This window comes from Prionailurus bengalensis, chromosome F2, assembly GCF_016509475.1.
Source record: "Prionailurus bengalensis isolate Pbe53 chromosome F2, Fcat_Pben_1.1_paternal_pri, whole genome shotgun sequence".
NCBI lineage: Eukaryota > Metazoa > Chordata > Mammalia > Carnivora > Felidae > Prionailurus > Prionailurus bengalensis.
The window spans coordinates 54,736,237-55,024,594 of NC_057353.1; the positions used below are offsets into that span (position 1 = coordinate 54,736,237).

A 288,358-nucleotide genomic window follows, 5' to 3' on the forward strand; every position below is an offset into this window, starting at 1 on the left:
TTATTTACTCCAAGGGACTCATTTGTGAGAGACTGTTCTGAATAAAAGCAGTAATTTTCCACAGACTGAAACTCTGAAGAAGGGGAGGAAGGGTGGGGAGACAGAGGGTGAGGAAAAGAAAAACAGAACTGGTCCAGGATCTCCTGTTTCACCTTCGCACACATTCGTTTCAATGTGGATAGGATACTCAGCGTCCAATGTTTCAGATGAGATAATTTTGTTTGAATCTTTTGTTTTACTTAAAGAGGGACACAGATCGTTATGACAACAAAGCAATTCACTGTTTGTGATCAGCTGCCTCCAATTTGATAATCAACATAAATATTTGTGGTTCATGGAGAATTCTTCACCAGAGCCCATCTTCCCATCCATCTTGAATTGATGAAGAACAGTGCTGAGTTTGTGTGTTGTATTTGTTTCTGTAGCAACAGTGGATACCAAAAACAAGTTTATAATTTTTCTGAAGGTAAAAATGCTTTAATTTAGCAATGACTAAAAATAAACATAGGGAGGGACTGTAAGGAAGAAAACAGCATCTAGGTATTGGTCTAGGCTGGACTACAGGAAGGGACCTGAGTCAGCACAGCTCATTATTTTGGGACACTTCCGATTATTCACCTCCAGAAATAGTTTCCCTTCCATTTCAGCCAAATTCCTCTATGGTGTGCTAAGTGCACTTGTGTGCCCTCAGGCACGTGTGTATTCCAGTAGAAGAAATGTCCTACCAGAGACAAACTACCTCTGTCCACACGCTTGCCCTACATCCTATCCCTTCTCATCTTCTCTCCTTCACTTAATCCTTTCTCTCCTAGGTTATCAATTTCTTCCCATTTCTCAACTATGAAAGCATACAAATGTGTTCTATCTCCTCTCAATATTGAAAAATAAAACAAACACTTGTAATTCCTATCCCCTTGTAACCATTACCAACTTCCCTACTCCTTTTGACAGTGAAACTTATTTAAAAAATTAGCGGCACACGTTGATTTCTACTTTCTCTCTTCCATTCACTCTCCAAACCACTTCAATCGTCTATTTCTTCAAAGAAAAAGATCTGGACAGTCACTAAGAGTTTGTCAAAGCCAGTGGGCATGCATCTGTTCTCCTGTTACTCAACTTCTTGGTTGGATTCCACAGTTGACCACTCCACTCTTGAATCGCTCTCCTCTCTTGATTTTTCCCAGTACTACCTTCACCTGGTTTTTCTCCTACTTTTGGGCTGCTTCTTCTCAGCCTGGTTTGTTGGTTCTCTATCCTCTATTTGAATGTGGACATGCCCTACGACTCAGTCTTTGGCCTTCTTTCTTTCCTTATACTCTCTCTGGATGATTTTATCCATCCCATCATTTTAATAGTATGTAAATGCTGAAAAGCCCCAAGTTTATAACTCCAGCCCCAATGACTCCTGTGATTTTCACAGTCATATGTAAAATTATGCACTTGACACTTCCACATATATATTTAATAGACACCTCAAATTATTCTCCCTAACGCATTTCTCTTTCCATTCTCAGTAAATGGTACCACCATTGACTCAGGTGCTCCAGAGTCATCCTTAATTTCTCTCTTTCTTAAACTCTACCACTTCCCCTCCCCACATCCGATCTCTCTGCAAATCACCTCAGTTCTAAGTTGTATCTTTATTCAAGTTAGTCTCTATATCCACTTCCACCTCCAAGTTGTCATAATCACTCATCTAGACTATTTCACTGGTCTCCCTGCTTCCACTCCTGCCTGCTTACAACGCCTCTGCACATGGCAGCCATAGTTACAAAAAAAAAAAAAAAAAAAAAGGAAGAAAAGAAACAAGAAAAAAAAACCCAGATTATATCACTGTCCTGTTTAAAGTCCATTCATATTTCTCATTGCACCGGGAAGGAATTCAAACCAACCCTAACATGGTTACATGGCCCCATATGAACTAGCTTCCTCTCCACTTCTCCCAGTTGCCGGCTTACTCCACTTCTTCCTCCACTCTAGCCACTCTGGCCTCCTTGATGCCCCATCACATGCCCAACCCCTTTCTGACTCAGAACTTTTGCTTTTGTTCTTTTTGCAACAATTTACTCCCATATCTGCACATACCTGGCACTTTTTAATCCATCAGTACTAATGTTATTTCTTCAGAGATTTGTTCCTTACCATTATTCCTGTTACTCTTGGTCAAAACACTTTATTTACTTGGAAGTACTTAGCACTTAGTACTTACCTAAAATGATTTTCTTCATTTATTGGCATGTTCTTTGTCTTTCACGGACAGAACCTAAACTCCCTGAGGGCAGAAACCTTATCTGTCCCCTTCAGTATTGCTGACTGATCCAGTGAAGTGCCCAGCACCCAGAAGTATTTGTTGGGTTAATTCATTCATTCAACGACAATTTTTAGAACCCCTACTATGCATACTGTTTTAAGTTCTTGACATACATCTGTGAACAAAACAGAACACAGATCCCTGCCCTCAGAGACCTAGTATTTTAGTGGGGGAAATGGGCAATAATCAAGACATAGAAAGTCAAAATACAGTATGTTTAAACGTGGTAAGTGCTATGGAAGAAGAGTCTCTGGGTGAGAACTTAGGATATTCTCTTCGCTTTGTGGTAGAGTGGAAAAAACCATTTGCTTTGCAGACACTTGAAATCATGGCTTCTAGAGATGAACCATGAAACTGTAAGCATTTTACCTCTTTGAGGTTTAGCTCCCTTATCTGTAAAATAGAATAATACCCCACCTCACAAGGGAAAAATAAAGTAACAGAGATCAAATATTACCTCATCCTTCCCAGCCACCCTATTATTCCAAGGGGAGGAAGCATACGGTGCTAGCACATTCTCCCCCTCTGCATCCCTGACATGCTTAAAGAAAATCAACCCAACTTTTCTGAAAATACTCAACACATCTTAGTGAATAAATGTATGAACAAACAAATGTATCAGTAATTTCAGAGCAATCAAAGCTACTTTCAGTCAGAAACAATGCTTTTTTAAAGACAGAGTAGGAAATCCTCGCCTCTTTTAATCATTGTTTTCCCTCTTTCTCATTTCTTAAGTCCATTTTTTATAGACCCCTACTGATAAAGAAGAAAGTATCCATTTAGCCTTTCTTACCATTTACAGAAGTAAAACCACACAGGTAATTATTTTACGGGAGGATAAAACATTTATTTAAATGTAAACACTAATCTTTATTTTCATCATGCTGAAGTGTGTGGTTACAAACAATTTCCAATAAAACACTATATAATAAGCAAAAAATAAGTTAATACATCGTAAACTTACATACAGTCTCATCAATTAACAGGTTTAGGAACAAACAAGCCATTTCACGACTTTGAAGCTACATTTAGTAAAAAATTGCAAACACTCAAATCTTATCAACCCCAAGTAAGACGCTAAGGAGCTATTCAAGACTTCTTCAAACCAATTACACAAGTACAGTTTTATTTTTGGTTACAGTCCCCTGCTGTGCACAAGACCATTGGAATGCTGTAACAATTACACATTTTAAAACGGCACAAAGCAAAGCAAGGAGATAACATGCCAGCCTTACAGAAGCTGTCTTGAAAAGTGCAAACTCTGCATTTTCTCTTCCTGAACCACTAGGATAAGAACGGGTACCTCAGACGACACGGCAGGGTCATGAGCATGCTTTCTCTACCACTGGTGGGGCATTTACTTGAACCAGGTCTCCATGCCTTTGAAGATACCTCCGGTTTTAAACAGTGAGCAGGCTTCAACTAAATATAGTGCAAATCAAATACCGAGGAGCAAAAACGACAGACTAGAGGCCGCCGCAAGTCGACCTGCTGTTTCTCCACCTGGCACGACGCCACACGGGACAGATTGGCACACGGAAACGACGACTTCTATTTTAGGTTTTGATGTGAAAGGCGGTGCGGCGGAGCGAATGCAGGGCGACCACACAGCAGCCCCGGAGCAAGGCCCCGATGTTGTAGACGGGATCTGTCCCCCCTCTCTGAGTACTGAATGCCCACAGAACAGTGGGGACCACGGGGGCAGCCACAGCCAGGAGATCCACCAGGAAGCTGCTGCTCCAGTACTGCGTCCCGACGGCCCCGCGCGACAGCGGGATGATGCCGTCCAACCTCTCTTCCGTGGGGCCTGCAAAATCCAGCTCGCTCATGAGGCGGGTTGCGGGAGCTTCCGGATCCACCGTGGCGGAGGGGGTCTCCACGGGAGACAAAAGGATGGCCGAGTTGGGGTTTCTTGGCGTTAAATCCACCATGAACGCAGAGACGGACTCGGGGAAGCTTTCTGTCGAGTCAGCCCCGGACTCGTCAGGCGATGCTGAGCTCGAGGGCCACGGGTCCCGGAGCTGGAGCACGTGCTGAATGAGCTCCGAGACGGCGGGGCTGTAGGGCACCACGTCGGTCTGCACCGCTCGCTCCACCACCGCACTGCCCTCTTCCTCCCCGGCCGCCAGGGGGAGGCCGTCGAGGGCCGCTGCCGCGGGGGCGGGGTGAAGGAGCACCAGGTCGCCCGCCTCTGCGGTGGCGGCGGTCACCATGCCATCCAGCAAATCTGTGCGGTCGGCCAGACCGTCTCCCACCAGCGGCTCGCCGTCGGCCCCTTCCTCGGTGCCCTGCTCCTCCGGAGACAGCCCGTCTGCCATCTTGCCGAAAGGGGGGCCGAGGGGGAAGCTGTTCTCTGGGGAATCGCATGGGAAGTCCAGGCACAGTTCATCCCTCAGGGAGCCACTGTGAGCCATCTCCATGCTCTGCAGTAGAGACTCCAACTTCTTGTTTTGAATATTTATGTCCACAAAATATTTCTGAATGCCTTTATCTTTATCAGCCAAGCTGCTCCTCATAGTTTCGATGACCTGTTTGAGCTGTTTGATCTCCTTCCTGGCTTCCTTCAGGGCCAGCTGTGCCTCCACGCGGTGGCACTCTTCTTCAATCCAGTCTTCCCTCATCCGGGCCAGCTGGGACTTGAGCTCCACAATCTCGCTTTCCCTGCAGGGAGAAGGCAAGGTCAACTTCCAACCTGGCGCGTAGCGATTCTGCCCCAAGGCCAGGAGCCCGGACTCTTGCCCTTGAAACTTGGAGGTTAAATCAGTTTTGATTTTTTCTTTTCTCTCACAGGTATTAGCCGGGAACTGCCCCCCTTAATTGCAAAATAGCAAAAATGATAAGAGTAACTAGAATCAGAATAAAAAATGTGACTATTTTCTGCTTTTCTTTTCTTTTTGAGTGCTGTCAGGCGATGCGCGAAGTGTAAGCATTAGCCTCTATTCGGTATTTAATATTTGAAATTTCGTTAATAGGACACATTAGAGTTTCTTAGCCTCCTTTTATGTCCGTAGACCACCTTTTTCGTATATCTACACTTTCTGGAAGTAAAGTTCATTTCACTTTTAATTACCGATCAAAGATGGAAGGCAAACTGGTAAGTTTTAGCCTTGCAGAACCGTTCTGATCATATTCCAGTAATAATTTGAATTTTTTTTTGAATTATAAAATGCTGCATATTGCAAGGACTTTGTGAAAATTATTCCCTCTCTTCTCAGGGGAAAATGCTAGTGGATCCATCCTACACTGAAGAAAATCTATCCCATTTTTTAGATCCTTCACAGGACCCTGATTTCAAGATCATTTTTGGTGATTCCTCCTGATAGATAATTTCTTCACAGTCAATGTAAATACAAGTCCTCATATTCTCAGTGGATATGAAAACCAGGCAGTCAGGATCCTGATATACATGAGGAGATGTTGTTAATTTTGCTTCTCTAAGTTTAGACTGGAGTAGTCTCCAGTTTCATTGCCTTCCCCTGCTTCTCTGCCATGACTGCTCAAACCCTCACAGGGATTCTTCAAATCATAAACAAAGACTTCCAGAAAGTAAGGTCTGACTCACACCACCCCTGCCCTGAACTCTCAGCCACCCTGGTCAGAGCTCCATTCGTCTATCCCAAAAAGTTCCGAGGGAAATCATGAAGCAGAAAATCTGGCCTGCCCCAAGATGTCAAAGGTCTTTTCTCTGTGATAAGATCTCTTAAGCATGGGCTTTTTTTTGGTTTTTGTTTTTTACCTTAACACTTAGCCAAGAATAATGAACCTCTTCCTTCGACCCAGAAATAGCTTGCAGGAATCATAGTGCACATGGCCGTCCATGCTCTCAGAGAGATAAACAGGACTCAATAGGGGCCCCACGTGTGACCCTTACTGCTGGAAGTATGGGATTGTTCCTGCCAGTGTTCCTGCCATTTAAAAATAGCCACGCACACACCCAACCCTTCATGTCCGAGCTGTACACACCCAGAAGCTGAGGTTCCCCTCAAACCTTACAGGGTCCCCGGTGCTCCTGAAACAGCCAAATCACTGAGGAATAGGAAATGGCTCTTTTGAAAGGCTGATTTCAGGAATTTACCAAAAATGAAAAAAAATTTCTTTTCTATTTCTCTATAGTGTGGGTTTGTGTTTCATTTCATGGAAAAAGAAACTATCCTTAGCTCAGCGTGCAAGGAATGCAGATTCACCTTTCATGAAGCCGGCGCTCCGACTCCTTCAGCTTGGTCTTCAGGTGTCTCACTGTAACCTCTTTTTGCTGCAGAGGAGTCAAATATTGCTCTGGGTTTGGGGGTTTGACACCATGATTTTCACCACAGGACATGTACCTTCCAGACCGCCTGAAACAATCCAAGCAATGAAATGTTACTTTTTCTATAAAAAGAAAAGTGACGGCACAGCTCACAGCTAGGGAAGGAAAGACAGCTGGGTACCGGGGTCTGAAACCTCAATGATGCAGGATTCACTTAAGAAGGGGGTTGTAATGTTACCTGCTGATCTTAGGACTGCTCATCACTCAGGAGAGTGTGGGGAGGGTGTTTGTGGAGAGGGTGTACACAGTGGAGAGGGAGGAGTTTTCTATGGCTTAAGAATGACCTCATACAAAATAATGCATGATTGTGCACAGGCCTGCCTGTGGATTGATTCGGAGTAATGCACTGTTAGAGGACAATGAGTGGGACGGGTGGAGGGGGGAAGGACTGGAGCGAGACGGCCTGACTTTCCACACAATGTGCCACTGCCTAAACATCCCGATTGTTATTAGTTGAATTCAAAAAGTTCCGAAATCAATCCCTGGCAAGAGTGTGCTGATTTGGTGGAAAGTTTCCTCATTCCAAAGGGGAAAGGCCACTCCACTGTCACCAGAGTGTGTGTTTTCTAAGAGAGATGCCTGGTGTTGTAGAAATCTTCCTGAGCTGGTATGTCGGCCCCTCTAAAGCCTGGCCAGGGCTGGGCATCCCTGCTGGAAGACAGCTGACTAACGAGAATGGCCACCCAGAAGGAAGAAGGCCGAGGAAGGAGGGCTAGCAGCTTTCTCCCCAACGCTGGAGCCCTCGCCCTGGTCCCGCTGAACCTGCACTCCATCCAGATGGCCTGTGTCCACCTCCCAACCTTCCAGTCCCCCTGTTGTGGCCCCTTTGGTTGTGGAGGTCCTTTTTTCTGCAGCCTCATGCCCCCCAGGGACTAATTAATTCCTTGCTTGACTTTTGGATTCCATTTCAATGTCATTTACTCTGATCCCTCCAGACTGAGTTGGGACAGCCTCCTGACCTCTTACAAACACACGCAGCAACAGGTACTTGCAGAAAAGCCTTAACATGTCTTTGTCACTAGATGAGCAATGTCTTTGGTATCGTCTGGGCAGTTGGCACATGGACCCTCCCTGCTGTCCACTGTCCCATTTCCAGTGCTTTACATGGTCCCTGGCACAACATGGCACTCAACAGATACCTGACATTTGAATGAACATGTGGATGGTTCTTTCCCGTTCTGGGGACCCTCCCCCTGCCACAGTGCCATTTTTCCTCCCTATCCAGTCCCTCCCCGGGCTGCTGAGCCTTACCAGAAATCATGGTTTGTGTTCTTTCTGCAGCTGCCCTTGAAGGATCAGCTTAGTGCGGGAAAGGAAAGAGAAGTGGCTTTCTACAGAATAAGGCAGGAGCTCAAGAGATGCATAACTTTTTTTAAGTTTTTAAATTTTTTGAAGTTTATTCTGAGAGAGAGAGACCATGAGTAGGGGAGGGACAGAAAAAGAAAGACAGAAAGAGAGAGAGAGAGAGAGAGAGAGAGAGAGAATCCCAAGCAGGCTCCGCTTTGACTGTGCAAAACCTGATGTGGGACTTGAAGTCACGAACCTGAGAGATCATGACCTGAGCCGAGACCAAGAGTTGGATGCTTAACCAAGCCACCCAGGTAACTGCCTCCTCTTTTTTCTAAGTTTTTTTTTAAAGAAAACTTACCAAGTAGGACACACTAAGCCCCACGACCTGGGAGATGAACAGCACTCACCTCATGACTGGGCTGCAGTCACTTCCTTTGTAGGAGCCGGAGTTGCTACTACTTGGGGAAGAAGGCGCATAGCTGGGATGGATGTTAACGGGACTCAGCTGATTCCTGCACAGCATGGACAGGAAGTCCTTCTCCCGTGGGGAGGGGGGGCTGTTGCCAGACTTGTACGATGAAGCTCCATTACTCCGCCCATGGGGCCCTCGGCTGGGAGAGAAAACATGAGAAATGTTAAAATGCTTGGGGCTCCCAGTGCTCAAATGCTAATACTTAACTCCTGCTAAAAGCCAGTTACTACTAAGGAAATCCAAGCTTCAGAGTCGAAAGGGGCAATATAATTACCGTCCTCAGGGACAGTCTTGTTGCTGCCTGACTGAAACTTTCTTTCCTTCTGCCATTAGCACAGGCAACCTCACCCTCTGCTGTTCTTTCAAATAGTTTCTGACCATAAAGCTTGTTTTGAATTAATCCCAAATGCCTGTTAAGAACACAAACCATGTAAAATATTGATTTGGTTTAGGTTCACTTTAGAGGCTGTTTTGAAGATGTGGTTTTCATTCCAGTACACCTGTTTTAGCTTAAAAATGTTTGGGTTTGGTTCATGCTGGCGGAAGAAAATGAGGGTGGTTCATTTGGAGTATGGGGGAAAAAACGGGGTTGCCCGTAAAGGAAGAGGAGAAAAGAGGACAGATAAACAGCTCATATAAGTGTGTCAAGCCTACAGTTTTAACCACCTATTTTCTTTCCATCCCCAATGACTTAACACAACCTTTATCGTTTAACTGCTGAAATGTTTTAAAGCTCTTTCTTCATTCCCTGGCCTGTTATTTTGCCCCCTAAGCAAGGAGGCTGACTCTCTGGCTGGAGTGGCCTTTCTAAAATGGAATTGGATATCACTGTCCTCAAAGCCATTCAACAGCTCCCCAGGGCCTCAAAAAGACTGATCCCACCTACCCATCGAACCCATCATCTGCCACTCCTCCCTTCCCCCGCTGTATTCCAGAATTCCAAACAACTTACACTTCCCTGACGATCCATGCTCTCCAGCATTTTCATGTTTTTCAACTTATCATTTTCTCTGCCTAGAATGCTCTCCCACTCCCTACCCTAACCCTTGGGATACTTACAACTTGGAGACTGATGGAAATCCACTCCAAGCAGCCTTCTCTGGATTCTTCCTTCCCTAGGCTTGTATATGTGTGGCTCCTTAATGTTCCCTAGTACTCCGTGAAAACTTGCATCCTGGGGTTTATTGCATTGTCTCACAACTACACAATTGTTTGTCTTTCCCACTAGACTAGGGCCTTCTGAAGGCAGGAACACAGTCTGTTCTTTTATATCCCCACTACTTCATGGCACATGCTAGATGCTCCCTAAATGACAGCTAAACGAATAATTTGGGTTTGAGCCTTAGCCATGCCACTTACTAGAAACTTGGGCAAGTAAGCTACTAAATATATGGGGATATATAATAATAACCTTTTTTTGTTGTCCTCACAGAGTTGGTGTGAAAATCCAATCAAAGAATGCACGTGAGTGCATCTGATAAGATGTTAAGGGCAATTCAGCTGTAGGATATTATTACAGGAAAAACTTGTTCAGACTTCCCTATTAATCTCATTTCAGAGATTTGGCACCCACTATGTAAGGCAGCAACTTGAGAATGTTGAAATTACTTAAATAGGATAACAGTTCTGTGTCAGAAATATTTCTTGTTGACATTACAAGAAAACGAAAGAGAACAAGATACCTTTCATCCAGAAGTACTGCTTTTTGACAATCCCCTCTTTGCAATTCTGATTTACATCTGTATTCAACTGACACGTCTCAATGAGAAACTTGTGTAAATGTGAGTGTGCGTGTGGGTATACTTGGCTCCAAAACCACACTTACTCAAAATCAAATATAATTTCAACTAGCTGTCAACCCAGTAAATCACACATAAATGAAACATCACCAAATTCTAAAGTTAAGAAGTTCTTTCCTTTTGAAATCATCCAAAGGGACTCTGCCTCTTTTTTGTGAGAAGGGGACACTTTATATGGAACAGATGGGCTGATGGCTTTGTGACAAACCAACTCAGCAGCCCAGTGGTGCTGGGCTGAGCAGCAGAAAAGAACACGATGGGCTCTGGCTTGGATCTGCTTCTCCACACTTCACTTCCGAGTCTACTGCAACCAGCCTATTTCTCAATGTGACAATGAGAAATATGCAGGATTCCACACTACAAGTCAGGAGAGACAGTAAGGAGCTAACCTAATTTTGACCTGGGAATTCTCTTCTGAGTCGACCTTCACCAATGACCTTCTGTGCCCTAGCCCTGTTCCAGATGCTTTATGAACACAGTTTTACATTGATTTTGAGCATCATGCTATAAAGCTGGTACCTCTCATTTACATTATGTGAAGTGTGTGAAGTATTCAGTTATGTGAAGTGAGTGAGGTTCAGGGAAAAATCTGGTCCAAGAACACACAGCCAAACTAGGATTTAAATACAGATTTTTGAACGTTACAGAAATGCCTCCTTCTTACTTTACACAAATAGAATATATTGTTTGGAGCTTGTAAACAGGTATATTAGGTACTATGTATGTGGTTATTACCTGAAGAATTCACCACTGACCTTTTACTACAGTGCAGTCACTAAGATACAAAATAAGTTAAATGGGAATTTTTAATAACTCACCTGTGATACTGAATAAATAAAATCTCTTCAAGTATTAAACATTACTATAGTACAATAAAATCTTCAAATATATTTCAGGAAATGAGTTATTAGACTATAATAGTTGACTTAAAAAAAAAGAAACTACATGCTTAAAAATATCAGTCTGGGGGGGGCGCCTGGGTAGTTCAGTTGGTTAAACGTCTGACTTCAGCTCAGGTCATGATCCCACGGTTCTTGAGTTCATGTTCCCATCAGGCTCTTCATTCTCTGATCTTTGGTCTCCCTCCCTCTCTTTCTGTCCCTCCCTCATTCCTGCACTCTCTCTATCAAAAATAAATAAACATTTAAAAAAATGGAAAAGCTCCTTTAAAAAAATATCAGTCTTGCTCTTTACATTTAGTTCAGTTCAAGTGCTAACACATATGGACACAAAGTCATTGCAAAACATTTTCAAATGAAAGGCTAGGGTTCCATATTTGTCATGGCCATGAACAGTCAAACTCGACGATATCTTCCTCAGCCCAGTCTAAATCCCTTGGTGTGGTGGACAAGAAGAATGCCTTCCACAAAGAGGAGACAGAATTCTGTGGACCCTGCCCACTTCCCGAATACCTGAATACAGTAAATGGAAAGTGAGAGAAAGGGAGAAGGGAAGAAGGGAACCAACTTCATAAGGGGCCTAGGTGAATTTCAGTCCCTCTTCCAACATTGTCCTTTACTTCCCGGTAACATTATTATCATCATCACAATCATCATCATCACTGTTATGGGTTGGATCGTGTCTACCTGCCAAATTCATAATGTTGAAGTCCTAACCCCCAGTACCTAAGAATGTGGCTGTTTTTGGAAACAGGATTTTAAAGAAAGGTAATTGAATTTAATTAATCCCAGTCCAGTCTGACTAGTGTCCTTATAAGAACAGAAAACTTGGACACAGGAACAGAGAAAGGTCACGTTGAGGAACAGAGACAAGATTAGCCTTTTATAACCCAAGGAGAGAGGCTTCCGAAGAAGCCAATCCCGCTGACATCTTGATCTTGCACTTCTACCCTCCAGAATTGTTGAGAAGGTAATTCCTGTTGTGTAAGCCTCCCAGTCTGTGATACTTTGCGCCAGCAGCCTGAGAAAACTAATATGAACATCATCACCACCATCGCCATCTTCTTCATCATGTCCACTAGTATCATTTTTACCACTACTGACTAAAACCCACTTAGGACGCTTTTACTAAATTCTGGACACCATGTTAAGCACTCATATATTAGCTCATTTAACTCAGTGAGGGAGATGCCACTATTAACCCATTTTCCAGAATAGTAAGTCTCAGGACTCTGGGTCATGTACCTAATAAATAATGGAGGCTAAACTAAAGCCCATGTTTCTCTGACTCCAAATTCCAATTTTTTTTTCCCTTCTTATTTCTATCTACCTCTGATCAGATTAGGATTTTAGTTTAAGAAAGAGAATTCTTCAGAAATGTTTGCAGAGTTGGCCTTCAGTAAGAAGAGATTATTTGGGGGCGCCTGGGTGGTGCAGTCGGTTAAGCGTCCGACTTCAGCCAGGTCACGATCTCGCGGTCCGCGAGTTCGAGCCCTGCGTTGGGCTCTGGGCTGATGATGGCTCAGAGCCTGGAGCCTGTTTCCGATTCTGTGTCTCCCTTTCTCTCTGCCCCTCCCCCGTTCATGCTCTGTCTCTCTCTGTCCCAAAAATAAATAAACGTTGAAGAAAAAATAAAAAAAAAAAGAAGAGATTATTTGTAAATCTTTAAGTTTTGTTTTTTAAATCCCCTGTCAAAAATATTCTCACCAACTCCACTTGTTTATTTCTCCCACTCCTTCCCCAAATGTTCGTGCTCACCTTCCTCCCAGGAGCTAATTCTCCACAGAGAAAATTCATTTATTACAGGAGAAGCAAGCCATTTAAAAGGATCATAAGCTATTATAAAGTTTGGCATGAAAAAAAATTAAAAAAAATAATAAAGTTTGGCATGGATACCCGGCCCATCTAGAGGAGCTGTTCTCACTGCAAGATCCTACAGAGCACAAATATTACGTGAGATGCCCAAGATACCCCATCACAGAAATCTACTGACTGTGCTCTGTGCCTGGGTCAGATAAAAAGAAAAAAAAAGTGAGGATCATGGATAGAACATTGTCAATTCCAATTTTCCATTGATGACGCCTGTATCTGATTTGCATGTAATTCTATTTAGCTATTTTATGATTAACATGTCAATTTTTAGTCACTTGGAGAAACCATGGATTCCAGACTAGACAATTTTCTGTAAGGCACTCAGTATTGTTGACATTAGCTTGGAAATTAACCACAAACACAAACTTCTTTGCAAGGCTTAATAAAATTGGCCTCTTCCACAGGCCATTTCTTTTTTCCTTTGCTCTGCTCTTTGATACCTTGTACCATGGTATGTGCTAATTTTCTTGAATGGGTTAGATAAATGGTTTATTCCCAGAGCAAGCCACATCTGATTTATACTGAGAATGTTTATATTCATGTTCTGTGATCCCAGAGGCACTTTATTTCCAAATTAGATTGTGTTTGGGGATAGAACAATTGTGCTTTTTCATTGTGGACTTCACGCTTTTGTTTGCTTGTCTGGCTTCAGCTTTGTTTTTTAACAATAAAACTTCACCAGAGAGGGTCTCAGGTCCCTTTATAAACACCAGTTAAACGTTCTGCTCACCCAAGAGGAATGGGAAATATTTGCTTGCTGAATCCTGGGAATGCAAGTTTCCAGAAATTAGCTAGTTTTTCTCCAGGAAGAGACCTTAAAAATTATGTGGTCCAACCCTTTTTTTGCAAACTTGGACACTACGGCCTGGGAAAGTCCAGTGACCTGCCCAAAGTCTAAAAACAAATCATCCCCAGTGTCTTGCTGCTCACTCCATTGAACTGTTCGGGTCCCTGGCTCAGAGCTCAGCTTATCACAGAGCTGTCTTGGAACCAGCCTATTTAAAATGTACCACGTATCCCACTGCTCTCAATATCCTTTCTCTCTGTGTTTTGTTTTTTTTTAATTTTTTTAACGTTTATTTATTTTTGAGACAGAGAGAGACAGAGCATGAACGGGGGAGGGTCAGAGAGAGAGGGAGACACAGAATCTGAAACAGGCTCCAGGCTCTGAGCAGTCAGCACAGAGCCCGACGTGGGGCTCGAACTCACGGACTGCGAGATCGTGACCTGAGCCAAAGTCGGACGCTTAACCGACTGAGCCACCCAGGCGCCCCTCTCTCTGTGTTTTTAAAAATAATTCTATTATTTATGTATTTATTGTCTTTTTTTCCTACTAGAATGAATAGAATTTCCATGGAGTTTTGTTTACTGCCATATCTCCAGAACCTGTCTCATAGCAGAAGCTCAATAAATACTTGTTGAATGAATGAAGTCACTGACAGTAGGAGAGAGTCCCAGGGCTTACAACCTTTCCTACCAAATGTGAATGGTGGGTCATGATTTCCCACAGTTCCTCTCTTCCCACAACCCAAATAGCATCCATGGTGAACATCTGTTGATGCTTGGTATGTTCTAAGCACTGACCCCACACTATGTGTATATAAACCCTATGAAGTGGGTATGGGTATAGTCCTATTTTACATATGAGAAAACTGAGGCACAGAGAAGTTAAGCAACTTGCTCAGGGCCACACAGCTTATAGGTGGTGGAGCTGGCATTCGAACCAAGGCAGCCTGGCTCCAGAGCACAGATACTTAGCTATTCTGCTCTAATGTCTCTTTATGGTGGTGGCCACCCACGCCATTAACTTTAGTCTTTTTTCACCCCCTTCCCCTAGTGACTGTTGGGAGTATTCAGGGGTCACTATGAAGTTAGAGGTTTCACAGCCAAGAAGTCATGAAATCAGCCACAGTCATGAAGGAGGGCAGGTAGGAGGTGGATACCAGGTGAGTACACGGGTGAGCGAGAGAAAGAGAAGGCAGAGGATGAGCAGACACACAGCCAAGGACCGGGTGAGAGACAGCCACCGGGTAGACACATATTGGTCAAGCCCTGTGACCACAGTTGGTAGGACAGGGGAAAGTTTCAATTTCAAACCATTATAAAAACCAAAACCTACTCACTGAAAAATAACAAAATCATGAACGGACAGTAATCCAGGTGGTTCTAAAGAAACATAAAGTACAGGTGAGTCACCTGCCTAAAGCGTCTCAATAATTACAGAGCAGGAGACGGCGCCTACTTGCGTGAAAAGGAGGACCGCTTGCTTCCCGCAGCAGACATATGGACCTCAGGAGCGGAAATGCTGCCCGTGCTGCTCGAGGAGCTAAAATCAGCTTCGCTACCTGAAAAACAACAGGGGAGTGAGAGAGAGGCCTGAAGGAAAGGAAACCTGAGAACGTGCTGGCCAGCCTCCTGCCTCTCCGGTCCGGCTCCCGGCGCGGCGCGTGCACACTCGAGCGCAGCAAGTGGCAGGATTCCAGACCTTCTAGGCTCCCAGCCTTTCCCTCAAAGCAAACAAGAGAAGGTGCAAGTACAACGACATCACGTCATTAACACAGCTTAGAAGCACGGTGAGGCCAGTTTCATAAAGACACCCATCATCCAGCTGATCATGCACCGTGACCCAAGGTTGGGGCAGAAACGCACGCCTCTTCCTGTGTGTCGGGCCCTCCTCGACAACATCAACGTGCAGGGCCCAAGCTTTAGGCAGAACGAAAAGCAGACTTGTCAGTCCCAAAGGAGTTTTTCCAGGAGAGTTTATCTTTGGGCTTTTGCAGTCAGCTAGCCATACTTGAATCTGGCACGTTAGGGTCTGGAGAGAATCAGTCTGTTAGAAGCCGTTGGGAAGAAAGCCTGGGTCCGGATAACTGCTTGAACCGGCACTATCTGATCAGTGACTCTCTGACTCCAGCTGCTATTTTTCTATCAAGAGCACAACCCTAACAAAAAGCAGAAATGGAACATTTCCAAACAGAATGAAGAAAGTTCAGTGACAGTGATGGAAACTGGATTATACTGATATGTGAAGTTTTACTTGGGGGGGGGGGGGAGCGGGTAGGGGTATTGTTCATTACAAAAATCACATTCTATTTTGAGCACAGACTACAGTTCAGTATGTAATTAGAAACATGCTGTGTTGCAGAATAATTAATATGAATTCATTTCTAACAAAAAATACATAGTTCTGGAATAGTAATAATGGAAATATTCCAAGGATTGCCTGGGGAAGTTAAGGAGAGTGAAAGATGCAAAAGAGAAGAAGTGGGAAGAAGAAAGAGAAGATTTAAAAAAAAAAGATAATGTTCCATATGCTTTTGGAAAATAAATCTAGGGATACAATTTTATTTGACCTTATCTCTCAACTCCTACAACACAATTTATGACTCTTCTGGTCTAGAACCCAGAGCCAACTCACATTTTTGAGTTGAGGAAAATATGAATAATCTAAATCCTTTGAGATTCTAACAATAATTATCATCACAATAATAACACAAGGCCCTATAAGGACATGATTTCTATTCTTTGTTTCTGTTAATTTTGACAACTCTGTAAGGCAGACATATATCTCACTATTCTACACTGAAGAAGTCAAAGCTGATTTGTCCAAGGCTTGTGGGGGAAAAATCCTGGCAGGACCAAGTTCCCCTGCCACTTCTCCATACCAGGCTGCATCCTCAGGAAGGCAGCGGGAAGGAGGGGCGCCAGGGAGATTCCTGGGTAAACTATATACTACCATCTGCCTAACTGCCAAGATGACCCACTGGTACAAGATGCAGCTGGACTGGCCCACTGGTGAACAGATCCTCTCACTGATGGGTTGTATTTGTTTTGCCAGGTGATGGCAAGGCAGAGAGAGAAAAATCCCTTTCCTGGCTTCCAGGACCTCTCAGGAAGTGCAGCCTCTTGTGGAAGAGACCAAGAATGACCTCTTAGCACAGATGTCAGCAGTGAATCCCAATTCCCAGCAGAATTCTGGGAGAACTAGGGTGGCAATTTATCAGGACTGAGACCGGCTATTCCTTCTGGATTTCAGAGACTGTCTAACATTGTAATGAGCTCCCCAAATGTAATTAGTTGCCTCTGAGTAATGCACTGGCTAACCTGTAGTATTTTACAATCTCAAGGATTCATCATTGGTAGTGCTGTCCAGCAATACACCAGTCCTGATGGCCTTAATCAACCAGCCTTGCCGGCTAGTAAATTATCAGGTTGGTTATTAAGTGATAAAGGCAGACATTTTTCAAAAATAGATCCTGTGGTTGCAGCCACCAGGTTTGAGATATTCTTTTCTAACATAAAATTATGGCTCTGAAACACCCCAATTTTCATTCCTTAAAAGAAACACAAAAGCCCATCAATTATAACTTTACTACCTGAATAACAAGAGAAATTCTAGAACAAAAACAGACAACTGCTGAAAATCCATTGTTTCCTCAAGATGACTTTGATCTTTGGTAATTATGTACTCTGAACCGAAGGGACAAGTCTGTTCCACGTTTCATTGCTATTGGAACTCAATATATTGACTCTTAGGTATGGGCAGGGTCCAAGGTCACTTTTTTCGTATACTTCTCTAACTTCCCTTCTGCACTCTGAAAGAAGTTAGAAGACTCTTTTGGGGTACCCAGTGGCTGCATTCAGGACTGAGTAATATGATAGAGAAAAATGTCTATGCTACTTACGCCATTTCAGTTTCCTATTTTTTAAAATACATTTCCAGTTTGGTCAATGCAATGTAAAGTCAATACACTCTTTTGAAGGGGTACAAGGAAAGGTTGATTTTACTACATCATTTACTAAGCAAGACAAATAAGAGGAAGACTGGAGACCTGAAAACCCCCGATTTATCTACTAGCTGGCAACAAAGACTCAAGGAAGGAGAGGCACTCTGTTTCTTTTGAATTTGTATGCAACTAGGTTATTGTTGTGGGTGCTGTAGTTCAATGCTCATTTGTATTATTAAAATCATATAGGGGCGCCTGGGTGGCTCAGTCGGTTAAGCCTCCGACTTCAGCTCAGGTCACTATCTCACGGTCCGTGAGTTCGAGCCCCGCGTCGGGCTCTGGGCTAATGGCTCAGAGCCTGGAGCCTGCTTCCGATTCTGTGTCTCCCTCTCTCTCTCTGCCCCTCCCCCGTTCATGCTCTGTCTCTGTCTCAAAAATAAATAAACGTTAAAAAAAATTAAAAAAAAAATCATACAAAGAGAGTACCTAACCTAAAAACACAGGCCCTGAGTCAGACAGACCGGGTTCAAATCCTACCTCTACCACTCACTTTAGGCAAATTACTTCACCTCTCTGTTTCAGTCTCTAAATCTGTTAAACAGAGATGATAATCATGGCATCTGTCAAGGTTACTGTAAGCAATGAATGTGTGTGTGTGTGTGTGTGTGTGATATAGTAAGGTCTCAATAAGTGTTAGCCATTATTACTCCTATGCAGGGGTTAAAAGGACAATTTTTATTACACATTTCCTTTGTAGAAAATTTAGAAAATAGCAATGATTCATAGGAGAAAATGTAGTCTATTATTCCATCACCAAAAAAATAAATAACTATAGTTAACCTTTTGGTATATAATTACTCAGCATTCCTAGTAAATACATTACTATGTAACCTAATTGCTTTTCTTTTAATATGTGAGTATCTTTAAACATACTACATTTTGTTTTATTAAATCAATGAATAATAGGCTATGCCCAATTATTCCATTATTAGTAACAAACACTATGTGCCCAAAACCATTCTAAGCATATTTACTTATTTATTTTTAAATGTTTATTTATTTATTGAAAAGTTTTTAACATTTATTCATTTTTGAGAGATGGAGAAAGACAGAGCATGAGTGGGGGAGGGGCAGAGAGAGAGACACACAGAATCCATAGCAGGTTCCAGGCTCTGAGTTGCCAGCACAGAGTCTGACATGGGGCTTGACCTCACGAACTGTGAGATCATGACCTGAGCTGAATTCGGACACTTAACCAACTGAGCCACTCAGGTGTCCCACATATTTACTCATTTATTTCTCATGACAGTACAGACTCCAGGGGGTAGGGGACAATTATCAGCCCCTCTCACAAATGAGGCCAAGAAGCTGAGTGACATGCACAAGGGGACACAACTCCCAAGAAGTAGGGGCAAGACTTGAACCCAGGTCATCTGACCAGGGTCCATGCTCTTAAAATACAGGCCTGATGTTTCATGGATATTCCAGGGAATGCAAATTTATACCCTTGCCTGCTATTCTTTTTTTTTTTAACGGTTATTTATTTTTGAGACAGAGAGAGACAGAGCATGAACGGGGGAGGGTCAGAGAGAGAGAGGGAGGCACAGAATCTGTAACAGGCTCTGAGCTGTCAGCACAGAGCCCAACGCGGGGCTTGAACTCACAAACCGCCGAGATCATGACCTGAGCTGAAGTCGGACGCTTAACCGACTGAGCCACCCAGGCGCCCCCTTGCCTGCTATTCTTTAGGATAAATGCCTGCAGGAATTTTTAAGTCAAAGGATACGCTCAATTTCAAAACTTTTAATATACATTGCATCATATGTATTTTTGGATGGCTAAAGCAGTTTTTGTGGTCAAGAATGTGTTTGCCCCCCATGTGCCTGTGCATAGATACCCAAAGGTAAATCTCTGATGTCACAGAGAATACTCTGACAAAGCAAAGGACACAATATTTGGCTTTTGAAGACTTGTGCTTGATCAGCTAAACAGGGTTTGAAAATATGCATATCTAAGTCATCCTCATCAATATTGTCTTCGATCAGCTGCTGGCATTGGTGGAGCAGGATTCCAGGACTGAAAAGGGGAGGATGAACTTGTTTTGCCAATGTCCTAGTGACTATACATCCTGCAGCAAAAGGCATTTTCCAACTATCAAGAAGCTCAGCTCGCTGGCCTCCAGAAGCTCTGGTGGTTCTTGTTTGGTAGGTAGTACTGCTGTACTCTTGCTAGGGTAATAAGCATTCTGTGCATGTGATGGTGAGGCCAGGAGTTGGAAAAGGAAAAATGGAAACAAAAATAGTATGTGCAAAAACTAATAACTAGACTTATTGTTTTGAAACACTGCCTGCAATCTGGTCTCTTAGGACGTTATTATTTTTGCCTGCTTTCAGGAGACTATGGAGTCCTCCTCATACATCAGAGCATCATAGGCCTCTGAAGACAGTCAACTAAGCCATGTTAAGCCATTCTAAACCACTGATTGAAGCAACCCCAAACCTTCCTTTATCCTTTGTCATTACAAAGCTATCGAATTAATTCAGGTTGGCCACCTATATCCCCACCTCAAATAGAGGCAGCAAACTAGAAAATAAAAAAATAAAAAAATAGTTCCCCATCCCTTCATCCTCCCCCTATTCCCCCAACACACACACAGATACACAGATCTTTTATTTAAAAGTCTCTAGGGAGGAGAGGAGCCATCTTCACTGAAGCCAAGCAGAGTGATTAAGGAGCAACTGGGGCAGTGGACACATGTAATTACAGAAGACACTCTAAAAAAAAAAAGCTTCTCTAAAGTAGATTTGGTAGAACAGACTCTGAGCTGCGAAGCCTTGGGGCACCTAGCCAATGAATCCAAGAAATGCTTCACAACCTAAAGGATTTTTACTTTAGATTTTGCAAACTATTCCCTAAAACCCCTATAGATGTTTATCTTAGAAAAGGAATATTTGATCAAAAGACCAATAAACTGATTGAAAATATATACACAAGTTTTCTTGCATTTCAGAAGTCTTTCTGAAAAATTCTAAGCATCATTTTCATTAAATTACACAAAGGATTTATCTTCATTCTGAATGATGTTCAATAGATGGAGACACCGTAAATTTAAAAACATATATAAACAATTAAAAACAAAAGGAAGTTCAAATTTAAAGTATTTAGAGAATAATTTTGTATTGAAAAATATGACTACATAACTGTAAAACTGCTTATGGGAAAACAGCAGTCAAAAACAAATAATAAACTGAAAGAAAATATTTACAACATATGACAGACAAAGGGCCAATCTCCTTAATTTACCAAAAGCTCATACAAATAAGAAAAAAAACCAGAAAAATGGGCAAAAGACATGAACAGGCAGATGGCAAAGAAAAATAAATGATCAACCTACACAAATAGCCACTCAATCTCATGTATAACATTATAAATGTAAATGTAAACAAGGGTTTTTTTTTTCATCCACAAGACTGGCAAAAAATTAAAAAAACAGTTTGATATCACTACTTCTGTTGAAGGTTTGGGAAAAATACTCCCATAAGAGTTAGCAAGAGTGTGAGTTGGTGTAATATCCATAAAAAAGAAAGCTGTATTGCTAGGAATTTGTCCTGCACCTAAGCATCAAAAAAACAACCTAACTGCCCATCAATAGTGACTGGTGAAATCAGATGATACAGGGACCTAAGAGTATAGTCTACAATCATGCAAGGAGTGAGTGACATGAAGCTGTGTGTGCTGGAGTGAAAACATCTAGAAGACCTGTTGCTACATAAGAAAACCAAGATGCAGAGGCGCCTGGGTGGCTCAGTTGTTTAAGTGTCTGACTTCCAGTTTTGGCTCAGGTCATGATCTTACGGTTTGTGGGTTCAAGCCCCATGTCTGGCTCCACACTGACAGCGTGGAGACTGCTTGGGATTCTCTCTCTTTTGCCCTCTCTCTGCCCCTACCACATTCTCTTTCTCTCTCAAAATAAATAAATAAACTTTAAAAAGAAAAAAAAAGAAAACCAAGAAGCAGAATAGTAGGTATGGCATGCCTGATTTTGATAAACAAATCTTTAAATAATATATAACTGGCTACATGCATCGAACATTTTTATTGAGGGATAAAAAAGATCTGATAATAGTGGTTTCTCTTGGAAATGGGACAGTGGGATATACAAGACCCTTATTTTCATTTTATATATTTCCGAGCTATTTGGCTTTTCTAACCATGTGCATATTACTCTTCAAAAAAAAAAAAAATAGGAGGCACTACAATTACTGACAATTTATTTTTCTTTGAAACAATCTAATTTTTTCTAAAGAAAAAGCATTTTATAATAAAAGCAGTCATGCCATTTAATGTAGTATTAAGAGGGCCCTGGAGTCTAGTCACTTGGGTTTGAATCATGACTCTTCTAACTCTGTAAAGCCTTAAGCAAATCATTTACCCTCTCTCTCTGCCTTCGATGCCTCATCTGTGAAATGGAGATGAAGATATTAATAGTAAGTATTGTTAAGGGATTGCAGAAATTAGGTGAAGCATGCAGAGAAGTTAGAACAGTGCTTCGTACATGGCAAGCACTCAGTATATGTTAGCTATTACTATTTCTAGTTAGAACTACTGGTACAGTGGCTTGAAGGCCAGAAGAGAATTTTTTAAACACCTTTCCCTTAAAAAGTCCCACAATAGGAAATGCCTTCTCCTATTTAAGTCAAACTTATTTATTTATTTATTTATTTATTTTTAATTTATTTTTGAGAGAGAGACAGAGAGTGAGCAGGGGAGCGGCAGAGAGAAAGACAGACACACCGAATCTGAAGCAGGCTCCAGGCTCTGAGCTGTCAGCATAGAGCCCGACGAGGGGCTCAAACTCACGAGCCACGAGATCATGACCTGAGCCAAAGTCAGATGCTTAACCGACTGAGCCACCCAGGCTCCCCTTTAAGTCAAACATTTTTATAATCACTCTTTACAAAAGGTGGTTTTCCTTCAGCCATTTGTCAGTGGAGAATATGTTTCTATTTTTTACTCTGTGTGTGTGTATGTGTGTGCATGTACAACAGAGTATGTCTAAAACATCTGTGGTTTTAAAACAAACTCCCTATGATCTCCTCAAAAAATCTCTAGAGTTGCACCCAGGTTAGAACCTTGCCTTCAGAAAGCCCCCAGGAAAATGTACATAGGTTTACTGAGCTCTACTTATCAGAGGCCAATCCCCTGAGCCTGGTCTGAGAAAAGGAGGGGAGGAGCATGAGAAAGGAGGCCCAAGAGCCCTGACAGGGTCAAAGACAACTTCACCTGTTCACTCTTTTATCTTGGGTTGGCTGAGCTGCCTGTCTTGGCAGAAATACAGGGAATACACCTGCTAACCAAGAAAGTGGATGAAAGAAATGATAAACATAGAGGGTGTAAAGAAACTTCAAGAAAGCAGGAGGAAGTGAACATTTCTGACAGGAACCCAGGATGCAACTAGTCTCCCTTTGCTTCACCCCCAGTGAAAATTAAGTCTGTGTATTGACCGACTTGAGTAAACTACAGGAAGGACACCAGATGTTGTCTGGTTTCGTGAATGACCACCCAGCTTCCCTGGGCTTGCTCTCTTCATTAGTAATAAATAAATATGTGGCCCTTTTAATTTTCCAGAGATGGCCAGGAAGAGAACGCTAGATGAGAGATCCATCAACTCAACCAAAGGCCAATCAGGTGCCAATCTGGGATCCTCTATCACCACTGCCATGCACTACCCAGCATCAGCAGAAGGAGGAGCCAGCCTGCAAAGTCACACACCCAACAAGCTCTACCTAAAGAAGGCACTATAACAGCCTGACTCCATGTATATATGTATATATATATGTATATGTGTATGTGTATGTCTATGTCTATGTCTATGTATATGTGTGTGTGTGTGTGTGTGTGTGTGTGTGTGTATTTAACAAAAATTTATTGAGCATGTGCCATGTGTTATGTGTCAGCCCCACTCTAGGTGGATAGCAGTTCCTGTCTTGGAGGATTGTTGTGAAGCTGAAATAAATGAAAAGTGAAATGCATGAGATGTGCTTGACAGGCTCATAAATATTCATTTTATACTTATTATTAATAATGCAGTGATTCTTAAACCTTACTTTGCCTAAAGATCACTGGAAAGTTGAATAATAGTGCAGACTTCTGGGTAAGAGTCACAAAAATTCCAGTTCAGAAGGCCTGGGGGGAATCCAGGAATCTGCATTTTCTTTTTTTTTTTTTTTTAATTTTTTTTCAACGTTTTTTATTCTATTTTTGGGACAGAGAGAGACAGAGCATGAACGGGGGAGGGGCAGAGAGAGAGGGAGACACAGAAGCGGAAACAGGCTCCAGGCTCCGAGCCATCAGCCCAGAGCCTGACGCGGGGCTCGAACTCACGGACCGTGAGATCGTGACCTGGCTGAAGTCGGACGCTTAACCGACTGCGCCAACCAGGCGCCCCAGGAATCTGCATTTTCAATAAATCTCAGATGACTGTGCAGCCAGCAGTCACAGACCACACTGGGGAGGAGACCTCCAAAGATAAAGAGCACATGGAATCTCCCTCCAGGTGCAGTCAGATTGCAAAGACTTTCTTCAATAGGAAGTTGAAGGTAAGTAAAAAGTCGAGGTGAACCAGCTGCCAACAGGAGGAGTCAGTTTGAAGACAAAGTGCCCAGAAGAGAAGAATCTAACTTCCAGAGTGGCCTGCACCCTCACGGCCTTCCGAAGGCACCCTCCTGGGCTAAATCCATCTTCAGAGGGTTGGAAAGGAAGACAGGGACTTGGAGGAGGCACACATTTGAATACTGGCCCAGGTCCAGTCAAACTCATGTGTACACATGTTGGTTTGCAAAGCTAGTGGATAATTAGTAGTGGGTCCATGATTTGAAGTCTTCATAATCCTGTTTTAAAGAGGAAGGACTGGCCAGTTTAGAGCTGGGGGTGTCAAATACCATTCAGCAGAGAGAATAACTTCACAATCTAGAAAACTCTCCATCTGGGTTATGCCATCAGCCTTAACTTGCTGCCTTGGGTGTGGCCAATGTGTCCAAGGCTAACATGCTGAATGGCACCAAATGAACCACATAGGCAACACATCATCTTCCACGATGAATCAGCATCAGACACAAACCCTTCGGCAGGTGGTTCCATCTCCCACTGCCTTCCACCGAACAGGTCTGGGAAGGGTTACATCCACTGTGGCCATGAACTTCATCCTAACTGATTGTTCTGGGAGCCTGGTAATAAGGAAAGCAAATCCTCCCTGAAAAATTTTCCAGACTTTTGCACATTCCTTGTCAAATTCTTAATTTCTTGTCAAATTCACAGAACTGAACGGACTTTCTGCCCCTTTAAAAAAGCTAGATGGGGAGTCTGCTGCTTCTATTTAAGGAGAAGTGTTGTTTATCCAGTGTTTACCAAAATGAAGTGCCTGCCCTCCAGGTCTGGCAGGAAAACCTAAATCAGGGAAAAGCAAACTGGAGGTGGCTGGTGGGATCAGAGCAAGGGTGTCAATGCAGAATGAGTTAATGGGGGAGGGAAGAGGTGATAAGGCCTGGGAGAGAGAAATTCGGACTGATTAAAGTCAGGGACAGGGCTAGGACTGAGGTCTGTGACTTTAAGTCCAGAGTGTAAGAGAAAGGGATAGGATGAGTCTTGTTCGAAGTCACCTCATTTTCTACTCTCAGTGAAGCGGTGTTGTCCGCAGGCAGTTTGACACCATGAATGGAACAAAAACACCCACTTCCTAGGAGATGACATAATTTACTACTCACTGCAGTGACCTGCAACAACACTCTAAGACAACATGGTGTTTCATTTTGTTTTTTAACTTTACTTTTGTCGTAAGCACTGTTTTCCTAATTGACTCCAAGATCTAGAGGCACTTGGGTGGCTCAGTCGGTTAAGCTTCTGACTTCAGCTCAGGTCATGATCTTGCAGTTCGTGAGTTCGAGCCCTGCATCTGGCTCTGTGCTGACAGCTCAGAGCCTGGAGCCTGCTTCACATTCTGTCTCCCTCTCTCTCTGCCCCTCCCACTCATGCTCTCTCTCTCTCTCTCTCAAAAAACAAAACAAAACATTAAAAAATTAAAAAAGAAAAAAGACTCTACTATCTAACAGGCTTGATTGCCTCTCTTCATCCTTGCCACCCCGTGTGACACTCTCCAGGTCACACCACACAGCTCTTGTTCTGCACTCATAGGCCCCGCCACCTGTGACAGTGGCCTCACCTCCAGGGGTGCCATGATCCACATCTACACTGAAATTGCCTCTGGATCTCAGCCCACTCCCTTGACTTTCTCTGTAGCACTGAACTTCCCCTTTCCTGCACTGAAACAGTCTGTCAGAGAATTACATCAATGGAACTTGTCAGCACTCAGTCATGCTCCACTTCTCATATCTTAATGTCCTTTCCTGTTGGTTCATGAATGATGTATCCCCTTTTCTGTTTCTCTCTTGCATTTCAATCTCTGTGAAGTTGTTTCTCTTTGCTTTTTATGAGGTGCTATGGTTTAGTAGCTTCCATTACTAGCTGTGTGACCTTGGAAAAGCCATGTAGCCTCTCTGTGTCTTCCTTTCTTCTATGAGAGGAAAAAAACAATAGCATCTATCTCGTCGAGTTGTTGAAAAGATTAAGTAAGTTAATATATGAAAAAGTAGTGCCTGGCATTCGGCAAACACTTTAAAATACTGCCCTAATTTTTATTTTTCTTCTTATGATTACCCTCCCTGAACCACATCTGGATCCCAACACTATGTAAGACCAGAATCAAAGAAGAGGACTTGGATCAGGAACCAGGAGTGAGGTGAGCTGTCCCGTGAAGTGTGAGCAGCAAACCAAAACTAGCATGAAAATAAACAAATAGAAGATGGTTCTGATAGAGAATGGTAAGGATTCGTTCTCCTCCAATTAGATTATAAATCAACAAGGGAATCCTCAGATACGGGCTGTATCGACTGAATTCTCCAATTTCACGTGAAAGCCTGAAACACACGAAAGAATAGCCAACTAGAGAACCTTCTCCTAGAGACTGTGGGTCACACGCACGGTGGGAGACGACATTCCACAAGGGTGAGATGTCATTAGTTCATATTTGAATGCCCACAGCTCTTGGTACACCTAGCAAATGTCAGGCTGAGACACTGATCCTGCTGTCAGAAACAGGCAAATGCCTTAGCAGGGAGCTAACTTAGGTTCTAAAAAAGGTCAACAAAGGGAAGTACTATTTCCTGCTGGAAAGATTAAGATTCCATGGAAGAGGCTGACTAAACTAGCCAGCTTTCAAAACTACCCATGATCATTCAAGTCTGTAGCACGAGGGGCTGTGGAGACAGTCGTGCAGGGTGAAGGGAACAGCATACGAGGGAAGTAACACCAGAGGAAAAGCAATAGCAAGGAAATGAGGCAATAAAGGCACTTCAGAGGCAAGTCGTTTAACATCCTTCTAAGACACAGGCCCCCAAATTTGTGTCTGGCAACAAGTCTTTTGTACTGGACACAGTCTTCCTCATTTTCTAAAATTCCTACTTTTGCTTCTCTGAGAAAAAATGTAGACGTGTTATCTTTTTCCGAGAAGTAGGTATCAGAGAAAAGGAACCACATGTTTTTCCTACCCCAGTGATACTACAGCCATGCTTTGTCTGAATGACTCTGCTGGCGATCTTCAGTGACCTACTGATATCTTCCCTCAGTGACCTTCATTTATAAAGAACCAAATGGGCCAAATGACATGAGAGATGGGAGAAAGAGGCAAAGCCTTCAGGCCACAGTGCTGTGTGGGAACCAAGCATGGGCCTAGAAGGTGACATTTCATTATTTTCTCTGCAACTTAGAAATCGATTTCCTCACTCCCTCCTCCTCTTTTAAAAATGAGTCGCAGATGCACAGAATTGGATTAATCAGACTCCTTGGTTCTTGACACACTCTCATCATTGGTCCATGCAAGACGATCTTTATTTCTTTACTGACTGGTTTGTATGAACCAGTATTTATGTTTATTTGTTTAGTATTTATTTATTGTATTTATATTTTTGTTTACATTTAACATAATAATCAGGGAAGAAACCACCACCCATCACAAAAACTAGAACATCCACACTAACTTGTATTTACCTCCTCATCTTATACCCTGTTCACCATTTCCTTCCTTTCCTTTTTATTTATTTATTTATTTTTTATTTTTTTTTTTTTTATTTATTTTTTTTTCAACGTGTATTTATTTTTGGGACAGAGAGAGACAGAGCATGAAAGGGGGAGGGTCAGAGAGAGAGGGAGACACAGAATCGGAAGCAGGCTCCAGGCTCTGAGCCGTCAGCCCAGAGCCTGATGCGGGGCTCGAACTCACGGACCGCGAGATCGTGACCTGGCTGAAGTCTGACGCTTAACCGACTGCACCACCCAGGCGCCCCTTTCCTTTCCTTTTTATAAAGAATTATCACATGTATAAATATTCCAAAAAACCAGATTCTTTTTTACTTTCTGTCTTGTCTGTCTTTCATTTTTTCAACAGGCTACCATGATATCTATAATCTTTGGGGACAATTTTAATTTAAAATCATATTGCTAAGATTCTCCATATATTTGCGGTGCATTCATTTGACTGCTATCTAATATTCCATTGTAATACTCATACCATAATTTCTTCAATCTCCTGATGATGAGAAAATGAATTGGGTTTATTCCAGTTACTCATCTAGCCAGAGTTTCCATTCTGATAAACAACTATTTGTATTTCCAGAGGCACAAGTCTCCCTAAGGAAAAAACTCAGAGAGCAAATCCACTTTAATGTAATATATTCCACAGACGAAAAGAAATGCTCTGCAGATCGTTCATCTTTCTGTACTCTTACCTCTTACTGCCATGGAGGATCAACAGTTACAAGTAAAACTATAATGTCTGCCTTACCCTATCCCAATTTTAGGGTCCAACGTGCCTGAGATGATCCTCCATTCTTGGGTCATTCTGACCCTGAGTAGCCCTAAAAGATGAGAGATTACATGATGTCATTTGGGTTTTGCTTAGGTTACTCCATGACTTTCCCCCTTAGTGTCGACAATGAGACCAGCCCAGAGACATGAGAAGACCCCCAGAGTCACTGGACTATAAATATATCCTCACCGAGGGAGAAAATCCTTGCTCCATGGTGCTTCCTTAACACAGCCCAGAACTGGGTAAAGTACCTACTTCTAAAGCCAAACACTGGGTTTGAGTCACAGGTAAGGGAACCACCTGGGTTTTAAACCAGGCCCCACTGTTTGGGGAAGGGGAAGAGACTGTGTAAAAGTTTCTACATCAGAAAGCAACTGCCCTGCTTTGGAAATATTAAAGATAAAGATTTTTATATTTTGATTTTCATCTAACCATCTCCATGTTAGAGCTGAAGATTTGTCGCTTCCAAGCGTCTTGGTCAAGTTAAGCAATGAGGTCTGTGGAGCAGGTCAGCAATCATGGGGTAGATTTTAAACCATCCTCTGCTCCTAAATTCACCAAAATCATCTACTTATTCCTCAGAGATGGTGGTTCTCAAAGTTTGGTCCCCAAATCAGCAGCAGCAGCAGCAGCAGCACCTGGGACCTTGTTAGAAATGCCCACATTCAGACCACATCCCAGACCTACTGAGGCAGCAACTCAGAGGTAGGGGTGAGGCCCCAGTAATCTAGTTTTTAACAAGCCCTTGAGATATCTGTACACTCAAGTTGGAGAAGCACGGCTCTAAGACACTCTGATCGAGATGCCCTCAAAGATCATCTAGCCTAGCTCCTGAATGGCTGCCTCTGGGAAGCGGAGTGCGGGCTTGACTGTGATTTAAATAGAGCTGTACACCACAGAAAACACTTTGGTAATCAAGTTTTACACATTTCACATTCAAGATGAGTCAATTGCTTAATTTACTTGGCATAAATCTGAGTGTTACTAACCATGCTTCACTTAACTGACAATACGTATCTAACAGCTGTAGATAAGAGCAGCGTCTAGCTTTGGAAGGTTCTGAGTTCAAATATTTGATCTTTTCTTGAATGACAATGTGACCACAGGCAATCACTTAATCTCTCCACACCTCAGCTTCCTCAATCCAAAAAGGGATCAAGCACGCCTGTTTGATGGGATCATTGTGAGAATTTAAGGACAGACTGGGACAATTGTTAAGTGCACAATAAATATCCATCATTATTATTGGCCTATTTATTCATATGTTTGGTATGTGTTGCTAAACACTTATGTTTCTTTAAGAATTCTTGCATATGGGCATCATAAATGTGTGTGTTCTTAAATTACTATGACTGAAATAGGAAGGTGAAGTGCTTATTAATGACTAACCTCTAATTCAATGATATAAAGTTTTTACAGATTACTGGGCAGTAATGGTCAGAAATGGCTTATTATGTTCATACACTGTTCAGCATGGTTTACTTGTTTTCTCACTCAATCCTCACACCACGCCCATGAGACAGGTGGTTTTATTCTCATTTTACAGATGAGAGAAGGAAAGGACAGCCATAGCCACAGCCATTGCTCGTGGTGACAGCCACAGCCATTGCTCGTGGTGACACAGCTCATAAATGGTGAAGCTGGGATTTGAAACCAGGTATATTGGCCTGAGAAAGATCACAATAAAAAGTGCATCAAAATATGCCTTAAACACTAAGAATGCACACCTGCATGGAACTTCAAGGGTTGGGGAAATACTGTTTTTTCCATTAATGGTCGCTTGCTTGCTCTTGCAAAGGGCATGCTGAAAGCTTTGAAAATTCATTTACAAACAATCTGCAGCAGGGGTTTTAACAAGATTACAGCCACTCTGCTTGGCTCTGCATCCCTTTCTGAGAGCAAACAGGGAGGAGACAGCTCTTTTTTTTTTTTTTTTAGCACATTAACCCTAGGGGCTGAGCCATTCCTGCATTTTCAACAGAGATAACAGGATTGAATCTTCATTCTTAAGTGAAAAGTGAACATACTGTGAATACACTTAAAAGAAGTACTGTCATTTTAAAACATCTAATAGAAAGGGACTCTTCATGGTGTGGTCTGAGGACCATCTGCATCATGTCATCTAGACTATTTGCTGAAAATACACACTGACTCCCATAATCCACATTTTTATGAACTGTCCAGGTGATCTTTTACATACAGTAAAGTTTGAAAACCACTATAATCAATGGCTCTTGTTTTTAATATTTAACCATAAACTGCAAGCCACCTGCTCAGATCTGTTTAGTGACTCTGAACTCCGTCTGCTTCTTCCCATCCAGAATGCTCCACCACAGACCATCAGCATTTCTCGCCCAGAATTACTGAAACAGCCACACACTGTGCCCTAGCAGCTCACCGTGGCCCTGAACACTCCATCTCCCACGCTGTTCCAGAGCATCAATCTCATTAGGTGGCTCCCCTGTTGAAACCCTCTAATGGCACCCCACATCCTTAAGATCAAGTCCAAATGCATGATTTACAAGCCCTTTATAATCTCTTTAGCTGCTACTGTACCCCAGCCAGTGCAACCACCACCATTTCCTGAAGGCAGCACAGTACTCTTTAGACTCCCAGCTTCCACACATGCTGTTCCCTCTACCTGGATTATTTTCCTGTCCCTCTGAGCCTGACTAACTACTACCTGTTATTCAGGTCTCTGGCCTCTTTGACCTTCAGGAAGGGCCCCTCCTTCATGCTCTCACCCTACCCAGAATTTAAGAAGCATTTATCACACTGCACTGCAATGCCTGGTTACAATTTCCCAGCATGTCATCAGCTCCTTGGGCACTCTTTTTTTTTAAGTTTATTTATTTATTTTGAGAGGTAGGGGGAGGGGTAGAAAGAGAGAGGAGAGAGAGACTCAAGCAGGCTCCATGTGTCAGAGTAGAGCCAACGTGGACTTGATGTGGGGCTCGACCCCACAAACTGAGAGATCATGATCTGAGCTGAAATCAATAGTCAGAGGCTTAACTGACTGAGGCACCCAGATGGTCCTCCTTGAGGGCTTTTGTTCATTGTATCCCAGGGTGTAATGCAGCCGTTAGCACACAGTAGGTGCTGTTGCCTCGACAGATTTAAAAGTTCCCCACTCTCAGCATTCAGCAGTGGCTCCTGAAAAAGCTCTCCGAGCTACCTTCCTCTTTCTCTCCCTTCAACTGGACTGACAGACTAGTATTACTTACAATTAGGATAGATATTCCCTCCACCCCTATCTCTACCCCATATGACCAAATCTCTTAAAACTCAAGCTTTCAGCCCAAAACTTGGCATGCAAAACACGCAGCCTAGGAAGGCCTGTGTGTCATTCATCCCTGTCTCCCTAGGGCCAAGCACAGTGCCTGGCATATACAGTAGGCTCAGAAAAATATTTGTTGAATGAAGGGGGAAGGTACTGAAAGAACTTACAGATCTGGCTGAAATAACACCACTAAATTTTTTTAATGTTTATTTATTTTTGAGAGAGAGAGCAGGGGAGAGACAGAGAGAGAAGGAGCCAGAGGATCTGAAGCGGGTTCCGTGCTGACAGCAGAGAGCTGGATGAGGGGCTCAAACTCATGAACTGTGAGATCATGACCTAAGCTGAAGTCAGATACTTAACCGACAGAGCCACCCTGGTGCCACCCCAACCCCGACTAATTTTTGAGAAACCACAAAGGAAGAGAAGTAACAGGTTGGAGATGAACAAAAAGTAAACAGGTATTCAAAGCAGACAGAAAGGTAAATTCTGAAAATTATAAACTGCCAAGTTTGGTGTTGATCAGTAAAACTGTAGAGGCAAGTAGGAGCCAGCAAGAGTTCACTAAGAACCAGATAGGACACACAGCTCTCACTTCCTTTTCTGACAGAGTTAGGATTGCAGGCTACCACATAAATCACACGTGTGGAATCCAGTAGGCATTTAGTCACTTAGAACAGTCTTCCGAACAAGGTGGAGATGTGCACTGGGTGATGGCACAGTCCAGTACCCAAAGGATGTTGACTAATGGATTGCCTGTCAACCTTGAGGGAAATCTCCAGTGATTTGTCACCTGACTCTGCCCTTGTCCTTAACCTACTTAACATGCTTTATTAATGACATGCATGAAACACAAAAGGTATGGTGTTGATGGCAGATTACAGATTACACAGGCCTTGAAGGGATAACCTACTCAAGGAAGGACGGGGTCAGGTACTAAAGTTACCAGCTGCTGTGAACCAAAAGCTGAATGTGATAGAAACTCTATGTCTGCCATTTCCTTTAATTCTTCCTTTCAAAAACATTCAGAGTGTAGACGAGGAAACTGAGGTTCTGAGTGTGACGTGATTTGCCCCACGCCATGAGTTAGTAAACAGCAGAGCTGGTTGACTCCAGTTTCTTTTCCACCCTCTCTGCTTGGGACCTCACGATCAGAATTCACAAAGATCTAAGAACTGGAAACCAAGATAATAACATTCAATTTAGTCCATTTCAAATATGTAGTAAACCTTGCACTTGCTAAGGCTTTGGGAGTAGAGATTGGGGAGGAGGGGCCTGGAGAAGAACTCCAGGGCCCAAAGACCCTGTCAGGAGATGGGCCACACAAACAACTGGAATATGAGAGGACAAGATGGGTGCAATATAGACAGGGGGACCCTGAGGGAACACAGAGGGAGAAGAAATACTTCTAGCCAGGTGAGGGTAATGGGGGAGGAGATATGTCATGGATGAGATGCCACTTAAGATGGGCCTCGAACACTGGACAGAATAGGAACAAGTGTTGGGGGTGCAGAAAGGGACAGACCTCAGGTGAAAGGGATGGCCGGACCTGACACATGAAGGAAGGAAAACACAGGGAATATTCAGAATATGTTGGATCCCTTGTTTGGCTGGAGGATAGTGATCGGATGAGATAAAGCAGCCACAGAGGTGAGTTGTCCTGGAATGCTGAAGAATGTGAATGCTGTGCTCAGGGAGTTTACTTGGAAGGCAAGAGGGAGCCATGCGGAGTTTTGGATGGAATGGTGATATGAATACAGTGATGTTTTTGCAGATATAGTGACAGCAATATCTGGGGGAGAGATTGGAGGCTGGAAGGCAAGGCAGATGACTATGACAGTTAGGAGGTGGGTCATATGGTGAAGGGAGGAGAGCCCTGACAGTGGAGAACCTTCCCAGTTCTGAACCTAGTTGTTAGGTTCAGAAAATTAACTGCATTGGTTCAACGTCATCCAGGTGAATAAAAGAATTTAAAACAGCAAAAGCAGAAAGTATGTGAAACATTAACAAACACCCTCACCTTGTGTTACATGCTTGACTGCAATGCCACTACATAAAAGAACAATTGAATGAAGATATGTATGTTTTCTGCCCTATCAGAGTGGAAAAGCAAACCAAACAGGAACTTTCTCAGCCAAATGAAAGAAAGAAATGACTCTCATATTGCCTGAGGACTGTGCAAAAAATTAAATAATCTAATCAGAATGGATTGAGATGCTCCGAGATCAATGCTAGATTTAATCTAGTGCCGTGTAATCCACCTTTAAAGCAAATATCTTTTCTTTGGAAGCACAAATGTCAATAAAATAAAACAAACAAACTGGGTAAATTCTGGCCACTTCTGGCATCTATACAGAGTGTTGGAACAAAAGCAAATGGAGAAACAGAAAGGCTAGAGGGGTTTGTTTTAATTCAGACATGTGTTCAAGGAACTAAAGTGAGAATCAGGGAGAGGGAATAATAGGGTCACATGGAAATGTTTCCAGGAGAAAACCTGGCAGCACAACAGAGAGAATTCTGGATCAAGGGCCTGGCTTGGAGGAGAGCAGGTGCAAAGCAGGTGGAAAAGCTATTGCACTCTGCTCAGAGAGACCTGTTCAAGGCCTAACCTGCCCAGGGATGGGACACTACCTCGGAGGCGGCCCTCCCACTGTGACCTTGCAGAGAGCCGGGTGCATGCTGGGCAGGGAGACAAGGCATTCTGCAAACTGGCTCAGCTTCCATCAGCCAGCTCCAGCATTGCACCTCACACCACTGTTTACCAATTAAAAATTATCTGAACTCTCCAGCTTCTGAACAAAATGCTTTTGCCTGTCCCCCTGAAAAAATTGTCTACTGATTCTTAGGTGGTTTATAGTATTTAAAAAGAATGAAGCACACTCACAATTAGATTAGGCTCCACACACAAATTATGCTCTGAATTTCCATGGACTTGTTTAATGGAACCTTCCCCAGGATCTCCACTCAAAGTGACATCTGGCACGGAGCACAAGTTCCCAGGCCAACACTTTGCTTGCCTTGCTAATCTGCCCCACCCCCAGCCCTCCACAAGTTAACTTTTAAATTCAAGTGTACTCAGTGTTCTCTCTTCTCTCCACCCCTTTCCTCCTCACCCCACAATGTTCTTTGAAAAAGCAAAATGGAATGGAAAAGCAAAACAGACGGTCACAAAAATACTGAGGCCACTGTCTTCAGGACCACTGGAGAATAACTGCACAGTGGTAAGACAGAGAGGATAGGTAGGGGAATGATAGTTTGAAAATATCTCCAAAGAACTAAATGGTATGTGCCTAATTTCTGTGGACTATATCTATGAGCACCCCCAATGAGGCAAAACTAACAAGGCTCAAAAGGAACAAGCTCACTGAAGCTGAATTCCAATTTCTCCCTGACATACAGCACCACACAAATATCCTCTGGGCTCTGGGGAGCTTCCGTTCATTCACAAACATCTAGAGAGGACCTAGAAAGTTCTAGGCACTGTGCTAACTATGGAGAACATAAAGGCAAAGAAAACATGGCTCCAGGTCTTTTAAATCTTACCCTTGTGTTCAGACATATTTTTAGAGACACATATGTAATAAGATGTTAAGATTGTTTTTGAAGTGCAAGGCAATACAAAACACACATTTCGATATGGTGGTGACCTGGGGGGGGAGGCAGAGAATGGGATCTGGGAGATCACACGGGCAGCTTTGGGGGTGGTAATTCTAAGAGTGGAAGGTGGGTCACAAATATTTGCCTTATTATTATAGTGAACGCCTTACATGTATGTTATATATATTCTTGTTATGCATCACATTTTATACATAACATTAAAAAGAAACAGGGAAGCAGCTAAAATTAATTTAAAATAAAAGATAATAAAATGATAAGGAAAGAAAGAAAGAAAGAAGAAAGAAAGAGAGAGGAAAGAAAGAAAGAGGAAAGAAAGAAAGAGGAAGGAAGGAAGGAAGGAAGGAAGGAAGGAAGGAAGAAAATGTAGTCCATGTCCTAGAGAGGCTCACATCCCAGCAGAAGAAAGAGCCATCTAAAAAATAATTATTAGATATAACATAGTAATCATAACAACAGAATTTTTTTAAAACTCTAAGGGAGAGGAACCCCTGGGTGGTTGAGCGTTTGACTCTTGGTTTTGGTTCAGGTCTTGATCTTGGGGTTTGTGGGACTAAGTGCTGACAGCATGGAGCCTGCTTGGGATTCTCTGTCTCTCTCCCTCTCTCTCTGCCCCTCTTCGACTCTCTCTCTCTCTCTCTCTCAAAATAAATAAATGAACTTAAAAAAAAAAAAACAACCCTAAGGGAGTACATAGTATTCAAATGAACAGCAATGGCTTGTGAAGTTCTGATACCTCAGTGTCTGCACATTTAAACAGCTGGTTTAACCCTTTATAAGTGTCAGTACAACACTACTTCCCCTGGGATGATTTTCAGACTCCCAAAGTTTGGGTTCTAAGGTCCTCCTCTCTGCACTCACGGGACCCTGTACCTCCCCCAGAAACATGTTACACATCTTACAGGGAACCCCATGTTTACAGTTATATCCCAGTACGTGGCTCAGTATCTGACTCATCAATAACTACTTGTTGAAAAAACAAATGAGTAGCATTACAGGTTCCGTTCTGTTAAGAGGTGGCTGAGACTAAAGAAAGAAGGAAGGGTGGGAACGCTAAGTTGGAGAATCCCATCCAAAATTCAAGAATGCCCCAGCTTCGTGCAGACAAAACCCCTTACTATCCCTGGCAAGCCCGGCTTGGTGGGATACGACACCGGGGCACCACTTACAGATCCTAACCCATTGCTCAGTACGCCTAGAGCTTCTCAGCCTGTGGCCTGGATCCTTCTCCTCTTCCAGTAACTGAGGGGAGAAGCATTGGATGTCAGGCAGGATCAGGTTCAGGCACAACCTCCATCTCTCAAGAACAGTCAGGCCCGCCAACAGTCTCGGCAGAAATCAGATCGTCCTGGCAGAGGGTTTCAGAGTCTTACTATCTCAGCCACAGGGGTGAGGACAAGAAGCCAAAGACTCAGGAAGATCCAGTTTCCCCGAATAATGTTGCCGCCACACAAGGCAAGGAAGCATGCCTCCCTCTGAAACTGCCACAAACTCCCTCTGCTGAAAAAAAAGACTCAGCGAACAGAGCTGAGAGCTCAAAATGCTCCTCAGATGTCAACAAAAGGATGTGACCCACAACTCACGCCTGCAGCACCAAGTGCCTAACGGAACACTTGACAAACTGTGCACCATCAGAGCATCTGACTGTGTGGCCGATAACAATGGGAAAGAAAGTGGGGCATTATTTTGGTCACCAGACCAGCATTGTAAAGATAAAAGGTCACCATGCTGGTGGGGATGTTGCTAAGGATTTAACGTTTGCCTTGAAACTTACAACAGAGGGCTTATTCTAGTTCGATTATCTGAGTGATATTGCATATGAAATCATGTTTAGCATAATATATTTAACTATGTATTTGGACATACGTTGATTCCCAAGTTCCCAAACTCCCGAGAGCTCATTTTAAATCACTTCGTAAAATGTCTTCCCTTTTTTTCCATTCGAGTGGATTGGTATGGTCCTTGTTCCACATGCCACGTTCTTTCCAGGGCAAACAGATGGAAAGAGAGGATATGCCAGAAAGAAGAAATGGAAAATGAAAATGACATAAAAATAAAAATAAAGCTGCAAAATGTAATCTGGGTCAACTCCTCATGCGTTTTTAAAATCAACACCAGCAGGCTCTGTGCATAGGGCATTGGTTTTATATGTACTTTTTTTTTTGGCTCAGATGTCACACAGGATTAGTGCAAAAGGAAAAGTCCCAGCATGGGGCCTATTTTTATACAGATTAATCAATCATTCCTGTCTCTTCCTTTCCCATCACCCCCCAAACTTTCAACTTAATGAAACTGTTCTCTTTTCAAAGTGTCATTTACTACACTCTGAATGGAAATCCTTTCAGGAAAGGAAGTGAACTTAAACTTTGAACCTAGATTTTTCACTGTCATATTTTTAATTTATTATAAATATTAACAACTTATGCTATGGCCTACCCCCTTTTATCTTACAGACCCATTGTGGAATGCTACATATCCACTAGTGGTAGCAAACTGAGTAGGCAAACGCTTTGTTATATGCATGTATAGCCATTTAACCAAAAGAGAAAAGCACACACTGGAAAAGAGAAGACTATTCTCTATCTCACATTTTGTTAGGTACATTATCTTGTACAGTGAATGCCATCATTCCCATCAGAATACTAAGCACATAGTTAGATTCTCAGTAAGTATTTGATAGAAAATTTGATAGGGTTAAGGGAACCAAACCAAAGAATTGTGCAAGCTCTGAGCCACAGCCTCCCTTGACTATATGGCATCACAAAAATGGTGATGATGATACTCATAGTATTCATAATACAACAGCTAATAATTACTGTATGCCATGTGTCACTGATGATGTCACTCAATTTTCAAAGCAGCCTTATATCACAGGTCCTATTACTGTTCCATTGTACAGATGAGGAAACAGTTTTAGAGAGGGGGTTCACATATTTTGAGGTCGAAAAAAATCCCATGTTATGCTGGTTTGCAGAGAAGGGGACAGACACATCGAGATGGTGAAATGGGGCCCTATGCTACCAATCAGCTGAAAAACATTGGAAAAGTGTCATTGACATTGTTTCCATGTCTCCAAAAGCATGATCACAACAGAGTTCATCATGCCCCTTTATCTGTCTGCTATTCCTTTGACAGATGGAAATTATATTTATAAAATATTAAGGCAATGACCTAAAGCTTGACCTCAGTGACAAAGTCAGATGTGGACTTGTCACACACTCTCACAGGGTGATATTTTTTCACCACTTTGGGCAATAAAAATTGAGCCATGACTAACAGTTGTCAGTCATAAGTACAGAAAATAAAAGAAATTTACAATCTAGCATGATATTCTGTGCTCACTCTTTTATGTGATTAAAAATGAATTTCTTTTATACCAATATAACACATGCTCTGCTTTTTGTTTAGACCTGCTGGATGCTATCTACTGTGGATGGCCTAAAAATCTAAATATTACACAATTTTAAAGTTATTGAACTACACTTAGGCTTACCATATGTATAGGCTTCCTTTGTTTCTAGTAATTAATTTTAACACCACAGACATTAATCATTTGCCCACCAGATGAAAATCGCTTTAAGATGACTCATTTATTTTACAACATTGCAAACCCAACCCTTATGCTCTTGGAATGTAGAGTAAAGAGGAAGCGTTAGATCAAATCAGTCAATAAAAAGGAGAAGAAGAAGAAGAAGAAGAAGAAGACGAAGAAGAAAACTTTTCGACATCCCAATTCCATGTACATGAAGAGTTTCAGAGTTTCTCCTGGATGCCACGTGAGAAAAGTAAATTAAAACTGGTCAGAGATGTGCTCTGAATAATTTCCATGAACTGGCAGACAAGAGCACGGGAGCAAGCTCTCTCGATAATAAATACACTGCGTCTCAGCCTACACAGAGGCCCACTGCAACTATGCACAGTGCCAATTAGCATTAATTGTGGTTGTGCTCAACTATTCCCAGAGCGCACCGCTGGGGAAGGCCAGGCTTTGCATTTACAAATGCAGCATGCGATGCTCAGACTTAGAAGAGCGTTCTAAAATGTAAATGTCCATGGTCAATCTATCTTCATTGCGTTGGCTTTGAATTCCACAAACAGACTCACAGATGACAAGGGGTATTTAAAACAATATATGTGTGTATTTTTAAAAGTTTAGTTATAGACTCTGCATTCAGAATATCTGAAAGGCAGAGTTGAAATTTGCTTTTAGACTACATTTTTCGCCTACCACAACTAACTTTACACACACAGACATACACAAAGAGCATATCCTCTGTGATCCAATATAATTATTTACTTACTGTGACTAATACTACTTACTTAGAAGGTAAGCTCCGTAGACTTTCATGGCAAACACTGCCTCTGCAAACAGCCTCCCGCCACAGGCTGGGGTATGTCTCGTGCAGAAATACAGTGTGAGCAGCTCATCTCTCCATGGAGTACAGTCTTAGAGTGGGGTATCCATGGAGACAGAGCCTCCTCCATGTGCAGGGCAAGGAAGTTCCTCTGCTGGGCACCATAGCAACAGGAGGCAGAGAGATGGCTGGCCTATCAGGGAAGAGGAGCTTCTCCCTGGTGACTGCAGCATTTCAAATGAAACCATCGCCCTCGTGAATGGACACAAAGCATTTAAAGAAATACCAAATTGTCAAATAGAAGGAAATGCCTGCACAAGTCAGGGCTGATCCTTTGACAATGTTGGAGCAAAATGCTTAGTCTTTCTACAATGACTGTATCCCAATGGGCAAGGAAGAAATTGCATCAAAACCCCACACATTCCTAAATTTAATGGCAAGAATGTGAAGCTTGGGGAAAAAATGCTTGTTGTACTCCATGAATTCCAGATATTTAAATATGCAAGGCACCTCACAGAGCTGCCCAAGAGAGAGGAACAGGAGAGATCTGTTGTTCTGAAGGGAGGAAAGGAATCGAGGACTCCCTGGGCATAGTCCTTCCAAATGGATTTGCTTAGAGTAGACATGTTTATTAAGCTCTCACCAAAGCCCTCCATTATATCAGAATAATTCTTACAAAACAGTTATCTGTGATAAAACCAGACCAATGCAGAGGAGATGGTGAGTAGACATTCCAATGCCTTAATACTGTGCTATTTGTCAACTTTCCCCATTTCTTATTTAATGACAATAATGACAGTGATTATTTATTGAGCACATACTGTGTACCAGGCAAACACCATCACTACATGATACACATGTTTACCTCTAAAGCTGTGCTCTTTGTAAACTTGCCTCATTTCTTATTTAATAGCAGTGATAACAGAGATAATTCAATACGTTCAATAAATATATTGAACACATACAGCATGCCGGCAGACACCATCACTACAAACAAAACTTCCTGCCAGACATTAACAATGATTTTTGCAAAGATACAGGATGTGCACGTGGACCTCTCAGTGATGTGCAGTATGCATATGCTATACACCCGATACATTTTACGATTCTCACAGCAACCTGCAAAAGCTAAGTATTAATTACTCCTCTATATTATAAAGAAAAAGAGAAGACTTTCTTTTCTCCATAGGTCTGCAAGTGGCCTGGTTCACCCTATTCAGTGTCTAAATATAAGGTGAGGTAACCTCCTCCCACAATTATCTCTCAGAAAAGGAGAAACCCCATATATTAGAGTCTTTCCATAGTCTCTTATTATAGAGCTCTTGCTCATAATTACCTTCTCTGAACAAAAAGTGCTGTTTGAAAAACACACATCAGTCTGAATTGACCTCAATCAGTGTTAGTTTGGGCTGCCTATGGAGGTCAACTGATGGGCTTGTTTAAAATGAAGGAGGCTAAGAAATGAAAAAAACAGATTATGTAATTATTCCTGTGATTTCCCCCATCCTTTAAAAGAACCTTTTAAATGGCAATATGGTCAATGGTTAAATTGTAGAGATCACAAAAACCCATATCCCTTGCTAACTGAACTCAAGAACCAAATAGCTTTGGATAATGAAGGGTATTTGTATAAATCTACAGGAAAACAGAAAAATCAGCTGTCCTCATGCTACAGTGGATGTTGTGACAGCTTGCAGGTTGTCTACCTCCATTTTCCCCTTTTTCCACAGTAACAGGTGCCTGTTTGACCAAGTGTCCTGGGATATAATTGGAAATGACTTCTGTGTCCTGACCTTAAAGTGACTGAGTGCCCCCGGTCCCTTTCCCCCTTCCTCTGCCTAGTAGGTCACAGCCAACCTGACATAGGTTGTGATTCGGTGATCAGGTGATTAAGGATCACCCAAATACCTAGGTTTTGTTTAGCAAGAGACAAATAAACTTCTGTCTGGTTTTAACCTCTGTGTTTTATTTAATCTTTATATTTAACCTTTGTATTTATAACCTCTTTTTTACAGTAACTTCACTGATACCTTCATCGTACTTGTAGTTTTAAAGAAAATGTCCAATGAGAGCACTAGACGTGGATTCAAAATTGCTTCGTATCAAACAAATTGGGTGGAAGTGAAAATGATGTGTTCCAGAAAAGCCAGAGGAGTTGGAAAGTAACTCTAGGGATGAGAAAAACTGAATAAAAATCTTACATTAACTGTGAACAAAAACACCCCCCAATGTTTCTAAATTAATAGTACAGTATAAATAAGTATATTTAACTAAAATAACGAATAAAAATTCCATCAGAAACGGACTCTTCCATTCAGATCTCCTAAGATTTACTCGAGCTAGCAAGTGAAATAAAATTTTTTTATTCTCATTAGGGAAATGCGAGTCCTTCGATTCTGCTATATACACTGCATCCCTATATCTTTCTCTGTTTGCACCGTCCTTCCTAGGCTAAGCCATCTAAACTTAAGTACATCTTCTTCCAGTTTCCCATCCTGATGATCCAAGCTCCACAGAATAGTCAAAAGGATCTCAAACATTTACCTTGAATTATGTCTGTCTTCTTGAAACCCTCCAATGGCTTCCCAGTAATCAAACGACACAGACTTCACCTGACACCACTCTCTCCCTTCCTAACTCACTGCCTTACCCCCACCCCCACACGTCCCTAAATATGAAGGGATATGGCTAAGTTCTCAGCTCAAATGTCATCTCCTCAGACACTCCCTTGCCTCATCCCCAGTCACTGTCTACATAAATTACCTTGCTTCATTTGTCACTATCTGAACTCATCTTGTTTGTCTGCTTGTGTATCAGCCATCTCCCCATGTTAAAGGCAGACTCCATGAGAACAGGCATCTTGTCTGCTTCTTCCCTCTATCCTTACTGTCTAGAACAACGGTAGCAGCACAGACTAAATGCTTAATAAATATCAGCTGCATGAAAGCTGGTCAATGTACAGCCAGGATTCAAACTAGGTTTAGCGGAAACCTCTTAGATGTGATGAAGTGCGGGTTCCCTTTCTTTTCTTTAGACTCTGACGTGAACCTCATGCTTCTGCTATGCCATAAACATTCTAGTCCATGCATCTCCAAGTATATGCAGCCAGGTTCCTGAGGCATTACCTCACTTAAACCATGGCCTGCATCCTTGGCTGCTATCAGATACAAGCTTAGGTGGCAGAAAATGTTAACGCAGTGAATTACCCAAGCAAACATACTATGTGGTTCAACACATTCTTTTTCTCTTTTTTAAAAATAATGTTTATTTATTTATTTTGTGGGAGACAGAGACAATGCAAGTGGGGGAGGCACAGAGAAAGAGAGAATCCCAAGCAGGCTCCACGCTGCCAGCACAGAGCCCAGCGCGGGGCTTGAACCCACAAAGTCGTGAGATCATGACCTGAGCCAAAACCAAGAGTCAGACGCTTAACCGACTGAGCTACCCAGGTGCCTCTCAACCTATAACTTTTTGTCTATAGCCCTGCTGTACACCAAAATGCCACAAAACGAATTGTACCCACAAAAGAGACAGTGAGATCAGGGTATTTAACTGTCTGGCTCTTCTCCTATCAGGGCTTTCATTCCTACACAGAAGCGCGTGTCCAATTGCTTCACACGTAGCCTCAGAGTTCTTTCCCTCTGGGTTCTGAGTAACTCCGCCCTCTTCTGGGCCCTTCAGGATGTAGAAATAACTCCAAGCTGCTGACAAGGCCAAATATTTCACCATGCCTCATTGGATCCCCTTAATTATGCCCCCACCTCTGCACACAGACAGTGTCTTCGATAAACTCTCCTCAGTTAGTACAAAAACAAAAGTCTAATCTAAAGCATAGATCTGCATGATTTATAACTCTTGGTTTCCACGTTTATGTATAAGGTTCCAGGTTTATTTCTCTTCCGTTGGCAGTCGATAAGTATGTTTAATAGTGAGTGTGTGGTCTGCTGGAACATCTGCTATGTATGGGAAACCAATAATGCTTCGTTCTCAACACATTAGAGCACTTAGTAAGCATTTGGCAGGCCCCCAAACTGGTGGCCATAACACTACACATGCAATAAATGCTAGCAGACCCAGGATTTGGATGGCAGTCACCTTTGGGAAGAAGGGGATTACAATCCACTAATTCTTAGGGGAACACCATTACCGGACCATTTGGCACCATTAGCTTGATTGGGTGCATCCTCAAAAGCACAGATGGGAGGAAGGCATGAGAGTGAATATGTAACCTTGCACAAAGATAAACACTTCCGTCCACTCATCACATTTCAGCTTTATTTTACTGATCTGGTGTCTGCTGGGGAAAAGTGACAGACTGAACAATAGTCTACCACAACATGTTCTCTGCTGTATTCTGGGTGAGCATTCTTGCTCTCGGGGTGAAAGAAAGGTTCAGAGGCTCATTTCCGTATAAATGCAAAAGCTCTTGTATAAATTGACAAAGTCTAATGACCTCTGCTTAGGAAAGTATTCATGATATGCAGGGTAGCACAATAAACATTTTGACAAGCAGGAAAGGACTAGTTTATGATTAAGAGGAGAACACCGACGATCTTAACATTCCTTTGATGTTCGTATCCTCATAGTTGATTGATCTGCACCCAAACAGTCTTATGTGTTCAACTCTGTGGACTTTATTGAAGCTATATTGAGGTTCATTGATTTTGTTATTGGCAACAACCAGCATAATCTACATATGGACTATATTAGCTAATTTATAAAAATTAGTAAGAATTTTTAGGGTTTTACAGACATTAAAGAAAAATAATTTCTGTCTTATTCAACACATTTTTCTCAATTGTCACACTCCCTTATTGCAATTAAAATTATTCCTTTGAAGGCAGACCTTATAAGCAGGGCAATGGTTAAAAACTAATACCAAGACTGCCCTGTTTCAGTCTACTTACAGGCTGTGTGACCTTGAATGAGTTACTTAACTTTTCTATGCCTCGGTTTCTCCATCTGTAACACAGGGGATAATGGTATCCTTTTCTCCCACTGATGTTAGGATTAAATGAGTAATGTGCTTAGAATTTTGATTGGGATAATCAGTGCTTGATAAATATTAGCTAAAAAAATTTTTTAGAGGAACATATTGCAATTCAACAGTTTTTATTTTAATTTTATTTATTTATTTATTTATTTAGACAGAGAGTCAGGAAGAGGGGCAGAAGAGAGAGGGAGAGAGAAAGAATCTCACAAGGGGCAGAGAGGGAGAGAGAGGGAGAAAGAGAGAAACAGGGCTCACCCAATGTGGAGCTCGAACTCATGAACCATGAGTTCATGACCAGAGATGAAGTCTGATGCTTAACTGACTGAGCCATCCAGGTGTTGAGAGAGAGAGAGAGAGAGAGAGAGAGGAGAATCTTAAGCAGGTTCTATGCACAGCACAGAACTGGATATGGGGTTCGATCCCACAACCCTGGGATCATGACCTAAGCTGAAATCAAGAGTTGGACACTCAACCAACTGAGTCACCCAGGTGCCTCCATCCAAAGTGGTTTTTTTTTTTCAAGTAATTTAATTTTTTAAGTACTCTTTAAAGTTTTTTTTTCTAAAGTAATTTAATTTTTTAAGTACTCTTTAAAGTTTTTTTTTCTAAAGTAATTTAATTTTTTAAGTAATCTCTACACCCATGTTGGGCTCAAACTCACAACCCTAAGATCAAGAGTCGCATGCTCTACTGGCAGAGCCAGCCAGGCACCCCTAGCTAAAAAATTTTTAAATCCAATTTCAGAGTGTTATCCAAGCCCACAGTTCCATATAATATATCTTCCAGATATTTTCATAAGGTCTTCAGTATCTAAAATAGATCACAGCCTTACTGCTGCAAGACCTTTGATTATAACTGTAAGCTGTTAGAAAAATCATGCCTTGCCAAGAATGCTGAAAGTTTCCGTAGAACCAAAATCTTTTAGCTCTAAAATTTTAATTTTTTCCACTCTATGAAAATATTTCTAAAATGCTTAGGACATTTTTCTGCCCTCACACACATCATTTTCTGCCAACTCCACCATCACAATGACTCAGTCTGTTTCTACAACATTAATTACTGCACAAAGTGCTACAAAGCACTTACATTTAAGAGGCCACTGTGCTTTTTAGTGGTCTTTTGTCTGCTCTTTCATATTTTCCCATCTCCCTCCTCATTGTCAAGGCATCAGCTGTCAATTCACACTGTTGCCAGTGTTCTCCTGTGACAAACACTGCTCCCATTTTATGTAAACTAGGATCCCATGACATGCTAGAGTGGGGTTTCAAATAAACACAAGTTCTGTGTGGTGAGAGTTTTTTTTTTTTTAATGTTTATTTATTTTTGAGAGAGAGAGATAGAGAGACAAAGAGAGACAGTGCAAGCGGGGAAGGGACAGAGACAGGGGGACACAGAATCCGAAGCAGGCTCCAGGCTCTGAGCTGTCAGCACAGAGCCCAATGCGGGGCCTGAACCCACAAACTGCCAGATCACAACCTGGGCTGAAGTTGGATGCCTAACTGACTGAGGCACCCGGGAGCCCCTGTGGGGTGAGAGTTTTAAAGAGTTTTCTTGTAAAGGAACGTGCACAGAATTTGTGTCACCTATGGTAGCCACAAATGACCACTATGAACATGCACTTGAGGAATTATTTTGTGGAGGGTCCAATGTTGGGCACTTTACATTCATTAGTCTATTGAATCTTCGAAAGAACCCATTTTACAGATGCTGAATACAAGGCTTTAGGGAGATAAAAGTAGCTGAAGACCACAAAGCGATAAAGTGGTGGTATGAAAATTTGAACCTAGTATGTTGGACACCCGAGTCTGGTGGTCAGAAAGTGCTCCCAACCCCGACGGACACTTTCTTTTTCCCACGCCAAGTCAAGTTGCATAACCTAGGGGGCAGCAGCACGTGTTGACATTCTCAAGCTCTCAACTCCCCTCCAGGCAGCTCAAGTTATTATCAGGTTGGCCTGCCCCAGGTAAGTTGTCTAGCTCTCCTTTATTTCACAGAACTAACTTTGAAGTGAAGGCATGCTACTGATAAGCACAGGAACATCTGTAGCTATCAGCTGTATGAGAAAGAGCCTCCATCTACTGAGGGAACCAGTGTTGATTAATCGCTAACCTAGCTGGTGCCTTCTGAGTTTTCTAGCATCTGCCTCTGAATGTGGGAAATAGTCTTTTTAAAGTAACCAAGCCTCTGTTATTGTTGTGAGGTTATTATAGTTCATCTGGCCAGGTCTCCAATTTCCATAGCCCGGGTGGTGTCAGATGACAAGGGAATACTGCTTTAGTTTGAATGCTGATGGAGCACAGTGACATCTTTCAAATGCAGATTTCAACATTTCAGTTTCTAAATGTGGATTTCTTTTAAATTATTGTGACCCTAACCATTTGCTTTTTATCTGTCTCCTCAATCAGCAGGTGTGTTTTTTTTTTTCTCCTTCCTTGTCTTCCAATTATTTGTTTAAATCTTGTAATTGTTTCCCCAGCTCTCCATCAAGCCTTGTGGGGAAAGGATTTAGTATTTCTTTTTGTAGAATAATGACACCAAGGTCTTTTTCTTTCTCAAACTAAGATAGACCAAGTAGTAAATCCAGCATTATAGGAGGCCCAGGAATGTTGTTTAATCCCATTAGGCCTTGCCTTTCTGGGTAAAAATCATCAGGAAAACTGCAAACCAAACTTTTTTTTAAATTAATTTACTTTTTAAAATATTTTAGTTAGTTAACATACAGTGCAATACTGGTTTCAGAAGTAGAATTTAGTGATTCCTCACTTACTTACAACACCCTGTGCTCATGGACAAGGGTCCATCACCCATCTAGCTCGTCCCCACACACCTCCTTCCATCAACCCTGTTTGTTCTCTGTTGTTAAGAGTCTCTGGTGGTTTGTTTTCCCTCTCTTCTCTTTTTCTGCAAACCAAACTTGAGAGGAGCACCTGGGAGAAGAATTGTTACCACGGCAGATTCCTCAGAGCCCCCAGTTGGAATGCCTTCATTTCTTTCCTTCTGATCTGCACTATGGGCCAGATCAATCACACAGTATTCTGTCTTCAGTTACAAAGCAGGGATGGCACTGAGGTCTTCTTTGCATCCCTCCAACGCCCTTCCCATGCCAAATATAATCCCTTGCACAGAGTGTACACTCTATTTCTCGTTTAAATATTTATTGGACACCTACCTATAAAGACAGGCGCTGCATTAGGCTCTGGGGATTCAGTCTTGAATGTTTGCTGAACTGACTTGTAGATAAAAGGAAACCATGAAAATGCAAAGCCATTATCCAACTGGACCATAGGGATGTCTCCTTTTGCTCTTTGGTGGCAATTTTTAATTAAATGTGCATAGGCATTAAGTGATAGAAGCCAAAATGACAGAAGGCTCACTGCCTCCAAGAAGTTCCTGAACAGGTCCTGCCTGGAGGAAGGAAGGGCTTTCATGCTGTGTGTGCCACGGTGCCCAGCTGGCAAGGTGCAGGCTTGCTCAGCTCACCTTTCTAAGCCTTTCCCGGCATCCTGTGACAGATTTCCCTTCTCCTTCTGCATCGGATACTCAGTGAGCATTATTAGCTCTTTATCTAAATGACTAAAGGGGCATTTCAAGAACTCCTTTTTGAGGTGAATAGCAGTTTTCCAGAATCTAGAACAATGGACCTAAAATTAAATGGGCCTGGGTTATTTAATGTTAAAGAGTCCTGGAACATCTGTAGAAGAGACACTAATTGCTTGCTATTTTAATAAATTGGTATTGGTTCTAATGAGTTGATTTATTTTAAAAAAGTAGAGCACACATCAAGGGCTGAATATGGGTTTGAGCTGAGGGGAGACTGTCACTTGGGGTTAGGGAGGAGGCAGAACGTTTTAACCTGAGAGCAGAATCTTCTTGTGGTTTAACAGATGAGGTCTCTGCATTTTATAAATTGTGGAGTCATCCAGGGGCCTCGTTTCCAGGATTTCCTCTCTTCATATTTATGAGACCGACAGGTTTATTCTGCCGAAAGTTCAGAGAACTATAGGTCACGGTGCAGATTTTTCTACAAAGAGCTTACTGTACAGAACTGAGTCCCACTCAAAGGCTTGAGCAACTTTTTCGCTGATGACATTAGGAATTTTAGGCAACTAAGAAATAAGCTTTAGGGATCTCTCTGACCTTGGTTAAATGCAAATAAATAAAAACATTGTTAAGATAAAGATTGTTTAGGTGATATGAATGCCTATGAGCAAGTAAATCAGAATTCTGGTGACAAAAGTTGTTTTTTGACAAAAGTGGTGTTTCAGGCTCTGCCTCTGGGCAAGGGTCATTACACCAGGATTCATAATTTCTTTTTTTTAAATTTTTTTTTCAACGTTTATTTATTTATTTATTTATTTATTTATTTTTCAACGTTTATTTATTTTTGGGACAGAGAGAGACAGAGCATGAACGGGGGAGGGGCAGAGAGAGAGGGAGACACAGAATCGGAAACAGGCTCCAGGCTCTGAGCCATCAGCCCAGAGCCCGACGCGGGGCTCGAACTCACGGACCGCGAGATCGTGACCTGGCCGAAGTCGGACGCTTAACCGACTGCGCCACCCAGGCACCCCCAACGTTTATTTATTTTTGGGACAGAGAGAGACAGAGCATGAACGGGGGAGGGGCAGAGAGAGAGGGAGACACAGAATGGGAAACAGGCTCCAGGCTCTGAGCCATCAGCCCAGAGCCTGACGCGGGGCTCGAACTCACGGACCGAGAGATCGTGACCTGGCTGAAGTCGGACGCTTAACCGACTGCGCCACCCAGGCGCCCCAGGATTCATAATTTCTGATAAAGGAGGTCTAAGAAACCTCAGAAATAGGAAGTGATATTTTGTGCATATGGGTATTTTTCTGGAGTATAGGTTCATAGCCCTCATGATTCCCAAAGGATCCATGAACTAAAACAACATGAAGACTGTTCTTGTTTTCTTCCTTTTATCTTTCTTTCTTTCTTTCTTTCTTTCTTTCTTTCTTTCTTTCTTTCCTTCCCTCCTTCCTTCCTTCCTTCCTTCCTTCCCTCCTCCTCCTTCCTTCCCTCCCTTTATTTCTTTTTCTTAATTGTATGCATTTTCTTCAGGATGACCTAAGGCCTTAAACATTCTCAGCAAGCAAGTGGCTGGTCTTTGGCAAGTGGGTACCTACTACTGGAGGATTAAGGACTTGCTCAGCATGAATCCTGCACACACACATATGGATTTAAGTCTTATGGTAACGTATGATTATTCTTATTACGATTATTGAAACAAGGAATGATAATCTTAACGCCCATTTAATCTTAGTTTGTTCTTGCTGCACCATACTTGTCTCCTGTTTTACTCTTTCCTTGTATTGTTACCTCTACAAAATGTTTTTGGAATGAGGAGAGAGGTAGGGAGGGGGGGATGGGAAACCAAAATGAAATAATTTCACGTCGCATCCAAACCCTGCACACGTTGCATACAATGCCTGCACAGTGAAATCACTGTTTTGTTTTTGTTTTTTCAATTCACGCAGCTGGCATTCTTTCCTGCACCATTTTATCTTTTCAATTCCACAGCCTACCTTTGCTGTTGAGCCCCCACTATTCACCGGACTCTGTGTTAGGAATATAAAAAGAGGATGACAAGGCTCCTGCTCTTAAGCTTACATCCCATATGTTAGAGAAATAGATTCTATTGGGTGGGTACTCCCTGGTTAAAAGAAAACTGAGAAGATATTTCCAAAGAACATATACAAATAGCCAATAAGCACATGAAAAGACGCTCATAGTTATTAGCCACGTAAATCAAAAGCACTATGAAATACCACTTCACACTCACTAGAATGGGTATAATAAAAAAGACAGACAGTCACAACTGTCAACAAAGATGTGGTGAGACTGGAACCTTCATACATTGCTAGTGGGGATGTAAAATGGTGCATTTTGGAAAACTTTGGCAGTTCCTCAAACTGTTAAATATGGTTACCATATGACTCAGCAATTTCTTTCCTAGGTATATACCCAAAAGAACCGAAAGCATATTCATGAAAAACTGTTACATGAATGTTCATAGCATTTATATAATAGCCAAGAACCAGAAACTATGCAAATGTCCATCACCTGTGAATGGATAAACAAAATGTATAACCATACCAAGCAAGACTTTAATAAAGAAAAAGCTGGAGGTGGCAGGTGTGAAGAGGTAGATGGGAACTCTGTACCCTCCATTCAGTTTTTCTGTAAACCTAAAATTGCTCCCAAAAAAGTCCACTTAAAACTATGGTATAGCTATACAATGGGATATTACTGAGCCACAAAAATGAGTGAAATACTAATGCATGCTACATTGATGAACTGTGAAACATTATGCTAAGCGAAAGCAGCCAAATACAAAAGGCCATGTACTGTATGATTCCATTTATATAAGATGTCCAGAATGGGCAGGCCCACAGAGACAGAGTAAGTTAGTGGTTGCCAGGGGCTGGGGAAAAGGGAGAGCAGAGAGTAGTTGCTAATGGGTAGGAGGTTTCTTTTGGGAGATGATAAAAATGTTCTGAAATTTGATAGTGGTGATATTTGCATAACTTTTTGAATAAACTACAAACCAGTTAATTGTATACTTTAAAAGGGTGAATACTACGGTACGTGAATTATATCTCAATTTTAAAAAGAACCACTGAGCTGGAGGAGGGAGGGGGGTAGTTCCTGTCCTTGGGTACACAAGGTAATGGTTTATTTGCTGGCTCAAATCACATCACATTCTTTTAACTCATTGTCTCTGTCTTAAGCATTGAAGGTATCCAACACTTTTTCTACAATAACCATCTTTCCCTTTTATATTCTGACTTCCCCTTTTCTTTTTCATATTATTTCAAAGCAAAGGACTATTAACGAACTCATCATGACTACCATTTATCAAGAGCCTAAGAAAGGGGTTTCTTTTTCACACCGTTTAAGTTGTATTCTGAGACTAAACAACATTGTCTTTGGTTGACCAAACGCAAGATGAAGAATAATCCATTAAGATGTGCTGAGCAAATCAGTTATTCAGGAAGAACAAAAGCAGACAGAGATGGAAGAGGACAAAGGACCAAACCTTGGCTCCAATGAAATAAAGCTGTCTATAGCTCCTTGCACAATAATGCCATCACCAAACAAAAATGAGAAGACAAACGTAAAGAATGAGGACTCCTATAAGTCATTAATCTGTCTTTTCAGTCTCATAAATACGTACAGCATTCACTGTGGGTGTCCAAGAAAATAACGCAATATGGCAGCTCTCAATGCCAACGCTCAGAGATTTTTACTTTAAAGTTATAACTTTAGTTTTACTAAAACTGTACTTATTCATATAACGTACATATTTCTGGGATGTAAAATATTTATTTATATATTGCAAATTCTGAGAACTGACATTTTCTGGTGTTCATGGTGTCTCACCCATTGTAATAAAAATCTCCATTTCATCTCATATTTTACAATATTGAACATCTATATGTATACATATAACATCATATTCATATTTAATTTTTAAAAGCAAATAAAATAACTAGGCCAGTAAGTATGCCCAGCCCTATAGATCTGCATCGAGATAACCTGTTCTTTTCATAATCTGTAGGCACTTTAAGTGGTTCCAAGTAATTTCATCGTATAATTTCTGCTAGAATTACATAGTATAAATGTGTTAGACCATCCAGTTTACATTTCTCCAACTTTGCTCTTTTTTCTATGTCTATATAATGCACATATGTCCCTACACTTACTCAATTATTAACAATAAGTACACAAAATATTCCACTCTCTGCCCACTTCCTTAAAAAAAAAAAGAGAGATGATTCTGGGTAGTGGGTATAACATCAATATAGTACTCTTTGTCTTGATATACAAGTGCTTTGTTTCAAATGTGAAATCACCCCAGTCATATTGTTCTGAGAAAAACATTAAGAGTAAGTGCATTTACCTGGCTTTACAAGGCCTGATTTTGGTTCCTTCTTATATCGAGATGACTGGATGCTTCCTTCACTAACCATTCCAACTGTGCATTTCTTTCTGGAAAAGTCTTCATCACTTCCAGGGCAAAAGCCAACAGGGCTGTTTCCGGTATCCGAGGGTGTCTTCACAGGAGACACTGACTGGCTACTTGGACAGCCTGTGTCATCTGGAAGACAGGAATCAATAAGTGTTTAATGAGGAGGAGGAAATCAATGATGGCAAAGAGAAGCCATGCAGTGAGCCATGCACACGTGCACTCACACACACGTGCACGGCTCAGGAGGCTCTGGGTTAATGCCTGGGGATGCCTCTCCTTTTATTTTCCATATTTTGGCCAATTGTGTTAACAAAGAAAATATCAGCTATCATAGAACATATTTTAAGGCAAAATCTTCTAAGCTTTTTGGACCATAAATATTCCTGTAACATTCATGTTGTCAACATGTAAAGATTTGTCTGTTTTAACACTTTAGGTAGTATCCTTTTGGGTCAAAACTGTCTATAGATTTTTTCATGCAGTTAGTAATAAAAAGTTCACATAGCAACTTGGGGGCATTAGTGTGAACTCTTCAGAGGTGTTTGTGTTAGGAAAAAAACGTTACTTGAATATCACTGACCACATCCAGTTTTCGATTACTTGGCTTATCAACTGGTCAATAGAGTTTGAGAGGTAACAGAATTGGCTTTTGGAGTTCAAGGGAGCAGAAAAAAGTGATCCTGTTTTATTACCATACATACCCACCCAAAATATATTAATCCAATATCTTGCTGTCTGTGCTAAACTGGTAAAATGAAAATAATATTCAATTAGAAACTTTCCCTTAACTTTCAAGTTATAGATTATAACTATTATCATTATTATAAGCTACCATGTATGATATGAAATGACCTGTGTAGATGCTTATTAAGCAAACAGGAAAGTCATAGCTGGCTCCTATAAATGCTTTCCATACTTATTAAATATTCATTGTGGTTGGTTAATTCATTTATACTTTGATGATGAGAACTGTATGGGAATTTAAAGTAAATCAATATTACTTAAAAGTATGTCAAATCAAAATAGTCAATTAGTGGTAAATATTCATTACTAAATAATTCTTCATTATACAGAAATATTTTGACGGCAGGGTTACTTTGGTAACTCATAAGAGAAAAAAATGAATAAAGACTTTTAGTACTAAACCTTAGAACTATTACATTTTTATGAATATTAAAAGAACTAAAATAATTTGCTCCCCATGAAAGACCATCTTAAACTCCATAGCTTTTTAAATAAAGACTGAAACAGAACTAGGCATGAATAAAATATACTGGTTGCCTGAAATAAGATGACTAGAATCCATATAAAAAGTAATTGCCATTGTTTCATTTTTGGCTTTTATTTCAGTTTTTATGAAACTGATATTAAGAAATATCCTAGTTTCTGGAACAAAGTGAACTTGGCACTGGTAAAATGATTTGTTTCTCCTAATATCCTTTTTTTCTTTTTACTTTTGGACATACTAGTACACACAGGACCTCAATGGTCCATTCTTGGAAGTGGATGGTTTTTAGTGCACTGTTCATTCCTTCTGCCTTGGCTGCTCTTTTATTTTATTTTATTTTTAAAAAAATTTTTTTAACGTTTATTTATTTTTGAGACAGAGAGAGACAGAGCATGAACAAGGGAGGAGCAGAGAGAGAGGGAGACACAGAATCTGAAACAGGCTCCAGGCTCTGAGCTGTCAGCACAGAGCCCGACGCGGGGCTCGAACTCACGGACCGCGAGATCATGACCTGAGCCGAAGTCGGACGTTAACCGACCAAGCCACCCAGGCACCCCTTGGCTGCTCTTTTAAAAATGCCAGTTCTTACCAAACTCCAGAAGAAATTTTGGCCCTGAATTACAGTGATGAGAACCCCTCTGGGCTGCTACCTCTCGACTCTTTCATCAAGTATTGTCCCTGACTTTCTCTTACATTTGCATGCCTCATGCTTCAACCCAAAGAAATCCTAGTTTCCCTCTAAAGGTGCAAAGCTGCTAATTACTCAGACAGATTCTAGCAATTTTACAAGGCTCAACAGGTCTGTACATTGCCTCAGGAGGTCCTCTGTTCTTGATTCCTCTGATCCCAAAACAGATAAACCCAAGCAAATGAGGTCTAATCATTCAAAAATACCCACTGCCTTTAAAATTATTTCCTTATGAATCACTTCCATAAATTACTCCTTTGGAAAGAAAGATGGCCCAAATAGAAATCCATGCTTCAAATTCTCTACCCTAAAATGTAATTTTTCTTGAAAACTCTCAGACTCAAGGGAACAAAGTCCAACAATGTCCAGTATTGAGAAACACTGTCAAAATTATAATTTAAATAGATAGAAAGCAAATGTGTTTTGTTGGTTCTATTATCATTTTGCCAGGAATATGTGTAAACCATGTTTTCAGTACTAATAATGTTAAGGATTAAGTGCTAGGTCTGGTGAAAAATTGGGACCTGAAATTATATAGAAAAGTGGCAGTTTAGGGAAGGCAGAAGTACATGGAATGTGTGCTTCACCTATATTTACAGCTAGTATCTCCAGGAGAAGGGATTTAGAAGATGAATACTTAAATAAATCTGACGTAGGTACTACATACAGCATCTGAATCACTGCATAAACTGGTGTTCACCCACATCTCTTAACTGTCTAGTACTGCCCTTCATCTTGAGGGGGAAACAATAGACATGATCTTTCATTGGTTAAACAAACATATACATATATATATCAAGTCTTCGCACTGAACCAGCCCACAGGCATTATACCCAGCCCCCACACTGATGGAGCTTATAAATAAGCAAAAGGGATTGGGTAAATATCACTTACAATACATAGTTCCTGTAAATTGGCAAGTTTGTTAAAGCAAATCCATACTCAAGAAAGTCGGTGAGTTATCAGAGAAGTTTGGGGGTATTCACCTGTTTTGTCTGATGGGATCAATACTAACAAAGGAATCTGGTTTTAGACAGGGCAAGGCCATTAAATTTCCTACGAGAGAGAATAAACTTTAAGTCATGCAAAGTAAGACCCTAGCAAAGGCAACAGAGGCCCCTGTACCAGTCATCCGGTAACCTGAGGCACCTGAGGTATTTTCCTCTGGTAGCACTGAAAAAGTCGTTATTTTTTCAACAAGTCTTGCTTAAGATTCCTTTCCCCCTTTCCCTCCCCTTCCTTGCTCTTCCTCCTCCTCCTTTTTAACATCATGGTTTCAGTTGGAGACAGACTACCAGTCCAGATGAAGATGATACTCCTTTCCAAAATTCTATGTAAAATATTCTCCCTTCACATTTACTGTAAGATTCTAAGAAGACTGTAGCCAAGTTGATGCTTTTTGGTTATTCATGTCTAATCTTACTATGTGCCAAACTACATGTGGATCAAGCACATACTTAAAGAGATTTATTTATTTATTAAACCCACTTCAATTAAATCCTTTGAGTACGCCTTCTGTTTCCTGCTGCTACTAGCTGAATTTGTCCTGTGGAATCCATAGATTTATAACCACAGAATTTATAATTATGGCTTTTTTGGTTATGTTAGTATAAAGAAACTATCAATGACAAAAATTTCTAAGACGACGCCATGAGGAAACTATTTCAGGGCAGGAAATGACTGAAATCCTGAATGATCTACCCAAAAAGTGTGGAGTGTTTCAAATTTCCAGAAAAATGCCTGAGAAAAACAAGAACATTTCAGCCTGGCTTTGGCATAGGGAACCTTTCCTGAAAGGCTTTAGGAAAAGCATGTGGAAGACTGTCAGTCTATTGGAGAGGGAGAAGTTTTTCTTTTAAAACACACACACACACACACACACACACACACACACACACCCCTCTACCTCAGCGCTTACACAATTGAGCTTTTACACTTCTTTATTATTCACAGTAAGTATAACTTCATTAAAAAAAACATGCAACAAGACCAAGTTTCATGTTTTACACATTGTGATCCATTTGAAAATACAGGATAACTTCCTTCTGAGGTAAATAATTTTAAATCCCGCTTAAAAAGGCCCAGGATGGTCCCTGGTGGAGCAGGGGTAAAGGTGACTCTTATCAAGGCTTTTGATCACCATCTATAATGAAGGAGACTAATTTACATTTCCTCCTTGATTTATATTAAGGAATAGGTTATTTTGTTCTTGTTCATTTGCTCTGAATCTGTCAGCACACAGGATTAAGGATAAAGAAAGAATACTCATAGATCCAGGAAGTTCCACAAGCTGTGGCCTATCTAAAGTCCTGTAAAGAAACAGACCTACTAAATAGTTTCCAAATTGTTGTTAAGGAAAAAAAATGTTGAGGTCTATAAAGACAGATGAGACAAAATTATTATAATTTTGTAGCCTGGGGATTGTTTTAAAAAAATGTTCTTTAATCTATTTTTCCTCTTTTTACATTACAAGCTCTTTAAGAATATGGGACATAGTTAATAATTGTACAATTATAATTCTGAAAAAATGTGTATATAAGTATATTTTAAAATAATTTGTATCTTGGGGCACCTGGGTGGCTCAGTTGGTTACGCATCCGACTCTTGATTTCGGGTCAGGTCACGATCTCACAGTTTATGGGCTCGAGCCTTGCATCAGGCTCTGCGCTAACAGTGCAGAGACTGCTTGAGAGTCTCTCTTTCCCTCTCTCTCTCTGCTAGTGCTCTCTCTCTCTCTCTCAAAAATAAATAAACTTAAATATATATATATATTTAAAATAATTTGTATCTTATTTTAAATGCATTAAAGGAACTTGCTAAGTTAAAGGAAATCTGTTGGGGTTGTTAAAATTTTAACTTACTATTTATTTATTATTTATTTTAATGTTTATTTATTATTGAGAGAGAGAGAGAGAGGAGACAGAGCACAAGCAGAAAGGCAGAGAGACAGGGAGACACAGAATCCGAGGCAAGCTCCAGGCTGTCAGCACAGAGCCCGATGTGGGGCTTGAACCCACAAATGGTGAGATCATGACCTGAGCCAAAGTCAGATACTTAACTGACTAGGCCATCCAAGTGCCCCTAACTTAATCCTTAAAATCATAAAAGTAATAATTCTTAATGCAGAGGATCTAGATAGAGTACAGAAGAGTACAAAGAAGTAAAAAGAGAAAATAAACAGACAATAGTTTCCTATAACAGGAAAAATATTTAACAATTTTGCATATTTCTTATTGATCTTTTAATTATGCATATGGTTTACTTTCTCTCTTGCTTTTTAAAGCTCTGTTTCAACATATAGTATAGACAGTTTCATTACTCTGTTACTGAATACTTTCCCCAGGAACCTGTTAGGCTATAAAGAAAGAAGCTATTAAAGACTGACAGGAGCCAACACAAAAGGGACCACATTGGCCAAAGATGGGACAATTTGAGCATCAGAAAGAATACATAATTAATGCCAGCTGACTGATAACCACTGGATACACAAAAAAATTCTGTGAGCTCAGAGTCATAAAAATAGGAGAGAGAGAAAGAAGGACCCTTTTCACCTAAAAGAATGCCAACACACTGGAAATCATTGGCAGTGATCTAGGGACCAATTCTTTATATCGAACTGTGGCAATTAAAAGGAAAGAAAAAACTAGCATATATCCTGATTGAAAAACCGTTCCTGTACAAACTATATTTCAGTATAACTGAAATCCCTCACTGATATTGGAGAGTTCTCCTTTACAGAAGCATCTGGTTAATGAAAATATATGGAATAACAGAAAGTTACTTTTTTGTAACTATTTTTTAAATGTTTATTTATTTATTTTGAGAGACAGAGAGTGCGAGCATGCAGGGGAGAGGGGCAGAGAGAGGGAGGCTCCATATTTCGCGTGGAGCCCAATGTGGGGCTCGATCTCAAGACCATGAGATCATGCATGAGCCAAAATCAAGGAGTCAGATGCTTAATTGACTGAGCCACACAGGTGCCCCAATTTTGTAATTGTTTCTAATGAAAGAATTGATTTAGATAACACACATAATAGATGAGACATGAGACAATAGTCTGATAGAGAATTTCCAGTGAAGAGATCAGACCTTACCCATCTCTACCCATTCTTAGCATCACCAGTAGTGGGATAACAGACACGATGTACCTTCTGATGGGATGTCCAGATGAAACACACAGCTTTCCCCATGAAGTATTCTTGCCACAAAAATTTCCCCTGAATCTAACCAAGTTTAAAGCTAATGTCCACCTTATAAAATATATGGAGAACAGAGAGTAATGAGTTAAAACGGGCTGGCAAGCTGCAACCTGCAGGCAAATTCTGCTTGCTGCCTGCTTTTGTAAACAGAATGTTACTGGAACACAGCCATGCTGAATCCTTTAGGTATTGTCTACTGTGGCTTTCCAGCTACAATGGCAGAGTTGAATAATTATGACACAGATCGTCTGGCTAGCAAAGTCGTAAATATTTACTATTTTGTTCTTTACAGAAAAAGTTGCTTGGCCTCTGGGTTAAATGATATGAGGAAGCAAACAGACACTTTTGAAACAACTGGAGCTATTTCAATATTCTCCATGATACCAAGGAATTATGGTAATTGTGCAGTAATGAAAATGGCACTATGATTAGGTAAGAAAATGTCAATTTTTTAAAGAAATGCTTGCTGAGGTGTATAGGTAGAAATGAAATGACATGAGGCCTGGAGATTTGCTTTTTAAAATGCTTCAGCAAAGTAAAAAAAGAAAAAAGGGAATAGACGTAGCAAATATGACAATATCTTGTTATTGCTTAATCTTGTCAAATAAGCAGTATATGGGGGTCACCATAATATTCTGTTTCTGAGTATGTTTTTAAAAGTTCCTTGGGGCGCCTGGGTGGCTCAGTCGGTTAAGCGGCCGACTTTGGCTCAGGTCATGATCTCGCGGTCCGTGGGTTCGAGCCCCGCATCGGCTCTGTGCTGACAGCTCAGAGCCTGGAGCCTGTTTCAGATTCTGTGTCTCCCTCTCTCTGACCTTCCCCCGTTAATGCTTTGTCTCTCTCTGTCTCAAAAATAAATAAAAAAATGTTAAAAAAATTTTTTTTAAAGTTCCAAAATATTTGATTTAATTTCTCAAAAACGTACTTTAAATGAGTAATTATTTAAAATAGATACAGGGGCGCCTGGGTGGCGCAGTCGGTTAAGCGTCCCACTTCGGCTCAAGTCATGATCTCGCGGTCCGTGAGTTTGAGCCCCGTGTCAGGCTCTGGGCTGATGGCTCAGAGCCTGGAGCCTGTTTCCGATTCTGTGTCTCCCTCTCTCTCTGCCCCTCCCCCGTTCATGCTCTGTCTCTCTCTGTCCCAAAAATAAATAAACGTTGAAAAAAAAATTTTTTTTTAAAAAATAAAAAATAAATAAATAAATAGATACAAACATATCATTTTAAAAAGTCAATTCCATCTTGTGGGTTATTTTAGGTTGTTTCTAATTTTGTCACTACTGTTGAAATTGTTTTGAATAACACATTTTAAAAATAAATCTTTGGTCAAATTTTTTTATTGTCTTATAGAACGTATATCCAAAGTGGAATTACTAAGCCCTCAAAGAAGTTTGAGACAACTTATACTCCTATTATTATTGAATGAGAGTGTCCTACTTATAAAATTCCTGCAAGTATTGAATACCATTTGTTTGCATTTTTGCCAAATTAATAATGAAAAACATATTTTTGATGTTTTAGCTGCATATATTTAATTATTAGTGAAGCTTAATATATTTCATATGTTCACTGGATCTTTTTACTTAGTCTATGAATTGTTAGTTTGACAATTTTTCCACTAAAATGTTATGGATTTCTTATTGATCTGTAAGAAATCCTTATATATATGAAGGGCACTAATCCTTTGTTATGTTTCACTGAGTTTGCTTGTTTTAATTTACAGTGTTTTTAAAAAAAATTTTAATATTTTTGAGAGAGAGAGAGAGAGAGAGAGAGAGAGAGAGAGAAAGAGACAGCACGAGCAGGGGAGGGGCAGAGAGAGGGAGACAGAATCCGAAGCAGGCTCCAGGCTCCAAGCTGTCAGCACAGAGCCCAACGCAGGGCTGAATGCACCAACGGTGAGACCATGACCTGAGCCAGAGACTGACGTCCAACCGACTGACTGACTCACCCAGGCGCCCCTTAATTTACAATGTTTTTTTTTAATTTTTTTTTTCAACGTTTATTTTTTATTGGGACAGAGAGAGACAGAGCATGAACGGGGGAGGGGCAGAGAGAGAGGGAGACACAGAATCAGAAACAGGCTTCAGGCTCTGAGCCATCAGCCCAGAGCCCGACGCGGGGCTCGAACTCACGGACCGCGAGATCGTGACCTGGCTGAAGTGGGACGCTTAACCGACTGCGCCACCCAGGCGCCCCTACAATGTTTTGACATACAAACCTTCTTCTACTTCTAGTTGTCAAATCTCTCCATATTTTCCTTTGTGATTTCTTCTGATGCTTTAATGATTAGAATGTCCTTCTTCACTCCAAGATCAATTAAACATTTACTTACATTTTCTTCTAGATTTTTATAGTTTCACTCTTCATTTAAATTTAATCCATCTAGAATTCATTAATTTTTTAATGTTTTATTTATTTTTGAGAGAGAGAGAGAGAGAGAGAGAGAGAGAAAGAAATCGTGAGTGGGGGAGGGGCAGCAAGAGAGTGAGACCGAGAATCCAAGCAGGCTCTGCACTGAGAGTGCAGAGCCTGACTTGGGGCTTGAATTCACGGATCATGAGATTCATGATCTGAGCCCAAATCAAGAGTCGGACACTTAACTGACTGAGCCACATAGGCACCCCTGGAATTCATTTTAAGAGGCGATGGGAGGTTAGATGCCAACTTTATTATTATTATTATTTAATTTTTTAAGGAAATTTATTCTTTCCATATTACTTTGCAATGTTTTTTTGATAAAAATTTGAAATCAATAATATTTCTCGCAAAGCGAGTATATATACATTTAAAACCCCCATTTTAAAATAATAAGCTTGCCCAGTTAAGATTGCGTGTGTGTGTGTGTATCACATAATTTCCTGAGATTTAACTACAGTGCCTAACAACCAATGTCATCAAACTTTTGGTGGCAATTATGATGACCAAGTCACTACTTCATCCTTGCACCAGTTCCATACAAAAGTAAAACACAGGTTATAAAGATTACAAACAAAATATTTCTTCAAAGTCCAAGAAACATTTCTGAAACTTCTGGTTCATTTTTGAATTTAGATCTTGGAGCTCATTTGTTTCCCAAAATGCTGAACTAAACAATTCCAGAAGATGTACTTAAAAGTAACATCAGGCAGAGGAAAACGTGGTTTTATGCCATGACGTCTTGAAACATTCAGTTATGGTTTGATGTTCTTCAGTGTTCATTTGAATAATTTGGAGGAAAAAAAATCATTGTTGTTCTAAGGAAACATTAAACTACATGGAAATTTAGTTGATTCTCAGGAATGACTGAAGCATTTACAGACTACTTACTCATCCATTCAACAAATATTTACTATCTATGTGCTGCACACTGCTGTAAGTGTTAGTATTATTTCTGTTCCAGATCCTAACATTTCCCAAGACAGTCTGATGGAGACATAAAACGTCACAGTTTAAACTCATGCTTAATCTGAACCTTGTGAAATTCCTACCACAAACCATTCAAATGCCCTGAAAGGATGTAGGTAAGATAAGAAAAGTGATACTTATTAAGTAGCTATCAAGTAACACTAATTTTTAATAATATTTCATAGGTGGGAAAGCTGAGGCCCAGAGAGGTTAAGAATTCCACAGTCACACAACTACTAAGTAACTAACTCAAGATTCAAACTCAGGTTTCCCTGACTCTGAAATCTGTTTTCTTCACTACCACAAGCCAGTTTCTTTCTAAAATTTTCTACCTATGTTTGTTCCAAGAGGAAACAGCAGCAATTCTGGGAATGCTCAAATTAAAAACAGACAAAGGAAGCTGTTAGAAAGAAGCCATCCCATAATAAACAGACCACAAAAATTCGAAGCAAGAAGTTCTAGCTGGTTCTAGTTTTCCAATATTCTTGCTTCAACACTGTAACCATATAATGCTTGCCATTCAGAGAATTTTGCTTCTAGATTTGAACAGGACAATTTAAACTTCTTTTCCTTTACCTAATTTTAGCATTTTTTGGAGTGAGAATTCACAAGTCTACAAGGCTTTACACTAATTGCTTCAGTATTACAGTGTGACACTACCCAACAGCCAATGTTGAAGTGTAAGAATACCATCCATCCATCCACTCAACCATCCAACTAACCATCCATCCATCCATCCATCCATTCAACCATCCAACTAACCATCCATCCATCCATCCATCCATCCACCCATCCATTCCTTCCACAAATAATTACTGATTTCCTATTACATGACAGGTAGTCATCTACATATTAAGGATGTCATGATGATCAAGACTCTCTAAGAGCCTTGTCCTGAAGAAGTTCACATTCTAGTGGTGGGGAGAGACAGTTAATAAACAAGTAAAAAAAGAAATACATAGAGAAGATATCTGATTGTGTTTACTATTAATGAAACAAACTGGGTGATATCACATAGACTAGCTAGGTGGGGGGGTGGGAAGTATTTCATCAGACAGGATGTCATGGAAGGCCCTGAAGAGGTAATTTGAGCTGAGACCAAACACATGAGAAGGAACTAATCATGGAAAAGGCAGGGAAAAGAACTCCAGGTAGATGGAGCAATAAGGAGTTTGGTATATTGAGGAAACTGAAGGAAGGCCAGGAAGGGTGATAGGGAGAGAAGGACTAATGACGAGGTTGGAGGGAGGCAGAAGCCAGAACATGTGCAAGATTATAGGCCAGGAATCCCAAGTTTATGTTAAGTGCGATGGAAGCCTTAAAGTGCATTAAGCAGATGACAACAATTTGGTTTGTGGAGAACAGACTGTATTAGTGATGATATATCTAGCTAATATTTACTGAGTGCCTACTAAGTACCAGGCATGTTGTAATAAGTCTTAATAAGTTAACCTAATAACCCTTCAAGACAGGCACTAATATCATCCTGCTTTGCCGAAGGCATACAAACCTAGCATAGAATTTAAGCCACCTGCTTGAGGTTGTAGTCAGTAAGTGGTAGAGCCATGGTATGAATCCAAACAGGCTAACTCCAGAGCCTCCTTTTTAACCACTATGTAGTGTGGCCCCTTTAGGAATGAATGAGCCCAAGCATATAAACATGTGGAGCCCCTGACATGGTAGAAATCAGAGATGATAATGGTTTGACTAGGTGGTAGCTGTGAAAAAATCAAAGAAAGTAGATGGATTTGGGATTTACTTTGGAAAAATAATTGGAAGCATTTGATTCACAATAATGAAAAATAGGAAGGGATCGAGGATGTCTTCAAGTGTTTTTTTTTTGTTTTTGTTTTTTAGAAACAGAGAGAGAGCACTAGGGAGAGGGGCAGAGGGACACAGAAACAAAGTGAGAGAGAGAGAGAGAGAGAGAGAGAAAGAGAGAGAGAGAGAGAGAGAGAGAGAGAGAGAGAGAGAGAGAGAAAGAACCTCAAGCAGACTCCATGCTCAGTGCAGAGCCTGACATGGGGCTTGATCCCATGGATCATGACCTGAGCTGAAATCAAGAGTTGGATGCTCAAATGACTGAGTCACCCAGGTGCCCCTCTTCAAGGTTTTTTTGTGTAAGCAACTGGTCCATGGTGGTCATTTCTGAGTTGGAGAAAAATGGGTTTATAAGCATGTAGGTGCTACAACCAAGAATTCTGTTTTTGATATGTTAAATTTGAGGTACAAACTAACCATGAACTGGAAGATATCAACTAGGCAGTTGGATATGAGAGCCTGAAGCTCAGGGGAGAGGCCAGAAGCATCACCATCCTACAGCTGAGAAATTTAGAGGTGGGAGCCCTTGGGGAGGGCAGGAGCAGGAGGGGGCAATGTGACAAGTGAGGACAAGGAGAGGGGGGGAGCCAGCAATGGTGCCCAAGAAGTGACTCGAGAGGCAGGTGGAGCCTCAGAGGGGTGGGACCAGAGGCTAAGGAGGAAAATCCTTCCTAAGGGAGGGGCTTGTTCATTTGTGTTGAGTGCTGCTGGGAAGTCACAGAAAATGAGGGCAGACAAGAGAAAGATCTGCCAGCAAGGCCACTCACATGCCTGGCAAGGGCAAATTATGGAGTTTTGCTGTGAAAAGGAGAAACAGGATGGCAGGCACAAAGAGATGAGGGGTCAAAGGAGCCTATTTCCTTTAAGGATGTGTCTACTCGAGTGAGTGTATGTATGAGCTGGTGGAAACGAGCTGGGGAAAGTAATGCAACGAAGCCCTTCCACCAAGACTTGTCACCTACATCTATAAAAATGGAGAGGGGAGTAATTATTTAATGAATGTCTCCCTGGTTTCTTGGAGACAAAATAATCATCTCCCATGCAAACATTCCTGGGATTTCTGAGCTATTTTGGAGCTTTGAGCTCTCCCTAATGTCATTCTGGTGCATACTTCGGCGGTGGAGAAGGATGAGAGTAAGTGAAGTAAAGGAAGGCAGGTGTCCATTTCTTCATAGGACGCACGCTGTTTTGGAAACAAGGGCCCCTACTTGGTTTTTCACCAAGCATCAAGATGTTTGATTTGTGTTAGCAGCCAGAGGAGAAGGAGTTTGGAGGGGAATATATCTCAGTTCCAACTAAATAGTTAATGTAGTATGAGAAAGGAAACTATGGAAGGGTTCTGGTGAGGGGGTAGCAGGTGCAGAAACAGGGGAGCAGTGTGGCTCTGTCACTGCCCCAAGACAGGGGCGCCCGGCAGGTGGTGTGTCGAGGGGATCTGTCCTGCAAGCTTCCATTTTCCGTGCTTGGTCCTTTTGGAACGACGGTTCTGAAATAGGCATGTTACTAATACTTCTGATTCCCTCTCCTTAGCAATAGGGGTTTATTTGCAGTTTCTGATGCCATGCCTTTTTAAAGATTCAGTTATTTTTTTAAAGGTTCCTTGGTGGGAGAAGATGAGAGAGAGGGAGATGGGGAGGTGAGGGAGGAGAACTGGAAGGACCATCAGAAGGAAAGAGGAGAGATACAGACAGAGAGAGATCAAGAAGCTATCTCACCATCTCTTGAAGACTCTAACAAGGACACTGCAAACCTCTCCAAGGACACCTGAGTTACACGTAGCTGTCTTGTAGCAACGTAAATATCTTTTCCCTTCTGTTCTATTTTTCTCACACTGAGAATCTGAATATAGTGATGGTCAGGAAGGAGAAAGGGATACAAATGAAGAAAAGTTAAGGAAAAAGCGATACTCACATAGTTCCTGTAATTGCTACCTTTGGGTTTTATCTATTAAAAAAATAATAATGGTTTCAGGTAACACATGTGTAGCATGGTTTTACTTTGTTTAAAAAAGGGAACAAAGAGAAAGAGAAATATGCTCAAAACAGTCTATTTCCAGTGACATTCATAAAATAAGGTTCTGAATTTTGAAGGTTAACCCTACAGACAAAATGTCCACCTACGAAGAATGCATTGAATAGTGTCCCTCTCTAGAGTGGAATATGTGCTGTCCTTACAATGAACGAGGGGACTTCTCTGTGCTGACAAGCAATGCCGGGAACAGGTACTGCCTGAATACACCTTCCTGGAGACCGGAGTTCTGTGGGTACTGTTCAACACTCTACATCAGCTCTCAGGATAGTGTCTTGCCCACAGCCGATGTTCAATAAATATTCACTTAACAAATAAACAGAAAGGATCACCGATCAATATAGCATGATCTCACTTTGGCAAAAAGCAAAGCAAAATAAGTCCTATAAATGTGATTACATCTACTCTATGGGTTTGCACATTTTTATTACTTTGGAATTTTAAAAATACAATAATTAGCATTAAATTATAATCCTCACAAACACCTCAGAATAAATACAAGGGTTGGTTAGGGTCCACAGACTCATGAATTCTGAGGGTTGGGTTAGAGTTTGTGAGGAATGCTAACTGTATGGTCACCCACACAAAAGGAGACAGAATAAAGACAGAGCCAGCCAGGAAAAAGGAGGAGCCCCGGGAAAATTCAGACAGCAGCGGAAAGCTGAAGGATGAGTTTCTGCAGGGTGGGGGGTGAGTGCTGGATGAGCCCACATGACAGCACTGGGAGGCACTGGGAACCTTGGTTTGGGTTCCCTAAAAAGAAAGAGGGGTCATTCAGACCTACAAATACAAAGAACAAATCGGTGGTTGCCAGAGGGGAGGGAAAGGGGAAGAAGGGAAAATTGGGTGAAGGGGAGTGGGAGATATAGGCTTCCAGTTAGAAAATAAATCACAAGAATAAAAGGTACGGCACAGGGAATACAGTCAATGGTACTGGAATAGCGTTGTGAGCACAGCATACACAGAGGGTTCTTGAAACACTATGTTGTACACCTGAAACTAATGTAACATTGTGTGTCAACTACACTCAAAATTAAAAAAAAAAAAAAAAAGAGGAGTCAGCCTGAAAAGGACTGGCCTCCTTCTGGAACCAGAGCAGTGTGACCCAGGCAGTGGAGCCTGGGGCACTATGACTGTCCAGCAGCTGAGGAGCAGCTGTCACTGGTGTCTCTCTCCCCTCTGGCAGAAGAGGGGCTGCACAGTATCTCCAAAGCAGGAGACAGCCAAGCCGAGCAGCAGGGGACATGTGGAGCAGTTACTGTGCCTGGGAGCCAGCAAAGCCACCTTCCAGTACAGGCATACTCAGCAGTCTTGTATAGCTGAAGTGCACCCCGTCTCCCCCGGGTCAGTGGGAGGAGACCAGAGCTTTCTCAAAAGCACCTGGGTGGGGGGAAGGGTGGGGTCGTGGCTAGTGTCCAGTTGTAGTGCTGGGAAATGTGAGTATGTAGCTTTGTGCTAAATTCCTTCTTGGCTCTAACCTGGGCTGCTTTTTTCTCATGCCTTGCAAGTGCCGATTTGTGAGTGGAGCGTTTTCTGATTTTCTTAGCAAGAGATCTCTCTTCTAGCTACCCAGAGCACTGGAGTCACGGTTCTATTACAGAGATTAATTACTCTTTTTGACATTTGGAGATGCTAAACCGAGATGCCAAACTCTCAAGGACAGGAATGTTTCCTTCATTTAATAAACCCATTGAGTATTAGGTACCGTTCTAGTTGTTACTCCCCCAACTACTAAGATAGTACCTGCTCTCAGTAAATTTTATTAAATGAATGAAAATACTTCACTTGTCTTACTCATAATTATGCCTTCTATCAAATTTCAATAAATACTAATTAAGCAACTGCTATATGTCAGGTATAGTGCAGGGAACTATATTGTTCCTGCCTTCACCGAGCTTAGTCTACTGGGGAGTCAGGTAACTAACTATGAAATCTAAAACCCATGTGGGTCATGTGGTATGACAGAGGAAGCATATAGTGGCACCTAAACCAGCTGTGAAATGTATCCTTCAACTACCTACCGTATACTTACCTATATTCACCTCTAGCCTTTCTTTTCTTCCTATACATGTCTTTTTGGGTCCACCCCCAGGTTTGTTACAAAGCTAAACCTTTTCCACTCATTCTCTCAATCTCTGTGTGTGTTTATTTAATTTCTTTCTTGTTTATTTCCCCTCAGCCTAACAATCTTATCAAAATACCTGTCATTTGATAAACACTCTATCTTCACTATAAATAACACTTAAGTTTATTTATTTTAAGAGAGAGAAAGAGAAAGTGAGCTGGGGAGGGGCAGAAAGAAGGACAGAGAAGGAGAGCAAGAATCCCAAGCAGACTCTGTACTGTCAGCGTGGAGCCCAATGTGGGGCTTGAACTCATGAACTGTGAGATCATGACCTGAGCTGAAACCAAGACTCCATTCTAACTGATTCAGCCACCCAGGAGCCCAAAATAACACTTGTTTTTATTCTACTTCTTTCCCATCCCAGTTAAGCTTGTTTTAAAAAGCTGTCTACACTGTATTTGTCACCTCCCATTCACATCTCAGCTTGATGCATTTTGGATTCCATCCCCACAATTTCCTGGGATTGTTTCTGCCTAAGATCACTGATGCCCTAGTGGTTTTATCCTTGAACATTTTTTAGAGAATACTTTCCTTCATCTTGTGTGACAGTGGAACCTGTTGGCTACACTCTTCTTCACTGTCACTCCTGACTCTCCTCCTTCCTCTCTGAACTCTTTTTTTGGGTGCCTTGGTTTCCTTTTTCTGTATACTCATGCTTGATCTCAGAAGTCTAGCCTTGGGCCTCTTATCTTCCTCCATGCACTGCCCTTGGGTAATATTATCAGCTCCCTTGACTTCAGCTACCCACATCTCTGCCTTCTCTCTGGAGCTCCAGACTTTTCGCTTTATCTCAAATGCAACCAAGCTTAATCTGAGCTTGTTAACCTGTCCTTTTCCCCCAGTCCTGCTGCTCCATTTGTGTTCAACCAGAGGAAATTCAGATAGAACTCTTTCTTGCCCCTTCCACTTGTAATTGGTGGACTCATATATGTATGTTCTAGCCCCTAAATCCTCTTAATACCATTTTATTGGTCTTCAACTAGACTGTCACAATGGCCTTCAAACCAGGCAGGCTCTTCGCCATCATTCCTACCTCCTTCCATCTACTGTCCAACATATAATCTGAAAGATTTTTCTAAATTGTAAATACAGTCATAACTCTTCCTTGCTGAAAACCCTTTCATGGCTCTGCAAGATCTTTAGGAATTGCCATATGGCAGCCCAGGAGCCACACCCAGCCATTTATACATGCTACTTAGCTGGCAGTTAGTTAAAAACCTGAATTTTTAGGGGTGCCTGGGTCTCTCAGTCGGTTAAGCCTCTGACTCTTGATTTTGGCTCAGGTCACAATCTCTCGGTTCGTGGGTTCAAGCTTGGGATTCTCTCTCCCTGTCCCTCTGCCCCTCCCCCCTCAAGAATAAGTAAATAAACTATATTAAAAAAAAAAAAACACCTGAATTTTTAAATTTGAATATTGTGAGAAGGGGCACATGCTGTCCAGTTCTAGACTCCCCTCTATTGTGATCTATCCAGGTGGCCTCACCCTTTACATTACTAGCCTAGTTTCTGTATGGATCTTTGATCTCATGGATCAAGTTAGCATAGCATACAAAACCTTTCCTGATCTGGCCTGGCCCACCTTTCTAATCTTATTTCATGCTTTCAACTCAGGTCGAGGATGCCAAGGCTCATGTTTATCCACTACACCACACTAATAAATGCTACTTCTTTGAATCCTTGGGCTTATGAAATGTGAGAGGCCAATGCAGATAATAAACGGACCAACAAACTCAAATTACAAGGAAGAAGTGTGTGTGGAGTGGGCGTAAGTAAAAGGGACAGGGAAACAAGTAAGTAAAAGTAGTCGCGTGGGAATCACATCTACAGACGTGGTATCCCACTTATTTTTTGATGCCAGGGTGAAGGCAGTAATAGAATTGATTTTTCCGTCTCTCTGTTTTATTCATCATCATGACTTTAGCACAATTCCTGATCCTCAGCAGGCATTTAATAAATGCTTAGTGGACACCACATTTTTGTGGAAGCTTGCAAAAAGGTGAATGTTCTGCTATTCTCAGGCTACAGTTTCTCTTTTTCCTCATTCAGTGAATCCACTGGTTATTCAGAAAGAGTATATCCAGTGTACCTGCTTTCAGAGTACCCCAAATCATCCTAATACCAAAGAAAGTAAATGCAAAAGAGTTAAAAGTATGCTAGAGATAGTAAATCCAGTGAGAGGATTACATAGGAAAATAAAGGAGGAAAATACTTTCTCCTCCTTTACTTGTCTACCATTTGAAACAAGTTACAACAATAATGTAAATATAAAGAATATTAATGCTAAGACTAATGACACAGGAATTATAAATACAGAGTGAGAAGCTATCATTTCCAGGGAATGTGGAGGCATTTTCCTTGCCCATGCCATGAGTTTAAACAGCTTGGTTGGCCACCACTTCTATCTTCTTTGATCTTTCTTCATCTTGCAATGCTACTGGGGCATACCCTTCACGTCCCTCATACAAAATTCCCAAACACACACAGACCACAAAGGATTGAGGCTGAGACTTCAGTAGGTATAAGTCATCTAGAAAGCCTATAAAATACAGATTCCTGGGTCCCTCCCATTCTGTGATAATAGATAATAGGTTAGGGTGGGGCCAAGGCATCTGCATTTCAAACAAAGTTTTCCTGAGGATTAGAAAGTAGACAAATGCCATTCTCTGAATTGCGAAACAATTCAGATCATTTTAGAACAACCTTAGTATTTTAGAACATAAAAGATTCTCATGGTACCATAATCTGCTCTCAGGCCTGATCCAATTCCATCATGGTTACTATTCACCATCCCCACTGCTCAGTAGGTCTTTTATTAAATGGCAAAAATTTTTGCTCTTGCCCTCCTAATTGCAGTCACCACATCCTCAAAGAAATATTGCCTATATTGTGACCCATATCATTAGGTGCTTATTTCTGTGGCTGAGGCAGTTAAGCACTTGAAATATCTATTATGCAACTGTGCCTGGGTCCTGTACTCATTAAAATGATACTAAAGTCTTAGGGTCTTTGTTTTTTTCTTCACAGCAGGTTGGCAGTCATTCAATTAGAGTGTAATTCAGTATTGCAGCTCACTTCACTTTAAAATGTTCATCTCAGTTCTGATGATTATGTTCAAAGATTTACTCTATCCAGATGCCAAGCTTCCTCAACTGGACAGAAGCAAAGCAGAAATATTTGTTTGGCAAGGCCTGGCAAATTTTTGGAGGTATTGTCATGTCACAGCAGGGCACTAGTCAGGTTGTAATTTGCCTTAATTGTTCTTCCCACAAATAGCAACGATGATTACCTCTAGGTCACTGGCACTCAAAGAAGGATTTCTTCCCAGTCACTGTAAAAACCAGAATACTTTCCACAAACACCTTCCTCAGGATTCCACTGCAAAGAATCCTGGATTTTGACCATTTAGTGTCTTGACCTGATACAGGTTTTAAAATTTTTTTAATGTTTATTTATTTTTGAGAGAGAGAGAGAGAGACAGAGCATGAGCAGGGAAGGAGCAGAGAGAGAGGCAGACACAGAATGTCAAGCAGGCTCCAGGCTCTAGGCTCTGAGCTGCCCGCACAGAGCCTGATGCGGGGCTCAAACTCACAAACTGCAAGATCATGACCAGAGCTGAAGTCAGATGCTTAACCAACTGAGTCACCCAGGTGCCCCACCTGGTACATGTTTTAGTGGGTTAAGTCACAAACCTGCCTATATACCTGTGTGTGCACATTAGCAACATGGAAATAACTCCGAGAAATCACTGGTCTCCCATAAAAAACCCGTGTTCTCTACACATAATTTGTTCCACCTGCCATATTTACAAGGCACCCTAAGGAGAACTAGAGTAAAACCCAGCAATCCATCTGCCTCCCAGGCGTAAGGGGTAATTATTACCTCAACTAAGCAAGGAGGAAATGCACAGCAGGCTGCTAACCAAGGCAGGTGACCGATGGAGGTGACTGACTGACTCAGCCAGGTCATGGGGCTTTTCTAAGAATGTCTGGAGTCACGGTATTATGACAAACAAAATTCACTACCAACAAAGAAAGGGGAGAAAAATGGACAGAGGCCTAGATTCAATGGGCCACACCCAGAACACAACTCACAAATATGAGTTTTGTCACTTCTTGTGGGCATGTTAAAACAAGAAACAAGGGGAAAGAGGGTGGGGGGGGAGGAAGTTGGGGTGATGTTATACCAAACCATCGGTTAAACTTTAAAAGTGTGAGAGTGGACATGAAAGCAGGTGTTTTGTTTCTATTAACCTACTATTAACTATACTTCTGTATGTATTCTTTAAAAAAAAACTTTAGCTAATATTTACTAGGAATATATAATGTTTTGTTTGCCATGCACACAAATAGGGCCTGGCTTCCAATACCATATAAACTTTACTGTGCCCAGTTAAGGTCACAATGACGAAGACCAAATACAAACTGTAAAGAATAGACTGTTTTATCAGAAGAATGATGTTGGAGTGCACAAAACACATTCATATCTTCAAAGAAATTCTGTTACTAAGAAGCTATTAAAGGAAGCGCTCTTTGGGATTATACCCCAAATGAATTGTAAAAGGTCACACACAACTCCTTCTTTCTGAAATGAGATAGATACAACACACAAATTAGCATATAGAATATCAAGTCATTAAATGTTCCTTGTCAAAGCTCCCGTGGGAAGATAGGGGAAAGGCGGGGAGTGGGGGAAGGAATACAGTAGGCAAAAATGGACAGGCCGCTTTGCAAAGACATGGTTCCCAGTCTTGTAATTTCACAGATCAGTAAAATTAAAAGAAAAACATATGGTGGACGTGGGGAACACATCAACAAAGAGTTGTCATTTATTCTGCTCAAGTTTAACCACCATCCACTATCATGACATTCTGTTATAATATAAAATTATAAAATAACAAAATAATATAATACAATATATAAAGGATAAAAAGTCAGACTCTCAAAATAAAGGGTAATTCTTTAGATCAAGTAAATTTAACTTCATGTAAACTCACCACATCCTTCTTTTAAAAACTGAGCATCTTAGAACATATGAAGCTCTTCACAATCAATGCCTTTGATATGAATTTGGGGAAAAGAGTCTCTAGCTTGCAGTTCTGAAAATGTAATTTTCAAATTAAATCGCTTTGTGTTTGAGGACCATTTTCCTCCACAATTTCATACCTGATGGTAAGAATCCCCCTAGCTCTGCCTGTCCTTTTTCACATTAGTCAGTGTGATGATTTATAAAGAACACAAGCTAATGCAGAATGATCACCGTAAGGCAATGAAGCTATGGCAGCAACAGATCTCTCTAAATTATTTTAATTTAATCCTAACAGAAGATGGCATTTTTAATGTTTGCCTGTACCTTGGTCTCTGACTTAACTGCCATGATTAAGCAGCCAACACATATTCTGGCCTCAGTGTTAAAGTGGCTGGATTAAAACCAGCTATTTCCCCCTGCTGGTTGGACGTGTTTTACATTCTCTACCTCACTGCCTGCAGCTTTAATGCTCCCCATAGTACCAAACCCATTTATTTTCCATCCCCAGACTGACCTCCTAAAGCATCATTAACACGCCCCCAAAGGGGGCTCCTGTCAATTTTAGCGCAGCACTCAAAGCTGTCTTGGGGTCTATCAGGGCTCCATAGGAAAGGAAGGCACTGAAGGAAAGGCACCAACCCAAACCTTGGGGAGCACCAACACAGAAAGATGAGGCCCAGGAACAGGGGGAATCCTATTCGGAGACTGAATGCAAGGCTAACGATGGAAAGACAGGTTTATAGACACCCATAATTAGAAGCCTCTGCCACTCAATTCTCAGCTAGTTAATGGCAGAAGGATCAATATCTACTTTCGATTTTCATGTACAGCATTAGGGCCTTAGTGGGAGACAGGTCTCCTGGGAAGGAGAAACCACCCAGGAATGGGTCTTGGAGAAAGTGATTCATGACCAAAATTTATAATTTTATTGATTTGCCTAATATATTTTCTAAAATATATTTGGAGTTTCTCTTTTGTTTTGATCAACTTCCTTTTTTTTTTTTTTCCTTGCTAACACTACTCACCTTGAAGTCAGTCACAGAGAAAACGATTATGTGGAGAAAATATCGGGAATAAATGTGGAATGGAGTTACGTAAACAAAGCGTGCCAGTTTGGAATGATATCCCCTGGGTTCATTCACACTCAAACAGTGATTCCTGAGCTCCAAAATGGAGTGAAAGCAAACAGCACTGCCTTCTGTAAACACGTTTCCAGGTCCTAGGGATCTTTGTGTTCTCTTCTTGCAAAAGTACCGAGCAAAACCATCAGTGGGTCTCCACTTTAAATTAGATTCATAAAGTCCAAATGGTAAGAAATAAGCTTTAAAATATAATATTTTGATAGAATTTTTTTTTCAGAATCAAGCAGAGCATCTGAGGCTTTACAAAGAAAAATAAAAAATTGTCAATACAGTATTTCTAATGTACAATTTATGCAAGGGATGGGGATTATTTTGTCAAAGTATATAAGAAATCCAAAGCTGCACTTAAAAGCACACTGAAAAACATAGTTACTGGTACTAAAAATAATATTGAATCCTGCTAAATTGGGGCATTAATCATAGCATCTTGATTCCTATGTTCCTTCTCATACATGTGTTAATAGAAAATTACATTTTCCCTGAGTAAGCCCTAAAAATTAGCCACTATGAAACATTCTTCATTACTAACAAGACAGTCACTCTTTTAAAGTTTACTCCATTTCCAAATACTTCTCAAAGAATACAAGTCTTTCCAAGTCACATGCTTTAATGGGTTATAACAGGCTCTGTCAAGTGATAATGGTGGCATCTTCAGAAGCTATGAAGAGATTTATGCCTTTGCCAAATGAGCTCACAACTTTAAGGAAACTTTCTTAATCATGTGCCAAAACTGACATCTATAGTTCATCTTATTAAGAACCATCATTTATTAAGTGCTTCTATTAACCAGGTACTGCATTAGGATTACCTTTAGGTCTCATTCAATCTTACAGCAACTCTACAAGGTAGGTGTTATCATCCCATTTTATGGATATAAGAACTGAGGCTCAAGGAGGTTAAGCAACCTGCCCAAGGTCACTCAACTTGTAAATGGTGAAAAGATCAGGGCTTCCAGCTCAGGTCTGACACATGACAAAGCCTGTGCTCTTTTCCTCTAAAACTACAAGGTCAGGCCCAGCCCTGGGATATAAACCTCCTTGATCCTGACCTCATTCATTAGAAGTTGTTTTATCTTTAGGGATTCCATAATTGGAAGTACACAGGTTTATAAAGGCTGTTGGTATAAAATGTAAGCAAATACATTTCCCAGAGTGAACAAAGGAATAGTTTTTTAAACGGTCATAGGAAAAGAAGTTAGATTTCACATGGTAAATTATAAACCAGAATAATATGTAAAAATAGGTATGAATTTCCATCAGGACTGAACCATACGAAACTGCTATATGTGAAGGTTAAAACAGCCAAAAAGGTGCAACCTCAGACAATTCATCCTAATAATAGAAGTGCAGATCTAGGCTCTAAGGGGCATGCTCCAGTCCATTCACAGTGCACCAGCAGAGCACAAACTTGGTGATTGTGTGTGGCTCCCATGGGTACTATACCTGAGCAGAAGCTGTTGCTGCTAATGGTCCTCGCTGAGCGCCCAGAGCTGCTGGGGTTGAACTCTCTGCTCTCTTCCTCAGAGAAGGGAGACTCAGAGGCTGGGGACACTTTGTGCTGTTGCTGGGGCAGATGGGGCCGAAGAATCAAACGGGGAATTCGGCTTCTGGAAATCTCCTTCTCATGATGCTGCACTCTCTGCTCCTTCTTAAAATCGGACATTAAAAAGAAAACAATAGGAAACTTGTTTCCCCCTCTTTCCTGTTTGTTCCTTCTGGGTTCAGTTTCTAAGAAATCACATTTCTGAATACTGTATCTTTACAAAGTACCTCTTATCTCAGTTGCTTCAGTGAACACCAAAACTCTGCCACTGAACTAATCCTTCAAATCTTCTGAAGACCACACACTTGGGCATGGGTGTGTGTGCACACACACACGTGTGTGCATGCACAGGCACACACCTCCACTCATTAGCAGGAAAGCCATTCCCTCCTCCCATGCGATTCCTAACTCACCTTCCCTCTCTGGCTTCTTCTATCACATTCAAGCTTTTGCTTCTCTCAAAGGCTCTTTATTACTCACAGCACACTCCAGCTTATTACTTGATTTCCTCTAGACTTCCATTTTGCTTTCCCTGACTTGTTCTTTCCTGTCTCCTCACAAAGTAGCCCCCTATACCTGGAACAATTCTTTCTTGATGGATCATTCAGGCTTATCTTTCAAATCCCTCCTCTTCCGGCCAGGATCTTAATTATTCATTAATATCCTGGTACACAAGGCTTGTTGCCAACAGAAAAGCAAACAAAAATCCAATACCCAGTAAGATGGCTCCACCTTTTACATCCTGGTTAGCTTTTGTTTTCCTTGCAGAACACCCATGAGAAGAGAGTTTTCTCTCTCTCTTCTTAAAAATACAGCATTAAATACAGAACCATGCCTTGGTTTTAAAAATGCAAAAAAAGTAATATTTTGGCAGGGTGTTCCAATTTTTCAAGTGCTTTCCCAACTATTACCTCATTTGATCTTTACAACCCAGGCCATAGAGAGGACACTAATTTAAATCCCTATTTACAGATGAGGAAACTGAGGCTAAAAGAGCTAAAGATCTTTAGCCAACAAGGCATATCATCTAAAAGCAGAACAAGCTTTAAGTCCAGTGTTTTTCGGGGTCACCACCGCCCTGCCTTATTAAAATGGATTCCTAGGAGGAGCTCTTTGCAAAAAACTGACTGCTTCCTCCAACCTCTGCAATCGAAAAAGGCCTTTGGATTAGTAACAAACACTATTTGGAAACATGACCTCCTGCCCGTTTCCACCGGCTTACCAGGAAGGGTCGCTGCCAAAGTAAACATCTCTGGGAGGTCTGCACAGTGCAGGAATTGAAGGGAAAGCCTCAGCCGCGGGAACTCCTGAGGTCGCTGAGGCATCTACCCCATCCAGGGCGAAAGCCGCACCCAGCCTCTGGATTTGCTCTGCACATCAGTCACCCAGCAGGTATCACACGTCAGCCACTCTCGGGCACACTGCAGACCCTGAACCAATGCTGGGTCGCTGACATGCTGGGGATCTTATTTCTCAGTCACCAGTACACCAAATCCTTTTTATTCACATCACTAACCGGGCATCATTTGAGAGCCAGATCCCAAATCCCCATTTTCAGGAGATGGATTAACCCTCCAAAGTCAATCTTTTAATCCTCGTGTCACCCCCTCAAATCTTTTCCTCCGGTACCATCTCTCCACCTCCTGGGTCTCATCGTCACCTGAACAAATGTCCTCTGCCTTCCCATCGTCCCCACCACCTCCTCGTCCCCGTTCCCTGCGACTCTGTACGCCACCCCTCCAGCTCTCACCTGACCCGCTCGGCGGGGGCCCCGCGGAGCGCGCGGACACTGCCCCCCGCGCCCCCACGACGTGCCTTACTTACCTTGGTCTCTCGAAGGGGTCCCATCGCTCCGCTGCCCGCCGGGTCCCCGCGCCGCCGCCGCCGCCGCCGTCCAGGAGGAGGCACCTGCGGGCACGGGAGCGAGGACACTGCGCTGAGCCGGCGCGGGGTGCAGGCGGCGGGTGCTGCGGGGCCGACGCGCCGCCGCCGCGGCCGCCGCTCGCTCGGCTCCGAGGGCGCGCCCGGCCGCCCCGCCCCGGCCGGACACGTGGTGCCGCCGCCTCTGCCCGCGGCCGCTCCCGGGGCGCCGCCGCCTCCTCCCCGCCACCCCCGTCACCTGCCGGACCCCGGGCGGCTCGTCGGGTCCGCCCGCCCGACCTCGCCGCCGGGACTTGCCCCTAGTACCGCGCGCCCCTCCCGCTCTGCCGAGCCCGACGCGAGGCGGGCAGGCCGGGGCTCCGAACATCTCCAGCCTGGAGGTGCCCGACCCCCTCGCTTTGGCACCTTAGGGTCCGGTTTGAAGGGGGTGCACGTCTGAGAGAAAAACGGAGAAAAACTGCGATATCACGAAGAGCCAAAATGGAGAAAGTTTTTTCCCTCGCGGCCCCTCCCTGCCCTCTTGGTTTTTAGTCAACATAAGGCTCCCCACAATTACCTCGGCAGAGAGAGATGGGGCGGGTCCCCCTGCACCCGGACCCCAGCCAAGCCAATGCTGCAGGACTGACACAGCAGCTCGTGCAGGGATCTCAAAGGCCGAGATTCTCCTTGGGGGATTTACATCAGAAAGTGCAGGGAAAAAAACGACGGGGCCGGTTCCCAAGGGCTTGGAGAGCCAGGCTGTTTAAAGGCGAGGGCAGCCTTTTTTTCTCCATCTCTGCCTTGAAGCGGTGGCCGGGGATGCGCCCCGGGGCACACTGCTATGGGAAGGGCACTACACCTGAACTCAGAAACCCAGCGCACTACTACTCTCTTCCAGCCGATGCCTTTACCTTAAAGTTCTTGACCTCTCTGAACCTCAAGTTTACCCTCGTTTAATTGAGGGATAACAATAGTATCTACCTCGAAGGTAGCTGTGAAGATTAGATGAGGAAAATAAAAACAGTTGTACCCAAAACAGTTGACTGAACAGAACTTTCCAAAGGGCACTTGAGTCACGTTCAGGTCACCCATTCAGTATTTGCTGAGGCCTCTCACATGACAGAAAAAGCATTTGTGAGACATACAAATTTGCTCAAAAAGCTTAAAATCTGTCCAACTGAGGACTTAAAATAGACATCATCAGCTGGGTCATGGGCCTTACTTATTACAATTACTACAGTTAATCTTACGCAAGTCAACATATATAATAACAGATGTCCTTTACTCAGAATTGGAGGATATTCTAAGTAGTAATGTGGACAGGACACAGTCTGATCCTTACACACAGTGTTGTACATGGGAGGACTATAATCCTTGAAAATTATATTTGAACCACCACCATCCCCATCTGTCTGCCCTGCAGACAACATTTTTCCGAGTCCTCAAATCTCAAATCTAGGAATGCACGGTATGAGTCCAAAGAGAGCCTGAAATCAGAGCATTAGAGAAATCAATTTGCCTTTTTCCTATATTCCTAAAGAAATTTTATCGCATACATCTTCATGACTTTTCAATCTACTTAGATTTCTTAAGCAGTGAGCCTGGTAGTCTTAGGGTTCTTTATTTGGAAAGAGGGGGTGATTAATTCATATTTTCTATACCCAGATTGTCTTGGATAAGGACTTCAGAAAAGTGATGATTCCTACAGTCTATTATTTCCAAAATTATATGCCCAAGGACATGTAGTATGATATAGAAATGCACTGTTAAGGCCAAAATGTGCTTCTGAATTCACTACTGAGAATTGAGAATTGAGTCTGGGGGCCTCATAGTAGAAACACTCCCCACTGAGCTGTACAAATCAGAACCTCAGAGTCATTCTTGACTTTTTCTTCTCCCTCATAAAGCCCCCACATAGCAGAAACCACCAAGTCATCTCCAAGATACTCTAGTAATAATATCTTGAATCTGATTTCTTCTGTCTACCGTTCCACTCTATTATCTGCATTTAGAGTCTAAACCACAAACATCCCAGATGATTACAGTAGTGGTCTAACAGAAGTTGTCTTGTTCCCAATCGTGCCTCTTGTTCCTTTCTTGCCAGTTTTTAAATTTTTCCACAAGGCCTTTCTGAATGGCCAAATCAAGCCATGTTTCTTCATTAAAACTCATTAACCACTTCTCAGGTGTCCTCTAATATTCAAACCCTTGAATGTGGCACAGAGGCCTTTCATGATCTGGCCTTCTTTACCTCTCTGATCTCATTTGTTACCATTCCTCATCCACCATCCTCCCTCCTTACCTGCTCCTCCTCTCTGTCCCCCCTTCCCAACCTCTGCTCCACCTACAAATGGATAACCCTCAAACTGTAGAACTTTCCGTTCTCTGGAGGTGTCATGTTTTATTTTTCCTCGAAACTGTTCACATGCTGGTCCCTCCGTCTAAAGCATTTCTTGCATTTGACTCCCCTTAACCCCCTTCAACTCCTAAAGATACATTAAGTTTCATTTTAGAAACAGCTTCTTCCAGAAAACCTCTCCTGACCCTCCAAGGTCAGTCCTTACATATTTCCAGGACACCTGTTTTAAATTCATCCCAGGAGAGCTGTTAAGATCTTGTATAAGAATTCCCTATTTATTTGTCTGTCTTCGCCAGGGATCACAGGCAGTACCTAGTACAGGTCCTGTCATACAGAAGGCACTCAATATACAACAGTCAAATGAATGGTGATAAATGAGTGAGTTCTATAAGCCCATAAGAAGTCCATCAGTACAGGGTAAAGAAAATAGGCAACTTCTGTTTTGCAAATGACTCAGATAAAGCTGCTTCCAATATGTCTTTGTATTTGATGATGGGGTGTGTGCCTAAAAAACCCAACATGTGTTCAGTGAAAGCTTTTACTGCAGAAGTGCAGGCAGTGAGAGGCTGTGCAGTAGCCCCGCTGTCACCATAGCAACCCTGCCGAGGGAAAGGCTGATGATTTAGTGTTCTAACGTCTCTTAGCTCTGTACTTTTGGAACCCAAGCCTGTTTTTCTGCTGTTCTAAAAGGCAAGTTTTACAAATGATAATATCTATGCTGCCTTTAATTTCATTCAAGTGTTTCTCATGTCATTAACAGAAATGTCTTATAACGTTTGGATTATACCACCAAAGAGATATAATCTATTATAGCATATTATATTCATCTTTCATCTGCTTTAAAATGTTCTCATGCATCATTTTCCATTTCTACTTACTTATTTTGTAGTCTCGTTTTGTAATTTTGTGGTTTCTCCTTTAGAGATGAGTGTAATGCTAGGTTTTAGAAAATATCAGCTGCTTTAGAAGACTAGAACCCATCTAGATTATAAATAATATCCATGCCCAGGCCTGGGAAGGAACTGGAAAGATAGGGTGTTATAGTTTGGGGAGAAAAGAAGAATGTGCAGGTAATTATGCCCCCCAAATCTAGGATATATTATTTACTTCTTTGTTTATGTGAAATTTATAGTTATCAAATGAATAATCTCTTTCATTTATACAAAACTTTATATTTTCAGAGCTCTATTTTTAGAACCTCACTTGAACCTCACAAAAATCCTATGAGGTGCATGTGGCCAATTCCTAAAATTAAAGAAGTGAAAAAGGACAGGTTTTTATTGATAGGAACCCCCCAGCCTGCAAACTTAAGAGAAAAGACAATATATATAAATGCATTGCAAAGAGAAAACATCTCCACCATACAACCGAGACCTACTGCAGTACCCCCCCACCTCTGCTCTCCCTCACAGCTCACCTGCGTGTGTATGCTGAGGGCTTCTCCGGACTCAGTCAAGGCTGACAAAGCACCATCTCCTAATCCTATCAGCTGTGTGAGCTAGCGCTGCCTTCTGTCTCAGTGACCCGATGTTGGGTGATCTGCACAGCAACAAGGAGCAGCTGACGTGCTTTACAACACGTCATGAGGAGAAGAAACTGCATTCTGGGGCATCCTGGGATTTTTTTGTGGTGGGGTGGAGACCCATATTTTTCTCACCAGGGAGAGAGCAGTCCATTTCCCCTTAGAAGTGTGTGTGAGTGATCAATCCTCCTCTTAGATTATGTGTGCTAATGTTACTTTATGGTTAAGGGATTTTGCTGTTGTAAAACTGTAATGAGTAGAATTCTACAAGATCTCTCCCTGAGGAGGGGGGCCAGAGAGTACCTGGGTCAGAGAGGGGAGTGGGTAGCCTGAAGTAGGGCCAGCTAGAACAGCCAATGGGTTCAGAGTGTGTCACTTATTTCTGCTCTGCAGAGCCCTCAGTCAGAGGCATCTCACAGATGAAGAACGGGAATTAAGGAAAAGTCCAGCTGAAGAGGCAGAGAGGTTGAGGGTTGGGGGCTTTGAAGGATGGTACAGATACCATCTTCCACTTGTCTGATGGGGGAGCAAACATGAGGTAATCCTCCCCAAATGCCATCTGCTGTTTGTGGCCTTTTGCCCATTTTTAAGAATAGGGACAGATACCAGCCAAAGACATAGGGATGGTGATTGTATTGAACAAATTGGGGACACGTGGTTGGACAAGTATGTGTATAGTTATCGGGGCAGTAGATTCAAACAACTAAAACTAAGATGCTCTGGAAAGTGTGAGTGTCAAGGTTGTCACCCAAATAGGAGAAACTGAGTCTTGACATTTACCTAATGAAAAGCTTCAAATGACTGGACAAGACAGCAAGATGTGTGGGTCTTACAGATTTACAGAAAGGGCAAAGAAAGTTATCTGTAAGGTAGACATAGGAAGGCCTAAATCCAGAGGCTGAATTCTGGGTGGAGAGAAAATCACCTTCACTCTTAGGAGACCAAGAGACCAGAAAGTATGAGAAGCACAGGCTGTTGAAAACTGCCTGAGCCCAGGGCGGGGAAGCAGTGACCTGGAGAGAAGATGAGGCTGAGAGTCTTTTCACACATGGAATGGGCAGAGCAGGTACCCCAGGCTGGAGGCTCTGAAGGATTCATGCAGCATCCACACCAGTCTAGGTTTAGAAAAGAAATGTATGATCTAAGTTCCTAGAAAGCAGATCTGTGGCTAGATTTGAGTTACATTAAGATAAAAGAAACTGTTTTCCATTATATCGTTTATTTCCATGATCTTTCCATTTAGCTTTCTAGTAAATGTTCTTCTCCTTCTCCTTCTTCTTTTTTGAAATTTTGCCTTTATTTCTGCTAAAAGATGAGGGAGTGGGGAAGGATTTTGAGATTGTCTACTCAAGGGGCCAGAGCAGTATAGCAAAATGGAGCAGAGCACCCCTAGAGGCCAACTCCTGTGATGGTAGCTGCAGGAGTCCAGGGGAAATCTTGAAGCACCAAGCAAGCCGGTTATACTTTTGAGAGCCCTCCTAGGACACTGCTGTGAACACCTTTCCCTCATCACCTGAAATCCTGTGGCCTAATGAGTAAATTTAGCCCCTGTTATGTAGTTGTAGCCACTTTCCTGCAGAAAAATAAATCCAGAATTTGGGAAACTAGCCAATGTTGTTTCATCTGCCTGTGTGTCCTCTTTAGCTATTTCTAGAATACTGTTTAATCAAAGGGGAAAATAAGTACTTTTTCTTTAAAGATAGCTTTAATGTTTTCTTTTTAAAGATATAAAAACCACATCATCAAAATTTGGGAAAAGAAAAATATTACTCACCATCTCATTGCCCTAACATCAGTTATCCATATTCCTTCTGTTAGCATTTTTGTGTATTTGCCTTCAGGCTTATCTATTGTGAATCAAAAACAGGACTGTTGAAATGAGAATAAAATTCTCACTTGGGGCCTCTTGAGGCCATCGCATCTGGCTATTTCTGGATGGCTGTGGTAAGCTCCCATGCCCATTGTTTTCCCAGAAGTTATTCCCCTCTGTTTTCCTATGATTGGGCACTAATACAGGATATTAGGCTCTTGGTCCTCCTTACCACTGTTGACAAACAGCTGGGGCTGCAGCCAGACACTCAGAAGCTCAAGGGTATCTTCCCAGGTTCCTGGCCCTGGTGGTTGCTGGACCAGCCAAATGTTTCATGAAGAGCTGCCAGCAATATGATGGAGAATTAGCAAATTCAAGGCTTGAGAATGACCTCAACTCAGAGGGTGGTAGAGAAACATCTGTGTCCCTTTCAAATAGAAGGCCAGCTAGTGGCCTGCCATGATATGATGCTGATTCAAGGGATAACAGGAGAGTGAAATGAGTTTCCTGAAGTCTGCAAAGACATCTGTATTGAAAAGAAAGCAGTTTAATAAAGGACATGGATTCTCCTGTCCCACAGGCCCTTCTTTGCCTCTTTCTGACTGGGTAGCCTTAGATTACCTTAACCCCTCTAGGACTCAGCATATGATAAGTGCATATTAATTTAAAAAAGGAAGGAAGGAAGGAAGGAAGGAAGGAAGGAAGGAAGGAAGGAAGGAAGGAAGGAAAGAAGGAAGGAAAGGAGGGAGGGAGGAAGGGAGGAAGGGATGGAGGGAGGGAAGGACAGAAAGAAGAACATTTTGTACAAGTTAATGTCTTTGGGGAAATTAACTTCTCTGATCCTCATTTTCTCACCTATAAAATGGACTTAATAACAGTAATTACTTCATAGTGCTATTGTAAGGATTAGATAAGAATAACTGCAAAGCCTATCATTTATGTTGGGCACATGGTAGAGCTTAATAGATACCCTCTCTCCCTCAGGATCAACCACCATTTCTATCTCCTGCTTGCTTTTTTCATATTCTCCTTATCCTGAAGATTTTTATTTTAACTTTTATTAAAGGGAAGCACTAAGGTTTTCCCCAAGTGCTTGCTTCAGGAGCACATACACTAAAGTTTCTCCTCAGGTGACTTATGAGATAGAAAGAAAATTAATTTTTCATGGGAAAAGATGCTGACAGGACTTTTCTTCCCAAAATAAGATTAAAAAGGTGGAAGGCATGATAAATGACCTGATACCTATCATCCAACAATCCATCCATCCAACAATCCATCCATCCATCCATCCATCCATCCATCCATCCATCCATCCATCTGTGTTTATTCCATTCCTATTCTGAGCCACACACTGGCTCAGATACTGTTTCCAGAGTATTCAAAGATGAACAGCTTCCTGTCCTCAAGTATCTCACAGCCCAATAGAGAAGATATGGGCATGGCCATAAGCTGCTACACTACTCACTGTGTTAGCATCTTGATAGATCAATATCCTGAGGGCTTGCCAGTATCCCCATTAGTCTGGGGTCTGAGGCTTCCAGGGGTGTTTTAAAACGAATTTCAAAGGACGGATAGGTCCTATTATAACTTTGGCCCATGTAGAGTTCCTTTCTCTCTCTCCTGTCCTCTTCTGTTTTCTCTTTTCCCCTTCCTTCCCCTTCCTAGCCCTTCACTCCCTCATTCCCACCTCCCCCTTCCCCCCCCACTCTTCTTTTTACTTGGAGAGACCCGCTACTCTACATACTGGCCTATGATGGACTGATACAGAGAGAAGCTTTAGGTTTCCCCTTGAATCTTTACTGTTTGACTGTAATCTTCTGGAAGAAAAGGGTTTGTTTCAGAGTTTTGATTACCTAATACAGCATCAAGCACATATCTGGTGCTTCAATCAATATTTTAATTAGCAATATTATTTAAAATTTCAAGAACACCGTGTTATACTGCCACCTATTGGTTCATTAGTGAATTGTTTCCTGACAGGTAAAGTCTTTCCTTTTGGTTTGCTACCAAGTCTTCATAACAAACCTTAACAGTGGCCTTATTCAAACTTCCATCACTTACAGAAAATTTCTAAAGTTTAAGGCTACACATAACTGAATACGTGGGCATTATAATGAGTATGTACTTTGTGGTCTGACATACAAATAGTTCCAAATGCTTTTCTTCTCTTTATCTGCTGAGCCACTGTAGACAAGCAAGGGAAGTCATATTTGTAAGTCATATTCAGATATTCCCTACCCTTTATATTTCCAGATCTATTTCTTAAATTATTAGACTCCATCTATTAGCAGTTTTAGGTTTACAGAAAAATTAAGCAGGAAGTACAGAGTTTCCATTTACTGTTTCAAAGATCAAAAATAGATCTCAGAATTTTGGACACAATCCATTCCTTTTTTTTTTTTTAAATCTTTGGACACAATCCATTCCTAATTAAACTCTACATCTGAAGAGGGTGCAAGCAAGTGACTATCAAATGGATCTACATCCCTCACCTCTTCCATACCCCCTACCTGCTTGGTTTGCCTCCAAGATCTTCTAACTTCATGGTGGACTCAAGGCCAAGACTTCTGGATCTTTCTTGAATACTCTTTTAAAAAATTTTTTTTTCAATGTTTATTTTTGAGAGACAGAGACAGAGTGTGAGTGGGGGTGGGGCAGAGAGAGAGGGAAACACAGAATCGGAAGCAGGTTCCAGGCTCCAGGCTGTCAGCACAGAGCCAGATGCGTGGCTTGAACTCAACAGAACCATGAGATCATGACCTGAGCCAAAGTCGGATGTGTAACCGACTGAGCCACCCAGGCACCCCTTTGATACTCTTAACAGCACTACCTCTCCTCTGACCTGAAGCTGAGCACAGGGTAGGCGGTAAGCCCCACATGCCTGCAGATGGATGACACAGCCAGACTTGCTCTCCAGCTGCAGGGGGACTTCAGTGCTGCCTGGCAATCATTTTAAGGCCCTTCATCAGCATGCTCTCCTATTTTCCACAGGGTCTATCTGAAACCCCCCCACTTTAAATCTACTGGCCTACCAACTCCACCTTCATGCTATTCAGATGCCCTTATCTCCTGACTAACAAAATAAAAGCTATTAAGAGAGCTGTCTCAATCTCTTGCCTCCAAACCTACAAATTCACTTGCTTCCACCCCAACCTCTCCATTTCTGGTCCTTCAGAATGGAAGTTATCCCTCTTCTGTACAAGGGTAATTCTTTTACTTGGGCTTTGAGTCCCACTTTTTCCACATCTTAAAGTTATCCCATCAGTTAGTCCTTCTAAGACTCCAGGTTTCTATTTCTTTATCTATAAAATGGGGCAACCATGGTACCTACCTCATAGGGTTACTATGAACATCAGAAGAGTTAATACATGTGTAGAACTTGGAAGAGTGTCTAGGGTACATCAAGCACTCAATGGCTGTTCACTGTGATTATTAGCTATTATTATTTTTGATAACTTTAACTTACTTTTTCTATCAGAGAGTTCACATCATCATTTAAACATGATGAGTCCTTTCGCAACTAAATAACTTTCTTAAACTCTTATATCTCTCTAGTACTACCCAGTAGCTTCTCCCCATTCATCATCAAACCCCTGAAAGAGTCTATGTTCTCATGTCTCACATTCTCCTTGCCCTTTCACTCTACTCATGGATGTACCACCACTCTGTCAAGAGCTCATGCCCAAAGTAAAAAATTACCTCCATTTGGTTTAATCTAATGGCTAGTTTTTATCTTAATCTTGACCTCTCAACAGGCTTTAGGATAAACACTCCCACACTTTTGAAAACTGCTTTCCTTCTGTAACTCAGCCCTCTTGTTTTTTCCCCACTTTTCTGTATCCTTTCTGGCCATTCCTTAAATGTTGATGTTCCTCAGTTACTAGCTCTGACCCTCTCATATTTTCATCCTACCTTCCCTCCCTAAGTAATATCTTTCCTTTTAATTGCTTCAATTATTACTTATAGGCAGATATTCCATAAATTCTACAAATTCACATCTCTATTGCATGACTATCCCATTAGCCATCTGGGTATCTTGAGTTTTGTATGCTATAGAGTCCACAAACTCACTATATTCCAAACTGAATCTATCATATTTCCTCTAAAAACTAATCTTCCTTCTGTGTTCTCTATATTAATAAATGCTATTATCCTGCAGACCCAGGAAGCTGGGTGGTACTCTGAGCTCTTCTCTCTCCTTCTCCTTTACAACTAATTGGAACTGAAGTCATAGCTTTTCTACCTGTTAATTATCTTTAAAACATGTTCATTTCTTTACATCGTTTCCTGTCTGGATTTCTAACCTGGCCTACAGACTTGTCTCCTTCAGTACATTTTTAAACAGTAGCCACAGTGATCTCTTAAAAGTGCAGATCTGATCACTCTCTACCCCACCCTGCATCTCCTGGCCCAGTGGAGGCCTTTCAATGCTCACCATTGCCTTGAAGATAAGATTCATACACTAACATATGGCTTGCAAGGTCTCATGATCTAATCTTTGTATTCTACCTTTGACTTTCACAAATGTTGTTTCTTCCACCTACAACACTTTCCAATCTCTAACCTCCATCTCCCACCACCACCATCTGGTTACTATTGCCCTTCAGAGAGATTCATTGAAAAATATGACTTGTTAGAGTCATGAATTTACTCCAGTCTTGAGTGTGAAATAGAAGAGAATGATTTCTGGCTTTGAAAATGCTTTCTGCTGTAACCATACGGGTGGATAGTATTGTGGAAAGATAAATCCATATTAAAGACAAGATGAACATGGGAGCTGTGTTAGCTTTTGGGCTAGTAACATGAGTTGAAGGGCAATTCAAAAGAATTTTTTAGTGATCAAGTGAAATAATGACTTCCAAATTAGTATAACTTGAAAAGCTTCTGCCAGAGATAATACATATGTTTCATCCTATTTATTATAAAATATTAATCTTAGCTTCATTATTCTAATAGACTCACTTCTCTCAAGTGAGAATTCATAGCATGCTCTTTGAAAAAGTATTCCCCTGACTCCTTGTTATAGTTTTCCCTCCTTTCCTCCTTACTACTTATTTGACTTTTAGTATTAAAATAGAAAACAATTTTAGATGAGGATTTATTTTTTAAAAAGACAATGGCATTTATATTTTTAAATACTCATGGTTGCATTGCTGTATTTTTTTAAAATAATAAACTCAGGAAAATGCAACTTTTTCAACTGTATAAATGCCTTAAGTAGATCTATGTTGAAACTTGGAAAATTTATAATAAATAGTTACTGGGACAAGAGAATACTAGAACATCCCACAATATAAACCCTTCTTATATACACTTGAGAGCAGACGGTTTCCTAATGCTTGAGATGCTAAGTATAGAAGCGTGAGTTTGTTAAAACCAATGTGCTTGCATTTCTCATAGTAAACATCTATAATTTCTGCATATAAATTACAATTTTTTTTCTGTCTACCTTAAGGCCAGTAGTTCTCTCCCCAGAGTTCTAAATTCAGAAACATGTCTATGGGAAAGGACCATGAAGTGCTGCAGATGGAGAATAAATATAGACTTAAGAATCTTCTGTTTTTCATTTTTGGCTTTTAATTATGCAATAACAGATATCTGAAATGGTATTTTTTAAAATCACAGTGGAGCTGAAGCAAATAAAAATTAGGCAGTTTCTGTAATATTCACCTAAGAACTGCCTTACAGAGTTACACTTTCATTGTTATAAATCCTATCCTGTGAATTCCAGACTTTTTATAAATAACTGATTTTATTTATTCAACAAATATTAACTGAGCCTTTCCTTGGTATGTGCCAAGAACCCTGGTAAATATTAGTGGACATTTAAGTAGTTTGGCTTGGCAGTCAAAATAGATATAATTTTTAAATTTTACTCTGTGCCCTCAACAATGCTGGGACTGTTGCCTGGCCATGGAAAATAAAGGCAGAACAATGAACCCCATCCAACCATGCTGCCATGCTGCATCCTTTTGGGCAATTTTTAAATAATAACATAAAATATGATCATTTTACATTTATGGGATAATGACATGACCTTAATATTAATAACTTCAATTTCCACCTTTAAACAACATTTGAAGATAAAGCAAAAATAAAAATGCAAGCATAAACATGACAAAATGATACTATTTATTAATGATAGACAGATGTGTATTTTTTTCTCCAAAATCAAGAAATGTGGTCAAGTGAAAATACAGCAAATCTTTCTTCCCCTTGGTTGAGTCCCATGAATCCCTTTTCCATAGAGCACTGCTATTTCTATACATATTAAAAACTTGGGGCACCTGGGTGGCTCATCGGTTGAACATCCAACTCTTGATTTTGCTTCAGGTCATGATCCCATGGTCGTGGAATTAAGCTCCACATCAGTCTCCACACTGAGGCCTAGTGTGAAGCCTACCTAAGATTCTCTCTCTCTCTCTCTCTCTCTCTCTGCCCCTCTCTCCTGCTTGCACACTTTCTCTAAAAACAAAAACAAAACACACCTAAATGGACACACAACAACCCCTTAATGATAAGAAGCGTACTCACTTTTTCATTCTATTTTGCCAGAATACTTCTATTAATACACTTTACTGCAAACCAGTCCCGTCTCCATAATTTACAAATAGAGTTAGAGATAATGGCGATTTACAGAGAGAATTTGAGTAGAAAATTCTGCTTCCTTTTTTGTATTAGAAGAATATGGTTCTTCTTCACACCTGAGGTTTTCTGAGGGTCTTTTGCCTAAAGGTAATTTGTTTGTTCTGGTGAGCTTGAAAAGAAAGAAAAGGTTGACAGCAGGTCTGTGTTACATAGTCCTGACACTGGGCCTTCTGCAGAAATGTGCATTAGATATTCAAGCCCTGCTGAAGTATTTTATTCCTGTAACCTGACTTCATCCTTTCCTTTCCACTGTTGCCATTGAAACTGGAAATGACTGCAGAATACAAATCGTATGATAAATATTTGGAAATTTGTCTTTGTAGTTTTTCAGCACCGCTGCCAAATTTCTGGCCTAGAGAGCTGCGGGAGGCTTTTCAACCTGAAACCTTTGAGCAATCCCATTCTCTAGCCAACCGGGAAGCATCCACATGATTTAATTGTAGTAGCCTTTCAAAGGGATTAATAGACACTTCGAGTTCTTTGCATATTTAAGGCTTGCTCATTTGTGGGTCGTAATTTATATCCAATAATTTTAAACACTAAGATGCATCTTCTTTATGGAGCCCCCCAAAATGCTATTTGAATAGCATCAGTATAAAAGCATTTATACTTATCAGTATAAATGAGTACAAACGAGGTCTCTCTCCCTAAAAATTTTAATCACAATATGATCCCTCATTTAATCTGATCCTACTGAAAGATGCTACTTTTGGGTTTCTTTCTGTATTCGTTAGTACATCACTGAGTGCACCGCACAAGGTCCCTTTATAGATCCTCTTGAGAGTGAGGTAAGACTTGTCAAGAAACAAGTGACAGAGAGCAGATCACACTGTCCCTCAGAGAGGCAACACTGGAGAGTAGGTTTAATACCTCAATGAGGAGAAGTAGGTTTAATACCTCAATGAGGAGAAGAAAGTATAGGACAAAGTTTAGACTAGTCAACATCTTCAGGAAGCTCTGGTTTCTCATTTGTAGGACTGGACTTCTGATCTTTTCAGTGACCAGGCTTTTAAACTGAGGCAGTAACACAAGAAAAAGGCTTTGCCTGCCCTGTTTTCTATACTATAACTAGTGCATCCCGTCGGTATTCTTTAGTGTTGTTAGACCGTCTTCCACAAATTCTGCTAAAGTTTTTAATTCAACAAACAGTGGTTGTTTGATAAAAATTATAAAGAGAAGTGTGGCAAAAATGTCAACAAAGCCAGTGTTTTCAACGTGTTCACAGCTGCTAGCTCTCTAAGTGGTGAAGACAATGTATTGAAACCAGGAAAGGCATTTCCTGCTTGAGCAGGTTGGAAACTTCTCTCTTCATTTAGAGATTAGAGCTAATAGTGTCACCCACTAAACTAATATGCTTGTTTTCACATCCACTCCAAGTACTGAGTCTGTGTAAAGAATTATTCCTCAGGGGCGCCTGGGTGGCTTGGTCGGTTAAGCGTCAGACTTCGGCTCAGGTCATGATCTCACGGTCCGTGAGTTCAAGCCCCGCGTCGGGCTCTGTGCTGACAGCTCAGAGCCTGGAGCCTCTTTCAGATTCTGTGTCTCCCTCTCTCTCCGCCCCTCCCCTGTTCATGCTCTGTCTCTGTCTCAAAAATAAATAAACGTTAAAAAAAGTTAAAAAAAAAAAAAAAGAAAAAAAAGGGAAAGAAAAAAAAAGAATTATTCCTCAAATCTCTGTATTCGTCTGCTTGGCCTCTTTTAAGCTCAAAAATTTAAAATTTGGCAAAGGAGTCTTACCCACACAGAACTTATACTTCATTTTATAGGCACTAGCACTTGTTTTTGGACCCAATAGTAAGGATGGAAAAGTACTGGGTTTGCTGAACAGTGATCATGAGATCATGTCTGACGGCTTTTCCAATGATGTGGGTGAGACTTATGTTTACTTTCAGCAGGGTAGTCTTGCCCCAAGTCTGCTCCACGATGGACTTGTAGTTGGGCAATGAGAGGAAATTACCCAAGGGAATTTCCAGTTTGGCTAATGTGTAGGCAACAGCAAACAACGTGACAATCTGCTACCTCTTATTTGCTTCGGCACCTGTAAGACTTGTATTCAGGATTGTCAAATTGAAGTTCTCCATTGTAACAGGGTAGGGACTTTTCAAAGCTGATAACCCTTTGTTGCATTTCCCTGCCTAGGTGTTTATTTATGCTGTCCTTTTTTCAACGAGGAACACAGAATGTTAGAATGTATTTCAGAGTGGCTCAATTTGAATTTCTTCTTTTGTACACAGAGAACAATAAATTTTACCAACCAAAGCTCCACTGCTAGATTCATAGGGGCTCTTCACCTCTGCTCGCCATATTTAAACTTAAACTTTAAACAACAAGTGCTATTTGTTGTTTGTTCCCTTCTGCTTTCACTTAGACTTCCCCCTCTCTTCCAAACCTTATAGCCCTTTTGCAGTTCCTTGTAAATAGGTGCAATCTAGTAACAGTATGAGAAGGGAAAAATACATATTTATTATTAATAATTAGTTTTAGAGACTGAGGTGGGTGTTTTTGTAAAATGGTTGCATAAGTCAGTTTTAAAAAATTATACTGCTAAACTCCTAAGTATACTGGTCTTGTGAAAATACAAATGCTGCATGGAAAGTAACAAAAAAAATTGGTTTTGCTCTTATATCAGCTGTAATGTTTATGAAGCAAGCAGCCAGTTAGTCAATTAGCCAAATAGCTCTGATGAAATGAGTCTAAAATATACCTAATTCTGAGCCATCATGTGGCAATATCCATTTGGCTTCATTTATTTTATTTTTTTTAAATTTTTTTTAACATTTATTTATTTTTGAGACAGAGAGAGACAGAGCATGAACGGGGGAGGGTCAGAGAGAGAGGGAGACACAGAATCTGAAACAGGCTCCAGGCTTTGAGCAGTCAGCACAGAGCCCGACGCGGGGCTCGAACTCACGGACTGTGAGATCGTGACCTGAGCCAAAGTCGGCCACTTAACCAAATGAGCCACCCAGGAGCCCCTGGCTTCATTTATTTTAATAAGAAATAGATAGATATCTTTCCACATTGATTTAAAGTTTAAAATAAAACCAGAACCATATTTTTTTGTTTGTTTGTAAATCAAAAAGTCAAAGCCCTTTTTCTTGTGAGGCTAGGAATAAAGCTGGTCCACAGTTATTCACAATTATAATAAATTGCTTCCATCAGAACTATGGTAGAAATTACAAATGATTTTAATGTCATTTGATTATTTATAAGTATTGGAAAGATGAGTACATTAGAAACTTTGTGGACATGTACTTAACTATGTCAGGATCTCAAATAATCCAATCAGGATTCCCAACTATTGTCTGATTTTTCAATGCTAAGGCTTATTTTCCAAGTCTCAAATGAGAATATATTTCCAAGTGTAGTGTGACCAGCCTATTGGTGAGATCATTAGTGCCCAAGCATAGGAAAACCTTTAATTCAAGTTTTAAGAAAACAATAACATGATCAACAAGAAAAAACAGAAGTTAGAAATAAGATAAAAGCAATAACCTGAGTAAAAATAAAATAAGACACATTAACTGATGTTATTTTCTGCTCATTTGACAAGGATTAGTAAATGTTTCTGACATTACCATTTGACTCTCATCTCCAAATTATTTCACAATGAGCAAATGATCGAGAAGTTCTGACTGTGTCACTACTTTAACTTTTGACAAATAAAAGGCAGGTACTCGTTTCACAGTGAATGGAACTAAAAATTTATGGGTATTCTCAAAGGAAATTCTGGAAACGTACAGAGAACATAGATCTTTCCACATACAACTCTGTAGTGGCTTACTCTGAAAATAATTATGAAATTCTCAACATCCTATCCCAAGAACCATGAGATAAAACAGGAGAAAGTTTAAGCTGAAATGATTTAAAGGAGAAAGGGAAACTAAGATGGTAAAAAAAAAAAAAGTGAGGATGTTGCATAGGGAAACTAAATCTCCAAGGCTTCTAATCTGGGAAGGGAAAGATGGAGAATATTTTGGACAGAAGCATGTACACTATACAGTGTACAGATACAGTGATCTCACACCCATCTACTCAGCAGGTGCTGGAATAGGACTATTGAAGAAGCACCTTCTGACCCTTGAGAAGTTAAGACAAAGTCATTGGTCTCCAAGGCACAGAGAAGTTCTCTGGTCAGGTGGAAGACAGCTAAAGAAATGATGGGGGGGGGGTGGCAAAGCTAGAGTGGCAAGTGGTAAATAAAACATTATGATATTTAATAGGTGGAATGAAACCAGTGCCAAAATTTAGTTCCTTAATCAGATGTTTGGCGCCACCTATCTAAATGCACTGAGGAGGAGCGACCTATAATTTATAATAGCAACCGGATGTAGTTTACATGTGCCTGTATAATACAGAAGAGTTTTAACTCAATGAAATGGAGAAATGGCTTTAAAAAGTATTCTGCAAAAGAACTGCAGGTTGAAGTTCCTGCTGATAGTGCCTGCCTTATCTCCCAGTATGAACTCATCATTAGCTACATTATCAAGTGAAAACAATAGAGAATAAGTTACATACATAAGGGTGTATGCTCAAAAATTGTGTCTTAGAGGTATGGGATCAAAGAAGTTTGTAGAGCTGGTCTAGGGTCATATAGAATTAAAGACCAATATACAACCTTATCAAATTCATTACCTGCGAGAAATAATATCTATGCAAAAATGCAGTCTTTGATGTCTCTGATGTATTCTTTTCTCCAGCGAACTTTCAAAATCTCTGTAATGTGTGCTCTCACATTTAAGACTTCCACCTTGTACAAGCTGACAGCTTTCATCTCCAAATCCCACCTGGACACGTCTACTTGCAAATACTGTTATTCCACACCCAAACTTTATTTCAAATGTAAGTCATTTCTTACTCTCTTCAAATTAGCTCCTTATCCCAAACTTATCTATGTCTCCCTCATTTCTTTAGGACATGAGACAGAGATTAGCACAGACGGGAAGAGAATGGGATTTGAATCTAGGCTGCCTGGGTTAAAATTTCTGCTCAAGTTATATTTTCTCTATGAATTTGTTTCCTCACCTATAAAAAAGAAGAAATATTAGTACTTACATCAATAAATGCCTCATGAAATTTAGGAAAACCCATGGTAAGCACATAAAACCCTGGCACAGAGCAAATACTCAAGAACACTGGCTATTATTATTTTTTATCTGTGCTCAAAAACTTGGGGTCATTTATTGCCATCTCAGCCACATATTTTTATTGTCTGTTTCCACTCTGTCACCAAGTCCTATCAGTTCTTCTCTCAAAAGCTGCTCCTGGCCTAGTCCCGTGGTCACTGCCCTAGAGACATGCATCCTTTCAACTTAGGCTAAAGCCAACAATCTCTTCCTCTCCCTGCCTCTCCCTGCTCTAATCTCTTTTCATACTGGCTGTAGAAGTCTCATCTTGCCATAGGACTCATCTTGTGGGCTCTCTCCTCAAAAATCTTCCTGGGCTCTCTGAGGTCTACCAGAACATAATGTAAACCATGCTTCTGGTTTTAATAGCATTCAAGGTTGGCTTTATTTTGCCAATTCCTTGGTTATTCCAGCCTACTTTCAGTTCCCCTTTTCTGAATGGAAGTATTTGTTCCACAGAACTTAGCACTCACTCTCCACTGGTTTCTTAATATCTCTTTGTCTTTTCTTCTCAACCCTCAATGCAAAGGAAGCAGTCATTTTCTTTTCTTTTTACATTCCCAAAGCATCTGGCCCAAACACAGTAAATAGATTATAAACACGTACTTGTTGATCTGAGGTCAATTCAAATATTTTACAATATAGAAAAAGTCACAGGTGATATTTATCCTGGGTTATTAAGGGAAACTTGGGTCTTCAGATATGCTCTTGATTTTTAAGATGGAAATCAAGAAAAGAGCTACCCTCTTCTTTAACACAATGCTTAATACCACTGCCAAGGATTCTGCAAATATCAAGTGAATTGTACCAGGCACTAGAAATACAGAGTCTCTTCTCTGTCCCCTTCACTCATATCTTATTTGGGAATCAAGTTTATAAAAAATATATGAATAAAAACAAGGGAATAGGGCAGAGATAGGACTGACTTTGATAGGGACAATAAAGGATGAAATGGATAGGATTGTCTCTGCATTAAACTTAACATGACATTTCCTAGGCATCATCTATCACATTTAACTCATAGCTGGCTTAAATGTTCTTATTATGATTAGTCAATGCACGTACATACAACAGTAATAAATCAATTACACTTTTGAATTTGGTCACTGAGTGCATATTTTCGACAAAATAAGTTAGAGTTAATATATGACCAAACCAATATTTGATAGAAGTTCTTTCTTTCTTTTTTTTTTTCCAGTGTCATTTAATTAAAGTATTTCTGGTAGTACTTTATTACATCGTTGTCTTTCCTTCTCCCTAGTATATTTTTAAAGTTCTCTTTTTCACTCTTATTTTCTAGTCTTTTACTTGGCCTCTAGCTTATATTTTTGCAGTAATTTACCCCTTATGCCCTTAAAGAAATACTTGAGGTACTTATTGGCTTTGTTTAGTGTTGCTGACGGTTTTCCCTATTGAACATGTTGCAGATTATCCTATACTCCTACCACTAATTAGAGTTTAAATTTGAAAGTAAGAACTATGGGGTTTGGTTTATTGTAATGTCCACTTAGTATTGCTATTACCACTAACAGGACTAATACACATGTAGTATGACCCCTTAATATATGAAGCTAAATCAACAGGTAATTTGTAATTTTGCATAGCATTGACCAAAATGATTTCTCATTCACTAAAATTCTATAATGGCTCAAATCAAGAGAAACAAAACGGCAAAAGAGTACGTGCTGATTCATGGTATAGGCATTATGTCTCAGAGTGTGTTGCTAGTACGTCAGTCCTGTGAAATGCATGGAGAAAAAAAATGCACTCCATCATTGTCAACAAGGACTGGGAAATGTTGTATATCAAGTGGCCCTTTAAAAGTTCTCAATCCAGGGTAGTAAAGAGATGAATTTGACTGTGTTTAATCTAGTATTTCCCTAACTCATTTGACCATGGTACTTTTTTTCCCTTAGAAAACCATACTCTGGCAGTCCCAGGGTTAGAAGAAACATACTTCAGGAAAGGCCAGTACAGAGTAAGTGCTGAAGATTTCAGAAATGAAAGAGACCACTCATAGTTGGGAAAGACCATTATGGAAAAGGAATGTTTTGAGTTCGATCTTGAAGATCGACAAAGGGCACATTGTGAGAGTAAAAACAGGAGAGAGAGCCCAAGGTGTTCAAGGGAAGTTTGGAAGAACCTCTTTGGGAGAAGCAGAAGGTTCCTGCAGAGTAGAAATTAGGAAATGAAAGGTTAAGACTATGTAAATGATGCTACATAGTAGAATGATTAGCAAACTATATATACGTTTCTTCTCATATAATCACAATTTCTCAAATGCTTATTTGATCATGAAACTGATTACTTAATTAAATCTTGAAGAGTCAAAAGAAAAAAAAACACTTGAGGGGCACTTGAATGTCTCACTTGGTGAGTATCTGACTTTGATCTCGGCTCAGGTCATGATCTTCTCACAGTCTGTGGGTTCAAGCTCTGTGTCAGGCTCTGTGCTGATACTGCAGGGCCTGTTTGGGATTCTCTCTCTCTCTCTCTCTCTCTCTCTCTCTCTCTCTGCCCCTCTCCCACTTGCACATGCTCTCTCTTTCTCAAAATGGATAAATAAACTTAAAAAAAAAACCTGAAGGGTCTAGGCCAGTACTGTCTAATAAAGATAATGAGCTACAAATGTACTTTCCAATTTTCTAGCTGCAACATTAAAAAAGTAAAAAGAAACAGATTAACTTAACAATATATTTTATTCAACCCAACATATCCAAAATATTAACATACCACCACGTAATCAACATAAAATTATTGGGATTTTTCTCTTTTTTTGGCCACATATCTAATACTACAATACTGGATAGCACAGGTCTACCTAATAGGATAAATTAGTTCGATAAAATAGTCAATTTGGATACTTGTTTCTAAGAACATTGGCTGTGACTGAAAGTTTTAAACTCTTTAAATTGGTAAGACACATTTGCTTTATTGGTTTCTGAAATTGATGTTTTATTTTTTAGCTGGTTTTGATATAGGCAATTTAGGTGTCATTATAGATTAAAAGTGAAAACCTCAATTTTCCCTCCAAATTAGCTAATTAATGTAAATAAATTACCTTCTTGCTCTCTTAACTATTAATAAGTTAAGAGAAGTTAGTGGCTTTGTGACAGATAAACGCAAAGGCTCTACTACATATGCCAGCTGATTTGTAACCATATACATGTTCTATGAAACTATTTTTCAGGTTTTCAGAATTTTAAATGATTCCTCCTGCTGGTACAATTTCTTCACACTTCATCACATTTCTAAATAAGTGATCATGTAACTGAAGATTTCATGTCCTGAAGGCATTATACCAATCCTTCCAAATGCTTCAACATAAAATACAAAAAAGCAATTTTATTCGCACTTCCCATTTTTGGATCCACTAAGACCATTTGGGGGAGAAAAAACTAGAAACCTGCTCTTCTGTTTTTGTTTTCTATGAATTCTCTTCACTGAGAGCTTGTACGTTTTTTGCTAAGTTTCCAAAAGCACATTTAATCCCCGTCAGAAACTGAGTGAATATGGCACATGCTTTAAATGGAAGCTCTGGAAAAATCTGCTGCTTTAAAAAGGGAAGATGAACGCCAAGGCACCTGCTGTGCCTCTAAGCAGAGAGCTCTTCTCTAAACGACCAGTGTGGACACGGGATAAGAATGGAAAATATCCAACAACACAACACAGTCTTTGAAAGTTCATGGCTTTATTCCAGGGTTTCTGAGTGTCAGCACTATTAACATATTGGGCCGGATGATTCTTTGTTGTGGGGGGCTGTGTCCTTTACACTGTGCCCTGCACTTCTGGCCTCTACTCACCAGATGCCAGTAGCACCACCCCCACACCTGCCCTCACTCTGGGCTTGACAAACCAAAAATGTCTCCAGATATTGTCAAATGTCCTCTGGGGGACAAAATTATACTTGATAGAGAACCACTGTGCTGTTCAAAGTCTGAAAATTCCAGATTTAAAATTATACTATGAGCTCTAGCTTCAGAGTACAAACCCATTAATATTATCTATATCTGCTTTACCTAAGAGCTTGCAACTCTGGAAAACAGATTAGTTTCACATACTATTTTTTTGTGTCCCACCTTCCCAATCTCAATGATCTTGTTTTAGCTTGCTCTCTAATTTAAATTTAAACGCCCAACTTCATTTTTACCTGGAATCAATATACCACCATAATATCATATTGGTATATCAACATAACACATATCATTATGATATGTTGACTTTCACAGACAATCATTACATTCAACAGTGAAAAAAATGCAGCAGATTAAAATCCCTTAGATATATTTCAAGGGTATGTATTGAAATTGTTTCTCTAACGACCTGTACTCCCTAAATAAACAAGAAGGACACTAAAACTTCATTGCCTTCAATCTGGTATTCTTCAGTAGTACCACAGAGAAGACGCAGTAATTCATGTTTTAATTAGTATGTAAAACCTCTCCAGCCACATAAAATACCATGTATGAATAAAATACTTCAAAGCAAGATGCATATTTCTCTACCTCCTTTAAAATAGTTCAGAAATGAAGCATCTTATACTTAGTACAGCCTATTTCTTGTCATATGTAAAATCTGGATATTTATGAATGGTAAAAACATACTCCATGTCGTTAAGCTTCTGTATTTATTTTGGAATGACAGAACAGGCAGGTAGATGTATTATGAGGACAAGAACATGGTAATTTCATAGAGATAGCACCTGGAACAAAGCATACACAAGATTTGTTCTCTACTACCCTCTGGTGGCTTGTTAAAAAAAAAAAGTAATAGTTAAACTTTAAAAAAATTCTAATCACTGATCATCTCAATAGTATTTATTGGTAAACACTTGTGGTAGGCTTAATGAAAATTTCTCATTTAACCATGAACAGTTGCTTGAAGTGGGTATTATGACCCACATCTGATAAGGAAACAGAAGCTCAAAGTGTTGAAATAACTTGCCCAAACTGATATACCTGGTAGAAATGGCACTCAAATTCGTACCTTTTGAATGCCAAGGCTCAAGTTCATTGTGTGTGTGCTGCTGCTTCCTGGGCAACTCTTAATGAGAGCTGGCCTGATACCATGGGCCTTGTAATTCCAGAAGGCTAATGGACTTTTTGGCAAAACAGTCAAGTCTTGTCATATTCTCATTTAAATTAATCAAATTCCACATTCAGTTTGAGAGAGAGAGATTTTTAATAGTGGAGCCATTTTCCAGCTTAGGCCTGAGAGTTAACTTGGGCCTAAAAATGTAAGCAATGTGTTGTTTAATACTGCTTGCTTTTGAGCTTTCTAAAAATGGTATCAAACTGTAAAAGAAACCTTTTTTATTAAAAAAAATTTTTTTTAACATTTATTTATTTTTGAGACAGAGAAAGACAGAGCATGAACCGGGGGGGGGGGGGGGCAGAGAGAGAGGGAGACACAGAATCAGAAGCAGGCTCCAGGCTCTGAGCCATCAGCCCAGAGCCTGACGCGGGGCTTGAACTCATGGACCGCGAGATGGTGACCTGAGCTAAAGTCGGACGCTCAACCGACTGAGCCACCCAGGTGCCCCAAAAAACGTTTTTTAAATAGGTGATGTGAATCTGTTATTTCTTTCTTTCTTACATCTCACTGGGCCACGTGTGTTTCTAGTGTTTAGGGATACAAATACTTTTATTCAGGGTTCTAATTATAAGCCAACAAGTCACCCAGTATTTAACTAATGGAAGTGACCTGTTCTGATGCTAGAAGGAAATTGGCTAAATAGCGAACTTACGAACAATTTAAAGCATTTTCAAAGATAATTTGAATTCTATTATTATTGTTATTTCTATTCTTATTTACCTCGCATGCTTTCTTTAAAACTTCAACCTAAAGTACGGCGTGATCGCGCCCCCTTTGTAGGTGTGTATGTGCTGGGAGAATAGGAGGTAAGAGGTGATTTTGACGGGGTATCACACCATAATTTTCGACAGGAAAAACAAAGCTAAAAAACATACTCATTATGGTATCATTTAAAACTACAAAATAGTAAACTGTCCTTTCAGACCACTGCTGGCAAAGATGAATATATTTTAGAGGTTCTCGAGATGACTGAGCCAGGGCAACACTGAATGATAAATGTTGTTTTATCTTCAAATAAGAAAGTCCTTCAAAACAGCCACAGTGAAAAAGATTGTGCTGATAGCTCAAGTTTGATAATTTATAACTTCAAATTCCTCTTAATTTTTATTGTGTGTATTTTGTGAGAAATAATAAATACGTGTATTTAACTTCATTACATCAGATTTTAGGTACAAATGGCCTGAGATTCGTCCACATGTCAAATATCTGAGTGCCTATGAAAGGGCAGAATTGAAAACAGAGCAAAGTTTTCACCAGGCGTAGAAATGCAGGTTTATTTCCCTGACTTATTTAATTACTTTATGAAGCAACCGATCTCTGATATTGAAGATAATTAGTGACCCCGGTGTAAATACCTATAAAATCTGATGAAGTCAATGACATTTATGGAGTATTATTACATAAAACATATCAATGTGTTGAATTTCAAGTGGAAAACATCTTATTGTCATTTCTGATTTAGTACCATGTGAGGTTTTATTCAAACACTGTATGTTTTAATTTCTGGAATGCAAGTTAGAGATTCTACCAACGAAAAGCTCCTTTGGGTTTATTCTTTCCTCATCCCACACCTCTTTCCTCATCCCAACCTGTCCAAGAACATGCAAGGCAGCAGAGGTTATCATTTCTTAACAAAAAAGAGCAGAGCCATTGATTTTTAGTTTGCACACGAAGGACATTTCTTTGTTAGCTTAAATCAGTGCTTATGCCTTGACTACAACTGTCTTTATGTAAATTCTATTGACTGAGCCTGGATCCTAGCTACATATGTAACATGTGGGAAATTCATGCACACTTACACTGTCCAAGTCCTTAATAACTGATGGAATGTTCATCACAGGTACTCTTATTTTCAGTAGAAATGTAGAGGACTGGTGGGTTTAGTCCAAATGAAGGAAAGATTAGTGATAATAGAAGTGCGAACAGAACTCTAATAAATACATTAATTTCCATGATGTAGAAATTAGATTCTGTTATTGTCTATAACATATATATATATATATATATATATATATATACACATACACACACACACACACACACACACACACACACATCAATATACCAAGAAAAACATCTAAACTGAACATGAAAATATAAAATTTTATTTTAAGGAAATTTTAAAATTCAGACTTCTCATATTTACAAAAAGAAAATTCCAGAAAACTACAATGTTACATACATTATCTTATAGATTTTTCATTTTGCAAGTCCTCCTCCCTGTCCATTTGATTTCCAAATGCCTCTTGACCCTTACAATGGTGTTTTTCCTGTAATAATGTTTTAAACGAGCCTATTGTATAATTATTTTTTGGTTTTATGTGCACTACAGAATGAGGATATAAATGGTGGTTCATTTCTGTCATCAGTGTTTAAATATATCTTTAAATAATATTTTAAATTAGAGAATATTTGTCTTATCTCTGCCAGGATATCAGTTTTTACCCAACAACCCTGATCCCTTCCTTCCTTTTCTTCTTCCTCCCTTCTTCCATCCTTCCTTTTCTTATCTATAATATCATTCTGGGTATAACATATTTTTTTTCTATTTTTCTCTACGGAAAGGAAAGACAGACAGAGATGGGTGGAGGGGAGGGGAGAGAGAGAGAGAGGGAGAGAGACAGAAATTGGCTTAGCTTGTGCAGGTTATCAAAGGGAATCTCAGTATAGACTTGCTCCTCTTTGAGTTCTAAGAGATAAAAGAACCTACAGGTTCTTTTTAAAGGACTGGTCAAGACAACATCTCTCAAATTATAAATCTTCTAGATGAAGCTACTTGCTCTTTGCAATTCATAGCACAGTAATTAGGTATGAAATTCCTGACTTCAAATGTGTAATGTTGGTTTTCCCCCCATAATAATTCTTTTTGATAGAGTGGATTCAAATTTTTATGCAGAAAATCATTCTTTATGGTTAAGTCATATAAGTTCAAGACAAAATTTATTTCAGATTTCTTAGGTTTTCTCCTCATTATGGGTATAGCATAGTATTTTTTTTAAGAGAGGAAGGCTATGTGAGTGCATATTTCATAAGCTTCTTATTCATTATTCATACCATTAGAGATAGAAAGAATATATATATACACATGGAGAATTCTCTCAGATGTGCCCTCTGAGAAGTATACTCAGTCTAAACCTCAAGGGTCTCTTTCAGTGAGGGCTGGAGGGAAGACAAGAAGACAGCAGACGGCCTTCCTAGGGATATACTGATAGTAATGCTCCAGTGGGTCCAGTATCAATGGAATTTAATTTTTGGCCACATGAATTAGGCCAATAGCACTTTACCCCAAAATACTTTGAGTAATTGCAGTATTTGAAAAGTTTCAAACTAGTTTTATTCTATATTTCAGAAATATTATTTCTTGAAACATGAAAATAAAAGTCTCTTATTTCGAAGGACTCATGTCACTTATTTATTTACTTATATAAACTGGACTCATGCTTCTTGAAAGAATGTACAGCTGATTTAGGCCTATGAGCTAATTAATATGCATTGAAGATGCTGTGGGTACTTTATAAATATTTCATTATAAAAATGAGGATAGCACATTCCTCCTCCACTTGAATTAAAAAGAACTTATTAGTTCTTTTTGAAAAACCCATTTATGAAGTCAAAAAGAGTCAATAAACTGAGTGCTAAAATATACTACATAATTCAAGAATAGGAAGGAAAATCTTTGTACTTAATATCAGCTTATATTTTTACCTGAACAATCTATATAATTTCAGTCATAAATGAAATATTAAAAATAAAACTAAGAAATAAAAATGAATTTTAGAAGCAACCTTTTTCTGCACCTTGTTTCTGCATATACCTGATACAGATTCTTAGTTATTTTCTCAGAAAAACACTTACTGACATTAATAAATTATCATGTAGTTGATTATCATTATTAGAAAGAATGTAACAAACACAAGTAATTTTAAGGTTGCTGTGCATTTAATAAACCGTAGTTGAGCAACTTAGAATCTGGGGTCTCAGTATCAATGGCAGGTGTCTTAACTCTAAGTTCACAGTACAGCATCAGGTTCTTTACACACAAAATATAAATTAGCAAGAATTCAAATGAAATAGAAAAAGCATAAGTAACTTCAGTATTAAGATTTATAGCTTGATTTCCAGAGGTTGTCTGATTAAAAATGATTTAAATATTTTCTTAATAAATTGGGCTGTGGACATGGCATCCAACAGGGAATGGGATTTTTTTGTATAATTAAGAATGTGTCAGTTTGGCATTTAGTGGATTGCTTTGGCAGTAGTTAGCTGTTATCAACATTTAAATTGGCTAAGATCCTAGAGTGTACATTGTGGAAAAATCTCTCTCTCTCTCTCTCTCTCTCTCTCTCAATCTCTGTTAGGGAAGACAAAGAAAAAAAAGAGCAATAAATATGTATTTGGAAAGAGGCAAGTGATATACATATATATGAGTTAAGATTTGGGTTGGAAGCTTTTTAAATAACTTGTGTCAATAAATGACAATGTTCATAAAACTAAGAGAATTTAAGACACTTTAAAATAATATATACAAATTTATCCCTGAGAACTTTTCAATCAAAAAATTTGAGAGAACTCAAATAATTTTAAATGCTTTCTGCATTGAAATAAGGATGCTTTTTAGTCATTTCTCTTATTTTTAATGTTTAGGCAAATTAATATACCTTGTATTTTCTGCATGATTTCTTAGTTACTCTGAATTCCTTAAATTATTTTGAAGTGAATTACAAAGAAAAATGCATCATATTCCACACAGAGCTCTGAATTAATCCACTTTAAAAAACAGAAGAGGTCGGGGCGCCTGGGTGGTGCGGTCGGTTAAGCATCCGACTTCAGCCAGGTCACGATCCCGCGGTCCGTGAGTTCGAGCCCCGCGTCGGGCTCTGGCCTGATGGCTCAGAGCCTGGAGCCTGTTTCCGATTCTGTGTCTCCCTCTCTCTCTCTCTGCCCCTCCCCTGTTCATGCTCTGTCTCTCTCTGTCCCAAAAATAAATAAACGTTGAAAATAAATAAATAAAAAACAGAAGAGGAATAAACACAATAGATGAGACATGATAGCTTTTTCATACCTATTGCCCGAAGAAAACCATTCTTTATGGTTAAGTCAAATAAATTTAAGACAAATTTTATTTCAGATTTGGAATAAATATTTGGAAAAAATAAATTTAGGATGTTTTAATATTAAAATTAATCAGCTAAAGAAGGAAGGGGAAAACTAACTTAGATCAAGCATAAATCATGCTAGACATTTAAACATGCCATTATCCCATTAACTCTTTTAATAACCCTCTAAGTAAAGTAGTAATCTAGTCATTTGTTCTAGATGAGGAGACTGGTTGGGTGTTGCCCAAACTTCTGGAATAGGATGCATCACAGGGACAGGAGAAGTGTGATAAGCATTGCTGAATAACTCACACTCTACTTTTTATCTTTAAATATAGATATACTGAGACGTGGGAGAGTAAAATTAAACACCCGTTTACATTTTACTTTTCCATACCTGCCTCCAAATACATCAGCATTTAGATAAAACATCTTGTTTTACAAGTTAAAACTAAATATACTTGCACCCTTATGAATTTCATGCATCATTACCTGCAACTCAAGAATGTTGGATTAACTTTGGTATCTCCCTACTTCTCTCAAAAGTACATAAATCACTCTAGTATTCGATATTGTTGTCTGGGGTGGAGAGGAGAGCAGTGACAAAAGACTTTATTTCATGCAGGGAAATAATTCCTTCTCAGGCAGTGGTTCTCAACCACTGAGTAAATCTTAGAATTCCCTGGGAAACTAAAAAAAACTGATGCCTGGGACCCATCAGGTGATTGTAATGTGCAGCTAAGGTTAGAAAACATTGCTTTTAGTTTCCATCCACAACAAAGGTACTGTTCTTTTACAACTGCTTTGCTCTTTCACTCATGTGACCTCAAATAAGATGAGCTTAGGGGCAACAGGGGGTGTGGGGAATTAGGAATAGCTTTCTGTTATTAGCTAGCAATGTGATACCTCGGATAGTAACAATAATTACCATCTCTCTGGCATAGCTTTCAGAACTTTTGCTACAACAGTCTACACCTTAATGGAATGCACCATAAGGCACCAGACAACAACCCTTTTCCCCCTTGCTGAGGTGGGAGTTTAACGGGCTTTCACTTAATGTCAAGAGGGATCGGAGCCCCCAGGAAAGCAGCTATATTTAAATACAGATTCACCTGCAAGACTCTCCATCAAGTTGTAAATTGTTAAATTCATGGCAGCTACTTTTGAAAATCTACATACTAGATAATTTAGCAATAAAAAATACAGCACTTTTACTTAACAGCAAACAGAACATTTTAGTCCTGATTGTGAACATTCTCAACCAGGGGAACATGTATAAATGGTCAATGGGTACAGAAGCACTCAATCTATACAACCTCAAAACAACTAACATAACACATTCAAAATAATTTAGTCAAAATGCTTCTAGATCAAGAGCATTATTTTTCAGTTACATTCTAAAGCAAAGTCTGCAGTATAAAATTGTGGAGTCTGGAATAAACTCTGGATAGAAACTCACTGAGACTAAATTACTCACTCAACTGCTATCTAGCTGGCAAGTGTAGGAATGGCCACATGCCACCGTAGTCAGTTTTCTCCTTGTCAACCAGATCAGAGATACTCATGGTGAAGAACACAAGTAGTTTTACATGGCTGGATAAAAGGAGAGCCGCATTCTAACAAAATGACAAATTAAAATTTCGTAACATATGTGGTGCCTGGGTGGCTCAGTCGGTTAAGTGTCAGATTTCTGCTCAGGTCATGATCTCATGGTTTGTGGGTTCCAGCCCCACATTGGGCTCTGTGCTGACTGCTCAGAGCCTGTAGCCTGCTTCAGATTGTGTGTGTGTGTGTGTGTGTGTGTGTGTGTGTGTGCCCCTCCCCCACTCACACTCTGTCCCTCTCTCAAAAATAAATAAGTATTAAAAATTTTTTTTTGTAACACATGATTTGTAAATTTTTTTTGCAGTAATCATAAATCAAGCAGTATAAATTCTTCACTGTTTAAATGCTCACTTGGAAACTTAAATTGCCTCCAAAACTAGGTTTTTCTGGAAAAATCAGTGACATCTCATAAAATATGGTTTAGTTAGCCACAATTTAACCTTGACAGATCTCTGACAAAAATATAACTCCTTACCAAAACAAATATTCCTCCCTCATCACCAAAAGCAAACTTACCTATTGGGAAGGGGAAGTAATAAAAAAAAATCACTGCTCAGGCAAATATAGTTATATCAGGCTTCAGTTCAGGAGCCAATGGTTGGAGACTTGTTTAAATGAACCCAAGAGTCAAAATGGCTGTGGTTACCCTCTAAAGGGAAACCAGAGCAATCTGTATTGGTAGGTGGTGTTTCTGGGCACTTCCACTTTGTTCTAAGTAGAATGCTAATGTTAAAGTCACACTTTATATTCATGCTTGCTCAGGGAACACTGATGCAGCCTGACAAAGCTTCCAGCTTACATGTCCTGATGGGGAAAAACTAAGACCTAGATATGGAACTTTCCTTGTGTACTAGTAAATCTGAACAGGTGGAAATCTGTGGTCACATTAACATGATCTCATCTCCTTTAAAAGATAAACTGGGGACATTGAGAAAAGAAATTTCCCACTTCTTGTAAATGTCCACTAAGGAAGTGAAAGATGTGTCTTTGAATTTTTTTTACCTCTTTCTTCTCCTTGCTGTGCAAAATTTTCATTAGCAGATAAAAGCAGGTAGTGTAAAAAGAAAAAAAATTCCTTAGGGCAGTGAAATATAGATCAAGGCATAGCATAATGGGATAAAAAATGCTATGAAAAAGTTAAGGCCGTGAAGAAGAAAAAAACCCTAACAATGTAATTTATTCATGTGTTAACATGATATGTTTAAAGTAAGAAGTTTAATTTCAAATCATTTTTAACACTGTTTTTCACTGTACTGGAGGAATATAAAGCAAATCAAAGAGATAAGGCATTATCATGGTCCTAAGAAAATCCAAAATGAAGAGTTTTTGGAAAAACAGAAATTGACAACCGTTAAATATTATTGATGTTGGTATATCCTAATGAATAATGAAGTGTGGGAGTAAAATATGAAAATTCCCAAGCTCTACTTCAAATAGGTTAAAAAGAAATATTTGCCAATTCAGCCTCCATGATGCACATTATTCAAATACACAAACTTGTAATGTGTGCACATTTTATTGATATGCTAATTATAAAGTTGAAAAATACATTCATTTCTAAGTCAGTATTTGTATTCTTATATGTCATTAACTGGGAGAAACATCAATCCTTTCCCCCCTCCATCTGAGCCCTGTCGTAGGGCTACTGAGGGAAAAGCCGATTTCAGCACCATGGACAAAGGAACTGAAGCACTCAGCCTTACTCTTGGGATCTACAGGAAATGTTCCCCTTAGGTTAAAATGTAAGAAATAACTTCATAGTAGCCATCTTCCATTTTAGTATGTTTTAAGGATCAAATGAATACAAAAGAATGTTCAGCTCGATAATACAAAGTTTATACTTTTAAACCCCTTCTATCTTATGGAAAAATATAATGGCACTCCTAAAGACATGCATCATTGTGATAAATCCATTTAAGTGTCATTAGGTTTAATGGTTCCTACTCAGTCAGACTATTATACTATACCTTTTAGAGTTAACTTAATGCGTATTAATGGTGTGAAATTGAAGAAATTATGAACTGAGTTTCCCTGGGCACAGGTTAAACCAGAGAAGAAGGCAGAGGACAGGTTAATATTATCTTCTACCCCATTCTTCATTTGCACTACAAAATATGGCAGCTATGCCCTTGGGAAAGAAATGCTCACTGTTAGTAAGTTGAACTTAAATTGATTTTTATGGTTTTAAACTTAGGTAACTGTCTTTGACTGGGTCACCAAAGGTTTTCAGTTTTCTTCAGGGAATAAGAAAATATGTGCACTTCTGAGATTAAGTTCATATTTTATTTCATAGTTTCAGACAAATAGATAACTTGCCACTTCCTTCCCTTTCTGTATTCATATTACAAATTCAACTTAGAGGGTCATTCAGGATATTTTTATATGTATTACTTAGATACACATTATTTTATAAGCTCTCCTTCACATTATCACCATGTATCACACAAAATAGTGGTATTTATTTAACCCATTTAAAATTTGAGTTAAATATTATGATAATAAGTACTATTACTATTAATGTAAAAAATTGAAAAAACGAAAGTTCTGGTCCCAGGCACACTTGATACAGCAAAACTATGGGTCATAATATCAGGAAGATGAGAATCGAATTTTGAACTATAACCTCCAAAAATATTAAGCTTCTGATTTTGGCTCAGATCATGATCTCACCATCAGTGAGTTTGAGCCTTGTGTCAGGCTCTGTCTGACAGCTCAGAGCCTGGAGCCTGCTTCAGATCCTGTGTCTCCCTCTCTCTCTACCCTTCCCCCACTCACACTCTGTCTCTGTCTGTCTCTTTCTCAAAAACAAACATTAAAAAAAAATGAAAACAATATTCATTTTAATTATGTTTGGAGAAAGAAAAGTATAAAATCATTACTTGTTGCAGTTTATCTATTATTGATGGGTGACTAAAAATACAAAATAGAACTTTGTAGTTACTCTTTTGCTTTTCTATCAAGCAAAAATGATTTCCAAACTAAAAAGGATAGAATAAAACTTGGCAAAGGAGACTAAATCTCAAGTCAAGTGATACTACTAGTGTCTCTGAAGGTATTTAGTTCATTTGACAGACAAATTATGTTCTAGGTTTTATAATCTTACCGTTTACAAATAGGATTATAACACTATTAATGTTTTTCAAGAATCTTGGAGATGAGGAGAGATGCCAAGAGGGAACAAATCTAGAAAGGAAACCTATAGTTTTGAGTTTCAAAAATTAAAGAGTCTGTAAAACATTGGTGAGACTAAAATAAAATATTAGGCAATATTCTGGCACAAATTAATAAGAAGATGGTTTGTGAGTTCTTAGGAAAGCAAAATGTAATAGTTAGAAATTAGCTTGGGCTCCAAAGAATAACTTGGGTAAGCTAAGTTCATTTTTCTTTTTTTTTAAAGATGGGGTTAAGACTAGTAAATCTGAAAAAAATACTTAGGACAAAAGTCAAAAACTTAGAAGCTTACTTAATCCAGGTAATTAACACAAGTGAGCTAAGTGGCCCAGTATGCCAGCGCACTATCAAATGCAATGGCAATGGGCACTGCGAAGAAAAGAGATTATGCTCTGCTGGGTTATACTCAGCTCTAACTGTATTATTTATTTTCCAGGGAAATCATAAATCCGGGATTTCTTTATAAATCCTCTTGATTAAAAAAATTCTAACTGCAACCTTTTATTAGTGAATACTCCCCTGATTTTTAAAACAAAATACATCTGCAGACTGAATCTGGCTCATAGGCTGCCAACTTGGGACACGTGGCAAAACATATGGAACCCAGTGAGGCATCTGGCAAAGTTTCACATGATATCATTATTGAGAATTTCTGGTTGGGTGACAATAGAGATACTGCAATTAGGTGTGTTCAAATTTTTTTTTTCAACGTTTATTTATTTTTGGGACAGAGAGAGACAGAGCATGAACAGGGGAGGGGCAGAGAGAGAGGGAGACACAGAATCGGAAACAGGCTCCAGGCTCTGAGCCATCAGCCCAGAGCCCGACGCGGGGCTCGAACTCACAGACCGCGAGATCCTGACCTGGCTGAAGTCGGACGCTTAACCGACTGCGCCACCCAGGCGCCCCTGGTGTCTTCAAATTTAATCAATATTAGGATAGTTAGATCTTCCCAATGATGAAATAGACTGCCCTTAAACTAGAAGTATTCACCTTAACTACAATTTGGCAATTCACAAAATCATATGGAAGAATAATCTGGGGCTGAATTTTGAATTTAATGCTAATAATTTCTCATAAATGTAAATACGTTCGTGTGTATATGTACTTAGTCTTTTATTCACTCATTCATTTGAAAGTATTTACTAAAAACCTAATATCGCCAAGCGTTGTTATAGGTGCTGGGATACAACAGGAACAAAAATCTCAGTTCTATGGAGTCTGCATTCTATATTTGCCCCAGTTTGGACATTAAATTATATAGGCACTCTAGGAATGTTTCCCTTTGTGGGTTAATTTTATACTGGAATTTTCGTATGTATTCAGCATGGGACATGAAATTATTTGGGTGAACAGCACATTACAATGTGACAAACAGGTGTTGTTACCTGATGCGTTTATTCATTCATTTAAATTTTCTTCCTAAAATATTCACTATACAATTGTCACTCCACATGCACGTACATGGTGAATACTTTGCTGACTCAGCCCAAATGCCCTACATTATCTTTGATTAGCCTTTCATAAACTTAAATAAATTAGAGAAGAGGTTGAAATCATCTGTCATCTAGCAGTGACTGTTCCAACAACAATATCATCCTCTTTAAGGAAAAACATCTTGTCTTTATTTTTTAGTCTCTTCGTGCTGTGGCCAACTGTAATCTCAAAATGAGGTGGTCTAGTGATAGACCTATGAATGAATTTGTCCTACTCCAACTTCTTGTCTTTCTATTTGTATTGGTGATAGGGTAAAGAAAACATTTTTTAAAATGTTTTATATCTAAGTATCTATATCTAAGATATTTTATATCTAAGCAATTTTGACATCCAACACGGGCCTTGACTATAACACCGAAATTAAGAGTCACATGCTCCATCAACTGAGCCAGCCAAGCACCCCAAGAAAAGATGCTTTTAAATTACCACATATTAAAAATAATCCAATCTGATTTTGTTAATAATTCAGATTTTTTGAAATAAAGGGTCAGGAAAAAATGGGGGATTTAGGATGTGACTGAGTTAATCTCTCCTTATACCAATTTAGTCATGCTCAAAGAATGAACATTCTTTTCTCTCAAATATGGATTTTGTGTTAGGTAAGCTTTAGGAAGATATTTTTCTATGGTCCAAGAGGCATGCCAATATTTCTTGAGAAACAAAGTTAAAAACAAAGCAACAGATCCTTTTAATGCTTGCAAATAGGTTATTTAAATAAGAAAGAATCACAGCCCTGATGAATGCCTTTGTAAGCCACATGTTGTTATGGTAAATGTTTGTCTTTTCCTTTTAAAAAGAAAGATTTTATATTTAAGTAATCTCTATACCCAATGTGAGGCTCAAACCCACAACCCCGAGATCAAGGGTTGCAGCTCTACTGACTGAGCCAGCCAGGCACCGGTCTTTTCCTTTCTGGTGAGTGAATATTCTCACTTAAGTTTGATGGTCATAAAAGCTCATTTTGGAACCAGCAGAAGCACAAGGAGTTGAAAGCAATTTTAGGAATGCTGTTATATTTCTTCCATATTCATCTACTGATCTTTTCTCATATAGTTTTTCAACTTCACTTGAAGAATGCGAAGGTCTTCTCATCCATGGACATTTTTTAAAGGGATTTCTATACCAAATCAAATGCCTTATAGTTTAAGTAAACTGAGTTAATATACTCTGCGAGACTGAAAAAGCCCACAGTCATATGACTTGGTGATTAAGCCTGAGACACAGCTTGTATAGTCATTACCATAAATTATAGAAATAAAAACCAAATATTGATTCTAGTTTCTACAGAGCTAAATATATTTGCTGAGATGCTTCACTCCAATAAAAAATGAAAGTACTTTTAGGAATCGTTTATAATTTAAAAAGCTTAAGAAGGGGTGCTTGGGTGGCTCAGTTGGTTGAGCATCCAACTTCAGCTCATGGGTTCAAGTCTTGCATTGGGCTCTGTGGTGACCACTTGCTCAGAGCCTGGAGACTGCTTCGGATTCTGTGTCTCCTCTCTCTGCCCCTCCCTGGCTCGCACTCTCTCATTCTGTCTCTCAAAAATAAATAAGTGTAAAAAATAAAAAATAAAGCTTAACTAAAACTGTTTTTTTGTAGAAGGAATAAAAGGCCATTTTTAAATGGCTACTAGGATGTGAAGCAACCTAGTCTCTCTCCATTCTACCACTGATCATGGGTTGCTCTGTGGAGCTAGGTGTGCTTCCCTCACCACCGCCTTGGCACCTCATGGAGCTTTGCCATTGTACCGCATCCCTGGTGCACTGAATATACCACTGGTGGGAGCCAGGATGATTTTCAATGGCTCATGGATAGGTCTCTTTCAAATTTATACATTTATTTTTATGTATTTGGAGAAATATAACACACACATAAAACTTGGTATTTCATGGATATTATTGCCTAGATGAAGGCTAAGTAAAAAAAAATGTATCAATATCAATTTTGGTGATATCAAGCAAACAATAGTACAATTTCTATTTAGAAATGGTAGAAATTATGACTGTACTAGAGTAACTGAAGTTCTGGAAATAGTGCCTCCCCCACTGGAGAATGGTATTTCTTTGGTCAGAAGTGTATATATGTGAACCTTCCTTTCCTCTTCCAGGACCTGCGAGAACCTCAGTCTACAGGACCACTGAAGCTTTAGTTTTCCATCTCCTTTCAGAATGTGTTCTAGGGCTTCTGCCATTGGTGGCCAACCCCGTAAAAGAAACTTCACCCTGAAATCGATGAGGGTAGCTCTAAAAATCCGCAAAAAACCTTTTCAGATATTTTAATTAGTTTACACTCCTGAATTTCCACAAAGACAAAAGTCATTATGAGCATCAGATTCTTTCTAAAGGAAGCCTATGTCTCACGTCTGCTTGGTGATATCTCTCCATTCAATCACTTGAAGCACAGAAAACATCCTACTAAGAGGAGGAAAGACCAATTGTAGACCTAAGACCTCAGTATTTTCATGTAGGAATAAATAAGAAAGAAAAACACCTGGCTGTTATTTTATCACAATAACTATTTAAAGACAACACTTTCTCCTTATTTTCTAAAATTTTAAATAAATTACCTATATTTACTATCTCTTGCTAAGATGCTATTTAGTATCTCCAAGGATATACTGATATCCTAGCATAAGCAGTAATACCTTAGGAGTGTATATGGTCTTTTTAAATATCAAATCAGCAAATATTCAGGCATTAGTTTGTATCACATACTTAAAAATGGCATATACAGTAAAAAGCAAGGTATTTTGTATACAATTCAGATTTAGCAAAATAGCCAATGTTGGATTTTGAAACACTTACAAAATTACTTTGAAAAGACCTTTTTAGGGGCACCCAGATGGCTCACTCAGTTGGGCTTCTAACTCTTGATTTTGGCTCAGGTCATGATCTCGAGTTTCATGGGATTGGATCTCCAAGTCGGGATCTGTGTTGGCAGTGTGGATCCTGCTTGGGATTCTCTCTCACCCTCTCTCTCTGCCCCTCCCCTGGCTCCCAAATACACATGCTCTCTCTCTCTCAAAATAAATTAAAAAAAAATAAAAATAAACCTATTTATTCTGAAATAATTATAGATTCATAAGAAGTTGCAAAGACAGCAAAAATCCATATTTCTTCACCCAGGTCCCCCCAGTGACTCTCAAGATAAATTTTAAAAATAAAAATAAAAATGAACCTGTTCTGAAATAATTATAGATTCATAAGAAGTTGCAAAGACAGCAAAAATCCATATATTCTTCACCCAGTTTCCCCCCAATGACTGTATCTTGCATAACTATGGCATAATATCCAATCTAGGAGACTGACATTAGTGCAATGTGTGTGTATAGCTCTATATTTTATCACATATGTGGATTCATATAACCATCATCACAATCAAGATACACAGCTATTCCATCATCACAAAGATCTCCTTCATGATACCTCTTTATAATCACAGACCTCTATACCGCATCTCTAAGACCTGCCAGGCACTCATCTATAAAATTACTCATTTGTGCTTATCTCTTACATATGTTTACTAAAATATGAGAAAACCACAGGACTGGGTATTGGGAAGTAGCTAGTTCTAAGTTTGCCACTAGCTAAGTCATGCCCTTGGACAATTCACTTACTCTCTCTATATAGCCTCAATAGCTCATTTATAAAAATGAAGGTTCGGACTCTTTTTACTTTGGGGTGGAGGAGGGCATCAGCATTTAAGAACTTGTTGCTCTTAATTATGATATCACTTTAAAGATTATTAAATGCAAACCAAGTTAAGAAAATGTGATTTAAAGATGTAAAGCTCAAAAAGAATTAAATGTATTTCAATGTATTCTGCATTAAAATAGTGTCATTGTCAAACAACTTCAGTAACCAAAAGTTGCATTATGATAATATATTGCTGCTCTAAAATCTGAAGCAAATAAAAACATGATGTGACTTGTACTCATCTCTTAAGGGACAAGGGACTACTGTTCCTCCAAATGTACAGGTGGAGAAAACTTGCCACTGGGATTACCAGACTCCCTTTGCTCCCAAGGTCACCCTTTGGGGAAGAAGCAGCAAAGATGCCTAAAATGTGCCTGGCCAAGTATGTGAGCTGGCAATGCTGCAGCAGAAAACTTAAGTAGAAGATTCTGGACTTTGGGGTTCAAATTCGGCCCTTTTCTGAGATGGAAGATTCAGACAGAGCTGCTCTTTGCTTCTGCAACCAGGGTCTGGGGCCAGGGGTTCAAGGACCTGTAAGGAACCTAGCAGTGGAATTTTCTGCTTTCCTTGAGGTCACTCCTTGCTCCACACTAGAGAACATAAAAACAACAGAAGAGCAGTTTTTCCCAACTGACTCATTCCATATAAAGCTTTAAGAATCTCTTCTCATGCACCATTTTAAGCTTACTGATGTCTTCCTCTCTACAATTTACTCATCTTAAATTCAAGCCTGCTGATTTGAGCTCATCAGCTGTGCCCTTCAACAACATATTGATGAATATTCGGTCCTCACTCTTCACCTCAAATAGTCTGTATGAAAAATCCCCAAGGAAGCAGAAACTTGAAAGTGTCGTCTGGGGACTATGGGCCATCCATGTCTTTGGAGAGATCTACCAAGGCTTTCTTTTGGGATAGCACCAATTCGTTACTGAAGGAACCTTCCTTATCAAAAGGCACCATTTCCAAGCTCCACTCTCGAGGACAATGAGTAAAGGGGCATCCAAAACCTACGGCCTGGCCAACCTTGCCTGTTGTCCCAACCACCTCAATGACCAAACTGGGCCACTGTGGTCTCTATCCGCGTGCTGCGAGTCCCCATTTTCCACGACCTCTCCCAAGCACCCTGACGCCCCACCTCATCCCATGCGGATCCGGGGTGTCCTCCGCTCTCATTTGACCCAAGAGGCCCTCTCGTGCCAGCGGGCACTGGCAACGGAGCCCGTACAGACGCCCAATCTTACCCTTTCTCTCCCAGAAGGGCCCCATCGCGCCGTCCAGGAGGAGGCATCCACGCGCGCCCGGGAGGCCGGGGCCCGGCTGGGCCGGGGTCGGGCGCGCACAGGATCCGGCGGCGCCGCCGGTGCGCGCTCAGGCTCCGGGAGCCCGGCCCGGCCCGCTCCGCCCGCGCCAGCCCGGGCGGGACACGTGGTGCCTCGGCCGCCCGCGCTCTGGGCGCCCGCGGCCTCTGGGCCTCGGCAGCCTGCTCGGCCGCAGCAGGGGCTGCGGACGCTGCGGGGAGAAAGGCGGGGACCGAAAGGGCGGGCTCCGGGAGGTGGGGCGCCGCGACGTGGGCGCCGTGAGGGCCGCACGCGGGGGGCACCGGGGGCCTGCTTCCGGGGCTCGCGACCCGCGGGCTCCGTCCGGGTCTCTGGAGAGCAGCGGGTTGCGTCGCAGGCTGTTTCCCGGGGCCGCTCGGGGCGGGGGCGGCGCACTGCAGAGGCTCCGGGTCGCCGCCCGTTGAGGGAAACGGTGAGGGGCCGGAGCGTCTGCTTGCACAACCCCCTTCTCGGGCCCGCCGGGGATCCCGGAGCGGCTGCGGGTCTGGGGCCGGCGTCCGCCTCGCGGTCTTCACTCACCGCTGAAAACGAATACCCTGTCCGCGCGTGGAGATGCAAAGCACTGAAAACCGCAGCGGGGACCCGAGTTGCCCTTTAGGACAGACTGTCGCTCCCTGGGAAGATTCCTCTCGCGACCACAGCCTGTTGTCTGGGGACAGCTAAGGAGAACACTGCCCAAAACTGGACCTGAAGCCACAAGCTCTTTCCAACTTCACCAGTGACCTTGGACGCCTCTGCTAAACAAGGTGTCTCTGTTGAATTTCCTGATTCTGGGGATAAACGTGGCTATTCACTTTCTAACTCTACGGAGGTAATAGCGATTGGGTTAAAATAATAATAAAGCACTCCAGACTTCTTTATAGCAACTGCAATATAGCTATAATTTGTATTGACTTTAGGTTAAGATTCTTTCCTCAGAATTGCCAGAGCCCCAGGTAGCCCCATCTAGGACTTTCAGCTTTACTAAAGAGCCTCATGATGAGACTGATTGCATCATTTTGTCTTACCTTAGTTGAGGGTCAAAGGGCAGCCACCACAGTCTGGCTAAGGGCTCTTCCTGGTGAGTTTCTTGTTGTGTTATTTGTTCACTCTTAGATCAGTCTTCATTTTTACCCCTAAACAGAGCTTTCTGTACAGAAGAATCCTTACCCTGACTGTTTTCTCCTTACCCTGGCTCCCCTTCTCAACCATATTCACTAGAGTTTAGCACACATAGTCAGCTTGAAGTGTAACAGACTTCTATTTATGTGTGAGAGAACTCAATACAGTTGAAACCATCAGTCTCACATTACTTGGCAAATGTTAAATGCATGAAACATCTTATTCTGTTGTCCCAGCGTATTTTCCTTCGGTATCGCTTCTACTTCTGTCTGATCATAAGGCTCATAAGATTTCTTCTCTCTTATATTTCCTAAGTCTTGGAAAGCCCCTCCTTCATGAAAAAAGAAGGTTCATGACACAATGGAACCCCATCACAAAAGAAATCTTTTGCCAAATCTTGACTTTACTAGATCATAGTATGTACCCTTTTCACCTCCATTCAAGGTCCTAGTGGTTTACGCCTCCTTTGACCTTCAACAGAGATAAATCTGCCCCTGTGGCTTCTTGTCAAAACTGCTGTCTGCACCAGCGTCTCCTTCACCTGCTTGGCATATGGTCTTTGGGACAGCGTCCCAGGAATTTGTTTTTTTCTCTTCCTTCTCATAATCCAGGCTTCCAGGCCCTCTGCATCAGACATTCCTGTATAATTTCCATTGAATCCCTTTTAGTTCTTTATAAGATTGTTGTAAAGATAAAAAGGAAAGTACCTGGAAAGTGCCTGGAAATGTAGGACTATTGGGTTAAAGATAACCAGTCTCATGCCCTTGCAGGTTTATAGCTTCCTTTAGAACAGGGATTCCCACCCATTTGGAAGGAAATATTACTACATTTTTATTCTGAAGCCTTCTGAGCACAGGGAATGTGTGTGTGCACACATGGATGTGAGGGAAAAATGGGATGATTGGAAGGTAGAGACAAAGAGTGGTAAAGTAGGGATGAGAGAAGGGTGGATATGGTACCGATGTGAAGTTTCTGAGCGGGAAGTGTCATGGGCTAGAAGGTGGCAAGAGAAGAGAGGAAAATCCTATTGGGAATGGTTTTCATTGGAATGGGTCCCCCAGTACTGCCTCCAGTGGAACAAAATGTGATGCTTGTCCGTAGGAGCTTAGTTTCTTACTCATTGTCAATATACATCTTCCATAATGCATCTTCTATAAGATGACCTTCTGAAATTAAGAACACAAGAAATATGTAGACGGTTATCAAAGCACAAACTACTGAACTCAATCTTTCCCAGACATTTTGCAAGAATCCAGTGTAATTATAGAAACTATGCAGAATTCATTTTAGAAGGAAGGTTTAAACAGGGAGGTTTATAGAATCTTGGAGCTTAAAGAGGACTTTAAAAGATTATCTAATCATGCCTTTGAGATGTTGCATCAATCACGCTTCTTGGTTCCTGAGTTCTCTGTTTCTTCTGTCTGGCACCCAAGTCCTTCTTAAAACCCATATGTTTGCAAGCCAGGACATTCCTCATGACTACTAAAATGAAAAAAATCCTCTCCCTTATCTAGTTGTTTCTTCTGAGAGTCTGGATTTGAATTAGACTAGAGAAAATTGTCTTTTTATTTCTTCAGACCTGAGGATATTAAATAACCAGCTTACAGGTGGGAGGATTCAACTGGTGTCCAGAAACCACATGGTCCTATAACAAACTCCAATCCATTTATTTACAGGAAAATAAATTCAGTTAAAATATTTACAAAGAAATGCCAGCTTTTCTTTTCTGGGACTAAAGTGTAATTTTCTTGTACTAAGAATATTTGAAGTTTTTCACTGCTTTTATCAAAATATGTTGAACTAGTAGTACCTGTCTATAATTAATTTAGTCATTCTGCAACATTTAGCCAATACCAAATTCTAAACCTATCTTGGTTTTCTTTTTCCTCTTTCCATTTCCTTAAGGCTTGTTTGTTAAAGTGTGATTAGATTCACATGTTACTCCTCCAAGTTACCAGGATGAGAAGGAGTTCTCATTCTCTGACTTTGTACTGTATATCTGGCACCAATTTACATCATTTAATTTAATTTTACACTTTTCTTAAGTTAATCTTAGTACACTTTACTGATGGAGGAACAGAGGCCCATGACTTGTTTACAGTCACAAAGGTGGTAAATGGTGGAGTGGGGATTTGAACCCAAGTATTTTTTATTATTCTGTATTCCTATTTACTGCAGGGGCTTTCTGGAGGCAAAGCCTTTACTCAAAGGAATAAGTCAAATGGGAAAAATAGTAGATGCAGGATGGACAGGGAGTAGATTTGGTCATCTTCTGTCCACTCAACTAAATCATGCTAGTAATGTTCTTTTTTTCCTATAGAAAGGGCTGGCTGGAGTCTAATCAATGGCCTTGGAAGACTTGAAAACTATGTTCCACTCTCATAAACCACAATTATGATGATTAATATTTCTTAAAAAATATTTCACAGAAAGATTATTTTTTATAATTCCTAGGTCTATAGCATAACTATAAAAATATTTAAAGTATTAGCCAAGATAACAACTTTTATTTATCAACAAATTGATTTAGTGAAATAAGATGCATGGTGAATTTGAGCAACTCATATACCCCCTCTGAACTTGTAGTTATTCATCTATAAAACAGAAATAATAAATGTAAGTTTCCAAGAGTTTGAGGTGTCAAAGGAAATAATGGAAACGAAAGTGCTTTGAGAACTGTAATTACATATACATTATTGTATATGTCAATAAGAAAAAAGCTAATGGAAATCACATAGTGAATTGAGTGGACAAGAAATATTTTATGTCAAATAAGCTTTGATAGCAGAGTCATGAAGGTTCAGCATAAATCAGAAAATCATAGATTAATTTTCCCCATTTATAAATGAAGAAACAAATCCCCCCTCTCCCAATAAATTGTCCACAGTCATAGCACATCCTTAAAAATACTGTTGAAAATTCTAAAATAAGAAAGTGGTATCATAGGAATAGGCATAGTCAGGCAGTAAATATTTATTGAGTACCCACTGTAAATCTGACACTTTTTTAGATGCTGGGAATGCAGTGGTGAACAAAACAGATTGCATTCCTTCCCTGAAATAATTGATAGTCTTTCTAAAGGAGAGAGTCAGATAAAAGATGTGTGAACAAACAAGATTATTGCAGGCAGGCACTGATAAATGTTTAAAAGAAGTTAAAGGTAATAATGCCAAGGCTTTTGGTCTGAATAACTGAGTGGATGGGGGTGGAAGGGGCAGGATGTGGTCATGATGGAGATGGGAGACATAATTAGTTCTGTTTTGGTCATATGAAATGTTAGATAATGATGGGGCATCTGCATGGAGCTATGGAATGGAAGTCCAAGCTCAAAGGAGAGGTCCAGGCTGGAGATAAACATTTCAGAGTCTTTATCTTGTAGTTTACCTCCAAGCCATGGATTTCAAAAAAAAAAGTGACTAATTTGTTTTTATGTAAAGCATTTTCTTGGTCAGGTTGTGGTGTGAGCAAGGTGATTCAAACACGTCTTAGCTTGTCCACTCAAAGTAAAGCCACCCAAAGCTGCTCAGCCATAGGGTAGCAGACCGTCACCATAGCAACAGTGTCCTGTCAAAGGGGGTAGGGAATCTTTTCTCATTTTGAGGCTAGAGTCATGTCTACCATTTTAAAATGAAAGTGTTCATGACCACACAGTTATTCCTTTTATTAAGGCCCAAATGTATGCCTCAATTCCATTTCAGTAACTGTTGTGATGAGAAGAGACTAGAAGCTTCTCTGCAGAAATGGATTTTCATTAGTGCATTATGTGTCCAAATAACCCCAACTTCTGAGCTGAACTTACATGATAATGGCTTCCTATTTCTGTGTTAAGACATATATACAAAACCTTCACTCCATTTAGATTTTCTTATCAAAATTATCTTAGCAGCCTATTTTGCTTATTTTTTAATTTTTATGGGGTGTTAGAAAATTTATCTTTCAATCCTTTCACAATAATTGTTATTTATTACTCTGGTAACAGTTGCTATAATGTGCCAAAGGAAGTTGTTCTTGGGTAAATAGTCTTTTAGAGGAAGAAATAATGAGGCTAGAGATGATTGATTTCAAGTATAGTGTTTCTTAAGGTGAAGTCTGTGATTAAAAAAAGGACCTTAAACCCCCAAATATCCAGGTTTCACAATGACTTAATGTTCTACCTTTAGAGAATAATTTGTTTATCCAGCTCTGGATTTTCTTTGTAGTTCTGTTTAATTTTTTAAAGTAAAACTATACATACATATTATAGAAAATTTAAAAAATGAAAAAAGCACCAAGAAGAAAAACATCATTTGTAATTTCCCACTCAAAGATAAATACTAATAATATTTGTGTGCATGTTATTCCCATATAACTTTTCAAATAAAATAGAAGCATACTGAAGGTACTGTCTTGTTGAATAATAACTTACTCTGGGCACAAAGTAGAAAATTTAGAAAATATCTAAGTGCAAAATCCCAGAAAATGATAATTACTTATTATCCTATTATCTGAGGGAAACATTAGTACAAATATTCCTGCATTTGAAATGAATATATGTATTTTATATGCACACATATGTATGATATATGTATATATATTCTATTAAAGTGGGATTTCCTATTTTGCAATTTAATTTTTCCTCAGAATGTCACACATGATTTTGTCTATAATTATTCTGCTACACAATTATTTTAACAACTTTATAGTATTATACGGCCACATAATGTAGTTGTCTGCTAAAATATAGATACTCATGAGGTGCCTGGGTGGCTCAGTTAGTTAAATGTCTGACTTACGCTAAGGTCATGATCTCACAGTTTGTGAGTCTGAGCCCTGCATTGGGATCTGTGCTGACAGCTCAGAGCCTGGAGCCTGCTTCAGATTCTGGGTCTCCCTCTCTCGCTGCTTTTCCCCCCACTCACACTCTGTCTCTCTCTCTCTCTCAAAAATAAATAAACACAATGGGGCGCCTGGGTGGCTCAGTCGGTTAAGCGTCCGACTTCGGCTCAGGTCATGATCTCACGGCTCGTGAGTTCAAGCCCCGCGTCCGGCTCTGTGCTAACAGCTCAGAGCCTGGAGCCTGTTCCAGATTCTGTGTCTCCTCTCTCTCTCTGACCCTCCCCCGTTCATGCTCTGTCTCTCTCTGTCTCAAAAGTAAATAAACGTTAACATAAATAAATAAATAAATAAATAAATAAATAAATACTAAACAAATTTTAAATATAGATACTCATGCATATTGCCATGATTTCATGCAAGGGAGTAGGTTCATATCAAATTAAAATGAATGTCTTTGGGGCGCCTGGGTGGCGCAGTTGGTTAAGCGTCCGACTTCAGCCAGGTCACGAACTCGCGGTCCGTGAGATCGAGCCCCGTGTCAGGCTCTGGGCTGATGGCTCAGAGCCTGGAGCCTGTTTCTGATTCTGTGTCTCCCTCTCTCTCTGCCCCTCCCCCGTTCATGCTCTGTCTCTCTCTGTCCCAAAAATAAATAAACGTTGAAAAAAAAAATAAAATGAATGTCTTTAACAATTTTATGCAAGGTAAATCCGGATGGTAAGGTTATTAAGGTAGTTGGTAAAGGAAAAATAACTAGCAAATGAGCAAGTTGGTAAGATATGGGTATGAAAGGATTAGGATAGCGCTTCCCCCCAGCTTGTTGATGATGCATATATGGGCATAGGGGTGTGATAAAGGCATTTTATTGCCATTCAGCTATAGTTATAAAGGTTGTTCTAAAGGTATTGAACAATGTTAAAGCACTAGTGTATTTGCACATTATGATTATATACACCAGCATTGGTACAGATACAGGAGCAGATATAGGTATAGAATATCATCACCAGAACATATATAGAATTAATGTTTTCCGTTTACAGAATACTTTAAACTGGCCCTGAACATAGAGGCCTGGATGGAAGAATACCCTATAAGTATTCATTCTTTTGGGGACCAGCAGACCAGGAACCAGGTTCCTACATTTTATGCAGCCTATGTGGCTCTTTGAAAGAGTTAATAATGCATTTCATAGTGAAGTGCATGGACCAGTACTTGCATCAGGGATATTTTGGAGCTTATTAAAAATTCAGATTTCTGGAGCTCACTCTAAACCAAATAAATGAAATTCTCACATTTAACGCACTTCCCAGGTGATGTGTATGGAATTCAGATTATTAGAATGATTGGGCATTAATGTAGGGAACTAAGATAAAATGCCTGTGAGTTCCTTAGCGTTAGGGATTGTTTTTTTCTTATTTGTATTTCTGGCACCTAGCACAGTGCCTGGCCCATGGGAAGTGATAGTTATACACACACACACACACACACACACACACACACACACACACACACACATATATTTTTGCTTTTAGAGAGAGAATGTGTGTGTGCAAGCAGGAGAAGGGGCAGAGAGAGAAAGAGAGAGAATCCCAAGCAGACTCCACACTGTCAGCTCAGAGCCAGCAGTGAAGCTCAATCTCAAGAACTGTGAGATTGTGACCTGAGCCGAAATCAAGAGTTGGATGCTCAACCGTCTGAGCTACCAAGGTGCCCTGATAGTTACATATTCATTACATTGATTATTTGGCTTAATACTTGTAATGTTGTAATAAGTTCTTGTATTGTACTATAACATTTTTCTTCAAAATATCTTTTTTGTAGTTTGTTTAATTATTTTGAGACAGTGTACGTGCCTGCACGAGCAGGGGAGGGGCAGGGAATGAGGGAGAGAGAGAATCCCAAGCAGGCTCCATGCTGTCAGCACAGAGCCCAACACAGGCTCCATCTCACCCAAGGTGCAATCATGACCTGAGCCAAAATTAAGAAGAGTCAGATGCTCAACTGACTGAGCCACCCAGGTGCCCCTCTTCAGAACATCTTGTAATAACTTTTCAAACCACTTTCATAATCTCAGTGATTGTACCTTATATACAATAGGAACTTAATGATTGTTGATTACATGAATGAGTAAAATAATGCGTGGTAACACTTTATCACTCTTACCTCAGAGCAGTGTGCCACCCCTAATTACTTGGGATACTGACTTTTGTCCCTGAAGGTTATCACAGCTGAGAGTCAAACCCTCTGTGTTCAGTATCTGCCACAATTTCCACATGACCATGGATGAGCAACTGCTAATCCCTACTGACTTGGGCCTTGTAATCTATAAATAAAGAAAATTGAAGAGATTCAATGAGATAATACACATGGGGATACTTTGAAATAAGTAAAGTGCTTTGCAAATATAAGTTATTATTCTTATTTTCTCCATCAAGGTCATCTTCATCAAGAACTTTCCACCTGCCTCAGGTCTTGGGAGAGCCAATCACTGCCCATTTATATGTGGTAAGCTTGGGACAAGAGTATATTTAAGAAATTTGTGAATGCGAGATCCTTGAGTGTCAGGAGTGGCAAATAAGTTAACCCATGTCCACCATTTCACCTCTGGTATCTACGGCCAATGTCACTAAGGAATTATAGTCCTCTAAAAAAAAGAAAGAAGAATTATAGACCTCTTGTTCTTATGTGCTCAGAAGTTCCCTCCCAGACTTTCTCAACCTAGTGCCACAGGCAACCCCTGTGATTAATTGTCATTGACCCTTCAGTAGAACCTCTTTGCCATCTCTAATGTAGGATAAATTTATATATAAGTATGCATGTATTAGATTTGAGTTTTGCATATATTTCTTAAAGATATGAGATTACATTGTATGTATGAAGGATGTGGGAATTGTATATACATATTGTGTGTACATATGTGTAGATAGAGATGTACATATTATTTGTGACATAATATTGAGTCTGATATGAATGTATGTGTATGTGTAAAATCAAGAGAAACCAAGAAGATATTAAGGTCATCTTTTTAGCTAGGCTTTAGCATTAAAAATTCACAATAAAGTCTTCTGAAAGAAGTAAGAACAATATAAAGATTACATACGTCTCCCTGCTGTCAGCAAGTGTTATAGTCAGACTCCCAGGCACCAGAACCAGATTTTCTTTTTTATTGCTGGGGAGATCCCAGCTGGAGTCTTATTGGGGAGATCGCAGCTGGAGTCAGAATATGAGCATGAAACATTTGGATAATTTAATTTTACAATGGGATAACTGGAGTTTAGCGTCCTGTAGTGGAAATACCAGCAGTCCTTTGGAATAATGTCCCAGTTAGCTGCTTGCTCAAGTATTTCATGTCCTAAATGAATTCTTCCCTTCAACAAAAATCAGTTCACTTATAAGCACCTACTAGTATGCCAGCCAGTGCTAGATGCTAGATCAAAAACCCTGATCCCCCAAAGTTTAGATTAAATCATTCTATGTGCTCCAATAGCACTTTTAATTTCTGCTCTCAAAAAACCTATCACATTGTGGGATAATTACCTGTATCTCCCACTGAAGTATAGACTCCCATAAGAAAGGACTGATTCACTATTGTATTTCTATTGGTAAACCAGGGGCTGGCAACCTTTCTCTGTATAGGGTCATCTAATGAACATTTTAGGATTTTCAGACCGTACGTTCTCGTCTGTCTCAATGACTCAATTTGTCAATGTAGTGAGAAAGCAGACATAGACAATATAAAATTGAATGGATGTGACTCTGTTGCAATAAAACTTTATTCACAAAAGCAGGTGGGTTAAAATTTGTTCTCTGTTGCTTGGCATGTGGTCAGAGCTCAATGGATTTTTAGTGGTAGTAGTAGTAGTAGTGCTATGTTAATTTTGTTGAATTCATAATAAAATTCTAATGAAATACAATGTTCGCTTTCATGGATCTTACATTCTCCTGAAGACTAAACAATTGCAACAGAGTATGAAGAGTCCATGGACCGTGGGTGGTGTCTTATGGAAGCCCAGAGAACAGGCATCCTGTGAAACTAGGGGAGTAGATTAGAAAAGGCTTTCTGGAAGAGATAGATCCAGAATTCTATTTTGAAGAAAACATAGAAGATAGAGAAGACAAGAGGTAGAAAGGCTGTTCTAAGCTAAGAGAAGAGCACCAGTACTAATGCAGAGCAGCACAGAAGTCCATGACACATTTGGAGAGCTGCAGGTGGTTCATTCTGGGAATCTTGACTATGGAAGATGGTGTTGCAGTCTGCTTCCTCCACCTGTGCGCTAACCTCCTTGTCTATTTTCCTTTGGGACCCATTCCATCCTTTGTTTCTTTGTCCTCTTTCTCTTAATGGTTCTTTCACCTTGGCAGATAAACATGCCCAACTATTTTCTTTATTGAAACTACTATTTCCATCTCTACTGTTGCCACTACCACCACCATCACCGCCGGGATCGTCACTTAAACCACCACCCCCACTGCCACCAGCATCTTCACCACCACTATCTCTGCCACCTCTAGCATCTTCATCACCTCCAAGACCACCACTGCTACGAGCACCTTCATATCTGTCATCTGCACCGTCACTTCTGCCACCTCCTTCACCAGCTGCGCCACCATCACCGCCATCACCATATCCACAATGAAACTTTCCTTCAGTCTTCCGTCCCTCTAAGTCAGTCATGACATCTCCCTATTTCACAGACAACCTTCTTGAAAGAGTACTATACACTTGCTTTTTTTTCTCTTTGACATTCTCATTTGCTATTCAGCCAACCACAACCTGGTTTCATTTCTCATCACCCCATTGAAATTATTTGAAATAAAGTCACTACTTGCCATGATCATCATATTGCCATTCTCAGTGGACTCTTTGGCCCTTAACTTAGTTGACCTCTCCGTGGCATTTGATTCTGTTTGAGTTTCATAATGCTAAAATGTTTAGTTGCCTCCTGATTTTTTATCCTTTTCTTTTCAGTTTTCTCTAAGGGCCACCATCATCTAGTTACCCCTTACATGTGGGCATTTCCTTGGCTGTCCACTGATTTCAAAATCATTAGCCAACTGTGTGTAACCTCTCCTACTTGGTTCCTACATCCAGTGAGTAGGAGCAAGGCAGTTGGCTGCAAGGGAGTGAGAAAACCTGGGCACCAATGTGTTTGGCATAGCTGCTGAGGGAAATGAGAAAAGGAGTTGGCTAAGATGTGCTGGCCAGGGCAGGGAGCCCAGTGGAAGTTGCAGATCTTAAATTTGTAATGTCTTGAAACCACTCAGTGGTATGTTATTTCCACCATGCTAAGAATAGGAAAAAAATTGATTTGATGGATATTCGTCTAGAAAAAGAGATAAAATCCCTAAATAAATTTCCTTATGATCTTCACTGGGACTGTTCCCTAAACTGACATCATATCCTCAAACAAGTGAGAGTGTAGGGCTATCAAAAAATAGTAATCTCTAACTATTTTGTAGTTAAATCAACACATCCTTCTTATATGATGTGATAACTCTTTATTCTATCCTTCCTTCATTTTCAGAGATGTTGTAAGGTTTATATTTATTTTTTTTAATAATATGGAATAAAGTCAGATCTGTTTATAGCCCTTGATGTAATCTTTGTAGACTTTAAGATGATTTTTTTTTAATACTGAATCCTGGAACAGGCAGAATACATTTTGATGTAAACATTTGGAGCTATCCCCCTGAAAAGGGGCTCCCCTGTATTTTTAGGACTGGTCTAAACCAGTTCATTCTTAACCAGAATCCTTATTGACAATGCATGGATATTTGCAAGTCTGAATTCGTATGTGTTATTTGGTTTTCTATTTCATGTTGCATTTTCTGTTGCAGATCTTTGAATATACTACTTAAAATTGTTAAAGTCAGAGGGAATTATATTTTGGATAAAATCCAAACATTTTAACATGGCTTTTCATTAGAGGTCCCCAGTCTGTCTTTCCACCTGCAGCTTTTCTAACCTCACAACATATGCTCTAGCCATATTGAATTACTTCTGAATCTTCAAACATGCCTTGCCCTCTCTTACCATCTCATCCTTGTGCATGCTACCCATTCACAGTAGATTATGTTCCCTCTGACTTATTTCTGTGAACTTTGCAAAGCTTCATATTGGGACATCTTTCCTGATGTCCTAATGTTAATTGTATCATAGGACTTCATGAATCACATTGTAATAATTCCATTTTTGTTACTCCTACTAGACAATGAAATCCTTGGAGATCTGTTTTTGTCCCAACATCCAGTACCTAGCACAGGGACTTGACAATTGAAGGCATTCAATAATTGATATTTGGCTGAATGAATGAATGAATGAATGAATGAAGTTACTCTTTGTGTTCCATTTTTCTTTTTAAATCACATTACTGTGACATTTTCAATCATTTGTCACAGCTTCTTGAATATAAAATTATGTTTTAGTAATATTTAATATAAATATTGTTTCTGAGTGGTTTTGTGTCTTTGTGGTTGTTTAGTATTATTCACCAGCGATCTTGTTCTATTCCTGCTCTCCTAGGCTTTACCTTCTCTATTTTCATGCATTTACTTGCTTCTGCCTGCAGGCCTAGACTGACTTGTACTGCAGCAGGAAGTATAGAAGGCTTCCTGCCAGGGACTGAAGGTTGCCTTAAAATCAAACTCTCCTTTTTGCTGGTACCTGGTATCTTTTCTTCTGCTCATCCTGCTTGTAGATTATCTTGTTGCTAACCTGCCTTGGCTTTTGACCATCTGCCCTGCCTTCTAGCTTTGAGAATCTTCAGTTCTTCTATGCTTTCTTGTCTCTTTACTCACCAGCTGTTTGCTCTGACCTTCCATTGCAGGCATTGATTTTTCCTTTTTTTCTTGGTTTCTGATTTTACTGTAACATCTGACCTCTGACTTATTTGTGTGTTTGAATTATGGGCTAAGCAGTATGGTTGCTATTTTATCACCTCACTTAGATCCCTTACTTTGAATATACCTAGGCTTTCCCGGTCTTAGATGCGTGCATTATTATCTTGAGGTAACAGCTTGGCTCTGTACAAGAATGCTGTTCCTATTTCTTCATGTTGACTTTGGAAATTGAGGCACAGGGGTTTATAAACTCCAAGTCAACTACTGTGCTATTTATGGTCTGTAAACAAAACATATAATCTAATGAATCTGAAAGTGGTGTTTAATCTATGACATACTAAGTAGCCTTAATTGTGGCCGTGCATCAGAATTACTTGTAGATCTTACAGTATGTTCAGGTGCTTGGGCCCTCCCACAGAGGCATTGAATCAGTATCTTGAGGTGGAATCTCAGCATATATATTTTTGAAAGTTTCTTGATTTATTTTAATGAACACCATGGATTGAAATTGAGCAGCACTGCTACACTAATGATTACTCTAGATGTCGTACATTAGCTATGACAATGAGGATCTCAGATGTTAGAGAACTAATAAAAGTCAACGTTATCCATTGCTCACTGTATGCATCTAATTTCCCATGTAATTAATCTTCCAATCAACACTATGCACTAGGTACTATCTACATAGAGGGTTATTAAACTTAAATTTGAGAGATGTTAACTTAGTAGATGAAGGTTACATAGCTAATTGCAGAGTTAGAGATTCTTACACTTAGACATTGTGCTATATGGGATACCAATGGCGCATTGATTGTGTGTCATCGTAAACAATATATTGTAACTGTTATTAATCCATCAGTTTACTACTAGAGTTAATATGTTCAAAAAAAATCTGATCATTTTATTACCTTGCTTGAGGATTCCTATAGTCTCCTCATTGCCGACAAGATAAAGTAAATTTTCCTTGCCATGATATAAAATATCAATCCATTTTCCCACTCCCTCTCCAATTCTATCTTCTCTGTCATTTCCTCTATACATTGGTCATGCTATATTTCCCACCATTTTTGTAACACATCAAACTCTGAAACAATGAAATACCTTTGTAATTGGGATTTGAGACTCCTTTGAAGAGGAAATCAGTTCTTTCCAGATTCTGAAACGACTAAAGGGTCATAGGAGTCAAGGATGGATAGAGCAGCTTTATAATGAGTAAATTAGACTAGGAAAAGGCAACCTGGATCCAGTGTCTTGAATTGAGCATACCCAGCTGGTTATGGATGAAGCAGCTGGATAAGTGCTGGCGTCCCACAGGGATGGGGAATCCAGGAGCTGGCAGACCTTGGAGGAACACCCCTGCTTCCTGTTGGAAGTGAGCACATGAACTGAGGCTTCCCAGTGTCATCAGTCCCACAGTCCCATCAGCCATAATTTCATCTAGGGTGGAATGAGTGAGAAGTCAAAGGAATCTTTCCAAGATCTCTAAGAAGATTGAAGTCCTGTTTATAACTTGAAACAAGAACTTGGAAAGAGAGAGTGGAAGATTCCCCCTATACTTTTCATGTGTAGTTTCCCTTGCTTTGAGTGGCCTCCTCTGCCTTCACCACCAGCTCATGTATTGCTTCTTTGAAACTTTCTTATTTTTATAATGTATAACATGTGACTCCCTCTCTAGCCATAGCATTCAGTTCATACCTCTTTTATGATACAATTATCCCATAGCATATGCACTTACATGCTTGTCCATTCCAAGGACTGTGAGCTTTTCTGAGGCAGGACCCTTGTCTCATTCATTCTTATAACCCCCAGTGCTAAGCACAGTGCCTGGAACATTGTGTTCATTCTTCACAGATATTAAGAGTATTCCAAGGTATGACCACTCCAAGTTGCCCTGCTCTCTAGAGGTGGCCTACAGTTATTTAGCTTCTTTATCTGTGCCTAGTACAGTGCCTGGAACACGGCACTTGGGACATCACACCATAAAGGTTGAGTGAATGATTTAGTTACAGCAGATCATTTCATACGGTGAAATTTATTGGCTGCCATTTTGTTTTGAGGTGTTGGACTTTTTTTGGGGGGGGGCATTTTTTTAAAGTTTTTATTTAAATTCAATGTAGTATTAGTTTCAGGTGTCCAATATAGTGATTCAGTACTTCCATACATCACCCAGTGCTCATCATGACAAGTGCCCTCCTTGAACCCTATCACCTGTTTAAACCAATCCCCCTTCCACCTCACCTCTCTTTTGGTAATCATGAATTCATGAATTCTCTATAGTTAAGAGTCTGTTCCTTGATTTGCCTCTCTTCCCCTCACCCCCCCTCCCGCCCTTTGCTTATTTCTCTTATTTCTTAAATTCCACATATGAGTGAAATCATATGATATTTATCTTTCTCTGACTGACTTATTTTGCTTAGCATCATAATCTAGCTCCATCCATGTCATTGAAAATGGCAGGTTTTCATTCATTTTATGGCTGAATAATATACCCTGTGTGTGTGTGTGTGTGTGTGTGTGTGTGTGTGTGTGTGTGTGTACATAACATCTTTATGCATTCATCAATTGATGGACACTTGGGCTTTCATAATTTGGCTATTATAGATACTGCTTCTATTCACATAGGGGTTCATATGCCCTTTGAATTAGTGTTTTTGCATTCTTTGAGTCAAGTACCTAGTAGTGCAATTGCTGGACATAGGGTAGTTCTATTTTTAACTTATTTAAGGAACCTCCATACTTTTCTCCAGAGTGACTGCACCAGTTTGCATTCCCACCAACAATGAAAGACGGTTCCCTTTTCTCCACATTTTGTTGTTTCTTGTGTGATTTTAGCCATTCTGACAGGTGTCGGGTAATATCTCATGGTAGTTTTGATTTACATTTCTCTGATGATGAGTAATGATGAACATTTTTTCATGTGTCTATTGGCCATCTGGATGTCTTCTTTGGGGAAATGTCTGTTCATGTCTTCTGCTCATTTATTAACTGGATTATTTGCTTTTTGGATGTTGAGTTTTAGAAGTTCTTTCTGTATTTTGGATATACTAACCCTTTGTTGGATATATCATTTGTGCAGAAGCTTTTTATTTTGATATAGTTACAATAGTTTGTTTTGCTTTTGTTTCCCTTGTCTCAGACATATCTAGCAAGAAGCTGCTATGGTCAACGTGAAAGAAGTTACTGCCAATGTTCTCTTGTAGGAGTGTTATGGTTTTAGTTCTCATATTGAGGTCTTTCATCCATTTTGAATTTATTTTTGTGTATGGTGTAAGAAAGTGGTCCATTTTCATTCTTTTGCTTGTTATGGTCCAGTTTTCCCAATACCGTTTATTGAAGAGACAGTCTTTCTGCCATTGGATATGCTTTCTTGTTTCATCAAAGATTAATTGACCATATAATGATGAGTCCATTTTAGGGTTTTCTATTTTGTTGCATTGATCTATATGTCTGTTTTTGTGCCAAGAGTGTTGGACTTTTAATAGTAAAAGATGTATATTTTGAGAATGGACCAAATATGGATAAAATCAATCAAATGTTACCTTGGAACAAATAAAAAAAACCCACTTAAATATTAATGGAAAGCTACTGAATTGGGAATCTGTAAAATTCCATGGGCTGTACAGGATTAGTCTTGTAAAATATAGTCACATGCTTTCAAAAGTGCTATTTATCATGCTATATAACTGATGTGAATGGTCACATATATACTAGACATGAACTCATGGGAGATTTATTCATTTGTAAAGCCCACATTCTATTAAATGGAAGCATTAAACTTTTTTTGGAATTACTTATGTCATTTTATTATTTTCACAGTCTAGCATTACAGCTTTGCTCATGTTCTTTCAGACTGGTACTTTATTTGAAAAGTTCTGGGGTACCTGGGTAGTTCAGTTGGTTAAGCATTTGACTTCGGCTCAGGTCATGATTCAATTTCTTAGGTTTCAGGAAATAAATTTAAATAAAAGTCCCTATTAGGTGTTGTCATGTGAAATAATAAAATTAAACAAATATTGGCATGGAATTTGTAATTATGTTTCTGGGCCTGTGAATCAATTTAATTCATCCCCTGATCCTTGGAACTAGTTGATGAAATCACTGAAGTTAGTAGGTCAGCATGCTTATACTTTATATTTGCCCCTCTAGACACAGACTCTGGAAGCTGGAAGCAAATTTCTTTTCTTTTCCCAGAAAATTTCATTGTATTTTCCTTCATACCATGCTAACCCTTTACTGAAGAAAATAAACCTAATATGAGAATATTTTCTTGAATTTGTTAAATGTGAGAGAATGTAGGTAATGCACAGTGCCTAGTATGTGGGTGACGATAAATTATTGTTGCTAGTCCTGCTTCACAGCATATTTCTCTTCCAGTGTTTAGTTCCACAACCTCCTAGGGGCAGTGACCCTGTCTTATTAGCCTTTGTATTGTTTGCATCACCTGCACAGCCCCTTGCACATATGAGATACAATAAATTTTGGTGAACAAATGAGTCCATCAGTTGATTAAAGAGAGAATTGAATGGGGCAACATGTGTGAAAACAGCTTGCAAATTAGAAAATGCTGTTCTAGTAGGAGATTACTATTATTTGTTATGTTGAGTAATTTTTTAAAGTTTTTGAAATATGATGACATTCAGAAAGGTGTCAGATCATCAGTGTGAATTTCCAAAAAGTGAACAAACCCAAGTAACCAGCCCCCAAATAGAAACAAACCAACATCCCAGAAGCCTCTTTATGGTCCCTTCCAGTCACTATCTTCTCCCAGACGTAACTACTATCCTGACTTCTAACATGATTGATTCATTCTGCCTGTTTTTGATTTTCATAAAATTGAATCATACAGATTATATTCTTTTTGCTTACTTCTGCTCAATATTGTGAGATTCATTCATATCTTAGGATGTAGTTTATTCATTCTCATTGCCATATAGTATCCTTTGGTGTGAATGTATTTTAATTTGTTTATCCTTTTAACTGCAGAGGGACCTGGTTGTTTCCAGTTTTTGATTTGTCTGAATAGTGCAATAATGTTCTTCTAAATGTCTTATGGGAAAGATAAGTACCTATTTCTTTTGACTATAGTATACCTAGAAGAGGAATTGCCTCTGGGTACAGACATATTCAGCTTTAGCTGATGCTGTCAAATCATTTGCCAAAGAATTTATACCTATTTACACTGCTATTAGCAACGTAGGAGAGTTCCAGTTGCTCTTCATCCTAGACAAGACTTGATACTTGTCTGGTTTGTTCATGTTAGCCATTCTTTTTTTTTTTTTTTTTAATTTTTTTTTTCAACGTTTATTTTTGGGACAGAGAGAGACAGAGCATGAACGGGGGAGGGGCAGAGAGAGAGGGAGACACAGAACCGGAAACAGGCTCCAGGCTCTGAGCCATCAGCCCAGAGCCCGACGCGGGGCTCGAACTCACGGACCACGAGATCGTGACCTGGCTGAAGTCGGACGCTTAACCGACTGCGCCACCCAGGCGCCCCCATGTTAGCCATTCTGGTGGGTGTCTGGTGGTATTCCAATGTGTTTAATTTGTATTCCTGTGATACTAATGAAAACAAAGACCTTTTTTTTATTGGCCATTTGGCTATTCTCTCTTATGAAGTGCCTGTCCAAGATTTTGCATTTTTTAATGGGGTTTTCTTCTTTAAAAAAATTCACAGGGCACCTGGGTGGCTCAGTCAGTTGGGCATCCGGCTTCAACTTTGGCTCAGGTCACAATCTCACGGTCTGTGAGTTTGAGCCCCATGTTGGGCTCTGTGATGACAGCTCAGAGCTTGGAGCCTGCTTCAGATTCTGTTTCTGCCTCTCTCTCTGCCCCTCCCCCCACTGGCACCCTGTGTGTGTGTCTCTCTCTCAAAAATAAATAAACATAAATAAAAAAAATTTAAAAATTCTGTAATAGTTCTTTGTATATTCTAGATATGGGTTCTTTGTCAGATATGAGTATGGCAATTATCTTTTAGGTGAACAGTTTTAACCTGCATTCCATTTAGAGTGAAGCCACTCCATAGCACCAACTACGGGTGGTGTCAACTTGAAATCTACTCCAATTTCTTGAGTAGATTTCACCAGATACCAGTGCCAGGGCCTCATTCCTGAACAACTGAATCAGAGTCTCTGAGGATAGGGACTAGCTCTACATGTTGTCCATCATTGTATCTCCAGTGCCGAATAAACAATATTCTTGATATTGAAACAGATATTTAAAATTTTATCTTTAGTTCAAGATTCATTCTTCTGCAAACAGTATGCAATATAATTTGAATGCATTTTTTCACATGGTTAAAGTAAATTACATCATTTATAGAATTTGATAAATAGGGAAAGATAAAAATTTATCTTGCTTGTTTGCTTTGTGTTCCTGATTATAATAAAACAAACCTTCTAACAGAATGTTAAATGGTATCCTCATATAAAATGGAAGAGTCATTTAAAATTACTTTTTTTCCTATTCCTCATAAAATGATATCATGATTTAAAACAGTTTAAGGGGGATTATGCAATTTTATATTCTAGCAAAGAAGGTTATGGTGCAAAATCAGTTGGGGTTTGTTTCTCTGGAGGGGCAAATGGGTAGAAATTAAAAGTCTGTAGGTTGTGGCTCATGATTAAGAATTTGAGGAGAGGGGCGCCTGGGTGGATGAGTCCATTAAGCGTCTGACTCTTGGGCTCAGCTCAGGTCATGATCTTGCAGTTTGTGAGTTTGAGCATCACATCAGGCTCTGCACTGACAGCATGGAGCCTGCTTGGGATTCTCTGTCCCCCTCTCTCTGCCCCTCCCCCCACCTGCCCTCTATCTCTCTCTCTCAAAATAAATAAATAAACATTAAAAAAAATAAAAAGAATTTGAGGAGAGAGCTGTCCAGCAATGCAAAGGACTCCTTTCAGGAGGCCTTGAAAGACCCATTAAGAAGAGTAATCACATGGAGTTTGAATTTCCATTCAAATGGAAATTTCTACAGTAAGTCAGATTAGATGACCTTTAACAATGCCTTGCACCTTTGTATTCTATATGTTTTTTGCACTGTAAGACACTTAATATGGGGCAAACACACGTCTTCCCAACCCCACTTCTCTTGATACTCTTGCCTTGTATGCAGAGGCATGCACTGACCTTAGGTTTTTGGAAGTCACCCTTTGAAGGAGTTTTCACTGAAAAGATACCTAACTGTTATTGATTTAGCTGAGAGGTTCTTATTAGACTTCCGTCTTCCTTTCGCATTCATTTTTGCTCTATATTTTTAGGGACCTCCCTCAGCTAGATTCAAGATGTTCTGTGAAATGAAAATGTAGCCGAATGGAAAGCAAGATTGACAGTGAGAATCCTCAATCTGCCATTTATAAAGGATAATTTGTTCAACATTAAATATAAAAAGCTCTGCCTGATGGTTGCATTATAACCAGTGGGGTGTCTTGTCAACCAACGTGCTGGGAAGCAGGTTTATACAACTCACTCCTTTCAATAATTATTGCCTTTTAAGTGAGAGCATCCAAGCATGTTAAATGAGACTTAGTTCATAATTGTCAGATATTAGTATAATGGATTCAGCTAAAAGGATTTTAGACATTTGGGCCAATTTGGCCCTCTGTTCTAGAAGCTGCCTGTGGCACAGTATGAACCTGCCTCTTGAAATTGGAGAGAGGACAATGTGAATGACTGAATACCTGGCTTTAGTTTTGAATATTTCCTGACTCTTTTCCCACCCAATCCTGCATCACTGCATTGAAGCAGGCTTACCTCTAACAGACAGAAACACATGTAGTAAGTTATTGACTCTAGGATGCACTAAAATCAGAGCTTAATTCTCAGGCTGAAAACCCACAATCAAAAATATTTTCATTTGGCTTCTTAGCTTGCATTCCCAAGTGTTACATGGGATTTGTTAGGCAGTTTTTAGTCTTATGTCAGGAAGAGAGCTGTGCTGAATTCCTAGGATGTGTCCTGAACTGTAGCATATTGTACCAGTCCCTAGGTCTGTAAAAGCTTTTATATGAAAAAAAAATGACATTTCAATTTACCTTTTTCTTAAGCCTCTAATACATAAGGTATGTACCCATAACAGGGTAATCACACCCGTTCTGGTGGTAACTCAATCAGCATGTCAAGGGTGGGCCTCGATTTCCACACTTTGGCTGGGTTGGCATTGTTACTTACACAGTTAGGAACCTTTTGAAGAGCTCTTGCAATATGGTGTCAGGAACATTTTGGGAGATTCCAGGGAAAGCATGATTATTTTGATAAACACATAGCTCGTGACTTTTAAGCAGTTAGGGATCTCTGACCTAACCTCAGAGAACCTATAGATGGGGACTGAACCTCCCTGCTGTCAATATTCATTTTAGAATATCCCTTGGCTGTATTATGTCTTGAAATCCTTGAGTCTATGATAAAATTTTATTCCACATCCATGCCCAGGTCCACTCATGGGCCAACCACATATTTTCCCCCCATCTTTTGAACAGTACTTATTAGTTTACGCAGGCAATATACGAATGCATTCTTGTAGGAATATTCTAAACAATGAATAACTGTGTTCAGGATTAAAGAGTTGGTCTCTTTTCACTCCTACCACTAATCCCACTCACACCCTAGAAGTAGTTACCATTAATAGCAGAATATCATTTTCTGTTCTTTTTAATGCATTTATGCTCATATGTAAAGAACACATACAAATACATACTTGAGCAAGTATTAAAGGAATCACAGAGCACACTTTTTTTTTTGTTATTTGCCTTTTTTGTTAAAAAATATAAATTGTGTTTAAACAAAAATTGTATTTGGGAATGTGTCTCTGTTTACAAACCGAGACTTGGACAAGTTTTCCAAAGGCCTCACATGTGACCCTGACTGTACTATTTCACCTCCCCCCACATTGTCTTTGCCATTGTCTCACAGTCCAGCTGCATCAAGAGGGATAATGTTCCATTCAGTGCCTTCAGATTAAAATATACATAAGATTTTTGAACCAGCAGGGTGAGAAAATGGAAAGAGTTAACAAAGATTCTAATTAAGAGCTAAACAGTGTACATAGATAGTCTGCTTAGGCAGCAAGGGAATATTTCTCATAGCCTCAGAGATGGAAATGGGATAATTGCTAAGAAAAATGGGTCCATCTAACCTATTATCCCTTATTTCTGCCAAATTCTAGCAGCTTCCTTAACCCTTTCTTTATGACCACTTGACAACCCAGCAGAAGGCAAGAGCTCTTCCTGCAACGTTGAGCTTGATTGCTTACAATCTTCTGCCCCTAGGGGTTCTCCCCCCCACCCTTGATTAGGAGAAATGGCCCCCTGCTCATCCTGTCAAGACTACCCGGCTGCACAGTGAATGGGGGAGAAATCTCATTTTGGAGACAAGCATTTTCTGTGAACTCTATTAAGCAACAAAGCAGTCAGGCTTTCACGGGGGTCACATTTCCAGGATATAATCACCAACTTCTTGGGTGCAATATGAGGCCCCTGCCGGAGTCCACTCTTTCCATGTTCGTCAATGTGATTATTTCACGATAACAGCTTTCTCAAGGGAGTCAGAGATGCATTCTGCACATTTTAATGAGCCTGTCATCCGGCCTCAATTTTTTTCCCCCTTACTCTTTATTTCTTTTCTGATTCCTTTCTTTCATGTTGTGAGCCACATGTATTTGGGAGGCCAAGAGGACACAGAAATTTTAAATGTCATCCAGCATAGATGAAAATCCATTGTCTTCCCTTCTTGAAATTTGGCAATATTGCAGGGTTTTTTTTCTTTAATTCTATAAGGTTAAAAATATTCTGTATCTGGGTTCTGAGAAAAAATAATGTATAATAGTCATGGAATTTCAATATTTTCCTAGGTAAAGAATAATGTTATTTTTCACAAAAAATTGAAACATGTTAAGTACAATTATAATAAAGAGAATTATGACAAATATCCCTGTGTAATAAAAGATTTCAGAGTCCTACCCAAAGACCCAACAAATTCGAGATTCCATAGTTATAGTTTTACTAGAATTTATTAAAAGAGCTAGATGATCTGTATATAGACACAGCGGTTTTAATGCTAACATTCTAATTTTTAGGTGTTACTTATTTGGTAGCAAATACTGAATTTGGGATCCATAAAAATTTGGTTTTGATTTTTAAGAACAGGAAAAAAAGAAAGTAGATTAAGGCTGGTCAAAATATTTGATTTCATTTCTGTTTTCATACCATCTCATATTTTCTAAATTTATACTTAATTTTCAATATGTTTAATTATTTTTCTCACACTAGACTTTGTTTTTTTAATAACTAAATATATCCTGAGGTTTTCTGTAAAAGGATAGTAGAGTAGAATTTGATTTTATAAATGTTTACCTTGAGATTTGCTATGTAAAGATTATGGATTGGAGTATATTTTAGTGAGTTTCAACTAGCCATTGATGGTTTTTTTCTTCTAGTTTTTTCAGATGGCTTTTGTTAATGAATGATGTCTGTGACTAATGCTCCCTGTAGCTTTACCTACTTAAATTAATCTGGCTCTTTATCCTTTGTAAACATATTTATGATCTGCTTCAATCAGATTTTCTGAAAACAAAGGAAAGTATTCTCCCTCTTTTCTCAGGAGGCTTACAATGATATGCATTGAACTAATCCAGTTGGATTAATATGATTATTTTTGTGTGTATATGCAAAAGGGCATTGATTGCTCAATAACTTATGAGAAAAGAGCGATGACTATTTTCCTGCCAGCTTTGTTGCATCTGCATCTGGGGGAGAAGTTCTCTGTGGGCCAAGAACCTATGTGGCTGCTAGCTCTAAGACTTTTTCTTAGGAGCGGTGCTCTCCCTCTGGAACCAAGGATACATTCCCCAATTCAGACAAAGAAGATGCAGGCTCACCTTCACCCTTTTCTATCTTATACCCTTTTTCTATCAGTGATGAGGGGCTGTTAGGCACAGACTTATGCTCCCACTTGGCCACCAGGGTGACAGAACTGAGGCCTGGGTATCAAGGCCAGTTGCCCTCTGTCTGAGCCTGGATATGGCTCCATGAAGTTATCCCTCACACAACTTCATGTGTGTGTGTTTGGTCTGTTTTGGCTGCTACAAGGAAGTATTTTAAAGTATCTTAGACTGGGTGGCTTATAAACAACAGAAACTTATTTCTCACAGTTCTGGAGGATAGGAAGTCCAACATTAAGGTGCTGGTATGGTTGCACTCTGTTAAGAATCTTCTTCCTGGTCCATAGCAGGTACCTTCTTACTTACTCCACCTACTTAGGGGTAGAGGCTTGGGATCTCTGTGGTTTCTTTAAGAGTGCTGAATTCCATTCAGGAGGACTCCACCTTCATGACCTAATCGCCTCTTAAAGATCCTGCCTCCTGATACTATCACCTTTGGGGGTTAGATAGCAGTGTGCTTCCTTCCTCTGCTCTCTCTCTCCTCACTGGAATTCTCAAAGCTCCTGTCAGGGGCACCTGGGTGGTTCAGTCGGTTAAGCATCTGACTCTTGATTTCAGCTCAGATCGTGATCTCATGAGTTTGTGAGTTTGAGCCCCACGTTACACTCTGTATGGACAGTGTGGAACCTGCTTGGGATTCTCTCTCCCTCTCTTTGCCCTACCCCCCTCCTTGAAAATAAATAAACTAAAAACAAAATCTCCTGTCTTGGTTCTCCTCTCTTTTCATTATACATAAACTCCCAAGAAATTTCACCAACCCCATGGTTTTCATCATCTCCTGTTGACTCTGAAAAATATATCACCAGCCTGGATCCTCTCCTGATATCCAGACTCAAATATTCAACACTCTATTGGATATTTTCATTTGAACATATTGGTTCCTCAAAACTATCAAGTTCTAAGATAAACTAAGTATCTTTATTCTCAAAAGTTCTTTTGTGTTTCTTATCTGAGGGAGTGATACCACCCAATTGCCAAAAATGGAGCAGTAATGTATTCTTTCCTCTTGTCATTTCCCACAGTCTAGGTCACTAAAATCTATAAATTTCCTCTCCTAAATATCTCAGATTTCTCCTGTTTTCCCTGGCACATCCACTATATTATATCAGTTGCTGAATTCATGTATGATTTTGTGAAGGAAGGAAGTGAATAGATAGTGTTTTTCTTAGATGTGGTATATACTCTGTAGGTTGGGTTAGACACTGAACATATTAACATTCCCATTTTTCTTCTTTTTGCATAGCTTTTGTGAATACAATTTTAAGACTATAAATTATATTACTTTGAGTAAGACACACCATTTACCTATTGTTATATTCCCTGCATCAATTTATTGTTCCACTAACATTATATGAAAGTGTTCACTCTTTCCAATCCTAAATACTATCAGTTTTTAACAATCTGATGGGCAAAATGCTATACTTATTCTCTTAAAGTCATATTTTCATGATTACCAATAACTTCCAGCATTTTCATGCATATATTATAGTTTTCTGTTTTTTTATGTGAATTAAAACATATATTTTACATGAATTACCTGTTTTCATGATTTGTTCATGATAATGTAATAAAATTTAAATATTTCTACTGAGTTGGAGGAGCTTTTTATGTGTTAAGCATATGAACCTTTTCTGGGATGGGGGTAAAAGGTTTTCCTTTTACTCTGCCACATGCCTCTTAAGGATATTTATGTTATCTTTGTCATCCAGAAATATTTTGCACATAGGTTTTTTAATAGAAGTAGAGTTGAAATATGTTGTATTAGTTTCAGGTGTACAATACAGTGATTTGACAGTTACATGCATTATATTATGCTCATCATGACAATCGTTAAACCATCTGTCACTGTACAATATTGCTAACTATATTCCCTTTGCTGTACTTTCCATGCCTGTGACTTGTTTATCTTCTGCCTGGAGTATGTAGTTTGACTGTGGTCTCCCGGTCTTTTCCTTTATGCCCCCACAACACTGTCTAATTAGTCTCTCTTTCGTGGTCCTCTTGCCTTCCTCTGGGCTCCAGGTTATTCCAGAGATATCTTTCACAACACAAATCAGCCTGTTACTTCTTGCTTAAAATCCTTCGGTGGCCTCCCATTGTCTACATTGATTTTAAAGTACATATTGATTTTAGTACAGCAAAACAGATCTTTCGTGATCTGGTACCTTGCTGCCTTTCTGACTCACAGCCTCTTGCTCATCCCTACCAACCACATGAACCCACCAGTGTTCACATATGCCACGTGTAGAGCTCATGTCATAGTCCCCTTTGTCTGGAACGCCTTTCCTCTTTCCTTGTCCTCTTAGGGATTTCCTACTTATCATTTCAGGCTCAAGCACAGTTGATTATTCCTTTCTTTATGCTACCATACGATGTATATTCCTCTCGTACTGTTTTCCCAATTTTTGCTATAATAGTGTATCTGTAGTCTTATTTACTTAACAGCCTTCTTTCACATATATCCATTCTTAACTTAAATAAAACTATTCAGAAAGGAAATGTTTGATCTCTACAGTAAATGGACATGCAGTGATTTTTGCGATAGCTATGAGAAAACATAAAAATAAAAATATAACTACTACAAAAATCTAACAGTTGCCCATGTGAAATCAATGAGCATCAGTGGCAATGCACATGTTACCTTTTGGAGCACACTGCTTAATTGTACAACTTACCAAATTATCCAAAGATTTATAGACCATGGTACAATTATGGTTTACAAAAAGATATAAATTTAAAAGAGTTTAGACGAATTTTTAAATAATCACATTTTTTTCTAGTTATCACCATAATAAAAAGCATTACTCTTAACTTTGTGCAAGTGGAGTAAATCTTGGTTGACTATACCTCAACTGAATTCTAAACAGAGTGTGGTGGAAACCCTTAACAGTGTTTCTTAGCCCATCTTTCCTCTGGCTTTTGTCTTAATTCAGGAGGGAAAGTATTAAATACAGATAAAAAGAAATGAGATCAGCAGGGCAATGAAAATGGGATGTTGTGCCTTAGGGGGCAGATGTCATCGTGGAAAACTCTGTCAGGCTGAGTTTGTTAGATTATATGGTAGGATGAATGTGAACTTGGAATAAAACACAGAATTATATTTAGATTTGAGAATGGTCAAGGACTATTGCTAGGCTAGACTTAATTACATGTGTCATTTGACTTTTGTGGCACTCTATACTCACAAAAATCTCCAAGGGATGCCTTATTTATCTTAAAAGTTTAAATATACAATTCACATTGCTTTACATTATTCTCTTTTGTTCTTTTCATTGTAGTTGCTGATTTGTGCATTTATCAGAAATGCAGGAGCAGTAGTCTAGTTTCAGATGCTTTGATTTGTTGAAAATGAGTCAACATAAAAGCTGAACGTTTAATAAATTGAGAGCTGGAAACAAAGAAAATTATTATTTAAAACTTTTCAAATTTGTTACATTTCACATCCCAGGATTTCAAAGTACCAGTTTTTTACTAAATGCATAAAAGTGCTGCCAATACTAGAAATTTCAGAGAGAATAGTAAGCCTTCACTGGTAGTATAAAAATAGAACTTCGTGACCAGTAATGAAAGGGTGTTTATTTCTCTGAAATGTATAATTTTAGTTGTTCCTTTTCAAATTACAACCGGATACAAAAACCTTCTCATTCAGAAAGGATGTTATTAAGTTTTCCTTAAAAAAAAAAAGACCTGAAAGATGAATGCAATAGCTTATTAACATGATTCTATATTTTAATGAGATGAAGTTACTGTTTAATTATTTATCCTTTGTGTTGATTTTATTACTATTCACCGTTTGTGATCTTAGGTTATGATAAAAGCATTTATTTTAGACAATGCTGAAATTGCACTCATGAGTCCATGAGCTATTGGACTGATAATGGTGTCCTTTTGTTCTGTTATCCCATCTGCGATTTCAGTTTTTCTAGACTTCTAGCTGAACTTGGAGATCACATGCCCGTGAGGCTTCCCTTCCTTCACTGAAAGCTGTCTGACATCCTCAGTGGTCTTGTTGAGTCTCCCATGACTGCTCTGTCACAGAGGCCAGTGGGGGCACTTCAGGGGGCCATCATCCCTGTCCCCCAAATTATACACAACACAACGGTGTGTTTTTTTCCTTAGAGAGGAATTCCGTAGCTTCCAGAAGATTCTTGAAGGGTCCATTAATTTTAAAAAGTTTGAAAACTATTCCTGTAATACCTCATTTTGTTGTCATTTAGAGTCCTAGAGCAACTCTTTCCACATTGTTTGACTCTAAATCTTTTGATGGTGATATTGATCAAATTTCTTTTTTAACATATTATGATATAATACATACAACTTAATATTTATCACTTTAACTATTTGTAAGTACATCATTCGGTGTCATTAAATATATTCACAATGTTGTGTAACTATCATTACTAGCTATATCAAACACACTTTCATCTTTCCTAATAAAAACTCTGTACCCATTAAACAAAACTCCCTCCCCACGCCCCAGACCTTGTTAATTTCTATTCTACTTTCTGTCTCTATGAATTTTTTCAGTTCTAGCTAGACATCTCATATAAGTGGAATCGTACAATATTTGTCTTTCTGTGTCTGGCTTATTTCACTAAACCTATATTTTCAAGGTCCATCTATGTTGTTAACATATATCAAATTTCATTCATTTCTATGGGTGAATAGTATTCTTTTATGTGTATATACCACATTTTGTAATTCATTCATCATTGATGGACACTTGGGTCATTTCCATCTTTTGGCTATTATGGATAATGCTGCTGTGAACATGGGTATACAAATATCTATTCACGTCCCTGCCTTCAGTTATTCTGGATTAATTCCTAGGAGTGGAATTGTAGGGTAGACCTCTTTTGATTAGATTAAAAATCTAAAATTAGTTTCTTCTTTTCACCATCAAGAAAAGCTTTTGCCACACTATTCAAAGTCCATTGTTATTCCCTAATCAATTTGCTGTGTGTAAGTTCTCTGATATGAATCCACCTGAGTAGTTAACACCCCAGTGTTGTCTTGTCATACACTTGAAAACAAAATTCATCAAAGAAGAAGATAGTTTCTTTACAAGTTTATAGTTTCCCTTCAGTATAGATTCTGTAGATCCTGTTCTCTTGCACCATGCATGACACATAGAGAATATTTTACTTCATGACCAAGATATCCTAGACATATTTCCATACAGGTTTCAGAATTCATTTTGCAAATTACTTGGAATGGCACCTTTCACCAACGAACAGGAATAGAAAATAAAGACACGTCATTTCCCTTGTGGAAATGATTATTCTGGACACGGTGCTAATTTGCCAACGCTGAAAAAGTCAGTTTTGTTTATAAAGACCTTGACATATCCACAGAATTGAGAATTTTAAGTAAATATCATGAGCTTGTGTTTGCTGGTCCTTGGGGTAATCACTTAATTCAAGTTCCTCCAGAGTTCTTTATCCTTAGAAATCATATTAAAAGAATGACATTAGCAAGGTGTTGGAAGATAGGAGAAAAAAAAATCAAAGATGGATTTATAGTTGGAGCTCAGACTGAGGGATTCATTTTCATAGAGGTATTTTGTCATTTCTCCTAAACTCATCCTTATGTCCATCAGAGAGGCAATAGAGAGGGAATGGAAATATTCCTTTGAGACTCACAGTTAATTATCCTAAATAATGTGGTAGGGGCTGTCTGTTAATGGGAATGGAAATCAAGTACTTTGGGGAACCTGCAGTGCCCACATCACCTCTCACGCTTCGTGCTGTCAGATGTGCTCCAGATTAGCTTATGTTCTTTAGATTTGCCCATATTCTGGAGAACAACAGAAACACAGAATTGAAGCTTTTGGAGGTGTTCTTATTCATGTGTTTGAATACTCTCTATATCTCTGCCAGGTGGATTTCTGGATCCCAGAATTGTTCAGACAGAGCAATATAGGGTGATGGTTTAAAGCACGCCCCCCCCCCCCCCCATGTTGGGAGTCAGGGCCATTTGGAGCTGATTTCCAGCCCTGCCACTTATTAGTTGTGAGCCTTAGATAAGTCACTTAAACATCTGAGTCTCAGTTTCCTTACCGCAACACATTTTTAGAAACTTTTTTTAATGTTTATTTATTTTTGAGAGAGAGAGAGAGACAGCGTGTGAACGGGGGAGGGGCAGAGAGAGGGAGCCACAGAATCTGAAGCAGGCTCCAGCCTCCAAGCTATCAGCACAGAGCCCAACGAGGGGCTCAAACTCACAGACCGTGAGATCATGGCCTGCGCCGAAGTCAGATGCTCAACCGACTGAGCTACCCAGGCACCCCTACCGTAACACATTTTTAATAACACCTTGCATGATTGTTAAGAGAACCAAGTAGAATAAAATTTGTAAGTTCCTACCATTATTGAATGGCCTCTTTGTTCTCATCACAGTAGTGAGTACCTTGCATACATGTTGTCCCTTGTTGGAACAATAAATAGGCCAGTATCATGTAGGCCTTGAGTTATCACTCAGGCAGATTACTCCAAGAGTTTCTCAAACAGCATCAAATCACACCTCACCCCCACCTTCAATTCATTCTCCAAAATGTGTTTGCAGTGACACTTGAAGGAGTTTGATCATCTTGTTTCCCTACTTGAAATAAATCAGTATCATCTTATCACCATCAGGACTATGTTTACTTGCCTGCTGGCCAGACTCAAATGTCACTTCTAGATTCCTTCCTGGATACCTGCACATAACGTCATTGCAAGCTTACCTGATCGCCATAGACACAGAGCTCCGGCTCCCAGTGAGCAAGAAGTCTCTTTCATTTTCTGTATGAAAACACCAAGCATCTATCCTGGCCTTCAGTAGCTCTCAACTAATATTTACCGAATCAATGACTAAATGCATGTCAGTCCTTTGAGAGTAATTAGCATGTCTCCCCCTGTCTCTTGCTCTTAACTTTTTCTTCACATTAAACCAGAGACACATATCTAGTTACCCTTATTAATATACCTCAGTGGACCCAGCTGCCCACAGGATCAGTCCAAGCTTGGCTTATGACTCAGCTGGTAAATTGAACACATGGGTTCATCTCTCCTAAAAAAAACATTGAAATCATGGTAGAACGTACAAAGGGTGAGGCAGTCTCACAAATACAGAGACCTGGAATAGGGATATCAGCAAACCAAAAATTTCACCCAATTTCTGGGTGACTCAGAATGCATGGGTTCACATTGCTGGTTAAAGCAGAAAAGAGGGACTCCCAGCTCAATGTATGCACAATGAAACAAGCGTAAGGTAAACTGGGTTTTGTGTGTGTGTATGTGTGTGTGATAAATCTATCAGATTAAGCAGTGGGAGGAGGGGCAGAATCAGATGACCGAGGTCACTAAGAACTGAGGACCAGCAGCTCGTTTACCCCTCCCTCTTCCTCTGCTGCTGCATGTGCAGTGCTGACATTTGCCCATTGATTGTCTTTCCCAGACGATTTCCCTGCCTTCATGAGTTATACAGATTCTCTCCAGTGAACTCCTTTTATTCTTCAAAATGCCACGTGCACATCTTGGGAGTTCTGGGGAGACTTGGGAGGTCCACAACCCCTTGGGATTCCTTCTATTAGAATGCTTAACGCATGATGTTACAATGTCTGTAGCTGCTATCCTCATGGACTACAAGCTTCTTGAAGAAAGGAATTGTATCTTATTCATATTGTATTTCAGAGCCTGGTCTTATGCTTGCAATAGTGTAGGTCTTCAATAAATGTTGGGTGGAAGAATGAATGAATGACCAGGACAATGTTCTGTGCTTCTTACAGATTTGGCCTCCCTTTGCAGATTCTGCTACAGTTGGTTTATAGTTTTCCAGATACAGTCTGAGTATACGTAGGGCTAGGCAGGGAGTGGGCAAGTTACCCAATTGAAATTATTGATTTTCAAATTTATTTACATAATAATATCGACAACAACAATAATACCATTTGTTGATTATTATGTGACCGTCACTGTGCTGTAAACTTTGTGCAGATAATCATGAATTCTCATAGCCACTCTATAAGATAGCTGTTATGTTTCCACTGTAGTAGTTCCCTATAGCTACTGTAACACACGATTACAAAGTCAGTATCACTGGGTGCAAGTCAAGCATGAGTAGAGCTAGCAACACTCCTTCCAGAGGCTCTATGGGAGAATCCATTCCTTCCCTTTTCCAGCTCCTGGTGGCTGCTGGCATTCCTTGACTTGTGACTGCATCACTCCAAGCACTTCTTCTGTGGTCACAAAGCCTCTTCCTCCTCTGTGTCAAATCTCCCTCTGCTTCCCTCTTGTAAGGACATATGTGATTGCATTTAGGGTCCACTTGGGTAATCGCCCTATCTCGAAACCCTTATCTTAATCAGATCTGCAAAGACTTTACCATACAAGGTAAAAAGTATAGCTCCAGGGATTAGGACACAGATCTCTTGCTCTCTTTTTGTTTTTTAAGTTAATGTATTAATTTTTTGAGGAAGGGGGGTGAGAAGGGAGGGGCAGAGAGAGGAAGAGAGAAGATCCCAAGCAGTCTCTGCACTGACAGTGGGGCTCCAACTCATGAACTCTGAGATCATGACTTGAGCTGAAACCAAGAACTGGATGCTTAACTGACTGAGCCACCCAGTCACTCCAGGACACAGATATCTCTTTGTGTGTGGAGGGGGAGGGCATTTTTTCAGCTCACCATACCACACTTTGCAGATTTGGAAACAAAGGGATTAAGTTCACTTGCCCAAGTACACACAGGCTTTAAGCAGCGGGGTCTGGATTTGAATTTACATCTATTTGATCTCAGAGTCTGTCTCTCTGTCCCTTCTTCTCTCCCTCTATCCTTAAATAATGAGTAATAACCCCAAGACACTTGCATTGTTGCTTTATTCTGAGTCAAGTTTAAATGTAAAAGCCCCGCGTTCAGAATTCAAAGAGCAGGCTGTACCAGGAGAAATCACTGATGACACAGGCCCGCACTCTAGGTTAGCTCAAACTTGCATTTATTTCCTTCATTATGGAAGCAGGTAGTGAGGTGTTGAGGAGAGCAGGCTGAGAGGGGCACACTCCTCATGAGGATGGGTCAGTATCTCATTACTTTGGCTGCTGCTGACTCTAAGCTGGTGTGTTAGGGGCCTCTGCCAGCAGGATTTCCTTCTGCCTGGGAAGCTGGAGTCACTTCCCATTCTGTGTGTTGCAGTCGGCACGAAACCTAATCCAGTTGCTCCTTTACAGATGTGGAGAGGCAGATGCCCAGCCCAGCCGCCATGGTAGAATTTTCTTTTTGAAGTTTATTTATTTATTTTGAGACAGAGAGAGAGAGAGAGAGAGAGAGAGAGACAACAAGTGTGGGAGAGGGGCAGAGAGAGAAGGAAAGAGAGAACCCCAAGCCGGCTCCCCATGTCAGCACAGAGCCTGACGCGGGGCTCCATCCCAGGAACCATGAGATCATGACCTGAGCCAAAACCATGAGTCGGATGCTTAGCTGACTGAGCCACCCAGGTGCCCCTGTGGTAGAATTTTTACTGTGGGCCTGAGGACCACAGCTGCAAGGAGTATTGGTCCATTGGCTTTTATTTATACTCAAACAACTTTTCACATTACTCACCTTTTAGGTGTAAATATGCTTTTCCCTTCTCAAAAAATACTATGGTCAAAACCATACATTTTATATAAAAATATTTATAATATTTCTTATTAACAATGTGTTTAACATAGTGTGGTGAAAACACTCTGCCAAAACAAATTCGCTTGAAGGGAGTGACAAAACATCTTTGCAGAATATTTAAATCACACAAGTCATACTTGTACATATTCAAACAATGCAAAGGCGGATAGGACATTCCTTCCTTAGAGGTAACCACTGAAAAGTGAATAATTTGGGGTGCATCCTTCCAGTCCTCTGTTTATATAGTTTTACATGAGTATCTAATATATTTGTTTTTATTTTCAATACATGGGATCATATTTTGACTACTTGTTCTTTTTTTAAGAATTTTAAAATTTATTTTGAGAGAAAACGTGCTCCCATGTAAGCTCAAGCAGGGGAGGGGCAGAGAGAGAGAGAGAATCCAAAGTGCAGAGCCTGACATGGGGCTTGATCTCATGACTATGAGATCATGACCTGAGCTGAAATCAAGAGTCAGAAGCTTAACCAACTGAGCCACCCAAGCACCCCTTGACTACTTGCTTTTTAAAATTAACAGTGAACTTTAGAAGTGTTTACAGATGAACTTAGAAAAAGTTGTATAGTATCCCAAGATGTGGATACATAATCCCATAATGTATTTACTCCCTTATTGGACATATGTTAAATGGTGCTTTTTCTGTTATTAAGACAGTGCTATGACAGGCATTACTTTACGTGTAGCTTGAGTGTTTGTGTAACAGTACACAGGGGTGGATTTTAAAAGTGGCATACTCTTTCCACTGTAGCAAAAATGGGAAGATTGGTACAAAGCTAGCCAGATTTGAGTCAGAGAGCTCCTCTGAGATCTCAAAAGTTTTAAACTCTGCAGCCAGAGTTCATACTATGCTATAGATGAGGTCTTCTGCCAATTCTACTTTCTCACAAAGCTCCTTGAGGGATGTCTTCAAGAATTCATCTTCCGGTCTTTCCCACATGCCCATTGCTGCCCTTGAAGCTGATTGTGGCTCTCTTCATGTTACTAGGATAACTTCATATTTCTATTGCTTCCTTTCATGGTGTATTAATTATGATTTTGTTTGGCTGCAACATAGCACACTTGACTGTAATGACTTTGCCACGTGGGTTCAGTTTGCTTACACAGGAACAAATCCAGAGGGTGTTGTACGGATCTGGCATGACAGCTCCATGACACCACTGGAGACTGGGCTTCCTCTGTCTTCCTGCTCTGTCATCCTTTGCATCTCTCTTATCCTCATGGCTGCAAAATGGCTGCTTTGCCTCCAGGCATGGCATCTGCATCCTAAGCTAGAACATGGGAGGGGCAATGGGCAAAGGACAAAGACAAAGTCTGTATGCCAGCTGAGGCTGTCATTTTATAAAGAGCTTTCCTGGAAGCTTCAACCAGTGACCTCTGCTTACATCTCTCTTTCCAGAACAGGAATACATGTTTTTTTCTGGTTGCAAAGTTTCAGCGGAGATGAGCATATTTAACAGGGTTCTTTGTGGCCAAACTGTGGGTTTGGTTAATAGAAATGGAGGGAAGAATGGAGATTGGGTAGAAACAAGCAGCACCATACTTGGTGATTCAGGTGAAAATGTCTTGAATAAAGCCCTAAAAAGGTGGAATATTCATCACTGATTCTGTTATAGGTAAAGGCATTTAAATGCTTGCTATATATAACACTGTAACAATAATATTGCAAATAAGAAATTACCTCTTCTACTGTGCTAGAAAAAAAGAATCTTTTTCATTTTTCTACACTTCATTCTGGCCCCACTGAATATATGCACTTGTGATTTTTTCTTTCATACCTTCTATATGCATACAGTCTAGGATAAATTAAATTAAAAAAAATTTTTTTTCAACGTTTTTATTTATTTTTGGGACAGAGAGAGACAGAGCATGAACGGGGGAGGGGCAGAGAGAGAGGGAGACACAGAATCGGAAACAGGCTCCAGGCTCCGAGCCATCAGCCCAGAGCCTGACGCGGGGCTCGAACTCACGGACCGCGAGATCGTGACCTGGCTGAAGTCGGACGCTTAACCGACTGCGCCACCCAGGTGCCCCTAGGATAAATTAAATTTAATATTCTTTACTTTTCAACTTTCTGTAAGTATTTTAATACTCTGCTGCCCAATTTTCTAAATATTCATGTAAAAGAATTAGAGTTGGGGCACCTGGGTGGCTCAGTCGGTTAAGCGTCCGACTTCGGCTCAGGTCGCAATCTCACGGTTTGTGAGTTCGAGCCCCGCATCGGGCTCTGGGCTGATGGCTCAGAGCCTGGAGCCTGCTTCCGATTCTGTGTCTCCCTCTCTCTCTGCCCTTCCCCCATTCATGCTCTGTCTCTCTCTGTCTCAAAACTAAAAAAAAAAAAAAAAAAAAGAATTAGAGTAGATTCCACTAGTTTGATTTATTTATTTATTTATTTATTTATTTATTTAAATCCTACAATGTTATATATTTAGATATTTTCCATTTTAAAAAGATAATGTTACAAGGACTTTTTTCATATATCACTTTTTATTTCTTTAGGACTCATCCTTTATGGACACATTTCAATAAAATGAACTATGGTTGAAGTATATGAGCATTTTTATGATTGTCAGGAAAGGCACCATGCTATTTTTGGGAAAAGTTTTTACCAAGTTATATTCTCATTATCACTGCATATCCGTATCCTTTTTATCACATTAAAAAAAGAAGAAGAAGAATGAAATGAAGGGAAACAAAGAAGGGGGGGGGGGGGCGTGGGAAAGGAGTTGTCCAGGATTGAATCAGCCCTGCCCTCTTGTGGTAAATCTTAAAATTTCAATGCAGGCTTTTTCTTTCTCAAGGGCTTGTGTTCAGAATGTTGTGCATAATGCTGTTGTTAGCCACTGATATTTTCAAATAAAAGTGGGGACCTCAGTATTAGTTTTACAGACTCAGAGAACAGGAATAATTTGGGCTTGAAATCCACAACAGTACCCAAGAAACGACCTACAATAGATCTGTATGGGAGCAGATAAATTCTTGTTCTGTTGATTAGGAATTGGTGGCATTGCTTGGGAAGCAGTCTTCTGAAGGGGACAGTCCTTAAATGATGATTTAAAGAAATGGAGAATATTTGGTTTAAGACTGATATCTATATGTATATCTATATCTATATCCATGTCTATCTCTCTCTCTTTCTCTCTCTCTCTCTCTCTCTGTCTCTATATCATCTATCTATGGAGAGAGAGAGAGAGAGAGAGAGAGAGAGAGAGAGAAAGAGAGGGAGAGATCCAGAGGAAACAAAGCCTAATTATTGTACTTTTCAAGTGAAGAGACAGAATCATAGCACTTAGGGGGCTTTCCCAAATAAAAACTCCAGTAAATAACACAGAGCCCGTAGTTGCTCTGTTAGCCCTGGCTTTTGCTACTGGACTCCGTGGTCTTTCTGTTAGATTTCTTCTTAAAGAGTATGAGCACCAAATGAGATAGTATCTGGGGAGTGCTTTGAGAAATATTCAGTACAAGCACAAGCAAGCAGAATTATTAGTAGATATAGCAGAAAGGCTATAGCAAAGTGTGATTTATATCTGTGGCAGAGTTAGTTTGCCTAAAATCCCTGAAATGGCAGAATTCAAAAGGTTTTTAAAAAATTCATTTTGGTCCACTCATCTTACTGGTAGAATAAATACATCAGAACTAACTGATGTAGTAACTACTACATGTAGTAACTACTACATGTATATGTAGTGCTTAACATAGTGCTGGAGCATAGCATTGATCTGAAACTGTTAAATAATAATCACTACCCCTGTATGTTTGGCCTGTCCTACATGTTTTACGTATATTAATTATATATTAATTTTTCAGTCATCACAACCACCTGATGAAGTAGATCTTATTTTTTAAATTTATTTATTTATTTATTTATTTATTTATTTATTTATTTATTTATAGAGAGCAGGGGAAGAGACCTAGAGAGAGGGAGAGAGAGAGAATCCCCAGCAGGCTCTGTGCTGTCAGAGTGAAGCCTGACCTGGGGCGCAGGCTCACCAACCATGAGATCATGACCTGAGCTGAAATCCGGAGTCAGGTGCTTAACCGACTGAGCCACCCAGTAGATTCTATTTTTAATTCCTTTTTATGAGGAACCTGATGCCTGGAGGGGTTAAGTAACTTGCTATGATCATACAGCTTTAAGTGGCAGATCCAGGATTTGACTATAGGCAGTCTTACTGTCTCCCTAAACTACCTTTAATGACATCTAGTGCTCAGACTAGAAGCCCATTTCCTGGCTACTATTTAACACACTGTATCTTCTCTGTTATGCATGGCTCTATCTTATGCTGGAAAATAGGAGGTCTCCTCAGATCTTTTTAGACAAGTAACAATGTAAGTTTATGGAGAGTCCATGTATTATAAAAATGAAGTGTTACAGCCGAAAAGTAAATATTTAATTTGTTTCCTTTAGTCATAGCAGTGGAGAAAGAGATATGCCAGGATCTTTTTCTTCTCAATACCAGAAGGGAGACGATGTAAAGAGACTCCTTTTTCATTCAAAAGTCAACTAATGTTTACTGAGTGGTTTTTTTAACATAAGGGCTGAGTTTACCTTGATGAGTAAGGTAGATGGGGTGTCTGCCCTCAAGGTACTTAGATTTTTGAGGAAATGAGTGTCAATTAACTGATCACAAGGGCAAATGTGATAGTTGTAAGGAAAAAAAGGGAGAATATATGGCAGAGTATAACACTGACCCATCTTAATATAGAAAGTGAGAGAAGGTTTCCTAAGGAAGTGACATTTCAGGAGGAAGAGCACTTCAGGAGGAGGGAATAGGGTGGGCAAATATTGTCACAGGAGGGAATATGACCCCCATAAGGAACTGAAAGATGACTGTGGCAGGAGCATTGCAGAGCAGGAGAATACAGGTGAGATGAAATGTAGGTGATGGACAGATCGCACAAAGCTTTTTTGGATCTGTGAATGGTTTTGATCTTTCTCCCAAGAGCAATAGGGAAATGATTAAAAGGCTTCAAGCTTGTGTGTGGGTGGGTGGGGGGAGTGGGTGTGTGTGTGTCAATCTTGCAATAGTCTGAAGAATGGATTGGAAAGAAGCATTGGTAAGAATTTGGCTAGGAGATGCCCTTTTAGTACTGGATGGGAAGATAATGTTTTGGATCAAAGTAGAGGCAAGGCAAAAAAGTAAGTGGAATTAATAGATATTTAGGAGGTAAACTTGAGAAAATTTGGCAATGGAACAAATATGGTAGATGGCAGAAGGAGATTGTAAAGGAAGCCTTCAGGTTTCTTGGAATGCAACAGATGGTACCACCCTTCATTGAAATAAAGAATATGGGAAGGATGGGGATGGGGGAACAGAGCTCCTTTTTAGACTTCAAGTGTTAAATATAAGGAGGTAGTTGGGTTCGTGAAACTAGAATGTCAAAGAGATAGCAGGAGATAAAAACTTGGTCATCAATGAAGCACAAAGAATCATGGATGAAATTGCCTAGAGAGAGTGTGTAGCAAGAAGAGGGGCTGGATGAGTCTAGAAGAACTCTACTATTCAATGGCCAGAAAAAGGAACGTGAGCTTGCAAAAGAGACAGAGGAAGAGTTGAAAGTCAGAGAAAAACTAAGAGTGGTGTCACAGAGGATGCAGAACGAATATTTTCAAAAAGAAGTAAGTAATCAGTTGTCAAACATGCTAAAAGGCCAGGAGAAGTAACACTGCAAATGTCCATCGGATTTAGCTGCATGAAGGTCTTAGATGATCTTAGCATGATGGAAGCCAGATTGGATGTGTTACAGAGAATAGGTAAGGAAATGGAGATGGGAGAATAGAACGGTAGCTGAATTCGTCGAGGTTCTCCAGAGAAAAAGAACCAATTATATTTAAAATTCATCTTTATATGAAAACATTTATTATAAGGAATTGGCTCATGTAACTATGGTGGCTGACAAGTCCAAGGCCTGAAGGATGCAAGCTGGAGACCCAGGAGAGCCATGAGTATACTTCCAACCCAAATGCTGGCACTCTCCAGACCCAGGAAATGCTAATGTTTCAGTTAGAACTTGAAGGCAGGAAAAAGCCAGTGTTCCCATTTAGAGGCAATCAAGCAGAGGAATTCTTCCTTGTTCAGGGAATGGGGTCAGCCTTTTTTGTTCTATTCAAGCCTTCAACTAATTGTGTGATGCCCATTCACATTAGGGAGGGCAATCTGCTTTACTCATCTACTGATTTAAATGTTAATCTCCTCCAAAAACACCCCAACAGATACACCCAAAATAACGTTTGACTAAATATCTGGCCACACCATGGCTCAGTTAAGTGGACACAAAAAATTCTACTGAGAGACCAAATACTAGGAGAACGGAAAATACCCACTAGGTTAGTTGACATGGTAGAGAGATGGAATCAAAGTCATACCAGAGATAGCTGAAGAGTAACTGAGAGGTAATGACCTATAGATGTTTTATTTGAGAAGTTTTGCTATGAAGGAGAGGAAAATGGAATGTCCAAGTTACAGTCTCTTCCTTCCTTCCTTCCTTCCTTCCTTCCTTCCTTCCTTCCTTCCTTCCTTCCTAATAGCAGAGAATTAAAAATATTTTGAATGGGAAGATCAACCCAAAATAAAAGAGATAATAAATATTATAAAGCTCTTGAGAAGTAGGAGTGGATGAGATCCTTGCCTTTCCTTTTCCATCTGCCTGTCAAATCTCAATCCATAATACCAGTGGGAACACCTGGGACCCTCACTGGACTAAACATTGTTGTCATGATTTTCATCACCACCATCCTTAGCATCATCAAGAAGCATTGCAAATTTCCAAATGGCATAAGGCATAATGTTCTAAAGCTCTAGAAGAGAAACATAATTTTTGCCTTATCTGCTCTATTTCAAACCCTGGCTGGAAGGGATAGTTCAGCCTGGTCTGCCTTAGACAGCATGCACACAGCTGAAGGAAGTACAGAATTTTTTGCTTATCTGTGAAAATTTCTTTCTTCATTCCATGTACCAAGTTGACACCATGTTCAGGAATAGTGAAGATCATAAAAACCCATTCTGAAGATGTTTCAATTTAAAATATTAAGAGTTGAACCATTAGGGATTTCTGAACCTTTGTGCTCAATGTTAAAAATTTGTATAAATGGTCAAATTTGCCTTTATTTTGTTTAATCCTTTTGCTTTCAACATTTATTGAAGAAGCATTTGTGGAGCATTTATCAGATGCTACCAGTATGCCTGGCAGTCTAGGAATAGAATGGTGAACAAGAAATGCTTCCTGCTTTCAAAGGATTTGCAGTGTGGTATGACTAAGATAAATACAAACTAGTAAATAAGTCACTTACAAGTAATAGCATTAGTCATGTTGAGAACATGGTGTCACATAAGCACATAGAAGGGGCGCTGGTCTTGGAGGGTCTGGGAAGTCTCTTTTTGAGATGTAATTTGGAAGTTGTGACCTGAAAAAAATGATTAGAGTCCTGGTGAAGTGAAAAAGGAGGGGAAAAAAAGAGATTTTTTTCTTTTTTCTTTTTCTTTCTTTCTTTCTTTCTTTTTTTCTTTCTTCCTTCCTTCCTTCCTTCCTTCCTTCCTTCCTTCCTTCCTTCCTTCCTCCTTCTCTCTCTCTCTTTATCTCTCTCTTTGTTACAGAGAGAACAACCTAGGCAACCCAGGGCATGGGGGAGGTAAATCTTGGTGCATTCAGAGTCACCTCAAATTTAGCACAAAGTGCAAGGGAAAATGGCAAAAGGTGAGGATGAAGTAAACAGAGGATAGTTCAGGAAGGGAAGATCCAGCAATAACACTAGCAAATACTTCTCTAGTGCCTAGTTGAGCTAGGCTTTATGCATAACAATTCACTTAATCTGTATAAATGCCCAAAGGTAAGGAATATCATTGTCTCCACCACATAGAAGAGAAGTATAGTAAGATGTAGCAACTTACCCAAAGTCACACTAGTGACCAGTCATGCTAGTAAGGGTGGAAGAGGAGCTTAAACAGTCTGTTTACAGAGTGTGCTCTGACTACTACACCACACAGCCTCTCAAGGATAAAGCCTTGGGAGAGAATCAGACCGTGTCCCAAAGCACAGCAGTGATGTGTAGCCAGAACTGTGTTTTGGAAAGGTCACTGAAGGTACTCTGAAAAAAAAAATAATGCATACGAGCAGGTCTGGAAGCAAGGGAAGAAGTGGAAATCAAAACCAGGAAATCTCCTGGTTGGGAGGAGAGGAGAATGGGAAACCTAAAAATGTAACCTTAAGTAAGTAAAGAAAATGGTGAAATTTCAAATATTCTGTTGGATATTTGAATGATTAGTGTACAAATTCAAAGAAGATGCCTCTTGGACAGTGATATCAGCAAGATGGCTAAATAAGACATCCTTCACTAGTATCCCCTCAGCAGTTTGGCATCCATCCACAGACAAAAGTACCTTTGAAGACAGCTGTGGGATCCAGGTGGGAGATTGTGAAACCCTGGTGCAGTCCAAGAATGAGGAGAGCTGTTTTGTGAGGATAAGTCTATACCTAGGCAGTTGACTCACTGACTTTAGTCTTAGCTATGGACCTAGAAGCAGCTCTATACTCCTGAGGACTCACCTATAGCTCTGTTTAGCTTTGGTTCTGTCACCAGCACCTCATGCCAAGGAACCTAGGAGAAGTCTTACCCAACTATAAAAGGCAAAGAGACCTCAGTCCCAGCTGTGGACTCCAAAATGACCCATGAACCAGCTCCAGCCCCTCGCAGCTGCAGTCTGGGAGTCCCTGGAGAAAACCAACTTAGTCAGTCATCCGCAGATGAGAAAGCTTTTGTGAAAGTCCAGGAGTCCAGTGGAGAAGTTACAGCATACTGCTGGAGCAAACAATCTGAGATTGGATGTGTTGGAGAGGATAAGAGGGAAAGAATCTTAATGACTCTACCAAAAAACTGCTAGAACTAATCAACAAATTCAGTAAAGTTACAGGATAAAAAATCAACATGTAGAAATCAGTTTATTTCTATACACTAACAATGAAATATCTGAAAAAGAAACAAAGAGAACAATCCTATTGTTAGCCTTAAAAACAATAAAATATGTAGGAATGAATCTAATCAAGGAGGTGAACTTCTGTACACTGAAATCAATGACTTTAATGAAAGTAATGAAGAAGATACAAACAAATGGAAAGATATCCCATGTCCATTGAAAGCATTGAAATTGAAAGCATTAATATTATTAAAATGCACATATTATCCAAAGCCAACTGTATTTCTTAAAATTTTTTTAAATGTTTATTTATTTTTGTGAGAGAGAGAGAAGACAGAGCACAAGCAGGGAGGGGGATTGCAGAGAGAGAGGTAGACACAGAATATACAACAGGCTTCAGGCTCTGAGCTGTCAGCACAGAGCCTGATGCAGGGACTAAACTTACGAACCCTGAGATCATGACCTGAGCCAAAGTTGGACACTTAACCAACTGAGCCACCCAGGCATCCCCAAAGCCATCTGTAATTTCAATGCAATCCCTATAAAAACTCCAATGGCATTTTTCACAGAAATGAGAAAAATCAATCCTAAAACTTGGATGGAAGCAGAAAAGACTCTGAATATCCAAAGCAATCCTGGGAAAGAACAAAGCTGGAAGCATCACAATTTCTGATTTCAAACTGTATTACAAAGCAATAGTAATTAAAACATTCTGGCATTGTCACATAGATTAATGGAACAAAATAGATAATCCAGAAATAAACCCATACATATATAGTTAACTAATTTCAACAAAGGCACCAAAAATGTACAATGGGGAAAAGATAGTCTCTTCAGTAAATGGTGTTGGAAAAACTAGACTTCCACATGCAAAAGAATGAAACTGGACCTTTATCTTACACTATATACAAAAATCCCTTAGAATGGATTAAAGACTTAAGGGTAAGACCCCAAAACTGGAAAACTCTAGAAGAAAATGCAGGGGATAATTTCCTTGACATGGGTCTTGGCAATGATTTTTTGGATTTGACACAAAATGCAAACAACAAAAGCAAAAACAAATAAATGGGACTATGTGAAACTATAAAGCCTCTGCACAGCAAAAGAAATAATCAACAAAATGAAAAGATAATCTATGGAATAGGAGAAAATATTTGCAAGCCTATACATCTGATAGAGAGTTACTATCTAAAAAATATAAGGAATTAATATGACTCAGTAGCAGAAAACTCAAACAACCCAATTAAAAAATGGACAGAGGAGCTGAATAGACATTCCTATAAAGAAGACATAAAAATGGTCAACAGGTACATGTAAAGATGGTCAACATCATTAATCATCAGGAAATGCAAATCAAAAATTCCAACTACATATCATCTTACACCTGTTAGAATGGCTATCATCAAACAGACAAGAGATCACAGGTATTCTTGAGGATGTGGAGAAAAGGGAACACTTGTGTACTGTTGCTGGGAATGTTGTTACAGCCACTGTGGAAAATATGGAGGTTCTCAAGAAATTAAAAACAGAACTACCTTATGATCCAGAAATTCCACTTCTGGGTATATATGCAAAGGAAATGAAATCAGGATGTTGAAGATATATCTGCACACTGATGTTCATTGAAGCATTATTCACAATAGCCAAGACATGGGAACAACCGAAGTGTCCACTGATGGATGAATACATAAAGGAGATGTAGTACACACACACACACACACACACACACACCCCATAGGAATATTATTCAGCCATAAGAAAAAGGGAAATCTTGCCATTCATGACACCTTACGTGGACCTCAAGGACATGCTAAGTGAAATAAAAAGAGAAAGACAAATATTGTATGATCTCACTTATATTTGAAATCTAAAAAACCAAACTAATAGAAACAGAGAGTAGAATGGTGGTTGCCAGGCACTGGGGGGCAGTGGAAAAATGGGAAGATGTTAGTCAAAGTGTACGAACTTCCAGTTATAAGATGGAAAAGTTCTGAGGATCGAATATACATCATGATTGATTATAGTTAATAATACTGTATTATACCCTTGAAGGTTTCTGACAGAATAAATATTAAATGTACTAACCACACACACAAATAATGATAATTATGTCAGGTGATGGAGCTGTTATCTAGTCCTACTGTCATCACCTCACAGTATCTACATGTATCAAATCTTCTGTACACCTTAAACTTACACAATGTTGTATGTCATTCTATCTCAACAAAGTTGGAAAACGCTTCAATAAAGTAGACATATCTTTGTTTAGCAAGGCCCATTAATAATTCTTTGGATCTACAAACGTAGGCCTGGGGCTTTGGTGAGAGGGGGCAGAAGGCAGTAAATTGCCACTGTTCTGAGTGACAACCCAGCAGGAATAGGAAGTATGTACATAAACAGAAGGTCAGTGGTTAGGCGGAGACAGGCCATCAGAGACTGATGATTTTAGAGACCCTACAAAGGAGCAAGCCAGTGAGGAATTCCCTGCAGAGATGGAGAATGGTGGATACATTTTGGGAACTCCAATGTCTACTCTCAATTTGAAGTTGGTGTACCTTCTGTGGTATCTTCACTCCTGAACTCTCAGAACTGGTCTGGCTCCTCCTCCTGCCTTGGATCAGTAGTGCTTGGAGAAGAAAGGAGGCATGGGCGGGGGTGGGGGGGTGGGGGGGTGGGGGGGTGGAGGAGGTGTGAGGCTGAATACAGTCTTGGTGGTAGAAGGTGCAGGGAGACCTGACTCGGGTGACATTCTGGAGGAAGGGGACCCTTGAAAGATGGGAGGCCAGCATCTGGGTGACTTAAGCAATAACAGTCAAGAGTTGACAATCATCCTGGTAGAGGAAGTGAGAGTTTCTTTGGCAAAACAGAACAGAAGCCTGTAAATTATTTTAGGGCATAGTTGGTTTGAATAGTGCACACAGGCTTAAAAATTTTCAGTTTAATGAGAGGCAAAAAACGAATGAAAATATGAGAACTAACATCGAATAGATACACAAGCAACTGTAGTGGCAAAGCGCTGCTTTGGGACATTTTGAATTGCAAAGGAAGGGTGTGATCAGGGAAAAGTTCAGGAAGTGAGAAGCATGGTGTCCTACTCCACGTGGTGGGCTCGATTTTCACTGAAGCTTCAGGCTTCCTTCCATTTTCTCGCCTAGGGCTCACTTGTTTATTCCTTTGTTCCTACTCTTTTTTTTTTCTTTTTAATGTTTATTTTCATTTTTGTGTGTGAGAGAGACAGAGCGTGAGTGGGGCAGGGGCAGAGACAGAAGGAGACACAGAATCTGAAGCAGCTTCCAGGCTCTGAGCTGTCAGCACAAAGCCTGATGCAGGGCTCGAACTCACAAACCATGAGATCATGACCTGAGCCAAGTCGGAAGTTTAACCGACTGAACCGCCCAGACACACCCCTGTTCCTACTCTTTTAGTAGGAACCCCAAGGATGCACAGGGATAGAGGAAGGCACCTATGCCCCTTTACCTGAAAACTCTTGGAGGAAATCATTGGGGAAGAGCAAGCAGTGAGTGGAGGAGAGAGAATAGAACATTCTGAGCGGCAGGATAGGGTTGTTTGTAGTCATAGAGAAATCACGCAAGAGGAGCAGTGAGCTTGGCTTAGCCCTGAGTATGGTGGGAGCAATATCCAGCTCATGTACTCTAAAGGACCTACTATGTGCTAGGCTCTGAACTACAAATTTTACACACATTCTCTCATTCTCTCGTCTCAGTTACCCAGTGAGCTGTGCACTATTATCATCATCTTTTTACAGATGAAGAAATTGAGGTCCAAGGATGATTAATAAGTAAGTTGTTTGTTTTTTTTTTTTGTAGTTTCAAGTTTTTATTTAAATTCCAGTTAGCATACAGTGTAATATTAGTTTCAGGAGTAGAACCTAGTGATTCATGTCTTGCATACGAACCCAGTTCTCATCCCAACAAATGCCCTCCTTATTACCCGTCACCCATTTAGCCCATCCCCTGCCCACCTCCTCTCCAGCAACCCTCAGTTTTGTTCTCTATAGTTAAGAATCTGTTTTATGAAAAAAAAAAAACAAGAAAAAAGAAAAAAAAAGAGCCTGTTTTATGGTTTGCCTCTTTTTTTTTCCTGTGCTCATTTGTTAAATTCCACATATGCGTGAAATCATATGGCATTTGTCTTTCTCTAACTGATTTATTTCACTTAGCATAATACTGTCTAGCTCCAGAAATAAGTAAGTTTTTAAAATCACACAACTGGTAATTGGCAGAGGCATTTAATCTCAAATCCTGCTCAGATTCAAAGCTATTCCTAGACCTGTCATATGTGTTGTGGCGTGTTAGATGCACGCCAGGACAGGACAGCAACGTTTCTAGTACCGGCACTTGGAAGGCACACATCAATTTCTTGGGCCCGTAGTTCAGTCTTCAAGTCCTGCTTGAGGTATAGAACACTGTGGCAAATCAAGTCATTCTCATCTAGTGGCTTGGGGGCCTGAAATACAAAGATTCAGTCTGTATTGTAAAGACAATGAGCAGATAGGCCAGTACTAGAGTTTTACTCATTTCCAGGGTAGATTATTTAATTCTGTCGCATACTGTGCAGAATTAGGTTTCTGTGCACTTAATTGTTTTTGGTCTCAGAAGAAACTAATCTATGAATAACAACTACGGAGTGCAGCTTGTGAATAATAAAGTGAGAAACTTCATTTTCCAGTTGTTTTATTCCACTGCTGTTCCATTTACATGGGGAGCAAGGGAGCAAGGATTTCAGATTAATTGCAGTACAGCACATTGAATAATGCAGGTCAGTGGCTGCGTTGCTCACGGGGAAATGCTTTTAATGGGTCCTTTCAAAAGTAGATTTTAAACAATGTCCTGAAAGATTTACTTGCAGATTTTTAAAAAGCGTGTCTTAACAAAGCTATTTTGAGGAGATTTTTTTCATTATTGTTCAGTATAAACTACATAAATGCCTTTTACTGATGGCTCAACATTTGAGTGTCTCTCATAAACCCACAAGCCTGGTGAACTAAAATTGGAATCTAGCATTGGAAGTCTAATGCAAGAAGTCTGGGACTGATTGAGGCTACTTTGAAGATCATATTTTAACTGTTGTGGCTGAGAACATGGCCTATTGCCTGTACTTTCAAAATCTCCAGGAATACCATACCGCCTGCCACACCCCCCCCCCCCCCCCCCCCCCCCCGTTTCCTTTCTTGTTCAGGTTTTCTAGAGCCCTTGCTGGGCTTCCTTCCATCTGCAAAGAAGCGGGAGAAGGTGCTAAAGTCATCTGTAAAGGCTAACGACTTTTATTACCAGTAAGAATATTCTTCCTTCTTTTACGATCAGCACATGAAAAATAACATTCCGACTTGGTGGTAAACTACCACGGAAAAAGATTAAATCTGTTACCTGGTGAATAAATACAAATAGTTAAGAATGAATTTTTGTTTCATCGTTTGGCCTCTGCTAGTTCAGAATTCCACTATCTGGGAAGATTTAATATCAGAGAAGTAAAAGCCCTGTTTCGCCACTATTTCATGGGGATTGCTGTCACTTAAAATGAATTTCTTGTACCTTACCTTCTCTTTCTCAGCCAAGATTTAGGCTGCAGGAAGGAGAGCAATAGTTTTAGAGGCAATATGATCATTTAAATGCCATCTCTAAGCTTTGGGTTATTCAGACAAATTATCCAGATTCTTGATTTTTTTTCTTTCATGTTGTATGTTTTATACCATTTTTGCCTCACAGACTAATATACTTGGTTTAAAGACTTCCGCAAAAGTGGGTGGTTACTGCAATTAAGTAGGGTAACAATTAATAACTATATGATATTTGATCAGATTGGCTCTTTTCTCAAGTTCCCTCAGCCTCATCACTCATATCTTTTAAAGGATCTTTTTGTTGTTGTTGTTACCCAAAAGGTTTATTTTTCCTTCTCTGTGTTCTCTCTGATACAGAGTTCTGGCCAGCTGTGTTCTGGCCAGCTGTATGACCTTGGACAAGATACTGAACTTGGCTAAGTGGATTGTCCTCATCTATAAAACGGGGACATACTTTGCTGTCTGCCAGGAGACTTCAAGGCTTGAATGAGGCAGCATCTGCGGAGCTCTTTGTGAACTGCAAAGCCACTTGTACTGTAAAGTATTAATGAACTGCCCATTCTACTCCCTAATGTATGTACTTTTACCGCTGGTTGTGATGTCGCACAATCCACTATCTCAGATAGGCTTCCATTATTTCTTTAATGCCCTGCACAGCTAAACATCTGTCCCTGGCTTCTTCGTGTCTTCCTGGAGGGCAGATCTCTTTAGTCTGCTCCTGGCTAAAGGCTATCATCAGAGAAAGTACAACTTGCTTTTTCTGAAACCAAAGACATTTCAGCTTTGAATTCCTAGTCATTATGCTATTTATTGATTGTGCACATGTTTATTGTGCCTATTCTGTCAGACCCTGTTCTCAGAACTGAGATTTGGTCACCTGATGGATGTCTTCTGTTTGCCCCTGCAGATCTGGACTCCAGCCTTCTCCAGTCTGCTCTTTACCCCCAGAGGCTGATCTGTGGGGACTGCTGGCTCCCTTTAGGGTTCAGTTCCAGAAAGGGTCCGCAGGCAGTTTAAGGGATGGTTGGAGGGAGGGAGTTAAGGCATGTATTTTCCAGGCTCCCTTCTAAAGAGAGACCGTGGGCCAGCAGTACCCTTCCACTATAGGTCCTCTCTCTTGTTGTTGGTCCTCTCCAACAGCCTCTCATTCTCTGGGCTCCAGTGCCCTTTAGGCCGAGAAGTGACTCAGGCCCTGAGTGCTGCACTGCCCCTGTGCAACAGAAGTCATGCAGTAGTCCCTTGGTAAATGGTCTCTTATTAAACTTTCTCCAGCTACTCATCTGCTTCCTGCTGGGGCCCTGGTAGATTTAAGCAATAAACAAGATGTAGAAGACCTTGCTCTTTATGGGACTTACATCCTAGAGGGGAAGATAGATAATTAACAAACAACAATAAGCAAAATCATAATCATAATAAATAGTGATATTACCTTTGTGAAAAGAAAAGTTTATTTGATAGAAAGAATCTAGGGTGTTGGGCAAGGTACAACGTTAGACAGGGTAGCAGGAAAAACTTTTTAAAATTTTATTCAATGTTTATTTTTGAGAGAGAGAGAGAGAGAGAGAGAGAGAGAGAGGAAGAAAGAGAGACAGAGTGCAAGTGGGGGAGGGGCAGAGAGAGAGGGAGACACAGAATAGGAGGCAGGCTCCAGGCTCTGAGCTGTCGGCACAGAGCCTGATGCAGGGTGGACTGCGAGATCATGACCTGAGCTAAAGTCAGATGCTCAACCGACTGAGCCACCCAGGCGCCCCAGCAGGGGAAACTTTTCAGAGGAGGTAATATTTAATTTGAGATCATATTGACAAAGTGATGAGGGAGAATAAAGTGCAGGCAGAGGAAAAGCACTGGTACAAAGGTCCTGAGGTAGGAATGAGAACAAAGAACATAGAGAAGGCTGGAGTGGCTGGACATCATGAATTCAGAGTGTAAGGGTAGGAAATAAGGAAATCCTGAAAGTGACCAAGTGTCAAGGCACCCAGCCTAACAATGATAATATAGTAGTATAAGATATTTGGTTGGTAAGGTACATGCTCCAAGATGTTTTGTTACATATACCAGATATTTCTGCCTACCTACCTGGAGATTTCAGAAGGACAACAGATGAATAATAATTTCCCCTCACTGGAAAATACAAGTCTTATTTGTATCTCTGAATTATATTTTTCAAAAATTGCACTGTGTTTTTTACAGGTCAGGGTCAAACATTCTCCATCCCTCCTCTCTAGATTCTTTTTTAAAAAACATGCCTTGGGCTTCTGTCTCAGTCTGCCATTTTCCATCTCTGCGTGTCATCCACATGTCTAGACCTGGGAATGTTTTATGCCTTTTCAAAACTCTCTTCCAGAGAGCAAGCCAGTCATGCTTACAGCTCATTACTTCTCAGATCAAGCTTCCCTTGTGATTTCCCCCCTTAAAAAATGTAGAACCAGTGCCTCTGATACCATGTTCGGGAAGATCAGGCCCCTCACTGCAGGTGTCCGACTCTTGTAAAACTTTCTTATCTCACAACCCTACAAGCCTTGCGGCTGTCTTCACAGTGGTACTGGGAGCCTCCAACACAGCAGCTGAGTCTACAGTTGGACCGCCTACAATGCCCTGATGATCACAGATATGGTGAAGGGGAGCAAAATATACCACTTCAAGATAGGCCTTTTTGGCATATTGATTATTTTGAGCTGGTTATTTTTAAGAGACTGCAGACATGGGAGAAGCACTGAAAACTGAGCAGATGTTACCCTTTTGTAAGAGACATTTACATTTATAAGGGGAATCTTCATTTGTAAGACTGTCTTCCTCTCTGTTTGCGAAGAGAAGGATGACTAAATTTCCAGAAACTCTTATCAATGAAAAAGGCAAGGGCTTAAAACCTGAGGACAACCTTACCCTGTTTACGTGCTTTTCCTAATAACTTCCAATAACTGCCCTCCTCCTCCCCAACATCTTTTTTGTTTGTTTGTTTGTTTGTTTGTTTGTTTTTAGCTGGAGATGTTATTTGAGGTGGTGGCTTAGGCCCTTCCAGGGGACTTACTCAGTTTTCCTGCGTTTTTCTTATGTATGCGGGAGAAATATATGTTATTAAACTTCTGGGGCTTTTTTTCTTGTTAATTTGTCTGTTATCACAGTGGGGTCTCAGCCAAGAACCTGCGAGGGTAAAGGGCACATTGTTTTTCTTCATATACAATGTAAAACACCTGTCTTTGAGAAAAATTTTTGAAGCAAATTCTTTAAAATTCTAACTTAAAAAAATTTTAAACTGAGACTATATCAAGGATAATTGAGTCTCTTTACATCAAGCATAAAAAGGGTAAGTGATGTTCGTGATTAATGAATCAGTACCCGGAGACTACACTTAATGTTTGATTAGTATATTTGACTCTTGGGTTTAATAGTACCTTCCAAGAAACAGAATTACATTGGGTCATTCAACATTTAGGAAGAGGAACTTGGTGAAATGCTAGAATTTCAAGATTTAATAGTTTTCTGGGAATTTGCTCAATGTGGGGCTTGGTAAGTGGAAACCTTGGAACTTAAAATTCATTCCATATCTGGAGTTTTGGCTCTCTGTTGAAATGCTGTGGGAAGTAACACATGTGGAACATTCACAGTCATGTCTAGACCAGAGAGAGAGGGAGAGGACTTGTGGATGAGGTAAATTGTTGGGTGACTGACATCCCATTTAAAAACTTGTATTTGTGATTTCTAATTCTGACTTCCGCATTACTCTATGAAAACCACTAGATGGCAGGAGTGAACAACATAAAAAATACAACATGGCTTCTAACTGAAAAAACTAGTTTTATGTATCTCTTGCTTTCCCCACCTCCCCACCTTTCATAAGCTCTTGTCTTGTCTCGTTTTTTCATTTTTCCTCTTTCTGTCCCTCATTGTATTTGTGTTTCTAGTTATAATTTTAAATAACTGATCCTCAAGAATTACACAGCAGTTTGTAAAGAATCAGACCTGAAAACCAGTCACGAGTGCTTGTAATTTGAATAATAAAGCAGAAATTATTTTCTCTAATTCAAGAGGTCTTGTATAACTGCTTTCTATTTGAGCTGAGGATAAAACTTCAGAGACTATTGAGACTCAGAAAGGCTCATGTTTCAGTCCTGTCCTCACAGTGGCATGTTGGGGTGGGGGGCGGCTTGTGTGTGCAGATAAGCAGGACTGAACCAGAGAGAATGAAAAAGCACAAAGACCTTTGGAGCTCTGTGTAAACCGATAAGCCATATTCTTTCTCAAGAGGCGATTTGATAATGATCAAGGTGCTGTGCTGAAGTTATTCCTAAAAACATCCAACACTTACCCCCCCCACCTCTAAAAAAACAAACAAACCCACAACCCTACAACACAACTTGACTGCAGGCAGCATTTGAGAAAAGAGCTACCATTTTACTAATCCATTCAAAGGAGGAGAAGTCATCAGTCAGAGTAACAGCCATGCAATTGAGCCCCATGTTTGAGAGGTATGATTTAGGCTCTCTGTCTCTCTGTTTCTTGGAGTCATTGTTCTCTGCTCAGTAAATCTTCCTTTCATTTTTAAAATTTATTTTTCTAGGGGCACCGGGTGGCTCAGTCGATTGAGCGTCCAACTTCGGCTTAGGTCACAATCTCATGGTTCATGAGTTTGAGCTCCACGTCCATTTCTCTGCTGACAGCTCAGAGCGTGGAGCCTGCTTCAAATTTTGCATCTCCCTCTCTCTCTCTCTGCCCCTCCCTCCTCAAAAAATAAATAAACATTAAAAAAATAAATAGTACAATTTATTTTTCTATTCTCAAATCCTTCTTTTGAAGAGTAGGCCTCCAGTTTCAGGAGCACAGAATTTGAATTTTGTTCCCCAATCCCTTAATAACTCAAAGGCAGGCTTCAGAGAGCTTCTCAGACATTAGCAGTACCTCCTGAGGGTGCTCCTTGAGCACAATTGGTATGTCAAGGATTTTTCAAGGTTTAGCTGTTGTATTTTTTCCGACTCTGGGAATTAAGGAATTGAGGAAGAGCCAACTCTTCTGTGGTGTCTAAATGGGCATCTGTCCAATCAGACAGGAGCCCCAAACATGGGGCAACAATAGAAACCTGTGTCCTAGGCAGTGAAAGCATTCTTCTGAGGCAGAACACAAGAGATAGAAGTTTATTGAATACATGGCAAAGGAGCAGTGAGCAGGACAGCAGAGGAGAGGCTGCAACAAGGCAGTGGGTGTGGGCTGGTTTTAAAGGGGCAAGATGAGGAGGTATGGCAGCATCCAGAATTCTCCCTTTTTGGTGTAAGTAACCCCACTGGTCAGTTAGGGTGTGTGGATATTTTGAGGTGGGTCACCTGATGGGCCTGTCTTTAGTCAGGGGGTGACTGTGGGCTGTTTCTACATTCCATTGCTCAGGCTTGTTTGCCTAAAAGTGGCCTCTACATCTCCCTCCCTGTAGCCCACTCTCTCTCCTTGCATCCATCTTTCTGTCTCTCTGTCTCTGTCTCTGTCTTTTTGTTTCTGTTTCTCAGTCTCTCTCTCTCTCTCTCTCTCTCTCTCTCTCTCTCACACACACACACACACACACATGCACACTGTGCTTACAAACATATAAATAAGAGAAGGAAAATGCTTATTCCAGTTTGAAATTAAACCTGGCCAAACAAATGAGATTATGAAAATCCCCTCTGTGATTGTCAACATACTGTCAACTCAGTTTTCCCTTGTAGACGTTAAATATCAGGACTTGACGGGAGGTTAAGAGAGAGGAATGGGTTATAAAATGAAGTAATTTCTGGGATCATTAAAACTCACTAAAGGAGCTATATTAGCTCCAGCAAAACTCAGAATTCAGGGTCTAATTGTTCATTCCAACTTTTCTACCTCTGAATTGCAAAGCAGCACATGCACAATTAATATGACTGCTTTATCCGTATCGACTAGTTCACACTCTGATACTGTCGCTTACTAGGTGTGGGTTCTTAGTCAAGGTGTTTAACACTCTGAGCTAGTTTTCTCATTTGTAAGAGAAGATTGATAATATCTACCCCACAGTGTTTTTCTGAGAGTGAACTGAGATAACATGTGTAAAGTGTTACACTGCCAGTGTGTCTGGCTCACAGTAGGTGCTTAATGAATAGAAGTTATTAATTTTGGGGTAGTGATTAAGGAGTAGTGGAATATGGACAATGGAGTTAAACAGACCTTGCTTTAAGTGCTGTACACTCTTTTTTTTAAACGTTTATTTATTTTTGAGAGAGAGAGACAGAGTGTGAGCAGGGGAGGGACAGAAAGAGAGGGAGACACAGAATCTGAAGCAGGCTCTAGGCTCTGAGCTGTCAGCACAGGGCCCAACGCATGGCCCAAACCTATGAGCTATGAGATCATGACCTGAGCTGAAGTTGGATGCTCAACCGACTGAACCACCCAGGGGCCCCATAAATGCTGGATACTCATAAAGGCTACATGACCTTGGGAGAGCTGTTCATTTTCACCTATAAAAGGGTGATAATATCATACTGTTTACTGAGTTACTGTGCCTGCCATGTGGTAATAATTCTGTAAATGGTAACTAGTATTACTGATGTTGCCTGTTCATTACTTAAAATATGTACTGAAACCAAACCATGTTATGTGTTTAGCACTACGTTGAGTCCTAAGAGAGAATATATGAAAAAATCATGTGATGGCACTTGCTTTCTAGAGGTTAACGGGTGGAATGGGTCACTTAATGTGACCATATGATAGTCAAATGTCAGTAGTAAGTGATATGGTGTATAATCAAGTGTGGTGGATTTTAGAAAAAGGAGAGAATTTGGGAGCTGCCATTGTAGGGGAGTCATAGAGGAATAGAGTCATAGTCAAGTCCTAGAGGGCTTTGAAGGATGAGTAAGCTTTGCAGATGTGGGGACTGGGGTGGACAAATATAAAGTATATCAGATAGTGACACATAGTATGTGACACATAGAAAATAACAGAGAAGGGGCAGAGGGAGTGCTGTGGGGTGCTTTACAATTTCAAATAGTATAGACAGGGAAGTCCTCACTGAGAAGTCCTCAAGAGATGTTGCTAGCTGAGCAAAGGAGATGAGGGAGTGAGCCATGTGGATTGATATATGGGGAGATAGTACGCCGGGCTGAGGATACTTTGGGTGCAGAGGTCCTAAAGCAGATACAGGCTTGAGATGTTGGAGAACTAGCCAGGAGACCAGTGTGGCTGGAGTGGAGTAGGCAGTGGGGAGAAAGTCAAAGGAGATGAGGTTGGAGAGGTAGCACTGTGGGGTTGATGGTTGAAGAGAGCGAACAGATCATGCAGGGCCTTGTGCGCCATTTTAGAGACTTTGGCTTCACTTTGAATGGCATGAAGCATCATCAAAGGATTTGAGCAGAGGGAGGGCAAAACCTGAATTCTGTTTGTAAAGGATTATCTGCCTGCTGTTTTGAGAAATAGGCTCTAGGGAAGTGGGGAAGCGCTTCTATGGAAGCAGGGAAATCATTTAGGAGAAATTTGAAACAATACAGGTGAGAGATGATATCATCTCTTGATATCTTTTGAACCAAAATATCAGATGTGACAAGTGATTGGATTCTGAAATTCTGGATATGTTTTGAACTAGCAGAAGAAATCACACAGAAACAATGATCTCATGAGATACTTTTGATATAGTTAACCTTTGAGCCTTTTGATTTAGATTTATTACAGTTTAGAGATGAGGAGGGACATTGTAGGCTTTAAAATTCTTACCTTTACTTCTACAACACTGTTCTGATTTGAGTCCTCTCTCTCACCCTCCACTCTGTCTCCTTCATTATATGTCCATCCCCTATCTTTCCATCCATCCATCTATTAATCTCTCTACCCACTATGTGCTAATTTTAGGAACTGATCCTGATGATTGACAGATGAATATGGCTCCTGATCCAGCCCTTCAAATGCTTATAGTCTAATAATGGAGACAGGCAGGGAAACAAAAAATACAAAAAGGAAAACAGTCTGACAGGAACTGTGTTGGAAAGACTGAAGACATGATAGAGTACAAGATGTTTATCACTTATCTGCATGTCAAAGAAATCTTCATAGTTGAGATTTTCCCCTGTTCCCTTAAATGTGAGTATTCACTGAAGTTCTGTCCTTCAACCTTTATTTTCTTTCTCCTTTTGAGATCTCATCCATTCCCACAATTTTATTACCCCAATTAGTATGTTTTCCAATTCTTCTTTTCTAGCCCTGACCTTTTATTGAATGACCTCAATTAAGCTTGAAATTGTATCTTTCTTGACTATTTGGACCCTCACCCTCATGGCTACTGTTTATCTAATGCACATGGTCTAAACTTCAGTCAACTTTGCTCTTTCTTTTTTGTTTTCTATGCCCAAACACCCAATCAATCATGTAGAATCTATCTCTGCAGTGTCTTTCTTACCCATTCTCTCTTGCTCCATTTCTGTTGTCACCAATACATTACTTCTTGGCTTGACTGTTGTGATAGACACATGTGATGACTATGGCTGGTTTCTCCAGTCTATCCTATTGTTGGCTACCAAACTTACTTGCATAAAAATTCACCTCAACAGCTACCCGCTGCCTGTGTGAGTTTGAACTCTGGCAAAACATGGCAGAGAGTCAGACCTTATTTCCCTACTGATATATGTTCCTCTGCTCCTGCCAAATTGAGGGACTCTTGGTTTCTTCTATCCCATTTCTTCATTTCTTATGTTTTTCCAAATGTACAGAATTCTCTCCCTACCATTTCTACCTTTTAAAATCCTACCCATACTTCAAACCCCATTTCCATAAGTTGCCTTTTCTATTTCTCTCAAAAAAAAAAATATATATATATAAAACTATATAACAGATAAATCAATCATACAATTATAATGTTTACATATAAATTCAGCAAGCATATATCTACTATGTGTTAAGGTATATCTAGGTTGATGATGTCGGAGATCATCTATGTATCTATACACTATGATACTGGTAGGCATATGTTAGTAATTGAGCTGTGGGAATACACTGGAAGAGTCCTTCACATGACCTAGGTAGAGTTTGGGAGAATCAGAGAAGATTTCCTAGTGTAAGAGAAAAGTCGATTCTTAGGGCTCTTTTTTTCTTTATTTTGGAGTTCGGATTTGTTGAAATCAGAAAACTTTGAGACCAGATGCTTGTAGTTCTCCAGTGTCATATTCTTGTACAAGTTCTCTGCAAGTTCCTCCGTCTTGAATGAAGTCCCAGGCACATCTTAGAAGTTTGGTGTGATGGGGGCACCTGGGTGACTTAGTTGGTTAAGTGTCTGACTTTGGCTCAGGTCATGATCTCACAGTTTGTGAGTTCAAGCCCTGCATCCAGCTTTCTGCTGTCAGCACAGAGCCTGCTTTGGATCCTCTGTCCCATCTCTCTCCACCCCTTCCCCACTCGCTCTCTCTCTCCACCCCTCCCCTGCTTGTTCATGTTCAAATAAATAAATAAATAAATAAATAACTTTAAAAAAACATTAAAAAAAAGAAGTTTGGTGTGATGAAGCCTGCAGGGATTCCTACTTTCATTGTGCTTCTTGGGGAGGTAAGAGTCCTGGGAATGTACATTCCACACAAATGGTGATTGGTGTTGATGGGAGTGTGTATGAATGACCTCTTACAGGACTGTGTATATTGCTCATATTTTCCAGCTTTTAGTCTGCCTTATGAACTTACCTTATCACCTCTAGTAGAAAGGGCATGCATGAGTTGGGTTTCACTTACCTCAAAACCCCATTTTTTCAGGGTTATTGTGATATTATATGAGGTCCCCTTTGCCAAGAACTTAGCACAGTCCCTGGTCCACAGTAGGCACTCAATGTGATATTGCCCATCTGTCTCCTAGGTTTTTGCTCCCCCACTGTTGTAATCTTCTTGAGGAAAAGAATTGGGCCTGACATCCTTTTAATCACTTAGCTCAGAATAAGGTGCTTCTAGCTCACTAACTAAACATAAAATCCTTTATCTTTTGGAAAACCGAATTGAAATCCAAACATGCTGGTTCTCACATTTGCTGTTCATTAGAATTATCCAAGAAAGTTTGTAAAACATTCAAATTTATGGGGGCTACACTGAAGATATTCAGTAGGTCTGGGGTGGAACCCATAAATTTTCATTTTTAATAAGCATTCTAGGTGACTGTTATAGGTAGTCTGAAACAACACCCAAAAATATGACATGATTTGCCTAAGCGCACCTAACACACCCAAAAGTGAAACCTAAGTCTGGCTTTATTTGAACATTAGGGAGATTTGATTGAAGTATCAGTAAGCAATGATGCTGACTAGATGGATGTTCTTCTCTTATCTATTGAAACTTCATACACCTGGGAGGTGTTTTGTTGTTGTTGTTGTTGTTTTTCTGGTTACTCAAATCTTAGCTAAGACACCTCATGTCTTAGATACATTTGGCTCTTTGAGTAGGGTTTGTGTGACCAATATCAGCTGATAAGTCAATTTTCAAAATGAACAAACCCTTTGCACTGTTGGTGGGAATATAAATTGATTCAGACACGATGGAAAACACTGTGGAGTTTCCTAAAAAAAAGTTAAAAATAGAACTATCATAAAATCCAGCAATTACACTTCTTGTTATATATCAGAAGGAAATGAAATCATTTTCTTAAAGAGATATCAGTGATCCCATGTTCATTGCAGCATTATTCATAATAGTCAAGATATGAAACAACCTGAATGTCCACTAATGGATGAATGGATAAAGGAAGATAGTGTGTATGTGTGTGTGTGTGTGTGTGTACACAATGGACTATTATTCAGCTATTCAAAAGAAAGAAATCCTTCTTTTTTGTGTGTGTGACAACATGGATGGATCTTGAGGACATTAAGCTAAGTGAAATAAACCAGACAGAGAAAGACAAGTACTTTATGATCTCATATGTGCAATTTAAGAAAGGGGAGCTCATAGAAACAGAGAGTAGGGGAGGCTGGGTGGCTCAGTCGGTTAAGCATCTGGCTTCAGCTCAGGTCATGATCTTGTGGTTCGTGAGTTCAAGCCCTGCGTCGGGCTCTGTGCTGACAGCTCAAACCTGGAGCCTGCTTCAGATTCTGTGTCTCCTCCTCTCTCTCTGCCCCTCCCCTGCTCATGCTCTGTCTCTCTCTATCTCTCAAGAATAAATAAAATTAAAAAAAAAAAGAAAGAAACAGAGAGTACAATGGTGGTTAAAAGGGGCTGACAATAGGAGAAATGGGGAGATGCTGGTCAAAGAGTACAAACTTATAAGGTGAATAAGTTTTGAGGGTGTGATATATGGCATTATGATTATCATTAATAATACTATATTATATATTTACAAGTTGCTAAGAGATAAATCTTAAATGTTCTCATCACAAAAAAGAAATGATAATTATGTGATGATGAAGATGTTAGCTAACGCTGTGGTGGTAATCATTTTGCAATATATGAGTATATCAAATCAATTCTTTGTAAACCTTAAGCTCATACAATGTTACATATCAATTATATCTCAATAAAGCTGGAGAAAAAAGAAAATGAACAGAATCACTTAAAGATCTCAACATATCCCTTTTGATTTCTACATTTTTAGAGCTTTGATATAGAGTAGAAGTTTTATTTTGAAAAGGAAGTATATTGGCACAATGTTTTTTATTTGAGATGTTAATTGTTCAAATGAATATCTGTCTATGGAGCTCCATCAAGCAGACAGAAGTGATTTTGTTTTCATTTTTTTTTTTACCTCATGTCAACAGTAATGACAATTCTTAGAAGATGAAGAGACTGGAACAGATTTTTATTATTTCAAAACGAAAACAAAACCTGCACAATTAGTAAAAAGTAAATGGGGAAATTAGTAAAAAGCCAGAAACTTGGCTGAGTGAGTAATGTGTCTTGAATGAGTTTTGGACTTCATTTACCACAGGATGAGGAAACTATGCTAGGTTTCTTTGCGAGATTTAACTTGATTAAAACAATATTGGAGAAGATGGATTCAGCGCTAGTATATAGTACTGAGGGCAGAAGAACTCCAGGCTCTTAATTAGAGGACAGTTGCAGTAATCTAATTGAGAGGTATTGGGGGATAGACGAGAATGAAAGCTGACATTTCTGGCTCTCAGGTCATAACCAAACAAAATAAAATCAGAAAGGAACTCTTTAAAGTAATAGAAGAACAAAGCTTGCATGCATTAATTCCCATTTATTCCTTGAGACTTTTTTTGAATGCTTACCATGTGCTACACCCTGTGTTTACCCAAGGTTTGAGAGATGAATGAGATGGTATTTTTGCCTCCAAGGAGCTCATGGTCTACGAAGGGAGACAAAATATAACCCAGTAGTTACATAAATTCAGAGGATTGTTTTTCTTCTAATAGTGATATAGTTTTCTCTATAATCCTCATTTTCCCTTCGGGTTTTTGCTTAATAATGTTCAGTTAGACTGACCAGGATTAAGGTAAAGTCTGTGATGTGCCATCTGTGGAAAGGAGTCAGCCTCTAGTTGATTTAGGGGTGTTTTTTAGATCCTGTATACTGCCTCAGGCTCCTTGGCTGCTGTTTAGCTAAGGATAAAAGAACTCAGACAGCTGAGGATAAAAGAAGGGGAAGAGAGAGGGGGAAAGCATCAAACACTGCAGACACACCCAACTGGCTGACTTCCAAAACATCCTCAGGTTTCCTCAGCTTTGATGAAGTGTTAAGATCTTGTTTTCATGGACTGAAAGTCTTTCAAATGGGTGATAGATCTTCTTGCCAGGAGTAAAAAAAAGAGAATAGAATGAGCCCTCTCAGTCTGCTACTGCCATCATTTGACTTTATTTGAAGAGCTATCAACTGATGAAGAGGACTCAGACTTCTAAAAAGAAGGGAAGTAGTACTGAGAACACTGGCCAAGTAAAATGATTTAGCAGGTGGAAAACAGTTTAAAAGTGCAATTTCCACCCCTTTCTTCCTGATAGTAGATGATGACACAGACACCAACAGTATCTCGGAATGTAAATGAAATCCTCTGGGGATTTCTTGCTGGCTTGCTCAGTGGCATAAGATGGAACCTGGTGTTGCATTGGCTGCGATGCGCTGAAGCGCGTAAGAAGGGCGTAGATGAGTGCCAGGCACACAGTAGGTGCTCAGTTGACTCTTACGGAAGGCTGCAGTGTGTCTTCATCATTTGCATCCCTTTAGGCTCTCTTCTCAACCACTGTAGATTGCAGATAAACAAAAGGTGACAGAAGGAAAAAGACATTGTATTGAAAATAAAGCAAAACTGATCAAGTGCAGTTTTAGGGGTTTTAAATGCAACTATGAAAAATAAGTCATATGATATGTGTGTATGTGTTTGCGTGTGTGTGCGTGTGTGTGTGTGTGTGCATGTGTGTGTGTGTATAAACTACAAAATGGAGACAGACTGTGGTGGCACTAATGCTGTGCCAGCCTTTGTAAGCAACCCCAAACCTAAGCTTATGTATAAATGCCTTAGGGTTATAAAATCAAAAAGCTATGACCATCAGTCACAAACAGCGAACTAACCTTTAAACTCTAACCAATCAAATAATTTCCTTTCTTTGTTTTCTCATCATTTCTATGTAAATTTTTCCCCCAACTTTTGTTAGTGGAGTGCTCCTTACCACTTCCGGTTTGGTATTACCCCATTCCAGTAGATTCTTGCTCAAATTAACTCTTAACATTTTTAATATGCCTCAGTTTATCTTTTAACTATGAATACAAAGCATAAACTATTATATATATTGTGTAGTTTATATTTTGTATATATAAAGTTGCTCCTTCTGTGAAAACATTTTAGACGGAAAAAAATACTGAGTCACCTTTCTCTAAATTCAAGTGCAGTCTCTGTGTGTCTGCATAATAGTCCCTGGACAAGATTAATTTTATAAATTAAATAGATTCACCTCCTTTTTTTCCCATTTTGCTATTTGATCAAACACTAGAAAAATTAGAGGATTAAATTTAGACTTTTATGTGTTAACTCAAGTAAAAATTGTACTGCTTTTTTTAAATAACAGACTACTGTCTCCAAATTAGGTGACCTTTCTAATTGTTAATATTTACTTATGGGGTCTTAATTCCTTAGACATATTTTTAAGCTCAGACTTCTTTCAGTTTGATCTTTCAAGTAAAAAAAAAAACCCTACACATTAATAAAAAAGAGGATATAAGATAATAAGGCTAAAAATGATCTTCAGATGTTTTTTTTTTTTTATCCCAGTTTCATTTATCCAAAGTGGGTGTGCAGGTTATATAGCTCTTCATCAGAGTGCAAGATATTCTGACTCTCTAATTATAATTACAAATTATAATTAAAACTGAAGTCTTTATTCTTACTTCCAAAAAGAAAAACAAAGACATTTAATGGCATCTGCCTTATAGGGGCTCTTTCATACCTGGGATGGAACTCCCAGGGCCAGAACAGCTAATTATTTCTGCAGTGATTACACCAAACATATGAACTTCAAATAGATTTCAGTATTTGCATTCTCCTCAACTTTTAATAGACAAGCAATACTGAAGGAGTACGTTTAAAAGAGGCAAATTCCAATACTCCATCCACACAGATTCTGGTTTTGTAGCTTTGAGGTGAAGTTCTGGAGGCCTACATTTTTCTCTGCTGTTTCTTGGGATAGTCACACTTTGAGAAACACCCTGGGCTTTCAAACCTGCTCCAATGGCAAATCTTAGTCAAATGCTCACTGTTATCTTCCTGCCACTTGTAAATTTCATTCCCCTCTGTACAAATAAAAGCTCCATCAAATTATACTCTTGTTAAAAAATAAAGTGATTGATTTTTATGGTTTTCATATCGTTATGTAATTCTTCGTGAATTTAGGAACAGCCTCAATGACTTTAATTTCTTGGTTTAAAATTTGCATATGAGTGAAAGAATTACTCATGGATTATTCAACATTTAGATGAAATGTGAAATAATCACCTGCCATTCACAGACCTGACCACAGTGTTTTAGAAATGGAGGAAGAATCTATAATGTTTCTTCAGGAAAAGAGTTTCTGGAATAATTTAGAATTTATGTTAGGCCATTTTAGGTTATTCAAAACTGTTGCTCATTTATTAAAATTAGTAATGTGTCTTCATTATTTTTTGGTCTTTCAAAAGTCAGCTTTAGCCTCACTTGAGTTAAGTTGAAAATCACAAGGGAAATTTTGAAAGGAGTTTTTTTCTTTTTGGGGGGGGTGGACTTTAGCCAAAGAACAGATGAGGTACTTGTAGTTGAAATGAGTGACACCTGCAGTATTTTATAATTTGAGAGAGTTACAAATCTGAGCTCCCTCAAATTTTGGGTGGAAGTATCTACCTGATTTCCAGAATATTCTGGACTGGCATTGTCCAAATGAACTTTGTGCAGTGACAAAACTATTCTATATCTGTACTGCCCAATATGGTAGCCACTAACCATGTGTGCACTTGAAATGTGGCTAATGCAATATAGGCTGAATTTTAAATTTTTTACTTTTATTAAATTTTAGTAATTTAAATTAAAATAGGCACATGTGACTAGTGGCTACCAACTTGAACAGCACAGGTCTACATAATATATTCAGAATTCATCTATAGCCATATATTTATAACTTACATATACCAAGCCTGTACAAAATTCAAAGTCCTTTAAAAAATTCTTGTTTCTTTAAAACATGATAACTGAACAGTGGCCTATGAAATTAACCATTCAAGAAAAAGGCACTCAACTTTTAGGCCTTTATTTTCCTCAGTGGAGTAAAGAGGAGTGTGGTCTGAAAAGGTTTCTCCAACTTCAACAGTTTACGATTTACATTTAGGTTGTATCTAGATACTTAGTGAGGAACACAGAGAAATCAAGAATACATTTTTCTTGGCTTGCTGCTGTTATCTCTGTAGATTTTTCTTTTTGTGGGCTTTTTCACTTTCATGATTTCAGTTACCATCTCAACTTTAAATCTCTGCATATGACGTCTTACACATACTCTTGTGCTACAATTACAATGATTTAAGGTTATCTCTTTTTGGATGTTCTACTCAAATTCAGCCTAAACATATACATTATGTGCTGAATTGGGAACCCTCCTCCCCATTTATGTGTCAAAATCCTAACCCCAGTACCTAAGAATGTAACCATATTTGGACATAGGGTCTTTAAGAAGGTAACTATGTTAGAATGTGGCCATTAGGGTGAGTCCTAATCGAATATACCTTGTGTCTTCATAAGAAATGGAGATTAGGACATAGATACACACAGAGGGAAGACCATGCAAAGACAGAAGGAGAAGTTGGCCATCTGTGAGCTAGAGAAGCCCAGAAGAAACCAGTCTTGCTGACATCTTGGTCATCTAGCCTCCAGAACTCTGAGAAAATAAATGCCTGTTGTTCAAGCTGTCCAGTCTGTGGGACTTTATTATGGCAGTTCTAGCAAACTAATATCCAAAACACATTATCCAAAACTTCTTTATTTTCTTAAATAAATTTTTAAGTTTACTTTTTTATTATGGAGAGAGAGAACACAAGCTGGGAGAGGCAGAGAGAGCGGGAGACACAGAGTCTGAAGTAGGCTTCAGGCTCTGAGCTGTCAGCACAGAGCCTGATGCGGGGCTCGAACCCACAGACTGTGAGATCATGACCTGAGCCAAAGTCAGACACTTAACCAACTGAGCCACGCAAGCACCCCAACTTCTTTATTTATTTTTTCTTAAAGAGTACAAACATTTTTATCCAGTCCACATTAAGGAAATAAACAAACAAATATTTGAATAATGTGTTACAGTGTTTAAAGCTTTGGAACATTGGTGTTTCTATTACTTTTTTCTTACCTCCTATTTTTGACAACTCTTGTTTTTCCTTACTCTGCTGCCAAGATTCCACTTTCTTAGGATCTCTATATCTCCTCCTTTTATGCTTGTTCTAATTCTAGTTAACTTTTAAGACCTGGACCAGGTGGTCTTTAAATTCAGGGTGAGCTACCGCTGTCCTCAACTTCCATTGCATTTCACATAGCTCTTCATTTGTCTTATTTACTTGAGTACAGGGTCCCTGTCATATTGATTAAAAAAAAAATTCCAGTGGGAGCTCTTGATATTTAATGGGCACTCCAGAAACATATTTTGAAATAAACATGCAAAATAGTCTCGATTCTTTAGATCCTAAGTTCCTTGATAGTTATTCTTTCTCATGTGCTTCGGATATGCAGTGTTCATTGAGTATTTACTATATGCAAGACACTGTAATTGTTAACCTTTCACTTCATTTGGGCTCTATGCAAAACTTTATTCTAGGTGTGTTTTCGTTTTGCTAGATTGCTTAGTCAGGTAACCATTCAAGCATAAGAAGTGTCTGCTTGATTGTGCCATGTTATTTAATACTGATTTGAAGTGAACTACTTATAGAAAAAGTGGATAACTGTGATAGTTTGATTTGTAGTGAAATAATATACTCTTAAATGTATCTTTGCTCTTAAATTCATCTATGCTTTTAAGTGTATCTTTCCTCTGCCTATCCATTCTTGGAAGACATACAGCAGTTGATTAAATTCAAAGAAGTCCTAAATCACTATGGAAAATCAGAAATTCATACCACTTTCAGTCAGGCTGAGTTTATTGATGCTGGTTTTTATTTTAACCACAAATGACCATTTTGGCCCTATCATACATACATGAGTTCTCTGAGCTAAATGTTGTGGGAAATTTAATAGAAGAAATATTGAAAGATGTATGCACTAGTGGTCTCCTTTTATTTCATAATACAGTTTTTTTTTCTTATTTTTCTTGTATACATTTCTGAAAAGAAGAGTTCAAAGTGGGAATGAAGGCAAGCCTGAGAAGTAATGGTCCCTCAGTCTATAGCTTCTGTAAATTGAAAGGCATATGGGAATTTCCCAAGGAAATAAGATGAAAGAAAATATGAAGCAATAAAAAAGAAGAGCTAAAGTTCATATTTCTGTTCGGTTTACATAGGACATAAGACAATAGACATCATCTGTTTGAAATTTTGTTGATTTGGCATATAATTTCAAAAAATCATGAGGTATATCTGTGCCTAACTAAATCCTCTGCATTCTCCCTCAACAGAGGGAGCAGCAGATTCCTGATGGATTCAAGATTAGAATCAGGGCCAGAGTAGGGAACTAGTTGAGTTTATTATCCATTTCTGTCTTTACTACACAGCATCATCAAGACGTAAGAGCCTTATGAGGTCTTCCAGTTCAGTTCTCTTAACAGATGAGAGAAGTGAGGCCCAAAGGAGTTAAGATCTTGGACAAAACCAGATGTTTTCTAATTCACCCATGTGTCATTTTCACCATTTAGAGAATGCGAACGATTCACACTCATTTGAACTGAGCTACTGTTGTATGAAAAGTGGACAACTGTGGTTTCTAAATATCTAAGTACAGATTGAGGCAGTTCTAATTTTCACACATATCCAGAGAGAAATGTCAGGCAATTTGATCTTATGATATAAAGGTTGTTCATCATTAACCTGGTTGAACACCAGAAAAGGAAATTTTGATGAATAAAATAAAGCAACTGACACCCAAGTTTCAGAAGCTTAGATAATTTAAATGAAGATGAACTTTCTCTTTTTTTTCTGATGACATTTACTGACTGGAAAGTCTGTATTGTTATCAGGAGGATTAATGCAAAATGGCATTGCATTGTTAAAGGTACTGTTTTTTTCATGTGATTCATAACTGAAAAAAAATCAGTTCGATATTACAAATGTATAAATTGCTTAATGTCCAATTATCTCAGCAAATAAACTACTTCCTGGAAGAAAGCTTTCTTTCCTTTTCTTAACTGCTATTATAAAAACAAAAAAAAATTGCAGTGTTTTTAAATTATGGAAAAACACGCCCATAAAATTATTCTGTCCTAGCACAACAATCATTATTTTGTGTAGTCCCTTGTATTGTTTTAAGTGGCATTTAAAAAAAAATTTTTTAGTGTTTATTTATTTTTGAGAGAGAGAAAGAGAGAGAGAGAGAGAGATAAGTGGGGAGCAGAGAGAGGGAAGGAGACACAGAATCCTAAACAGGCTCCAGGCTCTGAGTTGTCAGCACTGAGCCTGATGCTGGGCTTGAACTTGGAAATGGTGATATTATGACCTGAGTTGAAGTCAGACGCCCAACTGACTGAGCCACCCAGGCGCCCCTTAAGTGGCATTGTTTAAAAAACAATCTTAATTTTGGTCCTCAGTGGCAGAGATTTGAGTTTATTACACTCTTTGTCATAGCAGAGTACATCATGGTCTGGGCAAGGCCATTCTCATATTATTTTATTTTTCTCCATTTTCATCCCTACTGCAGTGTCATACCTCCATTAGTCACTTACCTTTTAATCTGTGTTCATTGTGATGTATGCATATACACGTTATGGAAAGATCTGTAGTGCTATTTTGTTTAGCTGTGCTGTTCTTTTATATAAATGGTCATATACAAACCTCATGTACCTCATCCTATATTTTTAAGGTGCTTTCTTCATAACTTTTGCTCTTCAACTCCTTTTTAGAGGTTTGTATTTCAACTATTATATTTCTCATAGTCTTTTTCATACTCTATTCATAATTCCAGATTCTACCTCCTTATGACTCAGTTGCTGGTTCATGTTTATAATATCTCCCCTGTCTCTTTGACGCTATATATTTTATTTTAAAATGTTAAAAAAAAGTTTTATTTTAGCCATTCCATTAATTTGGCTTCCTCTACTAGAGAGTGTTGAGCTTGTTAATCCACTTTCTTTAGAATTTGTTCCCCTCCTGTAGAATTTAGAGAGGAGGCTCTGGAGAGATACCATAAGGTGGAGAGCCTCTGATGTTACCATCTGGGCTAGCCTATGACCTCTTTCCATGGCCATACTTCTGAGTGATCCATTCTATCTCTCTTTCAGGGCATCCTTCTGCACTGATAGTTGCTTCTCTTGGATTAAATCACCTAGGCTAGTCGTTCTGTAACTATAACATGCATCAGAATAATCAGGCATGCTTGTTAAAGCACAGAATCCTGGGTCCCCCAGATTTTCTCATATGGTAAGTCTGGAGTGGAAAGGAGTATTTGCATTTCTCACAAGTTACCAGTTAGTGATGATGATGCTGATCAGGAACCACATTTTGAGAGCTACTGACTTAAATAATGGGATAGAAAGAGGAGAAGTAAGCAAATAATTAGGTGTTGGCTCATCTACCTGCACCTACTGTTTTCTGCTCCTCCTTACTCGTTCTAGAATCCATCCCTGTGTGGATGTTATCCTGAAACCTCTGTTAAGCTCTGACTTGTCCTTCAGCTAATTGGGTAGATAGCGGTCCAGGGCAATGTGAGGCAGGATCAAAGGCCAGGGAAGTTCTTCTTAGTCTATTCCCATGGTTATGGTTTGGGGCCTTTTTCTGCTCTAGACTGTCCTTCTCCTTTTCCCTCATGAATGCCCCCTAACTGGGACATAACCAAATACTGTTTCATCAGAGCTTTCTGACAGTTTTGTGTTCTTTAAAATTTTTTTTGATTTATTTACTTTTGGCTAATAAAATTTTATATATTTAAAGTGTACAATGTAATGTTTTGGTATATGTATACATTGTGAAATGATTACTGCAATCAAGCTAATTAACATATTTATCACCTTTCCTTGTTACTATTTTTGTGTGTGTGTTGAGAATACCTGAGATTTACTCTTAGCAAATTTTAATTATACAATCAATTATTATTATAGTCACATGTTCCATAGTAGGTTTGCAGACTCATTGGTCTTATCTTGAATGAAAATTTGTATGTTTTGATCAGTATCTCCCTTTTCCACCTTCCCCCAGCCTCTGGTTACCACCATTCTTCTCTCTATTATTATGAATTTGACTTTTTTTTTTTTTGAGATTCCATATATAAGTGAGATCATGCAATATTTGTCTTTCTGTGTCTGGATTATTTCACTTAGCATAATGACTAGGTTCATCCATGTTGTCACAAATGACAGAATTTCCTTCCATTTAAAGGTTATTTGAATAATATCCTGATATATATATATATATATATATATATATATATATATATATAACTCTATACTACATTTCCTGTATCCATTTGTCTATTGATGGACACTTAGGTTGTTCCACATCTTAGTTATTGTGAATAATGCTACAATAAATATAGTGGGCAGATATCTCTTTGAGACATATATCCTTTGGATACATACCCACAATGGGGCTGCTAGATTATATGGTAGTTGTCTTCTTGAGGAATCTCCCTACTGTTTTCCATAATGCCTGTACCAGTTTACATTCTCACCAATAAGGTTTCCCTATTCTCCATATCCTTGCCAACACTTGTTATTTCTTATCTTTTTAGTAATAGTTATCCTAACAGGTGTGAGGTGATATCTCATTGTGGTTTTGATTTGCATCCCTGACAATTAGTGATGTTGAGCTTCTTTTCATATACCTGTTGGCCATTTGGATGTCTTCTCTGAAAAAAATGTGTCCTTTGCAGATTAAAAAAAATTTTTTTAACATTTATTTTTGAGAGATAGAGAGAGAGAGACAGAGTGTGAGTGGGGGGAGGGGCACGCAGAGAGGGAGACACAGAATCTGAAGCAGACACCAGGCTCCAGGCTGTCAACACAGAGCCCGATGTAGGGCTTGAACTCACGACCTGTGAGATCATGACCTGAGCCGAAGTCAGATGCTTAACTGATTGAGCCACCCAGGTGCCCCTTGCAGATTTTTAAATTGGGTTATTTGTTTTTCTGTATTGGGTTGTGAGTACCTTGTATATTTTGGATATTAGCCTAAAAACCTAGCCCATAGTTTGTAATATTTCCCCCCATTTCATAGGTTCCCTTTTCATTTTGTCAATTGTTTCTTTTAGAAGCTTTTTAGTTTGATGTATTCCAACTTATTTAGTTTTGCTTTTGTTGCCTGTACTTTTGGTGTTGAATCCAAAAAATCATTGCCAAGCCAAGACTAATGTCAAGGAACTTACTCCTTGTGTTTTCTTCTAGGAGTTTTATGGCTTAAGTTAAGTCTTTGGTCCCTTTTGAGTTAATTTTTACATAGGGTGTAAGATAAGGATCCATTTTTATTCTTTTGCATGTGGATATCCAGTTTTCCCAGCACTATTTATTGAAGAAACTATCCTTTCCCTGTTGTATATTCTTGGTGCTTTTGTCAAAAATTAGTTGACCGTGTATGTCTGAATTTATTTCTGGGCTCTCTATTCTGTCCCATTAGTTTGTATGTCTGTTTTTATGCCGGTAGCATACTGTTTTGATTACTATAGATAGCTTTGTGGTATAGTTTAAAGTCAGAAAGTATAATGTCTCTAACTCTGCTTGCTTAAGATTGCTTTAGCTATTTGGGGTCTTTTGTGATTCCATATGAATTTTAGGATTGCTTTTTCTATTCTTCTGAAAAATCCCATTGGAATTTTGATAGGGATTGCTCTGAATCTGTAGATTGCTTTGGATAGAATGGACATTTTAACAATATTAAATCTTCCAATCCATGGACATGAAATATCTTTCCATTTGTGTCTTTTTCAATGTCTTTCATCTATGTTTTATTTTTTTCAGAATACAAATCTTTCAGCTCCTTAGTTAAATATTTTGGAGTATTTATTCTTTTTTTTTGCCTTTGTAAATGGGATTGTTTTCTTAGTGTCTTTTTTGAATAGCTTGTTGATAGTGTATAGGCATACAAATGAATTTTGTATGTTGATTTTATATCCTCAACTGACTGGATTCATTCATTAGTTTTAACAGTCTTTTCATATTCTTTAAGGTTTACTACATAAGATCATGTCATCTGCATAGTTTTATGTTCTGAAATCCATTGATACACCTCTCATTTGTGCAGCTTCTAGGGTCAAGCACAGGGTCAGAGCCACCATCATATGTTAGTTTGCCATCTTGTCTAGCTTCCTAATATTTGTATGTATTTTTAAAAAACATAGCACATGTATAGTTTCGCAATGTTTTATTTTCTACCTAGCACCTTTAATTTCTATTTTAAGATTTATAATTTTGAAACGTAATAATCTTAATGACTACAGAATACTGTAATGATACATTACTTGGATAAACTATATTTTACTTAATTATTCCTTACTGTGGACATTTGAGATGCTCTCCATTGTCTCAACGTTAGTAGTAGCATTAAATGTATTAAGTTAAAAAAATTTTTTTTGATGTTTATTTATTTTTGAGAGAGACAGAGACAGAATGCAAGTGGGTTGGGGCAGAGAGAGAGGGAGGCACAGAATCTGAAGCAGGCTCCAAGGCTCTGAGCTGTCAGCACAGAGCCTGATGCGGGGCTCGAACTCACAAGCTGTGAGATCATGACCTGAGCCAAAGTCGGACACTCAACCGATTGAACCACCCAGGCTCCCCTAAACGTGTTAAGTTTTTAATAGCTACACAGGCATTTTTGGATAAATTCCCTTTTTTTTTTTTTTGTTTCTCAGTATTCTGAAAGAGTTAAGGCAGCTTTCAGAAGTGCTTTAAGTTCTGGGAGAATCTGGCTCTTTGTGTCTGATTCATTTTCTGAGTGGGTGGTGTATGGTTCTAACCTTGTCCCTGACAGGAAAGTTCAGATTTCACACTGTAAAGAAAGAAGAAGTCTGTCCTTACAGATCTCTTTGACTGAAGTATTTGCCTGCAGACAATGATTATATGCACTCTTCCATCATCACACTGGTAGTTGCTAGTGTCAGTTCTTTGAATTGAAATTGCAATTTCCTTTGTTCATCTGGGCTATTTTTAAATCTTGGCAGCTCATTTAAAAGGCACAAGTTGTGTTTCAGGTTAAGCCTGTCCAAATTTTGTAATAATGGTTTATACCATTGAGTGCAGCCAAAATAATCAAATGAAGGAAAAACACATATTTTCTAATTTATTTGACCAAAATGAATGTTCAAGATAACATGACTTTAGTTTTTATATAAACATAGTGTTTTGGTAAACAACATCTGAGAATAAGTTAATGAATCATCATGGGAAGAAACTAGAGAATCTTTGATTTTATAAAGGATGTTTGCAGTCATTTAAGTGAACCTACCACCCAAAGCAAAACTCTCCACAGTGTGCCTGATGGTCTATCAGTTTTTGACTAAACCCCTTCCATGACTGGATTACCACCTCATCGGAACACCCATTTATTCTTGGACAGCTGTAATTAAAAATTCTCCTTTTTATCTTTTCTTTAGTTGAAATCTTTTTTGTTGTTGTTGTTTTTAGATATTCACTTGTTCCTTTTTTAAAAAAAAATCTCTACCTTTACATCCATTTTCAGAAATATTATTGATTCTTAAATGTTTGGTCTTCTCCAGAACAACTAGGCTGCTAATCAGCTTTTCTTATCATATGTTCAGGAACCCACTTTCTCAGATCGATGGTTAGGGTGAGGGTAAGGGTTAGGGTGAAGGTGAAGGTTAGGGTTAGGGTGAGAGTTAGGGTGAGTGTGAGAGTATGTGCCTAGCATCTTGCCATTCAGAGACCTCTCCATAGGGTTAGGTTTAAGTTAGGGTTAGTGATTAGGAGTTAGAGGTTACAGGCAATGTTAGTGTTAGGGTTTGAATTAAGTTTAGGGTATTTGCCTGGTATTCTGCAGTTCAGAGGACACTTCAGAGAATAAAACCCCAGACTTCTGCTGAGGTGAAATGAAACTTGTCCTTTTGACACCTACTGGATGATACACTGACTTCTTTTTAGAGCCTTACAGAAAAAGGTGTTTTTCTTCTCCTTATAATCCTTTAAATATTTGAGGACATCTATATGGTTTCATTCTTTGATACAAATATCTTTAGCCCATGAAGGGTTTTTTTTTTTCCTAAGATGATGTTCATATTCCTACTCATCCCAAATGCTTTCCTGGATATTTTCTAATCTGTCCATGTTCTTAAAATAAGGGCTGTAGCGCACAAAATATTGGCTTACCGATAACAGTGAAACCACTTTGCCTTCCTACGATCTTGACTTGAGATTTTTGCTTTACAAATATCTTAGGGACTTCCTTCAAAGTTTGTTATTGTGTAAGATTTCCCTGTTATATGCCTATAAGTACATATTATTTCCAACAGTCTTATCCTAGAACACAGTCTCTGAGACATGGCACCTTACTCACAAGAGTTAGATGTAAAGTTGGGATTATTAAGCTCTTTTATAAGGGCTCTATCATAAAGCCCAGGTGCTTTTGATAGGAAGTGTGGTTCATAATAGATAAAAACATTATCATTTACACCTGAGAGCTAATCGTTAATTGCACCTTGAATTTCATGACCCATAATGGGAGAAAATTAAAAAAAAAAAAAAGAATTTGTCAACACACCACAACTAGCAATAGACAGTGTTGTATGCCTAGAGGATTTGTGGTCTAATTATTTGTAAAGCATATCAGACTTAGATTAAAAGGGATCTTTCACATCATATCCTCTTATATATATGCTCAGGTCATTGATCACTCCTGACCTATCTCAAATACCTAGGAATCATTTGTATTTTGAGAGATTATTTGAGAACGGATTTCACTTTTTTACCTTTTTGTTTTCCTTTTTTTTTTGACTTCCTACTCTACACAGATCATTATTTTCATCATTTTGAACATCTTGATTGAGTTCAATCAATCTGTCTATTTAATAGAAAACAAAATCAGTTAATGTTTAATGACATTTATTAATCAAGTTAGCCACAAGTGTCAATCTAGCTATTCCTTAAAGATATAAAAATAAAAAATATGTGGTATACTTAGTGCCTTGTCATTTTTTTAATGTTTATTTATTTTTGACAGAGAGAGAAAAAGAGAGTGCATGAGCTGGGGAGGGGCAGAGAGAGAGGGAGACAGAGGATCTGAAGCAGGCTCTGTGCTGAAAGTGGAGAGCCCAATGTGGGACTCAAACTCATAAACTGTGAGACTATGCCACGAGCTGAAGTTGGATGTTTAATTGACTGAATGACCCAGGTGCCCCATTGTGGTTTGTTGAATTAGATTTTAAGATTTTTTAAATTGTGAAACTTATATACAAATACAATGTCTATATAATATGTAATATGCATATGATTATATATATATATATACACACACATATGTATATGTATACACTATGTATACAAATATATACATATATATCATATAACTCAGTTGAAGAAATAGACATTATTAATGCCAGAAACACCTCTCCCTTCCCCCACCGTGAACACCTCCTGATTCAGACCTCCTCCCAACAACCATTCTGTCCAAAACACAATCTTGGCTTTTATGATAATCATTTTCTTACTTTTTTAAAAAATGGTTTTATTAAGTAAGTATGTATCCATAGGCAATACATTGCTTAGTTTTTCCTATTTGGGGCCTTAGTATAAATACAATTCTATTTTGTATATTTTTCTATGGCTCGCTGCTTTTGTTCGATGCTGTTTGTATAATGTATCCACATGGATATGTGTAGTGTTTCATTTATTTTTTATTGCTGTATGGATACATTACAATTTACTCAGTTTACTGTCAGTATGTAATTAGATTATTTCTGGTTTTTGTTTTGTTTGTTTTTATTTTTATCTATTAAAGGTACTGCCACTAGTAATACTTTATATATATCAACTGGTGCACAGGTGCATGTTTATATTTAAAAATGGAGGGTGCTGGGTTGTAAGGTATGTGAATGTTCAACTTTACTGCATTAGCCCAAACCATTTCATTTGTTATATATGGACAGATTAAAGACAAAGAAATATTTCCATTTCTTTGTCCTAAGCGTAGGACATTTGGTATTTATGGAAGACACTTACTGTTCTATCTAGTGCTTAAAAACCAATTTTATAAATAACCTGTTTCTGAGGGTTTTTTTCTGTGTATTTCACTGCTTAGAAACAAACTAAAAAATCTGATTCTTCTAGAGCCTATTGTTATATTTCACAGTACCAAACAACTTCTGGAAAGTGCTAGAAAAGGGTAGCTACAAACTGTGCAGAACACCTGTTCTCTGAATATTCCAGAAGACATCACTTAGTCAGGTACAGATAAATACTTTATAAAGTCACACTGCCAGCCACTCTGACAACTAAGTGTAGCTATTGGAGGGGAGTCTCTCATTGTTTTAAGCTTTCTATGTAGGTGATGATAAATAACTCCTTTTAGCATAAAAAAGTAAAATTAACATTTAAGTTCATGAAAGCATTCCCCAAAAGAGGTAATACTTCAGAATGGTTTAGAATACTCTCTTGCCTTTTATCAGATTGAGGAAGTTTCCCTCTATCCCTAATTTGCTGAGTGTTTGTATCATGAAAAGGTATTGGATTTTGTCAAATGCTCTTTCTGCATTATTGATGCCCCTTATCAGACTGAAGAAGTTTCCTTTTCTTCCTAATTTGCTGAGTGTTTTTATCATGATAAGGTATTGGATTTTGTCAAATGTTTTCTTTTTCTGCGTTATGGAGAAGGTAATACATTTTCCTCCACTTTATTATATTGATGTGGTGTGTTACACTAATTTATTTTCAGATGTTAAAGCAAACTTGCATTCCTAGGATAAATCCCACTTAGTTATGGTATATAATTATTTAAATGTTTTAGGTTCAGTCTGTTAATATTTTGTTGAGGAGGTTTATGTCTCTATATGAAATATTGGTCTGTAGTTTTCTTGTGATGTCTTTGTCTGGTTTTGGTATCAGGGTAATACTGACCTCAAGGAGTGAGTTAGGAAGTATTCTCTTCTTTTCTATTTTTTAGAAGAGTTTGCAAGGAATTTGTTTTTCTTTAAATTTTTTTTATGTTTATTTATTTTTTTGAGAGAGAGAAAGAGAGGGGCAGAAAGAGGAGGGGCAGAGAGAGAGGGAGACACAGAATCTGAAGCAGGCTCCAGGCTCCAGGCTCTAAGCTGTCAGCACAGAGCCTGATGGGGGGCTCGAACTCGTGAACCATGAGATCATGACCTCACCCAGAAGCCAGCCACTTAACTGACTGAGCCACGAAGGTATCCCTCTTTTTTAAATGTTTGATAGAATTAACCAATGAAGTTATCTGAGCATGGACTATACTATTTAAGAAGTTTTAAAATTATTAATTCTATATCTTTACTTGTTATAGATCTATGCAGAATTTTTATTTTTTTTCTTTAGTCAATTTTGGTAGTTTGTGCTTTAGTAGGAATTTCCCCATTTTATCCAAGTTATCTAATTTATCAGTGGATTAGCTCTTTCTTCATGTTATTTTGCAGTTAAATGAGGATTCTCAACAGTGTATTTACTGTTTGCAATGGGGTTTTGATTTAAAAAACACCAGAGCCATCTCAAAGCTGGTAAACTAATCTGGTATAACTCCATAAAGGCTATGGGGTCACACTTTTTCTTTAGGAAGTGAAGTCTCTATTACTTCAGGCTATAAAGGGGAATACCAAGGGGGAAGAAGAAATGTTTATATTCAGTCTCTTCTATCAGGATTTTTTTTTCCTGAGGCTTTGGTTTCAAGGATTTCTGTTTCAAGGATTTCCTGATTCCCATGATTGTACAAAGTCTCTACTGAACCATTTTTTTTCTGACTAGATTGGGCTGGGTGAAGATAAGGAAACAACTATGGTGCTATTTTTATGAAGGAAGGCCATTTTTTAAACATCCTTCTTATGCAAATTATATATAACTCTTGGGTCACAGAAGTGCATTTTATCCAGGACTAGCCTCCTGAATAGCTTACGACTTTGGAGTTTCCAGATCTGTTAGGGTCTTATGTAGTCCTGGGTCACCTGCCTGAGGATGTAGCTTGAGTTAGTCTCCCTGGCCACAGTGTATCCAGCTGAGGCCAATTATGTACAGTCAATCCATATGCCTCAACAAAGTAATAGATTCCAAAGGCTTTGAGAGCCTAGCGTGTGACATTCAAGCCTGGGGAACCAGCAAGCTGAACAGGAGTAAATGCTAGGGGTCACAGATTACTGGTCAGTTCAGATACAGGGTGCAGGGGAGACCTCCTTTGGGTCCATCTCGAGGACTTTTTATTAATACCCTTCTGGGCTTTGGAAGCTTTAGTCCAGGGGACATCAAGTTTCACAAATTGTTTGTGACTGGGTAATGGCTTCACAAGGGGACAGGGACAGCCGTGCCGAGGTCAGAAAGTCTGTTTGGGAATTTATTGGAATGTCTTCACAGGAAGAAAGAAGTGCTGAAAGTCAGTGATTAAGTGGTCCTAATCCTTCATCTTGTAGTGAAGTAGGGCTAGGAGCTAGCTCATTTCTGTTGATTCAGAGAAAATAGACCATTCCTAGGAATTGTAAAGTCTGGAAATGTTTACCTGTAAGGAAATCATTCCATTTTAACTTCACAGATTTATGCCTGTCCTTGTATCAGAGTTGGCAAACTTGGGGGGTTGGGAGATGTCTTTATGCCTACTTGTGAGTTTAGCCAAAACCTGGGTGACGCCAGGCCTGTGCTCTTGGAATACACATTTTCCACAGCTGTCCAGGAAGGGTTGCAGGAGATGTCATCTGAAGTCAGCAGGTGTAGTTCGAGGTTAGGTGAAGGGAAAAGAGGCTGGTTAAAATGAGCTCAGCCAGTTCCTGTTCTTATCTGGAAACCACATCTTCCAAAATTTTTAATAACTTTGTAAGTTTAAACTTTTTTTTCTCCCTAGCGTGGACCTTCTGGGTTCTGAGTCTCAGCCTTCACTTGATCTTAGCCAAAAGGCCGAGAAGCGATTTGAGTCTCAGTCTTAATAGGGAGTTAAATTTCCTTTAGAAAAATTGTGTGTGTGTGTGTGTGTGTGTGTCTTTTAATCTGACCTCAATCTCTCTTTTCCTGCTGTTTGCTTGGTAGGTCCTCTCCCTCCCTTCAGTCAGCTTGCTCGGAACCAAGAAAAGCCAGGGGAACATTTGTTTACCTTCCCAGGAAAGGCCTGATAATTGATCTCTGCTCTGCTTTGGAGACTCTGCTTTGCTTTGGAAGATCTCTGCTACTTCAACTTCGAGGCTGTGACTGCTTCCTTCCCTCCTGCCCAAATCCCTCCTCTTACCGTGCCCCCATCCCTCTTTCTCTCAGCTTTTCACATTTTAGTAACAGATCATGGACACTTTTGGATGTTAGTCTCTCTGTGGATACTGTGTGGATACTGTATACACACAATGAGTCTTATATATTTGACATTGCAAGGCGATTTATTCTAATAACTGAATCAAAGTCTTATAGTATGTGCTTAATTATTATTTTCTCTTCTTATTTTATGCTAGTGCTACAAAAATGTACATTCATAAATTATAGTAACTAAGAATTTGGATTAGAATGATAATCGCAGTATCAAAGATTGGTGGTGGGGGGAACCCCAGACATTATACCAACCTCTTTTAATTCTTACACATTATATTTTAGTTTTTGAAGATGTAATTTTTCAGTGTGTGTGTGTGTGTGTGTGTGTGTGTGTGTGTGTTTGTATATAGTTTTATATTCCAGTTTTGTAAGTAATCATTATTTCTATAAGTCTACATAATTATTACCTAATGGACTTAATCTTATCTCTCATTTACATACATATGAGCAATTCACTATTTAGGTGATTTTAATTTCCTTTCTTCCTGCCTTCTTCCTGCCTTCTTTCTTCCTTTCCTGTATTAGAACTCCATTTGGAATAGATCTCTTATTAATGTAGGTGTTTGCTTTTGTTAAATGTATTTCCTCCTGAAACATTCCTGTGAACAGGGTTGCTAGGTAAAAGGATATAAACAGAAATGGTTTTACAAACAAAAATAATTTTTAAACTTTTAATGCTTCCAGCTGTGTAAGTCTATACAAGTTTCACCATGGCCTCGAGCATCATATAGTATCATTTAAAACATATTTTATTAATTTGATATGATTAAATTGTTACCTCTAGTTTGCTTTAATTTGCTTTTCTTCTTTTCCTGTTCCTTTAGGACCATGGTGAGCGGAGGTTACAGAGCTATTCTGATTGGCCTCGCAGTGTCATCCACTCGATTGGTTGTAAGAAAGTAGGCTCATTGTGAGAGAAAGAGGTGGCCTGGCATGGATGGCCTGCCATTGCTGTACCTGGGAGACTTGTTCTACTCTCTGAATTTGTTCCTAACCCTGGCCACCAAGGATTTATTACAGAGCCCTGGTGGCCCCACACATGAGAATGCCCTTTAACCAGTTGGGAGCTCTCCCAGGGAGTAAGTACCATAATATTGAAGCCATTCCCTTTTACCAGTGCAGCTTCCAATCAGAAGTGCTGTTTAAAGGGGCACCTTGTGCGGGGTCGGGGGGACTGGGTGGCTCAGTTGGTTAAGCGTCCAACTGTAGCTCAGGTCATGATCTTACAGTTCATGAGTTTCAGCCTCGTGTTGGGCTCTGTGCTGATAGCTCAGAGCCTGGAGCCTGCTTCAGGTTCTGGGTCTCCCTCTTTCCCTGCTCCTTCCCTGCTCATGTTTTGTATCTCTCTGTCACTCAAAAATAAATAAATGTTTAAAAAAATTAAAAATAAATAAGTAAAGGGGCACCTTGGAACCTCGAAAGACTCTATGATCAAGCAGGAAAAAGGTATAGCCATCCAAAAAAATAGGAGGGAAGGAAGTTGTCTCCCAGCCAGAGGCTGCTGGGAAAACAAAAGGCTTCTAGATAGTTCCCTCTGCCTTCAGAGCTTCTTGCAGCACCAGAGGAAATTCAGAGATACCAGTTTGATGGACGTATGCCAGTTGGTTCTGGAGGACTTTTGTCTCTGTCTTTCCTGTGCACATCTGACCCAAGCCAGTCCTCCACAGAAGGAAAGAGGCTGTTTGTTTCTCCCAGCCCTCCTCATCTTCCACATGTGCTTCTCTGCCTCATGAGTGCCCACAGCCTGAGTAAAACAGGCTAATGGCACCACAGACCAGCAGGCATTTTCACCTTGACCTTTTTCAACATGTGAACACACGAATCCAGACTAAGCTCCAGAAGAAGAAGCTGACTCCAGAAATGGCCATCCGCAGCAATAAAAGCCAGGAGCCAAAGACTAGGGAGGAGCACCAAGACTTTCTGCCCCCTGTCCTGGGCCCCACCATAGAAAGTCACAGAAAAGCACAGGTTGTCTTATGTCCCTAGTGAAGGTCACAATTTGGAAGCCAGTCTTAATTCTCGCTGTGACTCAGGTGAGACTGATAAACATGAAAACACATCCTTAAGCTTACAGGTCTGCTCAGAAGCAACTAGTGAAACTTCTTATTTAGATACAGCTCTTATTTACAAGATGGCTCCTTAAATCCAGAAGCCATGCAGCAAAGTGGGCCATATCCACCTATAGTTGCCCATCCCGCAGATAAGTTCAAGACATGTGAACCACCCAATAGTCTCCTAGATCTCTTAAAAACAATGATTTCTGCTAACCTGTCAGCTCCATTGAGCCAAAAGCTCCAAGTAAAACATGGCTTACACTTGGCTTCTGTCTTCAGTCATAGTATTCTGATGCCTCCATCTGAGTCAAGCCCTATGTCCAGAGATGCATTTGGCACAGAGGATGATATGAGCAGCTTTTTCTGGGAGAGAGCTTCTTGCTAGCTCCTATTTAGGGCAAAATGCTACCATTGGCCAGTCTTGCAACAATCTACAGGCCATTCCAAAAAATCGTAGGTCCTCTCTGCAGAAGAGCTGTTGTCCACCATCATGGTGGTCCGGGACTGGCTCTGCACCAGCCATAGCTTCCCACACATTGTTGGGGTCCACTGAATCTGTGAGGTCACCAGTCTGTGCTGCTGAACCTGCTGTCCTCAGTGGGAGACCTTCAGAAACTAGGCGTGGGCATGTCCCACCATCTCCATTATCTGTTGCAGAGCCGTAAGGGTGCAAACCTTCCTAGGTTCCTGCAACTCCCTGGTTATGCCTTCACCTTATTTTACACCCTGTTCAGGTTTTCAGTCTTGGCTAGAGCTGGGTCAGTAGCCAGACTGCTATGGTATGATTTCATTTGTACCATCTAAGCATGATAGCAATAGTCCAAGGACTGTGTTTGATAATCTGAGAATAGATATTTGTATTTTTCCCTACATCTGCTGCTCAAATTTTCCAATTTTGGCTTCTATGACATGCCTCTTACTTTTTTTTTTTTTTTAATTTTTGTTCCCAGATATCTTTTGGGACTTCTTGTCAACCTCCTACTTGTCATGTACTCCAGAGGATAGGTCTTTTCCTACCATTAGTAGACCTCAAATGTGCACTCCGTAAATACTGGACATCAGTTAAAATTCACAACTGCACTCAGATTGGCATGTGTTGACTGGTAACATCAGTCTCCTCCCCATCACCCATCCCCAACAGACTTCACTGATAAACCATCACATTTCAAGCCCAAGTTTAATACTCTTTCAGGATCCCTAGTTCTTGAGGCATCAGAGTCCTCCTGTGTCCAGTGCACTTTTCACTAACAGCCCCAGATCCAGTTGCTCCCCTGAGGAGCGGAGAAACTCCATTCCTAGCTTTCCTTCACTCTGGGGTTCTCACTTCTCAGTTGTCTTAAGCTGAGCCTTTGTATTTGGTTAAACTTCCTGTTACTTCCCTTTCTCCACACTTTTAAAAGAATTTTATTCTGGGGCGCCTGGGTGGCGCAGTCGGTTAAGCGTCCGACTTCAGCTCAGGTCACGATCTCACGGTCCGTGAGTTCGAGCCCCGCATCAGGCTCTGGGCTGATGGCTCGGAGCCTGGAGCCTGTTTCTGATTCTGTGTCTCCCTCTCTCTCTGCCCCTCCCCCGTTCATGCTCTGTCTCTCTCTGTCCCAAAAATAAATAAACGTTGAAAAAAAAAAATTAAAAAAAAAAAAAGAAAAAGAATTTTATTCTATTTCTTAGAAAAAATTCGACAAACTAAAGAAAAAATAGAAAGAAAAAAAAAAGAAAAACCCAAAGGTAGTTTCACCCAAACATTGCCACTTCTGTTGTTTTGAGTTATTTATAACCTGCCATGCTTCCTCTGCATACATGTTTTTCTTAGTTGTAATTTAATCTAAAAAAATTTTTTAGCCTATTTTTTTTCAAATTACAAACACTTCTTATATTGCTGCATTATCTTTGTTGCCCCTTTAGTGGCTACTTCCTAGCATCATTTGCTTAACATTAATTTTTCTTTTCTAACATTTATTATTAAATTATTAATAATAATGTGATAAAGATCTTTGATCCATTAGGATTAATTCCTTAGGGTAGATGACCAGACATTGATTTACTGAGTTAAAAGGTATAGATCTATATGTAGATATGCATATGTTTTACATTTCATTATATTTATGTGTCTATATATAGGTGTATGTCCATATGTATATAAATATAACTTTTCATGAGACATTGTCAAATGGATTTCCAAGAAAGAATTTATTTCCAAAAGGAGAATAAACATTTTATATAGTTTTATAGCCTATATTTGTCACTGAGTGTATCATGATCATTTTCTTACATATTTATTTTTTAAAGATGATTTTAAAAAGTGACCATCATATAAGTAGACTGTAATTTACTTAACTATCATATTATTTTGGGGCATTTGTTTCTACATTTTTTTCTGTTATAAATGATGTAAATAAATTTTTGTATGTGTCCTTGATTATTAGAATAAATTCTTGGAGAATTACTGAGACCTTTAATGATACTAAAGGATTAGAATACATTAAGGCTCTTAATGATACTAAAAATGATACTAAATAATAATGATAATGATACTAAATTGACCTTCAAAAAGATTGAAACAATTCTTACTCCCAAGAATGAGTGGACATATTTCACTGCATTCAATTCAGAGAATTTTAATTTTTTTCTTGCCAGTGGGATAAGTGAAATTATCATTGTGTTATTGACTATAGGAGACTGAAGTTAATAGCTTAGTGGTTATAATATTTTTTTAATTTATTTTTATTTTATTTTATTTTATTGAGAGAGAGTGTGAGCAAGCAAGAAGGGCAGAGGGAGAAGGAAAGAAAGAATCTTAAGCAGGCTGTTACCTCAGTGTAGAGTCCAACGTGGGACTCAATCCCATGACCCTGAGATCATGACCTTAGCTGAAATCAAGAGTTGGATGCTTAACTGACTAGGCCACCCAGCTGCCCCAGAGGTTATGTGATTACTTTAAAATTTTTGCTCATGTCTCTTTTCACTTTAAAATAGCGTTTTGTTTTTGTTTTTCTTATTTCTTATTGTTATAACATGCAGTCAATTAAAAGCATATGAGCATGTAAATTTAATTGGACCCTAAATACAATTGTCTAAGTAGCTGACTGTCCTCCATGTTCTTTGCCTTGTTTGCTGCAACCTGTCAGGTACAGTGGTTCATTCAAATGAGAGAACTGTTAATACTTATGGCTTTAGGGGGGGCATAAAGTAACTCAGAGCATGCTACAGAGCAGAAGAAAATACAAGAAAAAGAATAAACTATTTTTAAAAACAGAACCAGAATTGTTTTCCTGGTTGGAGATAGTTGGTGTTTTTCACATATGTAAAAACTGCATTCATCACTATGGAAGATTCTCCCTTCAGGAAGTTTAGGTGGGAGGCTCCAAATTGCATTTGGGAGGTTCTAGGGTAAATAATATGAATGGAGTGAGAGCAAGAGAAGCTAAGGCAGTGCTTACTGTCAATATAGTGCAAATTTTAATTGTGTGTCACAGTGGGTTTTGGTTCTTTTATGCCCAGGACCCAGTCCCGGTTCTCCAACTTACTGCTAAAAAGGGGTAACTTGAACATGCCTGGTTAGCTGCGGATGCTAGTGCCAGGGCAAGCTCTCAGAAAGCAGCAATAGTAGTACCAGCCAGATCGCCATTGGTCTGCCAATTTTTTTATTTTTTATTTTTTTATATGCCAGGATCATGCAACCCAAGAAAGTCTCCTGTTGTATTCTGTGATATCTCCTTGCTCACCCCTGTAGGCATTTTGGAACTTCAGGTGTTCTGCTACCATCAGCAGATATGCTGCTCTGGACTTAGGGAAACACTGAGAAGCACCAGTGGGCCACCTTGAAGATGTCATTGCTGTGAATTCATGACACATGTCACAGATGTCTCTTGCAAGGCTTGCTGATTCCTGGATGCCATACCAAGAATCTTGCTCAGTCTGTGGATGAGTTGTGAGGCAAAGAGCAAGAGAGTTTGCCATTAAATGATTGAACTTCATTGGGTTTACTTGGAGGATAAGCGCCCTCAAGTCAGCCTCTGCCAATATCATGGAGATAAAGCCCTTTAAAGAAACATCTTACATTACTTATTGTTTCTACTCATCCTAGAAGTGTTTGTCTCCTAAAAGTATGGTCTTTTGGCTTAGGCCTAAGGGATTGGAGACAAAATTTTATATACTAGGAGACTTAAATTTTCTCTTCGTGTAGTTTTTTTCTTTTTCCCATCGATACATGTTAGGAATGTTATAAAAACAACAGGTAAAATTTTAAGCAGAATAAGTACCTAAACCTTAATATTTGTATGGAGGCTCGGCTGAGGAGAACTCTTCCTCAGTGCATTAAACAGGATGATATTGTTTAATGCACACAAGTTTAAAACTAGATGTGGCTATTGCTTAAATGGCTGTAGTGAGAAGGGGATCTTCTTCTTCTTTTTTAAAAATATTTATTTTTGGGAGAGTGCAAACAGGGGAGGGGCAGAGAGAGAGGGACAGAGGATCCAAAGCGGGTTCTCTGCTGACAGGCTGACAGCAGTGAGCCCGATGTGGGCTTGAACTCACGAACCATGAGATCATGACCTGAGCTGAAGTCCAATGCTCAATGGACTGAGTGAGCCACGCAGGTGCCCCAGAAGGGGACCTTTTATGAGCAATTGTTTTCTAACTCCTTTTACTCTGGAATGTAGGAAAGAACCCCTATTTTACAGATTAGTAAGGTAAAATCAGTCAAGTTAAGCTGCTTTTTCAGAGACATGTAGCTACTAAGTGACTTACCTGAGATTTGATTCCAGATATACTTGGCTCCAAATTTATCTCAAGTAGATTTGGCTCCCTTCTAGGTGCACAAAAGCATAGAGTGTCCAGTAACTAGGCAGAAAGAGAACTTTTAGTGAGGGTCAGTGACAAACTAGAGGGCAGCTTGTGAGGCCCAGAAACCCTTACTCCTTCCCCATCCGACTGCCCAGGTGATACACAAATTTCACCTTTATCTAGATGCCCTTAGGGAAGGGAAGTTTAGTGGAGGGGAGAAATAGCCCCGAGAGGGAGTTTCAACTCTGACTTGAGAGGGTATTTACCGAAGAAAAAACTGCTTTAAATGGGAAGACACTGAGTTATTTTACTAGGTAAATTTACATCTTCAGTAGAATAGGTTAGAAGGTAAGATAGATTCAGGCGAAAACTAGAGCTAGATATTTCTTTCCTATGTATGAGTTCTAGTGCATAAATTTCAACCTCACTATAAATGTGTGTTATATGTGCTTTTCAAGTAGCTGGAACTGTATTTATTCTGGTTGAATGATATATCTTGACAATAATAATTTTTCTTATGAACCTAAGACTCATAATTCCATCTGCCCCCTCTACATATTCTGCTGGAACTTTCCATATATCAGAAATTCAACACGTCTAGCAGTGAAGTTATTATTTCTACCTCATCTGGCCTTTTTCTTGTAGGCATTATCTTGATAAGTTGCATTTAGGAAGGTTTGAAACACTGTTTATTTTGAGACAGAGCAAGTGCACAAACACAGCAAGGGCACTAAGAGAGGGCTCTGGAGACAGAATCCCAAGCAGGCTCCACCCTGTCAGCACACAGCCTGATGCAGGGCTCCATCTCATGAACCATGAGGTCATGACCTGAGCCAAAATCAAGAGTTGGACACTTAACCGACTGAGTCACCCAGGTGCCCCTCTGATCCTTTAAAAAAAAAATTGAGACTCAATTGACATATAACATTACTACAGCTTCAGGCATATAATATAATGATTCAATATTTGTACCTATTGCAATATTGCCTGATCTAAACTCGACTCATTATTGCCCGATCTTATCATTCTCAAAGAAAATCTGAGATGAATTAATACAAATATGTATTCCTGAAGTTATTATGAACTCAAAATCAATTTTAATGTACCAGGTAGAACTGTTTGTCTTTTCAAATAATTCGTATCTTAAGTGACTCTTTCAAATGTATTGTTTATAATTTTATACTTTGTTAATTGAGAGAAAAATATTTAGTAGTTCATCTCATGTATGTCTGTCTTGATTTTGCTGCACAACTATTAGTACTTCCTGGCTACTTAGGAAACGCCAACACATACCTTTGCAAACACACTTCTGGATTTTCCTACTGAAAGTGTGTTTTTAGTTCTTCTTTTCTTTAATTAATTCTCTATAACGCAGTGCTGAAGAGTATGGGCTTTGAGTCAATCATTCTTACCTCAGTCACTTTACTTTCTAAAGCTGAGAAAATGGATAAGTTTTTATTTTTCTGATTTGATTTCCTCAGGGTTGTCATGCAGATCAGATGAGCCAACATATGCCAAGCAGTTTGTAGGATGCTGAGCACAGAGTGACACAAATACAGCTATCAGTTATACCTCTCTTGAATTATAACTAACTGGAAAATCTGAATGGTTTGTTCTCTATCAAAACCAAATAGAAAGGATCCTGGGCAGAGTATTTATGGGTGAACATTTAATTCTATGTTCTCAGTTTTCTAGCCTCTGACTTGCAATAAAATGAAATAATCTGAATCTGATGTCAACATAGAAAAATTTGTGATCATTGAATGATCACTGAATGTTAGAGCTGGAAGTTCCATTACAATTGATCTAGGACAATCTCTTTTCCTTAAAAATAAAGCATCTGAGACATAGAGAGGTAAAGCAATTTGTTCATGGTTATACACTAAGGAACAGCAAGGTAAGAGGCTCCCCTTTGGGTCATTCTCATAAAGAAACATGACTCACAACTTTTTTCCTCTTTAACCTACGATTGCAGCACACTTATCTAGTAGAGGAAACTATGTTTTTCAAATGAGTTGGTATCTATACAATATCTATGCAATATTTAAAATATTAAGGACTCATAAAGGTAAATGAAATATTTTACAGAACACAACTCCACAACTAATTTATTTATATTCTTTATTTCCTAATACAATGGAGGTGTATCAGGTTGGATGAGTTTATCTGTAACTAGCTTGACTGATTAATTTATATGGTACCCAGTTTAAGCACTCCCACTCTCTGCTCTCTGAGGGCTTAGTGTCAGGAACAGAGGCTGGCGTTAAAGTCAGAGCAGATGTGCGATCACTTCCTCCCCTCTAGCTTGGCTTGAGCTGCTCGTATAATCACTAGTCTACTGTAACGCTCAATTTTTGGATCACTGCCTTAAAAAGTAATAACATTCTGAATGAGACTCTGGTTCAGAAATCCTTTCCCAGATGGTGTTATCCTTCTTGTATTTCCTTGACTGGAAATTCTGGGAGGAGCAGACAGGTTGGATGGGCGTGTAGTTAACATAATTCCTCTTCTTTGTGTGGAATTTGCTCTGTCCATAAGGAAGTCTGCCTATTGGTAACTTACATCTTGTACATAACATTTGTTATGTGGGTCCAACCTTATTTCCTTTTCTGGGTGTATAATACCTATTTCTCAACAGGGGTGGCTATTCATTGTGTGTGTTCTTTTTATTTTTCTGAGTCTCCCAGGAAAGTTTAAGCAAGCAGCAAATTCTGAAATAAGTTTTACCAAAGTTTAAACATGTTAATGGTTCACAGCATCTTAACTTGGTGGAGCAATGTTTTTCATTCGAGTTGAGTGGATTCTGAGGAGTCTTCTTAGAGTTTTCAGTTTGACTCTTCTGTTGTCATTTGACATCGCTATTTCTATTTATTATGCTTTAAAAGAGAAAGGGATGCAAATTCATGACAGAAACTGTGGATAGTACTCTGGAGAAGCCACACAAAGTCATATAAAAGCCAAAATGATGAGTTGTAAACAGGGCATTAAAAAACCTAAGAGTAAGCCTATTTGAAGTAGGGACAGAATGAAGACATGTTTTAGCCATTTTAATTTATGAAGAGAAATCCTACCACTTTCACATTGGAAGGTGGTTCAAATAACGTGGAAATAGATGAAGGTCACTCATTTGAACAATAAGAATAGTCAAATTTTTGAGAGAAAGATGCACTAGGATTTTTTTTTAAACCATATTCTGTTCCAGTAGGAACTAGCTTGTTTCCATCTTGATGAAGTGCCTCCAACCTTTTACTGAGTTTCTTCTGTAGCAGGAACTCTGGATCAGAAATGAGATCAGATTTTTAAGTTGCCACTAAGTGAACATCATTTAGCATTTTCATTCTTCTAAGAGAGCTCATCAAGTAATTGCCCTCTAATAGCAGGCGAGCAGGATGACGAACAGGATAAGGCATCATGAAGCTAATGAAACTTTAAAATGGTCTCCATTTTCCATCGATTGGGAAAAGCATATTAGAGCAATGACACACACCATAGAAAATGACACACCTCTGAAAAGACCTGCAGAAAGCAAGATGCATCTTCTGGTTTCCCAAAGCATGGAAGTGGCTTGACTTGACAAATTCAAAGGCCAAAAGTCAGAAATCAAGATCCCTGTAACTGAAAAGAATGGAGATTGTCTTTAAGTAAGCATCTGCATAAAGATGTCTATGAAACTTTCACTAAAGCTATCTCCTTTTAGGTACTGTATCAAGACTACATATTTCTGAATCTTTCCCAGATGAATTTTCTTAACTCTAACTTCTAGTCCTAAAAAATACTTAAGTTTTTTTTTATTAACTTGTTTTATTGTTTTTTAAATTTACATTCAAATTAGTTAGCATATACTGCAACGATGATTTCAGGAGTAGATTCCTTAGTGCCCCTTACCCATTTAGTCCATCCCCCCTCCCACAACCCCTCCAGTAACTCTCAGTTTGTTCTCCATATTTATGAGTCTCTTCTGTTTTGTCCCCCTCCCTGTTTTTATATTATTTTTGTTTCCCTTCCCTTATGTTCATCTGTTTTGTCTCTTAAGTCCTCATATGAGTGAAGTCATATGATTTTTGTCTTTCTCTGACTAATTTCACTTAGCATAATACCCTCCAGTTCCATCCATGTAGTTGCAAATGGCAAGGTTTCATTCTTTTTGATTGCCAAGTAATACTCCATTGTATATATATACCACATCTTCTGTATCCATTCATCCGTCAATGGACATTCGGGCTCTTTCCATACTTTGGCTATTGTTTATAGTGCTGCTATAAACATGGGAGTGCATGTGTCCCTTCAAAACAGCACACCTGTATCCCTTGGATAATGCCTAGTAGTGCAATTGCTGGGTGTAGGGTAGTTCTATTTTTAGTTTTTCGAGGAACCTCCATACTGTTCTCCAGAGTGGCTGCACCAGCTTGCATTCCCAACAATGCAAAAGAGATCCTATATCTCTGCATCCTCGCTAACATCTGTTGTTGCCTGGGTTGTTAATGTTAGCCATTCTGACAGGTGTGAGGTGGTATCTTATTGTGGTTTTGATTTGTATTTGCCTGATGATGAGTGATGTTGAACATTTTTTCATGTGTCGGTTGGCCATCTGGATGTCTTCTTTGGAGAAATGTCTATTCATGTCTTTTGCCCATTTCTTCAATGGATTATTTGTTTTTTGGGTGTTGAGTTTGATAAGTTCTTTAGAGATTTTGGATACTAACCCTTCATCTGATATGTCGTTTGCAAATATCTTCTCCTATTCTGTTGGTTGCCTTTTAGTTTTCCTGATTGTTTCCTTCGCTGTGCAGAAGCTTTTTATTTTGAGGTCCCAGTAGTTCATTCTTGCTTTTGTTTCCCTTGCCTCTGGAGACATGTTAAGTAAGAAGTTGCTGTGGCCAAGATCAAAGAGATTTTTGCCTGCTTTCTCCTCAAGGGTTTTGATGGCTTCTTGTCTTACATTTAGGTCTTTCATCCATTTTGAGTTTATTTTTGTGCATGGTGTAAGAAAGTGGTCCAAGTTCATTTTTTCTGCATGTCACTGTCCATTTTTCTCAGCACCACTTCCTGAAGGGACTGTCTTTGTTCCATTGGATATTCTTTCCTGCTTTGTCAAAGATTAGTTGGCCGTACGTTTGTGGGTCCATTTCTGGGTTCTCCATTCTGTTCCATTGATCTGGGTGTCTATTCTTGTGCCAGTACCATACTGTCTTGATGATTACAGCTTTGTAGTACAGCTTTAAGTCCAGGATTGTGATGCCTCCAGCTTTGGTTTTCTCTTTCAAGATCGCTTTGTCTATTTGGGGTCTTTTCTGGTTCCATACAAATTTTAGGATTATTTGTTCTAGCTCTGTGAAGAATGTTGGTGTTATTCTGATAGGGATTGCATTGAATATGTAGATTGCTTTGGGTATTATCAACATTTTAACAATATTTGTTCTTCCTATCCAGGAGCATGGAATCTTTTTCCATTTGTTTGTGTTTTCTTCAATTTCTTTCATAAGCTTTCTATAGTTTTCAGTGTACAGATTTTTCACCTCTTTGGTTAGATTTATTCCTAGGTATTTTATGATATTTTGTGCAACTGTAAATGGGATTGATTCTTTGATTTCTCTGTCACTTCATTTTCTTTCTGTCGCTTCATTGGTGTATAGGAATGCAACTGATTTCTGTGTGTTGATTTTATATCCTGCAACTTTGCTGAATTCATGAATCAGTTATAGCAGTTTTTTTGGTGGAATCTTTTGGGTTTTCCATATACAGTATTATGTCATCTGTGAAGAGTAAAAGTTTGACCTCCTTCTGGCCAATTTGGATGCCTTTTATTTCTTTGTGTTGTCTGATTGCAGAGGCTAAGACTTCCAATACTATGTTGAATAACAGTAGCGAGAGTGAACATCCCTGTCTTACTCCTGACCTTAGGGGGAAAGCTCTCAGTTTCTCCCCATTGAGGATGATATTAGCATTGGGTCGTTCATATATGGCTTTTATGATCTCGAGGTATGCTCTTTCTGTCCCTACTTTCTTGAGGGTTTTTATCAAGAAAGGATGCTGTATTTTGTCAAATGCTTTGTCTGCATCTATTGAGAAGATCATATGGTTTTTGTCCTTTCTTTTATTGATGTGATGAATCACATTAATTGTTTTGTGGATATTGAACCAGCTCTGCATCCCAGGTATAAATCCCACTTGGTCATGGTGAATACTTTTTTTAATGTATTGTTGGAACCAGTTGGCTAATATCTTGTTGAGGATTTTTACATCCATGTTCATCAGAGAAATTGTTCTATAGTTCCCCTTTTTAGTGGGGTCTCTGGTTTTGGAATCGAGGTAATGCTGGCTTCATAGAAAGAGTTTGGAAATTTTCCTTTGGTTTCTATTTTTTGGCACAGCTTCAAGAGCATACATGTTAACTCTTCCATAAATGTTTGGTAGAATTCCTCTGGAAAGCCATCTGGCCCTGGACTCTTGTTTTTTGGCAGATTTTTGATTACTAATTCGATTTCCTTACTGGTTATGGGTCTGTTCAAATTTTCTATTTCTTCCTATTTCAGTTTTGGTAGTGTATATATTTCTAGGAATTTGTCCATTTCTTCCAGATTGTCCATTTTATTGGCATATAATTGCTCATAATATTCTCTTATTATTGTTTTTATTTTTGTTGTGTTGGTTGTGATCTCTCCTCTTTCATTCTTGATTTTATTTATTTGGGTCCTTTCCTTTTTCTTTTTGATCAAACTGGCTAGTGGTTTATCAATTTTGTTAATTATTTCAAAGAACCAGCTTCTGGTTTGTTCTACTGTGTTTTTGGTTTTGATAGCATTAATTTCCGCTCTAATCTTTATTATTTCCTGTCTTCTGCTGGTTTGGGGTTTTATTTGCTGTTCTTTTTCCAGCTCCTTAAGGCATAAGGTTAGGTTGTGTATCTTAGATAGATACTTTCTTTAGGAAGGCCTGGATTGCTATATACTTTCCTCTTATGACCACCTTTGCTGCGTCCCAGGGGTTTTGGGTTGTGGTGTTATCATTTTCTTTTCTTTTTCTTTTTAATGTTTATTCATTTTTGAGAGACAGAGAGAGACAGAGCATGAGTGGGAAGGGGCAGAGAGAGGGAGACACAGAATCTGAAGCAGGCTCCAGGCTCTGAGCTTTCAGCACAGAACCCAATGCAGGGTTCGAACTCACGAACTGCAAGATCATGACCTGAGCTGAAGTCAGACACTCAACCGACAGCCACTCAGGTGCCCCTGGTGTTAACATTTTCATTGACTTCCATATAATTTTTAATTTTATCTTTAACTTTATCTTTTAAATTTTACCTTTTTAATTTTATTTTTAACTTCTTGATTAGCCCATTCATTCTTTAGTAGGATGTTCTTCAGTTTCCAATATTTTTTACCTTTCCAAATTTTTTCTTGTGGTTGATTTCGAGTTTCATAGCATTGTGATCTGAAAATATGCATGGTATGATCTCTATCTTTTTGTACTTAATTAGGGTTGATTTGTGTCCCAGTATATGGTCTATTCTGGAGAACGTTCCATGTGCACTGGAGAAAAATGTATATTCTGCTGCTTTAGGATGAAATGTTCTGAATATATCTGTTAAGTCCATCTGGTCCAGTGTGTCATTCAAAGCCATTGTTTCCTTATTGATTTTTTTATTAGATGATCTGTCCATTGCTGTGAGTGGGGTGTTGAACTCTCCTGATATTATGGTATTACTATCAATGAGTTTCTTTACATTTGTGATTAATTGATTTATATATTTGGGTGCCATCACATTTGGTGCATAAATGTTTACAATTGTTAGGTCTTCTTTGTGGATAGACCCCTTGATTATGATATAATGCCCTTCTGCATCTCTTGATACAGTCTTTATTTTAAAGTCTAGATTGTCTGATATAAGTATGGCTACTCTGGCTTTCTTTTGTTGACCATTAGCATGATAGATGGTTCTCCATCCCCTTACTTTCAATGTGAAGGTGTCTTTAGGTCTAAAGTGGGTCTCTTGTCAACAGCATATAGATGGATCTTGTTTTCTTATCCGTTCTGTAACCCTACGTCTTTTGATTGGAGCATTGAGTCCATTGACATTTAGAGTGAGTACTGAAAGATATGAATTTATTGCCATTATGTTGCTTGTAGAGTTGGAGTTTCTGGTGGTGTTTTCTGGTACTTTCTAACATTTGTTGCTTTTGGTCTTTATTTATTTGTTTTTTATTTTTATTTTTTTTCATCTTTTCACCCCTCAGAGAGTCCCCCATAAAATTTCTTGCAAGGCTGATTTAGTGGTCACAAACTCCTTTAATTTTTGTTTGTCTGGGAAACTTTTAATCTCTCCTTCTATTTTGAATGACAGCCTTGCTGGATAAAGAATTCTTGGCTGTATATTTTTCTGATTCAGCACATTGAATATATCCTGCCACTCCTTTCTGGCCTGCCAAGTTTCTGTGGATAGGTCTGCTGCAAACCTGATCTGTCTTCCCTTGTAGGTTAGGGACTTTTTTTCCTTTGCTGCTTTCATGATTCTCTCCTTGCCTGAGTATTTTGTGAATTTGACTATGATATGCCTTGTTGATGGTCAGTTTTTGTTGAATCTAATGGGAGTCTTCTGTGCTTCCTGGATTTTGATGTCTGTGTCTTTCTCCAGGTTAGGAAAGTTTTCCACTATGATTTGCTCACATAACCCTTCTACCCCTATTTATCTCTCTTCCTCTTCTGGGACCCCTATGATTCTGATGTTGTTCCTTTTTAATGAGTCACTGATTTCTCTAATTCTTAAATCGTGCTCTTTTGCCTTAATTTCCCTATTTTCTTCTGCTTCATTATTCTCTATAAGTTTGTCCTCTATATCGCTGATTCTCTGTTCTGCCTCATCCATCCTTGCCACCGCTGCATACATCCGTGATTGCAGCTCAGTTATAGCATTTTTAACTTCATTTTTACTATTTTTACTTTTTTTTGTCTCTGCAGAAAGGGATTCTAAACTATTTTTGACTCCAGCTAGTATTCTTATTATCGTGATTCTAAATTCTGGTTCAGACATCTTGCTTGTATATGCGTTGATTAAATCCCTGGCTGTCGTTTCTTTGTGCTCTTTCTTTTGGGGTGAATTCCTTTGTTTTGTCATTTTGAAGGGAGAAAAGGAATTAATGAGGTAGAAAAATAAAAATTAAAAAATATTAAAATTAAAAAAATATTAGAATTAAAAAACTTAAAACACACACACACACACATACAAATCTAATAAATGATGCTAGATCCTAGATGTATTTTGGTCTGGGTGTTGAAAGCAGTTTGACGGATTAGAGAGAAAAAGGGGGGGAAAGGAAGTCATTTGAGAATTTGAAAAAACAAATACACTAAAGTAAACTAAAATGAGATGATGGGAGTAAAATAGAATTTGAAAAAAATTTACACAAAAGTAAAGAATAAAGCAGGAAAAAAGTAAAGAAAAATATTTTTAATAAAAATTAAAAATAAAAGTGAATTTTTTTCTCTTTCTGTATTCAAGAAAAACAAAAGAAATGAAAAATAAAAGAGAAAAAAAAGAAATCTTTTGAAAATTTGAAAAAGTGAATACAGTAGTAGACTGAAATAAAATGATGGAAGTAAAATAGAATTTTTAAAAATTTACATAAAAGCAAATAATATAGTGAAAAAATTAAAGAAAAATATTTTTAATAGAAATTGAAAGTAAAAATGATGTTTTTCACTTTCTGCATTCAGGAAAAACAAAAGAAACAAAAAAGAAAAAAAAGAAAAAGAAAAAAGAAAACAAGGAAATCGTTTGAACATTTTAAAAGGTAAATACACTGAAGTAGACTAAAATAGAATGATGGAAGTAAGATAGAATTTGAAAAATATTACACAAAATTTTAAAATATAGTAAAAAAATTAAAAATATTTTTTAATAAAAATTGAAAATACAAATGAATTTTTATGTATTGAAGAAAAAGAATAATGTAAAAGAGAAAAAAAAGAGAAAAAATAAAGAAAATTGAATAGATGGACCTGCTAATGGATTGAAATAGGACTGAAATTACTTCGTTTTCCCCTAGAAGTCAGACTATGTAGAGCTTTATAGTCCATAAACTAAGTAGGCGGTGAGACCTGTGTTCTTGAAGAGCAAGGTTGGCCCACTTGGGCGGGGCTCAGTGTAACAGCTCCGTTCTCCACTAGATGGCGCTGCTAGCCCATTGGGGTGGACAGCTGCAGAGCCTGTAGGTGCGTATGCGCATGTGCAGGAATGGTGAAAATGTCGTCACCCAGTGCCCAGTCTCTAGTATGGGAACTCCTTTCTCTCAGATCAACAATTGTGCACCTGTCCTCTGTCTTCAGCTTTTGTCCACACCCCGCTTCTTCACTATCCGTGACCAAGCCCCAGGTAGTACCCCTCTCCTGAGTCTTGTCTTAGATGTGGCTATTTTTCCCAGCCCCCTACTTCTGAAGGACTGCGGCTTTGACCCGTTCCGCCCCTCTGTGGGAGGGTCTCACCAAGCAATGGCCGAATGCAGGCTGCACCTAGGAACGCCTGCTGGACCCTGCTGCTGCCATTGAGACTGCGGCCAGGTGCCAGCCTGCCCCAGAAAAAGTTCATGAGATATTGTAGCAGCAGCTTTTCAGGGATTATGGAAAATCACAACGCGCATCTGGCACCCGGCTTCACACTTAACGACCTTGTTCCAGCACCAGCGAATGTGGCCGTTTTCTGGGGTCTACTGGGACCAGGTGGCTACAGTCTCTACGAAATGCCCTTCCAGCAGTGGAACTTCTTTTCCCCGTGCGGCTCGAGAACCTCCTGGACCCCACTCTGCTCCTGGGGATTCGCCCTTCCCACCAGAGCACTGCCAGGTATCGAGCTGCGGAGCTGCAGACTTTGCGCTCCCCTTGTTTACAGTCTTGGAATTTAAACCCTCTCCTTTCTCCTTTCTCCCTTTTTAGTTTAGTCCCTGCGGCTGTTTCCAACTTTCCACTTTCTCTCCAGCTGCTTTTGGGGAGGGGTGCTTTTCCCGTATTGTCCCCCGCCCAGTCTCCGTCCTCTCTCCGCCTGCAAAGCCAGCTCCCTGCCACCGCCAGCTTCTCTCTCCCCAAGTTCACCTCTCTGCGCCACATACCTGCTGAATTCTGTGGTTCAGGTTGTGCAAATTGTTGTGTTAATCCTCCAATCAGTTTTCTAGGTGTGTAGGATGATTTAGTGTTGGTCTGGCTGTATTTCACAGACATGAGACACACAAAAAACTTCCATGCCGTTCTGCCATCTTGGCTCCTCCCAAATACTTACGTTTTATTAAGGGTGGAAGGACACTTTTTCAGATTAGGTTGACCCAAAATCAGAGCCTGACAAAAGGAAATAATTACATGTGTTACATTTGGGAGTTGATCCCAGAAAGCACACAAGAAGGTGTGGGGAAATTAAGAGAGCAAAAGGAGAAAGCCAATGAAGCAAGCATGAGTGAGTGGGTTACCAATGTGGACACCTGGGATTCAGTTCCTCTGGGGCTCTTCTGAAAAACCATGAAGGACTTCAGTATTGTCTCACCAATGGAAGGGGAAACTGGGTTATTTGTCTATCAGCTTTCATCCCTCATTGGTGTAGGGTTACCTGGTGTCTTGGGCTACCTTACAAGTAAATTGAACCAGCTCTTGTGGTACTTGAAAAAGCTCTCAGACAGAGAAACAGAATCACACTTGACAGCACCTTCCTCATGACCTCGTAACCTCCCCAGCACCCCAGATCTCCAAACACCATCACATAGGGGTTTAGGTTTCAACATATGAATTTTTTTTGTTGAGGGGGGTCAGAATCATTCTACAGCATTCTGTCCCTGGATGTCCCAAATGTGTGACCTCACATACAAAATATTTATTTCATTCCCCACCCCCTCCCCCCCCCCCCGCCCCGGATCTTAACATGTTCCAGCATCAACTCTGATGTCTAAAGTCTGAAGTCTTATTTAAATTTTGTCTAAATTAGCTATGGGAAGACTTAGATATGACTTGAGATATGCTTTTTCTTGAGCAAATTTATTCTCCTGCTGTGGACCTTTGAAACCACACAAGTTACATGCTTCCAGAATATACTGGTGGGACAGACATAGGATAGACATTCCTGTTCCAAAAGGGAGAAGTAGGAAAGAAGTGTTAAATTAATTTTAGAAGGAAGCTATTGCCCTGAGGTGGTTTTAATGCCTTAGTAGCTTACATAAGCAAACCAAAACCTAAACCTGGAACACCTCATGTTTAAGAAACTGCAACCTAAAGACAACCAGTTACAAGCAGCCAACTAGACTTTCCCAAATAAGGCAACTGCTTAAGCTATAGCCAGTTAAATAATTTTCTTGCTTTGCTTTGTTTCTTTATCTTCTCTATACAACATTTTCTGCTAGCTCCTGTTGGTGGAGCAGTCCTAACCACTTCCAGTTTAGTGATATTGGATTTAAACTGCTTTTTTTGTAAAATAAACTCTTGCCATATGAATATGGCTCAGTTTATCACTCAACAGAAGAAAGGAATGATGGGTCCCAAGCAAGCCCAAAGCCTAATGAGGCAAATATCATTAGACCATAAGCCTCAAAAAGAATGCTCTTTGACTCAGAGTTCAGCTTTTCAAATGCGCAGGGGGTGGCAATCCACTCACACATCTTGGTGAGCCCCACTCATGGCAAGGCTCTCTGCTGGAATGTAGTGGCTTTGTCAGATGACGCTGTCCTTTAAAACCTAGGTGAAGGTGTCATTGATTCCTCAAAACTATCAAATCCCAAGATGAATTAATTATCTTTATTCTCAAACATTCCTTTGTTTGTGTTTCTTTTCTGAGGGAATGACACAATCCAGTTGCCAAAAATAGTCATAATGGATTCTTCCCTCTTGACACCTCCCACATTCCAGGTCACAAAATTCTATAAATTTTGGGAGGATGTTGGTATTCCCTTACTAGTACATTCCTTATTTTTTAGTGAAGGAAATGTCATTCAGACCTTCCCAAAAAACATAGATGTTGGCCTTCTGATTTCATTCTGACTTGCTTACCCCTCCATTCCTTCTGATCTTTTCCTTATTACTTTGCCAAGGCAGTTCTGCATCTCACTTTTGGTGACTGCAGGCTATCATCATATCGAGTCTCTAGGGACATAATAATATCAAGGGAGAGTACTCCCGTACCAATAAACCTCACCTCTCCAGTCCTACACCCTAACTATTCAAATCCACGTCCCCATTTCTTGCTAGTATGTATTTGCCAGATGCTACAGCTTTTTTTGGTAGATAAGCTATTTATTCACATAGGACTATGCTTGTCTGCTCAGGTTATGCTAGTTATTGATCTATAGCATATACTCTAAACCAGAGTAAAATGGGTTTTGGGAGCATGAAAGATATTTATGTATATTACAAGTTTGTGTTGTTCTCCAAGGGACTACAAAACATAAACAGATATATGGTATATCTGCGGCACTAAAATTTAATCAGGGGGGTTAGTAAGGGAAAAATATCTAAGAAGGTCCTTAGGTAGATGATAATGAAAAAAGATTGAGAAATTTTTGTTTAGGTGCTACAACTGTGTTCTGCAACCTTGGCAATATTGACATTTTGGACTAGATCATCTTTATTCTGGGGCCTGTCCTTTGCATTACATCCCTGGTCTCTATCACTAGATACTAGTAGCATTTTTCTCCTCCATCCCAAGTTGTAACAACCAAAAATGTCTCCAGACATGACAGTGGTTCTCAAACTTCAGCACACATCACAATCCCCTGCATAGATTTCTGGGTCCTACTCCTTGAGGAGACCTGAGAATTCGTTTATCTAAATAAGGAAAGCATGGGTGATTTTAGTACCCCATAGGATTATTTTGAGGATTAAACAAAATGAGGCAGAGGACAGCCAGTACAAAAGCACTGTAGTTGGAGTATGCTCAGTTTGGTCAGGGATACCAGTGGCTGAAGCAGAGTGAAAAAGGAGGAAAGTAGAAGTAGATGAATTAAGAGCAGTAGTGAGGCACCGTATCACGCAGAGCATATTGACCACAGTTTGACTTTAAATTTAACTCTGAAAGTGATCAAGAGCCGCTAGAGTATTTTGAACTGATGAATGGTGTGACTTGACTTACACGAGGAGGTTTACCCTGTCTGCTTTGTAGGGTGTAGACTGAATGGAAGCAACAGCAGAAGCAAGAATACTAGTTAAGAGGTTATTGCAACTCACGAAGAAATGTTGGGATGTGGATTTATTGTGGAATTGAGGGAAAGCATCAGGTTATGGAGATATTTCCAAGTAAGAGTTGGCAGAATATGGTGGTGGATTGCATATGGTGTGATGGAGAAAGAGAGGAGCCGTGGGTCAAGGACGTCCCCAAGGATTTTGGCCTGAACTGGAATATGAAGTTATCATTTGCTAAATTGGAGAATAATGTGGAAAAGGAAAGTTTTTGGAGAGAAGATCAGGAGTTTAGTTTTGGAATGTTAAGCTTGAGGTATCTCAAATGGTGATATTATGTAGATGATTGGATATATATGAGAGCACTGAATCCTAACCACTAGACCACCAGGGATGGTGATGATTGGATATATGAATCTGAAGTTCAGGAATGGATCTTGGATAGAAATACAAACACCCAGTTATATTCCCACACAGATAATGTTTAAAGTTTTGATATTGGATGAGATTATCTAACAATGAATACAGATATAAAAGAAGTAACATCTGGGGTCTGAACCATGTATGCTAAGAAAATTTTAGTGTAATTAGAAACTAGGGTTATTATTAATAAAATGGATCATGAAGAATTGTTTTGCAAAACTTTACAAGTAAGGTGATTGAAAAACGCACCAGTCAAATGTCTCCTAGTAAGACAATTGGGGCAAAAGCCAAAAGAAGTTATTAACCTTGGTCTTTAGAGTTTAGGGTAGGTTAGATTTATTGAAAAATTGAATTTGCATGTGTATCCATGGGCTATAATAATTACCTCCGGCAACCAATTATAGGAATTAGGAGTAGTCTAACACAGTTATTATTTTACTTGAAAAGGAGTACTGAAATTTGTTTTATGCTGCATAAAGAACTTGTTTGATATATATTTCATGAGCCCCAGTTGAGAGGGAACATTTTATATTGGAATATATGAAAGCTTCTAATCAAACATTTATGTCAGCAAGAGTTTTCTTTTGTGGAAGAAAGTTAACGTGATAAAAAAGTAAAAAGGGCATAATAATGCCCTGAAGATGCTAATCCATTTTAGACGAGACAGAGGGCAGGGAGGAGTCTTGGTAATGGACAAACCTTGACAAGTGGCCTGAAGTCAAGAGCCTGAGCCATAGACATGGTTTTTGACCTCTGCTTCTGCAAGAAGCCTCTTACCCTTCCGTTCTCTTAGCTAACTCTGAGCTCATTCTGTTACACCTGCTCAATGACACAGCACTTGTGAGTGGTTGCCTTTAACTCTTTTCATACTTTTGCATTTGAATGGGAGGAAACAATGAAGTTTAGTTTAAATGAATATAGGATCTAACATGAGCAATTTCTGAAAGGGAGATGAGATGGTTTAAAATGTATTTATTTTACTCGGTGTAATATGTTTCTTTTCAACTTCTGTCTTTTCCAGCTATTCCAAGCTGACCCTCTGATGGCTTCTGGCATAGACTCACTCTCCCTGGAAAAGTGAAAGAATTTTCACAGACCTTGTGCATGACATCCACACCTTCACCAAGGCTCTCTTTTCTCTATCTTCTTCCATCTTCTCCATGGCTGATTGGAGATTGGAATAAATCTAGTGTTCTAGTAATGACCACTGGGCTCTTGATTTCAATTTCTTTATCCCTGTACCATGCTCCTTTCTCTACTCCAGTAAGTTTTTTTCTACCCATAGACTTGGGATCTGGTACACAAGGGAAGAACTCTGGGTGTATGAGTAGGTCAGAAGATCAAACATCCTCACCTGTTTTCCTCTTCTCACTGTTTTGGTCCAGTCCCAGGTCTGGGTATTGACCCATGTTCCCATCTCACTCATTCTAAGTAGTGTCCTTCTCTGGTGTCCCCTCCGCTCTAGAACTGGAGTCCTGACCTTAACTATGTATTATTTGACTAGCTGCACCAGTTCTCCTGAGAGTGGACCATCTTTCTGCTTGGGGTTAGTGTATATTTACAGATCTCGTGTTAATCAACTATTTCTTACTTGACAATCAAGTATGCAGCTATCATCTAGTTGCTTTCTTCTACCTTCTTAATTATAAATCATAATGCTAACTAGTTCCAGAACCTTTGTTGGTGAAAGTTGGATCGTAAAACACTGTGTCTTGACCACGTGGGCTTCTTCTCTGGAATGATCTGGGAATATGTTCCTCAGACTCCCTCCTTCTTGTCTGGGTCTCAGTCTTGTCCTTATTCGATCTCCTTCCCTTTCTCTCCGCCTCCCTTCTGGCACACTGTAGGCTTTTAATCATCTGTTAAGTAATGAAAATAACTTGAGTTAATAAAATATTAACACAGTAACATTCATTTATTATAAAAATTTGGTTTTAACTAACACCAAATTTTAACTTCCAGACTTAAGTGGAACACAATTTTGAATCCCTCTTGGAGACTCAGATTTACTTTCACTGAGGTTGTGTCAATTTCATGAACCTTTCTGAAGTCAGAACTGTCTTTTCAGGATGGAAGTGAGAACAATGATAGATCTTGTGTGTATTCCCCATGAGGATCAATCAACGCACATTTCCACGCACTTTCTTCCAATCAGAAGTGCGTGGTTTTTCCTATTTTTTTTTCCCTTTAGCTTAGGTTGGAAAGTGATTTTTACTGGTAAATTTAATTTTACATAACCTTGGTTCTATTACTGTCTCTGATCTAGTCACTTTTAAAAAGAGAATTGAAAGGCACCTGGGTGGCTCAGTCAGTTAAGCATCTGACTCTTGATTTCAGCTCAGGTCATGATCTCATGGTTCATGGGTTTGAGCCCCATGTTGGGCTCTGCACTGAAAGCATGGAGCTTTTTTGGGATTCTCTCTCTCCCTCTCTCTGCCCCTCTTCCTCTCATGCTCTCTCTCAAAAATAAATAAATAAATAAACTAAATTTAAAAAAGATTTGAAACGACTTTAATGACAGCCTACCCGAATGCCTGACATTTGACCATTACGTGATAATATTTTAAGACAGAGATATAATTTCTTTACATCTTACTCCCAAAGTTATGTGCTTCAAAAGTATAGGTACCTTTGTTATTCCTGGAAGTGAGAAAAGCTTTGAGAATACTGTGCCTTTGCTCTCTGATCCCCAGAGCCTTTAACATAATAATGATGCTTGCATTTATGTACCATTTTATGCATTAAAAAATGCTTTCACCTACTCTTCTTGTAGCAGCCTAGCAAAATAAAAGAGCATGAAATTTGGCGTTAGGCAACCTTAGACTTAAAGCCCAGTTAGCATCCTACCATCTGTGTGGTCTTGGTCATGTTCCTTAATCTGTCTGCACTCATTTTTTCAATTCAAAAAATGGGGGAGATGCTACTTATTTAGGGAAGTTGGGAGGATTAAATCACATAATATATGCACTGTTACTGGCACATGTAGACTTTCGGTACCTCCTGGTTTGATAGCAACCTGGGGAGATTGAGAGGAGTTGAAATAATAACCAACATAAATAACTTGCAGGGACTTTTTATATGTGTAATAGGTAAGTATTTCCTCCTCACACATCAGCACAAGAAATGTTATTTTGGTTTAATTTTTTAAGTCAAATAAAATCTCTATGCCCCTACTCTCTGTGGAGGTGAGAAATTAAATCTCAGTCATATGTTTTAGTGTCTTCTCACTCCTTGGATTCCAAATTTGGAGGGGGAAAAGAAGGATGCTTGTGTGCATATAGAAAGATGTGGGAGGTGGAATGGCCCTCCCAGTTCTTATAGCTCCTCTTTCTGCAAGAGCTACTTTCCATTTTTCCCTTCAGAGAGCACTGATGCTCTCTGTAAGCTCAGAAGTGCATTCCCTAGAGATCCTGTCCATGGACCATAGGCCTGGTCACTGAAGACCTTTGCTGATCAGTGTTTGGCCTCCATTAGTATTCCATAAGGATAATCCATCAGAGATAATCTTTGTATGTATGTTATCTCCCCAAGTCCCTAGACCCTACCCTGTCTAGGACAACTTCTCTTTCACTGGTCTCTAGTACCAGCACCAGCCTTTTATCCCTGTTCACTCCAAGGGTCTTCACCTAAAATTAAGCCCAGGGCGAGGGGTTATTCCTTATGCACAGAAGATTTTACTTTCAAATATCAGATTCTCTGAGATAGTGGAACTCAGAGCAGAGGGGCAAGTTTTGGTAACTTTTGGGAGAAAGGGAAGGAAACAGTAACGCTCATTGTTTTGAGCACCCTGTATTAGTGAAAATAATATGTATGTTAATACCATAGTAGATCATTCTGCAATGATTTAGTTCTTTCACCACTTCGGTGATGTAAGTTCTTCAGCCACCATACCATGCTCAATAAGGAAAGAGGTAAATCCTGGCTTCCCACCCCATGAGGATTTGCCTCTTCCTAGACTGCAATACTGCTTCACTGTTAAGAGGGAAGAGGTCCTTCAGTGACTGGTAGTTCTGATCAAAGTCTTCTGAGAGGGTGTTCACTTATCCCTTGGCCTCAAGACATCTAACATGAACTGTTTCTATGTTTCTAATAGAAACTAACTCTTCCTTGATGTCACTTACCTCCTTCAATCCTTTTAAATGGAGGAGGTGTTTTCTTCTAACTTTCTTACATCAGAACCTAGAAGTGAGGTAAATATGTTCCCCTTTACCGCCATTGTTTCCTATTGATTCCAATGAAATAAAGTCTAGAGAATGTCATCCAGTTCTTTGTTGTCACCTGCACTTCATCATTCCAGTCGAGGGGCTGTGGGGACAAGGATACAGTCATACAAAGCATCCCCAGCACCTGTTTCAGTGGCAGGAAAAGGAAGGCATCGTGCTTAAGTTATCATAGGAGCAGAGCCTGAATTTAGACAAAGAAGTCGTATCATATGTTGAAAGAATATTTGGCAGCCAAAATGATTTTTGAGTAAAAATATGAACCAAATGTGTTTCAATGAACTTTTCTATCACCTCTGGAACCAGATTTTTAGATTAAAAACTATTAAATTTTCTATAAATTTACTTCTTGTTAATTACATAACTATGTTCATAAATAAAGCAAACAAAAGGAACAAAGGAACGAAGCAGGAGAAGATGATAAAAAGGAAACAAATGATATTCCTATTGCCTCATATTAAATATAGGACTGAGGTCTGGTACTGAAGGCTAATTATCATGAGTAATTGCTATATGCTGAGTACATATTTTGCTAAATGTTGTCTAAGTATAAACTCAGCTTATCTTTTTTTTAAATTGAGCCTACACCCTGAATAGCAAAAGAATAATTCCCAGACACAATTTTAGTAGCAGTTCTGTTTTCTTGCTTGAAAACTTAAAAATTTAAAAAAAAAGGTCATTGTTATTGGATTGACTATAAAGAAAATTTTTACCTTGTCTTATTCTGAGAGGTAATGATTTTGGTGGATTGCTTATTTTCAAGACATTTTCCCAAAAGACACTGGTTTGAGATCTCAGCCAAAGAAGATGAAGAAGGAGCCTGCTTTGCCACCAGATGGAAGCCTGTGGTAATCAGAGAAGTCAGGTTTCTGTCACCAGACACACGTCACCCAGATGATGAAATCCCCTTTTTTCCACTATGTGCCATTTCCAGAAAGCATTAGTTAAAATTGGCTAATCTTTGCTCTGCATATATTTTTTCAACCTGATTATGTTATTTTCGGGGAACAAGATGAGATGCTAGGATCAAAATGTTAGATTCAAAATGAGACGTTTTCCATATTCATAACCCTTAGGTCATTGCCATATTCAGAACTATATTAGATAATAAAATTTAAAAGCCCATTTTCATTCCAAGATGCTCAATTTTAGTAACTGTTGAATTTCACACACCACCTCTTATCCCTGCACCAACTGCCTACAGGAAACACAGAAACTTAATTATTGACAGACCAAATATTTGCATCCTGTGGAAACCAGAATATTCCATAATTTAAGAATGTAGCAAATATTTTCCCTAAAGCCCGATCTTGCCCTTCCCTTCATTGTGGGCTGCATTTAAAACAAGCGGTATAACTTTTCAAGCTGCAGTTGGGATCTTTGATCTCTTTTGAGGTCTGAACACGGGTTATTAGCTTTTCTTCCTCTTTAAAATTTTACTCTGCCTGCTCCTGCCACTTCTTCATTCATACGCTATGAACTATCAGCTTACAAACTGGTAAAGCGCTATGTACTATTTTATTTCAACATGTGAGTAATTTCTGTGCCATCTATTCACCAATTATGGTTTTTCTGTGCAAGAAGATCTCGTTTCAGAATGCCCATGATCAGATTTTATTTTTTCTTGCTTCACCTGCAGCTTTCTGCAAAAGGTTTGCTTGACGCACATGTCATTGCTGTGAATACATTGATTTGCTTAAAGGGGCCGGTGCTACGAAACTACAATTATATGCAAGTGCTTGAGAAATGTAAAGTGCTATGAAAATAAAAAACATCATTATTTTCTTATGGCTTATAAGTGACTTGCACTATAAGAATGACCTTTGGGAAGTCCTCCAAGTTTTTACTATCGTAGAAACAGCTCTGCTTCATGGAGACTTTCCAGTCTGGTGTTTGTACATCAAAACAAGGCTGTCGAAGAGGGTTGCTGTCCCCGAGACACAGAGGCTGGAGTCCTTTCTGTGCTTTGCCGATGGTCTGGCCATTTCATAACAGTGCTTCTGTGAAAAGGAAACAGGATTAGAGAAGAAAGGGCCATGAGATTAAGAAACAGTCTCCACTCTGTTATTTTTCTCCTACATAACTCTGGGCAAATCATTGAGCCTGTTTGGAGTCTACCTGTTTCCATATCTGTAAAATGAGGATGACTATACTTGTTACACCTAGCTCTGGGAAATAGAAATAATCATGAATTTCAAAGTACTACCCAAAGTTGGTTATTACTAAGATTTAATTACTGGTGTATTGTTTCTCACCAGAAAGTCATTCATCCAAGCTGTACTTTTTAAAAATTGTTTTCACTAAACTGCATTTTAATGGTATTCCAGTAACCAAATTTGAGGGATATTATAAGAAAATCAAAACTCTTTCCTATTTGTTGTACTGTAAAAAAGTAATAGAGGAAATTGTTTACACCTCACATAGTGTCCTTTTTTATGAGGACCTAAAGAGTTGACACATTTTTCTCAGATTATTTGGGTTTCTTTTAAACACAGCTTTCTGTTTTTTTAAAAGTCATGTAACTGGTTGTGTTTTCCTCCTCATACTGGCTTCTAGGCAGCTCTGAGTTAAATCCATGGTTCATATTTAGCAAAGTCTGTATGACTTTATGACATGTATTTTAACCTCACAACTATCTTTAACTTACTGTTTCTGTGTTTTCCTTTTCTTCATGATTTCCTCACTTTACCCTCTTCATATGCTGCATGTATTTTGAAAATGACATGATTTTTGGAATGAGGTTGTATCTAAATATAAAATGTAATTTCTCCTATAAGACAGAATATTTGAGGGGAGCCTGGGTGGCTCACTCAGTTAAGTGTCTGACTTTGGCTCAGGTCATGATCTTGCGGTTTCATGAGGTTGAGCCCCACATCAGGCTTTCTGTTGTCGGTGAAGAACCCACTTCAGATCCTCTGTCCACCCCTCTCTCTTTCTGCCCCTCCACTCATTCTCTCTCTTTCAAAATAAATAAATAAATAAATAAATAAACTTTAAAAAAAGATAGAATATTTGAATTATATAATAATAATTGCTAATATATATCGAACACTTACTATGTACTAGGACCTATGAAAAACCCTACATGATATGTCACTTATTCTTCACCATGAAAATGGTGTTATTTCCCATATTTTACCAATGAAGAAATTAAGCCTTTAAGAGTTTAATCAGCTCATCAAGGGGCTCACCACTGGTAAACGGAGGTGCTAATACATTTATCTGATTCCAGTATTCATGCTGACTAGTCATTACACTATCCTGCCTTTTCATGCCAATTATAATAATGTGACAAATGATTGATATTATTGTAGAATTATCAAAGGTTTTTGATGTAGTAGAATATTTAATCTTTATCAAGAGGGTATGCAATTTAAAGAAAATTAGGTGTTTTAAGACCCTATTAATCATATCTTTGCTTGAAAATTTGATAGAGAAGATGTTTTGCCACCCCTTGTCTCTATTGCCCAAAATGATATCAGTGTTTGTCTCCATATGTGACTTGGTATTAAAACCAAAAGAAATGAGGGGCGCCTGGGTGGCTCAGTCGGTTGAGCGTCCGACTTCGGCTCAGGTCACGATCTCACGGTTCGTGAGTTCGAGCCCCGCGTCAGGCTCTGGGCTGATGGCTCAGAGCCTGGAGCCTGCTTCCAATTCTGTGTCTCCCTCTCTCTCTGCCCCTCCCCCATTCATGCTCTGTCTCTCTCTGTCTCAAAAATAAATAAACATTAAAAAAAATTAAAAAAAAAAATAAAAACCAAAAGAAATGCATGCCTCTTAATGACATATGGAGAAACATATCCAGCCATCCTTTTTTAGAATGTAACAAATACCTTCTGGCACTTTCTTGCAATCTTCTGCCATGGTTTGTTCCTTCAAGTTGTACTTCAAATATCTTTACTACTCTGTCTCTCTCTTTTTTTTTAAGTTTATTTATTTATTTTGAGAGAGAGAGCACAAAAGCAAAGGGGAGGGGGAGGGACAGAGAGGGAGAGAGAAAATTCCAGTGCACAGCCTGACATGGGGCTCAGTCTCACGAGAACATGACATTATGACCTGAGCCAAAATCAAGAGTCAGACACTTGGGGCACCTGGGTGGGTCTGTTGGTTAAGTGTCTGACTTTGACTCAGGTCATGATTTAATGGTTCCTGAGTTTGAGACTTTTGGGATTCTCTCTATCACCCTCTCTGTCTCTGTCCCTCCTCCACTTGCTCTTTCTCTGTCTCAAAACAAATTAATTTAAAAAAAAAAGTCAAACACTTAACTGACTGAGCTACCCAGGCTCCCTGAGGCAATGATTTTTAAGAGAATTGAAGGAGACAAGATGTGTGTCCCTTTAATGTTCGAACAGGTCTGTGTGTTAACTAATAGGACTGGGAGCAGCTGGAGCTATAAGCATATTGTTCATAAAAACTCTTAGAGAGATGATTTTTGAGCATGATATTCAGAAAGAATGAAATGCCTTTGCAACTGTGTTATCATTCCAGTACAAACCTGCATAGGACAAAGATCAAGAGGGAACACAAAAGATCTGCCAAGGACACCAAATCAGACCATGAAATAAAAGGAGGATAAGAACAGAACTATCAGGGAAATTTTTTGCTCAGCCAAAGTTTGCTAAAAGTTTCATTAAATCCTTATTGAAATAGAATGAAAATTGAATTTCTCAACTTTGTCTTTTATTTTTAGAATTTTTTTTGTGTGTGTGCAGGGCCATTTTGTCTGTTAGGTAATATAGGCACAGTTCCTGGGGCTATAAACTTTCAGAAGATCCACAAATAAATGTGTCACCTAAAAAATGATCTATTAGCTCTAGAATATGAAAGAAACCCCTGTGAGTCAAAAGGAATTAATACTTAATGAAATATCCACAAAACATAACATCACATTACTTGTCTGGCTGCAACTTCACCCAACAGTTATATCTTAGGATAGAATAATAATAAGAAAGATGGAATATTTGTCCTCAAATACATAAAATTATGAAAATACTTTCTAAAACTTTCACAGCAAAAATATTCTTAGTGTGTGATGTGGGTGTTTTAAAAACACGTTTGATATGCAGGGAGATCTTTAAATTAAGAAGATTAAAATTAAGAAAGTTGTCATAAAATAATTCAAAATGAGTTTATGTACATATATGTTTTAGTTTTCTATTGCTATGTAACAAATTACACACATTTAGGAGATAAAAACATCCCATATTTATTATTTCACAGTTTTCCTGTGTGAAGACTCAGGCATGTGTTATCTGGGTCCTTTGTTCAGGGTCTAACCAGATTGAAATCAAAGTGTCAGTTGGACCTGTGATTGTACCTGGAGACTTAATTAATTCAGTTGGTTAAGAGTTATCATGGGAGTGACATCCATCAACTTGGTCACATTATGTAACATAGGTAGGAGAATAGCATCCATTACCTTTGCTATATTTTATCGATAAGAAGCTAGTCATAGGTCCCACCCACACAGAAGGGGAAGGGATTATTCAAGTGAGGAGTGGACCATACATCCTAAAATGACTTATGGGGGTTTCCTTTGGATGTGTCTGCCACAGTGTTTAAAGTTAGCTTTTTTCCTTTTTTAAAAAGGATTTCGAAATAATTGACAATAACTGACCCCTTACGTGTGTGTGTGTGTGTGTGTGTGTGTGTGTGTGTGTGTGTGTATAAATGCATGCTTATATGTCTGTGTATAAACTTAGTGTATTACAATCAGATTACATTTGGTACAAATTACAATTAGTCCTTACAGTTTTGTGTGAGTATATGTGTTCTTGCACTCCAGGCTGGAGGATCCAGGATCACTCAACTTACAGTGTGAGTGATTCTTGAAACCTACCTATTTTTGGAATGAGTCTGGTAACTGGAGCAGAAGCTTTGTTGCAGAGGCCTTGCTTGTAGTTAGGACTTCACAGATGGAACAGAATTCTGAAGATGAAGTGAAATTTGGTAAGTCTCAGAAATAACGGAAGTTTGTTTGCTTGGATTAGATTCTTGAATTTTTGAAAGGCACATGGTCTTGAGGGGTAGAAATATACATCTAACAGCAGTAGCAAAATTTTAAGATGAAGATGATGCCTGTTAGAAGGGAGGGACTCTGAGTGATATTATTGGTTTTTAACCTATCACATTTGTAGTCAAGCTGTGAAGCAATCCTATATGATAGGGAGTTGCATTTGCCAGAACCATAAAGCATTAAGATGGCTGTATATGGTCATAGCTCCCAGTTAAAATTTCTACTCTGAAGAAATAAGCAATATGTATTTGGAAAATAGTTGCTTCTCTGGAGATGTGCTTTACACCACAGCCTCTGAAGAACTTTCAAATTCAGTATATTTTGATGTCAGAGCAAATAAAAACCACATCTTTAATTAGTGAAAATGTCTAGTCTTCTCCATTTTTATTTTCTCTTCTACCAATTATTGCAGATGCTTGAACTAGCCTCCTCAGCTGCAAATTGATGGATACAGAGAACCAGCCACATGGAGTGTTCATATGATTGTTGCCATCTGTCTTTAAATATAACATTCTACCATGCGTCTCTAAGTAACAACAAAATCTCCACCTGGAACCACTAATGAAGCTTAAGTCTACATTTCCCAAACATACAGATTATGGAAAGATCAAGAACTAAAGAGAGAACAAGATAACTTATATGAAGAAAATATGAATATTATAAAAGAAGATAGGAAAAGTTAAAGAAAGGGAATTAATTGAACAGCAGGAAGAAGATGGACAATTTCCAAGAACAATATATTCCTCCCACTCTAAAACTGGGGAGTTTAATTTCCTCCATTTCTTTCATAATTACTGGGAGAAACTCTTCAGAGCTAATACATTTTATTTGTTTAGTTAGAAAATACTTATTATACAGGACCTACATAAATAGAGTTGTTTTGACTCTTTATTAAAATTTTATATTCTTAGATACTATATACTATACTACATTTTAAAATAGCCTTCACAAATAGAATTGCTTTACTTTTGTTGCTAAATTTGGAATGAATTAGGAGAGCTTTAGAATGCATTAAAATTAACTTTATGCGTATGAAATCACCTTTTGAATTTTTTTTAATAAAACTGGTTTAACCAAATTTAAGCTGAAGGAGACTTTATGAACTGATTTAAGAAAAGCAGTTGCATCCTGGGACATCATAAAATGAGCAGGATTCAAAATAATTAAGCCCCCTCTTACCTGTAGGGTGATTTCTAATTAGAAGTTTCTTCTTGGAGAGTATAGTATTGTGTCATCAAACTTCAGTCCCTTCTTAATATGTCCTGGATATAGACTTTCAATTAAGGAAATTCATGTCCAAATACTCCATTTAAGAGAGTAGATTTGCACTGCCTACTTCTCAAACTAAGTGGGATTTTGGAAACTCCCCAATTCTTTTTCAATTCCCAAAGGAACATTACAATTTACAAGTTAGATAATACTTTTTAAAGACAGAAAGTGCTTCCTCTATATTGATACTTTATTTTTTTTCAAAAAGCATTAGAGGCCACGAAGGGTGAATCTTTATACTACCTAGACAGAAATTGGTAGCTATGTAGAGAATAAAGATATTATCTTATTTGAGTCATCTTCATATTTTGAAACACTTTGTGACTAGAGAATAAATGCAGATGCTTAGCTTGACTCAGAAGTCTTAGATGGAATGAGAGCATATGTAAAACTAAATCTAAGAACAATACACTCCTTGTTGTTGAAAGAAGAAAACCACCCACGTAAAGTCATTAGAGTTTGACATTGAAGATCAGTCCAGAGCTAGAAGATTCTAAGTTGGAAGACTGATGATCTATCAAGACTGGAAGTGAAATGTTCAATGACTAGGTGTCACTGAGGGAAATACTCTTGGCCCTATAAAATACACAGGAAATGATATTTCATGGAAAAGCCCTATACAGTACCCCAAATGAGTCATTAATGGAGTCAGGATAAAATGGAAACTTGTGATGAGTTTCTTTACTAAATTAAACTGACTTTAAAAAATGAATTAACTTCCTAATATTAAAATAGAGTTCATTATTAAGAAACCGGAAAACATCAGAATACTGGTTGAAAGAATAATCTGAAATCACAGATTAGAACCAATTAAAAAAAACTACATGTATCCTCTTATTGGGCATTTTCAAAATTTAGAATATTATTATAGTTTTTATGTTTGCTATGAAAACAGCTAAATCTAGTTTCCTGTTGTTTCCTAGAGTGTTTTAGATGCCACAAAGGTGAGGGGCTGGCCTTCTTCCATTTATAACATTGTGGTTGGGAATATGTTTTTCAGTTCATTGATTCAATAGAGGAGGAGAGATAAGTAACTGAGTAAATAAAGGGATTATTATGTTGCTCGATTGAGACAGCATTATGAAAAGGAAATAATAGATTTGAGGTGAGATTAGTTGTATGGATTTATAAGTAATTTGAACTTTTTGATTCTCAATTAAAAAAATTTAAAATAAGGATAACAACACCTATTTAAACATGTTGTTGGGATGTATATAGAGTTTGCAGAAATCATCACATGAAAACTTATACTGATTTTTTTATTATTGAGATATCTATATATTATTGAGATATCTCTCTCTCTCTCTCTCTCTCTATATATATATATGTATATATATATATATAGAGAGAGAGAGAGATATCTATACCTATATATTATTGGAGGAAATGAAAGGTAATTCTTTCAGATACCTTGAAATTATAGACAAAGCCCACAGTTAGATTTTATTCTCTATATAAATAAAGTTGAGCTTGATCATACAAAAGAGATTACATGGTTAAATTTTACAGCAAGGAATAAAGTTTAGAACATTTTGTTTCATAGGCATCCAGTTACTTAGGGCTTTCTGTCAGCTGGCTCACATTGTATCTCCCTGTCTGCTAAGATTGGTTGGGGAAGTTAGTTGAGTTTTTTTTTTTTTTTTTTTTTTTTTTTTTTTTTTTTTTTTAGCAGGGAAGTAGAACATGAGGTGAATTCTCAACTTAAAAGAATGACCTTGGGATAAGTTTAATTGAATTATTCTATCTTGGCACATTTTGGGAAGGTATTATAAAAGAGATATAAATAAAGTCTTGAAAGATGGTAGTTCACATTTCGTTGGTCCCAGGGACTGTATAAGAGGAATGGTAACATAAGGAGGCAGTCTAATACACCTTGTCATCCAATGTAAGATCAAAGATTGGGTTGTGAATTTAGTGGTAACAGGATGAAGAAGGATGTTCAGCCTGATTTAGTTTCCAGCAGTGGGTCTACCTCCTGCTATGGCAAATGTAGTTTTCTTTGTGGTCCAGCCAATATATTAGGGAACTAAATTAGAGTTTGGAATCAAAACCCCAGGTAATAAGTATTTCTCTACCTCTCCTTGGTCTTTATGCATACACATCACTGAGAGGTGTTTTATGGAGGGATGTGTGGTTAAAGACAATGTGGATTTGAGATCTTAGGTTCCTTATATCTCTGTCTATATATTTATATGGATACATTGCTTATCTGCAAAATAGGGTTTAGAATGTCTACCTAACTTTTTTTCTTACCTTACATAATTGAGTGACACTTGTATGTGGAAGAGGTTTTGGAAAAAGTTGATTATTCAATACAAACCTGAGGTGACTAGCAGGAACTTTTGTGAAAATTGTACAGAGGATGAGATAATAAGAAGCCCTCTTTCATTTTTCTCTAGCTCTTTGTTTACCCCTTTTGCTTTATTTTCAAAATAAGAGGAATAGGAAATGAATTTATATTCAATATTTTTCTCTTTTCAGAGCTTTCTTACATAGTGATTTCAATGTCACTCTTCAAATGAAGAGTTGAAGGACAACACGTATAATGGTTGAGTTCAGTGTCACTCTTCAAATGAAGAGTTGAGGACAGCATGTATAATGGTCAAGATCAGGGATTCTGGAGCCAGGCTTTTGGGTTTGAACCTTGTCTCCGTCACTTATTCTGACCTTTCATAGGTCGTTGAGCATCTCTACTCCGCAATTTCCTTTTTGTCAAATGGGGATCATTCTACACAGTTGTTGTGAGGATTAACTGAATTATTTCATGTGTAATACTGAGAATCGCGCCTAACACTTCCTAAATTCTCAGAAACTGTCAGCTATTTTTCTTCTTCTTAATCTTATTACTGCAAAGGTAGCCATTAATTTTTTCCAGGAAATTTATGACAGCTCCAGGCTGATCAACTGATTTTTGAACTTGTGGGGAGAATGTAGAAGGATATTTGAAATTAGTTGCTTGACATTTGCGGTACCAGTGCCTTGTTCTCCAGAATTGTGGCATTCTGACTCACAATAAATTAAGACTTTACTCCACATTATTATTATTATTATTAGTAGTAGTAGTAGTAGTATATTTGGTGATGAGTTCAGCTTTGCCGGGAGGTACAAGGATTATGTTAGACTTTGCTCTATATGACAAACTGAAATCAGATTAATCAGAGGATTCTGTCATAGCAAGAGGTTGCAACAGCTTGTGTGGTATTGGATGCTGAACATGACTAAGGAGTATATGACTCCATGATACCTTCCTCCTTCTGGTGCCTGTGTCTATTGTGTAATAAATATGGCTTAATCTCTATAGCTACGAATTGAGGCTAAACATTCTTCCTTTCAGCTAGAAACGTGAGAGCTTTAGGTTCCTTATTGATATTGTGTCCTGCAGAAAGAAGTAAAGCTTTAAAATTAAGCAAATCAGTTGCACTTTTGATTGGCAGATTGCACCTTGGGAGAGAAGTCTTCCTATACCTATCTTTTTATCTTTACTACTTTCTTTGGTAACTTACATGTCTCACAAATTAGACACATAGTTCAAAGATGAAAAATACTCAATAAACAAGAAATTCACATTAATTTGTACAGAGGAGTCACCTGCCTAAGTGGAAAGAAGGAGCCCATGGTTTCCTTGTTCTTGTTTACAATGCAGGAGTCACTGCAGTCACTGCAACACAAAATATATTTTGTGTTGTTGGATTTGATAGGAATTAGATGTCATATTTCTCCCCCATAAGTTTTATCTCTGATGAACAAGCTAGAAGCATTGATTGGGAGCTCCATTTCCAGACATTATTTTGAGATACAAATGTTCATCTGAAGATGACTGCCATTATAGGGGCAGCCTGCATTGAAAGACTGACCTTATTTCCTCTTCTATTAAAAAAACAAAACAAAAAAACCATGCAAACTTTAAACAGAGAATGGCATACACACAGAAATGTGTACAAATTATAAGCATATAGTTCAATGAATTACCATAGTGTGAATCATAACATTGTAAACATCCCCAAGTCTTCCTGTGCCCTCTTCCAGTCTCCCCTCTCTCCTTCCCCAAATGCGACCACCATCCTGACTTCTAACACTTTTAGTTTGCCTGGTTTTGAACTGTATATCAATGGAAACATATAGTATATACTTTTTTGTTTCTGGCTTTCATTTCTCACGATAATATTTGTGAGAGTCATCTGTGGTGGTATGCATGACAGAAGTATGGCAGACTCTGTGATTATTACTCTATGCACATTCTCTAAGACCTACCGCTGTAGTGAAGGAGGCAGAGTCCTACCTGCCTGAACGCTTTCTTTGGCATCTGAGGACCTGAAATCCAGATTACTGTGGATTTAACTCTCCTGCAAATCTCAGTCAGTGACTGACAGGAGCTTGTGTGTAAACAAACTCTCTCACTCCTTGGGTGGAATAACTCTGGGGCATGCATCTTATACCGATTCTTAGAGTTCTCCAGGAGGAATAAGCTTTACCTACTCACAACAGTAACTGGCTCTTTCTGGCCAATGTACCTTTTATTGGCTACATTCCCTTCCCTGTCTCATTTTTGCACTTCTCTAGTAATGTTTCCTGAATTCAACTTCCAAATAAATGAATTGGGCTTGGATTCTTATCTCAGGGTCTGTTTCTGGAAACTTGATCTAATAACAAGTAATTTGATCAGTTTCATTGCTCTGTGGTATACTATTATATGAATTTATGTCATCATGTCAATAAGCTATTGTTAATAATATTGCTATGAATAGTTCTTACACCTTTTGGTTAAATGTATGATTCGGGAATTTCTGGGTCAGATTTGTGTAATATATTCAACTTTGGTAGATGATACTAAAATATTTTTCAAAGAGGTTGTAACAATTTATACTATAAAGAGAATTCCAATTGCTTATAGTGCTGGAGAATTTCAGTTGCTGCACATCTTTGTCAATTTGTTATTTTCTTTCCTTTTCATTTTAGCCATTTTGCTAAGTATATAGCAATATTCATTGTGTTTTTATTTATATCACCCTGAAGATAAAGGATGCTGATTACGTTTTCATATGCATATTTGCCATTTGGATATTCTATTTTGAAGTGTCCTTCTTATGGACTGGATGTTTGTTCTTCTCCAGACTATATATTGAAGGCTCAGTCCCCAGTGTGACTATATTTGGACATAGGGCTTTTCTGGATATAAAGTTAAATGAGGTCATAAGTGGGGGACCCTGATCTGATAAGATCAGTGTCCTTACAAAAAGAGACAAGAGAGTTCTCTGGCTCTCTTCCCCCTGCCCACATGCACCAAGGAAAGACCATGTGAAGGCACAACAAAAAGGTGGCAATTTGCAAGCCAGGGAGACAGTCTCATCAGGAAGTGCATCAGCTGGCACCTTGATCAAGGACTTCTATCCTCTAGAACTGTGAGAAAATGAATTTCTTTTGGTCCAGCTACCTGATTTGTGGTGTTCGACTGACTAATACAGATTTTGGTACTGAAAAGTAGGGTGCTACTGGAACAGTGGAAGTGGATTTTGAAGTACACACTAAAAAAAGCAGAGATTGCCTGCTTTTGTGAAGGGATTGTTGGTAGAAATATGAATGTTAAAGGTCGTTCTGGTGAGAGCTCAGAAAGAAAAGAGGAGAGCTGCAGAGGAAACCTCTACCTTTTTTAGAGAATAAATAAATAATCCTGAACAGAAGGTTGGTAGAAATATAGATGTTAAAGGTCATTTTGGTGAGAGTTCAGATGGAAATGAAAAACAGGCTTAGAAACTGGAGGAAAGGCGATCCTTGATACAGTGGCAAAGAACTTGACTGATGTGTTCTACTGTTTTGTGGAAGATAGAACTTGTGAACAATGAAACTGGAGATTTATCTGAGGCGATTTGTAAGCAAAATGTTGAAGGTACTGCCTGGGTCCTTCTGACTGCTTATAATAAAAAGCAGGAAAAGAGACATGAATTGAGGAAGGGATTGTTGATCAAAAAGGAACCAAACTTAAAGATTTGAAAAATTCTCTTGAGTCTCTCCGTATTGCAAAAAAAGAGGAAGCTTGTTGTGATGAAAACTGTAAAGGTGTGGACAAACCCATCTGATAAGGACATCATGGGTGTGACTCATGGACTTAATCAGCCATCTCCGCAGGAGCCAGAAATAGAGATGGAATTATACCAGCAGAGATTCTGCCAGTTTGCCAGTTTGAACTAAAGGGGAGAGAGAAAGCGGGATGGAGTGAAGGAAAGCTGTCAGATGTCTTGGATTCTACAGGACCGGACCATAGAGCTATCTGGCTGTGAATGTGCCTGCCCCAGGGGAAGGGACGAATGACCAACAGAGGTCATCCGAGCTGCCACTCATCACAGGCCCAGGGAGCTGGCTGTTTCCTGTTTCAGAAAGCCCTACTGACACGGTTCGCACATTGGGCCAAGGTGCCCCACTGAGCCCAAGAGATGCTGCTGTCCCCACAGAGCTGTGGGGGTAATGCTGCCACACTGGTGAGCCCGGAGGGTGGGACATTGAGCCAGAGGGACAATTCTTAAGTCTTAAGATCTAATGGAATTTGCTTTTTTATCTTTTAAAGCTACTTGTTCAATACATTTATTGTCTTTACCTGAAAAAATCTTCAAAGAAAATTGCAGCTTAGTTTTTTAGCTTTTAGAGGCCCACTCCAGAGCTCGGAGGAAGTTGGTCTTCTGAGCTACTCAGTCTTTCTTCTCGGCAAGAAGCATTTTGAGATGATTCCACTTTCCCTTCTTAACATCTTTCTTAGGCTTCTTTTCATAGATTGGATTCTCTTGTATAGCAGCCTGAGCTTTCTGATACATTTCCTCTCTTACATTTGGAGCTGCACTGTTCTTTATATACTGACAGCATTGTTTCTTGTAAGCATCTTCATCTTCTTCCATGAGGGCAATGCATGTAATCTGCAACGTTCTGACCCATAATGTGCTTCTGATGTAATTCTGCATTGATTTCCTTGTTTTTTGAATCATAACCAAGGAGTCATTTTGTTCTGTGAGTGACAAACAAGCCTCTGTCCACAGCTTACCTTCAGGACCCCATTCTGTTCTAATGGAATTAGCTGGGTTCTGGAATTGTTTGGGACCTGCCACCCCTTTCTTTGTTCTTATCTCTCCCTTTTGGAATGGGCATGTCTATCCCATGCCTGTCTCACCATGGTATTTTGGAAACACATAACTTGTGTTGTTTCACAGGCTCATAGTAAAGAGGAATATTGCCTTAAGAGAAATTATTCAGTGAGTCTCACCTATATCTGATTTAGATGATATTTAGATAAGACCGATCATACTTTAGAGTTGATGCTGAGGGGCGCCTGGATGGCTCAGTCAGTTAAGCATCTGACTTCGGCTCAGGTCATGATCTCATGGTCTGTGAGTTCAAGCCCCACGTTGGGCTCTGTGCTGACAGCTCAGAGCCTGGAGCCTGTTTCAGATTCTGTGTCTCCCTCTTTCTCTGACCCTCCTCCGTTCATGCTCTGTCTCTCTCTGTCTCAAAAATAAATAAACGTTAAAAAAAAATTTAGAGTTGATGTGGAAAGCAGTTAAGAATTTTGAGGCTGGTGGGAGGGAATGAATGTATTTGCGTGTGAGAATGACATGAATTTTGAAGGGCCAGTGTCAGAATGCTATGGACCAAATTATGCCCTCCCCCAAATCACCTGTTCAAGCTCCAACTCCCATTGTGACTGTATTTGGAGAATGCAGGGCCTTTATGGAAGTAATCAAGGTTAGATGAGGTCATAAAGGACCTTGTTCCAATAGGATCAGTGTTCTTATAAGAAAAGACAAAAAGCGAGCTATGTGAGGAGATGATATGTTAATTAGCTCGAACTGATGCATGTTCTTTTTCCTTCTTTCCCTCTTTCATTCTCATTTTCTCCACCATGAGAAGACAACTGTCAGCAAGCCAGAAAGAGACCCCTACCAGGAATAGAATTGGCCAACACCTTGATCTTAAACTTCCCAGCCTCTAGAATTGTGAGAAAATAAATTTCTGTTTCTTAGTCCATACAGTCTATAGTGTTTTGTTAATGGCAGCTCTAGTAGACTAATATAGTCCTTTTAAATTAAATTTAATTATAGTCTTTAATTATAATTAAATTATAGTCTTGATTTTTTCTTTTGTATTGAGAGATTATACTTTTTCATTTGTTTTTTATTACTGATTTGTGTATTCTTTATATAGGCTGGGGAATACTTGATTGTGTTTCACATACCTTCTCCCACTCCATGGCTTATCTTTTAACTCTCTTATGGTTAATTTTGATGAGAAAAATAATTTAAATGTAATTTTTGTATCTTTATTCTTTTATTATTGTTTTTCTCATTTTTTAAAAAAAATGTAAATTTTAGTTAACTTACAGTGTGATAATGGTTTCAGGAATAGAATTTGGTGATTCATCACTTACATACAACACCCGGTGCTCACCACAAGCGCCCTCCTTAGTTTTTATGTATCTTTCTATCATGATTAGTTATTTTGGAGTCTGTTTAAGAAGTGTCTTTCTACAGAGCACCAGGTGGCTCAGTGGGTTAAGCGTCTGACTTCGGCTCAGGTCATGAACTTTCAGTTTGTGAGTTCCAGCCCCACATTGGGCTCTGTGCTGACAGCTCAGAGCCTGGAGCCTGCTTCGGATTCTGTGTCTCCCTCTCTCTCTGTTCCTCCCCACTTGTACTCTGTCTCTCTGTCTCTCTCTCAAAAATAAATAAAGAATAAAAATATTTTTAAAAAATAAAGAAAAGAAGTGTCTTTCTACTCTCAGGTCACCATGATAGTTTCTTATGTTGTGGTCTGTGTGCTAACATGGTGACCACTAGTCACGTGTGGTTATTAAGCATTTGAAATGTGGCTATCTGAACTGAGTTGTACTGTGAGTATAAAATACACATTTCAAAGACTTGGTATGAAAAATTAATTTATTAATACTAATATTATATATTGATTACATAAAAATTCTATTTTGAGTATATTATGTATATAAAATATTATACATATGCTATATATATTGAGTGCATTAGGTATATATAATATTATATGTATATATTATTATTAACACCTATTATAGCTCTCTTTGATGTGGTGGAATTCATTGTCCATGAACGTTTCTATTCAAAATCTTTGGTCATTGGCATTTAATGCTGTAGTTTGGAAATCTGAGGTCAGTTTGACTTTTGTTCTGTCATGTTTTTCCTGGATGCAAAGATTTTCCTTGATCTTGGAATTAAAATTGTTCTCAAATGTGTTTATTTTCATTAATTTTCCTTGGTAATTACTTATATGCATTACTTGAAATTCAAGTATCTCCTCTGTTATAATTTCTATTTTTTCTGTCATACCTCTCCTTTTGTAATTAATATTATGAATTTATCTTTTTTATTCTGTTTTTTGTCTTTTTACTTTTTGCATATTTTAATATTGCATACTTCTCTTTTGACCTCCGAGTGAATCATTCTGGCTTCTTCTGTCAGTAATTTCATTTTCTACTGCATCCAAGATGTTCTTTGACTTAATTTAGTTTTTGTTTTTAATTTTAGCTTTTTTATTTTGGTCTTTTCATTTTGAAATAATTTTAGATTATAGAAGTGTTGCAAAGATAGTAACAGAGAGTTCCTGTACAGCCTTCACTGAGTTTCCACTGATGTTAACAGCTTACATAGCCATAGTACATTTATAAACATTAAGAAGTTAACATTGGGAAAATACTATTAACAAGGTATAGACATAATTTTAAGTTCTCCAGTTTTTAAACTAATATTCTTTTTCTGTTCCAAGGTTCAATTCATGATACTGCATTACATTTAGTTGTTATGCCTCTTTAGGCACCTCAAATCTGTGACAGTTTGGTGGTTTTTATTTGTCTTTTGTGACCTTGACAATTTTGAAGAGTACTTTGTAGACCCGTATCTTGCAGAATGTCCTTCGATTGGGATTTTTCTGATGTTTTCTTGTTTTACGTGTCGCCGGGGTTTCGTTTTAATCAGGTGTGGTAAGATATGCAGACATGGAAATGACTGCTATGAAGGAAGAGGTTTATTATTAGATTCCTGGAAATAGAATGTGTGGCATGCCAGGGAGTGCTGGCTACACGATGCAGGAAGCACCAGTTGGTCAGGAAGCAGGGGAAGCAAGTCTAAGAGGTGGGGTGGGAAGAAACATGGGCAAGAGAAATTATTGTGGTTTCTGTGGAAAGGAACGGGATGCAGGAGAAGCAGGCTCAGGATGGGCTCTTTTGAATAATTTCAGTGGACTCTGGGGCATAGGGCCTGTCTCCAGTTATCTGGTACCTGGCCCTGGGATGACTGGGCAAGTGGACAGTGGTCTAGGGTATGAGAGCCTGATAGAGGAGGTGGTGGGGATATGAGCTCTGGGTTGGTTGGTTTTCATATGAAAGGTACACTAGAAGGGGAGTCCTTTATTTATCTCTAGGAATTGACCAGCCCTGGAAGGGGGACCCTCTAGGGTTAGTAAAACTTTTAAATATCAAAACATCAAAAAAAGGAAATAAAAAGACATGATTAATACATTTCTTATGAATGGACCGAGGTGGTCTCAATTTAGATGTAGAATTAGCAACCATGCTTTTCATCAAAAAATCTTTCCTGATTTCAGAATACTCTGTTTTCATTATTTACTAGTTTGAGTGTCTCCCATATCTTTTTGAGGAGTTGGAGCTTTTTAAAAAACATTTTTTTAATGTTTATTTATTCTTGAGAGAGAGAGAGAGTGAGAGAGAGAGAGAGAGCACACCAGCAGGGGAGGGGCAGAGAGAGAGGGAGACACAGAATCTGAAACAGGCTGCCTGCCATTAGCACAGAGCCTGTTGCGGGGCTCAAACTCAGGACCTGTGAGATCATGACCTGAGCCAAAGTTGGCCACTTAACTGACTGAGCCACCCAGGTGCCCCGATAAGTTGGAGCTTTTAATGATTGTCTCTTATTCTTGTTGCAACTTCATTTTGTAAGAGAAGTTTACTTCCATTCTTCCACTTTTGTTGAAACAATGTGTTTTTCCAAAGATTGGTGTCTTCCTTTCACTACTCGGTGATCCATACACAAAATTGTATTGAAAACAAGATGGCTTCTATAGCAAGTTGTGTGGGTCTTTATCCAAATCTTTCCTTCACATGTAGAGGGAAATGGAGATGTTTATATTTGATGCATTGTTGATGTTGTTGTTGTTTAAGCTATAAAAGTGCAGCAGCACATTGGCCAAGGCCTGCAAGTGAATTTACCTGCAATGGTTTGCATTTCTTCCCTCTAAGTTTTCCACAATCTGATTTTTTTTTTCTAGAACTATATTGCTGGTAAATTTACCATGTTATTTAAAAGAAAGTGTGAATCAAATTTAAAGCTCGTGGAATTATTAAAATTATCATATTATGTGCTGTTAGGTCTGGTTCCCTAGATGCAGTCTGAGATGGCAAGTGATTTATTGAGGGAAGGCTGGGGCATGAATTGCATTGCAAAGGTTGTCCTGCATTGAGGAAAGGAGACTAGAAGTTTGCACCCCTGCATCAGTCACTGTTTGTGGATTTCCCACGGGGGCAGGAAGTGGGGAGGCAGGGTGTAACTCTTGGGGTGAGTCTGCTTCCATGTGTTGAGGACAAGTTTCCAGAGAAGGCAACAGCTGGAAACCATGAGCAGACAGCACTCACAGCGGCTGAAGAATGGGCAAAGGGCCCCGGGCAGGCACCAGTAGTGCTTTCTGTGTATGCAATAGCTCCAAGGGTCAACCAAAAAGATATAGTTTCCCTTTATGTTTCTGGTCACTGGATGTGAAATAAAGCAGCCTTTTCAATTATGAGTAAGTGAGCATTAAGGTTACAAAGGACTGTTAAGGTTGTAAGATCTCTGACAAAACAAAAATCCTCAATGGCTGTGTTTCCCATGACATGAGTTCATTTTAAGTTTAGCAGAAAATAAGAGTTTATCAGAAATATACCTTCTTCCCAGAAGTAGTATAGTATGCTAATTATACACCAGAGTGACTTTTATATTCAAATCCCCAACAACCTGAGCTGTAATGGAGGTTGTCAATCTAGAAACAGAAGCCAATTTAAAAAGCATTAATAGGAAAAACAACAGCTGTTATAAATAGTGCTTCCACTGCCATCTAAGTATATAGTGTCAGCTGCACCTGAAACTGAAAAGAAGTGGGAATGTAGACAAATCTAGTAACATATCCATTCAAAATTCAAATAGAGATTTCAATTCAATACATGAATTCAATAAGGCAATCGGTTAGTGCTCAGTGATGAACACTGATCTGGGTTCAGTGGGGGATCAACAGAAAGAAAGCCCTCAGTGGGTCTTGCGGACTTCTACCATTATTAGAAAATCAGGATAACAAATTACCTTTTTGTTTTAGAAAACTTTTTGGTTTTCTAATAACATGTCCTGACTCCTAACATGTACAATAAGTATCCACTAATCTTATAGTTAAGCTATGGTTAACTTCCATGATTCAAAATATAATTGTGATAAAATGTGTTCAGAGGAGAGAAAAATTACTGCCGTGAAACACAGAAATTCTGTTCTTAAGGAGAGATAGGAAGTTGTGCTTTAAAAGTCTAATGACCTAGAGACCTTTCATAAAATAAAGAATTGATTAAACATACTTATTTATATTTTTAAAATTAGGAATCCTAAACTTTTCATAGACTGTGGTAGAGTAGAATTACAGTTGTGGTGGTCACGAAAATTTGCTGCTCAGGTCTCCGGCTATAGGGAGCAGAATTGACTGATAGCTTCATCTGCTGTCCCAATGGATCCAACACTGCCTTTGTGCTGAGGCCATACTTCTTGTGAGCTGCTCTCAGCCGATGACTGAGTATGGGGAAGGTACTACAGCAAAATCATTCTGAAGAGACACTGGGCTCCTCGTATATGTTTTTGGATCAAGAACTCCCCATCTGCTGGACTCCATCTTTCTTCAAACTGTTGCTATCAATGACTCCTCCCACCCTGTCCTTCTTCCCTACCTTTTTTCACAGGAGTCATGGTCTGACGTCTCCTTCCCCACAAAAATCTCTTGCATGTATATATTTCATATTGATATATGGTTTTCAGTGGACCTAATGTAACACAAGTGGTTATGAATGCAGTTTAAGAAAATAGATGGTGGGGAGGGGGCACCTGGGTGGCTCTGTTGCTTGAGCTTTTGACTCTTGATTTTGGTTCAGGTCATGATCCTGGGGTCGTGGGATCGAGCCCAGCATCAGTCTCCATGCTGAGCATGGAGCCTGCTTTTAGATTGTTTCCCTCTGCCCCTCTTCCCGGCTCCTCTCCCTTGCTGGCTTTCTCCCTCTCTCCAAAAATAAAAAATAAAATAAATTTAATTAATTAAAAAATAAAAATAAGAAACAGGTGGTAGGATGAAGATGTGGGACTAAGTCACTAAGCACATAGTGAGCAAAGAAGATGCCACCTGCTAAATGTTCTACCAGTGGTAACCTGGTAAGACGTCCCAGTACAGGGCAGTGCTCTCATCAAAACGTGAGGATTCAGACATTTGAAAGAAATGTGGGGGATGTTTACAATGATGGCAGCACTGGATTGCCATCCTGCCAAGGGGTAACGAGAAACTGAGAGCTGGTAAGAGTGAAGTGTGGGAACCAGGGGATCTCCTTGGTAGCTTACAAAAGAGTTACATTTTCTGAGTAGATCAAAGACAGATGTATAACAAAAATGCAGATTTGATAGTCACAGAGCTGCAGAGACTTTTGAAGGCTCATCATCTAAGACAGGTCTGTTATGCTAAGTTCAGTGTTCTGCATTAGGACTCTGGCCTCTGAAGCATCTGATATTTGGGTTGATACTCTGAAAGAGGTTTGCTCTGCAAATTCTCTAGAATCCTCATAGCTTGAAAAATAGTCCACCCTTTGCTTGAAGACTCTGTAGAGGCCAAATGTAAGGTGATAAGTGTCCCCCTCAGGAACCGTTCCTAGTTACTTTCCTGGCTTCCAGACTAGTTAAAGTTAAATCCCAGCAAATCCCAGCTGGTGGGCCTGATAAGGGAGAAACTATATACTGGAGGCATTATAAGACTTAGCTATAATGTACTGGCAGGAGCCAGAGTATTATGCCTGGGATTGGATTTCCAGGGTGATTTGTCAAGGAGCTGGAATATAAAATAGAACCAGCAGGAATTCATTTATTTGGTGGTACTTGCTCTGGACCAGGCATTTAAATCTCTTGCCCAGACTACAGGGGATGAGACAAACTCACTGATAAGGTGGCTCTTAGAGGCTTGGAAGAATTGAGGGTCAATGCTAAGCCCCCTGTATGACATGATTCTAAAAGTCACCTCATGGCAATCATCTACATTAGACTCTTCTGTCCTGGAATGGCCAGAAGTTTGCCTTTAGAGTGGTAGATATATATAATCTGGATATAAATTTGCCTTTCTTGCCTGGAGAGCCTCAGCCAGCACTACTATCTTAGAGCTATGGAATGATCCATAGGCATTGAATCCCACACACAACACTTTACAGTTCAGGGGAGGAGTAAGTCCATGGGGTACATCGTTTGTGTCATATATTCTGTCATATGCAGAAGCAGCTAGAACACCCTTCCAAAGGCACAGTTTCAGAGGTAACACTCTGAAAGAATGAGATACCATCTTTCAAGATACATTTGTCAAACCAGAGACCTCCATATGGTGCTGTGTCCCTAGTAAGAATACATGGGTCCTGGAATAAAGGCCACCATTTCTAATGGCCCATTGGGGACTTTGTGTTTTGTGCCCCTGTAACTCCAGGGTTCATTGAAGATCTTAGTCCCCAAAGCAGGCTTACTCTTGTAGGGGACACAGCAAGCGTCTCCTTGAACTACAAGCTTCATCTGCTATCAGGGCACTTTGAACTCTTTCTGCCCAGAGACCAGAGGCAAGGGATCGCCATCATGGCAGGGGTTAATAACATTGGTCAGTGGGAGGCTATAGGGCACTTTTCTACAATGGGACAGCAGGTATATGTGTGGCACTCAGGTGATCCTGGGGCACCTGTTGGTATTCCCTTAACCCACTGGAACCATGAATGAACATGTTACAACAGTGTAACCTGAAAAAAGCATGAGTGATAAGGGCTCACACCCCTCAGGAAGGAGGTTCTGGGTCACACTACCAGGAAAGACACCCATACCTCCTGAGATAATAGGTTAAGGTGCAGGGAGTGAAATGTGGAGGAGGACAAGGATGATTGCCATTTGTGGCCCTATGCCAAACTTGATGCTGAAGTTCTAGTTTATCCCACTAAATTTCCTCAGAGGTAGAGATCCACAGGAGCCTTCATGGAGAAGAGATCTGTAAGATACAAAAGTGGACTGACTGTGGTAGCTATAGAACGTACTGCTGAGCTCTCCTCCAGGGAGCATAGCGGACTGCTGCCTCTGCTGCTGCCTGGGGAGTCTACACTATGTTTGCATGGAGACCATGATTCCTGATGGCTGCTCCTACTTAGTGACTGAGCATGGCAGGGCTTCCATGGCAGGATCATTCTAGTGAGGTATGGGACAACTCATATGGGTGACATAGGACATACTAAAAATATTTTCTATATAAATACACACACATACTTATGTACATCTGGGTATAAAGGAAACATCTTGGTTTCTTATTATTTCTTTAATAAGAGGTTTTAAATTAGTTTAGTGATTGTGGTGATCATTCTGCAATATGTCAAGATACTGATTCATTAGGTTTTGTCATTATGTTATCATTATGAACCAAACTACCTGAAAATAAAGTAGTATTATATGCCAATTATATCTCAATAAAAGAAAGAAGCCTCAGGAGTATCACAATTAAAAATGAGCAGAATATGGGGTGCTTTGGTGGCTCAGTTGGGTGAGCATCTGACTCTTAATTTCAGCTCAAGTCATGATCTTGCGCTCAGTGAGTTCAGGCCCCACATCCCTGTGCTGGTAGTGTAGAGCCTGCTTGGGATTCTCTCTCTCCCTCTCTCTCTCTGTCTCTCCCCTACTCTCTGTCTCTCAAAATAAATAAACTTTGAAAAAAATTAGCAGACTAGATATCAAATAAATTCAGTCATGGAATCAAAAATAAAAATGAGCAGAAGACATGAAAACAGACACAGATAGCTAATAAATATATGAAATCTGTTCTTCTTTCATAATTAAAGGAATTTTAAAGGAATCTCTTGTGATTAAAGGAATCATAAAAACAATGAGATATTTTTTCATCTTTTAGATTTTCAAAAGTTGGTTGAATTGACCCAGTGCTTTGAGGATATTGGGATGATGGTAAGCTCATATACCATTTTTGGGGACTTAATTGTTAATTATTAATTGTTTAAAGTTTGGGGGAGGGCAATTTCTATTATTTATATAGAATTTAAATGACATTTCCTTTGACCCAATAACCCTACTTCTAGGAAGTATTCGTAGTGGCATACATACAAGCCCATTGAACTCTGCAGCATTGTTTGTAACAATAAGAACTTTATGGAGGCTAATATTCATTGAGTACTGACTTTGTGTTAAACACTGTTTTAAGAATTTTACATGTATTAACTTACTGAATCTCCATAGCAGTCCTATGAGGTAGGTAATTTGTTATTCCATTTTGGAGATGAAGAAACTAAGGCACAGGGAAATTAAGTCACTTCTGCTTAGTCTGTTTAGTAGAGGAAATGAAATTGAACCCAGACAGTCTAGCTTCAGTGTCTATGCTCTTAACTACTATCTACATTATTTCTTGAAAAATGGTAGCACAGATTCACAATTGCTTACCCACACTTTTGCTATTCAGCTCTGATAGCTGAAAGCTCTAATTATAGTATACTTGATGGAAAAGCTGACCTGACTGAATTCAAATGTCAGCAAAGCCTGAAATGCAGTTACATGAGCTATTTATAGCTATTATCTATCCCATTTAGCGACATATTAATTAATGTTTCACTGAAAAATATTATATTAATGTGTTTGATTGTAGGGTAATGTCCCATACCCTGCCAGGGATGTTTCATAATATATGGTATATACTGTGTATATGGATGGGCTAAATAGATGCTTAGGAGATGAAAATTAGTAACAGTAGAAAATTGGGGTAGGGTGAAGGAAAGGTAGGCTTGAAGAGAGACTCATGGATTAATAACTTGCAAACCTATATGGATCACTGAGCCATTCACTGAAACAGAGAACATTACAGTGGGATGGGTCTGGAGGAAGCATAAATTCAGCTTGATGTGCCTTTGAGACATCAGCAGGGACATCAGGTAGGCAGTTGTGTATGTTGATACAGAAGTCAAGGACAGCTCTCTGATGGAGATGGAAATTTGTGTTTCAGGAGTTGGGTGTGTGAAATGCTGCTGACATATCAAGTAAGACAGGACTCAGGTTAGCCATTTGTAGATTACTGATAACTTTAGTACAAGCTGTTTCCATGGAGTGTTATTAGTGGAATCCTGGACTGAAGAGGGAGTGACAGTGTGAGATAAAATGGAGATAAAAATATGGAGATAAAAATACAGGTAACACTGTCAAGAAGTTTGGCTCTTAAGGGTGGAGAGTAAGAAAAGGTCTAATTGGAGGAGACTGTGAGGCAGGAGGGAAGATTAGTGAAACACAAGCTGGAAATGGCATAATCAGTAAGCATGTTTTCTGAATAAATGAGGTGGGGTAGGAGCCAGCAGGTGGGCAGAGGGATAGGCCTTAGACAGGAGGAACATGTACAAATCCTGTGTACACATAGAATGTTTAAAATCCAGAAGAGGAAGAGATCCCATCAGGTAGCTTGGAGTTAGTGCCTCATCTTATGGGCGCAGGTGTGGGCATGGGATGCACATGTAGGTTTCATGAGCAGAGAAGAGATTTGTCAGTTGTGGCAGATCATTAAGAGACCAGTAGAACACTGCCTTGCAGTTTTAATTAAGATCTGTTGAGGTGAGAGTTAATCACTTATTTTGGTACCAAATTGTAGCATTGTCTCCAAAAAGGCTTTCTCCTAATAAAGTTGTGAGGGTACAGATGTAGAAGCATCCCCTACAGAGAGGGTTATGCCCCGTCAGCAGACTTCTCTCTGTTTAAAGAAGATTGTTTACTGGCCCCCAAAAGCATAATTGCCCATTTATAAATAATTATTGTATCCAGAGTACTAAAATGAAAGTTATAGTGTGGCTATTAAATCAAGTTTGGGCCCTGAGTTAAGTGGTTTTGATTGGAATTTCAGCTCTGCATTTACTTAGCTGGATGTCCTTGGGCAAATTAATTTACTTTCTGCACCCTGACTGCCTCATCTCTTAAAACTGGTTAATTAATGGAGAACAGAATAGTCCTTGCACATAAGAAGTACTCAAAAGATATGAGACCCTGTCCAGTACCTAATATAGATAGTAACTGAAGGAGTCAATAAACCAGGCAGTCTGGCTTCAGAGTCTAGATTCTTAAATAGTATGCAAGACTTCTCAAGGAGGTCACATGTTAGCTGCCATTTTTTAAATTTATAAATATCAGCTAAAGAAATATGGCCTTTCGAAGTATGCTCTTATATTTTCAGTTTGTTCACTAAAAGTCAATGAAGAATAAGTGGTTCATAAAATATGCCCTGCAAGACTGTTTTGGGTGATTTAGTGGCTACGTGTAGATCTCTCTCAGTGTGTTGACACAGAGAAAGAGAGATAAAGATAAAGAGACAGACAAAGTGGCAGAGAGAGACAGACGAGACAGAAAGCTCTCTGGTTTCTGTGTCTTTTCTTATAAGGGCACTAATCCTATTCATGAGAGCTCTACCTTCATGACCTAATTACCTCCCAAAGGTCCCACCTCTCAATACCATCACATTGGGGGTTAGGATTTCAACATATGAATTTAGGGGGAACTAAAACATGTAGTCCCTAACATTCCTGGATACTATTTGTGGCTTTAAAATATTTGTTAAATGAATCAACTCATTTAATGAGAAATAGAAAGTGTCAAGAATAGTCCTATATCAGGGTGAACTCTATTCTTTATTTCATGTGGCTTTCAGCATCAGGTTGATTGAGTGGTTTCTTGGTATAGATTTTTTCTATATGGGTATTATTTTAGCTTTTTCTGTTCCTCTGCTTCACTATTTTGGCCCCAAAAGTGCTTCCTGCCATTTCTTCTCTGCATCTCAGTTCTCAGTATTTATGCATATTTCTAGTTAATCCTCGGATCTTTGAAACCTGATTTATGGAGATCTGTGTTTCCCTGTGAGATAACAGCCTACTTTTCTTTCTTTTATTTTCTTCCTTTTTTTTTTGAATGTTTATTTATTGATCTTGAGAGAGAGAGAAAGAGAGAGAGAGAACAGGGGAGGGGCAGAGAGAGAGGGAAAGAGAGAATCCCAAGCAGACTCTGCACTGTCAGTGCAGAGCCCAATATGGGGCTTGATCTCACAAACTGCAAGATCATGACATGAGCCGAAATCAAGAGTCAGATGCTTAACTGGCTGAGCCACCCAGGTGCCCCCAAATGGTGATACTGAATGATACAACCGTGGCTTCTTAGAATACTTGAAATGAGTCACTCTATTCTGCTTACAAGAGTCTTCTGTGGGCATCTAGTAAACACTTTGGGTATTCCATGTTGTGTGTTTTAATCATTTTGGAGCAAAATACTTTGTTAGTTTGATTTACTTATAAAAGCATAATGTCATTTTACCATATAGACAATATGATCTTTGGCAATAATTATAAAGATTCTGATTATTTCTTAATTTGTTACATTAATACAATTTTCAAATTGAAGTATTTAAATTTATTTTTGAAAATGGTGATACATTTATCTCTTGAGAGAAAGTCAGTATTTGACTTTGGATAAACAGTATAAATTATGTTTTCCTCATCCTTCTTTTATTCCATAGTTCATAACCCATGTTTATATATATATAAGCCATGTTTATATATTGTTATATATATTGTTGTGTATCAGAAATGATCATTTAAAATATATCTTTCATGCCACAGGAATAGTATTATTCATTTGCTATCAATGATTTGAAACAAATAAAGATGCATTCAATTTAAAATCATTTGGCTCTTAAAGTTTGCTACTTTGTGTTTAATTTCAATCATGGCTTTCTCCACTCACCCTCCACCTTCTTCCAAAAAAGACTAGGATTAGAACCACAGATTGCATTAAAAGCTATTGAGGAACAGTGTTTCATCTTATGTTTGGTGCCATGCCCAGTATGTGGCAAGACTCTACAGATCATGAAAATCAACATTATTATTAATGTCTTAACACCAATAATTTGAAGAACGAACAAGCCTTAATTTAAAAATAAAAGTGAATCAGCACTAACGATGTTGCTGCCACCAGGATTCTTATACATCAGAATACTTTTAACATAATACTTTAAAACTATAAATTAGGGGAACTTGTCTTCACAAGAAGTGTAAAAGAAAGATAAAAAGGAAAGAACATTTATGAAGTTATTATAGGGTAAACATGAGTAAAGTTTGAATATTTCTCCATTTCAAGAATTGCTATGACTATAATAAAAAGGACTTTCTTTCATACCTATATTTACTATTGTGGACAAAATGGAAGCTGTTTTATAGTCACTATATTAATCACCATAAAAGTAATTTATTCAGTTTCCATTGCATGTAGTGCTCTCGAAGGTATATATGGAGAAGTGTGTGGGTTTTGATTATATTAGGAAAAACTTGATTTGATTTTTATATTGATTATTGATCAATCAATATTTTATAATATTTTATAAATATAATGTAATTTTTAATATAATATAATTTTTATAATTTTATGATATAATATAATTATAGGAAAAAATATACGAATATTCATTCTACCAGGGAAGATTATACTTTTTCTAATACAATGTTATAACCGTCCATTATTTAGTGTAAAATACTGCATTAAATAGATATCTACTGACTTTGGAAAACTTTATCTCAAGAATGAAGAATGAATCTAAGTACTGGAATAATACACAATCTTCTGACTTCACTAAATCCTCTTTCCAATTTCCACAACTTTGACTGACACCATTAATTACCTCCTCATTCTGGGAGCCTGAAGGCCTCATGATTTTTACTACAATAACCTTCACATTTCTCTTTTTATGTCATTTCAGGTTGTACCTCTTTCTCTTGTGCTTTAAATGCGGCTCCCTCCTAGGGATACTTTTTAGTGTTTATTTTTTTCTGCACATTTCTTCTCAATAATTGTATGGTGTGAATTCCATAGCTTTAAGCTGTACTAAATCACACACAAGAATCGTTTTATAGATTCTTGAATTTATTCTTTTATCAAAAATTATAAAGAATTTCTATGTATCTGTCATAGGTGATGGGGAAGTAAAGATAAAAGGTACAGTCTCTGCTCATTATTATCTCAGAATCTCGAGAGAAAGACAGACATGGAAACAAACATTCCCCTCTGGTGTTTCAGTGTTTCATAAGGACTACATTAGAAATACAAAAAAAATGCCATAGTGGAACAGAGAGAGCCACCTTACAAAAAAGGGAACTTGAATTGGGAATGCACCAGCAACCAGCTTCCAATCCAGGCAAGTATTTCCAACAACCTGCTGGCTACTTGTACTCAGGAATTCCAAAGAAATATTTTCCTCAGTCTTCATTTTTTTTTTAATTTTTTAAATGTTTATTTATTTTTGAGACAGAGAGAGACAGAGCATGAGCAGGGGAGGGGCAGAGAGAGAGGGAGGCACAGAAGCTGAAACAGGCTCCAGGCTCTGAGCTGTCAGCACAGAGCCTGACTTGGGGCTCCAACTCACAAACTGTGAGATCATGACCTGAGCCAAAGTCAGACGCTTAACCGACTGAGCCACCCATGCACCCCTCTGCTCAGTCTTCTTAATGTGCTGGTCTGAACCAAGAATCATGAAAGAAAGATAATCAAGTTCAAAAAACGACTTGGGGTACCTAGCTGGCTCAGTCAGTACAGCATGTGATGCTTGATCTCAGGTTCATGAATTCATGCCCCACATTGAGTATGGAACCTACTTAACTAAAAAAAAAAAATTAATGACTTGAAGAAGACATTAGTCCTGAAAATTTTCTAATTCAGCACCTGCTCTTCTCACAATTGGGAGAGGCTTGGCAAACTCAGAAAACATGTGATAAGGAAAATCCCATTATGAATGTGTTTGTTATGGTGTGTGTGTGTGTGTGTGTGTGTGCATGTGCACACGTGGTAGGTGGGGAGAATTGGTGTTTCAACAAGTGTGGACAGATGGTGAGCTTGCCTTGTACTTAAATAGGAAATTTGGATATTGGGATGAGTTGTGAGCTTCCAAGTGAGAAGGAAAATTGAAGCAAAAAAATCTGGGCTGCTAAATGCTCTAGGGGATTCCCTATAAGCTTAAGAAATTTCTCCCTGAGGACATTTCTCTTTGATTTCTCCCCCATTTTCTGTGTTTCTGTTTTGCCTTTTCACTCTTTACTTAATCTTTTCCTTAATTTTCATATTGTCTTGATTGTATTAAATTTGGTTTATTTCATTTAAAAATATTATTTTGACAGCTCTTAATATATTTTGCATTTTCCCCCCAAAATTAGTGGTTATTATTCATCTTAATCAGTGATATTTAATTAGTTCTTTTCAGATATATTTCTTATGTTATTTCTAAATGCATATTTCATAATTTCTTATTCTACCTTATGAATGGTATTCCTTGATTTACTGCTTGTTAATGCTAGGGCAAACTCCTTTTCCTTATTCTTCCATTATTTTTACTTTATCTGGATTGAATTCTTCTCTGTATCTAGGTAATTTGTGGATACACTACACCCACCAATGATAGCACCACAGATCAATATGAAATATATGAATTATAAAGAAACTAACTCTCTATAAAAAAAATTCATTCATGCAAGAGGGATCTCTATTTGGGTTAGACCTAACTGTGAAAGGTAAACAATAATTGTTAATAGGAAAAAAAAATAGTCTCCTATGTTATAAAGAAAAACTCCTTAAATTTTCAATGCATAGGCCAGAAGGCAAAGAAATTGATGAACTGAATTGCATCCAAATAAAATATTTCTGTTATGTTAACTAACTGGAATTTAAATAAAAACTTTCAAAAAAGGACACTAGAGAGAAAGTTAATAGATGATACAATGGGAGAAGAAATTTGCAATGTTTACGCCTACCAAGATTTTAAGTTTTCTTAGTCATTTAAAATATCATGTCTTAAAAAAAATCCTATTTACCTTACCAAGCCTTTTAAAAATAAAAATGATTTTTTTTTCCAGTTCTGTGCTCACAACTCAGAGCTTGGAGCCTGCTTTGGATTCTGTTATCTCCCTCTCTCTCTCTGTCCCTTCCCTGCTCGCACTCTGTCTCTCTGTCTCTTAAGAATAAATAAACATTTAAAAAATTGTTTTTAATAAAATAAAAATGATTTTTCTTTTCTCACATGCATGTATATTGTTTTTATAATTTTATAAATGATTAGTTTCAGGTAGGGAGTGTGTGAATATATATTAACAGTGGAGAAAATAAACATTGTGTTTCTTAAAAATTATCTCTTTTGGAAATTGGTTAATTGTTTAAAGTGCAGATTCCTGCTCTCATACCAGCCCTATACAAACTCACTCTGGCTTTGGGTGATTCTTTTCCACACTGTAGGAGGTGGATATAGTTTTTTCTTCTAGCTCTTTCTCTGTAGTGAAGAAGCAGGATTTGTTACTTCCCAGCAGTCCTCACAGAGATCCATAATTTCTCTAAATGGTTGATGCTACAATTTGTTCTCCAGAAATCCTTACCACCTTTTGGCTACTGGCACTTACATACATGGTTATTTAATTGTAATTTTCTCTGTATAGGAGGCACAAATGCTTTAATAGAATCGTGTTTTCTTTGGATAGGTTGAATTGTTTAATTTTTATATGCGTAGCTATATGTTTTAAAATCCAGACTCTGAAGAAATTGTTTCTTTTCTCACAATATGCCCTACCGTGAACGGTATTGCTGGCAGAAGAATGAGCAGAAAAGTGAGTAAGGTAAGGAGGAAAAAATTAGTAATTTTGGGGAATGAAGATGGTCACTTTCACACGATGATACTTCAGATCATTCAGATACTTGGACATTCTGCGTTTTCACTTCTTTAGAATAGGTACCTCTTATCCATGTTCAAATTCGAGGATACGGCAAAAGCCTTAGAATTCAAGAAAAGAGCATTTTGTATATTGCCAAAATCCTGCTACCATCTTGGTAGCTACTCTGATGATCACAAATGAGGGTAATCAGTTTGATTTTAAATGACTAGGGAAGATTAGAGGTTGTCAAACTTCTGTAAACAGCCAGAAGACAAATATTTTAGATTTTGTGGGCTGTATGCTCTCTGTCACAATTGATTTTTACCTTTGTAGTGTGAAAGCAGACAAACAATACAGTAACAGTGGGCATGGCTGTGTTTCAATAAAACTTTATTTATAAGAACAGTTTGTAGATTTGGCTCACAGGCAGTATTTTCCAGACCTCTGGCTCAACTATAAATCACACTGGCTCATATTTAGTTGTGGTGTGTAATTCAGGATTGGTTATTGACCCTAAAGATCAAGTCAGGAGTTCAGCAGAGGGATTGGGGTTGGTTGCAGAAAAATAGATATCTTGGAACGGAGACGTATCAACTCAAAGTCAGAGTTTATTAAATGTGAATGTGTTTACGATGACAAATTAATGCCCTTTAAAAAGATAAACTAGTGGGTTTCCATTTCCATGGAGATTTTATGTAACACAATGGCCTTTTCACTATGCCATTTTAAGTAATTACCATTAGCACCAAGGCTATTAATTCAATATAATTAAGGAATGTAAAGGTCAGATAGCATTGCACTATATCCATCACTAGAATTTCCCTATATTTTTCTACATTTTATAATTGAGTTTTCTTGTCAGACTTTTCAGTGTTATTTTGAGTTTTGGCTATTCCTACCAAAATGAAATGATATTATTAGCAAGAAGTAGTCAGCATTCATTCACGTTAAAAATTCCATTTAGTATATTTTTCCTGTTACGTTAATCAGAAGAGGCTTTCATTTATCTCCAATGTCCCCTTGCTCAGTGTGGGTGAATGGAAGGGACATCACTTATTGACCTCAGTCAGATTTAATGAGCTGTAGTTACTTGTTAGCTCATGTTCTTCTAACACCTTTCTTCTCTTGCCCAGTGACCCAACAGCCATTGTAATGGACTTACTTTGAACATTTATCATGTCCTTCCTGATTGGGCTGCTTTTGAAAGTCAGGCATTTTGAGCTTGCAACCCTTACTTGCTACACATGTTAGTCTCCACATGTAGAGTTACACTTAAAACATAATCACTCTCCAGTTCCTTACCAAATGAAATAAAACTGGAAATTATATTCCTCATATAATATATAGCACGGAAAAAGTAAATTGATTAAAAAATTACTTAATAGGAAAAATACTTTAAAAATTGCTGAGAGTTGGGGCACCTGGGTGGCTCAGTCGGTTGAGCATCCAACTTCAGTTCAGGTCATGATCTCATGGCTCGTGAGTTCCAGCCCTGTGGTGGGCTCTGTGCTCACAACTCAGAGCCTGGAATCTGCTTCAGATTCTGTGTCTCCCTCTCTTTCTGCCCTTCCCCTGCTTGTTCTCTCTCTCTCTCTCCCTCAAAAATAATGAGTAAACATTAAAAAAAATTGCTAAGAGCATAGGGGTGCCTGGGTGACTCAGTTGGTTAACTGTTCAACTTTGGCTCAGGTTATGATATCAAGGTTTGTGGGTTCAAGCCCCACGTTAGGCTCTGTGCTGACAGCTCAGACCCTGGAGTCTGCTTTGGATTCTGTGTCTCCCTCTCTTTCTGCCCCTCCCCCACTCACACTCTGTCTGTCTGTCTGTCTGTCTCAAAAATAAACATTAATAAAAAAATTGAAAAAATTGCTAAGAGCATAGTCTTGTTGTAGACTCCCAAATTCAAAAGGGTCTTCTAGAACTTTCAGTTTATCTTTGTGAAGTCTATGTTTAAAGCAGCCCAGAAAAATGGGTGCCAGTTTTATGGAATTTCTTGAGAAGCAGGTGCCACAGTCTTTCTGGATTTCGGCATATCACTCTTCCTCTTTGAGGAACGGTGGACAGTGCGTCACAGTACCTCAACAATAAAATGGGCGATATTCTCCCCATAGCTGTTTCACTAGCCCCTATCCGCCCACAGGACAACAGAAGCTTACCTCTCTTACTCTGCAGTGCTTATAAAATGTTCATGATTATTTCACAATCCCTACTTTCTCTCTCATTCTGTTTTATTCCCTCTCCCTCTCCATTTTCATTGCTGTAGTTTAATTACTCATTGTTATCTGGCTTACTGGATTTATCTGCTGACTTGCTTTTATAACATCAGCCTTTCCTTCTTTTCTTTTTTAAATTCTTTTTTAATGTTTACTTATTTTTGAGAGATAGAGACAGAGCACAAGCAGGGGAGAGACAGAGAGAGAGAGAGGGGAAGACACAGAATCTGAAGCAGGCTTCAGTCTTGGAGCTGTCAGCACAGAGTCTGATGTGGGGCTTGAACTCACGAACTGTGAGATCATGACCTGAGCCGAAGTCAGATGCTTAACTGACTGAGCCACCCAAGTGCCCCTGTAATTCTTCCTTTACACTATCATCAAAATGAATTTTCATCGTTGCAGAAGTGATTAGTTCACTTTTCTGATCAAAATTCTTCAGGCAATCCAAATTGTTTATAGGAAGAAGATTTGGAATCTTAAACATGTTATCTTAGTCTAGGTTTCTTGGAAAACAGACTCTAAGACAAAGACTTTCGTGCATATGGTTAAGTTGGTAAGTGATCCCAGGGAGTGTGAACCTTCTCTGAGCAGATATGGCCTGTGTTATTTCTGGGCAGAAGTGTTTCTTCCGTGTCCCCTTCTCCCTGCAATGGTGACTGGTGACATATCACATGACAGCCTGATGGGTTTCTGAAGTTGTCATTGCTGCATATCTACCTAATGAATATACTTACTGATACAGATGCCATAAAAGACACAAACTTTATCTTCTATGTTTTTCCATTTTCTGTTTCTACCCCATGCTTGTTTGTTACCTTATATTCTCAAGATGGCTGCTGCCACTCCAGCAATCATTTCAGTGTTTAAAGCAGGAGAAGCAATAAGGAAGTGTGGTACCAGGGGCATCATCCCTTCATACCGAGAATGCAAAAAACTTGAAAATGTTTTCAGAAGATTTCCTCTTATGTCTTCTTGGCCAACACCAAGTTAAATGGCCTCCACTAGTTAGAAGGGACATTGTGAAAGTGAGCACAATGCCACCCCAACAGAAATTGGGAAAAAGGCGGTAATGATGTTGAGCAGGCAATTGACAGTATATGTCACAAGGGTAAAATCACTGTGAGAAACTTCCTTTTCCAAATTAAGAAGAAAGCCCTCAATACCATAACTCAGCCCAACTCCAATGGGATAAACTCAAAATCTCCATTTAATATAGAAAACTAGCTTTGTAGTAATTCTCTGCATTATTTGTATGCCGGCCCATGATTTTTACGAGCTAAACCCCATTTTCCGGATTGTTATTGTACAGTTATAGGAGGTTTAGTAAAAAAAAAAAAAAAAAAAAAAAAAGTATGGCTAAGGCAAGATGAACGTGATCTGTCACTTTTCCCCATATATAAGGCACTTCATTTTGGTATGAAGGAGAAATAGATTGATCTGCTTATGATATTCTTCCATAAAAAAGTATTAAAGGGACTTACATATTTTTTGAAGACTTAAGTAGTTCTGATTTCAGTTATGGTACAAACCTTATTGATCTTTTAGAGATTCAAAATTAACTGGTGGTACGTTCCAATATCCTAATAGATATTAGGGTTGCTGAGTTTTATATCTACATTACTATACTTTCACTTTCTTTCATATTTTCCATTTTTGGGAAATCACATGTACTGCTCTTATCCTCCTTCTTCTTTTTAAAATAAATGTCTTTAAAATGGCATGCTCTTTTTTAGAAGAGTTCCACTTTTAATTTGGACTTCTTGATGTACATTATACAAAATCAGTGATGCTTTTTATATTTTAAAATCCTCCGTTGATGGTATAATGTGTTTAGCATATGTATGGGGGTGGTGGCTGAGAAGATAGGCATTTCAGCCACAGTTTTTCCTAAACTTGAGGGCTGTCCTCTGATGTGGTTTGAAAATCTAATCACTAGTCATTTTTTGAGTTCCTTGAAGATCTTAAATAATATGGAAATGTACGAAGCCTGCTAATGTTTGCAGCTCCATTTTTCCTTAGTGGTTAACTAATAATGCACATTCTTTCCCCTGATTCTGGTATATGAAAGTTTGGGCTGAAGTTGCTGTTTCCTTTCTGTGTTTGATCATCAAGGTTACGATTTTGGAAGACATGTGTATGGTTCACTTTGAAGTGACTTCCCTTCAACAAAATATCCAGTGGAGGCTTTAGCAACCTGAACACTGGGCATTCTTTTCAACTTTTCTGGTCTACTTTATCACAGGAATGGAAATTATTGGTCACTTAGAAAAATGTGACCAGAGACTGGATTTACTAGAATCCACTTGAAGCCCATGAGATCCTTGACCAGATCTCAGTCCTACAAATGTGTGAAACTCTTGGGAGAGCCATATGAGATTCTTAGAAGAAACTTGGAGTAAAATATTCTTGTCTTAATTACATTACAATTGACATTAAAAGTAGTAGAATATCCTTTAAAGTACTGAAGACTTGAAGACCTATCAAGTTGCTTAATGCTATGAGCAATATGAAATTTAACTGTTAAAATACTTTAAAAAAAAAGGTTTATAGTTTTTGTGACACTACTTGTTCACTTGCTTAGCTTGTAGTAAAAGATTAACTTTGCCCAAAGAATAGTTAAGCCCTTGACTAGCATCTGAAAGATAACTTCAAAGTCCTTAAAATGTCCTGCCTGATTAACAGTGCTTGCCAGAGGGTGTTGGTCCATGCCAAACACTCTATGTCAACAATGTAATTTATGGTGGGGACCTTGGGCCATGCAGTATCTACTGGAGGGTCTGGGGACTGAGGTCACTCACATCTATGTGCCAGCCCTGACAAAATCTTGCACACCAAAGTTTAGGTGAGTTTCCCTGTTTGGCAATACTTCCTGTGTGTCACCACACATTATTTCTGGGAGGAATAAATGCCGTCTGCAAGATTCTTAGGAGAAGACAACTGGAAGTTCTGCATCTGGTTTATCATGAGTCCTGCTCTATGTGCTTTGTCCTTTTATTGATTTTTATCTGTATCATTTCACTGAAATAAACTGTAACTATGAATATAATGACTGTCTGAGTCCTGTGAGTCCTTCTAGCAAATCAGTGGACTTCAGGGGTGATCTCGAGGACTTCCTGAATTACACTCCGATTGGCATCCTTTGTTCTAGGAAATTTGCTCTAGGTCTAAGAAAATGTACAAATAATCCCTGTCCTTCCTCCCCCATTCCCTGTCCACAATGGAGTCTTCTTTGGTGGGCTCAGAAATGCCGCACTTGAATGACTTGAATGCTTGTGACACCTATTTCATTGTACCCCTTCAAGGGGAGATTGTGGCTCGTTTCTGATGCAAGTCTTTCTTTCCTTCATTGCTAGTGAATGTGACCCTCACACATTCTATCCTCCATTGCTGCTGCTGTGGTTAACTCTATGCTGAATTTGGAAGGAGATTAGGATTGTTTCCATCCAGTGATTCTCCTTCCAACCCAACATCTCATTGTATTAACTTCTAATTTCCTAAACTATTGAGCTACAGTGTCAAATAACCCTCAACTAAACCCTGCTGGCATTAGCTAAAAATGGCTTAGGACACTTCTTTTGGGGGGCTTTTCTTTATGATTAGGGATACAGAACATTGGCTTTCTAAAGAAGAAACAGTAGAGGAAGTATCTAGGGAAAAGAATTTTTTGATGCCTATTTACAGTGACCCCAACTGGGTCAAAGCAGTGTAAGGAAGGTGTCCTCTCTCTCTCTCTCTCTCTCTCTTTTTTTAATGTTTATTTATTTTTGAGAAAGAGTAAGAGAGAGGGCAAGCAGGGCAGAGAGAAAGGAGACAGAGGATTCTAAGCAGGCTCTGTGCTTACAGCAGAGAGCCTGATTCAGGGCTCAAACTCATAAACAATGAGATCATGACCTGAGCCAAAGTTGGATGCCCAACCGACTGAGTCACGCAGGTGCCCTGGGAAGGTGTCTCTCTGATATAACTCATTATTTCTCTTAAAAGGAGGGGAGGGTTGAATTACAAGTAGCTGCTCTTCATTTGGACACTTCTAATGGTTTTCTTTCAGGCTGTACTGATACAATAGCTTTCTCTCCACCCAGGGCTTAGATGTGAAGCACTTTATGTGTCTTTGAGTAGAAATTCTGGCACCTCCAGTTTTCCCACTAGAGCCTCCTTCCCTAAGTTTCTTGCACCAGTTTTTGCTTCTCCCCAGGTGTCAGCCCCTTTATCCAGCTCTTTGGAATTAACTTTTACTATGATTCTCCATTTCGTTGTAGGCAACTTTTTTTTTCCCCACTGTGGATTCTGTCCTGACTTCATGTAGCTCTCTATAGGTCTCATTAGACTTGTCTTATCATACACCTTCCCCTCCATCGTGCAAGAACTGTGTCTGTAGTGCTTATCCTTGTGTTCCCAGAACCTGGCCTAGTTCCTGACATAAAGTAGTTGCTTGGTCATCGTTTCTTGAATGAATGAATGGATGCTAGGCAGTCAACTCTACTTCCCTGCTCACAGCTGCCTCCAGGAACATCACTTTAGGTCAGAGACTTGGCCCTTTCCATTTCCTCATCTGGGCATTTTGATAATTTACGGGATATGATAAAACGGCCTTTCTTTTAGCTTAATGACTAAGAACATCAATGCTTTCTTTTTTTTTTTTTTTCCAAACAGATGGCAAACCATCAACAAATCCTGGGGAATATTTATTTAAAAATCAATACCTAACAAGCAGATTAGAAGTAGAATGATTGCTACATATAATGTAAAATAAAAATTGGGTCACTAGAGACGGGGGAGAGGGGAAACAGAGAGCCTCTTACAAGTTGTCATTCTTCAATTAAAGATTACATTCTATTTTGGTAGCGTCTCTGTGGAGAGCAATCCCCCAGTTTTTAATAGTTCAGTCTCAGCTGTCAGGAACATTTGTGTTAATTTCTCCTGTTCAGCACACACAGGAATTGCTGTGTCTGTTGTTTGCAGATACCAGAGTTGGCTTCCTAATAATGTGACTGAAAATGTCCATCAAATATAGCTGTAAAAATTCCCTTCTGTTTCCTGAAAACCTGGGGATGTTGTAAGATTCGTCTGCTGGAATGACAAATCATATAAAAATTAAATGTAACAACGGATCTATTTAGAGATTATATTTCTTTTTCTACATTAGCTGACTGGTAAAAATGAAGGGAAGATACCCTGTGATTATCTTGTTAGGCTGCATTATTATTAGTTTCATGGACAAGGGCATTTGTATGTCATTCTGATAACAACTGAACGTAGATGATAAGTGTAGTAAGAAGTAGACAAAGATTTCTCTTGAATCTTTTAGTGACTTCAAATATTTCTTGTTTCCAATAATCTTTTGAATCTTCTCCGTGGGAAGATTCCTGCCACAACAAAGTACCACAAACTTAGCTGCAAATGGGTGTTCACACAATACCCATTTGTTACTTCCTGGGCCTGCAGTTCAGAAATCCAAGTACAGTGTGGCTAAGCTGGTTCTCTAATCTGGGTTTCACAAGGCCAAAATTAAGGTGTTGGCAAGTTGTGTTCTGGAGGCTGTAGGGATGAATCTGCTTCCAAACTCACTGGAATTGTTGGAAGTGTTTAGTTTCATGGGGTTACAGGACTGAGGTCCGATTTTCTTGCTGGCTGTTGGCTGGGAGTTCAAAGCTTCTATAGGCTGCCTGCATTCTCTGGTTTATAGCCACCCCTCCCCCACCCCCTTGTCCATCTTTAATGCCAATAGTGGAGGGTTGAGTCCTTTTTATGCTTCAACTCTCCCTGACCTTCCCTCTGCCTCCTCTCTTCTCTGCCTTCCTCTCCTACTGAATCTCTCTTCTGATTCCAGGTGGAGAAACTTCTCTGCTTTAAAGGGCTCATGTGATGCTATGGAGACCACTTGGATAACATAGGATAATCTCCTCATCTTCAGGTCCATAACCTAATTACACCTGCAGTGTACCTTTACAGCACTAACTAGGTTGATGTAAACTGAATAACCAAATGTCAGGAATCCCGGGGTGGGAACACATCCTTACAATTCTGCCTAATGCAGGGATAGCAGGTAGAAACCAATGTGGCTGGATGATGGTTACAGCTTCACTGCTGACCACATGTGGAATACCACATGGGTTAACTCCCATAACCACTGTGCACTGAGGTCATACTAGGAGGCAAGCACTTTGTACACATGACCTAAACCTCAAAACAATCCTGAAAAAGGTGTGTTTTCACTTCAGTGATGAGCAACACAGTTCCAGAGATAAAGGCATTAGATAACTTTCCTACAATTATACAATTTTCAAGTTGTAGAGCCTTTCAGCCCAGATCTGATTGACTTGATCTAATTATCTTGTGGATTAAAGGAAACAGTGTGTACATAGCATCTAACAGAATGCTTGACCTCTATTTTGTAATAGCTGAGTGGCAATTGATGGGTTCTTTTCATTTTTTCATTATTTTTTAAAGTTTTTTTTTAATGTTTGTTTATTTTTGAAAGAGACAGAGTGCAAGCAGGGGAGGGGCGCAGAGAGAGAGGAAAACACAGAATCCAAAGCAGGCTTGAGAATCCAAGCTGTCAGCACAGAGCCCAACACAGGGCTTGAACTCAAGAACCATGAGTCGAACCTGAGTTGAAGTCAACTGACTGAACCACTCAGGCACCCCAATGGGTTCTTTTTGAATTTTCATTTCTTTTATTGCCACTATTTGCCGCTTCCCCCCACCCTCCATCTCACTTTTGGCTCACTACCCTCACTTTGTAAAAATAAAGGAGGTGCTGTCCTAATCCACAAGGAAGAAAAGGAGGTAGGAAATTGCAGGTGTTAAGAATTTACTATATGCCAAGCGCAATGGTAGATATTTATTTCTCATTTATGTGCATTGCATTTGAGGATGACTGTAAGATAATGAAAGTGATATTTTAAGAAGATGGAATGGTGTGTGAATAAGGAAAGTATATTTATTTAATGCCACAGCAGACGTTAGAAGCAGTGATGGCAGCAGTAGTGGCACCTGCTGCAGTCCCAGGAGAGAGGTGGGGCTCCACTTGGGAGCAGTGTGGGCTTGCCCATCAGTCCCTAGACCTCCCCCCCACCCCAGACCTTATCCCCGTGGCAACTGCATGAATACTAAGTCTCTGGCTTCAGCGATAGGACAGAAACTGCTGGCGCTCAGGCAGTAAACTGTCAGCAAATTATTGCAAAATAAAAGCGTATACATGGACGCTACAATAAGGCCTACCAGAATCGTTAGAATTCTTCTAGAGTTTAGCATTTCTGGTTTAAAAAATGCTACAGCACTGTAAGGCAGATATTCACAAGCTTACAAATAGATGTTAAATTTAAAGATTTCTGCATTTGATTGAAAAGAACATTATTTTTCTATGAAGCTTCAAACAAATAAACCAACTATTGAGAACGACAACTTGAATATTATTTTTGTCCGTGTTCCTGAAGATACATCAACAGATGCATTAACAGTACTTTGAATTCTATACAAATCATGAAGCTACTTGTTTTCTTGAATGCCCTCCACGAGCTGCAAAAGAATGTCAGAGGAGACATGAAAATGGTCTTGTGTACATTCACGTTTAAAATTAAATTCAGTCTGACATGAAAGGGAAGAGTTAAATACTTTTAGAAGAAATATTCCACAAGAGATACCATCTCTAGATGTACTGAAACCTACATTTTAAGTAATTTACTAGAAATTTGACCTAATTTGTCACAGCCTATAAAGCACTCTCAACAGCTCCAGTAACGGTTGCATCAGCAGAAAGATCCTTTTCCAAAGTAAACGATACTTTTTCAAAATTATAATTTTGCATTTTCCGGGACTGATATCACTTTCAATTTTATTAACTGAAAATGAAGTTGCTGAAAGTATAAATTATGATGACCTAATAAAATGAGTTTGCAGAAAAGTGAGCTAGAAAACTCATATGCACAATCAGGATATCATAATAAATTATTACTTGTTACTTTGTGTAGAGAACCATGACCCCAGGAACATATATTTTTGGCAATTTGTAAGGTTAGGTTGTCATGTGTGTATCACTATTATCCCTCTTACATTTTATAAGTAATAAAATATATTTTTTTAATTTTTTAGTCTTTATTTTTGAGAGAGAGAAAGAGAGAGAGAGAGATAGAGAGAGATAGAGAGAGGGAGAGGAGCACAGAGGGAGGGAGACACAGAATTCCAAGCAGGCTCCAGTCTCTGAGCTGTCAGCACAGAGCCCAACGCAGGACTCCAACTCACGAATCGCGAGAGCATGACCTGAGCCGAAGTCAGACGCTTAACCCACGGAGCCACCCAGGCGCTCCAGTAATAAAATATTTTTAAAGAAAAAAAATTGATGTTTTAATACCTTTAATTGCACTTTTCTCCGTGCCTTTCAAACAAGGGGCCTCACATTTTTATTTTCCAATGGACTCTGCAAATTGTGTGGCTGGTCCTGCTTTCCTTTACCTAACTTTTAAATTTCTTTCTCCCCCTTTGTCCTTCTTCCACATCACCTGTCTGCAACATTTCTCCCCTCATAGATTTGGGTTTCTTAGCCAGCTCTTAAGATATTATTATACATAATTTACGTGTAACTGTGGACAGCTAGTGGATAGTGGCAGTGGCTTTAATACCTGAATAGCAGGGTTTATGATTATCATATCAGACTTTTTTTATTCAAATATATTTTAGAGAGATATATTAGAGTTCATAAAAATAAGAAAGATTAAACATGCATCAGATTACTAACTTAAAAAAGTGTAAGATTTAAAGAAATCAATTGGAGTGTAATCTCAGCTCTAAAAAGATATTTAGGGATCATCTCTAATTCACTAATTTTCAGGTGAATAAATTGCAGACTATAGAGTTTTCTTCAAGCCAACTTGGTACTTTCCTTCTTTCATTCTTTCTTTCTTTCTCTCTCTCTTTCTTTCTTTCTTTCTTTCTTTCTTTCTTTCTTTCTTTTTTAAGGTTTATCTATTTATTTTGAGAGAGAGAGCGAGAGAGGGAGAGAGAGAGAGCATGAGTAAGCTCACACCAGAGGGAGGGGCTGAGAGAAAGGGAGAGAGAGAATCCCAATCAGGGTTCATGCTGTCAACACAGAACCTGACCACGCAGGGCTGGAACTCATGAATTGTGAGATCATCACTTGAGCCAAAAATCAAAGAGTCGAAAGCTTAATCAAGTGAGCCACCCATGCGCCCCAAACTTGGTTCTTTTCTTCTCCATTACTAGTTCATGTGATTCTAAATGATCTAATTGTATTAAATGAACCCATATGACTCCATTAACCTGAATCTCTTTCTTAGAATTAAGGTCTTCCCATTCCTCTCCTCTGTAACTAATAGCAGTGGTGCGTAGAAACTGTGTGTTCTTTCTTACCATTCCTTTTCTTGCCTCTCTGCTTACCTCCTTCTTCTAGGAACGAAACTTTTTTTTTTCCTCCTGTTTCACACTTTGTACTTACAAACTTAGGAGACTTTCAGAACTGTTAGCTATATTGACTGATGACCAAGAATGTCTGTGACTGGCTTCTGTTTGGACCAGGAAAATTCTTCATATGGTCCTTGTGGACCTTTATTCTGTGTCTTTTTATTCTTTTTTTCCTGTTAGATAAAGTAAGCTTATAGACATACATTACTCCCTATAAGGAGTGTGGTTCTATCTTAGCATGCCTTTTAAGTTACTCTGAAATTTAAAGTTTGTATTATTACTTAAAAAAAGAAGACTTTTGAGTCAGATAACTAATTTCCAATACTAGCTATACTATTTGTTAGCTTTATAACTTTGGGAAAGCTACTTAATTCTTTAAAAATGGGGCTAAACAAATCTACCTCATAGGGTTTAAAGACCAAAAGATCATAGACTTTTGAGAAGCATTCATTCTCTGCTCACCACTTCCCTTCTCCTTGTTTCAAGAAAGTAATTTAAATGTCTTGTTTATAATTTTAACAAAATATCTGTCTTCTTAATAAATATCTTTGGCAAGAAGAATTGAGTCAAAGAATGAATCATTAGTTTTATAAGTTATATTCCTGCTTCTTGAATAAAAATAATGCTGGATTTATTATACTGATTCTTATATGTATTTGGAATAATTTCAGGACCTTGGTTTTTATTTGTTTCATTGGTATGTGTCTTAAAAACCATTCGGTTTTCTTTATATGCCTGTATGCCTGGTAGTGCTAACACCATTCAATATCCATCTTTTTTAGATTTTTAGTAGCTATTCTTGCTTGTTTACTTTGTTTATATGAAATTTCATAATTGTCTTTTTTCAAAAATTCTTCTGTCATTTTTGTTGAAATTTAGTTAAATATATAACCCATTTTAATGAAAATTAACATGTTTATAATGTTAAGTGTTCTTATCCAATAAAATAGCATGCCTTTGATGAAGACTGCTTTTGTATGTGTGTTAGCAACTTGGAAAGTTTTCCATATAGGTCTTGGAAATGTTTGGTCATCTTTATTCTAGGAATTTAATCTTTTGGGCTGCCATTATAAATTGCATCTTCACTCTCTTCACACCCTTTTATTCATTGCCTTTTGAATTTATGAAAGTTTAGTTTTAGTCCTAGTACCTTAGGATCCATAGAAAAGCATCAATTACTAAAGAACAATAATAGACAGTCTCCCAAAAAAACAACTGTCAAAAAATAATCCTCTATCATGTATTGAAAATTGTCATTTTTATGACACTGGAATGAATTCCCCAAAGAAAATTTACACTGTAATCCCTTGTAGTAACCACATTTGCTCTGAACATATTCCTCAGCTGACCCAGATGATGGTTTCTTGGCATGCTCCGTCACTTGCTGTCAAACTAACATGAACGCATATTTTCTGGTCTTCTTTTTTTTCTTGACACTGGAGTCAGATGGAAGAAAAACAAATCACTGCATGACTAATTCACACTTAGGGTAGAATGTTTATTTAATGCTGTTCAAGCAGATTCACCTCTTAAATATCATTCTGTCCTCACCCATGAAATTATTAAATGTTAAAAATAGATCTTAGAGAATACCATGAGCCCCAAAAAATCAAATAATAATTAAGTTTAGATTTTGATCAAGTTATATTTGATAGATTATTTTTCTGAGCTACCTTACTAAAAAAGAGTCAGCTATATATGGTTGCAAGCTGCTGAAAAGGTCTAGGTGAAGCCTTTGAGAAATGTTACTGAATCAAAACAAGAGGAGCAACCAGGAAAATATGGGACATTTGTGCTCATTTTTCTCTTTCATATGAATGTACTTGGAATGTGATTAGTTGCTTTTCAGTATACATATGGACATTTTGGTCTAAAATAGATATGGGCATGAGCACACACAGAACAAATGGCCATGAAGGCCTGAGTCACATAGCAGACAACACGTGCTTTGGTCAAATGCAAAGCTCTTGCCTAACATAGGTGTAATGGACTGAATATTTATGTCCTTCCCAAACCTATTTCCCCAATGTGATGGTATTAGGAGGTGAGACCCATGGGAGAGGATTTGGTCGTGAGGGGAGTCCTCATGAGTGGGATAAGTACTCTTATGAAAGAGATCTCATGGAGCTCCCTAGCCACTACCACCATGTAAAGTTCCAGTGAAAAGAGCGCCAGGGTGCCTGGGTGGCTCAGTTGGTTAAGCTTCCCACTCCTGCTTTTGGCTCAGGGCATGATCTCACAGTTTGTGAGCTGGAGCTCCACATCGGGCTCTGCACTGACAGTGTGGAAGCTACTTGGGATTCTCTCTCTCTCTCTCTCTCTCTCTCTCTCTCTCCCTCTCTCTCCCTCTCTCTGCTCCTCCCCTGCTCATGGTCCCTCTCTCTCTCTCTCTCTCTCTCTCTCTGTCACAATAAATAAATAAAAGAAAAAAAAAAGACAGCCTTGTAGGAATCAGATTCTCACCAGACACCAAACAGGCCTGTGCCTGATATTGGATTTCCCAACCCCCAGAACTGTGAGAAACACTACCTATTTGTTGTGTATAATCTGCCTAGTCTGTAGTATTTTGTTACAGCATCTCAAGCTAAGAGAGTAAACTTATAAAATTAGGGGTTTTTTTTTTGTCCTTTCCTTTTCTTTTCTTTCCACGGGAGTTTATGGAGACGGTTAGGTAAAGTAAGGAAGATATTGCAAAGACTATCATAACAACAATACAAATATCCTCACTGAGAATTTGCTATATCTCAGGGAAATTTCATTATGAATTATCTCTCAAGTCTTTATCAATTAGAATTCACTTGGTGATTATAGAAAAATTATACAGAGAGTAAAATCAGAATAATACTATTAATGTTTGTGTAAAAATTACACACAGAATATGACTACTTCTACATATATTTCACTCAGCATCCTACAGGCTGTTTTGGACTGGTTAAAGCCTTTATTACAGTAATTGAGATGAACGAAGGAGAACTTAAGGTTACTTAGTCTAGTTGAGAAAAACTAAGGCAGAAAAGCAGAATTAGAACTGCTAGCTTTTACTTTTATTTTAGCCAATAAATATCTTTTCCCAGCCCTTAATGTAGAGTTTGATTCTTTTGCCAAATTTGCCTTCTCTGTAAATATTAACAAAACTTTTAGGACTTAAAATATTATACTATTATATGGCTGACAAATGATATCAGTATCATTATCTTAAAGGGAAATATGTATATGGATATTTTAATTGAAGTACAAAATAATTTTATAATTGAAGTTTTTCACAATGTAGCACAGATGTCTTTGTATCTGAAGAAATTATAAATGAGATTTCATCTCTGTGCCTCTTAGTAAACATGAAAACCATTATTACTTCCAGATGCAAGTGTTATTAAGTAAGTAATCTGAGGATAAAAATACAAGCAGTGGTATTATTTCAAATATGAAAATTTAAAATTAACTTGGCATCAGTATATTGGCTATAATATTTTCTATGAAGGATTTATTGTTACTCATTTGTAGAGAGATTCTAATCAAGTGTATCTCTGAAAGACATGGACAATGATTGACAGTTTACATGAATAATAATGGAACTGAAATTTTCAACATGGTTTTGCAATATATTTTCTGTATAAAAACAAGATAAGATTTCTTATTTAAAATGCTCTATAAATATGAGACTAACATCTTGCCAATTTGTTGGAGATACTTTTCCTTTCTGAAAGGCTACTCTGAGAGTATGTCATCTGGTTGATTCAATAATATTTGGTTGGGGTCCATTTGAGTTACTGCTGACTGAATAAAATTTCAAATTAACTAGGTGGCTATAAATATTCCCCAAGCCTCAGTCAAGTTAGGTTAGGCAAAAGTTTGAAAGTCACAGTCAGAATAGAAATAATGTCATCCCACCACTCTATGGAAGGGAGTGATATATGATTCTGCCTTTTCTTTCATCTGTAGGACAAGTTGAACATTCCAGAGGAATTGAATTAAATTTTATATGAAATATTAGTAGCTTACTGAACTGTAAAAAAAGAAAAATCAACTTACTGGTTGTTTTCCCTACAGTGGCAATTAACTAGGCAGATTTTTTTTTTCCTCCAGTGCATTAGCATTAAATAAAAATCCTTTCACTAGAGCAAATAGGGTGCATTTTGAAAATACGGCACCTAAAGATGCTCATTAACTTTTTAAAATTGAAATATAAGTGCCATACAATATCTTATTAGTTTCAGATATATGTCATAGTGATTCGATATTTGTATGGATTATAAAATGATCCCCAAGTCTAGTTACCATCTATTATCACACAAAGTTATTACAATATTATTGACTATATTCCTTTCTGTACATTACATACTGATGGCTTACTTACTTTACAACTAGAAGTTTGTACCTCTTAATCCCTTTCACCTATTTCGGCTGCTCCCCCACCCATTCCTCTTCTGGTAACCAATGGTTTGTTTTGTGTATCTATGAGTCTGTTTCTGTTTGTTTGCTTGTTTGTTTAGATTCCACATGTAAGTGAAATCAGGTGCTATTTGTCTTTCTCTGCCTGACTTATTTCACTTGGCATAGTACCCTCAAATTCCATCCATGTGCTCGCAAAGAGCAAGATTTCATAGTTTTTTTTTTTTATGGCTGAGTAACATTCCATTGTGTGTATATATATATATATATATACACACACCACATCTTTTTATACATTCATCTACCAATGCTTCCATCTCTTGGCTTTTGTTAATAATGGTGCAATAAACATAGGGGTGTATAAGTTTCTTCAAATTCATGTGTTTTTTTTTTTTCAGATAAATACCCAGAAGTAGAATTGCTGGATCATATAGTAGTTCTATTTTTAATTTTTTGAGGAACCTTCATACTGTTTTCCATAGTGGCTACACTAATTTACATTCCCACCAATAGTGTATGAGGATTCCCTTTTCTCCACATTCTCACCAACACCTGTTACTTTTTTGTCTTTTTGATAATAGCCATTCTGACAGGTGTGAGGTGATATCATCTCATTGTGGCTTTAATTTTAATTTCCCTGATGATTAGTAATGTTGAGCATCTTTTCATGTTCCTATTGGTCATCTGTAAATTTTCTTGGGAAGAATGTCTATTCAACTCCTGTGCCCATTTTTTTTTTTTAAAATTTAACATTTATTTATTTTTGAAAGACAGAGACAGACCACAAATGGGGGAGGGGCAGAGAGAGAGGGAGACACAGAATCCAAAGCAGGCTCCAGGCTTTGAGCTGTCAGCACAGAGCCGGACACAGGGCTTGAACCCACAAACCATGAGATCATGACCTGAGCTGAAGTCGGATGCTTAACTGACTGAGCCACCCAGGCACCAACTTCTGCCCATTTTTAAATCAAATTGTTTGTTTTTTTTATATTAAGTTATGTAGGTTCTTTGTACATTTTGGATAGTAATCCTTTATCAGATGTATTCTTTGCAAATATCTTCTCCCATTCAGTAGGTTTCTTTTCATTTTTGCTGATTGTTTCCTTCGTTATGCAAAAGCATAATGTAATGTAATCCCATTTGTTTATTTATTTTACTTTTGTTGCCCTTGCCTGATGATATTGGTCCAAAAAAATATTGCTAAGGCTGATGTCAAAAAACTTACTGCTTATGTTTTATTCTAGGAGCTTTAGGAATAAATTTAACCAGGAAGATAAAAGGCCTGTACTCTGAGAACTAGAAAACAATGATAAAAAAACTGAAGATGACACAAATAAATGGAAAGATATTCTGTGCTCATGGATTGGTAGAATTAATATCGTTAAAATATCCACACTACCCAAAGCAATCTACAGATTCAATGTAATCCCCATCAAAATACCAATGGCATTTTTCACAGAATTTGAAATTCTTTGTTTTAGAATGAAGAATCCTAAAATTTGTATGGAACCACAAAACCCCCCAAATAACCAAAACAATCTTGAGAAGGAATAAAGCACCCTGATTTCAAACTATACTACAAAGTGACAATAATTGAAACAGTATAGTACTGGCATGAAAACTAACATATAGGATCAATGGAATAGAACAGATAGCCCAGAAAAAAACCCATATATATATATTTTTTCTTACCAGTAACATGGTAAACAACAACTACCAAAATCATAATTAAATAACTGTGTTAATTTAATCAAAATGTTATAAATTTGAGCTCCTGAATATTTCTCAAAACTTTGCTCTCCTGTTTATCCTCATTGCCCTTGTCTTGACCTTTTATGAATCTTCTAGTTTCTCTTCTTGCAGTTAATTCTTGCCCTGATGATCCAAATTTCATACTCACAACAGAGTTGGTAGTTTAAAACAGAAACTTGATATATTTTTATCTACCTCTTTAAAGCCTTCTGTGGTTCCCTGTGGCCCTATAACAGATAAGGTGGTAGCTAAAACTCTGGCCTGTCTAATTTGTCATGAAACACCATGTGACAGGCCCTCTGCTGCACTGCATCACACAGGTGGATATTTGTTTTAGTGCGTTCGTTTTTTTTTTTTTAATTGTCTTCGACCTTTTAATTTATGGTCACTTCATTTAAAATGCTCTCCTCTCCCTTTACCAATCCTTTAATACCTTGCCCTTGGTTTTCAGTATTCTCTAGAAAGAGCCAGTTGTCCTCTCCTCAGTGTTTCCATAACGTTCTGTTGGTACATCTGTTATTTCACTAATTATATTGTGTTGCAGTTATTTGTTCACGGGTCTCTTTGCCCTACAAGATTATGACCTAAGTGCAGAGACTGATCTGAGTTACAGTCTTAGCCTCTCTCCCATGTCTGCAATGTCTATACTTCGTCTGTCAAATGATTAAGATCAAGTGGCTATAAGTATATAAAGAGACTTGAATATATCCAGGGTTATAGAGGTGACTCAAAAATTATGCTCAGGTGATCAAGATGAAACCTGTAGGACCCAAGGACATGCAGAGTTGAAAAGGAGTTGGTAATCATCACTAAAAGCATATAGGTTAGGTGAAACCAAACAATTCAATTTATAATAAATTTTTTTGGTGTTTCTAAAAAGTTACTTACATTGCCAACTTATTCCTTCACTTCTTTTATGGTGGGAATATTCTGACTGTTAAAAAAATGCTGTATTCAAAATGAATAAAATAGTGGTTTTTTATATTCATATCTCAAAATAACTCCACAGATGGTCTTCAAACTTTCCAAGAAAATAAACTTTGGAGAGAAATCAAACATGAGATATTTCAACCTAAAAATATACCCCTCAACCCCAACAAAGTTATAGGTATGAGGTAACTAGAGAGGATTTGACTTTGATTAATTAGCACTTTTGTTGGTACCAAAATTGTCATTTACTGGAGAAAGCTATCGCTGAACTCATGATTTAAAAAAATATACACTTGAGTTAGTAAAATTATTCACATATGTTCAAGATTTGAACTTTTATTTCATCAGTAGCATTAAATCATCATCATTGTCATGATTATCATCGTAATCATTCTTAGCAGCTCTCTCAGTTACTGAGTATGTGGTATTTGCCAAGTATTTAAGTAGTTGTTAAGTAGTTGTTCTGCATACTTTTCCTCATTTATTTCTAGATCCATCCCCTCCCCCCCATAAATGTAGTATGGCAGACACTGAAGGGACTCACTTAATATCCATTCAAATACCTTCTCTCTTACCTTTGTATATTGCAGTGGTTAGAAAGTGAAGTAATAGAATTCCCAGACAGTCCTATAATGAAATGTGCTCATGTGGTACAATTCTAACCAGTGAGATACAGGTGTGATGTGGGTTGGTGAGTGTGATGGTGAAGAAAGAATTCTTGAGATGCTTCACCATGCAAAAAGGTACTTTTACTATAGCACAGGGACAGGACCCATGGGCAGAAAAAGCTGTACTTGCTATTGTGAGGAGTGATTGATTATATACTTTTAAGCTTAGGGGAGGGTAGAGATAACATAAGTCTCTGAGGGGTTTCTGTATGAAAAATAGGATCCTGGAGGTCTGGCTATTATCAAGATAAGGTTGCTTTTAGTCTCTAGCAAAACATTAACATTAAGGCAGCCATGAGTTCCTTGAGGAAGGTCTCGTACTTCTTGTCTCAGGTATTTATCAGTGGGCGGCACGTTGTAAGGAGATTTAATTTTAGCTGCATTTCTCTGGTCTTTGTTCTCCTCCTCAGGTGGAAATCTCACGGAGAGAATCTCTTCCCAAAACCTTTCAAGGAAAAGAGTTTTGCCTCTTGCCTTTCCCCATGTTTATTTAAAACTTTCCCGCCGCCTAGAAGTATAGCAGACTCTCTGAAAACAGGAGGGAAGAAGGATCATAAGGATAAAACATCAGGAAGAATTGCTTGGGACTTTAGACGAACTACCAGGAAATAACACCACCCAAAAACAAACCACTTCCACGGTAAACAGCAACAGTAACAAACAAGTCAGCTTCATCAGAACTCTATAGACTGAGCTCTTGAATAGGTCTCAGAACTTTGCCCTCCACTCCTTCCCCACTGTCTTTTCTGTGTCTTCTGATTGCTTCTTCATGCTGATGACTTCCAGAAACTACAGCTTCACCTTTGTGTTCCTAACCTCTGTATTTTTAGTTATGTGAGAAAAAGAAAGCCCTTATTTAGTTGGGTCACTGTGGTTGAGGTTTCCTTGTACAACTCAACACAAGCACGACTAATTCAGATTGATTCCACCCTTCCTGTTTTATTGATGATGCAATGGAGGATCAGAGAAGCTTTGTAACGGGTTCAAAGCTGCACAGGTTGTGAGTACTTTCTGCAAGATTCAAATCCAATCTATCAGAATCTGAAGCTGATCTTCTTTACGTTATAGTGGTTTTCTTTTTTAAATGTCAGGCTGAACCATTTAAAATCGTCAGTAGCAAATTCATACAGTGTACCATAACTGGTTGAGCAATGTAACAATAACTTGTATACACACACACACATATATACACACTCACACAAACTCACTCACTAGCATTTTTAAATTGTACCTTGATGTTTCCTGTTTAATTCATAAAATTCAGATTTGACTAATTCAGTTGATGAATAAGGAAATACTATAGTGACTAAATTAATTAAATTATTACTTCTAAAGCCATTATCTTGTGTATATAAATATAACTGTAATGTTAGAATACCTGGCACTGTGCCTAACACTCACAAGCGTCTCCAAAAATATTCACTGAATAAATAATTTTAATTCAGTAATCTCCTTTGCAGATGACTTTTTTAAAAAACATACATTCTGACAGAGGAAATTATTGCATAAAATAAAGTTACTGGTCTGATGCTCTGTTATCCCTTAGAAACATATTATTAGTTCAATTGGAGTATTCTTCACCTGATCTGACTCTTTTTCTTATTTTAAGAAAATAAAATGACTTAGGTCATCCACACTGTGAAGTCTTCATAATAATTTGTATTACTCTGTATTACTCTGTATTTTGTATATGCATGTTATTGCATTAATTATAATTTCATATTAATTTTTTATATTAATTTGTGAGCTTATTAAAGGCAAGAACTTTATGTTCTTTATCTTTATATTCCTATGACTTGGATGAAATTTGATAACTAATGAATGTAATTACTATGATTAAATTCGCTTAATGTCAACTATACATTTTATGAAAATGAATTTACTTGAAAACTTCTTTTTGAATATTTATTTCTTTATTTTGATAGAGACAGAGAGGGAAAGAGAGAGAGAGAGAGAGAGAGAATGAATGAGTGGGGAAGGCGCAGAGAGAGTCCCAAGCAGGCTCTGTGCTGTCAATGCAGAGCCCCACATAGGGCTAATCTCACAAACCATTAGAACATGACTTGAACCAAAATCAAGAGTTGGACACTTAACTGACTGAGCCACCCAGGCGCCCCTGAAAACTTTTCAAATGGGATAAGATGACAATTTATTTTCGAATTTTGGAAAAGCATTCATTTGAAGGAAAAAAAAAAGTGAGCTAAAGTTGAATTTTGAAGGAATATTTGAATATTTAGAGATATTTAAAATAATTCAAAAGAGGAAGAAATGGAGAAGTGGGTTTCAGCGGATGTTTTTGGCTATAAAGGACACCCAGGCAAAGCACATCTGTGATTTCAATGATGCTTCATCATTTTTCAGGTGAAAGTAATGAGATCTGTATAGTCTGTATAATAAGTTCTGAGATCTGTATAAGTTCTGAAGGTTGGCACCTGAGCAGGGAGGAGCTTGATAGTTGTGAATATGGTCAAGGGTTGATCTGCTTTCGAAAGTGCTGCCTTGTTGCAGTGTTTTTTGATACAAGGTCATCTTCAATGGAATTAGAATCAATGGAATCAAGATTAGGTAACTCTCTGTGTGATAGAAATATCTGATTTGTGGTGTTGGGCAAGGCAGTTAGCTATGGGCTCTGAGCATCTCTAAGGGTTTTTGCTGAGTTTTATAGACCCTTAGGCTTATCAGTCTCTTGATCCTGAGCCATTTTAGGAGCTACCTTTACAGACAACAGAGGACGTCCAGGTAACCACAGTGCATCATCTGTGTAACCTGCTGCTCTCTAGGAGAGGGGGGATAGGCTTGCTTGCTGATTGCTACTATATTTGCTGCTCACTCAACAGCTGTTGGTCCCTCAGCCTCTTTCCTGTGATGCAACTGTGGGAGTCAAGGGCAGGTTGTCCCCCAAATAAGCTCCACTTTGAGATATTGTTGATTATTTTTAACTAAAGTTACTTAAAAAAAAATGGGGCACTTGGTGGCTCAGTCGGTTGAGCATCTGACTCTTGATGTCAGCTCAGGTCATGATCTCAGGGTTCTGAAATCAAGCCTCACATTGGGCTCCATGCTGGGCATGGCCTGGAGCCTGCTTGAGATTCTCTGTCTCCCTCTCTCTGCCCCTCCCCTGCTCACACTCTTTCTCTAATATATATTATATAATATATATTAGGTAAAAATAAACTTAAAAGTTACTTAAAAAACAACCAGTACAAGAGGAATGCCCTGATCTCCCTTCGTCTTCAGAAAGCGGAAAATAAATCTCCTACCTAAAAGGTGCCCTCCCTGTACCAGGTGGCAAAGAGATGTCCTCATTACCAGAGATAAGGAATTCAGGGCTGGGAATATTATATAAACAAACCTTGTTACTTTTACTAATTTACTATTCTAAATCCTGTTTATAATTCCTTACTAACTGGAGCTCCCAAATATACATTTTCTTTGTCCTGTCAACTTCTCACAGATTTATGTCTTTTAGTCTACAACATATAAACACAGCATGATTTGGTCATTTCTTTGGGTCTCAATTTTATTATTGGTCCCTCCTGAGCATGTAACTGAACTTTGTTTTTTTCTCCCGTTAATCTATCTCATGTCATTTTAATTCTTAGAGCAGCTGGAAGAATCTTGAATGGTAGAATGAAACTTCTCCTCCTCAATACAAGCCATGGTGTGTGGAGGTGTCATCCAGCCCTCCATATTACCTTTTGGGAACTGGGGCAAATATATAGAAGTTTCTGGTGCTTGCGGTGCTGTCAGTAATAAAGTTCTCTCTCTTGGACCCAGGAACCTTGTGTTCTCTGTCAGCATGACACTTTTTGCCACCTACCACTGTGGTAGATAAATTGTTAGCTTGCAAGAGGGGTGAAATCTCATACCCTTCCAAGTTCTTGAAAGTTGATGTCTCCTTCATAAAAGCTGTGCTTAGTGGATAAATAAAACTTTATATCAAGACTGAGTGGTATCTAAGGGATCATCTGTATCTATTTACTGGCTTACAAAAATGAAAGCCAACATGGAAAATGTTGAACAAACATCTTGAGGTAAAGTGAAATATTCTGATCAGTCTGTAAATTTGTTTTCACCATAATGAAAATATTCTTTTTGTTTTCTTTTATTAAGTTTAATTATATACTTTGAGAGAGAGAAAGAGAGAGCGAAAGGGGAGGGACAGAGAGAAGGGGAGAGAGAGAATCACAAGCAGGTTCCAAGCTGCCAGCACAGAGCCTCATCCACGGTTCAAACCCATGGGATCATGACTTGAGCTGAAACAAAGAGTCGGAGGCTTAACCGACTGAGCCACCTAGGTGTCCCTGAATGAACGTATTCTTGAACAGATGTTAAATAGATTTTTGACATACATAGATCATTTATTTTTTATTGTATTTATTTATTTTTAATATTTATTTATTCTTGAGAGAAAGAGACACAGAGAGAGAGAGAGAGAGAGAGAGAGAGAGAGAGGACAAGCAGGGGAGGAGCAGAGAGAGAGCAAGACACAGAATCCTAAGCAGGCTACAGGCTCTGAGCTGTCAGTGCAGAGCCTGACGTTGGGCTCAAACTCACAAGCCATGAGATCATGATCTGAGCTGAAGTCAGACACTTAGCTGACTGAGCCATAGGTAGGTCATTTAAAGCACTGGATTTCAAGTTACTACTTGCTGGGTGTGATAAGTAAAAGGCATAGCTGAAAGAAAAGAAAGACTGAACATTTGCTGGAACATTCGGGGAATTTCACTTACACGTTTATAAAAGCCAGTAAATAATTCTATTCAAAAAAGTAACAGTATGTTGAAGGACGACCAAGTGAGTACTGCAATAAAAGTAAGATGCTTTTATAGACACAGGGAGATATGATTATACATATAAAGAGACAGTAAATTGTTCTGTTCAAACACCAACACTGTATTCAAGGGCAGTCAAGTGGATAATGAAATAACAGTAAGATTTTTTTTTTTTATAGCACCATGAGACATGGTTAGTTACAATAGTCATTGAATTGTAATCATTGCTGACTTGTGAGTTTTTTAATGCATTCAAATGTTGCATCAAATATTCTAGAAGAAAACAAAGTGCAGGAACAAACACAAAATGTTGGGAACTGCTAACAAAAAACCAGAAGTGGAAATAAGGGAACAAGAGAAACAAAAGAGAGAGTAATTTAAGTTTGTTAGCATGTATGAAAAAAAACATACCATAAAAAAGTGTTCATTAATTCAGAAACTCACAATTATGAGAGGACAGATTCCAAAGTGGGCAGATCTATTTATAAACATTTAACCATCTAGAAGCAATAACTATCCAGGGAGGTAGAATGTTAATTAAACGCCTAGAGGCAATCTCAATGATGTAAGTGAATTTAAAATTTAAAAGGATGTAATCAGTTAGAATTATAAATATAGTTATAGATAATTAGACTGAACTTCTATAGTGATATAATTAAATGAATGGCATGTCCTTCAGTCTTCGGTTCATTCATTTAATAATTGAGTTGCTCCCAACATACCATCCATTGTTACTGTCTTTAAAGAGTTTCATATTCTAGTGGGGAAGAAAGTATATAAACTTCTACAATATTCCAGATTTAATTAGCTTCTCTAACAAAGGTACAATGAAGTTTTGAGACTAATTTCTGACTCAAGCAATCACAGAGGGCTTCATGGAAGAGCAGTATTAGTTCTTGTTAAGACTTAAAAGCTCAATAGAATTTTTGTAGACAAAGGAATTGAAAAAGGCATGAACCAAGGCACAAAATGTGAAGGTGCTGGGCATGTTCAAGAAAGGCTGGCTGAGTGGTCTAGATTGTTGGTGGAATATCGGATTTTGTTTTGTTTGCCAATCTTAAAATCTTTTTCAAGTTCTCTTTAAAAGATGAGGTAGGCCCAAGTATATTTACTGATATGGTATATATTTGGTCTCTGTTCTGCCACGTAGGTTAATGTTCTATGACTCTAGTCTTTCACTGGGTGGCTTTTTTACTCATTCTTTCTTTGGGGTGTATCTTTTCATTTTTTAAGAAAGTTTGTATTTTTTTCTAATAATTACCTTTGTTCTAATATCTTTAATTTTTTATTATTTAAAAAAAATTTTTTTTAACATTTATTTATTTTTGAGGCAGAGAGAGACAGAGCGTGAATGGGGGAGGGTCAGAGAGAGGGAGACACAGAATCTGAAACAGGCTCCAGGCTCTGAGCTGTCAGCACAGAGCCCGACGCAGGGCTCAAACTCACGGACCATGAGATCATGACCTGAGCCAAAGTCAGCCGCTTAACCAACTGAGCCACCCAGGCACCCCTGTGCTAATATCTTTATATGAAACCCTTAACTTCTCTTTTTCCCTTTCTCTCTCTCCATGCTCCCTTCCTTCCCCCATTTCTCTCTTTTTATTGTCTTTTGGTTAACTACAATGAGGAATACTGAAATTTTCTAGTAAATTCTCATTTCTCCTGTTACTCCCTTCCCCCTCCATATCTTATTTGAGGGGATATCCTTTTACTCCCAATTAACACCCAAGTGAATACCATACTCCCAGTAAATATTTAGTTAATAAATGGGTTTATTTTACCTTTTAACATACTCCCCATTCCTTGCCTTGTTACCATTTTTCTTTTCTTTTTTTATTTTGGTATTTGCAATGTATCTATATTTTCAGATCATGCAGACATTCTATATTATAAATGCCCCTTTAAAATAATAACTTAGGAACAATTCTAGAAGACAAATATGGTTTTAATGTTCTTCACTAGTCTCTTTGAATGTCTAAAATTTATCTTACAGATTCTTTAGATCAGCTAATGAGAACAATTCCCTGAATTATTTTACATTCTTAACACTTTGCAGCTGTCACACTTGGGGGTCAGTTTGACCAGATATAAAATCTTGGCTCATATTTTCCTTTCCTGAATATCTTTATATGTTTAGATATTGAATATTTGAAATATGTCTTAATATTCTTTTCCACCCTACAGAATTGCTTTTGAAAAATTTAGGGTTAAACTGACTTTTCCTTTTTTCCAAAGTCCCACAGTTTTTCTAGAACAGGGATCCTCAAATATGTTGGTTTCAGGAATTCTGTACAGTTTTCAAAATTATAGAGGATCCCAAAGACCTTTGATTTATGTGGATTACATCTAATGATATTTACCTATTTAAAATTGAGAAATTTTAAGTTACTTATAAATTCATTTATAATACCAATAATATACCTATTATTTATTAACAGAAATAATACTTATTAAGTGAAAATAATATATTTTCCTAAATAAAAAAAATAGTGAGAATAATTATTTTACATTTTAGCCAGTCTCTTTGATGTCTGGCTTAATAGAAGGTAGTTGGAGTCCCAGGGGTACCTGGGTGGCTCAGTCGGTTAAGCATCTGAGTTCAGCTCAGGTCATGATCTCACAGTTCATGGGTTCGAGCCCCACATCAGGTTCTGTGCTGACAGCTCAAAGTCTGGAGCCTACTTCAGATTCTGTATCTTCCTCTCTCTGTGCCCCTCCCCTGCTCGTGCTCTCTCTATCTCTCAAAAATAAATAAACATGAAAAAAAATTAAAAAAGAAGACAGTTGGATTCACATATTTAATTATTCAATCTTTTGAAATATGTTGTTTGGGTTAAAGTATTTGAAGAAAATATGGCCTCATAAATATGTAGATGAAAGTAAGAAGTATTTTTTAAGTTTATTTACTTATTTTCAGAGAGAGAGAGAGAGAGAAGCTGGGGAGTGGGGAGGGGAGAGAGAGAGAGAGAGAGAGAGAGAGAGAGAGAGAGTCTCAAGCAGGTCCACACTGTCAATGCAGATCCTGATATGGGGCTCAATTCCACGAACTGAGCCATAAGATCATGACCAAAGCCAAAATCAAGAGCCAGACACTAAACTGACTGAGCAACCCAAGCACCCCAAAAATGAGAAGTATTTTAAGTACATTTTCAGATAATTGTGGATATTCTTCTTTGATATTATACAAGATCTGACAAGTGACAGTTTCTTTTTTTTTTTTTTTTTAATTTTTTTTCAACGTTTTTTAATTTATTTTTGGGACAGAGAGAGACAGAGCATGAATGGGGGAGGGGCAGAGAGAGAGGGAGACACAGAATCGGAAACAGGCTCCAGGCTCTGAGCCATCAGCCCAGAGCCCGACGCGGGGCTCGAACTCACAGACCGCAAGATCATGACCTGGCTGAAGTCGGACGCTTAACCGACTGTGCCACCCAGGCGCCCCGACAAGTGACAGTTTGTTAAAATTTAGTTGCAGTGTGGAATTTAAAACCAAAGCAATGAACTTTTTGTTTTTGGCTACACTAAAATCCTTTTGTCTGTCTTACAGTTTGACTAAGTCTTTTCTCTAGCATTATGTACTGGTCATTTAGAAACTTTGGGTTCATTGAGTTATGCAGCCCTTCCAATTGTTGACACATCTCATCATACACTCTCATAACATCACATATTAATATCACTCTTGGTCTTATTGGGAAAGTCTTATTGGAAAAGATACGACTCACCGTAATATATACATGTTTTTTCTAAAACTTGTTCTAATTTTTCCTTGAAAGTTCAAATTTTATCCCTGCTAAAAAATAATGTTGATGCTTTTTTCATTTCATTTATTTTTTAGGAAATTTTCTGCCAAATACCCACATTTTAATAATCATAACTTTGTTTATACATTGTTATTTGCAATAAAAATGCAATAAAAACTAGTAAAAAGTCATTTGTAAAAAGTGACTAGTTTCAGATGGCAATTCAAATAATTGCACAGGTGTTTTTCCTCAAGTACTGCACAAGTGCTTTATATATACTTCCCATTTTCTCATGTAATAGAACAGGGTCAAGATTTAATAAAATTAATTTTTACTGCTTTATCAAGGAACTTTTTTTTCCTAAATGTTTATTTATTGTTGAGAGAGTGTGAGAGAGAGAGCAAGCAGGGGAGGGGCAGAGAGAGGGAGACACAGAATCTGAAGCAGGCTCCAGGCTCTGAGCTGTCAGCACAGAGCCCAACGTGGGGCTGAATGCACAGACCATGAGATCATGACCATGAGATCATGACCTGAGCCAAAGTCCAACGCTTAACTGACTAAGCCACCCAGGCACCCCTATCAAGGAACTTCTTACATCAATCTTTTTTTCCAGCATCAGTATTGATGAAGAAAGGATTTTGAATGCCACAGTTTTTATTCACACTAAGAGGCCACCAGTTTTACCCATGATTGCTTTTGCAAGGCAATATAAACTATTCCCTTTTGCTTTTTGTTAGTGCAGATGTTAAAACACTGACATTTGTGTGCCTTTAGAGTGGGTTTTAAGGTTTCCCCAAGAACCTGCAGAGCACACGCTGTGAACTGCTATTGTCAGGTATGTCTTGGTGTGGCCATTAGGAGACTGTTTTACCAGGTGTGTAGTTTTAATATATAGTTTAAAGTTTTCTTTTTCTTTTTCTTTCCTTCTTTCTTTCTTTCTTTCTTTCTTTCTTTCTTTCTTTTTCTTTCTTTTTTTTTTGTAACTTTCCTTAAATCAGTTCTGTTTCATTACTGTGGGTTTCTTCTTTTGTCATTATGTATGTTTCACTCTCTTCCTCTACCTTCTGTATCGATCACTTGCTCTTGTATCTTTTTAATCTTTCTTCATTTCTTTTTTTTATAATTAATTCTTTTCAATCTTTTAATTTTCTTTTTTTTTAATTTAAAGCTTATTTATTTATTTTTGAGAGACAGAGAAAGGGAGAGAGAGAATCCCAAGCATGCCCTTCACTGTCAGCATAGAGCCTGATGGAGGGTTGGGGGTTGATATCAGGAACTGTGAGATCATGACCTGAGCCAAAATCAAGAGTTGGATGCTTAACCGACTGAGCCACCCAGGCACCCCAACAATCTTTTAATTTTCTTAAACCATTACAGCATTAGAACATCCAAAGTACATGCTTTTATTGTAGGGACATATTCTGTTCTTAATTGCTTTTGTCCAATGTTTGAATGGGATTTAATTAAAAAAAATTTTTTTTTCAGACTTCTTACAATGAAATGCATCCTCCTGGACTTAAAAAAAAATTTTTTTTTAAAAGAGAGAGCAGGGGAGAGGAGCAGAGGGGTAGAGAGAGAAAGACAGAGACAGAGACAGAGACAGAGAAAATCTCAAGCAGGTTCCACACTCAGCACAGAGTGCCACATAGGGCTTGATCCTATGACTCTGGGGTCATGACCTGAACTGAAATCAAGAATTGGACACCCAACGGACTGAGTCATCCAGGTGCCCCCATCCTCCTGGACTTTTAAAAGAGTGTGGTCAACCAGCATACCTTTTCTAGTCCAAATACTCTAGAACTCTCTCCTTTGTGATTTTCATAAAATGACTTTCACTTTCTGCTTCCCTTCCCCAATTTTATATAAACATTATCTTTCTTTTGCCTTTCTAATTTGAATTTTGCTCTCAAGAATTTCTTCCCTGTAGCTTTGCTCTTGCAGAGCGTTTTGGTTTACTATTTTCAAGAGGTCCTTTAGCCCTGACTACTCTGGCACTATCAAATGGCATCATGGTTTTTCTTGCATTCACCCTTGAATTGGATCTGGTAAAACCTCCTCCTAGCTTTGGTTTTCATTCCAGTAGGGATGTGTTGTGACTTGAGGATGCTCCTTTTTTAGGAGTATCAAGATTATTACCTCCCCTATGGTTTCCCTCCTCACTGCTTTCTGCAGTAGTTACTGATATCATGTTATTATGATTTTACAACTGTTAAGAGCTGAGGATACTTTGCCACTGTGGGGAAGGAAGAATAATTTCCTTTCTACTCTTCTAGGTTCTTTGCTGAGACCCCACTGTAATAAAGCTCTGATTAATAGAAGAAAAACAAACATAAGCTTAATAACAGGCATACCTCCTGTATGTATATGGGAGAGACCTAGGAAAACTGAGTAACTCTCTGTTTTGAGAGTTAAAGTGGTCTGTTTAAAGACACCACCTTAAAAAAATTTTTTTTTTCAACGTTTATTTATTTTTGGGACAGAGAGAGACAGAGCATGAACAGGGGAGGGGCAGAGAGAGAGGGAGACACAGAATCGGAAACAGGCTCCAGACTCCGAGCCATCAGCCCAGAGCCCGACGCGGGGCTCGAACTCACGGACCGCGAGATCATGACCTGGCTGAAGTCGGACGCTTAACCGACTGCGCCACCCAGGCGCCCCTAAAGACACCACTTTAAATACCATCTCCAGCTAACGACAAAGATTTTGTTGGGGGTGAGGGTGGCCAGTTAGGGATAGTCACCAGGAAAAGCAGGTAATCCAGGGTAAGGTTGTTTTGCACATCTAAGTCATTTGTCTTCTCAGTCGATAAGTTTCTAGAAATTAAATCTTCCATCTCTTCCTGGTACAGACAGGGACAGGGAGATGCCCTTATGAAAGGAGATTTCCCTAATAAATGTATATGTCTCTTACAAAAGCCAACGTCTCAGTTTTCAGAACTTCGCCTGTATCTGCTGTTTCTTAAAAATAATCAGCCTAAAAAATCTTTATGCCAAAGAGTCATATTTTAGGGTATCATAGTTTTCACTTTGTTCCCTTTCACCACCTAGTTCTGTTGTAGATGTTTTACTTGATTCTTTGGTTTTTTTATCCTAATGGTTTTGTGTAGAACAAGCCCTTCTCTTGTGGCAGAAATTGGAAACAAGAGATGCCAGATCAAAGTATGTAATGATATTTAAGTTATATTTGCTTCTGTCCCATTGGATATCACGCCATATGGCCAAACACAAACATTGTGAAGCAGGGAAGGATACTTCCTCCTACCACCGAGAAGGTCTTATTTGTGAATAATAACGTAATCCACTATAGTCCTGTTAGAATATGGTTAAATTCTTTCTTCTATGCTCCCTCTGAGAGGGAGTTGAGCATAATACAATAACCACATGGAGAGGAAGAAGAAGGAAATCGAGGATAAGGTGCAGAAAGTTTTAAAAACTGGGCGATTTGAGAAAAAGAATTTTAACTTTTTTTGATCAATGTTCAGTTCCAGGAATGAACCGATGTGAAACAGATTAATATGGAAATGCTTCTGAAGGGGAGCAGATTTTGCCACCCCAAAATATGTCTTTTTGGCGTAAGGATTATTTTGAGTTAAAGGCAATCAAAACCCAGCAGATTCAGGAAAAGCGCTTTACCTCCCCCTCAACTGCCTAAATTTACATAAGAAAGGGGGCCTGTATCAGGAAGTGAGCTATTATCAGAGATACCTTTTTACATAAGAAACTTATCTGCAAAACAGTGTAACCTTTGTTTTCTACATCTCTCCTACATTCCTGTGAATGGCCTTTCTTCCTGTCCCCAGACCCCTGTCCGTCTCTTTCCTCAGCTTCGGATGTTATATAAGCCCCAATTACCTGTCTGCTTTTTGGGTCTCATATTTTACAGGGAAGGGATCCCATATGCACAAAATTTGTTAGTTTTTCTCCTGTTAATCTGTCTTGTGACAATTTCATTACTAGACCAGCCAAAAGAACATAGAAGGGAAGAAGGGAAAATTTTTCCATTCCTTCACTTCCCATTTCAAAGGTTCAGAAATTCAAAATGTCCTTCACATGATTTAGCAAACAAAGAAAGATAATGCCCCTTCGTCAGAAAATAATTAAGAGTTAAAATCTAGTGTGGTAGGATTGCCAGGTGGTACTGTGGCACTCTGATAGGCACGAGGCCCAGAACTAGGCCCTTTGGGGCAAAAGGTTGGTTAGTTTAGCTTTCACGAAAGGGCATGAAGGGGAGCAGTATATGCCACTTTGGCAGAAGGATTACTTTGGACTGGTTATTTTGAGAAACTGCAGAGGAAGTTCTAAAAATCAAGTATAGAAGTTGCCCTTTTGTAAGGGACATTTACAATTATGAGGGAAATCTCCATTTTAAGGGTGTTGCCTTCTCTGTAACCAGAAAGGAGAGGATAGCCAAATCTCTAGAAATTTATCAGTGGAGATAGCAGCAACTTAAATCCGCAAAACAACCTCACATTGTTTGCTATACCTGCCCTCTGCACCCCAGCAGAGCCTTCTATAACCCTCTTTTGTCTTTAACTATGGATGGTATTTAAGGTAGCTGCTTGGGCCATCTCGAGAAGTTACGGAGTTTTCCGGGATCTCTCCCATGTATACAGGAAGTATACATTCCGGGATCTCTCCCATGTATACAGGAAGTATACATGTTATTAAATTTCTGTTTGTTTTCCTCTCATTCATCTGTCTTTTAATATAGGGGGTTTTAGTCAAGAACGTTGGAGAACAGAGGGAAATTGTTTTTCTTCCCTTACAGGCATAAAACAAGACCTCAGAGCCATCAAGAAAGAAAGAACTGAAACCCTTAATAAACACATCTGAGAAAGCTGGCTGAGCTATCTTCAGGAAAGAGGAGTACAAAAATTCCCATCTACCACCCTAGAGAGCATGAAACTTATTTTTCCTGATACTTTGGATAGGGAAAGGAAGTATTCTATAAAAAAGGAAAAACTCCCAAGTAAGTACTGAACAAAGGATTGTCTCTGAATTTATAATACACAAGTGGTAAAGAAATCTCTAAACTGAGTTAACATAAAACTGATCCTAGCTTGGTGATGTCCATAAGGCCCAAAGCAGTAGCAAACAGACACCCTCTTTAGGGGAACATTTCTAGCAGTAACATTATGCAGGATTCTTAGGGAAAAAATTCCTTGCAGAAGAAGAGCTTGCTCTCTCTCTTTCTCTCTCTCTCTCTTTCCTCACCCCATCTCTTTCTCTCATATACTCACATATCATACACACAAATACTATAAAACCATACAATGATACAATTCAAGTTGAACCTCCGTCTAGAGACATTATAAGGAGGATGATTCCCCACGGACTCGAGATTATGAAAACAATGAAAAGGATGATTAAAAAAAAAAGTACAGTTGTTCCTTATCTGAAAATTCTGAAAAGCAGATATTCTGAAGGAGAACAATAACTGGAACATTATTTTTCCACTATTTCAAATGAGGAAAATGACAATGTGCTACATGTTACTCCTAAGCTCCCAGTTCCTTAAAATGTAACTGAGGCACTGTAAAATTTTTACATGCAAGTAAAAAATGAACGAAAAACAAACAGACAAACAAGGAAAAAACTATCACGTTAGCATGTAAAATGCTTAAAACATTGATTATTAATAGCTGCTCTGCATGCAGTAAAGAAGTTTGCATGCTGCACTGTAAGCATGGTACTTGGACTTTCATCTCATGCAGCAAACTAAGAGCAATGAATAAATCCGTTAGAAAAAATGCAGACATGCTTCTTTTTTTTTTAATTTTTTTTTTCAACGTTTATTTATTTTTGGGACAGAGAGAGACAGAGCATGAACGGGGGAGGGGCAGAGAGAGAGGGAGACACAGAATCGGAAACTGGCTCCAGGCTCTGAGCCATCAGCCCAGAGCCTGACGCGGGGCTCGAACTCCCGGACCGTGAGATCGTGACCTGGCTGAAGTCGGACGCCCAACCAACTGCGCCACCCAGGCGCCCCCAGACATGCTTTATAATAAAGACCAAGGCATGTTCCAATAATTAATTAGCATTACTCAACAACAAGAGTAAAAAACCTGAACTTGAATTGTGGAGGAAGGAAGGGAAACTCATTGAAATCATCACTGTTCACAATTAGTTGCAAAAGTTAATCGTGTAGGCAACATTGGTGATAAAGGAATAATTTCAGGGAAGCTATCCAGTTTTGAGGAATAGTTAGAATTCTCCACCATGTTGGTGCTGCTGTGGAGACTCCTGAACAAGAAGACTTTGAAAAATCTTCATGAAAAGTGAAGGGATTGATGCTTTAGGATAACATCTCTTATTAATTAGAGCTCCGCTTACATGCCCGTTTTTTATGTTGGTAAACAAATGGCTTCTCTTAATGCCAGCTGTATTGAAGATACACAACCCTTTTACTGACACGAAGCATGACTTTTAAAAAGGAGATTTCTGTGGAGGTGTGTCCATATGTTTGAAATGACTAAATAGATAAAAGGAATATAACTCATGAGTAAGGAACACAGCAGCCAGAAAAGAAGGAAGGAAGAAAGAAAGAAAGAAAGAAAGAAAGAAAGAAAGAAAGAAAGAAAGAAAGAAAATGAAAGAAAAACTCAAATGATAAAAGTATTTAAAGAAAGGATAGAATTAGAAGATTTAAGAGAGAACTTCTGAAAGGGGAGAATTGAGACAATTAAGAAAACAATACTCAAAGACGTAGTGGCTAACAATTTTTCAGAATTAATAAATGATGTGAACCACCAGTTTGGAAATGCCCAATAAGCACCAGTTCTGTGTCTAGTCCCCACAGACATGTTGTTTTCCCACAGCAAAACATCAAAGGGAAACTGAAAAAACTTGAAATCTTTCAAAGATAAAGACAATTAACCTACAAAAGAACAATCATTAGACTAACAAACTTTACACAGTAGAAATCAGATAATAATGTCTTGAAAGGTTTGAAAGAAAGCAAATTACCAATTTAGAATTCTATACCAGCTAAACAAAAATTCAGAGTGACGGGTGAACTAGTGTTTCTGCAAGACTAAAGAAGTAGCTACTTTATGAATAAGGAAACTAAGCTTAGAAACAAAAAAGTGGTGAAAAGGGAATTTGGTAAACATTTAAGTAATTTTAAATAAGAATTATTTATACAAACTGATAATAGTTTTTAAATTTTTTCTTAATTTTTTTAAACGTAGGCTTTTAAAGTAGGCTCCATGCCAGGCATGGAGCCCAACACAGGGCTTGGGCTCAAGACACTGAAATCAAGACCTGAGCCTAGATTAAGAGTCAGATGTTTAACTGACTCAGTCAAGGTGCCCCAAACTAATAATAGTTATAATAGTTATAATAATTATAATAATAATTATAATAACAGTTATAAAGTCAGAAGTTTAATGGTAGGATGGGACTAAGTTATGTGACTGAAAGATGGAAAGGTAGTCAATGGAGTTAAAGGAGTATTTCTAAAATTCTTTTACTTTGGGTGAGAAAATATATCCTGATTAATTTTAGACTTTGTTAAGCGTGCGTGCTAAAAACTAAAGACTTTATTGGAAGAATAGAAATGACAATATAACTTTCACATGAGCGGAAGGGGAAAGAGGAGATTATGGCAACCTAACAGAAAAAAACAAGTAAAGAAAAACATTGTTAAATAGAAGGAGTAAATGAAAACAGTAGCAATCCATCCAAATATATTAGCAATTAGAACAGACATAAAACACTTTAATTTATCAGTTATTATGCAAAGATTTTCAGATTGGGTTAAAACAGAAATAAAACAAAATCAGGTTATATGCTATTTGCAAGAGACATGCCTACAATATAAGAACAAATAAAGTTTGAAATAAAATGAAAATCGAATGCCAGATAAATATTAAATTGAATAAAGTTGATTTAACTATATTAATAAGATGAAATAGACTTTAAGGCAAAAATCATTATTGAAGATAAAGAAAGCCATGGTCACAGAAGGAACAACTTACCAACATTCAAGAATCCTGAATCTGTGTGTACCTAAATGAGTATCAGAATAAATATAAAAATCTGGCAGAGTCACAAGATGAAATAAACAAATTCACAATCACAGTGGAGAAATGAAAATAGAAAACCCTTAAAATTAACAGATAATAGAGGCAAAAAATTAACAAGAAAATTGAAGAGTTCACATAACTAGCTAACATATTTGATGGATGTCTGTTGGAAACCTTATGCCCAATAATTAAAGAGTGTGTGTGGGTGACAAAGTAAAACTCCACAAAGATTGAAAACCCGAGTTTAAGCTGATCACATTTTTTGATCATAATAAAATAACTTTAGAAATCAACATGAAAATAATAAACACACCCCTGATATTCTATGGGAAAATCAGAAAATTCCTTTTTGAATCAGAGAAAAAACTATAATAGAACTTATATCCTATTTGGATCTAAACAAAAATGAAAAAAAAAAAAACCTCTGAGTAGAGATGAATGGAATGTAACTAAAGTTATAAGGAAACCTTCATAAATGCAAAGGTTAGAAAGGAAGAAAGACTGAGAAATTAGTGATATGTGCATCCAACTCAAGAAGTTAGAAAATGAACAATGTAGCAAACACAAATAATAAGAAAATAGTAATGTTAAGAGAAAAATTGATTATACAAAAACAACCAGATACCGATTTCCCCTGCTATCTGAAAGTGGAATATTCCTAAGACTCTTAGCAAGCAAATGCCTTAAGTGAAGAAGCAATTACCATTAATACCTGTGGAAACATTCCCAGACCCCCAAAATAACCTCTCTTAGATGTTTCTGATTCTTTAGGACACATCTTGCTAACAAATGCACAAAACAATGACAGAGCACAAATGCTCACACACACAAATCAAAGCTCTGGTGGCCTGATGCTGATGCAGTTCCTGGGCAGGAGGTTGGTGGCACCACTG

At 38.9% G+C, this 288,358-nt stretch overlaps 1 protein-coding gene and 2 long non-coding RNA genes across 7 annotated transcripts; 1 reads left to right on the forward strand and 2 right to left on the reverse strand.

Annotated features, from left to right (window-relative positions):
- Positions 1–3,133: 3,133 nt before the first annotated feature.
- SYBU (syntabulin) lies at positions 3,134–116,776 on the reverse strand. 5 transcript variants are annotated; one of them, XM_043601618.1, is made up of 8 exons: positions 116,733–116,776; positions 77,833–77,916; positions 75,909–76,113; positions 52,756–52,953; positions 15,192–15,294; positions 8,315–8,518; positions 6,496–6,645; positions 3,134–4,972 (listed from the first exon to the last, which is right to left on the reverse strand). In XM_043601618.1, the coding sequence occupies exons 2-8, from the start codon at positions 77,854–77,856 to the stop codon at positions 3,868–3,870; spliced, it is 1,989 nt and encodes a 662-aa protein (XP_043457553.1). In that variant the 5' UTR covers positions 77,857–77,916; positions 116,733–116,776; the 3' UTR covers positions 3,134–3,867. The 5 variants fall into 5 exon arrangements, with proteins under 5 accessions (XP_043457553.1, XP_043457550.1, XP_043457551.1 ...); XM_043601615.1 differs by lacking the exon at positions 116,733–116,776 and adding an exon at positions 81,645–81,784; XM_043601616.1 differs by lacking the exons at positions 77,833–77,916; positions 116,733–116,776 and adding an exon at positions 77,231–77,361.
- Positions 116,777–212,718: 95,942 nt separating this feature from the next.
- LOC122495728 lies at positions 212,719–234,475 on the reverse strand. Its single transcript, XR_006300547.1, has 8 exons — positions 234,138–234,475; positions 226,103–226,191; positions 222,085–222,263; positions 220,977–221,106; positions 220,215–220,348; positions 218,673–218,820; positions 217,719–217,902; positions 212,719–212,803 (listed from the first exon to the last, which is right to left on the reverse strand). It is a non-coding gene; the product is annotated as an uncharacterized LOC122495728 (long non-coding RNA).
- Positions 225,943–227,902, forward strand: LOC122495729. Its single transcript, XR_006300548.1, has 2 exons — positions 225,943–226,212; positions 226,692–227,902. It is a non-coding gene; the product is annotated as an uncharacterized LOC122495729 (long non-coding RNA).
- Positions 234,476–288,358: the final 53,883 nt, after the last annotated feature.

Bases quoted from the DNA above. Each gene is read 5' to 3' on its own strand.
- SYBU (XM_043601618.1), bottom strand. From the start codon at position 77,856: ATGGGACCCCTTCGAGAGACCAAG. The intron at 52,954-75,908 runs GTATAGTACCCA...CCTGTCTTCCAG, and splicing joins CAGCAACAGCTTCTGCTCAG to ATGACACAGGCTGTCCAAGT. The intron at 8,519-15,191 runs GTAGGCGCCGTC...TTTCTCTCCCAG, and splicing joins CGGTCCTCCTTTTCACGCAA to CCGAGGGCCCCATGGGCGGA.